This window comes from Grampus griseus (genome assembly GCF_964374135.1).
Source record: "Grampus griseus genome assembly, chromosome: 3".
NCBI classification, from domain to species: Eukaryota; Metazoa; Chordata; class Mammalia; order Artiodactyla; family Delphinidae; genus Grampus; species Grampus griseus.
Window position 1 is genome coordinate 31,221,777 of NC_139019.1, and position 288,358 is coordinate 31,510,134.

A 288,358-nucleotide genomic window follows, 5' to 3' on the forward strand; every position below is an offset into this window, starting at 1 on the left:
TAGTATGTCTATTCTCTTTTCAATTAAAGTATTTGGGAAAGGGCTTCCCTGGTGGCGCAGTGGTTGAGAGTCCGCCTGCCGATGCAGGGGACACGTGTTCGTGCCCTGGTCTGGGAAGATCCTACATGCTGCGGAGCGGCTGGGCCCGTGAGCCATGGCCGCCGAGCCTGCGCATCCAGAGCCTGTGCTCCACAACGGGAGAGGCCACAACAGTGAGAGGCCCGCGAACCGCAAAAAACAAAAACAAAAACAAAACAAAAATATTTGGGAAAATTTCCCTGTAGTGACTACTTTCTAAAATTGTTTAAAAACTGTGAAAAAATCCCAATCATCCCCCAAACAAATATTTTACATATATTTAGATTTCTTAAAGAAGGGCACACCTGTAAAGCCACCTATTTGAACTGGTAATTTTGTTTATCTACTTGACTGGTGGTTAATATGTTAAATTGTTAAAATTTGAAGTTGTGCTATCAAACTTGTGAGCTAATTCTGTGGGCTTTCGGGAACATGTGAGAATGCTCTTCCCATTCTCTGTATCTTCCACTTCGTTTCCTTGACTTCTGGGTTTCTTCTTTGTCCTAATTTCCTTACATATAGCTCTCTACTGTTTGAGACGGGCCCAGGTATATACCTACATGGGTGGGGATCCATGGGGACACTTTCTTACATATTCAAAGTCATTGTATTGCTACCGTCTGATTTTCACCTCAGTAAAAGTGAATAGCTTGAATTGTGTGTTATTATTATTGTTGTGTCAACTAAACCCATGATTATAAATAGAGCCTAGAACCACAGAACAATTAAAGCCATCCCTCTCTGTTCACCACACAAATACTTTCAGGACTGCCTTCTTCATGCGAGTCAACATCTCCACATTCTCCAACTGCTTCTTGGGTTTTTTTTTTTCCATCATCTGGACTCAGCAACCACTTTGGTCTATTCCTTTAGCTCAGACACCAGAGCCATGGCAGCATTTCCCAGGATAAGCCATTGGGATCTGGACATAATTGAGGAGGGTGTGCCTGGGGCCATTATGCCCACACGTGGATTCAAGAATGTCCCAGTGGGGAAAGATCTTGTGCGCCATTCAGTTCAGCCCAGGAAACTGATGTCAGGGAGGCAATGTGACTCATCCAGGGAACATAATAAGTAATAAGCAAGGAAGGAAACAGGGAACATGGAAAGCACGCATACTGGATCAATTAAGAGGCACTAAAGCTGAAGGAAAATACGAATGGGCCTCAGTGTTCCCAGGAGCAGAGAGGACTGATTGGCGTGCTACCAGTGGTAGTTGTATCCCGTGTGTATCTTTATTTGTTTTGATGGCTCAGCCATTATTCCTTCCCTGGAGAATCCCTATCTACTATATCATTATCTTTTGGGAGATCTCTTTAATTGTCCCAAAATACACAACTTGATTTTCCATTATTTCCAGTTCACATGGAAAGTATCTGGATCAAAGCTTTATCTTTGGTCTGAGTCTTGTTTGCCATCCCAGCAGTAATTCACTAGTGCTTCTGGAACTTAACTCTGGAGAGGACTTAGCCTGTCTCTGTGATAAATGTGCGAGTGATGGAATGAAATAAAGCCAACATTTAGTGAGTGCCAAGGGTATGGTATGTATAGTGCACTGGGTTATCCCATCTGATGGGCACAGCCTTTAAAGTAGGTGTTACATCCCATTATACAGGGGAGGAAACCAAGGCTAATTTCTCCCTCATCCTTCACCATTGATCTTTTTTTTTTTCCTGTACGCGGGCCTCTCACTCTTGTGGCCTCTCCCATTGCGGAGCACAGGCTCCGGACGCGCAAGCTCAGCGGCCATGGTTCACGGGCCTAGCCGCTCCGCGGCACGTGGGATCTTCCCGGACCGGGGCACGAACCCGTGTCCCCTGCATCGGCAGGCGGACTCTCAACCACTGCGCCACCAGGGAAGCCCTGATCTTTCTTTATATCAACAATTAACTTAAAAACATGGATCTAAGCCATCCCTCCTATTTTTTTGGATTTTCCTTTGAAGCTGTCCCATTCCTCTTTCCTTCCAGCAGCCCTGCTATCCTGACAGGCTACACGACTTCTTCTGTTGCTTAAACCTTTTCCTTTCACACCTCTCCTCCCTGGGGGCTGGGTACAAGCCAAGTCTCCTCTCACTCAGCTATTTTGCACCTCCTTGACACCTCCCACTTGGTGACATCAGACTGGATCTTCAGATCTCCCAGTCCTCTTCTCATTTCCTCCTTTAAGAAACATCCAAATACAGATATAACCAAACTCAGATGGAAAACTTGGCCTTTTGCTTCCTTCCACAGGTTTTCTCTTGGCATCAGAAAATCTGGGTTTTCTGGTTATTTAATGCACTGTCATTAAATAACCCCGAAACTGAGCCAGCATTCCTCTGCTTCCTACACCCACCTCCCCACACTGGTCTCCCCTGCCCCTCCTTTCTCACACCTCCCCATTTCCTCTGTCTGAATGGACTGGATATGGCCTGCTTGGAAACTGTGAATCTGCGTCCCGAGCCTTCTCAGAGGCTTTTGTCCTGCCGTCTTTCTTTCTTTCTTTCTTTCTTTCTTTCTTTCTTTCTTTCTTTCCTTCCTTCCTTCCTTCCTTCCTTCCTTCCTTCTTTCTTTCTTTCTTTCTTTCTTTCTTTCTTTCTTTCTTTCTTTCTTTCTTTCTTTCTTTCTTTCTTTCTTTCTTTCTTTCTCTCTTTCTTTCTTTCTTTCTTCCCTTCTTCCTTCCTTCCTTTCTCTCTCTCTCTTTCTTTCTCTCTCTCTCTCTCCCCCCTTCTTTCTTTCTTTCTTTTAGCAAGACCCTGCTTTCCAACTTCAAAGTTTTTCTGAGAATAAACTTTTTGCAAGAGTTCTTGCTGTTTTTAAGTAATGACATCTGTCTATCCGGGGAAAAATAAAGAGGTTCTTCCACGGATGCTGAGACTGTGAGCCCCAGGACTAGCGAAGACATCCTCTCATCCAACAGCGTCATTTGATAGAAGAGAAAAATAAGGTCTAAAGAGGTTGATTGAATCACTAATGTCCCATTGACTGTTCGCGACAGGGCTAGAGCCAGAGGGCAGGTCTCCTGACCTCTAGTCCACCGAGATTTTCTTGAGATTGTGTCATTTCACAAACAAGCCCTGCATTTTGAAGTTGCATGCCGGCTCTTGAAATAGATGCCCGATAGTATGCTGAGCAGTTGCCCGTGAGCAATGCGGGGCTCCCGCATTTTGCTGTGTTGTGTGTGGTTCACAGGTCACTGGAGACCCCAACATCGTCAATGTTCTGCAGGGTTCCCTGCATTTCCAGGAAGACGGTAGCTCCTGCTCTCTCTTTCTTACATTAAATCTGGCAGCACCAGACAGAATCACATGATCTGTGAGGTCTGCCTTTCATGCCCCCTCCTCCTTGAAGGGACTGCCTGTCTCAAACTTCTCTCCTTCTAAGATGTCTGGGGCCTGTATCTCTTCCCTTGGTTTCTCAGTCCCTACCATTCCTCCTGTCCCACCAGATACTCCACCTAGGCTGGATTCATACTTTCTTTTTAACCTCAACAAAGACATTCCTATGATTAAAAATATAAGTAGTAAAAACATCATCCCAGACCCCTCAGTCCCCTTCCCACACTCAGTTAACACTTGCACTCTGTTCTGCATCTTGCTTTGTCCACTTTGTCCACAAGTTTGGGAATACCAGGTGATATACCTTGGTAATTCCAGTTCTGTCCCTGGTGAATCCTATTATGTATATAAGCATGCTTTAAACACTCATGATGCTGAGTGCTGTATTTTATAGTATATGATTACATAACTTATTATTTGAAATACAGGGTCTTCCTCTCCCGACACACCAACAGCATGTTGCACTCTTACCTGGTGCTTCCTTTTCTCTGCTTTGTGTGCAACTGTCTTCTCTCAACAAAACTGTGGTCATCTTGAGCGCAGAAGAAAGACATTGTTGTCCTTTCTTTCCTGTGGTCATTCTGTTCTCAGCACAGAACCTTGCACATAATGGGATCACATCTTAATTAATGCTTGTTTCATACTGAGGAAGGAGAGTGTTTACACGTTTTGCTGATCTATTGTTATTTGTGTATTCTAATTAAAAGTGAATGGGAGGTTTGAACTCTCCTCATTCTTCTTCTTCAAAAATATATACATCTAGGGGCTTCCCTGGTGGCGCAGTGGTTGAGAGTCTGCCTGCCGATGCAGGGGACACGGGTTCGCGCCCTGGTCCGGGAAGATCCCACATGCCGCGAAGCGGCTGGGCCCCCCCCCAAAAAAAAAATATATATATATATACACACATCTAGAGATGAAGCATGAGGAGGGATTACTGGGGGTGCTGGTCATGCTCTAGTTCTTGGTATGGATGGTAGTTATACATGTGTGGTCACTTTGATATATCTCATCAATTGGCACAGTTCTTATTTGTATACTTTTCTTCATATGTTGTATGTCTATTAAAACATGTAATATGTATGTGTATAATATATAGTTCTAGGTTGATAAGATACTGTGTTTGTGAGAGTTTGTGGAAATAGTCATGCTTGTGTATTGCTTGTGGGAGCGTAAATTGTATAATGCCCTTGGGAGGAAATTTGGCCAAACTATCATAATGAAAAGGTGCTTACCCTTTGGCTGGGCAATGGCTAGCCTAGAGATGTACCCTACAGTCTATTATAGCATGTGCAAACTGTTACACATTCAAGATCATTCACTTGTCTATAATAATGAAACTGGAAACAACAGAAGGAAGAACAAACAGATTGTTGTACATCCTACTATAAAATATTATTCAGCAGTTAGTAAAAGGGAGGCAGGTCTGTTACTGCTGATTTGGAAGCATCTTCGGGTTAAAAACTGTGTACAAGATGCTCCTGTTTGTGTTGCGTATGTGTATATACATCTGCTTGTATGTTCATAGACTATCTCTAGAAGGATACACAAGAAACTGATAATAGTCGTTGCTTCTGAGACAGGAAGGGGTAAAAGGAAACTTATTTTTCACTATACACTCTGCTTGATGCACGTTTCAAATTTTATAAGTACATGTAACCTATTCAAAAAATTAATTAAATCCAAAGCTGCTTCTTTGCAGCTGACTTTTCTTCATTCTCATTTACGGACTTCCTAAACATTCTAGAATTGGTGAGTTTGCCTTTACTTTCTTCCAACAGCCTCCAAAACCATTCCATGGAGCAAAGATCATACTTTTCTTCCACGATATTGAGCAAAGCAGGCAGGTCACTCTTCTGCTGGTGACCTTATTAACTGAATTTAGACCTCAAGTGAATTTGAACAGATTTTTGATTTTTTTTTTAATGAAACATTCAAAGCCTCTTTGCCCTCTTTAGTTCCTCTCCTTCCAGAAGGCAGGAAGAGAGTGAAAGACAAGTGTTCCATTTGTCTTTAATCAGATTTACAAGTGCCATAAACTGGCTGTCAAACTAGAAGAAGAGAAAACCTTGGGGGATGTGGTTTGCCTAGCAAAGGAAGGGAATAAGTCGGGTCTAACATGTGCCCTAGATTTGTAACAAGTAGAGCTCAAGAAGTAAGGTTTTATCTCGATAGCCTGAGAATCCAGAGCGTTTGGAAGCCCTCAAAAGTAAAATATAACAATATAATCAAAGGTAATCCTTGCAAAGAAGAAACAAAGGGGCCTCTGAAGAAGCCAAGCCAGCTTCCAACTTGCCCATGGCCGTCTGCAGAAGATGGAAGGGAGGCCCGGGGCCGGGGATGAGGAGGTGGTATGGGTGCTTGCTGAGGATATCAGCAAGAGGGCTGAAACTCAAGCTTGCAAAATTCGCCATGGACAGTTTGTACACGTCTTTGAAAAGGCACATTCAGAGCAAAAATGGCTTGGGTTAGACGTTGCTGTTTTATTAGATAATAAAGAGAAAGCAAACCCTGAAACTTAGCGATGATTTCGTCCGGCCCCTTCATTTTGCCAAGATGCACTGTAGGCAGAGCCTACTATTAAACCCCCAGATCTCACGATTCTTGGTCCACTGCTGTGTCTGCTCTCCACCTGTCTTTTTAAAAGTCTGGACTCTGGAACCAGACCACCTGGACAGAGCTCTGGCTCTCAGGAGCTGCATGCTTTGGGGCAGGTTACCTAATTTTACATGCTTCCGTTTCCTCATCTGTCAAATGGGGATAATGCTGATAACAGTAAGTACCTGGTATGGTTGTTAGTGGGATTATAAAGCCCTTCAAAGAGGGTCGGGTACATGGGAGGTGTTGTGTCAATTCTAGCCATAATATTAATGGTTAGTATTACTTCCAATTTCTACAGCAGGGAGAATCATTTTTAAGTGGGAAAGACCACAACACCAACATGGGAGGTGTCTTCATGGTAATAGTTAACTTGGTTCCGGGTGCCACCTGAGGTCTGATATAAGAAATCCCTTTCTCGTAAAAAGAGCTATCCAACTTCTGGGCTGGTGGTAAGGTAGATGCCCTTTGTCACAGGTGGAGTTCAAGCCAAGGATGTAGAAGGCAGATTCCTGTGTAGAATGGAGGCGGGGCCTAGATGACCTCTAGGGGCTCTGACCTTAAGGGTCTAGGATTCTGCTACCTTTGAGACTAGTAGCCTTGGGGACAGTCACATGGCCCGTCTCCTGGACATGGGTTTGTTATCAACTTGGAAGTGAAGAGCACAGTTTGTAAGACTTTTCTCCTCCAGCTCCGTATAAAAGGACAAGCTCTGGTGTGACATCTAAGACTTCCAAAGACTCATGACTTTGAATTTCTTTATGGAGAGCTGCACACCCGAGGATGCCAACACAGAAGGGAACATATTCTTAGATCCGGCTCGGTACAAACCCTCTAGCCAGGGGGGATAATTCATTCCTAAAAGAGGAGTAGAAATCTTTGGGGGGTGGGGGGGGAGGGAGATACATTGGTCAACATTGTTCCCTCCGGGTCCCCAAACCCAGGTTAACAATGAAGGGCCAGGACGCCAGGAGCCTCTGCCACGCTGCCAGGTGGGGCCGGGCCAGCACGAAGTCCCGCGGGCCAGTGACCCCGGCTCCCTCTGCGGGGTACTTCCTAGGGCCTTTGATGTTTCCCCAGGAACTGGCAAGGGTTGCGTTTCCCTCAAGGTTTATTCCCTCTTGGTTTATTTATTGTATCTGCCTTCTCGTCTCTCTGGCTTGAAGATCAGCACGCACGTGTGCAACGGGACTTAAGTCCCCGGGTCTCCTCTACCAGCGCCACCTGGAAACCCGGCAACAGGCGCATTTTACTGAGTTCTCTGGCAGCAAATCCGGAGAGGAAGGGGTCTTTTTCGGGCCAGCTAGCCGATCTGGGAACCCTGGTCCCAGGATCAGTGGCCAGGACTCCCCGTCGGCCTCCAGCCCCAGCCCGGCCGGCGCGCGCCCCCTCCCAGCCGGGTCTTCTCGGTCTGCCAGGGGGCTCGAGCTCGCTTCCTTTCCCCCCGCAAAGCCAGGCTTAACCCAGAGCTTCATCTCCTCCCCTGGAGGGTCTCAAGTTGCCTTCCTCTGCCCGGAGGGCACCACACTTCCCCGTGCCGGGCCCTAATCTCCACCCGGCCTTTCCAACAGAGTGGCAGGCTTCAGCTCTCCATCTGCGCGCCTTAAATCCCATTTATCTTCTTAGCGCCTGTGTCCTGGCCGGCCCCGCCCCCTCTTCCTCCTACGCACCCTCCCCCCCCCCCCCCCCCCCCGCAAATCACAGACCCTCTCCTCCTCCCTCTGCTATCCCCCTTACTCCTAGTGCGGTGGACCGGCTAGAGCAAGCTTTGGAGGTGTTGGGTAAAGTACCCGAGGAAGGTGGAAGCGACCTAGAGGGGCGCGGCCGGAGGAGAGTATACCAGGGGAGGGAGAGGCGCCGCAAGATATCAGGCTCAGGACCAAGGCAGAGGGTCCTGGACTCGCAGTCACCTAAATCCTGCCCTGCGTCTCTAGCGGTTGAAGTCGGCCCCTCCTAGCGCCCCAATCTAGGTCACCAGCCGGGAAGGGCTGAGCTGGGGGTCGCTAGAGGGGTGATGCGCGGGCTTTCTGCCCTAGAGGTGGGCGAAGAGTAAATTGTCTCAGGGCCTGCCCCTCTCACTTCCACTAGATTGTAATTCCATCCCTGGGTCGGTCGAGCCTCCCTCCCTCTCTCCCGCGGCCAGCCAGTCCCTCCCCGTCGGCTTCCCCTCGCCGCCCCCATCCCCGCCCTCCCCCCCGCCCCGCCCGAAAAGCCCTGCTGCTCGAAGCCCGCTTCACTCCCGCACGCGGACCTCCCGGCTGCTGTCCTGCCTCCGTGGACTCCTCCGTGGTTCCTGGTCCAGCTCCCTCAGCCCTTCGCCTCCTCACCTTGGTCAGGGGATCCGCGGGGGCCGCGTCTCCCGACGTATCTCAGGAGACGCCCTTTTCCTGTGCGCCCAGGACTTGGTGAAACTTCTCAGGCGCCCGCGGTGAAATGGATTTAACCCAAGGCGTCTTGCTCCGGCTCTTGCTCCTGGCTTCCAGCCTCGGACCCGGCGCTGTGCCGCTCAGAGCAGCTCACAGAAAACCAGGTAATGCGCTCGGTGCTCCCGGGAGCATCACGTCCGGAGCGCCCAGGTCCCCGTCTTTAGCGAGGACCCAAAGCGGGCAACGCACCGCCTCTCTCACCCCTGACCAGCGGCACTTAACTGGGTTCTTCTCTGCCCAGAGCCGAGAAAAGACGCCAGCCTCGCCCTCCCCCTCCCAGGACAGGCGGTTCCAGGGATATTTGTTTGTTAAAAGAATGATCTATTTTCCAGACACAGTAGAGGTGGAGGGCTCTGTATTTGACCACAGAGAGCTGAGAGTTGGGGCAGCGATCACGCTGTCTCAATTACAAGGATTGCAACTGTGCAAGAAAAGTCAAACAGCTCCTCCTGTGTCTCTAAACAGCTTATTGAGTTCATATTGTTCAGAGCGCAGCGATTTCCTGTTAAGTGTCTGAAGATTTGCCTGGTGTACCCTATGCCCATCTCCAGTCCTTCCCACGCACTATGTAGGGATGTGGCCTCTGCTGTTAGGATCCTCTTCCACTCTGGGGCCGTTTTCTCAGAAAGGAGCACTCAACGGGTTAATTTTTACCGTGATTTGAGCTCCTGTCTTTGCTCTGTGATTTAAACAAAGATGTACAGCGTTGTGGGCTATTACAGTGAACTGCTGAGAACTCGAAACACACTAACTTGCATTTTCTCTAGTTACACAGGTAGAAAGTCTTACTGTGTTTTTGCCTCCTTTGGTTTGGCCTGTGTGGTGAGATTATTCAAAGTAGAACATTCTAAGCAAGAAAGTTCTCAACATTGTTTCTCGGATAATGATTTTTATTCCTCTTTGCTGAGACTATATTTAGAATTCTGAAAAATCTGTTTTTTCTTAGTTTACTTTGCAAGCGGGGTTGTCTTATGGTAGTAATTACATCGTATGAACAATGGAAAACAATATAACTATTTGAATGCAGTCTGCAAAACTTTGCAGAAAGCACAGTTTGTCTTCACAAATAATGTTGCCGTTAGAAAGAGACAAACAGGGGAAATTTATCAGAGGGCAAAGAAAATCATCCTGGCAGGTTCCCATATGGCTGCTTAAATATTTTCGCTGCTCCAGGATCTCTCCACTTGGAAATATGACTTGTTGCCTTTCTGCTCTGGAAGATGCCTTCACTCTTCAAGCTGTATCTATTATCACCTGCGCCTTGCTACCTGCCTTGAAATTTATAATTGTTATTATCATCTGAAGCACACTTAAATTGTGAGCTATTTTAGTCCCACTGATCATTCACTTTGGAGAAAATAGCAGCAGTCCCAGGTGATATTATATTAAATTGTTTCTTTCCTACATGCACGCAGACACACATCTTCAAGGATTTCAATGAAGGGCTTCTTTCTAATTTTCCTCCTTAAGATACCCACACGTGATCATCTGCGTTCTGTGGGTTTATTTACATAAAACCATCCCGTCACAATTTTTGAACAATGCATTGTTATACCTGTAGTTCTTAACCGTGAGCAGTGTATGTAGTGTTCTTTTAAGGATAGATTTCAATTCGTTTAAGAAGAATTTTTTTAAAAAGTATTTCACAAAAGCCTGCTGTGTAAAAACTGCTCGTATGGTTCACCGTATTTCCTTCCTTATTTTCTGTAGTTCCTCTCCTACAGATACTTCCTACCTGGTTCATCCAGGGTTTCATTCTGTTATTCATGCCATGAATATGCCATGTTGGTCTCTTTGGTTTTATTTGAAGCATAGATAGGGTTTTGATAGTGGAAACTCTACATTTTAAATATTTTAGCACATTAAATATATCAAATTTGAGGTAAAAGGAGTGTTTGGACTAGGTTCAGCCTAGGAGAGTTTTTCATTACTTTATAATTTTATCCAGACACTGGCTCTCAGGTTGGAAGGCTGCTCAGATGAAAATGACAGCTACTTCATAAACTTTGGGGGCAAATATCCTCCTGGGCTCATTTACAACCCTTGGAAAGATTAGTTTTTGATCCGGAGAATTGGTCCAGATTAAAGACTGAATGTGCGCCACTTGGCTCTGATGTGAACGGCCGCCAGCTGATTTATAATCTTCCCCAGACACCAGCAGATCTTGCTAGTATCCATACAGGAGTTTCTTTGTACCTTGTTTCCTCAATAGAAATTGATTTGTGTGCAGTGCTTTGAAGGTGGCATGGCTACCCCTAAGGTGTACTGCAACAGTCCTGTTTTATTTGGATGACCCTGTCTTTCTCCTCACCCTCCCTGAATCTCCCTTTGACAAGTTCGGCTTTGTTGGAGAAGTCTTGGATTCAAAATCCACCTGAAAATTTCCCATCCCCATCTACTTCTGGTGAGAAAAAAACCAAGCAGCAGCTTCAATTATGAGTCTCATTTGGGTCCAACATAGACAACTTTTCCCTCCACCAAGATAGCTACTCCTCTGTCACTGAGTGTTAATAAAGAAAGCTCTGCGTTTGCTGAGACTCACAAAAAAGAACAGTTCGCAAGTTAAGTCAAATTAAATAATAATGAGCTTTAATTAATTGCTTTCTACACTGTCCTAAGAACTTGACACGTACTGATTTATTTAATCAACCCAACAGGTCTGTGAGATGGGTATTATTATTACCCCTGTTTAACTGAAGAGGAAATTGTGGCTTAGAGAAATTAAATATCTCACCCAGGGTCACCCAACTAGTAAGAGCCTGGATGGGAATGCAGACTCTGATACCCAGGAGCAGAAAGGAGTCCTTAGCTGCCCGGTTAGGAGAGGTGTGCAACCCCTCAGGGAGGGCGTCTTCCCCCTGGATGAATGGGGGGGGGCTCCCAAATTCGAATCACAGACCTGGCAGGAAGTGAAACACCCTATTGTACAGCTGGGCTGAGCATGACCAAGGGACTTGCCCAAGTTAATATCAGAAGCTCAGCTGGACTAGTACCCAGACCCCCTTGAGTGGTTTCCAGTTCTTCCCTTACCCAGAGTCTCACCAGGACACGCAGGGAGGACTGTTGTGCCTCTGATGTAGGGCAGGGGGGAGGGAAAAGGAAATCCAGACACATCTGCTGGGACCAGCATGTGTCAAGCCACGTGTGTTCCCACAGGCAGATTGCTAACTTAACGGTGTTAGCTTAACTCTCTGGCACAGAGAGAGGGGCTGGAGGGCTGCCTGAGGGCCCTGCCTTTCCTCTGCCTTTCCGGCTGCCTGAGGTCCCAGGGTCAGTGGGACAAGGTCAGGTCAGGGTTCAGAATTCAAGGTTTTCCCCTGGAGGACTGGAGATCCGCAGTCATTTTGCGGAGGGAGATGCAGGTCTGTAATCTTTTCCTTTCCACTTTTCCCTCAGTGTTTCTCTCTCTGAAAAAGTGGATTAAAACAAAGATCCAGGGAAACTCAGAAAGAAAAAAAACAAAAGACTGGAGGGGCAGAGCAGAGTTAGCGCAAGGGCAATGTGCCTTGTCGGTTGCTGGTGGGGAATACGTGCGCCTCTAGGTGGTTTCTGCTGCTACTAGTGTGAGGCTGAATGGCTAAAGGGTCAAGCAAAGGTCAGGGCTCATCCTCTTCTACTTCCCCCACCCACCCAGGATAACCTGAAATTCACAAGAGATTGCTTATGTCCTCACTCGAAGCTCTCACCCAAGTCCCTTTCCCAAAGCATGTAATCTGGGGGGGCTCAGCTCTTCCGGATGTCACCCCTCCTTTTCCAACCAACCCTACTCCTCCACAAGGCTCATCCAGATTGTCTTGCTTCTTGATGAAAACTGGAGCGACAAACACCCTAAGAGGGATTATATATATTTCTCCCCAGCACCTAACTACTAGTGTCCAATGCAGTTCTGGCACCATAGCAGAAATATTTCCCTCTGATCCTTCCTTCCATCAGCCCTTCTACCCTCCCGTTTGTTTCCACATCATACCTCATCCCTATAAAGAAGCCCCTGCCTCTCTTTCTCTTTCTCTTTCCTTTGATCCTCTATGAGGTAAAGGGACACAGAGAGGTCATGGTCAGGAGTAAATGTGTGTAACACGAGGCAGTACTTTTTTCTCAGAATTCTTTCTCATGGGAGAGTGACTTGACCAGAAAGGAATTGAGTGGTGTTTCGCTTTTTGGTTTTGTTTTTGTTTTTGCTTTTTGTTGCTTCCCTGAGCCCAGGGCTTTAATAACCTTAGAATTCTTTGGGGAGTAGCTGTCCATCTGTTCACGGGTTACTGTAGCTCAAAAGTGGTCCAGTGAACCAGAGCTAGATTTCTGGAAAACAGGGACTCAGGTGTCTGAGGTGGAGGTGGGATCTCAACTCCTGCAGTGTTATCCTTGGGAGCTCCTGTCTTCTCCTACCTGACCCACTAGGCAAGCAGGACTGTATTTCTCCCAGCGGACTACATGAGTGACGTGATATCTCGATTGCAACAGAGAATCTTTTGAGCTGGTCAAGACCCTTGCCACTTGTTTTGGTCACAGCAAGTTGCAGGTATTAGAAGTGCACCTGCTATTTCAGGGATAAAAAAGGGAAAGGGTGAGGAGATGCTGCAGAGACTAAATAGCAGTTTGTAGGAGAAACCCCCCCAAACCCATCTTTGATTGCATTGGTTGTGAACCGTCGTTCTGAAGAAGGACCCCAAAGTGTGCTTCAGCCTCCTGAAATGAGCTGGAAGACATTTGCTTCCTTGAAGAGTCCCGATCTCATGGGATGGGGGTCTGGACCTGGGGGCAGAGAGAGAGACTCAGGTGAAAATCAAATCAAATTGCTACCAGCAGAGGGCGCAGTTTCCAGAGCTGGCACAGAGCGGATCTCAGACTTCTGATCCAGGCGAGTCACCGCTGAACTTCTATGTGGATAAGAATTCTTGGAGTGCATCCCAGACATCTGCTTTTTTAAACAAGAACCTCAGGTCACTTGGTGCATGTGGTTCACAGTCCACACTTAGGGACGTGACGGAGGAGAACTTGGGCTCCTAGCATAGCTTCCCTGCCTCCACCCCAGGTACTCTCCGGTACCCCGACAGCCTCCACTTCGACAGCAAGCATCTGTATTACAGCCAAAACAACCCCAGTGTTTAGATTCTCTGCCGGGTTTCCGAAGGTTGGATTCGGGACTTGAGATCCTCTGAAGGCCCATGACAGACATCTCTTCTGGGCAGGTCGTCCTTCTACTCACCCTCTTTCCCAGTAACCCCGTCATTGAGAGATGGCTGCACACGGCAGGACACCCTTCAGTAGCATCAACAAAGAAGCCAGGCTGTATATGACCAGCCCCTGCCCCTCATTTCCCCCAGGCCCATTCCATCCCCGCTCCCACGCAGCTCCTTCTTTCAGGCAGGCTTCTCCTGGCCGAGCCGGAAGGCTTGGGTGAAAGCACAGACTCTGCTATTCGACAACTTTGGGTTCAAGTTCTGACACTTCTTTTTTATTATTATTATTAGTTCCTTGGTGACATAGGGCTAGTTATATTTGCTCTGTAAACCTGGGTTTCCTTGTCTGTAGAAATAGGATAAGGAAAGAACCTACCATTTAAGGATTAAATGAGGTAATACATATACCAGGGCATTAAAAAAGGATTAGAAGCCTGAAGCTTGAAGGCAATGTTTATGAAGTTGGGATTGTTTACTCTGGAAGGGGGTGTGGGTGGGAGAAGAATGTGTGTGTTTCCAGGCATCAGAATAATTAACATAGACACTTATGAGTTCATGTACTTTTTTTTTTTTTTTTCGCGGTACGCGGGCCTCTCACTGTTGTGGCCTCTCCCGTTGCGGAGCACAGGCTCCGGATGCGCAGACTCAGCGGCCATGGCTCACGGGCCCAGCCGTTCCGCGGCATGTGGGATCTTCCCGGACCGGGCCACGAACCCGTGTCCCCCGCATCTGCCAGGCGGACTCTCAACCACTGCGCCACCGGGGAAGCCCGAGTTCATGTACTTTTATCCTTTCTTGTACATGTTAATGTATGATTGGTAGCATAATTCTAATTTTACTGAGTTGTACAAATTTTTAGGTAAACTGACAAATCAGAAAGACTCTTTGGTCAACCACATGCCTTGATTTGGGGTTTGGAAATGTGGCTGTGAGGTTTGTGGTCTTGCTGGAGTAGATTCTTTTGAGAAACAGTATCCCCAAGGGTGGTGGACAATTTTTTCTGGTAATTGTCATGTGGAGGTTTTGTTCCTGAAAGAGAATCATCCAGGCTGACATGTGACTGGGAGTCTGTGAAAATCTCCATGAAGCTAGAGAGCTAAGAAAGGGTCAGGGTCTGCTCATTAATCATCAGTTTGGAGTAATTTATGAGCCACTACCAGTGACATAGAAAGATAGAGACTGGGCTCCATTGGCTCTTCCTTTTCTTATTAATGATTCGTGCACTTCCAGAGCTGTAAAAAAAAAACCCCACTTACCCAGATAACCCCACCAGCTTATTTTAAGAATCAAAGGAAATAAAGCAGACTAGTGCTTTGAAAGAACCGAAGTGTTACACAAAGATGGGATGTTACTAACTAATAATACTCACACTAATTATTATTACTTTAACCAACCAGACCCACCAAGGACACACTTTCTGAAGCTTTGATCTCTTTTCCAGTCTCTTCTTCCCCATCCCCGTAAAGACACTTGAAGATTCTTTCTCTGTCTGACTCTGCAAATCCTGAGCAATTTAAATCTTAACACTTGTGTTTGCTGACAGGGCACCCAAAATCCCGAATCAGATTTAATGCAGTGTTAATGCTATTTATTTCTCTTGATGCAACAAGTTGATATTAGCCAGTTAATGGTTTACATTGTGCAAAAGGAGTTGTATCAGCAGGCACTTTTCTGTAGCATCTGGGCAGTTGGAAACATAATACTTAAATACAACCTGAGTTTAAAGCCTTCCTTGGACAGATGGCTAATTTTATTGATCTAATCTTACACTTAGGAATAGGTCCCATGATCCTTTGCTGGTAATTCTTAGAGTGAGCAGAGACGTAAATAAACTGGATGAGGGCTGTGAATTAGACGCTTGTTTGCTTGTAATTTATTTTTTAAATACTTCAGTATAAACAGTCATGGTGTGAATTACTTTAATCTCTACCCTAAGGGTGCTTAATTAACATTTGAAGTAATGCAGGATAGAAGGTACCGCTCTGGCATAAGAGTTTACATCTTTTTTTAATGTCTTGGTGGCTGTGTCATACCAGTGGTTAAATATTTTGAATTCATCTCTGTGCTGCCAGGAGGCTACACTCCAGGGCTGGTTAGTTACCACTTGAAGAACTTTACTGTAATGTCTACTCTCAAAGGTGGCTGGGCAGATATTTCAAGTGATGCTATCAAAAATCCAGCCTAGAGGGTTTGTTAATTAGCACAAACAAATTATGTTAGAAATAATGTTTTCATTGGTGAAATATGTGATTGGCTAGAAAGATTGTACATGCCCCTCTATTTTTACATGGACAGAGAGTAACAATTCAGGAAGCCCAAGAGTCAAGCTGCTTTGGCGTCGGGCCAGAGCTCCATTCAATCCTGTGTCTTCCTCACTTAACAGTAGATTCCTTTGCCTCTTCGGTCTGGATGATTTGTTGATCCTGCCGTTAGAACCCTGATGCATCTGCCTCAGCAAGGTGCTTGCAGCTGTAACAAACAACTCTAAATCTCAGTGGCTTGACATAAGATTTATTTTTCATTTACTCCAAGTCCAAAGTGATCGTTTCTTGTTGGGCAGCTCTCCTGGGCTGCCCTTCTCCAAAGGGTGACTTGAAAATCCTGAGTCACTCTGTCTTTAATACCTTCATCTTGTAATGCCACCATCTTTATTTTTTATTTTAATTTAAAAAATTTTTAATTTTTTTATTTTTGGCTGCGTTGGGTCTTTATTGCTGCACGCAGGCTTTCTCTAGTTGCAGTGAGTGGGGGCTACTCTTCATTGCGGTGCACGGGCTTCTCATTGCAGTGGCTTCTCTTGTCGTGGAGCACGGTCTCTAGGCACGCGGGCTTCAGTAGTTGCAGCATGTGGACTCAGTAGTTGCGGCACGCAGGCTCTGGGGCATGCAGGCTCAGTGGTTGTGGTGCACAGGCTTAGTTGCATGGGCTTAGATCTTCCCAGACCAGGGATCAAACCCATGTTCCCTGAATTGGCAGACTGATTCTTAACCACTGAGCCACCAGGGAAGTTCCCCCCATCTTTAAAATGGGCCTCCAAGGTCTCATGGAAGGTAAAAAGAAAGAAGGCTTGTGTGGGAGATGTTTATGTGTCGGGCCAGAACGCGGTCACAGGGCCTCAACCTAACTGCACGGAGGTCGGGAAATGTAGTTCAGCTGTGTACACAGCAAGACAAGGACCAGACATGGCGGATTGTCTCTCATGCAGCGCTTTGGAGTTCCTAAAAGAACAAACAGGGATGTTACAAGAGTAAGTTATTTGAGAATTTTTGCAACTTCCTGCCCATCCATTTTTCCTCTATGTGGCAGAATTTGGCCTAGAATTTGCTTTCATTGTAGTGTACAACGTGGCTGAAAAGCAGATAGTTACCGCCTATCTTAACTTGTTGGAGGCTACCGTGATTTAATAAAAGATCCTAAAAACCAGGCAGCCAAATTGACTTACATCAGTTTGCAGTAGGGTCCAAAAATAGGTATATGTTTACGTGACTACATGCTGTTTGTTGCTACATATTTCCTACATTTTACAAAAAGTAAAATAAATCCCTTTTAAAAGGTAAAATAACTACTCAGTGGGTTAGAGTGAATTTCGAAGGAACGTCAACTAGAACTTCAGTTTTTACCAGTTTTCTAGAAGTTCCTTCTATTTGTATCCCATAACAAAAAGGAGTATTCGTGGTAGAATAATTTATTCAGTGAGAGATGCATCTTACAATATAAAAATCATTTTTTAGTCACCACAGCCTGCTTTGATGGGGATGAAGATGATCCCCCCAAAATAAATTGATACGTTTTGTTGAACCACTGCACTTTTCAAAGCACTTTTAGAGAAATGATCTCGTTTGATCTTGTAACCCTTGCCCCGCTGGGAAGTCAAGAGCTGATGACTTAGCAAAGAGGAAACAGGCACAGCCAGGACATGAACCCAGGTTGTCAACCCGTAACCCCTGACGCTTCCCATCAATCCAGAGATTTTCTTGCAGCTGATGGATAAGAGCATGATCGCTGTGATGGCCCTGAGTCTAGCTCTGCAGCCAGGAGGGACCTTGCCAACAAGACTCACCCACGTTTTACTTGCAGAGGCTCCATGCCTGTCACAGGACACGCTGTAGAATGAACTGGTACTGCTTTCAGTCATATTCCTGACTGGTTGGTGTGTGTTTTGCAGAATACGTGATGACTGAGGGGCTGTTTGCAAATGAGAAGCAGCTGTAGTGGCGGGAGGATCGCTCCAGAATCCTCCCAGTGTTTCCTATAGAAGATCCTTTTGGGGTCTCAGGGACACGCAGGATACTCAGCCTGGCTTTGTTGTTCCTCCCAGCTTCCCATTCCTCCACTATTTAGCCATCTTCTTTAGTGGAAATAATATTTGCTACACCTTCAGTGGGAGTATTTCAAGGTTTATCATTCAAGTCTCAAGGCTTTCTGGTAGTTTCTTCAGCATCTTTTTGATGTTCTAGGAGTTCCTAATGGCTGTAGTTAAACAAGTAAATCATTAGGTTGGAAAAAGAGGCCTTCCTTTGATAGCTATTTTAGAGTAATTGATGGGCTTTGGCCACAACCTACACACCTAACACACATCCCTGAAGCTTGGAGGAGTTGTAGCAAGAATCCAATCAAACAGACATGGGTTTGAATCCTGGTTTTAAAATTGATGGCCGCCTGATCCCAGACAGACTATTTAATCTCTTTATACCTTAGGTTTCTACCTACCACAAGGGTTTTATCTGATGAATCAGTGAAATAATATGATGACTGGAAATGCAGCTAGGAAAGTACTTAAACATTTGGTACATAACGGGCACTCCAAAGTTAGTCCATATTAACTAGGTTCTTTTTGATTTATAGAGTTTATGTAGTGGTAGAGATGGTAGTTTTCCCGTATTTGATATAACCACAAATATTGACAACATTGACACAAATGTATAATTGAGCTTAGGCTCCCATGAAAATGGAATTGAAAGGAATTTCATTTCCTTAATCTCATATTATAGATTCTTCAAGTTTATATCATCAAATGATGACTCTTGGTGTCTAGATCAGTCATAAAGTTCATTTTATTGATAAAAGATCTGGAACCAGCATATAGTTTAATAAAAATAGCTCACATCCCTTTTGGCCTTTGTATAAAACCAAGAAGAAAGATCCTGTATCAAGATTCTATATGGCTACTATAGTAGCGATAGATTTTCATGTATCAGCTATATGGTTCTGCACCCCAAAAGAGGTTATTTGCAGTTGGAATATAAAGAAAATTTTCCTTAGCTACCTTCTTTACTGTGGTATTAGCTAACAAGTATAAAAGATGCTATTTCTATGACATCTGCTCTCTCCCCATTTTGAGTCAGCCATACTCTCTGCCAGAATGCTCTTTCTAAAATGCAGTTCTAATCCTGTCCCTCTTGGGTTTAATATTCCTTTCTGGCTCTCTACTGCCTTCTAAATTCTAAAGCTGAGCATCTAAGGTCTATTAGAGCATGGCCTCCACTTCCTTTTCCTGTCTTCTCGCTGAATACATAATCTGTATTCCAACCAAGCTCGATTATTTGCTCTTCCACAGTCCTCCTCTTTGCTTCCCAGTGGTGGACCTGTCCAGTTGATCCATCCCCTTGGAACATCCTTCCCTCATCTCTGCCCAAGGAAATGCAGTGACCCTTCCAAGCATGGCTCAGTGCCGTTCTGTGAGGTCTTCACGTACCCTCCCAGCCAGAAGCCCTTACGCTTTTCTTCCATTTTGTCTTGTATTATGTTTTTGATGTACTGACCCATGCCTTGTCTTAGATTTGTAACTTGTGAAGGAAAGCCCTGTGATGTCTTCACCTGTGTGTCCCCTCCAATGCCTGCTGGAGTGTCTTGCATTCAGCTGGTCTTTCCCAGACAGCTATGCAGTGGAAAACGATGGTCTCGTTTGGGGCAAATACTTTTTAACGTGGTGTGATTAATTTGATCGTGTTCCCAGCTCCCAAATTCACTTCCTTCCTCCCTCATGATACAGAAAAGGTGTCATTTCTCTGTGCCAACATTTCTTCTCAACCTGAGAAGACATTTGAAAGCCCACACTGCAGTGTGATTTAGAGAAGGAAATGGCCCAGGAGTCAGTCTGTAGCAGTATATAATTTAAATCCTACCTCCATGCTGCCAGGGGCTATTGGAATTGTGGGTTTTTAAGGAGCGTCTGATCAAGTCCACACTGTGAATTATGTCATTTTCAATACCCAGAGAAGAGGTAGAGTTTGAAGTAACATGTGGGGCTGCCTTAGACCTGCTTTTTATCATGTTTTGGAAGGTTAAGAAGCAAAGGCAATAATGCTGTTTACTCATACATCAAAAGATAGCGGGGGAGGACGAGTTAAAACAGTCCAGTATTCAGTTCCCCTCCTTCTTCCAGTTGTCTTTGAAAGCAAAGGAACATGAGATGTGTGTGGGAATGGCATTGGCGGTATGATAGAAAACGTCAGGTTGCAGGGGAAGGGATAAAGCCAGTCCATCTCTCATAACGAGATCTGACTGTGAGGTTGGGAGGAAAACAGTACTCAACAGTCTTCTTCAGTTTTATTGTGCTGACCCTGGCTTACTTACGAAGATCAATTCTTTAATCCCTGGAAAGTAAAGCAGCCAAAAGATAGAGTGTTTGCAAAGGTTCTTCTGGTCTTTGTTTTGTAAGGACTGTCATACCTGATAAAATGTATGCTCCTGGGAGGCCCAATTGAAAGCAACCAATTGATTGACCCATTCACCAATTAATTTCTTGATATATACATACACATACATATATATATGTATGAAAAATAAACTGCATTGTAGTAGAATTAAAAATGAACAAAGTAAATGATATGATGCTGAAGCATTTAAGGGGAAGTAATGTCTGAAATTTACTTTGAAATACATCAAAAATCAGATTCACTGATGGAGACAGGGATAGATTGTTGACATATGTGTGATAAAAGAAGTATAGTAAAATGTTTACGGTAGCATCCATGTGGTGATTATACACATGTTCATTCTAAAACTCTTTCACTTTTCTGTAGTGTTTGATTATTTTCATAATAAAGTGACGGAAAAGATGAACTAAGTATTAAGGAAACAAATGAAATGACTACAAAGTTTTTCCCACACAGAGTGAGGGTCCAACATGCTCTGCTCTGCACCCAGATAACGATGGGTTTTCTACTTTCGTCCTGCTCTTCCCTCCACATTTCCTCTCTGCTCTTCTCTGCCCTGCTCCTTGCTGCCCGGGGCTGGCCTTACTGCATCACTCAGGCTGCTTTGCCCTTTGGCTTTTTTGGGTTCAGCTAACGAGAGGCACCGGAAGGAGATCAGAGGAGAGCAGCAGAGAGACCCTGGTGTACGTCTTGCCTGATTCCACCCTGCTTTGGTACTGCTTTCCTGGCAGCAGTTGTATTTCTTTAAAACTACATCTCCTGGCTGTCCTTGGTTTCCAACTCTGGCTGGCGCCAGGAGCAGTATTTTCTCCTCTTGTACTTTCTGCCCTGGGTACCGGCAGCATTTCACTGCTGCTGGTCTCTGGGTGTATCCACAGCCCTAGTTTTTTCTCAGAGCTGTTCATACCTCTGTAAGATATCTTTTAATTACAATCTTTTTAGATTAAGTAAATTCTTCTTCCTGCTGGGACCCTAATTGCTACCTTTGGTACCACTGCTTTGTGATAATATGCTCTGTTTCTACTATTTTCCTCCTTAGGTGTAACCATGAGGTTTTGATTTGTGTTTAGCTTGCCTTCAGAACTCTCTGAGGATCAGGTCTGATTTAGCTTAAGGATGCCTGCTGTAAATTCATGAAGTAACTGCAAGAGCAATAGAAACCTTGATCTTTTGAGAATGAGCTTGTCCTCTGGGCCCCAAATCTGCTGGCTTCTTGGCTAAGAGCACATTGAGATTGACCTATTCATTGCTGTGTGGTATTGAGAAATGATTGCAGTGATGTCCAGGGTTCCTAGTAGAAATTCTAGGAACTCAGAGGTTTCTGGAACACATATGAAATGAATGGAAGATAATTCTTCATCTCTTGAGAAAGCCCCCTGAACCCAAATTAACCTCTTACAACTCCAGGGAATTTGACCTAAAGGGGAAGACCACGGCGAGCTTGGACTTTCTCCCACTTCTGTTAGGTTTGTTGCTAGTTTTTATGATGATGATATTTTTTTCAACTCTGTTCTGATTTCTTGGCTATAAATATCTTGTACCTGATATTCTACAGATCAATGCTTATTATTCAAACTTTAAAGAATTAATTAGGCAACACCTATTGTCTTCCTTTGGATTTCCCAGGAACAGACCATAGGATAAAGATTTGAATTAAAATAAGTTATATGAAAGGTGAAACAAAACAAAACAGAACAAAAAAAAAAAGAGTGGGAAAGTGAGACAGGGCGTCCACCGAAAAGGCAGTCAATGAAGGTTTTCTCATCAAGTGGGTTAACACTGTGAGGATTAGAGCTTATACCCATGGGAGAAACTCTAGAAAATGGTAGAGAACACATAGCACAGAGTTTTCCTACCTGAGGGGTGAGAGAGCTGGGGTATTTACGTCAATTCCATCGGTCACCAGGGGAGGGCTGCTTCGGGGATGGGTGTTAATTTCCTGACACTTCTGGCCTTGCCAGGCTTATGGGTAGAGCAGTTTTCTATCTCTTCTGAGAAAATTCTTAGGCCAAAAGGTGCAAAGATTGGTAGCTAGAAGTGGGCTGGCCAGCTCTGAAGTGGTGAAGCCTGAGGGGTCATGGTGGGCACTAACGGTTCTTCTACACCCATAACTGACGAATTATATCTGGAAACTCAAGACTGAACGTCATTCACCAGTTTGATGGACAACCTCGCTCCCTCCCCTGCCCCCACAAGGAGTTTATATGTTATGAGAAGAAGGGGAAAGCTGTTTGGATATTCCAAGGAATTCGAGTTCTTAGTCTCAACCTATATCAAGATTTTCAGGGGAAAAAATTTATATTGCAGTACAAAATGGACTTTTGATTAAACCAGCACTCCAGTTGGAGATATTCAGGAAGGGTAACGGTTTGGGTTTTAGATTCAAGAACTACCGTCACCACCAACCACCCTCTACCCCCCCCCCCCCAGTTAAAAGCTTTATTCATTTGTGCTAATTGAGAAGGCCGGCAGAAATTGGAGTCTTCATTGCTTACGGTTATGCTCTGTTATTTAGAACTTGAGTTTAGGTTGTTGATTGTTACAGTGGGGAAGAACCCACATTTACATTTAAAGGCATGCCTTGTGCCTTCACAAAGCAGTAGTGACAGCTAACATTTATATAGTACTTGCTATGTGCCAAGCACTGGTAACAGCACAGTCTCCTAAGGCTGGCATCATAGAATCCAAAAATTCTAGCACTAGAAGGGACCTTAGGGGTAGCTGTCTAAACCTATATGGCTTAGTGAAGGTAAGTCACTTGCCTGGGGTCATGCATCTTGTTAGTAGCAATATCAGCACCAGGACCCAAGCCTTCTGACCCCTGACCTAGTGCTCTGTCTACTAGACCCACCACCCCTATGACCATGGGGTAGGTAAAGACTCATGTTCTATTTTCATTGACCATCTCTTTCTTTTTGAACTTGGTCTTGCTTGTATGTTTAGAGGTAATGAACCCTTAGCCCAGGCTTCTGTGACAATGCCATGCCTGGAGAAACAAATGATCTATGAAAAGGCAGCCCAAGCTACCTTCTCAGCTCAGCTCCTTGTTTGCTCCAAAATACAGGGTCTGTGAGAAGCACCATCTTCTAAGCCACAGAGACCCACAGATAGACAGACAGTGGTATTAGGGCAGAGAAAAGAGTACATTTGTATAGGATCAAAATTCCCATCTGAAATTATTTCCACAGCATGATTTTAAGTGAATCCTTCTAAGAGGCACCGTTGAAGGGGAAATTGAGGGGAAATTTGTGTCATAAGACAGTGTCAGTGGCTTAGTTAATCACTTGGCTTGCTTCTCATTGTTGGGGATAACCTTGAGGAATTAATCCACTATGGCAAAGTTCCAGGACATTTTTTAAAAACACAATTAGAGTCATTCTTTGTCAAGACTGACTTGTACAGAGTTGATCCTTTAGGGCTGAGGTTAGCAAACTTTTTCTGAAAAGGGCCAGATAATGAATATGTTATTTATTTCATTTGTATTTATTGGGTCTGTATTGCAACTGCTCAGCTCTGCCATTGTAAAGCAAAAATAGCCAAGGGCAATATGTAAATAAATTTACATATGTTTCAATAAGGCTGTTTCAATACAACTTTATTTACAAAACAGGCAGAGGGCCACATTTTGCCAGAACCCTCGTCAGCCAAAGCCTTCAGGTGGTGCACGTCACCAGGCCTGCTGCTTTCTTTTGTTTGCTGCCTCTATGGTGTCTGTATTCATTATTAACATTATTGATAACCTTTTTTTTCCTGATGAAAGTTTCTTGTGTCCTGGCAAATAGCTTGATTCAATTCCCAAACACAACAAAGATGGGGGTGTTACAGCAAGTCCAGGGGAGTTAGCCTTAGACAGATGTGAGGTCATCCCTCAAGCTCTCCATTTGATATAGGTAATGGGCCATATATGACTATGTCCAAAATACACACACATAGAAAGCATTGTAGACTTGAGCCATATCTTAGAACCCCCATTCTGCTCATATTTTAAAGTAATGACAATAACTCTGTCTTAAAGGAAAAATAAGGGAGTTCCCTGGCGGTCCAGCGGTTAAGACTCCTCGCTTCCACCGCAAGGGGTACTGGTTCGATCCCTGGTCAGGGAACTAAGATTCCCACATGCCTCGAAGTTGTTATCAAGAGTAACTATTCTCAGGGCTTCCCTGGTGGCGCAGTGGTTGGGAGTCCGCCTGCCGGTGCAGGGGGCGCGGGTTCGTGCCCTGGTCCGGGAGGGTCCCGCGTGCCGCGGAGCGGCTGGGCCCGTGGGCCGTGGCCGCTGGGCCTGCGCGTCTGGAGCCTGTGCTCCACGGCGGGAGAGGCCACAACGGTGGGAGGCCCAAGTACCTCAAAAAAAAAAAAAAAAAAAAAAGAGTAACTATTCTCATATAATTATGGTAGAAACTCTCCTATCCGCTCCAATTTGGATTGGTCAGTTAATTGGAAGAGTCAGTTAAGGGGACAATTTAAATATAGATACATTTTATTTTCAGTTGAGAGATAGTAGTGGGAGATTTATTTGACAATGCTTGGATGTAAGGATAATGCTGCTGCTGCTTCTTTTTTTTTTTTTTAACATGGGCCCACTGATTGGAGTTCTTAGTCATGCAGCAATAGGGCATTATCTGAGTATAGCAAGCTTCCAGATTTTTCAGTCTTTTAGAGTAGCTGCAGTTGTTGCTTAGAAAACACCTTTATTGAGTTATCCCAAAGCAGTCAACCTAGTTTTTACAGAAACAATTTTTTCTTGTTATATTTGTATTTCATCCATTTACAGAATGGAAGGCCATGTAATTAAAATAACAACCAGGAACAATGCAACTGACCCTTGGTAAGCATACCACTCAGCTGTGGGGTGAGTGGATGCCCAAGGGCCTGCCAGCGCAAGCCTTCCAGGGCACTGGGGCCATCAGTATCAAGGACACTTGAGAGGAATCTAGGATGTTGGTTAATACAGGAAGTAAGTAGGACTTGCTTTTGTTCACAGTACTTTAAAAAGTTGTTTCATTTGGGTTTGTTAAGACAAGTTTCCTGCTCACTTGTTCAAACTCGTATTTTGCACAGGCAGTTTCTTTGCAGTAGGCTGTACACAAGCTTCTGCCAAACCCTGATGAAATTGTCAACTAACTTGGCTTTGGTGGAGTTCAAATCAATGAAATGCTTTTCAGTGAGTTGAGTACCCTTCATCCGTGAACCTGTGTCTTCTCTAATGACACATGTATGTAAAAAAAAATACAGTCATTAGTAAACTATTTCAGAATTAAAAAACCTTAAAGACTCATACAGCTTTACTACATGCCAAGTATTATTTCAAGTACTTAGAAATAATATACTTTTATTCCTCTTAACATCCCTTAGATGTAGATCTTATCTCATGACCATCTTGCAGATGAAGAAACAGGCAGAAATTTGAGTGACAGAGCTGGGCTTTCTTCTTAGTCATTTCTTTCTGCCTCTCCAGAGCTGAAGGTGCCTGCAGAGGATGGGTTGGAAACTTGACCCAAATGAGAACTCTGACAGCCAGATCTTTTGCATCTTATAGTTCTCTCCAATAAGCACAAATGATGGGGTTGTCAGCCAAGTGTATCATGAGGTATCAGCCCAGGGGTGGGGTGTAAGGTAAGCACAACTTCCCAAATCTCCAATTCCGCAAGGAAGACACATTTGACTTGGTGGCCAAGTCAAGAGGAGGTCCTGCCAGGTCATGAGAAGCCCTGAGTAGGAGCTGACAAAGCCTCTTTAATCCTCAGCCAGAGACCCTGAAACTCCAGCATACTTAGCTTTTATGGATATAAAATTGCTGTTTGAAAGCTAGATCACTGGACTGAATATCTGAGTGCAGGGTACTGTGTCACCAGCACCATCTTGCTATGCGTGACCCAAATTTATAAAATCGTGAGCAGGCATCACTCCTGAACTGTAACGTGGCACTATGAAATGATGACCAACATATGAACATGCTCAGACAGTCAGGTCTGATGTAAATAGACCAAGAAGGGGTTGAACACAGCAGGCCTGGCCAGAGCCTACCACAGAGATCAGGCAAATTAAGGACTCCACCAATATATTAAGTGGTTTTCATTGCCGTCAGACAAGAAGTATCTATGAAGGCAACGATAGAAATATAGGAGACTGACAGATTATGATGAGAGTTCCTATGTGTATGGTGTTCAGAGTTGGCAAAACTCTTGTCTATATCATTAGTGTTGCTACTGGTGATAGATTTTGGAGTCAGATAGAGCTGTTTTACAATCCTGCCTCTTAGACTTGTGACTTTAGGTCAAGATCCTTAATTTTTCTGAAGGTCAGTTTTTGTTTCATGTGTGAAATGTGAATAAATCCTTTACCTTTCGGAGTTTCATTATTAAAGCCTATAATGCCTATGAAGTGCCTAGCACAGAGCCTAGTTTGTAGTAGGTTTAATGATCTCCTTTATACATCTCTTTACACAGAAAGAGTCACAGGAGTGGCAGGACCTGACCCTATATCTTCTGATTCTTAGGTCAGTCGTCCTTGTCCTCAATCACATGTTCTCTAGAAGCAGGCACATTTCTGTTTAATGAACTGTAAGGCAAAGGATCGATCCAGTCAGAATGGGCACCCAACTGATAGAAGAAAATGAATCAGTGCTCTGAGTTGAGACACAGAAGTGAGTATCATTCATCCGCTGAGTGGGGTGGGGGGAGCAATGACAAATGAACGTGCTTTTGCCAGTCACTTACTCATGATTACATATTCATTTATTTATTCAGCAATTGTTTATTTAGCAAGGACCATATGCCAGGTATTGTGCTAACTGCTGGGAATAAAGTGAATAAGAAATATAGTCATTTCTCTAAAACTCATTAACGCTCTGCGGAATTCCAAAGGTATAATGATTCCTGTTGGAAATAGAAATAACTTAGTCTGTAATTTAACTATATTAGATTTAAATCATCTGATTAAAGATTACAGAACTAATTATAAAGCTGAAAGATACATTATGAACTTCTTTTTCAGTATAATTTCTTAATATATACCATTATTAATTTATTTTTACATAAATGGAAATTCAGTGCACACGTTAGATGGTCTAGAGATTTAAAAAGAAACTGTTAAAGATAAAAGGTCTTAAATATATGGTAAGGCTGTTTTATTGTATTACTCAATTTTCTTGACATTTTCTAGGACTTTTAGTATAATTAGTAAAATAGCTGTAACTTCTGAGATTACGAAAGAAAGACAGTCATTTTGAAAATTGGAAAATGAAAAAAACATATTGCTGGGAAAGAAAGGCCCTCCGCTTTAATATTATTTATTTTCATCTTCTGGTCAAATAGCCCTTATTTTGCAATTGAACTTTAACTAGGAAAACTAAATAATTTCATAAAATTTTATCAAAGAGTCTGATTGAGGAGTCCATATTTAAGGTTGAGAGTGGAGTTTTCAATTCCTGAGACTTTGGTCCACAAGTTGAGAAAATATAGGGCTCCTATCAGTTCTTGGAGAGAAGTGGTAGTTTTTGGTTACAGAATAAAGCTTAGGGCAACCTAAATGCTAATTTTTCATGTGGTAAAACATTCTCAACTATAAGAAGGAAAAAGATGACAAGCATTTGCTTTATTTTCCTTACAAGTTACATAATTCAGTTGTCTAGACAATATTACATTAACCATATTGTTGAGTAACCCCTCCTCTGGTTGTGTAGACCAGATGTGTGTTATTTCTTCAATACTGGGGCAGTTTTAAGGGGTAGGAAGAGTACTGGGTTATAAGCCAAGAGCCCTGAGTACAAGCCATCCCATCATTATGTCCTATAATTGGGTCCATGATCACCACACATTATTATGAGGGAAATACTAGGGAAACCCTTTGTTGCTTACCCGTTATTAACCCCCAATTCCTGCCTTCTGTGGAGAGGGGGCATAGGAAGTCTTCTTTTGACAGTACTGTATAAAGTAGAACGTCTTTAAACTCATGTCTTATACCAAACCAGCCTCTCCAAGATCCACCCTTCCTCTAGACTTGCCTTTTTCTTTTAAGATACTATCTTCCAGTTTTCCAAGCTTGAATCCCAGGAGTCATCTTTAAGTCCTTTTCTCTTCTCCCCTACTTGCTGATTTGTCTTCCTTGGAAATTGCCCTTTTATTTCCCTCCCTCCACATTCCAGTTTCTAGATCTTAGTTCAAACTCTTCTTACTAGAGGCTTACCATAGACTCCTAACTAACCTGCCTTCTGTCGTTCTGCCTCCTTGCCATCTATATTAGTCAGGGTGAGCTAGGTTATGCTACAGTGACAAACAATTAGAAAATCTCAGTGGCTTAAAACAAAATTTACCTGTGGTTTATGTTACCTGGTTATCATAGATTCTAGGGGTTGACTTCCATTGCCTCTTTACTCAATGACCCAAGCTCCACTCTTTAGAATTTCATCAGTTTTCCAAGGAGAAGGGGGTGTTGGATGATCTTACTCTGACAATTAAATGTTCTGTCCCAGAAGTGACACACTAACTTCCGCTCACAGCCATTGGCCAGAACTAGTCACATGGCGGACATGTGGAGTCCACTCACGTGCTTGCAACAAGTGGAGAAATGGATATTGAGGCGCACTAGGGGGCTGCACTGTTCCATCCTACAGTGAAGGCCAGAATCCTCCACTAAAGACCAAGTCCTCCAATGAAGGCCATTGGAGTTTCTGCAAAGCACCCCTTTACCTAAAACCTTTCAGCCGTTCCCACTCTATCAGATGACCTAGAATTCATGGATCTCTAACGTGTATTGAACAACCAATAGTTCTCAAGCCTTTGCTATGTCAGGTACCCTGCTACGTTCTTTAATCCATTATCTTATCTATCTCTTACAACAAATGTTCAAAGTAGGCTTTATTATCCCCATATGACAGATGAAGAAACTGAGACTTAAAGAATGTCCTAGTTTGGGTTTCTCCGAAATCCGACCACGTGGCAAGGACTTGGACACCAGAAAGCCCAGTGAGGGAGGGGGCTTGTGATAACAGCAAGAGAGGCGTGTCAATAATGGAACAATGAGCGGGTTACCACAGGGGGCAGCTGCAGACCCTCTGAGAGACTGCAGAGCAGGGCTCTACACCGCGGGCCAAGGAACTCCTATACGTCATTGCTTGAGGGCTGCTCTTGAGATGTGAACTCCCCAGCACCTTTGCCCTACCCTACCCGCAGGCCAAGCACATGCTGTCAGCCTTCTGCAGATGCAAGCAGGTTGCCAGTTTTCTGGAACAGTGTTGATTCCCTGAGGGGATATGGGCATTGGCAGCTTCTGCTACAGAGAGGTGAATCTACTTGCCCAAGGAATACAGTGAATAAGGTTTAAATCCAAATACTCTTGTCCCCCACACGACCTGTCCACACGGACCTGTCTGTCCACGGTGTCCGCACGGACCTCTCACTATTTACTAACACTGGAGGTGGATCCGGGCTCCAGCCAAAAATGTATCACTGACCACTCTCCAAGCACTCTTGTCCTTTTTCTTTCTATCCCTGGGTTCATACCATTTCTTTTTTTTTTTTTAATAAATTTATTTTACGTATTTTTATTTTTGGCTGCGTTGGGTCTTTGTTGCTGCACGCGGGCTTTCTCTAGTTGCGGCGAGTGGCTACTACTCTTCGTTGCGGTGCACGGGCTTCTCATTGCGGTGGCTTCTCTTGTTGCGGAGCACAGGCTCTAGGTGTGCAGGCTTCAGTAGTCGTGGCTCGTGGGTTCTAGAGCGCAGCCTCAGTAGTTGTGGCGCACGGGCTTAGTTGCTCCACGGCATGTGGGATCTTCCCAGACCAGGGCTCGAACCTGTGTCCCCTGCATTGGCAGGCAGATTCTTAACAACTGCACTGCTAGGGAAATCTCATACCATTTCTTCTGCTGGGAATTCTCTCTGTTCCGTGCCTCCTATTTAAGTTCTATCCATATTCTCTGCTCAGCTCAAACGGTGCCTTCTCCGTGAAGCCTTATTTGATCATCAGAAATCCTGCTCTCCCCTCTCAGCCCTACTGTGGTCAGTTTCACTCTTCTAGCACTTCCCCTGTCCTTGCTTGCGTGGCAGAGATGCATGGACAGGTCTCTCTCTGGATTAGACTGTAGGCTCCTTGAGGGCATGAATCCTATTTTATTCAGTTGCTTCGAACACTTGGTGGAATAAGGTAGATAAATATAACTGTACATGTGCGCACGTCCACATGCACATTCATTTCACATTCAGTCCAGGTTGGCTGAATTTGCCAAACGTCACACTGAAGTCTGGACTCCGGGAGGAGGTGGTTTTCTGCTTTCCTGCTTAATGCGCCACCATCAGCTTCTCTACTCACCTGACTTCCAGCCCCTGTGTTGCCACTTGCCGTGTCCGCTCCGGAGAGGGACAGGCGAACGAGCTGACCGATGAGGACACAGTGGCCTCCAGCAGTTTGTACACGTCATGTCTGGGGGATGCGTACTTGTCATTATTCCCATTTGAAATGGCAGCGGAATGAAGATGCCTTGCCTAGTTCAGGTGACATGACCAGGAGAGTGTAATTAACCTTCAGGGGACACACCGTACCACCATAAACTATATGCCAAGAGTTTCTAGTGGTTGGGAGGCAACAAAAACCTTCAGCTTTGCGTGTTCAGAACTTGGTTTACCTGCAGTCTCGGTGGTGCGGTGAAGAAGGGAATTCCACCAGGCTCTCCCTGGCTTCCAAAGAGACACTCTCCTGTTGCTGAAGATCACCTTTCAGATTTCCATTGCCCACCGGAGCTCCATGACAAGAAATAACAGCAGAATAGATGGCCCTGGCCTCCACGGTGTTGCTGTTCCACGAGCTTTTCTCATATGGCAATCCCAACCCCTCCTTGGGAATACTGCTGTTCATTTTTGAAACGCTGAGCCCAAGGAGGCACTTTGGCCACAGGTGGTAATTCATTCTAAACAAAGATAGGTGACCTGTCTCATCTTCCCCCCCGCCCCCAATTATGGAAACAGATTATATTCTTAGTCAAATCCTTTTTGAAAAAACTATATAATAACTTGCCTTAACAACTTCCTGCACAGAAAATTCTTAATTATGCAGTGGACCAAAAAAAAAAAAAAAAAAGGCATTTTCTTTTATCTGTTCTGAACGAGTTGCCTTTCAATTTCATTGACTGCCCCTTTGTTCTTATAGGGCTAAGAGTTTGTTTGAAGAATGGCTTTGTCGTGTTTCCTTTGACTGTCTCCATGGCCTAAATAAAAAGTCTACCAGAAAAACACTGAAAAAATCAGCTTCTTAGTTGTGAGTCTCTTGCAAGAGCCCACAACCTAAAAGTTTGCTTTTATCTTTCAGATTCTGAAATCCATCCCATTTATAAATCGCTCATGTCCCCCCATTTGCTGTTTGACACTAACCAAGTACCCACAGTCAGTGAGTTAATCATTATTCCTGTATCACGACCACAAAGATTCCAGATGTACAAAGGGGACAGTGCTCACATGTATATGTATAGGCAATTTAAGTCCACTTTGCAAAGGTATGTGTTGATATTAGGAGAATTTTGTATATGTATATGTAAGCGGATTGGCCGGGGCTGGGAGGGCGGGCAGTGATTAATCAAGGTGAACTTTCTGGAGGAGTCAATGTCTGTGCCAGTGTTGGAAGGAAAGGGCATAATTCCATAGCGAGTCATATAAACACTTATTATTATTATACTTGGTGAGATAGTTGATATTTTCACGGAGAACCATTAACAATTGTTAAAAGTAAATCAATTCCTGCTCTCCGTCTACCCCTCTCTCTATGGAACATACAACAGAGATTTGCCCTTGTGAAAAACTGCTCTGTTCGAAAGCTCCTTTCCTGTGTTCTGTTTGTTTTTAGGTTGCAGCTTTTATTTCTGCCTTTAAGCCTCTGACTCCATATGTTTTTCATTTCCACTCAGAGGAGTTAGGACTGCTGTTGACTGAGAATGTCTAGTCTAATAAGGCTTTTTATTTTTGACCTTTTAATTTGTCTAGTGTTTCAAACTACGAAGACCCTTTGCTTTCTAATCTAGGCTGGTTTGTAGTTGTCCTCGTAGGTGGTATGGTGGGAAGAACATGGGGTTTGAAGGCAGAAGACCTTGGTTTGAGTCCCAGTCTCAGCTGTGTGACTTTAGACAAGACCTTCAACCTCTCTGAACTTCTGTTTGCTTGTTTGCAAAGTAAATTAAATAAGGAGGACAATACTTATTGGCCCCAGAATGACAGTAAGGATTACAGTTAGTCACATACATTACGTAAATTTAAATGTGTTATTTTAAATGATCAGTGCTATAATTGTGCAGGCACTGAACGGAGACTGGGCTGCCAAGAATTTCCCCTTTAAGGTCTTCTTCCATTCCTGAAACACTTTAACTGTAAACAGTTACTCACACCGAAAGCATATTTTTCCTTAGCAGTTGCCCCTTGTCAGTCCCCAAAAGTGTCTTCACATGTGGTTCCTCAAGATGTAAGTGGTGGAGTTATAGGTTTTATGGGGTTATTTCCTAATGTTAGTGCATCATGTCAAAATTGCACAAGAAGCCAACATTATTCTTGAAAGTCTTTATTATTATTCATAAAGTACAGTATATAAGCTTTGATGTCTACACATGTGACTCTCGTTTAGGGAGCCATTTGTAGGAAAAGTATTTCTCTGTAAGCATTCTGTGGGGTTGATACCCACACTGGGAGATGCATGTGGAAATTGATACCTATTAAGGAAAAGTAGATTACAGACCCCCATCTCACACTCACTCCATGTGCTCACTCATTAGGAACGCTTTATATTGATGTTTCTTTCTTTTTCTTTATTACTCCATCTGTCAGTTATTACTGGATAGCAAGCCACTCCCAAACTCAATGATTTATAAGAGCTGTTATGTATTCTCACTCATGTCTCTGCAGGTTGGCTGGCGTCAGACTGATCTTGGATGAACCCAGCCAGGTAGTGGTGTTTCAGGGTGCAGGTTTTTCTGGGCTTGATGCGTTGTAACAGTTTAGGTTCAGGTCCACCCCACGTAGGTCTTATGTCGATTCTGGTTGAAGGGGTTGTCATGGCAATGACAGAGGCACAAGAGGCAAGCCCAGGACTTCCCTGGTGGCGCAGTGGTTAAGAACCTGCCTGCCAGCGCAGGGGACATGGGTTCGAACCCTGGTCCGGGAAGATCCCACATGCCGTGGAGCAGCTAAGCCCGTGAGCCACAACTACTGAGCCTGTGCTCTAGAACCCGCGAGCCACGACTACTGAAGCCTGCGTGCCTAGAGCCCGTGCTCCGCAACAAGAGAAGCCACCGCAATGAGAAGACCGCGCACCACAACGAAGAGTAGCCCCCGCTCGTTGCAACTAGAGAAAGCCCCAACAAAGACCCAACGCAGCAACAATGGCCATTGTAAAAAAAGCAGCAAGACCCAATGCAACCAAAAGTAAATAAATAAATAAATGTATTAAAAAAGAAAAGCAAGGAGTATTGGAAAAAAAATAGAGGCAAGACCAAGGGCACAGAACGTATCAAACCTTTTATGGCATCATGTCTGCTAACACTCATTGGTCACATACTGCTAAGCTTAATGACGAGGAGCAAGGAAGTAGATACACACTGCTTATCCTGAAACCAAAGCAAAGCATATGGCCATGCCCAGTGTCACAGGGGCGGGGAAATATACTCTTTCCATGTTGGAGCATGGGGAGGTTACATATTTTTTGTCAATAATCTAATAGTCCTACTGCCAAGTACGTACGTTGAATTCCTATACACAAGATACATATGTGTGGTGCAACTCTACGGTATAAACATGGAAGTTCCAATGCCCCTCTACAATGGCCATCCTGAAATGACACATAGAGGATGATTCTTCCATACAGAACCATTTCCATTGTTAAAAAAAGATAAGATAGGCTATAGATTTTACAGGTTTGTCTTGGGTCTATCTATAATTCTACCATCCTGCTCCCTTTCTAAAAAGTATATCTACCTTGATTTATTTTTAAAAAAGCAAATCATTCTTAAACTTTGGTACTTTAGGTATGATTAGTCGTTAATTGCTTACAATAAAGCTCATACTGATGACAGCATGCCGTGACTAAGAACCACAGGTAGATTCCAGATATCCACACTAACCAGAATGTGTGGGTAGTTTATAACAAAAGAATGTTCGTGGAACATTGTAGTGATCTGGGCTTTTTTGATGGACTTGAAAAAGGAAGCATGTTTGTGCTAGTAAATCAAGACAGAGAGAGGACCATGTTTGGTCTTTGAATAAGTGGGTGTTTTAACATAATATACTTGAAAATTTAAAAAATATATATGGCTAATGAATAATACATAGATGGACAAACTGTCTAATAAGGATGACCAAATAGGACATCGCTTCTCTTCTTTCAGGTGTATGTTAGAAGAGTCCCAATAACTCAACACATGGAAAAGGTTAGAAAAGAATCCTTTACAAATAAGAATTTAATTGATTTTTTAAAAATTTATGCTGGAACTGAGAGGGGGATCCTGATTTGAACTTGGTAAGTAATATAACTGTATACCTTTCTACATTCCTGAAATGCACCCAAACAATAAATAAGATTATGATGATAGTTACCAGACAACTAGTGAAGGCTACCTTACACATTTCTAGTAGGAAAAAAAAAAGCCTATGTAAAGCAGAATGTAATCCATTGCTAAGCCAACCTCCTTTTTCAGTTGATAATGGGTTGAAAGACCACATAGCTTTACACCACCTACATTGCGAAGGCAGTATCACAGTTTAGGTAGTTCAAGTAGCAATTCTGAAATGTGGAGGAATACTTGTTATATATTTCGCGATTGTGCTATTTAAACTGCAAAATACAATTAGAAGCAAGAATAATTGTTCTGATTTTTGTTTCCAAGAATAATTGTTAAGATACTTTGAGGAGTTTAACAAGTCTACTTCTGGCTAAACACAACACTCCTAGACGTGCAATTCTTTTTTTTTTTTTAACATCTTTATAGGAGTATAATTGCTTTACAATGGTGTGTTAGTTTCTGCTTTATAACAAAGTGAATCAGCTATACATATACATATATCCCCATATCCCCTCCCTCTTGCGTCTCCCTCCCACCCTCCCTATCCCACCCCTCTAGGTGATCACAAAGCACCAAGCCCTGTGCTATGCGGCTGCTTCCCACTAGCTATCTATTTTATGTTTGGTAGTGTATATATGTCCGTGCCACTCTCTCACTTCGTCCCAGCTTACCCTTACCCTTCCCTGTGTCCTCAAGTCCATTCTCTACATCTGCATCTTTATTCCTGTCCTGCCCCTAGGTTCTTCAGAACCATTTTTTTTTAGATTTCATATATATGTGTTAGCATACGGTATTTGTTTCTCTCTTTCTGACTTACTTCACTCTGTATGACAGACTCTAGGTCCATCCACCTCACTACAAATAACTCAATTTCGTTTCTTTTTATGTCTGAGTAATATTCCATTATATATATGTGCCACATCTTCTTTATCCATTCATCCGATGATGGACACTTAGGTTGCTTCCATGTCCTGGCTATTGTAAATAGTGCTGCAATGAACATTGTGGTACATGCTTCTTTTTGAATTTTAGTTTTCTCAGGGTATATGCCCAGTAGTGGGATTGCATGGTGGTATGGTAGTTCTATTTTTAGTTTTTAAAGGAACCTCCATACAGTTCTCCATAGCGGCTATAATCAATTTACATTCCCACCAACAGTGCAAGAGGGTTCCCTTTTCTCCACACCCTCTCCAGCATTTATTGTTTGTAGATTTTTTGATGATGGCCATTCTGACTGGTGTGAGGTGATACCTCATTGCAGTTTTGATTTGCATTTCTCTAATGATTAGTGATGTTGAGCATCTTTTCATGTATTTGTTGGCAATCTGTATGTCTTCTTTGGAGAAATGTCTATTTAGGTCTTCTGCCCATTTTGGGGTTGGGTTGTTTGTTTTCTTGATATTGAACTGCATGAGCTGCATGTAAATTTTGAAGATTAATCTTTGTCAGTTGCTTCGTTTGCAAATATTTTCTCCCATTCTGAGGGTTGTCTTTCATCTTGTTTATAGTTTCCTTTGCTGTGCAAAAGATTTTAAGTTTCATTAGGTCCCATTTGTTTATTTTTGTTTTTATTTCCATTTCTCTAGGAGGTGGGTTAAAAAGGATCTTTCTGTGATTTATGTCCTAGAGTGTTCTGCCTATGTTTTCTTCTAAGAGTTTTATCGTGTCTGGCCTTACATTTAGGTCTTTAATCCATTTTGTGTTTATTTTTGTATATGGTTTTAGGGAGTGTTCTAAATTCATACTTTTACATGTAGCTGTCCAGTTTTCCCAGCACCACTTATTGAAGAGGCTGTCTTTTCTCCATTGTATATTTTGTATATTTTTGCCTCCTTTGTCAAAGATAAGGTGACCATATGTGCGTGGGTTTATCTCTGGGCTTTCTTTCCTGTTCCATTGATCTTTGTGCCAGTACCATACTCTCTTGATTACTGTAGCTTTGTAGTATAGTCTGAAGTCAGGGAGCCTGATTCCTCCAGCTTCGTTTTTCATTCTCAAAATTGCTTTGGCTATTCGGGGTATTTTGTGTTTCCATATAAATTGTGAGATTTTTTTGTTCTAGTTCTGTGAAAAATGCCACTGGTAGTTTGATAGGGATTGCACTGAATCTGTAGATTGATTTGGGTAGTATAACCATTTTCACAATATTGATTCTTCCAATCTGAGAACATGGTATATCTCTCCATCTGTTGGTATCATCTTTAATGTCTTTCCTCAGTGTCTTATAGTTTTCTACATACTGGTCTTTTGTCTCCTTAGGTAGGTTTATTCCTAGGTATTTTATTCTTTTTGTTGCAGTGGTAAATGTGAGCATTTCCTTAATTTCTCTTTCAGATTTTTCATCATTAGTGCATAGGAATGCAAGAGATATCTGTGCATTAATTTTGTATTCTGTAACTTTACCAAATTCATTGATTAGCTCTAGTAGTTTTCTGGTGGCATCTTTAGGGCTCTGTATGTATAGTATCATGTCATCTGCAAACAGTGACAGTTGTTACCTCTTCTTTTCCAATTTGGATTCCTTTTATTTTTTTTTCTTCTCTGATTGCTGTGGCTAGGACTTCCAAAACTATGCTGAATAATAGTGATGAGAGTGGACACCCTTGTCTTCTTCCTGATCTTAGAGGAAATGCTTTCAGTTTTTCACCATTGAGCATGATGTTTGCTGTGGGTTTGTCGTATATGGCCTTTATTATGTTGAGGTAGGTTCTCTCATTTTGTTTATCTTACTGTGTTTGGGGTCTCCTTTTTGCAGGCTGCAGGTTCGTAGTTCCCATTGTTTTTGGTGTCTGTCCCCAGTGGCTAAGGTTAGTTCAGTGGGTTGTGTAGGCTTCCTGGTGGAGGGGACTAGTGCCTGTGTTCTGGTGGATGAGGCTGGATCTTGTCTTTCTGGTGGGCAGGTCCATGTCTGGTGGTGTGTTTTGGGGTGTCTGTGGACTTATTATGATTTTAGGCAGCCTCTCTACTAATGGGTAGGGTTGTGTTCCTGTCTTGCTAGTTGTTTGGCATAGGGTGTCCAGCACTGTAGCTTGCTGGTCATTGAGTGAAGCTGGGTGCTGGTGTTGAGATGGAGATCTCTGGGAGATTTTCGCCATTTGATATTATGTGGAGCTGGGAGGTCTCTTGTGGACCAGTGTCCTGAAGTTGGCTCTCCCACCTCAGAGGCACAGCAGTGACTCCTGGCTGCAGCACCAAGAGCCTTTCATCCACATGGCTCAGAATAAAAGGGAGAAAAAGTAGAAAGAAAGAATTAGTAAAAGTAGAAAGAAAGGAAGGAAGGAAGGAAGGAAGAAAGAAGGAAAGAAGGAAAGAAAGAAAGGAAGGAGGGAAGGAAGGAAAAAAGAAAGAAATAAGATAAAGTAAAATATAATAAAGTTATTAAAATAAAAAAAATAATTATTAAGAAAAATATTTAAAAAACAAAAACAGATGGATAGAACCCTAGGACAAATGGTGGAAGCAAAGCTATACAGCATAACTCTTGCTCTCAAAGTCCACCTCCTCAGTTTGGAATGATTCGTCTTCTATTCAGGTATTCCACAGATGCAGGGTACATCAAGTTGATTGTGGAGCTTTAATCCGCTGCTTCTGAGGCTGCTGGGCGAGATTTCCCTTTCTCTTCTTTGTTCTCACCGCTCCCGGGGCTCAGCTTTCGATTTGGCCCAGCCTGTGCGTGTAGGTCGCTGGAGGGCCTCTGTTCTTCGCTCAGATAGGACGGGGTTAAAGGAGCAGCTGCTTCGGGGGCTCTGGCTCACTCAGGCCAGTGGGAGGGAGGGGCACGGAGTGCGGGGCGGAGCCTGTGTCAGCAGACGCCGGCGTGACGTTGCAGCAGCCTGAGGCGCGCCGTGCGTTCTCCCGGGGCAGTTGTCCCTGGATCCCGGGACCCTGGCAGTGGTGGGCTGCACAGGCTCCCTGGAAGCGGGGTGTGGATAGTGACCCGTGCTCGCACACAGGCTTCTTGGTGGCGGCAGCAGCAGCCTTAGCGTCTCATGCCCGTCTCTGGGGTCCGTGCTTTTAGCCGCAGCTCGCGCCAGTCTCTGGAACTCCTTGAAGCAGCGCTCTTAATCCCCTCTCCTCGCGCACCAGGAAACAAAGAGGGAAGAAAAAGTCTCTTGCCTCTTCGGCAGGTGCAGACTTTTCCCCGGACTCCCTCCCAGCTAGCCGTGGTGCACTAACCCTTTCAGGCTGTGTTCACGCCACCAACCCCAGTCCTCTCCCTGCGCTCCGACCGAAGCCCGAGCCTCAACTCCCTTCCCCGCCCGCCCTGGCGGGTGAACAGACAAGCCTCTCGGGCTGGTGAGTGTCGGTCGGCCGTGATCCTCTGTGCGGGAATCTCTCCGCTTTGCCCTCCGCACCCCCGTCGCTGCGCTCTCGAGGTAGGTTCCCTCTATGCCAACTTTCTGAAGAGTTTTTATCATAAATTGGTGTTGAATTTTGTCAAAAGCTTTTTCTGAATCTATTGAGGTGATCATATGGTTTTTCTCCTTTAATTTGTTAATATGGTGTATCACATTGATTGATTTGGGTATATTGAAGATTCCTTGCATCCCTGGGATAAATCCTACTTGATCATGGTGTATGATCCTTTTAATGTGTTGTTGGATTCTGTTTGCTAGTATTTTGTTGAGGATTTTTGCATCGACGTTCATCAGTGATATTGGTCTGTAATTTTCTTTTTTTGTGACATCTTTGTCTGGTTTTGGTACCAGGGTGATGGTGGTGGCCTCGTAGAATGAGTTTGGGAGCGTTCCTGCCTCTGCAACTTTTTGGAAGAGTTTGAGAAGGATGGTGTTAGCTCTTCTGTAAATGTTTGTAGAATTTACCTGTGAAGCCATCTGGTCCTGGACTTTTGTTTGTTGGAGGATTTTAATCACAGTTTCAATTTCATTATTTGTGATTGGTCTGTTCATATTTTCTATTTCTTCCTGGTTCAGTCTTGGAAGGTTATACCTTTCTAAGAATTTGTCCATTTCTTCCAGGTTGTCCATTTTATTGCCATAGAGTTGCTTGTAGTAGTCTCTTAGGATGCCTTGTATTTCTGCGGTGTCTGTTGTAACTTCTCCTTTTTCATTTCTAATTTTATTGACTTGAGTCCTCTCCCTCTTTTTCTTGGAGTCTGGCTAATGGTTTATCAATTTTGTTTATCTTCTCAAAGAACCAGCTTTTAGTTTTATTGATCTCTGCTATTGTTTTCTTTGTTTCTATTTCATTTATTTCTGCTCTGATCTTTATGATTTCTTTCCTTCTGCTAACTTTGGGTTTTGTTTGTTCTTCTTTCTCTAGTTTTTTTAGGTGTAAGGTTAGATTGTTTATTTGAGATTTTTCTTGTTTCTTGAGTTAGACTTGTTTTGCTATAAACTTCCCTCTTAGAACTGCTTTTGCTGCATCGCATAGGCTTTGGGTCATCGTGTTTTCATTGTCATTTGTCTCTAGGTATTTTTTGATTTCCTCTTTGATTTCTTCAGTGATCTCTTGGTTATTTAGTAACGTATTGTTTAGCCTCTATGTATTTATGTTTTTTACGTTTTTTTCCCTGTAATTGATTTCTAATCTCATCACGTTGTGGTCAGAAAAGATGCTTGATATAATTTCAATTTTCTTAAATTTACGGAGGCTTGGTTTGTGACCCAAGATGTGATCTATCCTGTAGAATGTTCCATGCACACTTGAGAAGAAAGTGTAATCTGTTGTTTTGGGGTGGAATGTCCTATAAATATCAATTAAATGTATCTGGTCTATTGTGTCATTTAAAGCTTGTGTTTCCTTATTAATTTTCTGTTTGGATCATCTGTCCATTGGTGTACGTGAGGTGTTAAAGTCCCCCACTATTATTGTGTTACTGTTGATTTCCTCTTTTATAGCTGTTAGCAGTTGCCTTAAGTATTGAGGTCCTCCTATATTGGGTGCATATATATTTATAATTGTTATATCTTCTTCTTGGATTGATCCCTTGATCATTATGTAGTGTCCTTCATGTCTCTTGTAACATTCCTTATTTTAAAATCTATTTTATCTGATACGAGTATTGCTACTCCAGCTTCCTTTCGATTTCCTTTTGCATGGAATATCTTTTTCCATCCCCTCACTTTCAGTCTGTATGTGTCCCTAGGTCTGAAATGGGTCTCTTGTAGACAGCGTATTATATGGGTTTTGTTTTTGTATCCATTCAGCGAGCCTGTGTCTTTTGGTTGGAGCATTTAATCCATTCATGTTTATGTTCCTATTGCCATTTTCTTAATTGTTTTGGGTTCGTTTTTGTAGGTCCTTTTCTTCTCTTGTGTTTCCCACTTAGAGAAGTTCCTTTAGCATTTGTTGTAGAGCTGGTTTGGTGATGCTGAATTCTCTTAGCTTTTGCTTGTCTGTAAATCTTTTGATTTCTCCTTCGAATCTGAATGAGATCCTTGCGGTGTAGCATAATCTTGGTTGTGGGTTCTTCCCTTTCATCACTATAAATATATCATGCCAGTCCCTTCTGGCTTGTAGATTTTCTGCTGAGAAATCAGCTGTTAACCTTATGGAATTTCCTTTGTATGTTATTTTTCATTTTTCCCTTGTTGCTTTCAATAATTTTTCTTTGTCTTTAATTTTTGTCAGTTTGATTACTGTGTGTCTCGGCATGTTTCTCCTTGTGTTTTTCCTGCCTGGGACTCTCTGTGCTTCCTGGACTTGGGTGGCTATTCCTTTCCCATGTTAGGGAGGTTTTCAACTATAATCTCTTCACATATTTCCTCAGTTTCTTTCTCTCTTCTCCTTCTGGGGCCCCTATTATATGAATGGTCTTGCGTTTAATGTTGTCCCAGAGGTCTCTTAGGCTGTCTTCATTTCTTTTCATTCTTTTTTCTTTATTCTGTTCCGCATCAGTGAATTCCACCATTCTGTCTTCCAGGTCACTTATCCATTCTTCTGCCTCAGTTATTCTGCTATTGATTCCTTCTAGTGTAGTTTTCATTTCAGTTATTGTATTGTTCATCTCTGTTTGCTTGTTCTTTAATTCTTCTAGGTCTTTGTTAAACATTTGTTGAATCTTCTCAATCTTTGCCTTCATTCTTTTTCTGAGGTCCTGGATCATCTTCACCATCATTATTCTGAATTCTTTTTCTGGAAGGTTGCCTATCTCCACTTCATTTAGTTGTTTTTCTGGGGTTTTATCTTGTTCCTTCATCTGGTACATAGCCCTCTGCCTTTTCATCTTGTCTACCTATCTGCGAATGTGCTTTTTGTTCCACAGGCTGCAGGATTGTAGTTCTTCTTGCTTCTGCTGTCTGCCCTCTGGTGGATGAGGCTATCTAAGAGGCTTGTTCAAGTTTCCTGGTGGTAGGGACTGGGGGTGGGTAGAACTGGGTGTTGCTCTGGTGGGAAGAGCTCAGTAAAACTTTAATCTGCTTGTCTGCTGATGGCTGGGCCTGGGTTCCCTCCCTGTTGGTTGTTTGGCCTGAGGCAACCCAACACTGAGCCTTCCTGGGCACTTTGGTGCGGCTAATGGCTGACTGTGGTAGGGCTCACACCAAGGAGTACTTCCCAGAACTTCGGCTGCCAGTGTCCTTATCCTCACAGTGAGACACAGCCACCCCCCGTCTCTGAAGGAGACCCTCCAACACTAGCATGTAGGTCTGATTCAGTATCCTATGGAGTGACTGCTCCTTCCCCTGGGTCCCGACGTGCACACTACATTGTGTGTGCCCGCCAAGAGTGGAGTCTTTGTTTCCCCCAGTCCTGTCGAAGTCCTACAATCAAATCCTGCTAGCTTTCAAAGTCTGATTCTCTAGGAATTCCTCCTCCCGTTGCTGGACCCCCAGGTTGGGAAGCCTGCCCTGGGGCTCACAACCTTCACTCCAGTGGGTGGACTTCTGTGGTATAATTGTTCTGTTTGTGAGTCACCCACCCAGCAGTTATAGGATTTGATTTTATTGTGATTGCGCCCCTCCTACCATCTCATTGTGGCTTCTCCTTTGTCTTTGGAGGTAGGGTATCTCTTTTGGTGAGTTCCAGTGTCTTCCTCTTGATGATTGTTCAGCAGTTAGTTGTGATCCTGGTGCTCTCACAAGAGGGAGCAGGTCCTTCTACTCCGCCATCTTGATCCAATCTCCTTTTTCATTTTTTTCTGATCTGATCTTTATGATTTCTTTCCTTCTGCTAACTTTGGGGATTTTTTTGTTCTTCTTTTTGTTCTTGTTTTTTGGTTCTTCTTTCTCTAATTGCTTTAGGTGTAAGGTTAGGTTGTTTATTTGAGATGTTTCTTGTTTCTTGAGGTAAGATTGTATTGCTATAAACTTCCCTCTTAGAACTGCTTTTGCTGCATCCCATAGGTTTTGGGTCATCGTGTTTTAACTGTCATTTGTTTCTAGGTACTTTTTGATTTCCTCTTTGATTTCTTCAGTGATCTCTTGGTTATTTAGTAGTGTATTGTTTAACCTATATGTGTTCGTATTTTTTACATATTTTTTCCTGTAATTGATATCTAGTCTCATAGCGTTATGGTCAGAAAAGATACTTAATGTGATTTCAATTTTCTTAAATTTCCCAAGGCTTGATTTGTGACCCAAGATATGATCTATCCTGGAGAATGTTCTATGAGCACTTGAGAAGAAAGTGTCTTCTGTTGTTTTTGGACGGAATGTCCTATAAATATCAATTAAGCACATCTTGTTTAATGTGTCATTTAAAGCTTGTGTTTCCTTATTTATTTTCGTTTTGGATGATCTGTCCATTGGTGAAAGTGGGGTGTTAAAGTCTCCTACTATGATTGTGTTACTGTCGATTTCCCCTTTTATGGCTGTTAGCGTTTGCCTTATGTATTGAGGTGCTCCTGTGTTGGGTGCATAAATGTCTACAATTGTTATATCTTCTTGGATCGATCCCTTGATCATTATTTAGTGTCCTTCTTTGTCTCTTGTAATAGTCTTTATTTTAAAGTCTATTTTGTCTGATATGACAATTGCTACTCCAGCTTTCTTTTGTTTTCCATTTGCATGGAATATATTTTTCCATCCCCTCACTTTCATTCTGTATGTGTTATTAGGTTTGAAGTGGGTCTCTTGCAAATAGCACATATATGGGTCTTGTTTTTGTATCCATTCAGCCTGTCTATGTCTTCTGGTTGGAGCATTTAATCCACTTACATTTAAGGTAATTATTGATATGTATGTTCCTATTACCATTTTCTTAATTGTTTTGGGTTTGGTTTTGTAGGTCTTTTCCTTCTCTTGTGTTTCCTGCCTTGAGAAGTTCCTTTAGCATTTGTTGGAAAGCTGGGTCATGTAGGCTTCCTAGTGGAGGTAACTGGTGCCTGTGTTCTGGTGGATGAGGCTGGATCTTGTCTTTCTGGTGGGCAGGACTGTGTTCGGTGGTGTGTTTTGGGGTGTCTGAACTTATTATGATTTTAGGCAGCCTCTCTGCTAATGGGTGTGGTTGTGTTCCTGTCTTGCCAGTTTTTTGATATAGGGTGTCCAGCACCGTAGCCTGCTGGTCGTTGAGTGGAGCTGGGTCTTAGCGTTGAGATAGAGATCTCTAGGAGAGCTTTCTACATTTGATATTACGTGGGGCTGGGAGGTCTCTGGTGGACCAATGTCTTGAACTCAGCTCTCCCACCTCAGAAGCTTAGGCCTGACACCTGGCTGGAGTACCAAGACCCTGTCAGCCACATGGCCAGGTACGTGGGGAGTTTCTTGCCTTTTGAGAGGTCTGAGGTCTTCTGCCAGCGTTCAGTAGGTGTTCTGTAGGAGCTGTTCCACGTGTAGATGTATTTCTGATGTATTTGTGGGGAGGAAGGTGATCTCCACGTCTTACTCCTCTGCCATCTTGAAGGTCCCCCAGGGTGGTTAGTTTTTATGGGCTGCGTAATTTCATAGGCTAGTGAGTAGGAGGATTATTCCAACTAATTTGCGGAAGAGGTGAGATTTCCAGGAATTGGGCTGCCACCCAATTTTTGACCTTGTGTGGTGGCCCTGGAACTGTCATGGTGCCTATGGGTGTGTCATTTAGATGCTAATGTATTACGATGAGCATATAATGAGGCTCAAGGTCTACTGAAGGTTGAACCTTCTGACATCTTGGGCCTACTTGGTTCTAACCAGTTTTGTCTTGTCCTATGGCTATGTCATTCTTTGAGAGGTTGTGCCCTGCTCCCTTCCCTCCTATTTCACCTCCATACCCTCTTTGGAAAGATGACCACGTTTCCTGCAGCAGATTCCTGCTGCGTAGGGTATCTGTATCTCTAGCTGAGGTCTATGTCTTGAGACCTCAGATTGGGAATGACCCACAGGTCTCAGTGGGTCTCTGACCTAGAGCAAATGTCCTCTGGTCTCAACCAGAAATCTAGTGATGGAGATGTGACCCATTCTTGCCACCATGATTTCCTTTTTCTAGCAGTCCTTGTGGTAACTGGGGTACCTGGGAGAGCAAATTCAGGTTTGTGGCTAATTTGGGGATGTTAGTACAGTTTGATAGGAAGCTGAACTAAGGTAATGGCAGTAGCACTAGAAGGAAGATGTGGATTTATTCAGTCAGTCATGTAGTCAATCAGACAGCTAATATTTCTGTAATGCCTATTATGTTCTAGAGACTACTATAGGTGCCAAGGATAAAGGATGGCCACAAAAGGCCTGGCCCTCATGGAGCTTACATTCTATGGTCTATTGGGGGCAGCATGGTGGGTGGTGTTGTATCTTGATAAAGATGCTCCCAGATTTTTGGACTGTGGGGAATGTGGGAGAGGAGATTTGCAGACTGAATATGGTTTTAATCTAGAACATTTGAAGTTTGAGGTGTCTCTGAGCCATCAAGGCTGAGACGCTTAGTTAGATATCCAGGGCTTACTTGAAAAGATACACTGCGCAGGCGCTTGGAGATACTGTGGGAATGGATGAGACCACCTGGAAGAATGGGACTCACAGTAGGGCTCAGCCAGGGGCAGTGTACATCAGGACCACCTGGGGAGCTTCTGAAGACTCTGGGCATCAGTGTCCTTGACCCAGACATTTAGAGATTTTGAAATACCCCATATGGGCATCCTCCCTAAACTACCACCATTGAGATGTCCTCTAAGGGGAATGTGATTACGTTGAAGCAACAAAAAGGGTTGAGAGTTACTGGTACAACCTGAGAGGAGGCCAGCGTCCAACTGAAAGCTCGACAGCTTCGTGAAATTTGGAAGTACCTGTGAGAAGCTCCAAAGCTGCTGGCTAGGGACTGAACAAATAAGGCTTTAGTGTCAGTTTTTTCACTAGCTGCTGAGATCTCACACGGCGCTTAGCTGCTCTGAGTTTTAATTTCCCCATCATTAAAATCAGAGGGTAGGCCAAAGCAGTGGTTCTCACCCTGTGGTTTAGGAACTAGCAGCTCCAGCATCCCCCAGGAGCATGTTAGAAACGCACATTCTTGGGCCCCATCCCTTACCTCCTTAATCAGAAATTCCAGGCAGGGCCAGCAATCTGTCACTCCAGCCTGTCAGGTGATTCGGATGCTCCCAAACGTCAGAGAACCGCCGGATGAGATGAATTCGGAACTCCCTTCTAGCTTCAAATCTTCTGCTCTGTACTCTTGTCCAGACGCTTTGGTCAAGTTTCACAGTCTAAGTCTCTTTGTCCCTCTCCCCTGTTAAATGACCTTAGCATTTAATCACTGTTAATAATGAATCATTGTAAAATGATTTAAATGATTTCTGCTTGTGGTGGGGAGGATACGCACATGTGTGTGTGTATGCCTGTGTGTGTATGCCTGTGTGTGCACGTGTGTGTGGCAACAGGAGGCTGGCGAGTGGAGACTCCGCCTTCCTGCTTGCTTTTTCGGATGATGTGGTCAGAGTGAGCCTGCCCCAGTGAAAGCAAAGAGTCACAAGGTGTGGTCGCACACAGTAGGCGCTCAGAAGCTGCTTTGGGCCTTAACCCTCTGTCACACACCTGGAGTTAGGGGAGAGCGGGGCCTCGAAGTCCACCGTCTAATGGTTACTCCAGTAGGTTGCCGGCTCCAGCTCTCTGGTGCTGCCGCTGTCTCCAGCGTCCTTCTCCATTTCTGGCATGTGCGCTTTATTTGCCTTGCTGACCGTGACCAGGAGCTGCTGTTAGAGGCTCTCAGCTAGATTTCCCTTCGCTGGAAGTCCGCAGCTGGGCCGGAAGGACTCCTCTGCAAGATCCCCTCACAACCCAGCTGAGCCCAGTTTATGAAGCTGCGTGATGCTCGAGCTGGGCCTGCCCCCGATGCTAGTGCCTCTAGAGCAAGAGTTCAAATGGACACCTACCTACCACCTGTAAAAACTTACGATTCATTCACAAAATAAACAGTTAGTTGCAAGATTTTCTCTCCTTCCGCCTTGACAAATATACTTTCATAATGACCTGGAAGACCAGGTTCAAGTTTAGATTTCTCAGCCTCCCTGAATTTCCACTTTGAAAGAGGCAGTGTGGACAGGACTGGTCCCTGAGGCCCGGTCTGCTGCCCTGCTTGCTCTGCCCCTCCCTGGAGGCTGCGCCTGTGCACACACGTGGGCACCGCAACCAACAACCCAGCTCCGTCCGCTGGCCGTCCTGGCACACAGCGACCCACTGGTTACCCCATCACTGAGGGTGCACACACCGGCAGCACAGGTCCCCCTCAGGACAGACCGAGGGAAGAGACCACTGCGGACCAGGACGCAGGCTCAGGACTCTCCAGGCAGGGAACCCAGGGTCTTGTGTGCTCAGGGAGTGGTCCACGAGCGGAGGGGCCCCAGGCTCTTCTAGGCATGTCCTCCTGGCCTGGGACACACACTCCAGCCAAGGGGCATGGTGTGGCCAAAGGAGGATCCAAACTGGGTCTTCTAAATCAGGGCCCACGTTTGTCTGGGTCTAATTGTGCCAGGAACCGCTCTGAGTGATTCTCTTCTCTGTCCCCTTTAGAGTTCTGTGGATGCTTCCCCACGTGCTATGCAGGGAAGTATGAATGTCAGAGTAGGAGGGACGTTAGAAATCATAGAATCCAGCCCATTGGTGAGCAGATGAGTAAATCGAGGCACTGCACGAGGGTGGATGACATTCTGGAAAGATGCATTACTCCCTGGAATGGTACTCTGGAGTGGTGGATTGTGGAATTGCGTGCTGGAACGGTGGATTTCAGAGGGAAGCATATGATATGAACCATAAACCCCCCACTAAAAGAAGCCGGGAGGGCTCTGCAAGACATTTCATGCTGCCCCTCAGTGTCTGAGAATTTCCTGAATCCCTAGGTCACTAGAACAAATACTGTTCTGTGTCTTAAACCCACATTTTTACTACTGCCTTGAAGGCATCACCTTGAAAGTGGCTCTCGTGGCAGATTCTGGTTACATATTCATAGTGCTGCTTTAGTAATATTAGTTGGAGCAAGCTTCAAAAAGATGGAAATAAGGTTTTTTTCCTGTTCAGAATTTCCTGATTATTTTTAGTTAGTCTGGGCATTTTCCATTGCATCAGTGAATATAACTCTGTTCATTCCATGAAAATCAAATAACTAAAAAGCAAGCAATGTATTTCTGTCACAGATGACATTTTTGTTTGCATTTTGGAGTGTTTTTATGAACTGGATTACAAAACTAATTGAATCGGAGGTGAATTTTACACAGGAAGTTGAAGTATTTTATGAAATAAAATTACCGTAAGAAATTGACTTAATCATTCAGAAGTTTCTAATGCAAAAACACGGTTTTGAAATTCCTCCAAAGAAGAAAGCCCAAGAAGACAGCTCCCTCATGGCAAAGAAACTCACTTGTTATTTATTTATCTCTTAAGAAGTATGGCTTTTAGCTTATCAGAACACAGCTTCGGGATGGAGTGTATAAATGCATTATACTAGTTTTAAATGCTACAGTTCTTCAAAACTAGTTTTTTATTGCGTAATATATAATCCAACATTCTAACCATAGTTGCTGAAATATGAGTTATTTTTGAACTTAACTGCTTAAATCTTGTTTAGTCCACATGTAAGCGGCCTACCACTTTGATTTTTTTTTTAATGTTGAGGAAGCACTAATACGTTTTTATATCATAATAGATAAAAATCCCAGAAGACCTCAGTGTTATAACTATTATAAACATTTTTGCCTCCTTAAGAGTTTTTAGAGAGAGTAACTTGGGCTCGACTTGCCCTGTCAAATGACTGGACTTTCTCCTGATGACTCAGAGGTTGTAGACATGTGAGGAAAGTCTCTTTAGTTTCACTCCTCATCTTTCATTCCCTAGCTGGAAGAGACTGAGAGAAATGGTTTGCTTGGTTCATTCCGATTGGGACTACACTCCGATGTCTCTTTATCTCCAAAGCTGATACCAGGCCAAGCCTCAAGACTTCCCAGCTGGTTTCTCTGGGCTTTCCAGGTCTGCCACCACCTGTCTGGAATCTGTCTCCAGCTCAGAGGGGGCCCTACTGGGTGGTTTGCTCCTGCCTTCAGCTTGCCCGCTCTATAGATACTCCAATAATCATACAATGTCTGTATAAATACTGTGCTTGCCCTGCAAATACAGCTTCAGATGGCCCCCAGCTGGAGACCTGTCTTTCCTTCAAGGACACCCCAGACAAACACACAAAGAGAAGAATGCTGTGCTCGCGATGCAAATATGCCATAAGACAAGGCCTCTGATGCTTCCTTCCAACCAGATGGCCCTTCACACGCCCCTCCTACTCGTACGATTTAGAGTCACCAATCCTATGGCCTTCAACTGCTTTGCTGAAAAAAGTTCCGTTTAGTTTACTAACACACATTCTTCCGAGGAGGGCGCAGGCTGAGGGAACTGTGGGAGGGAAACCATATCCCTTAGAATCTGGAAAGGCCAGAGAAACCTTGGGGGAAGTCTTGACAAATGGCAAATAAGTTCCATTGCGAGCACAACTCTGAACAGTTGGTGGCGCTGCTCCAGGCCCTGGGTTGAGGAGGTTTCCGAGGCCTCCATGAATAGGAGAGAATGGACTTCCATGTGATCAATTTGATGCCGAGGGTGACTTCCAGGTTTCTGGACGTCATGGTGGATGATGATACCATTTACCAGAACAGGGATTACTGGAGGGGCTCAGGTTAAAGAGAAAGATGATGAATTCACTTTTGACCTGTTGAATTTGAGAGGCCCGTGTGACATCTGGGTCCACTTGGCAGTTGGGTACATAGACCTGCCCTCTGGAAGAGAGGGCCGGGCTGGGGAAATGGAACGGGGCGGGGGGACGGGGGAGCCCACCAGCATATATGTGGTAATGACTGGCAGGGATGAGAGCACCCAGGAAGAGAGTGTAGTGGAGCTGAGAAGAGGACGTTCGGCAGAATCACCAAGAACACAAACTTTAAGGGGTTGAGAGAAGATCATCTCTTTTTTGTTACTACTCACTATCTCTATCTCCTGCCCCGTTGATAAGATCTTACATCAGTAGACTCTAGACCTCAGTTTCTTCATCTGTAGAGCGGGAATAATGTCTCCTTCCTCTATCCCATACTCTTATGAGGATCAGTTGATTTCTGGTGACACGTGGTGGGTTGAACAAACATATTTACTACCGGTCCCTAAAAACCCCCACTAAAATGCTTGTCAGCTGGGGCAAAGAGCGTTAACCAGCAGGACGAAAGGATCAGCAGATGGCAGTGATGAAATTTTGGAAACTGAAATGCCCATGGACAAGTGGCAATGTATTTAGAAACCAAAGAATGACGGTTGCTAAGCCAGCAGTGAGGGGAAGACCAGAAGCTGGCTAATACTTGAATAGTGCTTTAAAATACACAAAAGTTTTCTTCTCTCTCTCTCTCTCTCTCATTCTCTCTCTCTTTTTTCTCAGATCTCTTTTTCTCTTTAAAGGAATAAATCTTCAAGTAGAAAAGATACTGATACATTGTATGAATAAACCAGTTTATCCCTTCCTTTACCGGTGGACAATTATTTCCAGTAAAAATATTAAATAAGAAATGTGCAGATAAAATCAGAGTACACAAACTCACATGGGGATAGGACATGTAACACCAAATGGTTGTTACCTCTGGAAGAGAGGAATGGAGAATGGCGTTTCAGCTATATTTTTTCCCGTCCCCCAACATACATACATTTATTTATTTATTTCCAGCTTTATTGAGATATAATTGACATATAACATTGTGTAAGTTTAAGGTGTACAGTGTGGTGATTTGATACGTAGAGAAATGATTACCACAGTAAGGTTAGTTGACACATCCATCACTCACATAGTTAGCATTTTTGTGTGTGTGTGGTGAGAACATTTAAAATTTACTGTCTTAGCAACTTTCAGGTACTATTAACTATAGTCATCTTGCTGTACCTTAGATCTCCAGAACTTACTTATTCAATTTATAACTGAAACTTTGTATGCTTTGACCACCTTCACCCACTCTCCCTGCCCACCCCCTCTACCTTTTCACCTTCTCCCACCTCTGGCAACCACCAATCTACTCTCTGTTTTTTATTATGTTTGGCTTTTTTTGTATTTCACATATAAGTGATATAATATGGTATTTGCTTTTCTCTGTCTGACTTATTTCACTTAGTATAATGCCCTCAAGTTTCACCCATGTCATCACAAATGGCAGGATTTCCTTTTTCATGGTTGAATAATATTCCATTTTAATGTATATGTGTGTATATATCTATATCTATCTATATCTACCACATATTCTTTATTCATCCATCAATGGACACTTAGTTGTTTCCACATCTTGGCTATTGTTAATAGTGCTGCAATGAACATGGGAGTACAGATATCTCTTTGAGATCCTGTTTTCATTTCCTTCAGATAAAGATAACTGCCCAGAAGTGGGATAGCTGGATCACATAGTAGTTCTATTTTTAATTATTTGAGTAACCTCCAGACTGTTCTCTGTAGTGGCTGTACCAGTTAACATTCCCACCAACAGTGCACAAAGGTTCCCTTTTCTCCACATCCTGGGCAATCCCTGTTATTTCTTGTCTTTTTGATAATAGCCATTCTCGCAGGTGTGAGGTGATACTTCCTTGTGCTTTTGATTTGCATTTCCCTGATTTGTGATGTTGAGCACCTTTTCATGTATCTGTTGGCTATTTATTTGTACATCTTCTTTGGAAAGATGTCTATTCATGTTCTTTGTCCATTTTTTAATCATATTATTTGGTTTTTTGCTATTGAGTTGTATGACTTCCTTATATACTGTGAATATTAACCTCTTATCAAATATATGGTTTGTAAAAGTTTTGTCCTATTTTATTCTTTTTAAAAAAGATTTGAAAATTCACATCATAATAATAATTATAGCATTACATGTTAATTATTTTGAGAAAGGGAAAAGAAAATCTTCCAGTCAGTATTCAAGGACACCTGAATGAGTATACTATAAAGGCAGCATGCTCAGAGCACTGGCTTGCCCACCAGCTCTCGTTTAGAATCTTCATGAAGATGTGAGGCCAGGACCATGGTCATGACCCCATCTCTCCTCCCCTATACATCGTGAGATCTGGCTGGGCCATCCTCTAGGCCTTCATGTCCTGTGAGGCCCCGTGTTGATGCCCCCTTGGGACATAATTGTGAGATGTAATCTAGAATCAGAACTGTCGAGAATTGAGGGCATAGGGAACAAAAAATTGGGGGAAATACTGTTCTAGATTATGGCCAGCCTCCAAAGTAGGGCGGAGCAAGAGAGTGCCTGTTCTGTGTGCTTTATAATATCAGGTCCCCCCGTTAGTGCTTCAGTCACTGTTGATTGACAAATCTGTGTGGCACTGTTTTCGGCAGCAATAGCCTCTTTCCTGGACACCTTCATTTTACTGTGATAGTTGACTTGTGATACGGGCATATTATTTTATGCAGGTACATTACCTTTGGTTAAGAGCTAGTAAATCTGCTTCATTAATTACAAACTATTTTTAACCTTACTGTTAGATTGAGAGACAGACAACAACCATGAGACAACGCAGCATCCCCTAAACCGCCTGGTGTAAACTAGTACAAACGCTTCATGAAGCGTTATTTTGTAGATTTCCTTTAGTTCTGAAGGAGCCTGGTCATACAGGCGCCCATGCAACATTTGGTCTTTGAATATAAAAATACTTTCCCAGGCAATGTTTTCAAATTATGAAAAATAATATAATAATCTGTAAAGCTTACTAAATAGAAGAAAACAGGAAAAAAAATCATCCTTAATCTCAACTACCTTAATGTAACCATTAGCCTTTTACTCTTGCCTTCCAGTTATTTTGCAAATGAGTATTTCGTATGACTCTAATAACAGTATTGATGGTAATTGGGTATACTTTTTATTTAACACTACATCCTAATTGTTGCTACAGAGTGATACAAGCCTCATTCTTAAAATAAACTTTTAATTTTGAAATTAATTTAGATTTCAAAATAATAGAATTTGCAAAATTCTAGATTTGCAAAAATAATAGAATTCCTGTCTTTTACCCAGTTTCTCCTCATGTTAACATATTATATAACCATGGTACATTTGTCGAATCTAAAAGATTAACTAGTGCTAGTACTAACTAGTAATGGTACAATGTTATCAAATAAACTACTGACTATTTGGATTTCGCTCATTTTCCCACTATGTCCTTTCCCTGTTCCGGATCCTAAGAAACCGTAACGTGTTTAGTCACGTCTCATTTTTGATGTTTGTATAACAGTCCATCTTGGTCATGTACTATTATTAACTTGACTTTTGCCCTGTTTCTAAATATTTAGATTGCTTATGGTCTTTCCATATCACAAGTGATCCTCTGAAGAACATCTTCATGCCAGCAGCCTTCTCTTCTTTTAAGATTCTTTCCTCACGACAGGCTGTAATCCCACCTCAGGGAGTCCAAGGGAAGGAACATACTTGTGGCTCCGGCTATTACTGCGTTTTGCCAAGTTGTCTTCCAAAATGCCTGCGCTCATTTGCTCTGCCATAAGTAATGTTTTGAGACTAGCACATTTACGTACTCTTGTCAGCATTAGTTACTATCACTTAAACATTTTTGGCTAATTTAATAGGTGAAAATGACATCTCAATTTTAAGAAGTTGTATTTATTTGATAACTAGCAAATTTGAATATTTTGCCATGTGTGTTTATCAGCTATATTTTCTCTTATGGGAGTTGTCCCTTCATATTTTATTTGTGTATATTTTATAAACATATTCAGGGCCTGAACGTTTTTTCTCAGTATGTATGAGTTTTATAATAAAGGGATCCCTTGGCCTGCATTTTGCTGCAATTATTTACCTTTTGATCTGTTGTTTTTATTTTTTCTTTTGTAATCTTTGAAGAGCATAATGAAGTTTTATGACGTGGATCCATCACTTTTGATTTATTTTCTTTAGCACTTTTTTTTTTTTTGCGGTACGCGGGCCTCTCACTGCCGCGGCCTCTCCTGTTGCGGAGCCCAGGCCCCGGACGTGCAGGCCCAGAGGCCATGGCTCACGGGCCCAGCTGCTCCGCGGCACGTGGGATCCTCCCGGACCAGGGCACGAAGCCATGCCCCCTGCAGTGGCAGGCGGACTCCCAACCACTGCGCCACCAGGGAAGCCCTCTTTAGCACTTTTAAGCTTAGAAAGGTTTATCTTCAAAAAAAAAGTATCCGATTTTAAAATTCAATTCTTTTAGATAATTTGATTTCCCATCTTTGACCATTTGATTCATCTGAGATAGTTTTGGTGTTTGGCCCAAATGTCTGACCTGGCTACCTCTCACTCACCAGCTGCCGACGACCACACCTCCTACACCAGCAGCAGTCACAGCTGCCTTTGTGATCCTAGATGAGTGGATGACACGCACCCCTCCCCTGCGCTGCCCAAGGCAGAATCCTTGGAGCTTTCACGACTCTCGTTCATCACCCCACCCACATCTACTCAACCGTGGCGCTCTGTTATGTGGTGCTTCCCCCGACTCTTTGAGGAAGAGTGTATACTGCTCCCTCTGCTTGAGACACTTCTCCATCCCCACTTTGTCGCATTCTTATTAGTCCGCCAGGTGGAGTCAGGTGTGTCCTTGCTGTGTGCCACCCAAGTGCTCCATCCTTCCCTTTATGTTCCTCACACCCAACTGTAATGTCCTGCTAACTTGTTGGTGGTCCCCTGTGTCTCTTCATTATTAAGGTAGCCTCACCGACTAAGCCAGTGTCTGATACATATAGGTGCTCAATAAATATAGGTGTTAGGTGTGTGAACGATTGAATAAATGAAAGAGTATGCCGATAAAAATAGAAGTCATATCTAGCTGTGTTCCAGCAGGGCTTGATTAGAATACTTTCTTAGAGAATATGAACATAAAGGGGATAGTGTATTAGAATCCAGGCTTTTCATGGTACCAGCATGTCACAGATACTGTGGATTGGCTTGTCCAACATCCATCTTACCCTCCTTTTAGGTGTCATTACTGTAATGCAAAGGCTGGAGAAATAAAAACATTTCCCAGACTGCCTTGCAGTCAGTATTCTGGAGGTAAATTAGGTCCCGCCAATTAGATGTACTCTTAGGACTTACGGAAGGCAGGAATGGGAGGAAGGCCACTTTCCGGCTGCTGTCTCTCCTGCCAAGCAAGGCCATCCAAACATGACAACTCATCATTCCAAGGTTCACCACCACTTTCGTGTGTGTCTGGAGGCAATTGTAATGGTAAGAATGGCAGGATCAAGTGTGAAGGCTGGGGCTTCTTGGTTTTGAATCACTGCAATAGCGAATTAGCTAGTTATCATCTATCTACCTATTATCTCTCTCTCTTTCTCACCTATTTATTTACATATTTATAAAATAGAGCTAATGGAGACTCCTGAATTCCAGTCCCCTAGTCTTTCCACCCATTTTGTAACCATGTTTCTGCTTAAAATACCTAGAGAGTTTTCTGTACTGAACAGATCCACAAGGGATACAAGGACTGGTTTCCCACTAACTGACCCAAGTAGCCCAACTTGATAAGTTGTAATTTTTCCCAAAATGAAGAGAGTAGTGTTACTCCTAGGACCTAGGATGAGATTGTGCTTACTGGTTATTCTGTGGTCTGTGAGGGTTCTGTAAATCATTTCCACTATCTTTTCCCCCATTCCCAGCTTCCTTTGAGATTTTGATAGCATAGACCCCCACTCAGCAATAAAACTGCCCAGTAATAAATAATTATACAGCTGGACCCAAATGTAAAACTGCACAGGAAAAAGTATAGGTAAATGACTCAGATCTTTGAACATATTAAGAGCCCTTTTAAATCAGTGGGAAAAAAAAAAAATAACCCAATTGAAAAATGTACAAAACACATGAAGGGAGGAAGAAAAATAGCCAAAGAAGATATTAAAATATTCCTCTTTCTTTCTTATCAAAGTAGCAACGATTTTAAAGTAATACTCAGATCTGGGGAAGATGTGTTCCTTACACTGAGCATTCTCATACACCTCCATAAGCTTCTAAATTGGTTAATTTTCTAGATGTAAGTTTGGTTATATTTATAAAAATCTTTAAAACATTCATTCTCTGGATCAACAGTTTTCAGCCGGAGTCAGTTTTGCCTGCCATGGGGCATTTGACAATGTCTGGAGATGTTGTTGGTTTCCACAACTACAGTTGGTGGGTGCTACTAGCATCTAGTGGGCAGAGACCAGGGATGCGACTCAACATCATCCTACAATGCACAGGACAGCCCGCACGAAAAAATATACAGCCCGAAATGTCAGTAGAGTGGAGGTTGAGAAATTCTGTCTTAGACACAAAAATTCTGCGTTGAGAATTTACCCAAATGAAAAAATTGAATGTACTTCAAGATTCATTTATTAAATCCTTTTTGGAGAGCAAAAAGTCAGTAGCTATTAAAAATTAAGATGCATATACTCATAATTTTTAATAGATATCCATCCTAGAAATGCTCGGACTTTTGTGCATGAAAAGGCACACACACAGATGTTCTTCTCAGCCTTATTTTTAACAGTGAAATTTTGGAAACAACCTAAATGTCAATGACTGGAGTAGCAGTTAATGTCCGTGCATGCTCTGCATAGCAGAGTATTTGGCCATCCCACTGCCCACTACTCTTTTCCTATGATCCTGTCCTCCTTTGGGAAACTCCTGTACAGTGGATAGGCTTGGTGGAAGAACTATTTCTGGGACTCCATTCATCCTGTCCGTTTCCAGTTTGGAAACCAGAAAAAACTGATCTTTCCTCTCTGATCCTTTGGTCACATGACATGTTTGTCACATGACATAAGTTTGGCCAGTCAGATGGGACTTTAAATCTTGAACCAAGGCAGAGCCAGAGAACAGTTGAAGATCAAATCCCTGAGTCCCGGCACTGGTGGCAGTGGTAGGTGTCTATGGCCGTTATTGCCGATTGATGACACTGAACCTCTGTTACTTGGTCCACCAGAAAGGCCTTCGATTTTGTTATTGAAAATATTGGTGGTGGAAGGCCCCAGCAGTAGCCCAGTAAATAGACACATTAGATCTCTGTGAATTGCAAACAGAGTATCCCAGCTGATATGCTGGAGAATTATACACAGTCACTAAAAAGAAAGATCATCAGGACATATTAGTAAGTGGAAAATCAAACTGAAGAACACTCGTTCACTGAAGGAGCGTTTATTGAGCTCTTCCGTTTATTAGTCTCTGTGCTCTGAACAGGACATACCTAGTTGCGGCCCTCATGGAGCATTATTTAAAATAGCAAAATGTCAGAAAAAAATTGTGTCTAACAATAGTGGAATGAGATACACTATAAATTATGGCCCAGGCATTATATGGAAGAGCTAACAGCCATTAAAAATAAGAATAATTATTTTGATTAGTAAATACATACTATCAGTTTATATATATATTATATACTAAGTCAAATAAGAATATTTATGAATATATATTGAATATATATAATATGAATATTATATGTAATGAACACAATAAACAATTAAAATTATATATACATTATATAAACATGTTTGTGTGTGTGTATGTGTGTGTGTATATATATATATATATATATATATATATATATATATATATTTCAAAAAATTCCATGTAACCAAAAGGAGGTATACTATATAAAAATGTTGGCAGGACTCATTTTTGAATGATGGAATGTTTTGTTTTTGTTTTCTAAATTTTGAAATCTGCGTATGTTGTTTTTATAAACATAAAATTTATTGTTTATAACCATAAAATTATTTAAGGTAAGAATACAGTAAAACATTTGAAATTTCCTAACCCCATTTTATACTAAACCGCATTTTTGAAATATTCAGCAATAAGAATATACGAGCTATATAAACAGAATCTATATAACATATCTATAAAACATATATGTTACTGAGTAAACCAAAAAAAATTCAGTGTCTTGCTTTAATACATTCCAAGCACCTTGGTCTATGCTGTCCTGAATCTCCCTTTGCTGGTCCTTGAGGTATTGGGAGTTACAGAAGGGACTGTGGGCGATAGCTGGGCTCATTTCCCTCCCATTGCAGGTTTGGGAGGGGTCAGTAGAGGTCTGGTGAAGTCAGCTGCCACAGGTGTGGCCTCCTGGAGAGATGTCTGCATTTCTGGCCTGTGAAATCATCTTTAAGTGTGCTCTCCATCTGTCAGCACACACTCTTATATCTCGTGTCAAGTGTACTCAACGTGGGATGTGTAACACCATCTCTTTTGTTTTGGGGCAGGCAAGGTGGGGCCGCCTCTTGATATCATGCTGGAGGCGCTGAACTGTACAGCTTTCAGCATCCAGTGGAAGATGCCAAGGCACCCTGGGAGCCCCATCGTGGGGTATACTGTGAGTACCTGGGCACGGGGATTTCTGTAGTGGGTGTGTTGGGGTAACTGTTCCTCCTCCCCATCTCCTGTATACGGCCTCCTGATACCAGCCTTCCCGTGTGGGGCTTCATTCTCCCTCCGTGAAACCAGAGATGTTTCCCTTTAAGGTCATTTGTAAGTGCCCTGAAAGTCAGTTGGCTCTACTGAGTCCTTGCCCTGTTCTGGGATGGGAAAATATAAACTCAGTAGAAGACATGCTTCCTGATCTCCAACTGCCCACAGTTAAATTTGGAGACTAAAGCAGAAACATGGCAAACAATAGAGGGTCACTGTCCTATTTTGTCAATAGGACAAAATAATGCAAAATCTGAATGAAAGTGACCGGGTGGACAGGCAAAGGGAGAAGGGAACAGAGAATGCATTCCTACCTCCGAGAGTTTACAAACTGACCCTTTTTCAGTTTACCAAAATGTTTTCTTTGAACAATGTTTTTAAAAATGAGTCAACTTTTAGAAGTTAGGATTGGGATTGATGTATATCCACTAATATGTATAAAATGGATAACTAATAAGAACCTGCTGTGTACAAAAATAAATAAAACAAAATTCAAAAATTCCAAAAAAAAAGAAGTTAGGAGATTTCAGATAATTACTTGAAAGGCTGAAATCTCTGGGCCTATCCAGAGAGCTGGCCACCCCAGGCTCACCTTCCTATGGGGCGCCAAGCCTGCTGCCCACCGGGATGTAACCCCCCCCATAAGACCCCAGACCCACCATTCCCTCCTGTCTCCCCTTCACCAAGGGAGAGAAGCCATGTATCATGACCCTTGTCCTGTTGTCATCTTAAGGTAGAGAAATGGATTTCTAGACTCAGGTAGAATCAAAAGTGGGAAAATGAAAGATAACCTGAGAGAATCATGGTTTCGGGGAAAATACTAGGCGCCGGGTCCAGCCCTCTCCATTCCACTTTACTCCGTGTCTTCCTCTGGGTCTCTGCAGGCTTAGGAGTTTGCAACCCTGGCCAGGTATGTCTGATGTTTGCTGACAAGGAACTAGTGTGAGAGAGGTGAGGCAGTGCGCCTCAGGACCCGCTGTGGTTGTGAGTACAGTTCGAACCACAGGCCCTTGGTCTGGTGGAGAAGTGCTGGCCCCGCTCTCACCCGGATGTCTGCATCTTTTCCAGGTCTTTTACTCTGAGGTCGGCGTAGATAAATCCCTGCAGGAGCGGTCCCATGGTGTGCCACTCGGCCTGGATACCCTGACCACGGTGAGTAGCTCCATCCTGGAAGCCTCCTAAAAGCACATCCCTGGTTGGCATTTCATTGATAATTCGGAAGGATTTCTAATTTGGTGTGTATATGTGCTGATGAAGGTATAATAATAATAATAATAGCAACAACAATGAAAACTAATGTTTGTATAGTCCTTTGGAATTTAGAACGTCTTTCGTGGCCATAAACCCATCACGTGCATGTGTATCTCCAGAAAGGCAGCCATATGAGGAAAGCTTCCAGAAAGGCAGCTTCCATGCTGGACTCAGCCCACCCCATTTATCCTGCGAGAAAACAGCTATCTTACAGCTGTTTTCTCCCCTTCTTTTCTCCATAAAATTCAATTCTGATTTTTTTTGAAATCCCAATAAAGCTTTATAAATAAATATGACACATTTGTATCTTCTCAACTCCCCGGAGACACAATGCAGAAGGTGTAATTGGAAATGTATATTCAAACGGTGCAAGTTGTTTATTTTTCTTCCCCAGCCGGCATCCTGTCCTTCCACTAACCAGTTGCTGGCTCTTCATCTATTTCTCTTGTTTCCTGTCAAGGTCTCTTAGGGTGAATTTCTCTGCCTTAGGCATATTCTGTTTTCTTTTCTTTCACTCCCGGCCTCCTTCCCCCGTTCTACTACAATTATTCTACAGGCTAGAGCCTTTCTAATTGCTCTACAAGGAGTTAGCATCAGTGCCCAGAATACCACAGCTACAATGGTGGTGGAGGAAGAGGTGGTGTTTGTAACTCCTATTTAGTAAATGCCTGTGGGGCGCAGCATCTGGAAGCTTACTTGTCATCCGTGATGAGTAGCTGTCACTTCCTGAGAGTCTGTTACCTGCCAGGCACTCTCCCTCCTGCTTTTACATTTGTTCTTCCATTTCATCTTTACGACTATACTGTGACCTCATTTTCCTGACAAGGATGCTGAGACTCAGAGAGGTGAAGTAACGTTCTTCAAGCCGTACGTTAGCAAGTAACGGTTGACTGTAAGCCCAGGGCAGACTGAATTCTGGGTCCCGCTCTGGCTATTTTTACCAAAGCTCTCATGACTCAAAGAAGAAGAGATGCACGTGTTCGGCTTATTTGTATTTTGCATGGTCCTTTTATTCTCAGACTTCTGCTTGAGTACCCCTCATTTGCCTCAGGAGCGCTCAGCCCCAGCCTCTGTGGTTTAGTCTATCCTGAGGTAGGGAGATCGGGTTGGCTGCACCTAGGCCACCACCGGTTGTGGTGCCATTTCCCCTTGACGGCACTGGAACTTTCAGCGAGCCCCTGGACCCCACCGTGGGGCTGACGTCATCCCTAGCGGCGTTCCCGGCTGCCCAGCCTCCTGTCCTGCAGTGAGTGTGGCTCACGCACAGCCTGTGCAGAGAGGGCACGGTGCTGGTGACAGGGGTCCTGGACCCCGCACGGTGCCTCTGAAATCAAGATCCTGCCCCGTTACATGAACCCGGGCCCGACACTCTGGCATTTCTGGGAAGGCCACTGCAGTGCAAACAGAAAGCAGAGACCAGGAAGGGAGACAGGCACCCTGGGCTTCCAGACCTCCTTCCTCCACTTGCAGGTTGGGTAACTTTGGCCAAAGCTACTTAAACTGTCTAAACCTCAACTTTCTCCCATGAAGGGGGTGTAATAATTATACTGTTGTGAGTGGCAAATAAAATTGTGCATGTAAAAGGCTTTAGTAAAAAGTAAGAAGCCATGTAGATGTTAGTTGTTATTCCTGATGACCGTTGCCTTTATGTTCAACATATTCTCTCCATTAACTACACCGAGGTGTTAGAATATGCTAGCAAATTACAGCATTTGATTACCTTGCCGATTTCAACAAACTTGCACGGTTGCTACTCTCCGCGCAGCACGAGATAACACACTGTTACTGTTCTTGGGCAGCTTTTGGTCTCGTTGAGAAAACCACATTTACATTGATAAAACAATTAGAGAGCAACATGAGACCGGATGTCATTTGCATGCCACTTACTAGACAGACTGAGGTTTTGAAGATGGAGAGATTAGTATAGGAACAAGTGGTCAAGAGGTAAAAGTGGGGGCTGAGAATTGAAGCAGGGGCAGTTTCTGGAAAGGCAGAGGAGAGAGAGGGTCATTCAAGTCGAAAGAAATGGTTTGAAGCGAGGGAATGAACACATATGTGTGTGTACATGCTCGTGGGCTTGTGTGTTTGGGCAGAGGGGCAGGGGAGGTGCAGAATACAGAGCATGGAGAGAGGAAATGATGACTAGACATAAAGGCAGCAAGTCAGGAAGGGGGAGGGGAGCGGTCTGGTACAGCAGAGGGGGCTCTGGATTTAGATGACTCGCATTCAGATTCCTGTATGACGACAAGCCAGCTGGGTAACCTTTACTGGGTCTCAGTTTCCTCATCGACAAAACAGGAACTGGAAAAGGAGCTATATCACGTATAGCGTATCTGTGGTTCCCAGCCTGTGTGCTTCAGGGCTCTGCAGCAAACTCACAGGGGCCTTGTGGAATATTTGAACTTTGCACGGGAAACAGAAACATCTGTGTAAATTACTACTACCAAATCTTTTGGGTATAACTGTTGAATAACTGGAACCATTAGGGATTTTTTCTAGATTAGAGGTGCTGTAATACTGCGATACTAATGGTGCCATGAACAGAGAAAGTTTGGGAACCTCTGTACTCCATCACATCATCCTGTAGCATCCTACAGACCTCAATCTGTCTAGTAAGTTGCATGTAAATGACATCTGGTCTCATGTTGCTCTCTAATTGTTTTATCAGTGTAAATGTGGTTTTCCCAATAAGACCAAAAGCTGCCCAAGAACAGCAGCTTTTAATGTTGTGGGCATTAAACAAGATCATCGTCGTAGAACCCTCCGCACCACATGCGGCACAGAATAAGAACTGAGTGAGTGTTCAAGAGAAATCACATTGCCAAGGTGTGTGTTTGCTGCCCTTGGCTGTACGTGGTGGAAGGGCAGCTACTCTACGAGTTCATTTTAGTTCCTGCAACCTTTCCTTTCCTTTTCATATTGTTTTGTTTTTTCTCCTCTCCAGGGACGATTGGATCATCAGATGATTTTTGTAAGTATGCTTTCGAAAAGTTAAACCCTTGCCCCAACCCTGGATTCAGGGGGTCTCTTTTCATCAAAATGTTGATTTTTCTGCGTCTCCCTCGCTGATTAAGGCCCACGGAGAGTGCTTGTTTCTAGTGGAAGCAGCAGTCGTGGAGCATACCGGGTGAATTTTTAATCATTTAGAAAGAAACTGTTTTATCTCACATGTTAGAGTAAGGTTAAGAGCAACGTTTTGTTTGTTTGTTTGTTTGTTTTACTTTTGAAAGGAATTTTGTTTTTGTGTGAAATCCAGATTTCTTTTTTCTCATCATACATTTTCTTTCTTGCTAGGTGTTTTTCTTTTCTTTTTTTTTTTAACATCTTTATTGGGGTATAATTGCTTTACAATGGTGTGTTAGTTTCTGCTTTATAACAAAGTGAATCATTTATACATATTCAAAAAGAGTCATGTACCAGAATGTTCATTGCAGCTCTATTTACAATAGCCCGGAGATGGAAACAGCCTAAGTGCCCATCATCGGATGAATGGATAAAGAAGATGTGGCACATATATACAATGGAATATTACTCAGCCATAAAAAGAAATGAAATTGAGCTATTTGTAAAGAGCAACGTTTTTAAAGGTTGAAGTAATTTAAGTTCTGTTCCAAGACGAGGTGAAAAAGGTTGAAAAGGAGAGAAAATATTTCAACTAGCGAGCCCCAGTGTGAGGGGAGCTCCTTCACCCGCTTTTCCTTATTCTTTCCTCACTGCCTCTAACAATCTTAGACCTTCTCAATGAGACAAAACCGGTCACCTAAACGTGGTTGATTGACTTTCTGGAAGAATGCCGAACAGAGGATTGGTTCTGTTCAACTGAAGAAATGACCAAAATAAACTGGTGGATTATGTGGAATCCTGATGCACTCTTTGACAGTCTGCCTATATAAAGGCTTCTGATTTGATTAGCATTTGACACTTAACCTTTTCTTAGAAGAACAACCAGCAGGTTTCATCCCGGAAAAATAAACAGTAAAACAAATCAGGACAATTTGGTGATGTTTTAGAGTTAGAAATAGAAATGGATGCTTAAACTGGTGGTCTTCAACACTTTTTGATCATGCATACCGTCAGTTAAAAAATATTTGAACATATACCAATATACGTATATGTATGTATTTGTAAATTATACATCTGCTACTCTCTCTATATATGTGTACATTATAAAATCCCACAGCATTGTAAAGGAGGAGATAAAATAGAAGTAGAAAGTTCTTATGTTTTCTTCCAGCATCTCAGTAGGCTGCCTTGCTCTCTCAGGGGGATGCACCACCGCCCTGCTTTGGAGTCCACTGGTCTGGCTGACCCACAATAGTGATTCTATTTGGGTCTTATCCAGGGTTAAGGGATAAAGCAGACAGGAATCATGAGACTTGCATCTAGTCCCAGCTCTGTCACTAGAGCAAGGGTAACTGTGGGCAAGGTCACTGAACCCCCTTGAACCTCTCTTGGACTATAAAATGAAGAGGCCAATTAGTAATGGTTGCCAACTGGGGGATTCTTTGTTCCCTGTGGGCATATGGAAATAGGTGTGGGCTTTCTAGTGAACAAGCTTCAGGGATTCTGACTCTCCTGCAATATGCAGGGTAGATCCGTACGAGGAAGATTTGTCCAGCCCCAATGCTGCCCCTCTTGCAAAACCCTGGAAAATACTCTGTTTCTGTGACCACTCAGGGAATGGAAATCCCTCCACTCTGGCCTGCACAGCCTTCCTCTGGACCTTTGGAAGAAGGCTGTTTGGAAGATAACCCTTTTCTATTTCCCTGTGCCTTCCATCTAATGATGCTAAATATTCCCAACTTCTACTAAGGCAGCTGAGACACAGACTTAACTTATAGAGTCAACTGTGAAGTTGAACCCAAGGTTACTAGCTGCCAGTGAAGGTTATTTTAGAAGAATTGTAGAATTTCCATGTTGAAACTTTGGCCCAGAGAAGTTAAGTGGCATCCCCAAAACCACACAGCTCTTTGGCTCTAGAGTCTGGGTCTCCTGGCTCCTAGTCCAGTGCTGTCCCAGTTCATGCCTCCTCTTAGCTGTGCTCACTGGATGCCCTCCCGGTGTAGGGGCTACTTGTCCAGACTAGTGAACAAGATAACATACAGCTTCATTTCTAGAAACAAACCACCTGGGTTTCCAGCAGTAGGAGAAAAGTGCAGCATGGAAGCAGGTAAAGGTGAGGTTTGATTCAAGGTCAGAGATTTAAGTTCAGAGCCATTCAGCATGGTTTCATCATGGCAAAGTGAACAGGGATTCAGTTAAGAATAGTCCATTCTTTTCAGGGGCTCCTCTTACATAGCTGTCCAGGTTGTTTTTGAACATTGGGTCTAGCATGAATTAGAATGAAAGTTTAGCAGTCCCCAAACCCCACATAACAGTGATCCTAACAAGATGTGCATTCTTGTTCTGTCATGTAATGGTCTGGATATAACCAGTTCAGGGCTCTTCTGGTGGCTTCCTTGTGCCAGGATTCTTCCATCTCATTTCTTTGCCAACACCTCTGGCCTGCCTCTCCATCACTCAAAATAGCTTACTGCCTCATCCACATTCCAGCCAAAAGATGAGGAAAAGGGGAAAGGGAACATATCATTTACTATCGAAGGGATAATTCAGAAATTGCCCTCAGCGTTTTTGCTCACATCCTATTGGACAGAATTTAGTCACATGGTCATATCTAGATGCAAGGGAGGCTGGGAAATGTAGTCTTTGAGTGGCCATGGTCCAACTGAAATGTACAGGGGTTCTATTACAAGAAAGGAGAGAATGGATACTAGGGGCAGAGAGTCATTCCTATCACAGACTGTGAATGGAGGGAATAGATCTGGTGCAGTAGACATGGAAAAGGCAGTTGGACATCTGAAAAACAAGGTGCTAGCCTGAGGATTAGATGTACTCCGTCTTGAGTCAGGCAATTGGAAGCATATTAAGTCATGCATTTTATCAGTGAAACCAGACCCATTCTTGCCCCGCCTAGAGTGTAGTTATATAAACTTTCTGGGTCCAGTTTCATCATCTATAAAATGAGGAGGATAAGACTGACATCTCAGAGCTGTTGTGAGAATTAAAGTGGCACTGGTACACGAGGATTTTATAAATTCCAAAATGGAGTATAAGTTATGATTATACGATCATAAGATAAAAGTTGGTTGCTTCTGGTAGTCTGTGAGGGAGGCACGTGTCCTGGGGAATAGGTCACTTGGTTGTAAAGTTGTTGGAACTTTCTTCCTGGGCTCAGTGAACTAACCAACTCGCCTTGCTTTTATCTTCTACAAATATAAATTTTCTGATCACATGACAGCCACTGGTGGTGTTAAAAGACAAAGGAGGCAACCTTTGGAAGGGGTTTTGTATTTCAGAAAGGGACAAAAAGTAGGGTTATTTTGCAACAATGCACCCAACTTTGCTCCCTGCCCCCCCCAAAAAAGTATGGAAGGGGCCAGAGGAGACTGTGGAATTCACTCTGGCTTCTACCCCAAGAAAGCAATTTCTCTGACTTTGTTTCTCACCATCTTGTGCAGAAATAGGTCCAAGAGAGATAAATACTTGGACTCATTTTCAAACTTCCACAAGGTAAAAAGAAACACTTTTTCTACTTTGAAAAGGGTATTTTTAGCATCTTATCTAGTTTGATGAAGGCTGAAGTAGTGGCCATAAGACATTTAAGGACAGAAATAGAAAGACTTGTGGAATTGTGCAGCATTTTACTGAAAAATTCAAGGGTTATCACAAGTCACACTATTCTGAGAGATTCCATTTGGAAGGAGAGATATTGGAGGAAGAAGTGACAGTTAAATCATTGAATCCAGCCCCTCTTTTTATGACCCCAACTACTCAGTCCCCTTGACCCTTGCTCTCCTATGCTAATCTACCAGCCTGTCAGCTCAGGAAAAGACACCAGAAAAGACTGGAAATAGTTAGCTTCTGGGAGGGTGACCCTCCACCTCTCAGAATATACCTGGGCTAAAGGTAGCACTGATCTTCAAACAAGAAGATTAGTTGTTTTTTAATCCACATTAAGAACTTCTACAAGTGTAGTTTCCCTTGGTTTTCAGTGATCACTTTTAAATTGCAGATACATAAATTTCCATGTTTATAGATAAAATAATTATCTGGTCTTCAGTGTTTATGATAAGAATTTTTAATTTAAATATTATTTAATATTTTTCATTCATGTATTATCCAATTAGAACTTGGTCCCTGGAGTCAAACAAAGCAGGATTCAAATCCCCACTTTGCCGCTTAATATATATACAGCCTTGAGCAAATCATTCACTTTTCAGAGATTCAGTTTTCTCCTCTGGAAGTGAAAATAAGAGTGACACCTACCTCATAAGCCTGTTGGAAGGCTCAGGCTACATATGTTCCTGGAACAGAGAAAACACTCAGTAAGTGGTAACTAATGGTAGTTGTATTCGGTATTGGCGCATATCTAATATCTCCAGTAATCTATGAAACCACACCACTACCCCTGTACTTCATACAGTGTAATGACGTCACAGGAGGAAGGGATTCTACAGCAAAGGCTGTGAGAGCATTGGGTTGGTTTGAAAGTGTGATTCCGCTTCCCTGGGAAAAACCTGGGAGTGGCAGTTGGGAGAGGAGGGAAACAGGAGTCTTGTATACACCTGGGGCCCCCAGCCTCCTAACCACCCAACTTGAAATGAAACCAGGAGACAGATGGTGGCACTAGGATGCACAGATGCAGAGTATTAGAGCAGGGGTGAGGATGGGGGACAGGGAGCTGTGAAAGCAGGACCATATGTTCAGCAAAGACCCCTTGTGCAGTTATATGTAGGATGCAGTCAGGGGGAGAGAGAAGGAAGGGAAGATTGGAGACAGACACTCTTGGAGGCTGTAGAAATGGCCCAAGTAAGGATTCAAGGGAAGCAGAAGAAGGGAACAGGTCTGAAAGGCATGTGGAGGTGGCTGGAGGGAGGTGGGTAAGAGGCAGTCAGTCTTGTCTCTGGGGTTACTAACCGGGGTCTGGGGCAGAGATACAGATGCTGTTAATCAAGTTGGAGGGGTCAGTAGGAGAAGTTGGTTCTTGATGAGGTAATCTGTTTATATCCTACATCTTGGTTTGATTTTTTTCATTCACTCAGTAGTTCATTTATTCATTCATCAAAAAGCACTGTTTGAGCATTTGCTACATGTCGGATAATGCTAAGCTTTGGGATGCCAGAGGAATAAGAACTTGCTTCCTGCCCTCAAGCAGGTGGGGAGAAGATGACCAGTAAACAGACAATTACAGTATAAGGCGAGTGTTGCTATGATTGAGGTACACCAAGGACGCCAGGGAAGCATAGAGGAGGGACGCCTAACAGACTGAGGGCTGGGGGTCAGAGAAATGAGGTAATGTCTTAGCTGAACTGAGTCATGAAGGATGAGCAGGGGTGAGCCAGGCAGGAGCAGGGAGAAGGACATTCCATGGAGAGGGAGCAGCCAGTTCAAAGGCCCAGAGGCAAGGAATTGAATGGCATAAATGTGAGCCCTGCCAAGTCCTTAAGTATGACTGGAATGTAGAATGTAAGGAAGGGAGGTGGCATGAGAGGATGCTGGAAGGATAAACAGGGGGATGCAAAGATGCTATTGTAAGTGGAAGTGACATGATCAGATTTGGGTTCAGGAAAATAACTTAGCAGTGTGGAGTACGAATTGGATGTGCAGGAAGTATTGGTGGCCAAGAGAGTCAGAGCCATTGTCATCATTAGGAGGACTTGGACTTAAATGGCTGTGAGGATAAAACGACATAAACAGATTCAAGTGATACGAAAGAGTATTGGCAACTGATTGAATGGTGGTTAGGGAGGAGGGGTGGTGAACATAGAGAGGGGAGTGTTGAGAATTTCTGGTTTAGGTAATGAGAGAGGGAACACAAAGGGTGAAGCGCTTTTTCATTTTGTTTTTGGTAGTCAGAATAGGGATGGTTAGTTGAGCTTTGGTTATGTTGAACTTGAGTTGCATGGTAGTTGCTGGGTAGAGAAGTTCAAGAGGCAGTCACAAACCCATGTCTGGAGATCAAGAGGCAGGTTAGAGCTGGAGATGGTGGGAGATGTCATTCAAAGGTGCTAGAAGCTAAGGGAGTGGTAGATGAGCTTACCTAAGCAAGGCTACAGAGTGAGAGGAGATGGTGAGGGGTGAGCTTCTGGGAAAGACCAACACCTAAGGGGCCAGCAGAGAATGGGAAGTGGGTGGAGGATACTTGGAAGGAGCAACAAGAGAAGTAGAAGGAGACATGGAGGAGAAGTCACAGTTTCCAAGGAAACCAAGGGATTTCAGAAGCAAGGGTGGGCAACAGTATTGAAAGCTGCAAATAGTCAGGTAAAGATGGAGACATTCCCACTGGGTGGACTGCAGAGTTGTTGTGGTGACTTTGGTAGGAACATCTCAGTTGTTTGCAGTGAGGAGAGGCCAGACAGGAGCAAGTTGAGGAGTGAATAGGAGGTGAGAAGGTAGAGACAACTTCTTTAAGAAGGTTGCATCTCTGGAGAGGGGCACATGCACGGTGGGGAATAATTGATTGTCTAAGATAAGAGAGACTTGAGCACAGTAAACACTTAGGGAAGCATCAGGTAGATAAAGGAGAGGTTGGAGATACAGGAGAAAGAGAGGAGGGTAGACAGATGGAGTTCAGAGGCCAGGAGGTGAACCAAGCCCTAGACCAGTGGTTCACAAACCTGGCTGCCCATATCAGCATCACCTGGGGAACTTAAACTGACACCCAGGCTCTGACCCCCAGAGGTTCTGATTTAAGTGGTCTGGAGTGGAATCTAGCACTGGTATTTTTTTTAGATCTTCGAGTGATTCTACCATGTTTTCAGGGTTAAGAACTACTGTAGTAAGTATTCAATAACTGTTGAATCTTTTTAAAAGTTTTGTCGATCAGTTGATTAGTTCTCCTTAGCAACAGTGAATGTTTAATCATTTGCAGAGGATGTTGTGAAGAAATATAAGACAGGATACATGCTTTCAAGTGGCTTGCGATTCCATGGGAGAAATAGTAATACTTTTTAATATGTATAAGTGCTACTTCAGTGGCACAACACTTGGTAGGGTAATATCAGTTCTGTGTGGTCAGCTGTCGAGGGGAAGATTTTGGCCTCAGAGAAGGTGGAACCTACGTAAGTGGAGAAAAACAAGGGTTTCACATGCCTAAGACAATAATCATTACAATCCTGTTTCCTGAGGACATCCTTGGTGTCAGCTACTTTACATACATTATCCCAAATGTTGTAACTATGCAAGATAGTCATACATCATCCCCATTTTACAGAGGAAGAAACTAAGGCTCAGGGAATTTAATATCAAGGCCATAGCTAGCAATACGTGGCAGAGTCAGAATTCAAGCCCAGGACTGATTGATTCCAAAGTCAGTATCCTTTCCACTACAGTGTACTGGGACCAGGGGCACCAGGCTCCCACTTACTATTTGGTACTGTAGTCTCAAGATGGGGCAAGTCATCTTCAGCTGGGACTTTTTGGTCCAGGCTGTTTGTGCAGGTGAAGTTCACACACACTTCCATCATCAGTCCTAGTGGTTCTCCATGTGGGCGTTGATGAAATCACCAGCAGCATCACTTGGGAACTTTTTAGGAATGCAAATTTTCAGACCCCTTCCCAGATTTACTGAATCTGAAACTTTGCGGGCCAGGCTTAGCAATTTGTTTTAAGAAGCCCTCCTGGTGATTCTGAGGCAGTTTAAAATTTGAGAACCAAAGTTTGAGTCCCTACTTTGTGGATATAAATCAAGAACCTCAATTTGCTGTCGTGGCTAGTCCCTGAGCATCTGTGATATGCAAATGGAAAGAAAGAACTGGGGGATTCTAACCCTGGAAAAGATTGTTACCTGAATTCCAGCAGCCTAGTACTCTCACTGAAGAACTCAGATGCTATGAGCGACATGAGTCCCAGTCCTATGACAGTGCATTGATTCCAATAAAGGATAATTCATTAGTCTTGGGAAATATGTCATGGTGTTTTCCTCTTTGCAAATTAAAAAACTTGGCCAATCCTAGAGAAAACAAAACAATCTCCCAAGCAAATTTCACAGGGGCCTCGAGATGTAACCCTCATGAGATTGTCTGGTTTGCCTCAAAAGAACTTCTGATCATTGACACATTTCCTGTTTGGTCATTGACAGGAGGAAGTGATTGGAGATTTGAAACCGGGCACTGAATACCGAGTAAGCGTGGCAGCTTACAGCCAGACTGGCAAAGGGCGGCTTAGCTCTCCTCGACACATTACCACTTTGCTCCAAGGTAAAATGCGTTCAATTCATTAATAAGAAGAAAGTGATGGGTGCTATTCATTCATTCCTTCATTCAGTATATCAGTGAGGACCTACTGTGTACCAGGCACTGTGCTATGCTAGGCTCTGGGAATTCAGTGGTGAACAAAAACAGGCACAGCCCCTGCCCTCTTAGAACTGAGTGGCGTGGGTCAGGACATTATCTAACTAACGTGTGGCCGCGGATAGTGAGAAGTACTTCCCATGGCGCTGTAAGATCTTCCGTTGTAAGATCCGATATAGGGGTTCGATAAGGACTCCCTGAGGACATGACTGCTAAGTGGGAATTAAGTAAGTGGGAGTTAAGAAGGCGAGGAAGGGGAGTGCGAGAAGAGATCTTAGCGGCCAGCGGAACCCAACAAAGGCTCATTGAGGTGGTCTGCGCTGGACACTGGGGGACAAAAGTGGCTTGAAGACATCGTTGCTCATAGGAGCTCCTTGTGGAGGGAGAGGCACATGGTAGGCAGGTAGATCCAGTGCATCCGAGGTCCGCCCAGCTGGCTCTGGAAGCACTCAGAAGGAGCGCGTTCTCCACCCCAAGGCTCAGGGAGCGTTTCAGAAAGAACCATATCTTTGGCCCGGTGTTTGAAACCTGCATAGGGTTTTGCTAGGAAGAGAAGGCAGAAAAAATACTTCTGGCCGAAGCAATAAAGAAAGGCTGGGAAATGTGAAAGTCTAGATATGAAAATAGTAACAGCAGTTACCTTGGGGTGATAGGATCATTCTACATCTTTACCCATGAGGCTTTTTCCAACTGTCCTACCATTGATATGTATTCTGATGATAGGGGGTAGGAAGGGTACACAAAAGAATTGAAAGTAAGTGACAGTAACGCTAAGCATTTAATTTTCCTTGTAGGTAAACATCAATTCCGACATGCTAACAGAGGTTCTAAAGGGTACACATCATTGTGTGTCCTGGGGTCCATAGTCTGGACACGATGTAGTTGGATTTCCAGCCTGGGGTGCTTGAGGAGAAGGGAAGACCAGCTCTCATTGACAAACCTTCCATGAATCCAGTTGTGATTTTGTGTGTGTGTGTTTGTTTGGTTTGGAGGGTGAGGCAGTTCTGAACAGAGGTGTTTAGGCTGTAGAAAGCACACATGTTTTTTTATACATGAAACCTCTCCAGCAGCGAAGACCACAGCCAACTCTAGTTGTTCGCTGTCCTGCCTAGATTCCTGCCTGCTTCCAGGAGCACCTCAGCAGCTGCACGTCACTGTGGTTTCTGATTCCGAGGTGGCCCTATCTTGGAAACCTGGAGAGAGTGAAGGAAGCTCCCCTATTCAGTACTATTCTGTGGAATTCATCAGGTAAGTTAGTGGGTCACATTCAGAAGCCAAACGTACTGACCTCAGTCATTCCAAACACGATAGAAGACTCCACCGCCTGTGAATTTAAGAGACGACAAAGAGGCCTATATTTATACTCTGACTTGGGCCAGCACCTGTCCCCAGCCCTCTTTGATGGTGGGTCATCTGGTTAACCTGTCTGGTTAACCCACCTGACCTCTTCCCCACTTCCCCGCCACAGTCACACTGTCCTAGGCTCTGAAAACTCCAGAGGGACCCACTGCCAGCCTGCCTGCATTTCAAGCTCAAAACTTGCCTCCCTGGCTTTGAAACATTATGTCTGAAGTATATATTTGATGGTGACGTTTCTCGAGGGAGAGGAAAAAAAACCTTTAAAAACACGTGCAATGCATTGTTGCCTTTGCATCCATATCGCCGTGGGGAAAGTTTCTTGTTTTGGTTTCAGCTTTTTTCTCTTGCCTACCTCTCCAGCTCTCATAGTCAGCTTATCAGCGGCAGAAGAGTGATTAGAAGTTCTTCTAAGAACTTACAGATGTAAAAACCTGGATTCTCAATGCTGCTATGTAATTTTAAGCAAGAACAAAACCAAAAAAACACCCACCCAACCAATGAGCAAAAGTTATTCCCCAGCTAGGGCTCTTCCTCTGAACTCTAGTTGCAGTTGACTTTTGAATCGAAGCACCTAGCTGATGAAACGACGTTGTTCTCTACATTAAAGGTGATTGGGTTTGTCTGAGGCCGGTTGCTTCATGGATTCGTAAAGCCTTGCTCAGCACCTCATTCCTAGGCTCTCTGAAGCTGAGGCAAAGGATTCTGCCGTGATTTCATGAGGTCTGCTTCTGTTTCTTGACTTCCTAGCCTAGTTTTTGGTAGTAGAAAACAGATATTTGTTTCTTCAGAGAAGTACTGCACGGAGTCTCTTTAATGCTTGAGTACAGAGCTCGTTTCAGGCAGGACTTATTGAATTGCAAGTGGCAGAATCTTGAAAGAAGATGAGACCGTAATGTATTGGCCCCTATGAGTGTCAAGTCCTGTGACAACTCTAAATTTGGGGAAGACTAGTTCTGTATCACATCTGCAGTCTGTCTCCATCCATCTCTGTGCTCTGCTCCCCCCTTTATTGGCTTTAGTTTCAGGCTTTTCCAGTATGGTGGCAAGATGGCCACCAGGCACTGAAGGCTTGCTGTCTACTAGCTCAGCTCCCCACTGGAAAGGAGTGGCTCTTTCTCAGGGGACACAGTAGAGTCTCAGTATTCATTCTAGCTGGCCAGGCTCTGGTCCCTCTTCATTCGCTGAGCCAATCACTGCGGCCAAGGAGAAGAGTACACTGACTGGGCAGATACGCGTCATATTCTGAGCTCTGGAACTAAAGACTGGTGGGTCATTCAGGCCTGAAGTACACAGACTGAGAGTTCAAGAGGGTTGGTTCCTCAAAGCGAAGTTGTGCAATTAATGGAAAAGGGAGGAGCAGATGCTGGGAAAATTAAAAAATAAATAAATAAAAGATGCCCCCAGCCAAGCCCCAGACCAATGCCCTTCAGTGAGGATAATCTACAATCCTTTGTTGAACAGATTTGGTAGGCAAAGCCTGGAATGTGTCTGGAGTAGAAAAGATTCTAAGCCTGGTTCCAAAAGTAGTTAAACTGCAACAGTGGAAAGTCCTAAAACTTCAGCTTTCTCATCTGTAAAACTTGGAGTGAAACTTAACATGTCTAATTTACTTGTCTAACATCAGCAAAGCAAAATGTAGTACTTTAAAATTTTGAAAACTGGGCAATGTTTTTCATAGGAGCCCAGCAGGTCATCTGTGTGACCCTCAGCAAAGATGACGGTTATCATTTACTATTTTATTTTATTATTATTTATTTATTTATTTATTTATTTTTCGGTACGCGGACCTCTCACTGTTGTGGCCTCTCCCGTTGCGGAGCACAGGCTCCGGACGCGCAGGCTCAGTGGCCATGGCTCACGGGCCCAGCCACTCCGCGGCATGTGGGATCTTCCCGGACCGGGGCACGAACCCGTGTCCCCTGCATCGGCAGGCGGACTCTCAACCACTGCACCACCAGGGAAGCCCTACTATTTTATTTTTTAACATCTTTATTGGAGTATAATTGCTTTATAGTAGTGTGTTAGTTTCTGCTTTATAACAAAGTGAATCATTAATTTTGTGGTAAAACATGTATTTCTTTCTTAAACTTCAGTCTGGCATATTGGCAAAAGGTGGAAATTGCAGTTTCTTAACCTGTGTGTACAACTGAAAGTAGAAAATGAGATGGATTTAGAGCCAGAACTGGAAGGGAGTGCTTGCTGCTTCCTCTACTGCCAGCAGGGGGCCCTGTGCAAGTCACTTCACCTCTGTAGTCTCAGTGCCTCACATAGTTTAGGGTCCCCAAAAGGAGAGCGTTTTACAAGGACTTGGGTGCAAGTAGTTTATTTTATTTGGAAGCAGGAATGAGAAGGTTGGGTGAGGGATGGAGGACATATGACTGTGTGTTACAGAAGTCACTTCTGCAGGCAATGGGGGCCTCTGTAGGGGCTTAATTCTATGGAGATCTCTCTGAGCACACAGAATTCCTCTCTAATTTGCCTATCAAAAAGGCAAGAGCAATTTCTCTAATGATTAATGATGTTGAACATTCTTTCATGTGTTTGTTGGCAGTCTGTATATCTTCTTTGGAGAAATATCTATTTAGGTCTTCTGCCCATTTTTGGATTGGGTTGTTTGTTTTTTTGTTATTGAGCTGCATGAGCTGCTTGTAAATTTTGGAGATTAATCCTTTGTCAGTTGCTTCATTTGCAAATATTTTCTCCCCTTCTGAGTGTTGTCTTTTGGTCTTGTTTGCAAATCAAAACTACAATGAGATATCATCTCACACCAGTCAGAATGGCCATCATCAAAAAATCTAGAAACAATAAATGCTGGAGAGGGTGTGGAGAAAAGGGAACCCTCTTGCACTGCTGGTGGGAATGTGAATTGGTTCAGCCACTATGGAGAACAGTATGGAGGTTCCTTAAAAAACTACAAATAGAACTACCATATGACCCAGCAATCCCACTACTGGGCATATACCCTGAGAAAACCAAAATTCAAAAAGAGTCATGTACCAAAATGTTCACTGCAGCTCTATTTACAATAGCCCGGAGATGGAAACAACCTAAGTGCCCATCATCGGATGAATGGATAAAGAAGATGTGGCACATATATACAATGGAATATTACTCAGCCGTAAAAAGAAACGAAATTGAGCTATTTGTAATGAGGTGGATAGACCTAGAGTCTGTCATACAGAGTGAAGTAAGTCAGAAAGAAAAAGACAAATACCGTATGCTAACACATATATATGGAATTTAGGGGGAAAAAATGTCATGAAGAACCTAGGGGTAAGACAGGAATAAAGACACAGACCTACTGGAGAACGGACTTGAGGATATGGGGAGGGGGAAGGGTGAGCTGTGACAGGGCGAGAGAGAGGCATGGACATATATACACTAACAAACGTAAGGTAGATAGCTAGTGGGAAGCAGCAGCATGGCACAGGGATATCGGCTTGGTGGTTTGTGACCGCCTGGAGGGGTGGGATAGGGAGGGTGGGAGGGAGGGAGACGCAAGAGGGAAGAGATATGGGAACATATGTATATGTATAACTGATTCACTTTGTTATAAAGCAGAAACTAACACACCATTGTAAAGCAATTATACCCCGATAAAGATGTTTAAAAAAAAAAAAAGGCAAGAGCCATTTACGCTGGCTTCTGTCCTCTTTTTGTTGATTGAAAGTTTCCCCCCGAGGTACAGCTTCCCACCCTTCTAGGCTCTGCTGGCCCTTGGATTAAGGAGGCAGGTCCAGGGAAGAAGGATGAGTGTTGTGAGCACGGCATGTGCTTGAGGTTCGATGCTGGTCTTGCGAGGCAAGTTGAGCTCACATGAAACTCTCCACATGACAGCCGCAGCTGAAATCAGAACTGGGAGAAGGGGAGGTGACACAGGCCCCAGAGGCATTGACGACAATGTCCTTACAATGCAAAATACGGGTGATAACTTCTTGCAGCCTTATAGCGTGTCCTCATTAGGAGGATCAAGTGAAATCACATATGAGAAACAGCTTTCTACAAAGCTCTTTTGACATGTCCATGTCAAAAACCAAGCTAAGGAAAAGGAGGTATATATGGGTGTTATGTACCTACATTTAAGGTATATATGGGTGTTATGTACCTACATTTAACAATTTTAATTCTTCTCCAACAAAAATACATCTTAACATTCAAACCTCTAACATTTGAGGGGCTCAGACCCCAAATTCTTATGTATAAATATTTTAAAAGTATATACCATTTTAACAAACTGTTAAATATTTGTTATATCTGTTTATCTTAACAAATATACCTCTACAGTGTCCTGGAGACATTGTAGATGTCTTCATATTTAGAACTCTTGGATATCTTGGTGTTCCAAATGGAACATGGTGGCCTAAGGAGAGCCAGCTCCTGGCTCCAGCCCCTATACTAGGAATTCTGCTCCTGCTATCTCTTCCAGAATATGTAACCTCGGTCAAGTTATTTAATCTCAGGACCTCCATTTCCTCATCTGTAACATCAAGTTCATGTGACCCTCATAGCAGGGTTATTGTTCATAGCCTTCATAAAGTGTTTATACATAGTAGACATTCAATAGCTGTTTATTTCCTTCCCTCCCTACCACTCTTGCCCCTTTACAAAGAAAGAAATTGGGACTCAATTGCTTAAGTTGCTTTGCCAAGGTAAAATGACTGGTTAGGGACAAAATTAAAATTAGAACTGAACTCTCTCGACTTCCAGCCCGGTGCTCTTTCTACAAATCCCCATGTCCCCTTCATGTCTGTGACCGACCTTCAGAGATGGAATGCTGGACTCCGCCCACCTGGAGCGCTGCTGGCTGGGGAAACGGGAAGCCTCATCTTAGGCTGCTGTTGGCTGTTACTCCAGAAAGGAAGCTCTCGCAGCATTTAATGTTTGGCTGCAAAATAAATCCCCACATTCGTTTGTAAACATCTCAGAGTCTATCCCATTTCAGTTGAGAGCCTGAGGATATGTGTTTAAAGAGAGCTTTCCTGGGCTCTAAATCAGAAACTGCAGTCAGTGTGAAAAGCTTTGGGGGCCTACAGTTATCTATTTTTCCCAGAGAGGACTGTTTAATGTTTAACATTGAATTCTTTTTGCCCAGATGCCTACTGTGTACACAAACACCTGTGACAGGTCTCTGGGTGAGCCAAAAGTGTCTTTTCCTATCCCAGAGGCAGGCCTTTGACAGGCCAAGGCTAGGAAATTGTAGAAATCAGTGTATTGCCAGAAGTTCTCCTCAGATTTCACCCACCTGAATGTGAAGTTCTTGTCTGAGTTCTGTCACTGGAGGATGAGGTTCCAGTCCTCTGTCTTGGTAGGTGCTTATTCATCAGTTGCCCTTATTCAGTGAGGATGATGGTGTCAAAGGCGTTGTTGGGAAATAGTCTCAGAAAACTTTTAAGGAAATATGTAACTGGCTAATACGAGATTAACCTGAAAAATTACACTAGACCAGGGTGTGGGGTACTGACTGCTTACTCGCTAGTTTTGTTCATAGTTTGGGTGGACATTCCATGTGTTTGTGATGCTGTCTTAGGTCATGGGCTTAGGACTAAGCAAATTTTTGTTCTTCTTCCAGCTTCTGCCTCCTGTAAAATGGAGGATGCCCACAGGGTGAGCACCTTGAAAGGGTGCTCTCAGTGATTGTATCAGAGAGGAGACTTGGTCTCTGGCTCAGGCAGGATGAGAGTAATCCTCATAATGTCTCCCGAAGTTGGCCTGGGGACTATTCATCAACTTCCTTATTTACAGTAGATTTAAAATTTTTAATCAGTGTAGAAAAGATTTGAAGAGGCAAATTCTAAGTAAGCCTGCAAGCTGTAACATATTTTGCAATGTTTTTAAAACTTTTTCTTCCTGCTTTTCTAAAACAGAAAAAACATGCATTCGAAGTAGGAAGAATATATATGTATATATTTTTTGGCTGCTGTTGGGTCTTCGTTGCTGCACGCGGGCTTTCTCTAGGTGTGGCGAGCGGGGGCTACTCTTTGGTGCACGGGCTTCTCATTGTGGTGGCTTCTCTTGTTGCGGAGCACGGGCTCCAGGTGCGTGGGCTTCAGTAGTTGTGGCCCGTGGGCTCAGTAGTTGTGGCTTGCGGGCTCTAGAGCGCAGGCTCAGTAGTTGTGGCACACCGGCTTAGTTGCTCCGCGGCATGTGGGATCTTCTCGGACCAGGGCTTGAACCCGTGTCCCCTGCATTGGCAGGCGGATTCTTAACCACTGCGCCACCAGGGAAGTCCCAGGAAGAATATTTTATTTCTAAAGCGATACTGAAAATTTCTTTGTGGGCAACAATCTTAGTGTTCATTAAAATAAGAACCAAGCATAAATATAGCTACCTATGTTTTAAAATATTTTGTCTATAAATATCTGAGAAACTTTCCTCCTTCTGCCTAAGAATTTCCCCAGGGTAAGTGCTTTTCTCATAAGTGAAAAATATATACTATGCTGGCAATGAAAACCCGAAGGCCTGGACAAATAGTCCTTACCAGTAATGTTTCCATTGGGGTGCTGTGTTCCATATATGCTGTCTATCAGGTTGGTTAAAGGTGAAAATAGTTCTCATTCAACTTACCTATACAGTTGAGTCCCCTGCACATGAATGAGTGCCGTTCTGAGAGCACATTTGTTAAGTCCAATTTGTTCGTAAGTCCAACAAAGTTATCCTAGGTACCCAACTAACACAATCGGCTATATAGTACTGTACTGTAATAGGTTTATGATACTTTTCACACAAAGAATACATAAAAAACAAACACAAGAAATGAATAAAACATTTCTTAATCTTACAGTACAGTACCTTGAAAAGTCCAGTAGTACCAGCTATATCACTGCTGCTTTAACACTTGCTTCCGGACATCCTGGGCTTGAAATAAAGATACTGTACTACTGTCTCTATACAGTACTGTACGGTTAAGTACACAAAAGCACAACCACTTGCAGAGGATGCACACATGTGACAATGTACTCCAGACACATGAACTAACTGACATGATTGGACAAGCGAATGCACGTTCGCATCTTTGAAAGTTCCCAACTTGAAGGTTCGTATGTAAGGGACTTACTGTAGCTTTTCTGTAGGTGTAACCTGATTGGTTAAAACTGCTTCAGAGTTTTGTAGTGTCAGTTGTTGGAAAGGGCAGATTAAAGCTTTCAGTGGCAATTTTTAATAAAAAGTCCACCAAGGCTAATTTTGGGTGCATGTGAAAGTTCAAAATATTTCTGTGTGTTTTAGGGACATAGGTCAAGAAATGATCTCTAAATCTCAGCCCAAGACACTAATACTAATAAATATGAAAGAGCAATGCTTCCTTTCTTTTCCCTTTCACACCTTTCTGCCTAAATAATTCCCTGGTCCCTTGCAGATGCCTTCCATAATAAGACTTGCAAAATTCATCTTCACGCAGAGCTGCTTTTAAGCTGATTGCAATGTCTACGTATTGGTTTTACTTGAGAATCTCAAGGTCATGCACACCTGGGTGGTGCATTGAAATTATTATTTCAAAATAATTTTGAAAATTATTTTACAAATTGATATTTTTGTCAAAAGTCATCTGTCTTTCCATCCCATCATCAGCCTACAAGTAACAAATGAATTTAATTAGTTTCCTCCTAAGAAGTGACCCTGCAAAGGCTGTTACTGACATGAAGATCAAGTGTGGGATTCAGAGCGGAAGCTGAACGGTTTATGGATTTTCCTTGAACAGTTTTAAGGGATGATGTGATATACCTTATGGTCAAGGGCACAGGCTATGAAAGTTAAAGAAGTGTTTCGTTCAGAATCGAGACTTACAGTCCAATGCTTGGTATCGTCTCTCAGGTTTAAGTTTGTCCAAATGTGGAATCAGAAGACACGGCTCTGAGCTGGCCTCTAATCCTGGGGACAAATGGCTTGATTCCAGTTTTAAGCTTCCTTACATATGAAATAAGGCTGGACTGCTTGACCTCTAAAATCTGGTGGCTCTGATTTTCTGTCCTCGTGACAAAGGTGAGGAAGTATAGGTGGTTTACTACACAGGGCTCTGGACCTGTCTTCCTGGTCCAACCCTTGCCTCCACCACTTTTAAACCATAAGGTTTTAGTTGCATTATTTAACTTCTCTGTGCCTCAGACAGAAGAATGGGGATAACGATTTACTTACCTCATCGAGTTATTGTGAGATAAAGCGAGTTGATGCACACGAAATGCACAGAATAGCACCTGTTATACAGTAAATGCTCACTCAATGCAAACTGTTCTTATTAAGGCTTTTATGATAGGTCTTTCCTGCTTTCCTTTATAGCCATGTTCTTTCTTGGCTAAAGGTCTTTATGCTTGCTATACTCTGCCAGGATATATCTTCTACTTCTTTACCTAGTTAACTCTTGGTCATCCTTCAGTTCCCCTGCTTAAGTACCACTTCCTCCAGGAAGCCTGCCCTGAACCCTGCCCACCACCTCAGACTAGGTTAGGTACACCTGCAACACTTACTAGCAACACTCAGCACACTTGTAGTTCATTACTTGTTCGAAGTCTGTCCTCCTTGCCGGGACATGAGGGCAACGTCTTGACTAGCTCCCTTCTGTGGAATATGGCACCTACATGAAGTAAACATAGCACGCGTCAAGTAGGTGCTGGAGAACATTTGGATACAGGCAGTCATGTGATTGCATCCAGAGAGTGACAGCTAGCTGCCCCCTTGCGCAAGATCCTTGACCTCTCTGAGCCTTACTTCCCTTGGCTGGAAAGTAGGGATGATAATCGTGGATACCTCGGGAGGGTTGTGAAGATAAATAGATGTCTGTACAGTACTTAGAAGAGTGGCTTATGGAAGAATATTTTTAAGTGTCAGTTCTTTTCCTTACCCTGAGCCCCATGGTAATGGAAACGTATTGCCATACTAGTCACAGGAGATGGAATGAATCCTTTACCGCTAGTTTCCAAGGCCACAGCAGTAACCAATATCATTCCTTACAAACTGCAGAAATAAAAGGCAGACAGAATCCAACCTGGATCTGCAAGCACGTCCCCTTTCCTTCCCCCTGACCCAAAGTTACTTATTGCTTTTGTTTTCTCATCATAAAAGGGATAGTGGTATGTGGTAAAGCTTCAGATAATACCCAATGTGTAAGACTAACTTGAAAGCTACCCTTGCGGTTTTATTTCGTATTGAATGATAACTTGTGTTTCGGAGCCCTTCATACCTGCAAGTGAATTGCCAACTTTTTTCATAGCGTTTTACTAGAACTTATAGCAATAACTGGGCAAGTGGCTGCAATATTTAACAGGGATGTAGCCCTGTGTTGGTTTTCCTGCCCCCCAAAATTATAGAGCTTGATATATTTAAAGAATCGTTCTTATACAATTAATCAATTTTGAGGAGAATGGGAAAAAACAGCAACAAAAATCTCCCTTTCTTTTCAAGAAATTGTTTAGGAAGTTGTGCTCTTTAAGTATAAGCCTTCCTTACAGCCAACAATAGAATTAGAAATAAGCAAGAGTGGGCTTGTTTGGGTGTCAGCTGACATTTCATATTAACAAGTGGTGTTTTGTGAAAAATTCCTTTTTCTTACCTTTAGTTTCCAAATTGAAAATCTCAGAACCACTTTCCAGAGTGGTATGTAGTCCCAGAAATTCTGGTAGCCATCCAGTTCCTCCATTCAGGCTCAAATGGAAGGGCGATTCTGAATGTTTTTGCAGAAGTTTGACCTGCAGTTCTACAAATTGATCCCTTAAAGCTTCAGTGCCTCCTACCGTGAGCTTTCCTGATGTAATCCCTGGGCAGACTGATGGGAGTTGACACAAATTGAATTCTTGTGTACCCGTGTTGGGAGCCATTTGTAAACTGTAAATGAAAGTGTGCTCTCCAGTTGCCCCATCAGGGACAAATTGCTAGATGAGTTTATCATTACCCCATTCTATCCATCTGTTTGTCATTTGGTTGGGTGGAACCAATTCATTAATAAAGAAATACGGCTGGAAGCTGCAGGTCAAATAATACATCTTTCTTTTTTTTTTTTCTTAACTGTGATTACTTAGTGCTTTTGGACTTCCTCTGCAATTCATTTTAGTATAGAGCAAATCCTGCATAACACCAAGTCTGTAAAATTGAGAGAGACTTGGAGGCCTTTCTGAGCATGAGGTTTTCTTTCACTCCTGGCGTATTTACCCTGGATAACTATGGGATCTTAAAGCAGGGTGCTTAACCTGCAGTCTGTGGATCCCCAAGGGGCTCATGGATGGAAGGCGAGGGGTCCCTGAACTTCGTTGGACAAAAATTACGCTCTTAGTTTTACCGACTGAAATGTAATGTTTTCTTCAAATATGAATGTAATCAACGAACTGCAGTGGCATTAGCAATTCCTGTGACTTTGTCACTATTAGAATCACAGATATGTTCTTATCCCATTACAATTGTTGCACATATCTCAAAATACCAGTTATGGTTATCACTACTATGAAATTATTAAATGCATTGCTAAGTATTGTTATTTAATGTGTTAATGAAGAAGTATGTATATTAATATATCATAATTTTTTATTGTTTTCATAATTGTTTCTAGTATAACTGGTTTCCTTTGTGATCCTATGCATTTTATGCATTTAAAAATATTATTCCAAGAAGGGATTCACAGATTTCCGCAGACTGTCAAAGTAGCACTAACAAGGTTAAAGACTGTTGTCTTAAACAGTTTTTTTTTTTTTTTTTTGGCTGCGTTGGGTCTTCATTGCTGCGCGCACGCTTTCTCTAGTTGTGGCAAGCAGGGGCTACTCTTCATTGCGGTGTGCAGGCTTCTCATTGTGGTGGCTTCTCTTGTTGCGGAGCACTGGCTCTAGGCGTGTGGGCTTCAGTAGTTGTGGCATGTGGGCTCAGTAGTTGTGGCGCACGGGCTTATTTGCTCTGCAGCATGTGGGATCTTCCTGGACCAGGGCTCGAACCCTTGTCCCCTGCATTGGCAGGTGGATTCTTAACCACTGTGCCACCAGGGAAGTCCAAGACTGTTGTCTTAGACCAGGGGTTGGCAAATTTTTCTGCAGGGTCAGGTAGTAAATATTTTATGCTTTGCCAGCTATGTGGTCTTTTTCTCAACTATTGAGCTCTGCCATTGTAGCAGGAAAGCAGCCTAGACAGTACCTAAACAAACAGTTGTGGTTGTGTTTCAATAAAACTTTATTTACAAAAACTGGCAGGCAGCTGAAGTTTGCTACCCGCTGGTTTAGGGTATTGTGTTATTGCTAACGTCTAAGTTTGAAGATATTTGAATTCAGCTCAATTCACCCTTCACTGGATACTTACTATGTGCATGCATTCATCCAAACATGTACGTATTGAGTATCTTCCATGAGCAAAGCATGTTCAAGAGATTTCGGGGTGAATCAGCTATCGCCTCTGCTTGGACAGTCCAGTGGGGAATGCAGGTGAGCAGAGTCCAGAGCTGTGAGTGTTGCGGGCAGGGGTGGGGGCCAGGGGCCTAGAGGAACACAGCCTTGACATATAACCCAGTTTTGAAGGACTCTGGGAAGGCTTCTTACAGGAACTAAGGAGGACGTATCAACAATAACCAGGCACAAGGGGAGGGAGGAAGCAGTGTGAAAAGGCTCAGGCCAGAAGAAGCTGCTCAAGCAGTGGCTTGGAGGCAAAAAGGAAATGTTCTTGGACTTGCTTAGAAGCCTGGAGCTCTGTGTAGTGAGAGATAAGGCTGGGTAGGTAAGCAAGGTTTGGAGCAGGAAAGCCTTTATAAAGGATCTCCTTTTGTCCTGACAGGAATAGGGAGCTGTGGGAAGGGTTAAGCAGAAAAGGAATTGATAGTATTTGCATTTTGAGAGATCATGCAGACATTCCAAGGAGCATGGAAATGAATAAGACGATCAGCATGTTAATGCGCTCGCAGCCTAGTAGGGAAGACAGAAATATAAAATTCCATTAGAAGGTGGTATATGCAGTGTAATGGTAGAATCAGATTTAAGCGGTAGGAGGACCCAGAGAAGAATCTTTTCAATTCTGTGTCTGAAATGATGCTTAGAAGGAATAACATGAAGGAAAATATTGAAGGAAGGAGCCTCCAAATAATCCAAGGTCCTCCAGAAAACATTAAACCATGGAATGCTAGGTCCATACTGAGGGAGGGAGGACGCACATATCTCTGGTTGTACTGTAATTAGGCTTTTGGTCCCCTCCATCTCAGGCCTATAGAGTGGCCTCCACTGTCAAGGCCATTCGGATGTTCTGTGGATCCCCAAGAGGGCTGTTTTCTGCTCCAATGAGTTCCTCTCTCAGAAGTATTTTCTTAGCCGGATTTAACCATTCCTAGCCCAGTTTCCTAGTTCATGTCTGGAACGTGCTTGAATATCACTCCCCACCTCAGCTTGAACTTTCTAGAGAAGGGGTTCTCAGCCCGTGGGCTCATTAGAAGGTAAAGAACTCAGCTGAGGGGGTCCTGACCAACAGGTGTTCAAAAGTAAAATGAAACAGAAAAGAAAGTATCAGAAGGCATCACACGTAATAAAAATAAGAATTATTTCGTGAAACTCGTGTTTCAGCTGTGTGTGCGTATTTGTGGTGTGTACCGGGTCACAGTGTTCGACGTATGTCTTATCGTGGCTCATTCACAAATGTTGAAACACAGTGCTCTAGAGAGTGATGTATCTAGAGCATACTTGGAGTTTCACAGGCTGCATTTCCACTTTATGAACATTTGTCTGTAAGTCATACATTTGTCTTCATGGCTGAAAAAATCTGTTTTCTTTATTCTCGGAGTTCTAGAGTTGGAAGCACCCTCTAAGGTATTCTAGAAGAAAAACCTCTTGTCCAGTGTTTTTCAAATTATGGGTCACAACACTTCAGTGGGTGGTGAAATCAATTTAGTGGGTTCTTATCAGAATTTTTAAAAAAAGAAGAAAAGAAAGGAAAAGAAGAGGAAATAGCAAAGGGAATAACATAGTATGGGTAAGTATTTTTTCTTGAAACTTTTCTTTCAGTTTTGTACTCACATGTGAGTCATATATATATAGTATACATATATGAATAGGTATATTGGGTTGCTATACAAAAATGTATTTCCTACTGTGAGTTGAGGTCAGAGACACTGAGTGAAGTCCAACCTTCTTACTGTGTTCAGGAAGTAGCTGATTACATTTCTGATGGATGGCTACCCAACCTCTGCTTCAAGACAGCTGCTGATGCAGAGCTCAGCCCTTTCGTGCAGTTGGCTTTGTTGTCAACCATTCCTAATTACCATCAAAGGGTCTTCTTTATAACGCACTGCCATTGGCTTCCCTGTAAGGAGCCATTGGGCCTCCTAGTCCAATATGGAAAACACAGAAGCCATCGTCCCCATCTTCATTTGACTGTCTATCTCCTATCTAACGACACTGGCATATGTTTACTATATCCTCTCTACCCCAAGGCAATCCATACCAGCCCTTTGAACTCTGCCTCAAGTGGAGATGGGTCTAGAGCACTTCTGCCAAGTGATCAACCTAGAAAACCACTTTTTCCTAGGATATGGACACTAGGCCTTTTCCACAGCAGGTAGTCCAGAGGATTCATATGGAGTTTGTGATCAATGCCCCCTGCCTTCCCCATAGATTTTGCCACACCAGGTTTTCTCTGCCTTATTTCTATGCCATCGGCTTTTTAAAAAACCTAATATAAGATTTTACATTTATCATTTGAGTTGGCTTTGCCCTTGTGTTTCTGCACACGGAGGTCATTTTGACTTTTTATTCTGTCATGAATGTCTTGTGAGGTCACGTCCCAAGCAACTATTTGCATTTCCTAAAGTTCTTCTTTTTCAGCTAGTTTGTTAGTATATATAAATGGAACTGATTTTTGTAATTTTTTTTGTATCTTGCAACTTTATTGAATTTGTTCATTAGTTCTAACAGTTTTGGGGTGGAGTGTTTAAGGTTTTCTATATGTGATACCATGTCATCTGCAAACACAGACAATTTAAGTTCCTCCTTTCCAATTTGGATGGTGTTTATTTCCTTTTCTTGTGTAATTGCCCTGGCCAGGACTTCTAGTAGTAGGTTTCTTAGAAGTGGTCAGAGTGGGCACGTTTGTTTACCCTTGTTCCTGATATTAGAAGAAAATTTTTCAGCTTTTCACTGTTGAGTGCTAGTTGTGGGCTCGTCATATATGGCCTTTATTATGTTGAGGTAAATTCCTTCTGTACCTAATTTGTTGAGAGTTTTTATCGTGAAGGGATGTGGAATTCTGTCAAATGCTTTTTCTGCATTTATTGAGACGGTCCTCTGGTTTTTTTCTTTCATTTTGTTAATGTGGTGTATCAGATTTATCGATTTGACTATGTTGCATCCCAGGGATAAATTCCACCTGATCACGTAAGATCATTTTAATGTGCTGTTGAATTTGGTTTGCTAGTATTTTTTCTATTTCTGTGAAAATGCCATTGGAATTTTAATAGGGATTGCATTGAATATGTAGATTGCCTTGGATAATATGGACATTTTAACCACACCTCGAAGGTATCACCTACAATTTCTACTTATAGTTTTTTCAAGTTAAAAATTTAAAGTCACTTGCAAAGTTATCTGACTACAAACTCATTCTAGAATTTTATAATCTTCTTTCCACTCTTTTACAGTTGCCTTGCTTTCACTTAGTTCAAAGGCAATTATGTTTTAGTGGTTCAGCTTTACCAAGTCTTTCAAAACCATTAAACATAGCTATCACTTATATTTTTTACTCATATTCACTAGTTTATATAATATGGCATTAAATAACATAATTACAATAACAAACATGAAAGTCATAAATAAATTTAGAAATAAACACAATGGACTCTTGATAAGCCAACAGCTGAATTAGTGGGAACTAATGAGGATCATTGGTTAATCTAACAAACTGGTAGAGGCTGACAAGGAAAGCTTTGACTGTGTGATACGCAGAGGTACTGTATATTCATTTACCTACTTACTTATGGCTAATGTTTTTATATATTATACCAATCTTTTATATAGGTTAATTGATCATTCATGTTAGGAACCCATATTATTATAATCTGATAAGAAGCTGAGGACGCTTTTCTTAGGAAAATGAAGTTCACACATAGAATCTTGCACGTAATTTCTGAGAGCCCTCAGACACTTAGACCAAACAATCTCTAAGACTCCTGATAACCAGGCTGGATGCTAACATTGCCAGTGGTAATGCTTCCTCCCACCAAAATGAACCAGTGGGTGTTTTGATTACTTGAATCAGCTAACTGGGTTTTGAACAGTCACTGCTGACCGGATTGTATCTGTCCCACCTGAACTCCCCCACCCAACCACCTTCCAAAGGTGTCCTACTGACCTCCTGAGATATAGGATGCACAACCCAACCCTATCCCACTACTTGGAAAAGTTTTTAAGAGCCTGCCCTACCGGTGGCTGCCCATCTTTACCTGGGACGGCTGCACTTTCTTAGGCTGCTTCTTCCCCTCTAGGCTTTTCCTGGTTGGGGAAATTGGGAGGCTAGTGTTGCTATGGTGATTTGACTGGCAACTTTGTAGTTAGGATGATTTTCTTTAGTGAAAAAAGATAAAGTTATTGTTTGAGGCTGAACTAAGACAATGCTTTTGCCTGATTCTCTTTCTCTCAACCTTGCCTTTGCACTTTTGTACCTCAAGAGACTCTAAAAACATTTAAATGCAAAACCCATGACAAAATCAGAGGCAAAATGTTAAAGGTTTTGGACTGGTATTCAATCTACATGAGCTTTCCTCTCTCACTGTATCTAATGTAATTAAATGTTAATGATGTCAATCTCTTATTCGCTGAAAGCTTTCTTTCTTGCATTAAATGAGCAAATAGAAAATAATCTCTTTTTTTTGTGGGGGATGGGAAGCTGTAATTTTTTACATGAAAATTGTTGCAGATATTTGCAGGTAGCCTTGGGTAGACAGTGGCACATTCTGAGAGCAGTGACAGGTCCTTTCCTCTATAAATGCCACAAGGGAAACTGAGCAAAGGATAACAGGAGAGTTTTCTCTACAGATCGTATCTTTCCTGACTTTACTGTTAGGCATCCCTGTGGCTTTCCTCTGTGAAGTGATTTTGTTCTAATTTCAGTTTGTAAATGTGTTTCCTTCCACTCACGAGGTTTTCTCTTTGATGACAAAGTTAGTTTACATGAGAAACCCATCTTTAGGGAAAGGATACCGAGAAAGAGAAAGGAGCCCTACATCCTACAGTGGGCATGCTTGTGACCTCTGCTTCTCCAAACACATGAATTCTTGTGAGATATGGGCCCCATAAACTCCTCATCAGCACGGTGAGCCCAAGGAAGCATCTTTTGCTGGGCTTAAGGACTCCATCTAGCTTTCAACAATTCTTGCTAATGAAAAACTAGAGGAGCACATATTAGAGAAATCTGTGTACCATCCAGGCATCTCCTTTTAGCAAAATGAATCTTTACCTCCTTGCCTATTAAGTTGTTCGTAAAGGGCAAACATCAATATTTTTTGCTTCCTGCCTTCCTCTAAATATCTGTGAGCAGAGGGGTTTAACAATAGAAGAGCGGAGAGGTTGGTTGGGGAGCAAACTAAAAGATGGAGAATCTCCCAATCCCTATCACCCCAATTTTTCATTCAGCATCAAGGATCTTCTTAATCTGATCTTCCCCCATCAACCCAAGTTGGTCTCACCATTTATCAGCTGTGTGACCTCAGGCAAGTTACTTACCCATTCTGTGCCTTAATTTCCTCTTCAAAGAAATGGGGGGGGGGTGTTTAATATTAGTATCTACTGTATAGAGTAATTGTGAGAAGTAAATGAGTTAAACTATTAGAACAATGCTTGATACACATTGAAGAACATGATAAATGATAGCTATTATTAGTTATTAACAAAACCTCTCCACTCCAGTTAGGCCATTTGCCTAACTGGAGGCCATTGTCCCCCAGCCACGCACAAACATTCCTAAATTTCATTTTGTAGTTCTTATTACCTGGAAAGCTCTCCTTTCTCCCTCCAACTAGGAAGTCCATCTAGAACAGCACTGGCCAATAGTCAATGCAAGCCTCTATGAACTTTTAAGTTTTTTGATAGGGGTATTTAAAGGGTAGTAAGAAACAAGTGAAATTAATTTCAATAATAAGTATTTTTAACTCACTGAATCCAACATATCATCATTTCAACATGTAATCAATATAAATATTAATATTTTACACTTAAAAAAATCCATTGTACACTTTACACTCACAGCACATCCCAATTCAGACAAGCCACTTTTCAAGTACTGACTAGCCACGTGCGCTAGTGCTGCTGCATTGCAGCTCATGGGTGTAGAGTGAGCAGGTGGCCAGGGGTTGCCTGCCAGCTCTGTGAGGTGGGTACATCCCTTACATAATGGCTAATCCATGCTGAGCGTTTACAGTGTGATGCTGGTACCGAACCAAACTTGGGTCTGCTTGCCTGAGCGCAGGAAAGCCGACCTCCTGACACCGGGTTGTGGTGGAGGAAAGTGCAGCGTTCATTGCGGGGCACCAAGCATGGAGTCCAGGTAGCTAGTGCTTAAAAGATCGGAACTCCCCGAAGGCTTTCAGGGAGAGGTTTTTAAAGGCATAAGGGAAGGGGATTGTGGGTGTGTGATCAGCTCATGGACACTCCTCTGATTGGTTGGTGGTGAGATAATCGTGAGTCAATATCATCAACCTTCTGGTTCCAACCAGAACCATGTGTCTCTGAGCAGCAGACAGTTAACTTCTTCCACCTGGTGGGTGTTTCAGTTTCTGCAAAACAGCTCAAAAGATGTGGCTCAGAATGTTATCTATAGCCCTTGAGGAGGCACTAAAGGTCCTTGACTTTGTTGAATGGCTAAACTATTATTATTTTATTTTGTGTGACGTTATTTTTTCCTTTCTGCACTTTCTCATTTTTCTGATTAAATTTATTCTTTGACTAAAGTTTTTCTACAGGCAAAAGGCAGGCTGAGGACATTGGGAAGAGGGGGCTCCTGTTCTGGGAGGGCCCCATAGGGTCCTGCTCAGTTACATTGCCAGGCACTGTGCTGAGATACAGAACTGATTTCTCCTTTATGACAGCACTCTTAAGTAGGTACTTTTATCACGCCATTTTACGGATGAGAAACTAGAGACTTAAAGAGGTGAAATAGCAGCTAGTGAGCAATAGAGGCAGGATTTGAACAGCTCAGTCCAGATCCAGAGTTTGTTCTCTTATCCCCTGTCTGCTGTCCCCCAGATGGAAGCTGGACTTTTTTTTTTTTAATCCTTTTATTATTCTTTTTTAACAAACGGCCCCAGGGATAGGGGCCAGGGGAGGGGGGAGGAGGGGAAGCAAGGCCCCAGCCCCACAACCCTTCCCCACCCACCCCTTTCCCCCTTATATATTTATAATCTCTATACAAGCCCCAGGAGGTGGGGGCAAAGGGCGCTCCCTCAGCGTGGTGGGGGCAATCCAGGCTCCTGTGCCCTTCGGGACGGCCCTTCTCGAGAAGGTGGTCCCGTCCGCTCCCAGGGCTTCGGCGTCCAGCGCAGGGCATCCGGTGGGGAGGCCTGCTGGTAGAGGTCGATGCGCTGGCTGCGGAAGACTCCACTGTAGGTGGAAGGTGGGACCTTGAGATGGGAATTGAGGCCAGAGAAAGACCTTCCAGCTGGAGGAGTACGTGATGACCCAGGTCCCCCACGGTTGCTGTTCAGTTTTCGATAATCCTGGAATGGATTTAGTTCTACTGGGTGCAGCTCTGCTCGCCCCAAGCTAGGGCCGAAGGGCCTGGCAGGTGAAGGCAGCACCCGCATAGCAGGAGCAAGCGGGCGCCGCACAGCCAGGCTGGGGGGCCGCAGAGCAGGGCCCACAGGTAACAGAGAAAGGGGGGGTCGGGCAGGAGGTGGCGCTGGTGGCAGGGAGCCGCAGTTCACCACAGGCAGCTTGTGAGTCCACCGTGGGGGGAAGCATCTGCTGGGAAGGGGCCCCGTAGGGGAGAAGCCACTTAGGCCGCCAGGTTGCAGAGGAGGAGAATAAAGATCTGAAGGGGATGGCAGATCCTGTCGCACCTGCAGCAAGGGTAGGTCTGGCAAAGGGCTGGGGCAGAAAGCTGGAGGGTGGAGGAAGGAAGGTGGAAGGTAGAGAACTCCTCCAGCTGGCAACTTCCCCAACTCTGTTGCTTGCAGTGTGGAGAAATCCAGAAATTGGCCCTTGACAGCTACCCCAAAGGGCAGTGCCGAGGGGCGGGCTGGGCCTGGGAGGAGGTACGGGGCTGTGATCTGCAAGGGTGCAATGAGGGTGTCCCAGGACAGAAACCTCCGTCGTTGGGGTATAGCTGAGAGCCTGTGGCTCCCCCTGAAACCTGAGAAATGGGAGGCCTGGGGCTGCCATAGAAGACCTCAGGGTGCAAGCCTTGGCCTGATGAGCTGGTCTCTGGGCCACAGTGCCCGGAACCCAGGTGCTTGCATTGTGGCTCAGCTGAGGCAGAAACACTGGGGAGCAGCTCTCAGTCTCGGGTGATGGGAATGGCCTCAGTGACTGATACCCTTAGCTCCTTCTCTGCTTTTAAACTGTCTCCCACCACTAGGCACAAGTCCGAGGCCATGTGAACATTCGGCAAGTTGGCACACTTGTAGTTTTGTGAAGAGTAAGGATGGCCGTGCTACAGAATCTTGTTGGGTTTTCCCATGGCAGTTCACGCAATTAGTCACCCTAGAACATTTATATTTGTTTATTTTGTGAACAGATTGTGAATAGATGGAATCTGTGCTCTCCTGACCCCTGGGAATGGGAACTATCAGGGGAAGGCTTGTTTACGAAACATCTGGAAGGCAGAGTCCCTGAAACCGAATTCCTACGTGGGGATCTTTTTACCACAGTCAAGGCCATGCAAGGAAAAGCGGGTGATCTTTAAACAGTGCTTAAAACTGGCCCTAAAAAGGATCTACTTTCTTTTATTGGCAAGGGCTTAAAAATCATGACCTGGCATTTCAAATCCACATCACTTTTAGATGGGAAATGTTCACTCATTTTGATAAGTCTTGCTTGCAGAATTCAAACGCTGTTAGCTTACATAGCCAGCAAGCTTTCCTTCCCTCTGCTGTAACTGAACTACTGCTTCTCATTCTGTTTTGTTTTTTAATCAACAAAGGCCAGATTTTGACAAGAGTTGGACCTTAATCCAAGAGCAGCTCCAGATGGATTCCATGGTCATCAAGGGCCTCGATCCGGACACCAGCTACCAGTTTGCCGTGAGGGCCGTGAACCCCCACGGTCTCAGCCCCCGTAGTCAGCCCAGTGACACCATCCGAACCGCCCGTGAGTACTGCGGTCCTTCTGAAGGACAGACAGAAGTAGCTGCGTTGCTGGGATTGCCTCCTGAGGACCCACTTGACGGAGGTTGCTTAGCGCCCCGCAAAAGGGCAGTCTGGAAGGGGGTGTCCTCAGCCTTTCCTGCTGTGGTTTTCCCAGGTCTTTGGAAGTTAGAGGCCCTCCACAGGGCCAGGCTGCTTCTTTGTACAGGAGGTCAGCAGAAGGCTTATTTTTGCATTATCCTTAGGGAGTTTGAGGTCAGTTTTCTTTCATGGGTACAAAACAGATCACATACCAAGGTGATGTGCAGCCCCTGCCCCTTTCCATCTTTTGGACAAAATGGGTTCAGCTTAGCATCACAGGAGAAAAAATGCTGCTCCCAGACCCTTCAGGATTATTCTTCACCGGCAAATCAAGGACGCTCAAGTAAAATCAGCCCCTCTGAAGGATGGTGAAGGAGAATCCAAGTTGCTAACATGCCGATGTGTAGCTGGGGGTCTGTAGCATAGGCTCTGTCATAGTGCCTCTCTGGGGGCCTTGGGGAAGCTTGGGCCAGTTCATCAAACCGTCTGGAATTTTGTGAAAAGTCAGATTCAGATTGTGGTCTGGGGTTTCAGAAGCTCCCACACGATTCAAGAACTATATTTCGATTGCTTACTCCACCTTGCCAGTCTGGCTTAGAAACCTTTGTCTTTTGGAAGCGGGAGGTACATGGACACAAACCTAGAACCCAGTGTCGTGGGGAGATCTCAGAACTGAGCTGTTGACACTTCTTTTGTTTGAAAACTGTAATCGTTTCAATTTTGCCAGTAAATTCCTCCAGGTTCTTGTGTCTGAAGAGCCCCACTACCATCCCTGGGTCTCTTCAGCCAGGAAAGGAGCTCTCAGAAAAGAAGCCTACTTAGCACTGCCAGAGGCTTGCCTTGGCCAGCACAGAGCCCTGCGTTCATTGGTTAGCTGATCCTTCTAAACTCCTCCCCTCTGCTTCACAGCAGCCCTACAGCTGACTTCCCTGCCCCCCTGCTGTTTCCAGGGGTGGAGATTCACCAAGTTCCCTAAGTCCTAGGAATTTTGGCTCTTCTAAAACCAGCCCTTACCCTAACCTTGAATGTTAGGACTCCATCCTTCAAATTGAATTGTTGCAGAATATGGGGATGTAGTGAGTCCACACCACCACCACCCCCCCCCCACACACACCTACATACACAGTAACTACCATCACCCAACAATTGTTTCTCCGCTCTTCTTTAGAATTTAGAAGCTACAACTCCCCATTCATGTAGCAAGGGATGAAGCTCCTTCTTTCTAGAAGAAATGTTAACAATTTTATTTCAAATCAAAGGAGGGCCACCTTCCACTCTTGCTGGATGAGATCTACTCTGTAACCTTTGGTTAAGCTTTGTGATGCGTGGCCAAAAAACGGGGCAGCAGTAGCTGAGGCAGGCCTCAGGATCTGACTGTGTTTTGAAACACGTAGTTTGTCTTTTTGTATTATAAACCGAGCAGGCACTCTGTGCTGTGTGCCTACCCACCCTTCCCCAACACTGAACTCCTCCGCTCCCATTTTGTGAGCTGCCCCATGTTCACTTCTTTCCTTCTATCCCCTAGTATCTCCTTCTCCACAGAGGCAAGAAAGTGCAAAAAGGATGAGCTCTAACACCTCAGCTGGCCCTGGACGTAGATGTGGAGACTGGAGTCAGGGGAGGGGGCGTGGAGGGGCATCTCTTGAACTTTTTTTCTTTTTAAACTGAAACACTAGTCTGGTCTTGGAGTTTCTGAGAATTATTTCCCCTTTGGTAGATGCCAGCTCTGTGAATTAAGTGGGATAAGGTATGTGAAAGTGCTTTTCAGATATGTAACATGTTGTTCCAGTTGGTCTCCTTGGTGAAGTAAAATTTATCCTTTCAAAGTAATTGTGTGCAGGGGCTGTGGCTGATTCAGTGAAAACTCTCAATTATGAAATATTCTTAAATAAGTCAAATTTAACTGTTTATATATATATATGGTTACTCAAATCAGGGTAACAGAAATAGAATTTATTAGATAGCCTGTTTCATGAATATATAAGAATGTGCTGTCATTGGTATTTCCATTGTGATTTTTTTGGCCATGATCATTTCTAATGTTTTAGAAAAACCTGCATTCTGGCAAGTTCACACTTATTCTGCTCTTTGTCTAGACTATTATTCTACCTCCAAAACCCACTTTCCCGTATATAAAAATGCCTAATTACCAAATAGCCCTTATTGGAATTATAATAAATTCTGAACATCAGAGCTACCGTTGGGAAAGGCTCCTACGAGCCGACCGCATCTCAAGCACTTACCTAGGAAACCCCATATTAATCCTTACAAAACCCCTGTGCCAGAGGAATTGTATCCCTTTTTTTAAAAAATAGATTTTTAAAAATTGAGTCTTTGAAAGATTACATATTTTCCCAAGAATAGTCATTGTAAAGGCAGGATTTGAACTTGGGTTTGGCTGACTGCTAAACCACTTCCCTGAGTGAGGTTCAAATTAAAGAATGTTCTTCTTCTAGTGCGACATGGCATGAGAAAGGTAAGGTTCGCAGTGAAATAAAGTACAGGGGACAGTCCTTGTAGAATCTATGGACTAAGGAAGTTCTGACAGCACAGAACAAGAATTTTAAGAATTTTTTTTCTTTTAAAGCCTGTAAGGCCTATTGCACCTACCAAAAGGTGAGTAAAACATACTTACAGGTCTGAAATGCTACCAGCAAGCATCAGTATAGCCCTGGTGGTTTACAGCTGGTAGCCCTTGTGATCGGTTAGACCCAAGCCAAGAAGTTGTGAAATATTTTGAACATTTCCTGAAGGAATTTGTGAGATGAGTATTTCTACATGTTGGGCTCCCCCTTTCTCCTAATTCCTACTCCTCCCAACCTCCGGGTCCTTCCTTCATGGATGTTTTGTGGGTTGATGCTCCCTGAACCGTGAACCTCAGGACAGTTGTCAAGTGTACTACCAAGGTGCAGCGGGCTCGATGGGAACCCTCGGATCGCACCCCAGACACTGCCGCTCGCTGAGCTCCTCCGTCACCTGTTTTAGACTTGCATCCACCTCCTTTCATAAAAAATATAACACATTGCCTCTAGTTACTCACAGAGCATTGACTTCCCCTGGACCTATTAGCGCCCGACCCTGTTAGCAGACCTCGGGTGCTCTGTGTCTGTAGTTACTGAAAGCCAGGGCCCAGCGTTTTCCTTAATTGGTGCTCAGCCTGAGTGAGGAAGAGGGTTTTGATGGCTTCGCCGGGGAATTGTGAGGTGTGTTCAATGTCCACATCTTACCTCAGCTCCATAACCTTACAGGTAGAAAAGGAAGGAAAAATGAAGATGTTTTAGTGTCCAGATCCTCTGCTGAGAACTAGATCATTTCAGACCTTGACTAATAAAGACGCTACCCTGTATTGACTCCCATCCTCTCAGCAGAGATTTTCCACACATGTCAGCACCTCTTCTCTTCCTCTAAGGAAACACGGGAAAGACAAAGATCACGATTCCTCATTCTTTACCCCATTCTACTCTACTTTTTTTCTTCCAGAAAGAAATGCCAACAACATTATCATTTGCCTATTATTCCATGGCATTCTGTTTTCCCTTGGTTGATCTTATAAATTAGCCAATCAGAACGGGACTGGTGGAGCCTCACGAACACAGGGGCACATGTGGCTTTGTAGTAAGACACGTATTCGCCCCGTCTGGTGGTCACTTATCCTCTGGGATCCAAGCTTATCTTGATCAAGAAGGATGGAACAAGTAATAAGGGATATGAATTGTAAATAATAGAAATGGCAGAAGTCATGTGTTTTCTTTCTTTTTCCCAAAAACAAATGAAATGAAATGAAAAATCACTCATATGTGTAACCCACTCTAGGATTATATAACCTTCCCTGGGTATGGAACTTGGTCCTACACCCTAAAGCATTTAATTTCTCGTGTTCTAGCCTCATGATATAAGCAGAGAAAGAACCAGTAAGTTTTTCACTGAAGTGAAATTGGTATCCTCAGGGAAGTCCCCAGTAGAAGGTGTTCTTTTGTTCCCAGCAAAAGTCATTTTGCTCCTTTCTGCCTGAGGGCTTTTGTACTTGCTGTTTCCTCTACTTGGAACTCTCTCTCCCCAATCTTTCTATGTCCCTATGACCTCCCTCCCTTTCTTCTTTTATATCATAGCTCAGATGTCACTTCCCCAGACAGGCTCCCCTAAACTTCACACAGTGTCTCCTCAGCCCATTCCCAGCTTTGCTATGGCCCTTTCACTGCCTGAAACTCTTTACTTATCTGTCTCCCCCCTTCAGTATAAGCTCCATACTGGAGTTGGATCGACTCATTCAAGGTTGTGCTCCTAACACCCTGTACAAAGTAGGCTCTCAATAAAATATTGATTGAGTACATGAATGACTGAATGAGACTTCACAAGCCAAGAACCTGTGACTACTTTGGTGGCTGGATAACTTTCTACTGCTACTGTCTGGGAAATTTGAAGAGAAGATGTGAGGAGAAAGTTGGTCTAGAGACCCACCAGGCCAAAATTAGATTTGCCCATTGGCAAGGTTTATAGGCAAAGTCGAGCTCCCAGAATTGCAATGAGACACAAGTAAGAACAAATTAGAGTGAAAGAGGGAGGGAAGAAGGAAGGAAGGAAGGAAGGAAGGAAGGAAAGGAGGGAGGGAGGGAAGGAGAAAGCAAACACAGGGAGTTTAAGTTCAAGGCAGTAAGGATGGAAAAGAGGCCTTTGAGAGAGCTTTCAGTGATCAATAGAGTTCCATTTGCTAAAAGGAGGTTGAGAAAGGGAAAGACATTTCCCAACTCTTTCGAATCAAGCCCTTATTTTACCACTGTGTTCTTTTTTTAAAAATTTTTCCATTATGAATTATGATCATTTTTATAATTGAAAAGATGATGGATCTGAAGACTTAGGAAGCTGGTTAAGGATATTATTACACTGATATTTTCCATTTTCCTATTAGCAGTAAATTTTTGAAACCCTTATTTCTTTTTGAATTTTATTTTTTTTTTATACAGCAGGTCCTTATTAGTCATCAATTTTATACACATCAGTGTATACATGTCAATCCCAATTGCCCAATTCATCACACCACCACCACCACCCACAGCTGCTTTCCCCCTTGGTGTCCATAGGTTTGTTCGCTATATCTGTGTCTCAATTTCTGCCCTGCAAAACGGTTCATCTGTACCATTTTTCTAGGTTCCACATATATGCGTTAATATTTGTTTTTGTCTTTCTGACTTAATTCACTCTGTATGACAGTCTCTATATCCATCCACATCTCTACAAATGATCCAATTTTGTTTCTTTTTATGGCTGAGGAATATTCCATTGTATATATGTACCACATCTTCTTTATCCATTCGTCTGTCGATGGGCATTTAGGTTGCTTCCATGACCTGGCTATTGTAAATAGTGCTGCAATAAACATTGGGGTGCATGTGTCTTTTTGAATTATGGTTTTCTCTGGGTATATGCCCAGTAGTGGGATTGCTGGATCATATGGTAGTTCTATTTTTAGTTTTTTAAGGAACCTGCATACTGTTCTCCATAGTGGCTGTATCAATTTACATTCCCACCAACAGTGCAAGAGGGTTCCCTTTTCTCCACACCCTCTCCAGCATTTGTTGTTTGTAGATTTTCTGATGATGCCCATTCTAACCAGTGTGAACTGATACCTCATTGTAGTTTTGATTTGCATTTCTCTAATAATTAGTGATGTTGAGCAGCTTTTCATGTTCTTCTTGGCCATCTGTATGTCTTCTTTGGAGAAATGTCTATTTAGGTCTTCTGCCAATTTTTTGATTGGGTTGTTTGCTTTTTTAATATTGAGCTGCATGAGCTGTTTATATATTTTGGTGATGAATCCTTTGTCCATTGATTCATTTGCAAATATTTTCTCCCATTCTGAGGGTTTTCTTTTTGTCTTGTTTGTAGTTTCCTTTGCTTTGCAAAAGCTTTTACATTTCATTAGGTCCCATTTGTTTATTTTTGTTTTTATTTCCACTACTCTAGTAGGTGGATCAAAAAAGATCTTGCTGTGATTTATGTCAAAGAGTGTTCTTTCTCTGTTTTCCTCTAAGAGTTTTATAGTGTCCAGGCTTACATTTAGGTCTCTAATCCATTTTGAGTTTATTTTTGTGTATGGTGTTAGGGAGTGTTCTAATTTCATTCTTTTACATGTAGCTGTCTAGTTTTCCCAGCACCACTTATTGAAGAGACTGTCTTTTCTCCATTGTATATCTTTGCTTCCTTTGTCATAGATTAGTTGACCATAGGTGCATGGGTTTATCTCTGGGCTTTCTATCCTGTTCCATTGATCTATGTTTCTGTTTTTGTGCCAGTACCATATTGTCTTGATTACTGTAGCTTTGTAGTATAGTCTGAAGTCAGGGAGTCTGATTCCTCCAGCTCCGTATTTTTTCCCTCGAGACTGCTTTGACTCTTTGGGGTCTTTTGTGTCGCCATACAAATTTTAAGATTTTTTGTTCTAGTTCTGTAAAAAAAATGCCATTGTTAATTTGATAAGGATTACATTCAATCTGTAGATTGCTTTGGGTAGTATAGTCATTTTCACAATATTGATTCTTCCAATCCAAGAACATGGTATATCTCTCCTTCTGTTTGTATCATCTTTACTTTCTTTCATCAGTGTCTTATAGTTTTCTGCATACAGGTCTTTTGTTTCCCTAGGTAGGTTTATTCCTAGGTATTTTCTTCTTTTTGTTGCAATGGTAAATGTACTCCTGTGTTCTTTCTTGATCATTAGAATAAACTTTAACATTTCCATGCTAAGTTAGAGTACATTTTCCCTCTGGTCCTCATGAGTCTAATTATGGTCTCAGATCCTTAGAGATTGTGTAGGGAGGTACGAGAGGTGTTTGGTTGGAGTTTGGTCTTTGACCTACTCTTCTCCCCACAATCCATTTTCTTCAACAGTTTCTGAAACTTCCTCTTCTGCTGAGCTGAGACAACCCTCCTTGACCCCAATCAATCAAATTTCTACAATAAACCTGATTCCATGATGTTCTTTGCCTCCCCCACTACCCCATCCCCCTTTTCTTGTCTCTGCGGTCCTGCTTACTCAGACATTGCTCTGTTCAGCTGTTGTTGGGTGTGTATCTGTTTATGTCCTTTTGTCATACAAGTGTCCATGTGTGAATCTGACCTAGTTTTGCTCTGAGATTTGGACCCTTGTTTTAAATTGCCTGCCTCTCCAGAGACCAGCTTGGCGTGGCTGGGTCTCCTGGTTTCTCATATGTGTAGCCACAAAATAGATTTCCTTTATCCCCAGTCACTAGGAAGGGCCCCTATTTGGTGGCAGTGCCCTGAACTGCCTGCAGCTGTGAGCAGAGGAGAAGCAAGTGGGGGCAGAAGGCAGTGGCATCCCTAGGGGTGGGAGGAACATTCAGGCAGGGACTGGAAGTAGCTTCTTCCAAAATCCCCGTGACTTATCATCACCCTCCTGCAGCTTCCATACAACCTGCTGCCTCCTTTGGTCCATGTCTGTGGAAAGTCCTCGGCAACCCTTGAAACCTTCTTACTGCCCCCAAACACAGTACCTTTGGACAGGGCAGAATCTGGCAGCCATGGCTGCGCCTGGAGAGCTGTCTTCTTGGACAGACACAAAGGGATAATAACCTTGTTGTGAGACCTTCTTGGAAAGTCACTTAATCTCCCTGGGCCTCAGTATCCTCATCTCTAAAATGGGCACAGTAATGTCTGAGGCAGGTGATATTTTCTACTTCTCAAGATTATTTTGAGGAAAATACATGTGAAACAGAGATTATGATGTCAGTCCACTTTTCAAGATGGAGAGGTTGATACTCGTTTCCTCACATAGTTACTGAAGGATGGTATAATTGACCTGGGTGACCACCAGATGGTCTATTGCTTTTTCTTTATGACTCTGTGCCCTGAGCTGTGCTCTTGGGACTTGAAGTCATTAGAATGTTAGATTTTAGGAGCCAAGGGTCAGGAGCGAAAACTTCCCTGACAGAAGTGGAAGAACAGAAGAGACCACATGAGTTAAGTCAAGCAGAATCATTAGGATGGCTTTTGGTTGGTTGGTTAGTTTTAAAAGACTGCAGATTTAGAAAATATCAGAGAATTAAAACTGCTATAGGCACAATGAACTACACTAACAATATAATTTCACGTCTCTCACCACTCAAGCACATCCTGGATTCAGGCAAAGAGAAAAACAAAACCCTGCAGTTATAGTACTGTACCTCTAGTTTTTGTTTGTTTGATTTTAACCTTCCAAAAACTAGACTTTTACTTAGACAGGGTCAGCAGCTTTTTCTGCAAAGTGCAAGATAGTAAATATTTTGGGACCTTTGTGTCACCTTTGCTGTTGTAGCGTGAAAGCAGCCATAGACAATAAATAATGTGTGTGACTGTGTTCCAATAAAACTTTATCAATGGACACAAAAAGTTACATTTCATATAATTTCTACGTGTCACAAAGGATGATTCCCTTTTTAACCTTTTTCAGCTATTTAAGAATATAAAAACCCTTCTTAACTTGTATACTGTTAAAAATGATTAAAGAAGACAATTTAGGTAATACAAACAAACTTAAACATTTCATGAAGTAAGCAGTGTCTATTCTCAAAGGACCAGAGGACTGCAAAATGAGGCAGGAGGCGGGAAGCTTTTATAGGATAAAGAATGAGGAACAAGGAAGAAAAAAGCAGAAAATGAAGAGAGAAGAAGGACATGAGTACAGAGCTCAGAGTTGCCTTGGCATTTGGAGACTGGCTGACTGGATACAGACAGATCTTGAGACACTGCTGGTTGGGTTCCAGACCATCATGGTAAAGCAAGGAATCACGATAACTCGAGTCACAGGAATCTTTTGGTTTCCCAGTGCATATAAAAGTTATGTTTACACAATATGGTAATCTATTAAGTATGCAAAGGCATTATCTCTTAAAAAAACAATTTAAGTACCTTAATTAAAAAATACTTTACTGTTAAAAAATGCTAGTCATCAATTTGAGCCTGCAGTGAGCTGTAATCTTTCTGCTGGTGAAGGGTCTTGCCTCGGTGTTGATGGCTGCTGACTGATCAGGCTGGTGGTGGCTGAGGCAATGTCTTAACATAAGACACAATGAAGTTTGCAGCATTGATTGACTGTTCTTTTCACGGTCGATTTCTCTGTAGCATGCAAAGCCATGTGATGGCATTTTACCCACAGCAGAACTTCTTTCAAAATTGGAGTCAATCCTCTCAAACCCTGCTGCTACTTTATCAGCTAAGTTTATGTAATATTTAAAAAATTTTAAACATCTTTATTGGAGTATAATTGCTTTACAATGGTGTGCTAGTTTCTGCTGTATAACAAAGTGAATCAGCTGTACGTATCCATATATCCCCATATCTCCTCCCTCTTGCATCTCCCTCCCACCCTCCCTAGCCCACCCCTCTAGGTGGTCACAAAGCACAGAGCTGATCTCCCTGTGCTATGCAGCTGCTTCCCACTAGCTATCTGTTTTACATTTGGTAGTGTATATATGTCCATGTCACTCTCTCACTTTGTCCCAGCTTACCCTTCCCCCTCCCTGTGTCCTCAAGTTCATTCTCTACATCTGCATCTTTATTCCTGTCCTTCCCCTAAGTTCTTCAGAACCTTTTTTTTTTTTTTTTTTAGATTCCATATATATGTGTCAGCATATGGTATGTTTTTCTCTTTCTGACGTACTTCACTCTGCATGACACACTCTGGGTCCATCCACTTCACTACAAATAACTCAATTTTGTTTCTTTTTATGGCAGAGTAATATTCCATTGTATATATGTGCCACATCTTCTTTATCCATTCATCTGCTGATTCTTTGTTGTCATTTCAACAATTTTCACAGCATCTTCATCAGGAATAGATTCCATCTCAAGAAATCACTTTCTTTGTTCATCCATAAGAAGCAACTCCTCATCAGTTAAAAGTTTTATCATGAGACTGCAGTAATTTAGTCACATCTTCAGGCTCTACATCTAATTCTAGTTCTCTTGCTAATTTTACCACTTCTGCATTTACTTCCTCCACCGAAGTCTTGAACCCCTCAAAGTCATCCATGAGGGTTGGAATCAACTTCTTCCAAACTCCTGTGAATGTGGATAGTTCGACCTCTTCCCATGAATCATGAATGTTCTTAATGACATCTAGGGTGGTGAATCTTTTCTAGAAGGTTTTCAATTTACTTTGCCCAGATCCATCAGAGAAATCACTATCTATGGCAGGTAGAGCCTCACAATATGTATTTCTTAAATAATAAAACAAGTCAAAGTAACTTTTTAATCCATGGGCTGCAGAATGAATGCTATGTTAGCAGGCATGAAACAACATTAATCTTTTTTTTTTAATAAAGAGACAATGAAATGTATTGATTGTTAGGAATGAAATAAATAGGGAGGGAGGTGCCACTGTGTTATGTAAATTGCCCACCACTCTATACACTAGCAGCAGCTCTCCAGTTCAGGGTTTGTGCTTGTTTGTATTCACAGATGTGCCTATATTGTGTCTTTTCTAATACTTTGTCATCCCATGACTTTGAGCTTGTAAATGGCTTCCTGTGTTCCTTAGGATGAGACGAGAACTGCTTAAAATCATGTACAAACCTGACTGGACAGACCCGCACTTATCCCCAACCCCCCAGTCCAGTTCACACTATTTTGGAAACAACATTAATCTTGTCCATCTCCATCAGAGCTCTTGGGTGACCAGGTGCATTGTCAGTGAGCAGTAATATTTTGAAAGGAATCTTTTTTTTTTTTTTTCTTCTGAGCAGTAAGTCTCAACAGTGGGCTTAAAATATTTAGTAAACCATGTTGTCAGCAGATGTGCTGTCATCTGGGCTTTGTTGTTCCATTTATAGAGCACAGGCAGAGTTGATTCAGCACAATTCTTAAGGGCCCTAGGATTTTCAGAATGATAAATGAGCATCGGCTTCAACTTCAAGTCACCAGCTGCATTAACCCCTAAAAAGAGAGTCAGCCTGCCCTTTGAAGCTTTGAAGCCAGGCATTGACTTCTCTTCTCTAGCTATGAAGCTCCTAGATGGCATCTTCTTCCAATATAAGGCTGTTTCGTCTACATTGAGTATCTGTTGCTTAGCGTAGCCACCTTCATTAATGACCTGAGCTAGATCTTCTGGATAACTTGCTGCAGCTTCTATATCAACACCTGCTGCTTCACCTTGCACTTTGATGTTATGGAGACGGCTTCTTTCTGTAAACCTCATGAACTAACCTCTGCTATCTTCAGATTTTTCTTCTGCAGCTTCCTCACCTCTCAGCCTTGTTCTGGATTCGGCTTTGACCTAAGGGAATGTTGTGGCTGGTTTGATCTTCTCTCCAGACCACTAGAACTTTCTCCACATCAGCAATAACACTGTTTTGCTTTATCATTTGTGTGTTCATTGGAGTAGCACTTTTAATGTCCTTCAAGAACTTTTCTTTTGATTCACAACTTGGCTGCCCGTTTGGCACAAGAGGCCTGGCTTTGGGCTTATCGCAGCTTTAGACATGGCTTTCTCACTAAGCTCAATCATTTCTAGCTTTTGATTTAAAGTGAGAGACATGTGACTCTTCCTTTCACTTCAACACTTTGAGACTATTGTAGGTTTATTAATTGGCCTAATCTCCCTGTTGTGTCTCGGGAAATAGGGAGGCTGAGGGAAAGGAGAGAGATGGGGGAACAGCTGGTCAGTGGAGCAGTCAGAACACACACATCTATTGATTATGTTCACCGTCTTACATGGGCACAATTCGTGACCACCCCCCATTACAATAGTAACATCAAAGACCACTGATCACCATAACAAGTATAATAATAATGAAAAACTTTAAAAGATTGCAAGATATGTCAAAATGTGACACAGAGATACGAAGTGAGAAAATGCTGTTGGAAAAATGGTGGCAATAGACTTGCTCGGCGCAGGGTTGCCACAAACCTTCAATTTGTAAAAAATGCAATATCTGCAAAATGCAGTAAAGTGAAGCACAACAAAGCGAGGTGTGCCTGTAGGCTGTATTTTTGGTTGAGTGGAACATTTTCAGGGACATGAAAGTTTTGGTTTACTGATGTGGCAACCCTGGCAGAAGCGGCTTCATCTTGGGCCTAGAAATGAATATATTTCACCAGGTACGAGAACAGGTGGTCTTCCAGATTTGGCCTGTGAGATGTAGTTTGTTGACCTCTGTAGTACATGGCTGGGGCTTATCTCCCAAATTTTAGGAGATTCTCCAGGAAGTCTGGGAAATCCTCTCTTTGGTAGTAATTTTGTCAAAATTGGAAGGAATCAATTAGTGCATACTAAGGAAATCGTCCCCTTAACAGAAATCCCTGCCATTTAATTTTCACATGAATGTTCTGAAATAAATAAGAGACCTGGAGAGCCTGCAACCTAACTATATTCAGACAGGTTTGTACTGCTGTTAACAGAGAGAGAGAGAGGAGAGAGAAGAGGCATTGCTTGGTGTTACTCCAGGGGCTTGGGCTGGGCCTGTAAATTGGCGAGCTTCGTGGATTTGTAAATCTTTAGAACGTAAGATGAAAAAGCGAACAGGAAGAGGAAGAAGTCATTTGGTTCACTCCTCGCCTGATCTGCATTTTAAATGTGCAGTTTGTGCATATGCATAATTTCAAGTGTGACTTTACACTCAGGTGCCCTCCAAGGGAACCGCTCCATTGACTTGCTGACGCCACGATGCCGGTAACGCTGAGGAACACTCATTAGTGCAACTTTATTGGTTCTAAAGGGAATGGTTCGCTTCGCTGCTTAAATACCTGCTACCTATTAATTGCTCTTCTGAGACCTTTATACATCCTGCGTTACCATACGTTTACTTATCATCGTTGCACCGATATCTTACCGCCTCTGGTAAAAATCTTTCGTATGGATGAAAGACTAAAACAAATGATAGGAAAACGTAATTTTCTAAAGAAATGGCACTCACGGTGCTCTAGTTTCAACTGGAGCATCTCTTTGATCGGTCAGTTAGTGTTTCACAGCCACACGGTGAATATGCTATTTATTCACTCCATCTCAATGGATTTTTAAACGTTAGTATATTGAAGTAATACGCAAATGTTCTTAACTATTTTTCCTTTTGTTTCCTCCTACTTGCTTATTATTCATTTTGTTCTCCTTCCTTTATACTCATCATTTCATGGTTAATCTTTTCTGCTCTTTGGAGCACTTCTTGCTCGTCCACAATTCTCCATTGGGATTGTTTCTTAGCATCTAAATCCCTGAGTCACTTAGGTGCTCTGATGAGGAAGGAGGGCTGCATTCGTGGTTTGGCACAGAGAAGGGGGTGTAGGAAATCAGCTTGACCCAGTGACAGACGTGTGGGAGGGACACCGTGCACACTGGCTGAGTCTGGTGGATCTCGTCTGATTATGCAACCACATAGGAAACAGATTTGTGCAAGTAAGAAGCAACGAAGGGAGAAGAGGTGACTTTTCTCATGATCTCAGGTGTCACGAGGCTCCCAGCGGGGAGCAGGGGCTCATGCAGTTTGGTAATTTGAAGTGAGTTTAGCGAAGGGACTATTTGCAAAAGTTTGAGTAGGTGTAAGGAAACCAAGAGGGGGCAATTCAGTGTCTGGAGACAGACAGGGAGGGCAAGTGCTGCGACCTTCACACACGTGTCCCGTGACAACCACCTAGGGAGGAAGTAGGAGGACCAACACTCTGACTCTTTTCCTCCCTCCTTCACTCCCCTCCTGGGGCCTCTGGCTGGGCAGACACAGTAGGAAGCTAGACAAGTCTGTCTCCCAGGGCCCAGGGCAGAGGTGGATCAGAGAGAGGAATCTCCCATAAGAAGTAATAGGATCATCTCCCATAATAAAACGATGGTGCCTTTTGGTGGATTGCAAGAATATTGATTATCTTTGGTCTTTCGCTCTCAGAGAGCACAGATCTTATCTCGTTCATCTTTGCCTATTTAGCTTTGTTGACTGAAAAAAAAAATGTACAACGTGAGAGTTATGAGTTAAGTTTTATTTGGGGCAAAGTGAGGACTATAGCCTGGGAGACAGCATTTCAGATAACTCTGAGAAACTGCTCCAAAGAGGTAAGCGGGGGAGGTCAGTATACATGTGATTCTGGTGAAGGGGGAGTACATGCAGTCAAGCGCGTACTTTTTGCAGAAGGCTACTGCTAACCTCATGAAGGCTACTGCTGGTCACGAGGAGCAGACGTCACCTTGAAGGGTTTTCGTGCTTTTCTAGATACGAGGAGATGCAAGAATGGGGCACATCAAATTTTCTCCTGAGAATATCTAACTAACTGAAGGCCTTTTCTGCCAGGTTTTCCCGGAGCACAGAGTGCCTCATTCCTGATCTCCAGCCTGAACTCCTTTCAGGAGTTGTTGAAGGTCAGAGGCTGCAGCGGCTCGTGATTTAATCCTCGTAGAGGTAGATGGCAAGTGCCAATTCGTAGCTGGCAACTTATTTCCTTGAACATAGGAGATGATGAGGTCTCACAGCTAATATTCGTTTACTGAGGGTTTGTAAACTCATGGAGCTGGAAAGGACCACATCCACATTCAACACATGAGGGAACTGAGGCCCAGAACACCCCGGCAGCCCTCTCAAGGTCACTCAGTGGAAGATCCTGGACAAGAACCCAGTTTGGTGATCACTTTGTTTTCAACTTGATTCCTAATGTTAGTGGGATTCCTATTTTCTAAAGAATCAGTTTCTCAAGTTATTTTATGATATCTCCGTTTCCTCTTTCAAACAAATATTTCATGCCCACTCTGTGCCAGGTACTGTTTCAGATGCTGGGGATTCAGCCGTGAACAAAGCAGACAAAAGGAATCCCTGACCTCACAGACCTTACGTTCTAGTCAGGGCAGACGGAAGGTGAACAGATAACGTTAAACATGTAAATAGTGTGTCAGGTGGTGAAAGGGCCGTGGAGAATAACGAAACAAGGAAGGGGATGGGCAGTCAGAGAAAGCCTCCTGAGAAGGTGACATCTGAGTAAGGACGGGGTGATAAACCTGGATCGATAGATCTATCATCTGTCCATCCACCCGGGGGGAGAGCTCTCCAGCTAAACGCTGAGGCCTCGTTACAGGAGCATCCCGGGCTGTTCACAGAAGAGCAGGGCTGCCTGTGTGGCTGGGTTAGGGGGATGTGAGGTAGAAGATGAGGTCAGAGAGGGAGGTCACAGTCGGTGGAGGCTGATTAGGACCTTGGAGGCCAGTGGAGGCCATTGGACTTTGCTTTTTCTCGGAAAGAGATGGGAAGACTGGGAGAGTTGGGAGGCAGGATGGGCTTGACCAGAGGGGCAAAAAGACCTCACTTAGGTTTCAACAAAATCACTCCTCACTGGTATGTGAAAGAAGGACTGTAGCTGGGCAAAGGCAAGAGCAGGGAGACTGATTAATGAAACCTCTGCAATAATCCTAAAGCAGAAATAGCTTTTTTGTTGTCTCTAGATAGTAAAAGTAAACCATACTTATTATTAGAAAAAAAAAAAGAACAACATATAAAATGCAAAACAAAAAAAAAATCAAGATGAAAATTATCTCTAATCTCAGCATCCAAACATAACCACTATTAACATTTTGGTATATCATCATCCAGAATTTTTAAAACTCCAGTATGAGATCATAGAACATATACTTTTTCTGTATAACAAAATACTGTATACATCTTTAAATATAGATTAATATAGATCTACATCATTAATGTTAGTGACCACAGTATATATCATTGTAAATCTCTACCATTTATTTAACTAATTTTTTATTGATGGGCTTTTACATTGTTTCACTATTATATACAAAACTGGGCCACTTGATGGTTCCCTTACTTACCTTTTGGCTTGTCCAAGTTTGCATTTACCCCTTTGATATCTCTGTGAAGGAGGGCGGGTCAGGACTTTTAGTTGTCTCTCCCTAATGTTTATCCACGGGTAGACCAATGTGTGCAGCCAAGTTGCACTACGGATGGCATTTGAAGCCCAACTCTCTTCCTGCTATTCTAACCATTATTAAATGTTTTGATAGTATCCGTACTAAAGCGTGGTGTTCATACACACTTTTGAGACAAAATCTTAAAGAAGAATCACCTGCCGTAAGGATGAAACTATCTAGTTTTGAAGCTTAGGTCTCATATTGGAGGTTTTGGTGGTTCCAGCTTCCCCTTCCCACCTGCATGGAGAGTCATTAGTGTTGCCATCTAACTCCAACCGTACCATTTACCATATTTTAAAAGGTAAAGGTATGTCCACTTTGGCCCAGTGAAATGTTTCTCCCATCAGTAGTCTTGATCACGTGGTCATGGTGGGATTCCAGAGACCCACAAATTCTGAGGATCACAAGCAGTAGGGAATGACCAACTGCTCCTCGGGAGGAAGGACGAAGACGGATCCCCAGGTGATGGTAGTTCACAAGTCACCCAGCAGATGGCGATAGTTCACAGACTTTCAGAGCCCGAAGAGCCCTTTAGAATCAGTTTGGAGTCCCTTGTGGTGGTTGAGATGAGGACAAAACAGAGAGGTTCCATTATGTTGCCTCAGACGACTGACTTCTTCCGTGGTTAACTAGTCCCACCAAAATGGGGGAGGGCAGCTAATTTTAGATTTTAGTTCTTGCAATGGAAAGAAAAGTTCACAGGCAGAAACTGAAGTCGCTTCAGTGATCTGAGACGTTTATAATATCTTACTTCTAATCAGTGCTGAGCCCTAATGGTAAAAAGAACTGATACAATAAATTTATCTCTAAAATAAAATGAAATAAAGGGCTGCGAAATTCAGAAAGAATTTAAACAATGAAAAACAGAAGAGTGAGAGAGAAGAAAAACTGCAAATGACTGGAAGTTAAGTCAGGCCAAATTTTTGATTGTTTTTGCATCAGACATCACCACTGGTAATTATTTACATTAATCTGGAAAATGTTTTGGTGATGCTCAAGAAAGTAAAGAATTTAGTTTCTGAGTCTACAGTGATTATTTCTCTTGTTTAAACATTCATTTGCCAATTCACTTTTTTAAATAAATGTATTTATTTATTTATTTTTAATTTTGGGTCTTTGTTGCTGCATGTGGGCTTTCCCTAGTTGAGGTGAGCGGGGGCTACTCTTTGTTGCCGTGCTGTGGGCTTCTCATTGCTGTGGCTTCTCTTGTTGCGGAGCAGGGGCTCTAGGCACGCGGGCTTCAGTAGTTGTGGCAGGTGGCCTCAGTAGTTGTGGCTCGCAGGCTCTAGAGCTCAGGCTCAGCAGTTGTGGTGCACGGGCTTAGTTGCTCCGCGGCATGTGGGATCTTCCCGGACCAGGGCTCGAACCCGTGTCCCGTACGTTGGTAGGTGGATTCTTAACTACTGTGCCACCAGGGAATTCCTGCCAATTCATTTTTTAAAATGTGTATTTAATACCAATGATATGCCAGGCAGTTTCTGGGTGCTGGGTTCTTAGCAGTAAGTAAGATAGACAGTCTCTGCCTTCATGGAGCTTATATGTGGGAGAATCAGTCTCAGTAAATAAGTAGATAATAAAATAAATACTTACTACATTATCCTACATAAATAATATACCTTTAATGTTAAGTGTTAAGAGGAAAAGAGCTGGGGTGAGAGGGCATAGAGGATGCAGGAGCTGCTGTTTGGAATAGGTTACCAAGGAAGCCTTCTCTTAAAAAGAGGTTTGAGCAGAGTCCCTCCTTGTGGGGGGGAGCAGCAAGTGCAAAGGTCCTGGGGTGAGAGCAGCCTTGGGATATTCTACAAACAGTAAGGAATATGGTAAGTGAGACGAATGTTAGGAAATGAGGTCAGAAAGGTAGCCAGAGGCCAGGGGTCAGATCATGTCCAGTCTTGTAGGTTCTGGTGAGGACTTTGGATTTTATTCCAAGTTAGTTGCAAAGATCTTGAAGTGTTTCGAGCAGCAGAATGATCTGATCTGATCTACATTTTGAACATGATCACTATGGCTATGGTGTGTGGACCCCAGCAGAGAGGAAGGGAGATGAATAGAGAGGCAATATATTGTTCGAAGGAGAATATATATGAAAAGAAAAGGTAGAGAGCCAAACCAAAATCATGGAGTTTTGGAACCAGCAGGTTGTTTAAGGACCTAGCCAAACTTCCACAATTTTCTGATAAGGAGCTGAGCTATCACCAGATTATATGACTAGTTCTAGGTCACAGTTAGTTGCCGTGAGTGTTAGATTCACAGGACTCTCTGTCCAGGATTCCTGGCATTTCCTACCCTCCTCTCTGTTCAGAGACACCACTTGCCTGCGTGGTTGGGCCCTTCCGTGTAAGAGCAGTGCCACTTCTTACCGTCTGATGCTTAATTTCTCACCCATCTTCTGGATGCCTGTAGCTCCTTTTTTAGAGCAGGGGGACTGTTGTCTCCATGGTCCCAGGTGCAGACATTGCACGTGAGTTTTCTGAGACGCTTCTTCCGTTGCAAGGCTTTATGTCTTTCAGCCAGAAGTGCTGGGATTCCTTCTCTTCTCTTGGTGCTTCCAAGAACACCTTCTGACCCTGAACACATTCTGGGTCCTGCTGCACACCCCCCAGTGGAAATCCTGTGCTTAGACCGTTAGCATTCTGTGCAGTCAGACCGTGGTCTACAGGGACCTTGTTGTAAACCTGATGGAGATTAAGAATCTGTAGGGAGATCTTCTGTTGCAATGGGCTATTATTTGGGGCACCATAGGGTATAGTTCTCAACTGAGGGTGATTTTGCCCCCTACAGGGCTCTTGGCAGCCCCTGGAGGCATGTTTGGCTGTCTCAGCTGGGGGGAAGGTGCTCCTGGCATCTTGCGGGGAAAGGCCAGGGATGCTGCGAAACAGCCGACAACACACAGAACCCCACCGTCACAACGCACACACACACACACACACCAAAAAGTGATCCAGCCCCATATGTCAGTAGTGCCGAGGCTGAGAAATCCTATTACAAGACAAAAATAAAATTAGAAAATCTAAGCCTTGCTCAAAATAAAATGGCAATCAGGCTGGAAAATTAACTGACATTCAAAAAATCAACTCAAGTGAAGACTTTTTCTCAAAATTTTTGGACTGCAGCACACAGTAAGAATATACAATTTGTACTGCAGCCCAGAGCACACAAACATATCTAGAAATACATGTGTGTATGTGCAGATGTCTCATCGAACAATACTCACCGATGCTAAATTCAGAGCTTTATATTTTCATCCATTTGGTTCCATTTTTGAAAACTGTGGTCAGGCCCCAGGGAGTTATTTTTACTCGCCACTAATGGGTTTAAAATGTGCAGCTAGAATAATACTGAATCAGATATATAAGGAACTTGAATAGTTTCATATAAATGACATATCAGCACTGAACGGCATGGAGTGAGGGTGGATTCTGTATAGAAGCCCCCTAAAGGATCAGCCACTAATTCCACAGATAGTTATTTTTGCCACACCCTTGTCAGAGTTGAGCCAGTCCTTGTTTTCCAGGGTTCAGGATCCAATCCAGTGAACAGACACGTGGCGTGCGCGATACGGAGGTGCTCTGCACGTGGGGAAGGGGAGCGATGGATTTTGTGGGTGTGGGAACTGAGAGGTGGGTTGGCAAAGATGCCACAGTGAGGTCACACTGGTCATGGCTGGGAAGAATCGAGTGGGATTTCTCCAAAGGGTCAGAGGAATAGGAACAGGAGAATCCAGGCAGAAGGATTTCTGGGTTGAGTGATGAGGGAGATCTTCAAGGGTATGAAGGAGGCCAAAAGATACAGGGGTGCAGAGGGAGAAAGTAGAACCTCCCCTGCACCCCGTGTTGGGTCATGTAAAACCAGCTTCATTAGCGTGTTGCTCTCCTGCCCCTCCTTGTTTACAGGATAAAGGCCACACTCCATAGCTCAACGTTCAGTATCTTCCATGGTCTAGCCCCAGCCAACCTCTCTCCCTTACCGCTCTTGACTTCACAGCATGAGGCCTCCATCCCGGCAGAAGGATCCCAGCTACACCCGCTGTGCCCAGGAGGCTGCCTGCTCTGTCACTTCCTTCTCTTCCCTTGCTCAGCAGATTCTAGGTGGTATCTTCTCAAGTTGTAGGTTTCAAAACCCTGCAGAAATTCTTCCCTTAGGAAGCGACCCATGGCAATTCCGCTGGATAATTCCATGCAGTGAATTCTCAGCGTTGGCATTCCATGATTTTCTGTCTGATGAAGAAAAGTTTGTGAGCCTTCAGTGCTTGGAAACTCTCAGGGCACCCCGGCTCCACCTCGACGCTCTGTGCCTTGGTTTTATCAATATGCCACAATGTCTACTGACAATGAGAACAGATTACTCTTGTTTTCATTCATTTTGAAAAGGTTTCTTGGGCACAACTAATCTCATGACCTAGAGAGAGGCTGGCTTGCTTCTGTCACAGGCTCTTTATGGAGTTTTCGATTAATTGTTGGGCAGGATTGTGGGTCGGATTGAGGATCAAAGTCAGACTGCCTTCCCTGATTTAAGACTGGCTCTGCTCCCATGACGATATTCACAAAGTAGGAGTTGTTTTCATCATGATGGGACATCCCCAGCTTAGTTATCGCCCACAGTCTTGTCCACAGTATGGCTGTCTTCTGGGGCCATGCAGGCTTTGGGAATGTGAGTTTACTCAAGACATTGGAATGTATTTTTTTCTTCCAGTTTTATTGAGATATAATTGACATACAACACTGTGTAAGTTTAAGGTGTGAGGCATAATGATTTGCCTCACATACCTCGTGAAAAGATTATCACAATAAGTTTAGTGAACATCTATCATCTCATACAGACACAAAATATAAATTTAAAAAAGTAGAAAAAATTTTCTTTGTGATGAGAACTCAGGACTTAACTCTCTTACTAACTTTCATATATGACATCCAGCAGTGTTCATTAGATTTATCATGTTGTCCATCACATCCCTCGTACTTATTTATCTTATTTGTACAAACTGGAAGTTTGTACACTTTGATTGCCTTTATCCAGGTCCCCCTCCCTCAGTCCCCACCTCTGATAACACAATTCTGATCTCTTTTTCTATGAGTTTGTTTGTTTGTTTGTGTTTGAAGTGAAATTGACCTACAATACTATGTTAGTTCCTCACACACCATAGGGACTCGACACACGTCTAGTTATGATGTGTCACCATACAAAAATGTTACCTGACCTAGGAGGTACTATGCTAAATGAAATACGTCAGACAGAGAAAAACAGTTACTGTCTGACTTACATGCAGAATCTAAAAATCAAAAACAAACGAACAAACATAACAAAACAGAGTTGTAGATACAGAGAACACACAAGTGGTTTCCAGAGGGGAGGGGGAGCGGGGGGCAAAGAAACAGGTAAGAGAGGTGAAGAGGTACAAACGTCCATTTGCAGAATGAATGAGTCACAGGTATGAGATGTACAGTGAATTTTTTTTTTTTTTTTTTTTTTTTTTTTTTTTTTTGTGGTACGTGGGCCTCTCACTGTTGTGGCCTCTCCCGTTGCGGAGCACAGGCTCCGGACGCGCAAGCTCAGCGGCCATGGCTCACGGGCCCAGCCGCTCTGTGGCATGTGGGATCTTCCCGGACCGGGGCACGAACCTGTGTCCCCTGCATCGGCAGGCGGACTCTCAACCACTGCACCACGAGGGAAGCCCCAGTGAATGTATTTTTAAGTCATTTGTATTTCACCCATGCACAATACCACTTTGAGGAAATTTACGCACACGCACACACACACTGTCTCACACACACACTCATTCACACACACACACACTGACACACACGCACTCACACACCTTAATTAAAAAGAAATATGATAAGATGATCAGAAATCAGATAGAGGTAGGTAACATAATTGTATGAGATGAGACAGTTAAGTCCTGGATGTCACTAAACGCCAAACTTCCTATTAGCAAAAACAAGAAAGAAATCAAGGTCTTATAGAACTCTCAATGTCTGACCAAAGGATGCAAACTAGTTTTTCAGTGAAAAAAAATTTTTTTTCTGGTTACAGTTACAGGAAGAAATTACCAAAGAAATCATTATATAAAGAATATTGAGCATTATAGTGAATACTGACCGTAATGGTGGTTTTAATAGTGGTTTAATGATGAGGAAATGTCTATGGGAATGATCAAACTTGACAGAAAGAAAACCCTTCGAAAATTAGATGCAGGGATAATATGTCCCTTAGAATTATTCAGTAAATTCCTTGACTATATTTTGAAGACCAACACCTAACATACATTCTGGTATTGAATATCAGAGATTTTTTTAAACTGGAGTTCAAAAGGATATTTCAAAAGTATCTTAATTCTTTTTCTTTCGTTTATTATTTTAGTATGGTGGTGAAATATACATAACGTAAAATTGACCATTTTCACCATCTATAGTGTCCAGTTTGGTGGCATTAAGTTCATTTACAATGTTTGCAACTGTCACCAGCATCTACCCCCTGAACTTTTCCCATCACCCCAGACAGAAACTCTGTCCATTAAGCAATGTAATAATTCTCCATTCCTTCCTCTCCCCAGCACCTGGTCCAAATTATTTTGTCTTTTTTTATTGAAGTATAGTTGATGTACAATAAGTTTCAGGTAAACAACACAGTGATTCACAATTTTTAAAGGTTATGTTCCATTTATAGTTATTTTAAAATATTGGCTATATTCCTTGGGTTGTACAATATATCCATGTAGCTTATTTATTTTATACATAATAGTTTGTACCTCTTAACCTCCTACCTCTGTCTTGCTCCTCCCCCCTTTCCTCTCCCTACTAGAGAAAGACAAATACTGTATGATATCATCTATATGTGGAATCTAAAAAATAAAACAAACTAGTGAATATAACAAAAAAGAAATAGGCTTACAGATATAGAGAACAAACTAGTGGTTATCAAAAGTATCTTAATTCTTTTTAGTTCAGACACACTCTCTCTGAAGATAGTAGAACTTCCTTTGCCTTCCTAATTTGTCTTTACTAAACCAGAAACAATCTGGATAAATCACCTCCTGTACTATGTATTTCAGCATCAAGTATTTCTTTACTTGCCCAACTGCTTGTCTACACAGAAATCACCATCTTGACTCCTGAAGTTTTTCTTTATCCTGTCGAAATTTTGCCAGTTTATGTCTAGGTGTAGATCTTATTTCAGTGGAAATATTAGCCCTTTCAAAATATATTCTCTTGCTTTTTTTCCAGCTCAGGCAAGTTATATTTTTATGTTTTTGATTCTCATTTCTGTTCCCATTATTCTGGTAAATACCAAAGAAACACCCATAATCCCTCAGTTTGGACCTTGTGCTCTATATCCACATCCATATCTATTATTTTCTCTCATATATTTTTTAATCTCTTTGACATTTTTCTCAGCATTCTGGGGTAGTTCCTCAGGTCCATCTGAAAATCACTGGTTCAAGTTTCTCCAGTATCAGTTTTGTTCCTTATTATCTTAGGTGTGGATTTTCAATCTCGTAATAAAATTCAGGCTTTGTTACATTGCTTTCTTTTTATTATGGACAGTTTCAAGCAGAGTGAAAAATATCAGGAATCCTTTGGATCCATGACTTCCCTGGTGGTCCACTGGCTAAGACTCCATGCTCCCAGTGCAGGTTCGATCCCTGCTCAGGGAACTAGATCCCACATGCATGCTGCAACTAAAGATTCCACATGCTGCAACTAATGATCCCGCATGCCGCAATGAAGATCCCGAGTGCCACAACTCGGGGCACCGGCAAAGCTTTCTTGCCGAATCTTAACAGTTGCCATATTTTCTTCAGTGTTGCCAAACAAACAAAAATTACAGATATTGGGGCAGCCCCTGTGTACCCCTCCCCACACCATTCTTCTCCCTTCTTTCTGAGAGGTATTTGTAGTTAGAGTTTATGATTTCCCTACATTTTAATCATTATATGTAACATGTATATATATTTATTTATTTATTTACAAACAATGTGGTATTGTTTTGATTGTTTTTACATTTCTTATAAATGCAATGACATGGCAAGTATCCTTTTGTGACTGATTTTTTTTCCACTGCATTGTGTTTTTGCAAATTAAATTGTAAAGTTCTACTTCATGCAGTGTCACTGCTGTATAGTGACACTGGTGTATAAATATACCATAGTTTATCCATCAATTATTTTGATGTTGGACCTTTAAATTGTTCCAGTTTTTGGCCATTACAATGTTGCAATGAACAATCTCATATATGTTTCCTTGAGTATGTGCTTACAAATGGAATTGCTAGGTTGTAGTGCATGCATATCTTCAGCTCCATCGCCTTTGAGAAATTTGTTCCTCAAAGTGATTGTAGCTATCTTCACTCCCCCTGGAAGTGTGTTCAAAACTTCTTGCTGTATGTCCTTGCTGACACTTGGTATTAGTCAGACTTTTACACATGGTCAGTCTGATGGATATAAAATATGTCATTATTGCTTTGATTTGCACTTCTCTATTGTTAGTGAAGTTAAACATAATTTTATAACTATTAATCATCTTATGACTTTTTATATGTTTTGCCTATTTTTATTGGAATAAACATGTACTTAATTATATACATAGTGTACATTTACATATAAATAAATATTAATAAGCATTGATATATGTAGAGTTAAATTCTAATCCTTAGCCAATAATGTGTTGCAAATATCTTCTTCTAGTCTGACTTATCCTTCACTTCACTTATTATATCAAGTATTGAATAGAAGTATTTTTTAAAGTAGTTAAATATCTCAATTTTCTTTATACTTTATGGTTTCTGTGTGTTTTTTTAAAAACTACTTCCTTTCCCCAAGGTCATTAAGCAAAATCTTCTGTTTTATTCTAAAATTTTGAAAATTCTGCTTTTCATATTTAGAATCTTAATGTATCTAGGATTTAGTTTTAGGTATGGAGAAGTAGGAGGCTAATTTAATATTTTTTCCCATACAGACAACCACTTGCCCCAGCACCAATTATTGAATTATTCATCTTTTCTCCTGTTGATTTGCAACAGCATCTTTCTGATGTATCAGATCTCCATACATCTGTGAATCTGTTCCTGAGTTCTATAGTCTGTTTCTTTATCAGTACCACACTGACTTCCCTGGAGGTCCAGTGGTTAAGACTCCATGCTTCCACTGCAGGGTACATGGGTTCCATCCCTGGTCAGGGAACTATGATCCTGCATGCCACACAGTGTGGCCAAATAAATAAATAAAATAAAATAAAATAGGATACCACACTGTCTTAGTTTCTACAACTTTATAAAGTCATGATATCTGGTAGGTAATTCTACTGCACTTTGTTCTTCAAAATTGTCTGCTCTTGACCCTTTGCTCTTCAATATAAGTTTTAGAATCAGTTTTCCAATACGGTGAAAAACCCTGAAGGGATTTTAAAAATCAGACTTATGTTGAATTTTAAAATTAGAATTATATTAAATTTATAAATAATTTTGGAGGAATTAGTATCTCTGTGATATAGAATCATCCACTTCATGGCTATATCTCATCTGTTCATTTGGATATTTTTCAAAGGCTTTTAATAGACTTTTCACATTTTTTCATAAAAGTCCTTCATAGCTTTTGTTAGATTTATTCCCAAGGCTCTTATATTTAGAAGTCTGTTTTAAATTTTTGGAATTTGTGGAATTTTCTTTTCTTTTTCTGTAGTTACAATTTTCTTTTCATGCACTTTTCCCATGTACTTTTGAAAAGAATATGCATGCTCTTACTTTGGTGTCTAGGGTTTTATATATGTCCTTTTGATCAAGCTTTTTAATATCATTGTTCAAATCTTCTATATTATCAGCTTGATCTAACAATTACTGAGAGAGATATGTTAAAATTTTCCATTGTATCTCCCTGCACCTCTCTCAATTTTTTTATTGATATATATATGAGGTTGTAATATTAGATACCTACACGTTTTGTATTCCTGATGGTTCCTTTACTCATTACTTAGTAACAATTGTTATCATTAATAATACTTCATTTTCCCCTTAAAGTCTATGTTGTCCAATAATAATGTAGATCCACTAGCTTTCTTTTAGGTATTGCTTGAAACATCTATTACTCTTTTTTTTTTTTTTTTAAACATTTGATCTCTCTGTGTCTTATGTTTTAAGTACTTTTGGGAAACAACCTAATGCTTAACTTTTAAAATTCCAATCTGACAAGCACTGGCTTTTAGATGGCAAGTTTATTACGTTAATAGTTATTATAATTGTTGACATTTTTAAAAATTTCTACCATCTTATTTTGTACTATTTACTCTGCTTTTTCCATTTTCTTGGAGAGGGGATCTTTATCTTTGCTCCTTTCCTGTCTTCTATAGAATTGACTGTATTTTCTTAGTCCCCTTTCCTCTCCATTGGGATGAAATTATATATTCTTTTATTTACTACCCATAAATTGTTAACTTTCAAACTTTTATGGTCTAAAGTTAATAAACATCTATTACCCTCTTCACAAACAATAAAAGGACCTTAGCAGCTTCGATCCAAATCAATTCCCTCTTGTCTTACATATTACTTTTCAGCATTTTTGTTCCACTTTGTTTAATAGGTACAAGTTTAGACTTTTTATTTATTTATTTTTACAGTAACACTTGTTTAGATTTATCCATACAGTTTCTCTGCCCACTACCCTTTGCATCTTACTCTTTCCTTCTTCCTGAAGTATACTTCTCAGTAAATCCTTAAAGGTCTGTTAGGGACAAACTCTCTCAGGCTTTGCGATCATGTTTTTGTTTCACTCTCACTGCTGAACAATCATTTAATCAAACACAGAATTTCATGATGGTAATTATTTTCCCCTAGCACCTTTTCTCAGAGGAGAGAAGAGGGATAATAGGGTGTAAGTGTTTTTAGTTTAAACCATTTGCCAATCAGAACACCTACAAGAGAACTGGACCACAGTTGGTGCTCCACTCTGAAGCCAGTTTAAGGAGAACAGAAAACCCACAGAGACACTGGAGCTCACTCTCACAATAGCATCAGTCATCTTGCCCTGCGGTTGTAGGTACATGTGTCTTCCTCCTCACTAGATTGTGAGCCCCTGGTGAGCTGCGTCTCCTCTCTCTTTCTCATCTCAATCTCTCTATTCTACCTCCTGATTCCCAAGTGCAAGATCTGAACCAAGCCCTGTCTTGTACAATACTAAGCCAATTGCAGATCACACCAAATACATCTGTTTTTTGTTTTCTGCCCCCCAATCTCTCCTACTTGATCCATCCTTCACTCTCTGCTTTTCTAGATCATTCCCATCAGCATGCAACCATGTATTCCACACTCACAGAAAAGACTTCCTGGATCCCACAACCCTTCCATCTACCATCTCATTTCTCTGCTTTCCTTCAGGCTAGAGTTATTGTGTTGTCTACATTAACTGTTATTACTTTTTTTCCAACGTCCTATTAACTCTTCAACTCACTCCAGTCTGCTTCCAATCCCACCACTCATGTAAAGAGAGCCAATGACCTCCATATTTCCAAACATAAATTCATCCCATGAACATAGAACATGCCATTAAATTTCTTAAAGTAATGTTTAAATGATAATGAATGTTTTTATACATCTGACTATTTTCTTAGGACAAATTCCTAGTAGTAGAATCAGAAAATCAAATAACTCAAAACACTTGGTATATACTGTCAAATTATCTTGCAGAAAGAGAAAGAGAGGGGTGGGGTGGAGAGAGAGTAAACTCTCACTTTTCAAGCCCTGTTATTTTCCTGACACTATGGACAGTAGTTTTCTGTTATTAATAGTTACTTGAGAATTACTACTAAACTCCTAGTGAAAATGACTGATTAGACACTTACAGCATTGCCAAAGACCAGATTAAAGCTAAGGTCTTTCAACAAACATTTTTTTTTTTTTTTTTTTTTGCATTTGTCATGTGCAGAGCACCTTGTAAGAAGATTTTGCTCTTCTAGAGAACATTCACTCATTCACTCACTCTCTTATCTAAGTAATACGTACTGAGGGCCTGCTGTATACATAACCCTGCCAGCCACTCTTTCAGCTGTTCAGAAATATTTTACTTACCTATCTAACTTATACACTGCCCACTCCACCTCAAGTCCTGAGCATCCCCACAGAATGTTGTCAACGAATTAGTATTCATTATTCTCTGAAGTTACAAAGAGTCCACACCTGAAATATTCAGCACACCATGATGAAAACATGGCCGTAGGTTGTCCTGCTGTGTTCACAGCCACCTCTTGCGTTATGCTTTGCCTGTGTATCTCCTCCATCCGCAGGAAGTAGAGACGCAGGTACCTCACACCTTGGTTTCTGGCCATCTGCTTAGCTTTCCACAGCCCCATTATCTTTAGAAAGGGAGACTCCAAGGGAGAAGGCTACAGCGGGTTGTGCTTGGCTGACTGGTTTGTGTTCTTCCAAAGACAACACTCCACAGGGGTTGTGCAGTTGACGCCTCCTCTGTGTGTGCAGGCATAAAGATCATAAAGGTAAAGGAGTCAGGGAAGTTTTGAGGTGAGGGCTCTAGAAGTCATTTGGTGTCTGGGGTGACATTCTTGGGCTGTTGTCAAGTAAGGGTTTCATGAAGCATGATGAATGGAAAAGAGCAAACATACCTGCCTATAGCTGGTTCTCTAGAGCCATTCTCTCCCAACCATCCCACCCCTACCACCACAGAAACGTACCCCGGGATGAGTTAGTTTCGCTCAGGTGGAAAGAAAAGAACCAGACAGATTATTTGTGGGAAAGGGAGGAGCAAAGGAAACCATTCAGCATTCTTGCAGAGCCTCTGAGTCCCTGTCGCCGAGGCTGATGTTGGGGTTTTGAGGATGCCCAGCTAACAACACTTCTTCTCTTTGTCCATTTTCTGAACCAACTGAGAAATAAGACAACAAACTCAGACGATAAAGAATCAAATGCTTGTCCTTGTTTAGGATAAAGTCTAGATCAGAGAACATAGTTTACTCTAAGGCACAAGCTCCCTTTTGCAAACTCCCTTTTGCCCAATCCAGGCTATGGAACCCACTTGAGGGAAAGTTTGGGTTTGCAGAGAGATCACACCTGCCCAGGTCACTGCTTTCCACTTGTCGAGGTAGAGAAGGAAGGTGGGAGAGACCAAATTTGCCCCAAATTCCTCCTCCCTCCCCCAGGTCCTTTGATAGATTAGCTTCACTCAGTTCAGAAATATGGACCAAATGCTTCTACTCAGCATCTAAGTTTCTGTCTCTACCTCTGTAGGGAGGCGAAAAGGTTGGACAAGCATTCAACAGTATTTCAGGAAGCTCTTCTCATGATTGCAGCTTCAGGAGTGAAGAATAAGTACTCCTCTCTCATCATTGCTAAGAGCTGTTAAGAAAAGAAACCCAAATACAACCTGGTCCTTATGAATGAAGATGAATTCTGATAAATGATAACTCACATCTTCTGGGAGGCTTATATTATTGAACACAAAGTTACAATCCCCAAGACGTGTAACTTCCATGCTGAACTAACTCCTTTTTTCATCCACATAAGTGAAATTCCCTAGTTGTTTCTTTTTCAAACTTCGCTTGGAGTAACAGATGCTTGCAATGTGTCTGAATTAAAAGTGTAAACTTTAGGGTCGCAGAATGTTAGTGCCAGCAGGTCATCAAATCCAGTCCAGTTCCTTGTTTTGTTAGAAAACACGAGAACCGGTGAGATTAAATGACTCGTTCAAGGTCACACAGTCATTTGTGTCCATCTCTCTCCCAGTTTTTGGTTTCCATGACTAGGGGTATTTCCAACTATACCACGATACATCAGAGAAACTTACTGTTTATAGAAAACTGGTGATGACTCAATAAAACCAAGCATACAGGTTGTTTTTTTTTTTAAACAAAAGTCATCCTGTAATATAGTAATAGAAATTTGTCTTTTCTATATTAGTTTTCCTTGTAGTGGAATAACCCTTGAACTTGTTTTGTATTCAGTTAATGGTTTGACTATTCTGGTTCTAAATAAATGACTCCTTTTCAATGTTCTCTTTTCCTAATTAACAAAGTGTCAAGTAGAGAGAGATGAGTTATGCACTTTAATTACAATAACCCCAGGCTACTGGGAGAATTCTTATCAGTGGCTTGGACTGTACGTTCTGTGCTCACTTAGAAACAGCATTGGTAAAATCTTTAGGGAAGCCATGGATTTGAGATCTGAGGTGGTGTGGTCATCAGGAAACAAGAGTGGGGAACTTAATTCCAGATGTCTTCACACCATACTGTGTCTGGTCCTCTCTCTGCTCATTTCCTTCCTGTTAAAAATGGGAAATGACAATTAGCCTGGATAATTATGAGAAACAGGAAGAGATGCTGCAAAGAGTATTGGAGTGCAGCATCAGGAGTCCAGAATTCTAGACCAGCTCTGCCACTGAACTGTCTCTGTGGGCTAGTCGCATGGTCTCTCTGAGCCTCAGTTTACTCCTCTGTAAAATGGACTTGTGCTAGCTGATCTCCAAGGCCTTTCTACAAAAGTCAAGATGTCTTTGACTCTAAGTCCTTCTAATTCCACATTGTCATCCTACCCTTATCTCACACGCTTTGTTTCCCCAAACTGAGCAGTAACCTCTGGCTTCAAAGAGATAGGTTATATGCAGTGTCAAACAGAAGCAATGATTATAAGGACCAAAGAACCTTATTCATTGAACAATATATGCCTTATTTTACTTGTCAAAATGAGCAGAGAAGCTGGAGTCATTTCCATTCTCATCATGGTACCATTTCATAGCTGCAGCAATGCATTTGTGGTCCTTTCCTCTAAGAGTTTCCTTCAAGGTAGACTTCCTAGGGTGGGTTAAAGGGCAGGACGAGAACTCAGTTACCCACACTCCAACCCCTGGTTCCTCTATATCCTTCTGGCTAAAGTATATTAGATACTCGGTGTCAAAACATGTGTATGTTATTTTGCGTATTGAACTAAGGGTCATATGGTTTGGTTCTGGTCCTGAATTTTCCACTAATGAGATGCATGACCTTGGTTTCAAGTCACTTCTCTTCTGTGGCCTGAGTTTCCACATTTATGAAATGAGACTTTTGGACCGGATGGTGTCTAAGTTCTCTTCCAGCTCTAAACTTCTAGCTCTGAGTTGGGGAAAGAGACAGGAATGGTGGCAGTTTGGGGAGAATGTCTTTGGATTTGGGGGCAAAGTCTCACCGTACAAGGATTTGTCCCCGATACTCCACCACTTAAACAGGCCTGACCAGCTGGGCCAGGACAGGACAGAGTCCCTCCATAGTGCAGCACTGTGGTAGTATCTCCCATGCCTGGTGGAAGCCTTGGCTTTTGGTGAGTATGTGAAGTATTACTTAAATGGAGGATGGGGAGGTATATCAAGAAGTCTAAAATATGGTTCCTGCCCTCAGGGGGTTCACAACTGAGTTGAGAAACACAAGGGCAACATTCCGAGGCTAGGAGTCCAGAGGATGTAAAAACCATCTTGAATATCCATTGAGTTCAACAAACTGTGGAAGCTTGTTCTGCGCTCATGATTAGGGACATGTATTCGTGGGTGGATGGCACTGTCCAGGAGTTGGAAGAATGTCCTACAGGCCTTGGCTTGCTCCATCTTTTCTGGAGTCACCATTTTTTTCCCAGAAGAGTCTGTTTTCTCTCTCTTTTTTTTTTTTTTTTGCGGTACGCCGGCCTCTCACTGCCGTGGCCTCTCCCGTTGCGGAGCACAGGCTCCGGACACGCAGGCTCAGCGGCCATGGCCCACGGGCCCAGCCGCTCCATGGCATGTGGGATCTTCCTGGACCGGGGCACGAACCCGTATCCCCTGCATCGGCAGGCGGACTCTCAACCACTGCACCACCAGGGAAGCCCTGTTGTTCTCTTTTTAAAATATCACTTGATTTTGGTCTTTGGATGATACACATTCAGCTCTGTCTCCACAGAATGCATGCAGCTGGAAGGGTGGCTAGACTATGTATATAAGGACACACAAGAGGGAAAAGGAGGGTGATGTGGACAAGAGCGTTAACCAAAGTCCTGGGGTAAGAAAACACAAGATGTGTTCACAAGTCAACTGGTAAACCAGTTTGGCCATTAAAACTTTGGAAGAGGGGGAAAAAAAGAGTCAAAACCATGCTCTGGAGTCCGATTATAAGTGTCATGATGTAATCAAAAAAGAGACCAAGGATAAATCTAGTGCCGCTGTATATTGTCTGTGTGCCTTTGAGCAAGTTATTTAATCTTTTTCAGTTTATACCTTCACATGGTAAAATGGGAGGAATAATACCAATTTCACAGGATTTTGTGAGAATTAATAGAAACAATCTATGAAAAGCTCTTGGCACGGTAAAAATGAGCAATAAATGTTAATTTTCTCAATCCCAGGCTCTTCCTCTCTCCACAGTGATTTCTTCTCCTGCAGGCACTGGGAAAGCAGCAAACTTGGTTTTGAGTTAGGCTCGGCCAGTTACAAAGGGTTTCATCTTGGTCAAACCACTTAACTGCCCTGACTTCAGTTTCTTATCTACCAAATGAAATTCACCACACTTACCTTTCAGGATTATTGTAAAGTTTAGAAATGTATGATATGAAGCAAACAACAGTACCTATCAGTAGGAGAGAGGCAGTAGGTTTCAATAAATAATGGTGATAGGAGAAGGGAGGAGGAAGAGGAGTTGTGATCATTGGGATTCTTGACCAAGGAGCCTGGACATCTATCTTGTTGGCAGTTGGGGTCTTTGAAGATTTTTTTTTCCAGATAGAGTATTATAAGATGAAATGCAGAGAATCTTGAGATGATGAGAATAGTACCAGAATGGCTAGAATGTGCAGAGGGCAAGGGTGAACACCCTGGAGGTACGGAGGCCCACCTACGGAAGAGAAAACCCAGGTCGGTCCATGCATGTGCTACCTAATTCTTTTATTAGCAAATGAATTGGTTCTAGTGAAATTCATCCATTCTGAAAATATGAGAGAGACAGAGATAGAAATGGAGAGTGAGGAAGGGGAGAAGAAAGAGGCCCAGAGAAAGAGAGAGAGGCAGGGAGAGAGGTAGAAAGATACAGAGAGACAAGAGAGGGGAAGCTGTTTTCAAGGGCCTCTAGCTTTTTGTGTGAAGACATCTGGCACACAGCTGTGCTAGCTGGATGCAGGTGGCTTAAGAGAATTTGCATCCAGGTATAAATCTGACATCAACAGGCTTGAATTTTCAGCTGACATGTGGGCTATTTTAAACAAAACTGGGGAATTGGCGTGGAGGTGGTGAGAACACCTCCACCAAGATGTGCCTGATACCTGAGAACAGGACCTTCTCCGAGGTGTTTGGATCACCTGCCGGCCACGTCTCCCTCTTCCTGGTGCAGGAGGAGATATCCGGTCAGCAGCGTGCCCACTGAGCAGGCATCCCACACTCCCTTTCTGACATTTCCTTTAGTTTCGTGTTCAATCTGCTTGCTCTTTGCTTACAAGAGGGTGAGTTTGCTTTTGTGAGAAAGGTGTTTGGCTTAGCTTATTCTGCAAGCAGAATTGTCTTTAAGTTCAATTTATGTTTTTAATGTCATTTTTTTCTTTTTTTAACTAATCATTCAATAACTAATGGGCATCAATGACCTACAAAAGTCAGTTCCTGTTGCCAGAGTTGTTACAGCCGTAAAGCCTGGTGCCTGGTGTGACTGGATTAGAGAAGGCAGCTGGTACCTGTGCCTACCCAAAGCCACCAGGAGGAAATGGGGGCGCTATGGAGCAGCACTTTGAAAGGCTCTCAGATCCTGGGGGTAGGGCTTCCTGTGTCTAGCCTAAGTCAGGACTGCTGTGGATCAGTAGACTTTGTGGATGACAACTAAATAAAAATGTTAACCTGACCATCCCCCAAAGAACAATACCCTGTATTGTCCCCTATGAGTTTTTCTCAGCCCACCTTACAGTTCTGAAAGATCCTGTTGTCCTGCTAAGATGTTTGGAAATGGTTGACCTCCAAGATGCCACCCAGGGACCCTTTTTTTTCGGGGTGTGGGAGTGTTTGCTCTAGTATAATGTCTCTTTCTTATTTTGAAGAACTTTTAATGAAATATCTCATATGTCAAAAGTGTATATATACTTTTATATATATGTGATACTACTTTTATGTTTTTATATAATATATAAAAATAATATGAACACTCATGGGTACCCAGCATCTATCTTAAGAAATAGAATATTATAGAGTACTATCAAAGGCCCCTGTGTGTCACACCTCTTTCATATCCCTCTTCTAACCTTTCCCATGTATTTTTGGTCCTTGCCTTACTTTTCTCAAGAGTTTGAATATAGTTGGCTGTCCATATTGATCGGTGGTTGGTTGAATCCGTGGATGCCGAATCCGCAGATACCAAGGACCGACTGTACTCTGCCATTCTATATAAGGAGCTTGAGCATCCGGAGATTTTGGTATCTGAGGGGGTCCTGCGCCAAAACCACCCCTCAGATGCCAAGGGAAGAGGGACAACTGTATATATATAAAACCTTAAATAATATATAGTTTTTCTTGCTGTTGACTTTTATATAAATGGCATCAAACTGGATATGTTCCTGTGCAACTTGCATTTTTTGCGTGAAATCTTGTGAGATTCAACCATCTTGATTTATTAAATATCCATTTATTCATTTCCTGTGTTACACAGTATCCCATTCCACAGATATACTATAATTCATTTATCCATTATCTGTTGATAGATTTTTGGGCTATTACTTGATATTATAAAAATAGCAAAGTTGGGTTTTTTAACAATTACAAATTCTGATGCTATGAATGTGTTATGCACATGTCTCTTTGCACATGTGGAAAAGTTTCTCCAGATTTTGTAAGTTGGGGTGACATTGCTGCATCAAAAGCTATGAACATATTCTACTTCATTAAATATTTCTAAGTGTTTTGCAAAGGGGATGTACCGGTTTACACACCTAACATCAGAGTATGAGTCTCCATTGATCCCATCCTTGGTAGTATATTTTATTGCCCAACTTTTGTATTTGCCAGTCTTGTCAGTATAAAATGGCGGCTCTTTCTGGTTTTAAGAGGCTTTTCCTTGATTACTTAGGAGATGAAATGTTTTTCATACTTTTTGCTCAGTGCTGCTTCCTCTTTTGTGTCGAATTCCTTGTGTGTTTCCGATACGTCTCCATCCATTCAGCACAGCTCTGTATGTGGCTGCGTTAGCGTAAAAAGGGAGCGAAGGCATGTGCTGACTGCGGTGTGCTGCTTTTCTCTGTGAAGGCCCCGAGGAATCAGGAAGTGGGCGCTATGGACCCCATTATCTAACCGACACAGAAGTCAGCGAGGACGATGACACGTATGAAGACGACTTAGATTTGGATATTTCCTTTGAGGAGGTAAAGAAAAGTACTGCTTGAAAACCTGGGTGTTTTTGTTTCCTTGCTGAACAAGGTGATTTAGTCAATGGACCACTAACGTTTTACTTAAAACGTACTTCACTTGGCTCATTTGCTTTTAACACATTTATTTCCTCTGACTATTAGGCACCAGGTGATCATAAATTAATAGTAACTAGGTACCAACCATGCTCATGCTCTGTAGTCAGCTCCTGCCTGCTGCCTTCACAATCTGGCAAAAACGTATTTAGATTCCCACCAAGTGAAATTGTATAAACTCAGTTTTTATAAGGAAATGAACAATTCCTTGACGAGGTAAATGCCTCTTCGTGATATTGTAGTAATAATAAATCACATAATATCAGCTTTAGCACTGATTTTCTGAGTAATACAGGAGAAGGTCCTTAAAATCCTTAGCCTCAAGTTCTTTATCCATAAACTGGAGTCAGTACTATTTGTCCTCTGTACATCCCAAGGTTTTGGTAAGTATCAAAAGTGACTATATTTTCAAGTGTTAGGCGTCAGCTATAAATAAGGCAGTCTAATTACTGTGCTCTGTGTTAATCCTGAACTTCTTTTCCTTCTCTGTCTTCAGGTTAAACCGCTTCCTGCTATCAAAGAAGGGAATAAGAAATTTTGGGTGGAATCCAAGATGGTGCCCAGATCGAACCCGATGGCCGTTTCTAGGCTTGTCCCCGCTACCCCAGCATCTCTCCCCATGACTGAGGTGGCTCCTCAGCCCACTCCAGTGGAGAGGAAAGGGAAGAATGGTGCGGCTATGATGCCAAGGCTTTTTGACGTGTCTTGTGATGAAATTCTCTGCTCTGCTGACAGCTTTTGTGTCAATGACTACACCTGGGGGGGCTCTCGATGCCACTGCAACCTGGGCAAAGGTGGTGAGAGCTGCTCAGAAGGTAGGCCCTTGGGTGGTGGGGTGGGGAACATGGTGGTGGGTTGGCCCTACTGGGAGCCAGAGGGCAGTTTTGCATCCACACGTGGTTCCTTCAAGTCCTTTTTCTAAGATAAGCCCCTTCTCCCATGTTTTAGTCACTAAATTAGCTAGTTAGCTACACAGGGCAAATGTGAGGCAACTTCCATTGCTTCTAGTTAGATAGCAACCCTATTCTTATATGTGCCAAACATGTAGTCCTTTCAGAGCAATTAATAAGTCATCCTGATGGCATCTTGGGGGTGGGTTTACTTTTATCACACCTCTACTAAGAAAATGCAGCAGAAACATGTGTGTGAAGGTTAAGAAGGATAATAATTGAGCCAACTTATATCACACAGATGTACAGCTAGAAAGCAGGTGTCAGCGGCCTTAAAGCCATTGATTTCTCTTTAGGGTGGCAAGTAACCATCTCCAAAGATCCAGTTTCTCCCTAAGAATTTCAGAAGCTCAAAGTCCCCAGGAATGAGAATCCTGGGGGTAAAGAGTAGAGTGAAGAAGACGGTAAGCTAGGTTTAACAGACTGTCAGGGGTTTTTACTTAATGACATCCAGGCAATGGTGTGTACTGATTTTTTGCATTTGAAGTGAGGAAACGGCGTGCTTTGATTCTGTCTTTTTCTCTTTCCAGATATTGTTATACAGTATCCTCAGTTCTTTGGCCACTCCTATGTAACCTTTGAACCTTTGAAGAACTCTTATCAGGCATTTCAAATTACTCTTGAATTTAGGGTAAGAAGGATTAATCCTTTGATGAGTGCTTACTGGACACCGTAACACAGCAGTGTGCTACACCAAAGGGAGGAGGAGAGGGGAGAGGAAGCAGGGGGTAAACCCATTCACAGGTTAGCGAGAACGATGGGCACACTTACACACTCAAGGGCGGCGGCAAAGGGAGGGTGGGTTCTGTATGTTACTGAACTATGGAAATAGTTGGCCTGAAGGTTCCCAGGAAGAATATTTGGGTTCCACACATGTTGCTCGTGTTGACTGGAAAAAAAATGCATAACCTAAAAGTTGAGAATTATGTTTTATTCAGCAAATTTGCTGAGGACTTAAGCCCAAGAGCTCTAAGGGACTGTTCCCCGGGCTAAAGTCCTCAGCAAGTCAACCAAATAAAACATAATTCTCAACTTTTAGGTTGTGCCTTTTTTTTTCGGTCAACACTCATAATAGTGATACTTCTCAGGCCAGGATTTCAGAAGGTATAAATGCATTCTCCAGCCCAAAATTCCTTTTAAAGGAAGTCCAAACAATGTTCATTATTATGACTGTAACTGAACAGATAGAAAAATGACTATATGCGACCCTGGCACACAGTGAGGGCCTAGTAGATGCTCTCTGATCTGAATCAGCTGTGGATCAGAATTCATCGCCTTCAGCTTAAAGTGATTCTTTTGCGTATCTCAGATGACAGGAAAAGGTTTGGAGATATGGAAACAAGTCCCCTTCAGGTCACGGTCAAAGTGTTGAGGGTCCAAAAGATGATCTGTCTCAGTCTAGGACAGACAACATGGGTGAAAACTAAACTAGTCCATGGGCTGTTTGTATTGTCATGTTCTCCTAATGGAAGGAAAGAAGCAAATTTGCATGGGAAAGTTTTTAAAAAAGGGAAAAACTAAAATGCTCTTTGATGAGAATAGGATTTGATGAGCATGAGAGCAGCCCCTGTGTGACTGCGGTCTTTGTGCACATGGTTTCCCAGAGCCTCTGCTGGTGGATCCATGAAGCCAAGTAAAGAGTGGGTCAGATATGGGGCCACCTTCCTCTCGCGTCACTGCAAAATTCCTCACACACTGTTTATATCGCTGCCCTCTGTTTATTGAAAGTGAACTGGGACTAGGTACCTGGGAAGTAATTGGAGTCCACGTGCTTGTAAATAGGAACGCAGTGGACATGCTCAAGTTTCGTGTTCATGAGTGTTTCCAGGTGGCCCTTTATGGAAGAAGAGGCGCTCATTGTTCGTGTGGCTTTCGTTCCTATAATAACAGGCAGAGGCGGAGGATGGCTTGCTGCTCTACTGCGGGGAGAATGAGCACGGGAGGGGGGATTTCATGTCCCTGGCTGTCGTCCAGCGCTCACTCCAGTTCAGGTAACTCCTGCCAAAACCCTCTCAGACTTTTAATACTACCCTACGTTATGTTTTCCTTTTTATAGTGTGAACAAAATCTATACACGATGGATCCCTGTAAATAAAGGAACAGTGTATATAAGATGAGCATGGACCAGTTTACTAAATACTGGGCTATCAGGATTGCAGGGTTGCCCCTCAGATTTGAGTTTGGCACCTTGTGATCATTTATTCATTCAACAGCAAATGTTTCTTGAGCCACCGCAGTGTACCAGGCACTGCTGCAGCGCCTGGGAATGTGGCAGTGAGCCAAAGCGATTGAGTCCCTTCTCTCCTGGAGCTTCGGTGGATGCGATGGGCAGAAGGCTGGGACTTCCTCCTTGTCCCCTGCGGTAGACACAGCTGACAGCGCAGAGCCCAGAGAGGAGCCTCCTAAGCGTTTCCAGAGGCTCGGACCCCATCCTCGTCTTTCCTCAGGGCTGTGGTGGACTATTGGACTTACCTCCTCTGCCCTGATCGTTTGTGTCCCAACGCACCTTGGAAGCCACCTTTGATTTACGTGTGGTTTTCTGCGTGCAGCGTTCTGTGGACGTGTGAGTGTTTTAACCACCCTTATGGAGGTGCACACGGCACCTATTAGAGGACAACCAATGGGGATCAGCTGGGTGCTTCTCCATGGCTCACTGATTAAGATCCTGATGACACTATTCTCCTGCGGTCTGACCGTCAGCAGATGACTTAACCTCTCCGAGCCCATGTTTCCTCCCAGGACTACTGTGGGCATTAAATGAATGAAAACATGAGAGTACTTAGAGCAGCACCTGACCCGTAGCAAAAGCACTCAGTAAGCACCAACCACGATTGTCTTTTGACTATTTTAGCACAAAAATTACTTTGGGTTAAGAAGGATGAGACTGTCAAGCATCTCACGTGGGGTAGAAAATGCCCCCACCCGCATCCCCGCATCCTTTGCTAAATGCATTGACTGATGGGAGATTGAGGTCAGCCAGCAGGATCTGGGGCAGTGGCCCTAACCTTATGCGGATCTAACCCTTGGAGGATGTGATTGACTCCCGCTAGCCCCGCTGGTTATTTGTTGGTAGCAGCTCTCCATCTCTGCGACTCCTACTGCATGATTCTGAGATCCCCCCCGCTGTGTGAGCCTGTTTTGCAATGCCCCTTCACCGCATTCCACTCCACTGACGATCAGGAGACAAAGGGAGGCCGTGAGAAATGGGCAGCAATTAGTGCACATCCTGATACGGACAACACCCGCCATACTTCCTTCCCCACCGGCAGTCTCAGAACTCATGGGGGACATGGCATGGTGGCTGCTTGGAGGTTGCCTGGAAAAGGTCAGAATCCTACATGTCAGGCATAGTGACCAGAGGGCACCCCAGGCCATACGGAGGTTGGGAAAAAAAACAAGAATAATGCAACTGTCTGAGAATGCTCGTTCTCCACCCACATCCCCTCTGAGTGGAGACTCCCATGGAAACCAGCCCTGCACTCAGGCCCAGCTGAACACAGATGGCATTGCTGGCCAGCTTGTCAAAATGAGTGTGAAGACTTGGTTTCTTTTTTTTTTTCTTTTACATTTTATTTACAGCACTGAGCCTGTCATTTCGGAGTTGTGGGAAGTCCCCAGAGAAATCCCTGGAAGCAGAATGATTCAAGCTCTAATTCTCTGCACCTTGAGTCCATGTTCAGCATCTGGTCATTGCTGAGAAGGAGAGGGAAGATCTTAGTTGCCCAGGATTCTCTAAGCTGCAGAGAAAGTTGGGTTAAAGGAGACTCCACACTGAAAGGTTCTATGGGCAGATTAAAGACAACCAGGCTGCGGAGGTCCCAGGGAAGGAGGCGTCTGGCTCTTCCGTGTGTAGATGTAAACAGCTCTTGATGTTTGTAAACCTACTCTGAACAGACTGGCTCTCAAAGAAGCCATTACCCTGGAAGTGATGTCCATGGAGTCTGAAAACATAATGAACTGGTTGATCTAAGAATTTTCCTTTTCTTTTCTTCCTCCACAGGTTTAACTGTGGAACTGGGCTTGCCATCATCGTGAGTGAAACCAAAATCAAGCTAGGGGGCTGGCACACGGTTACGCTCTACAGAGATGGGCTGAACGGGCTGCTGCAGCTGAACAATGGCACCCCGGTGACAGGCCAGTCCCAGGTGAGTGCGAGCCTCACTCCCTGCCCCCCTGCCCAGCACGCACTGCAAGCACCCTGGCAGGATCCCACTGCAGAGAGCTGACAGCCCTGGCAGATGGGCTGCTTTTCATGGCAAACCCATGCATCCTGGCTCTGATGTGCCCCTGCCAGCTTTCCACCCGAGGTGGGCTTTCAGGGCACGTGTCCATCCCACATGTACCGAGGAGAAGGGTGACTGCCAGCATCATGGCCCTGGGTGCACAGGGACGTGCAGTAGGCTCTGTGCCCGGGGACGTGTTCTCTTTCTATAAGGACATCAATGCCAGGGGGTGGAGGAAGGTCCGTATTGGAAGAATTGAAGCCATTATTAGTGCCAAACACAAAGCTTGCTTTTAAGGCAGAGGTGTTGCAATCCTGTGGCTTTAGAAAATCGTCCCGAAAGGTTCCCTTGGTTCAATATTCAGGAGTAATCCATTCATCCACCTTTTTGGGGCCATGATTATAGGAAGTGGTAAAGCAGCATAACTGTTGGGCTACTCAGTAAATCACCTAGGTATTCACATATTTGTCATGCTCTGAGCAATTTTAGGACTGTGTTTAGAATAAACAGTTGGGATTAGCAACCTGCCAAGGAACCGAGCCTGTAATTCTAATCAGGCAGGTATCTGTATTCTCTGAGGAAAAAAGTAGCAAAAAAGCCTTTGTATATATGTGTATAGCTTTCTCCTTGCCCGGGCTCTTCACTATTCTTTGCTGACAAGACATGTTATATTAAGGGTCATGACTTGCTGATTAAAAAAAAAAAAAAGAATAGAAAAAAATAAATCTCATTCATTTGAATCCCAGTGGTTCCAAAAGAACAAGAATCCAAATAGAGTGAATGTGAATCCAGGAAGATCATTTATGCAGATATGCATATATTTCTAAGGAAGGGAAAGATGGGATAGATGCACTGCAGAATCACATAAACGCCAGAACAATAGGCCTACTATGGTTAAAATTAAATTTGACAGGAATAAAGACACTTTGAACTTGGGTCCAAAATACTAACATGAATACAGGTGGAGAAGCTGTAACAGAAGTAACACATGTGTAAATGTCTTATGGTTTAAAACAAGGAAATTCAATAAAGGTTAATAAATAGGGCCATGTGATAACAACAAGCTAAAGAAATTATAGGCTGCATTAATAGAGGCATAGCATCTAGGAAAGTGGAGGTGATAATCCTATTCTATTCTGGTGCCTATGTGTGTAGTTTGCAGTACTCTAACAGGGACTCTAATCCTCGAAGAGGATTGCCTTCAGAGTATATGATTTTAATGCATGTAAGCATTAATTACAAAAAGCATGTAATTTTGTGGATACTCAGGGCAACATCTGCCTCTCTACTACCAAGACTTGCTAAGCAAGTTGTATAAGCAGGACCGCAGATGTAGAATGTTTGAGAAAACTGTCTCAAGAGATAGTGACTCTGTCTTAAGTCAGGGCTCCCCCAAAACAGACCTGAGATGAGGAGTCTTATGCAAATGATGCACAAAGAAAGGGATCCCAGGGCTTCCCTGGTGGCGCAGTGGTTGAGAGTCCGCCTGCCGATGCAGGGGACACGGGTTCGTGCCCCGGTCCGGGAAGATCCCACATGCCGCAGAGCGGCTAGGCCCATGAGCCATGGCCGCTGAGCCTGCACGTCCGGAGCCTGTGCTCCGCAACGGGAGAGGCCACAGCAGTGAGAGGCCCGCGTACCACAAAAAAAAAAAAAAAAAAAGGGGATCCCATAGGAAACCTGTAAGAGAGGGGGTTAAGACGAATGGGGGAGGGACAGAAGTCAGTAAGAGTGAGATCTCAGGCAAAGTTCATCAGGATCTGGCTTTAGCCTGATCCCACAGGGGAGCTCTGGCGTGTAAGTAGTACCGCGGAGTGATGCCAACCCAAAGCAAGGGAATTGGACTTTCACACTTAAGCACCCATTAAAACTTGTTAAGGGCTGTGCCAGGGGACTGCAGACTCCAGGATACCACCAGTTCTCTGCATGGGCAGGCAAAGCAGCCTCCAGAGGCCCAAAGACAACCCTCATTAGAGGAAGGTAAAGGCGAGGCTCAAAGACTATTGCCTGGGATGTTGTGAAGGGAGCTTCAGAGGAGCTACCCACCCCTCTGATGCACTTAATGTTCCAAACAAGGAGAAAAGGATTTAGCTGTCGGGCTCCTGCTGTGGTCCTGGATCAGGGAATAGGGCCAGAAGGGTGAGGAAGGGATCCAGAAGAAGTAAATCCTGAGGATCTTGGTGAAATAAGCCAACAGGGCACTCAATTCAGCTCACGAAAGCTATATGCCAGTGGCTGGCAAAGAATTAATCCTTAAAATCCACTGTAAATACTTTAAAGCTGCCTAGCTCACATTTAATATACTATTTACCAACGATTCTTATCTATTCATTAGAAAAGCAATGATGAGATGTTTACTTATTGATAACAAAAGTATAAAGGGTATAGATTACATTTCAGTGGCTTACATTCTAGACATTTTATAACTTCTCGCAGCATACCTTCTGCCAACCTCCTTCTCTACCCTTTAATCCAAGCAAATGAGATATTTCTGCAATAAAAACAACAACCAAGAGCACCTTAATTCTGACCCACCTAATGTTCAGCTCTGTATTTTGTAACCTCAAAATCTACAATCCAGATTGTGGTTTAGTCTAAGATTGGAAATGTCCCTACTTAGCTGTAATAACACTTAAAAAAAATTGTATCCATGAGCAAATTTCAAAATATTTTGCAACTCAGTCTTGGCAATTTCCCTCTCCCTCTCAAATGCCTCTTGCAGGATATAGTATAAAGGTGACTAGGACAGTAAAAGGGTAAACGTTAGCCCACGTATACACAAAATTAGTATTATCACCTTTTGAGACACAGAATAGCCCTATGACCCATCCAAGATACACAGTAAATTGGTGTCAGGACTGGAAAGAGAAAGTTTTTTTTCGGGATGCCCATCATGGTACACTGCCTGTTGGGTTGCTCCTGGCTCTAACCCACCTTCCCTTCCCTTCCAGCTTCCAAAATCATCCCTTCTCGAAAGACAGCCCTCTGAGAAGCTCTCTTGGGTTTTCTATGGTAACCGTGGGTTTAATTTTCCAGTAGGACAGTGACTTAAATACAGATGGAAGAAAACACTGGTGCTATAAATTGCATCTTAACCATGTCCCTCATGAAAACCTGTTGTGTTTTAGCTTTTGACTTTGTGTAGTGAGTTACTGTTTCCATCTTTCTTAAAGGGCCAGTACAGTAAAATTACCTTCCAGACGCCTCTCTATCTTGGTGGGGCTCCCCGTGCTTACTGGTTGGTGAGAGCAACAGGGACAAACCGAGGCTTTCAAGGCTGTGTACAGTCACTCACTGTTAATGGGAAGAGAATGGACTTGAGGCCCTGGCCGCTGGGGAAGGCACTCAGCGGGGCTGATGTGGGTAAGTGGTTGCCCAGTGGGTGGGATGCTCTCGTGGGACTGCCTTTCTGCTTTGGGCCAGGGTGGGGAGAAGCTTCATGGGCTACAACCCTAGGCAGATGGTTAATGCAGAGCTTTAGGAGGGAGGTGGGCCTGAGGGGTGAGGTTGGTGCTCTGAAGACATGATGACCTTGAATCTGAACACTCAGACGTGGTAAATAAGACCAAGGGTGGACCAAACCCTTGGTTGTGTCCTGCTGTCATCTTGGCCCTCTTCATGAAACGTAGCCTGGTCTCATCTGACAAGGCAACAGCAATTCAGCCCTTTCACCCTTCTTCACCCAGTCCAGTGGAAGAACCAACACAATAATGTAGAAAGATCTTTCGTATACTCTTTGCTTCTAAAAGAAATGGCCACATTCCAATTCTTGACCACCGTGCCGAACATGTTCTTGACGCCCTCTCATTTATTCCTCATACTGACTCGAGGAGGTAGAGATTATTATTATACTTATTTTACACATGAAGACACTGGGACTTGTAAAAGTTAAAGAACTTATCTAAAATAGGACAGAACTAGATTGTGGTTTTTTTCTATTTTCCTTTTTTTAAATTAAGATTATTTTTTGAGTAGTTTAAGGTTCACAGCAAAATTTGGGGGAAGGCACAGAGATTTCCCATATGCCCTCTGGTCCCACACACACGTAGCCCCCCACCCCCCAATTATCAACATCCCCCACTGGAGTGGTATATTTGTTACAATTGATGACCCTGTTGACACATCATAATTGCCCCAAATCCATAGTTTACATTATGGTTCACTTCTAGTGCTTTATGTTCTATGGGTTTGGACAAATGTATACTAACATATATCCATCATTATGGTATCATACAGAGTATTTTCACTGCCTTAAAATTCCTGTGTGCCCTGCTTATTCATTTCCTCCCCCCATCTCCAACGCCTGGCAACCACTGATCTTTTTATATTCTTTATAGTTTTGCCTTTTCCAGAATGTCATATAGTTGGAATCATACATTATGTAGCCTGAATAGATTGGCTTCTTTCAGTTAGTAATATGAATCTAAGTTCACTCCATGTCTTTTCACGGCTTGATAGCTCATTTGTTTTTAGCACTGAATAATATTCCATTGTCTGGATGGACCACAATTTATCTGTTCACCTACTGAAGGACATCTTGAGTGCTTCCAAGCTTTGGTAATTATCAATAAAGCTGCTATAAACATCCAGGTTTTTGGGTGGACATAAGTTTTCAGCTCTTTTGGGTAAACACCCAAGAGTGTGATCGCTTGATCATGTGGTAAGAGTATGTTTAGTTTTGTAAGAAACCACCAAACTGTGGACTGTATCATTTTGCATTCCCGCCATGAATGTATGAGAGTTCCTTTTGCTTCACATTCTTGTTAGCCTTTGATGTTGTCAGTGTTCCATATTTTGGCCATTCTGATAGGTGCATTGTGGTATCTTCTTGTTGTAATTTGCATTTCCCTGATGACATATGATATGGAGCGTCTTCTCACATGTTTATTTGCCATCTGTATATCTTCTTTGGTGAGGTATCTGTTAAGATCTTTGGCTCATTTTCAATTGAGTTGTTTGTTTTCTTATTATTGAGTTTTAAGAGTTCTTTACTTATTTTGGATAACAATCCTTTGTCAGATGTGTCTTTTGAAAATGTTTTCTTATCTGTGGCTTGTTTTCTCATCCTCTAGACATTGTGTTTCACAGAGCAGAAGTTTTTAATTTTAATGAAGTTCTGCTTATCAATTATTTCTTTCATGGATCCTGTCTTTGGTGTTATATCTAAAAAGTCATTGCCTTACCCAAGGTCATCTAGGTTTTCACCCATGTTATTTTCTATGAGTTTTATAGTTTCATGTTTACATTTAGGTCTATGATCCATTTTGAGTTAATTTTTGTGAAGGTTGTAAGGTCTGTGTCTAGATTCTTTTTTTTTTTTTTTTTTTGGTATGTGTAAGCCCAGTTGTTCCAGCACCATTTGCTGAAAAGACTAGGATTGTTTTTAAAGAAATAAGGACATTTATTCCATCACTGAAGGCAGCAGATAGATAATTCTAAGGTTGGTTAATTCAATGACTGTTTTAGTTAGCTAGGGCCACCATAACAAAATACCACAGACTGGGTGGTTTAAACAACAGGTATTTATTTTCTCACAGTTCTGGAGGCTGGAAATCCAAGATTAAGGTGTTGTCATGTTTGGTTTCTCCTGAAGCCTCTCTCCTTGGCTTGCAAATGGCCACCTTCTCACGGTGCCCTCACATGGCCTTTTGTCTGTGCTTGAATCCTGTGTCTCTCCCTTTTCTTATAAAGACACCAGTCAAATTGGATTAGGACCACTCACATGACCTCATTTAACTTTCATTCCCTCTTTAAATGCCCTGTCTCCAAATACAGTCACATTGGGAGTTAGGGCTTCAACCTATGAATTTTGGGAGGACGCAGTTCAGTCCCTAACAGTGACTCAATGACGTTAGAACTCTGGGTTGGTATCTCAGTGGTTCTCTTGTTTTTCACTCATAATCCCAAGATGGTGCCACAACTCTGAGCATCACATCCTCATATGACATTGTTATTGCAAGAAATGGCAAGTTCCTTTGTTGGGTCTCTTTGTTCTCCATCTTCAAGATGTCATTTTGAAAGAATGCGTGGTGAATACCACATGCGCACAATCTAGCTCTACCATTCACATTTGCCTGTGTTTGTTCTACCACATATGATCCTATTCCGCCCTCTCTCCATTTCTGAGTCAGAGCTAGGATTCGATCTTCATGATTCCAAGTACAGTTTGCTTGTTTTGTAGCTAATATTAGTTGAGCACCTACTACATGTAGCCACCATCCAGAACTACTTTAATCTTCTCGAGATTCCTACAAAGTAGGTGCTGTGATTAGTCTTAGTGTTTACAGATGAGAGCTGGTGGTTTAGAACAGTTAAGTAACTTGCCTAAGGTCACACAGCTAGTAGGTGGTAAAGCTAGTAAATGGTGACCTCAGCAGTTCTGGCACCAGTGCCTGCCCTCTTAACCACATCTGCCACGTCAGAGGCTCCCGAATTGGTTTCAAATTGCTTCCTTCTACTTTTCTCACTCCTAAAGGTGACACCATTGTTAAAACTACAAAAGATGGAGTTTACTTGAAAGGAAAAGATTACTCTCCACCTGTTATTCCCTATGTTACTTTCTCCCTCAATTGGTCACTTGGTCAAAGCAAACAGCAGTAGTGACTAAAGCTATTATAAAGGCTCCCGCTGTGGTAAGGTGAGAACCAGCAAGCCCACGAGAAGTCTCCTGTGCTGTTGAAGAGTCTGGACTCTGAAGGCAGATTGCTTGGATTTGGCAGGTCAGTTAACCTCTTTGAGACTCAATATCCCCATCTATAAATAGTACCTGCCTCATAAGATTATTTTGTCCGGATGAGTCACGGTGCATATAGAGCACTTAGAATAAAGCCTTGCACATAGCAAATACGTTGTAAATGTTTCCTGTTGTTGATGTTATTATTAATATTCTGACTCTACCGATCCACAGGGTATAAGTTGTTTCTTCTCTCTTCATTGAACTCACAGGGAAACAGCCCTGAAGGACAGATCTGGCAGTCTTGTAATCTCTGACAGGTAGTTAAGAAGTTGCAAAATTGAGTAAGGGCCAGTTTCTGACAGCGTTTTAAATTCTCACCCTGTACAATACTAACCTCTCCATGGAGCAGATGAACCCGGAGGACCCACCTTGCTGGCTCTGGGATCCCTGGGGGCAGCTATTGGATTATTCTGTTGCTCTCTGTCAACCTTAGTGGCAGGCATTGGTCACATGGCCTTTTTTTTTTCCATTTCTTCCCATTTTCCCCTCTGGGGTACAAGAACAGGGCTGGCTATCCTTCCTCACCTCCATATTTGCTTTCCTTTGAATAAGTCCTCTGGAGTTCAAGTTCCTATAACTTAAATGCAGTCTCACCATGGGGGAGACTGGGCTCTTGGAAACAGCGGTTAATTTCCCATGGAGATGCAGGCTTCCAGAAGAGGGTGAGGACAGTTGCAAGTCATGGCTCCTTCCCTCTGATCTCTAACTTGGCCTTGCCGGCTTCAACCACAGTTTTTTCTCTGTCCCACCTCCCCAAACCCAAGAAACCTGTTTCCAAGGGGCCTTTCATTACTCGACCCCTCCCACCTCATCTCCTTCATTAAATTATGTCCAGCTATTGGATTCTGTGTGAACTCACATTCTAGAATAGTCAGCAATCTCAGCAAAATTTTGTATTCTCTGGCCCAGACTTTTCTTTTATTATTTCCACCGAAATTCTCCAACCTAAGCCACCACCACTCATTTTTTCCAATCCCTTCTTGGATCCCCGCCCTGCAGTGTCACAGAGCCAACAACTTCCCAAGTTATTCGAGACTCATGAGGTCTGCAGGGGCCACGGGTCTCACTCTGGCTTATCACTCCCTTACTCTTTCTTCCACTTGGTAAATACTGATTTAAGCTCCTGTGCTGGTCACAGCACTGGGTGCTTAAGATAAAGCAATAAACAAGACAGGATCTCAGCTCATCCCTCCGGTCATAACTCTCCCTAGGAGAGACCAAATTAATTAAATAAACATCACAGACATAAATGTAAAATTACAATTTGGACTGTTACAAAGGGGAGGTGCAATACTAATGTATAATAGGGAGATTTATGGGCTGGGGGTCAGGAAAAGCATTTCTGAGGCTGGAATGTGAAGTTGATATCTGAAGCAAGAGTAGGAGTTAAAAAGCAGAGATGAGAGGGAAGTGCATTCCAGGCAGAGGAAATGCCCTGTCCCAGTGGGAGTATGAGGGGAGGTGGGTCTCATGATCTCGTCTGTGTTTTGCAATGATCCCTGTGACTATAGACAGCTTTATGGAAAGAGTCTTCATAGGGGGCATGTAGACCAGCTGGGAGGCTGTGCAGGAGTTCAGATCAGAGATGATGGTGGTTTGATCCAGGGTGGTAGTGGTGACACACTTGACAGATCCTTAGGATGGGAAATAGACAAGCCTCACTGTTGCGCTGGATTGGGGGGCGAGGGGCGGGGAGGCTCCTTGCCGTCCGTGGGCTCCTTAGTGTATTCCACTCCACCTTCTCTTCCCTCCTTGGGAGCCTGATCTCTCTCCTGCCCCTCACTTCATTTTCTTGCGTAAACTTACATAACAGCTGGTGTATAGGAAGTATCAGTGTCAAAAAAAGTTATTTTATATATTGATGCGGTCCTGCCAGCTCCCTGTACACATGACCTGGCACCTCCTTCCTCCTACTCTCAGAGTTGAGAGTTCTCCTTTCTCAGACTAACCTTTTCATCTACACTCTGCACCCATCCTTCCCTATGTTCCTGGGACCTTGCTGCCGAGGTTGTCACTTCTCAATAACCCAAGGCTCTTAAGCTTTCGTATGCCATGGACCCCTTTGGCAGTCTGGTGAAATCTATGGACCTCTTCTCGGAAGCATGTTTTCAGGGCTCCCCTGGTGGCGCAGTGGTTGAGAGTCCGCCTGCTGATGCAGGGGACACGGGTTCGTGCCCCGGTCCGGGAAGATCCCACATGCCGCAGAGCAGCTGGGCCCGTGAGCCATGGCCGCTGAGCCTGCGCATCCGGAGCCTGTGCTCTGCAACGGGTGAGGCCACAGCAGTGAGAGGCCCACGTACCGCAAAAAAAAAAAAAAAAGAAGGATGTTTTCAAATGCAGATAATAAATATACATGATAGGAAAAAATTATATTGCAATAAAGCTATATAGTAAAGTTCTGTTATTATAGTAATGTATGTGCTTCTTTATAAAGCATTAAAGAACAGGATTCTTCAAAGGTGGGTGCAGTAACGACCATGCTGTCAAAGGAGCGATGAGAATAAATGATGTTTTGAGATACCCGCAGCAAATGGAAAGTGATTCGCCCCATTCTCAGGTCCATTGGGCACAATTCACAAGAACTGCTAATACTGGAGATTCGTTACCTCCCTTAATAAGTAAGGGAAATACTCAAGTCCAGTTAAAGATCATGGAAAATAAAGATAAAGGTTTTTCCCCATCAAAGTTCATGGATGCCTTGCTCTAGCTTATTCACACCCACTCAGGTCCTCTCCAGCTTCAACCAGTGCCATGTTTCCGTGAGCCTGGACCCTTCTGATTCGGGAACCCTGCGGACTTGTCTCCTCTCTTTCAAAACCTGAGTCCAGCAACCCTCCAGGCCCCCTGTCAGAACTTCCTGTGCTGGGGTTCTGCCTTCCACTGCAAAGCAAAGCTGCTCCCCTCAAGCTGTGAGTGGTTCTTTCTTTGCAAACCCCTCCTGGACCTCTCAGCGGTATTCACTTGACTCCTCTCTTGGCTTTTGCTTCCCCTGAGCTTCTGGGAACCCACCTTGTCTGGGTCCTCTGTGTCCTGCATCTGTTCCCCCTTTGTCTTCTCTGCCAGTTCCTCACCCTCCATTGGTGCCCTGGGATTTCCAGGGGCCCTTCCATCCTGTCCTCTCTCAAGGAGCGCATATGTGCTTGGTATCAGGGTCGCCCCTACCTTGCTGCGGCCCCTCCAGCCCTCACCTGTGTGCAGGAAGGGCTCAGCAGCAGATATTTCCACCATCACCTTATGCTTAAGTTGAACGAAAGCCAGCTGCGCTGCTCATTGGCAGCCAGGTCCTGTTCGCAGCCTCCCTCGTTTCCTTCCTCTTGCCACTCTCCTTTCGGTCTTCCCAGCTAGAAGCCTTGAGGTTATGCTGGAGTCTCCTTCCACCTTCAACTTCTAGAATGAACTGGCTACTCCTGCTTGCCCTGTGCGTCTTTGATTGTTCACTTTCTCTCCATTTCCTCTGCGATCACCCTCTCCAGCCGCAGTTTACCTCCCCGTAGGATTTCTCTCCTCTTTCCCACCCCCATGGCTCACAATCTATCTTGCATAGCATTGCCAGCACAATCTTGCTGAAACACTGCTTTCATCCAGTAAACATCTCTGGCTGGCTTTCAACGCCCCTCCCCGTCAACTCCCACCTATAAAAAATAGTTACAAAGCAAATTTGTAAAATAATTTTCCCCATGTGTATCTAAGATACGCCAAGGACTCCACTTCTTCCTGTGGGACCAGCCCTTCTCTGAGAAAGCCTCCCAGCCCCCAGAAATCGGTGGAGCATGGGGACCTGTGAGAGTTTGGCTCTCTAAATTCAAGTTGGCCTCTCTATGGAGGCTGTGGCTGCTGGCAATGTTCTCAGGGCTGTGGCTGAAAAAAAAAAGAGACCACCGTCACTTCTGCCTGAACTTCCAGTGGCCCCCAGCTGGAATTCATAGAGGCCAGCCCACCTGGCTGGAGGGGCAAGCCGTCTGGAAGGGCTGTAATCGAATTCTGTTATCAGCTCCTGGAGTGGCTCTCCTCCCCTGGGTACACGGTATGCCAAGCCCTTCCCCCTCCTCCTGAGGAGGCTTTCGGAAAAGAAACGACTGGATCCGTTCAACAAAAACAGATGACTGATGACGAAAGGATGAGAGACTCCCCTGTTGAGATGACACAATCAGGCCACGGGGGTTCCTCATCTCACGGGGCGGTGGGGGGCGGTGGTAGAGGGGTGGAGGGGGGCGGCTACCAGCTCCCACGGGCGTCACATTGGAGACTGTGCGACGCAGAGCTGGACCCCTCGCGGCTCAACCAGAGATGCACCCCTTTGCCTCCATCCCAAGAAAAAGGGCTTTGGTCTCACCTTTGTAGTTCTGGGCCAGGTTGTGGCCCATCTGCCTAATTTATTTCTTATACACAAGGAGAAAAGGAAGAGCAAAGGAGCAGAAGAAAAGCAGCCTGGGAAAAGTCAGTTTGTTTTCACTTCATCTGGTGACCTACACTTGAAAATGACCAAGTGTACCCTTCACGGGTCTCTCCGATGTGTGTTTGGTAGAGAGACCTAACCCATCTGATGTTGAACCTTTCAGCACTTTTTACTTCCGGTCACCTTGCTGTCCCTCATAAGACTGTAACCTTGAGTTTAGAAGTAGAGATTCGGGAACCCCCTGCTAAGGTATTATGGAGCCCCCCCTCCCCTCCCTGCTCCAGACAGACGAGTTGACAGTCCAGGGCAGTTAATAAGCTTCGACAAGGCTCCTTACCTCCTTCTGTGCTTATCTTGCTTGACCCAACGTTCAACCAAGAAGGCGGGCAGCACTTAAGGTAATTGGGGCCAAACAAATGAGAACGCTTTTAACATAAACACTCCGCTGACATTGGAGGGATGGTAACACACTCTTGTGAGAACAACAGCGAGATGAGTTACAGGCAGAAACAACTCTGTCATCCCTGTCAGTGGTCATAAAATTGCCCAGTTATTTATTATTTGATTTACTGTGTCGGCCATGTTTTAGCATCCCTGTGGCCCTTCATAAAGAGTAAACCAAAATCAAATTAAAATGAAGGGAAGTTCCAGTTATCCTGAAAGCTGGTTTGCAGTTGTGCAGAGGAGCAAATCAACAGGAGTGGGGCGTGAACTGTATTTGTTCAGAATCGTGAGCTGTGGGCGTGCTCAGTCTCGGACTGGCTCACGTGATGAATTGGCTTTGTCATTCCCATTCTGTATTTAGGGGAATGCAGCAGTGGAATCTGCGATGAAGCCTCCTGCATCAATGGTGGCACCTGCACAGCAAGCAAAGCTGACTCCTACATTTGCCTCTGTCCCCTGGGATTTAGAGGTCGACACTGTGAAGATGGTGAGAAAGAAGCAAGCTGATGACGATTTGTCTGCCTTGTTAATTCATGTTGATGTAATTTTTCATCAGTGTACTTTTAGCAAGGTCCCATATATTTTTATGGGATTAATGTTGCTTTGTTGGGAGGGACGGGAGAATCTTCTCTTTAACCAGGTTGGAGTGTCTTCAAGTGTCAGAGTGGCAAACCAGCCAAAGACAAGTTCTCTTTAAGATGTTCCTGGGCCAGGCTGTGGTGGGCTCATCTTGGCCCTCAAATAGCTTTGAAAAGCCTAGATTTGTGTAGTTTGTGTCAGAATTTGAAGCATTCACAGCCCAGGCTCCTTAGAATAGCTGATGGTTTCAGAGCAAGTGTTGGGAAGGTACACACAGAAACATTAACAATGTGATGTTTCTTTCTCTTTGTACTGTTCTGCCGAATTATTCTACCTCTCAATACTGTATATATTGATTATATTTATACACATATATGTATACATACATATAAACACACACGCACACACAAATACACACATATAATAATGGAAATTTTGAAAGATTTAAAAGATTTTGGAAAACCCAAGCAGGGTTGAACATGTTTTAACTTTTCTGCCAGTGATTCAGATTTGGCCCCAAGACACCGTCCCGGGGAAAAGTTTTTTTTAACACTGTATAATCTCAAATTTCTCGTCACCTAGAAGAGGGCGTTGTGAGTCAGAGTAAGCCAAAGCCATTACACACCATCCTCATATTTCTGTAGCCTAACACACTAACAGTTGATCTTTGCTCACATCACTGAAGGTCAGTGGGAGGAGTGTGCTCTGCCCCACGTAGTCATTCGGGGACGCAGACGCCTGCCTTCTAGTGGCTCTGCTGGGGCCTTAGACTCCTCCACTGATTCCTGCATCCAGCCAGCAGGGGAAGAAGAAAGAGCAAGTGGAGGATGGAGGGAAGCTTTAGGGGCCAGACCTGGAATTCTGTGTACTACTCCCACCCACATTCCAGTGGCCAGACCTCAGCTACACCACCCACCTATCTTCAGAGCAGCTGAGAAACAGAGTTTAGTTCTGTACCCAGGAGGAAAAGAAGATGCTGGTTCTGGCACGGAGGGATTTCTAACCACGTGCTTGTTCTTTCAGCTTTCACCCTGACCATTCCTCAGTTCAGAGAGTCTCTGAGGTCCTACGCTGCAACACCCTGGCCACTAGAGCCCAGGCATTACCTTTCCTTCATGGCGTTTGAGATCACGTTTTGGCCTGACTCGGGTGACGGCGTCCTCCTGTACAGCTATGACACGGGCAGCAAAGACTTCCTGTCTATCAACATGGCAGGGGGCCACGTGGAGTTCCGCTTTGACTGCGGCTCTGGGACTGGTGTTCTCAGGTAAGGGCTGAGACCGTCAGGGTCCCCCTCCCCTCAAAAGCCAGACAACAGTCACTTTGCAGAAAGACAAATTTGTCATCTACCAGCTTGCTCTCTTCCTGTCTTCCCTACACAGTTATCTTTTCTGAAACCTGTCCTGATTCATACAGATGACGTGCTTCCCAGAGATGATGCTCTCCTACTGGCAAGGTTTCCTCTCTTGAGTAACTACCCAGTCCTCTCCACCTAAGATCATGCAACGCAATCAGCAGAAACGTGATAAATAGTCAATCAGTACCTTGCTCAGAGCATCATTTAGTGGGCAAATATATGACAACTAGTTTAAAAAGCACGAATAGAAATGTAATGAACAGAAATTTCCTTGGTGACCTCACTTTATTTATTTTGTCCTTTGGAAGTAGTGTGTATCAGAGCCACAATCACTTAAAAACAAAGCTTCCCTGGTGGCGCAGTGGTTGAGAGTCCGCTTGCCGACGCAGGGGACACGGGTTCGTGCCCTGGTCTGGGAAGATCCCACATGCTGCGGAGTGGCTGGGCCCGTGAGCCATGGCTGCTGAGCCTGCGCGTCCGGAGCCTGTGCTCCGCAGCGGGAGAGGCCACAACAGTGAGAGGCCCGCGTACCGCAAAAAACAAAACAAAACAAAGCAAAAACATCAAATTATTATTCATCTGCCCTATTCCCCACAAACGTCCTATTGATAGAAGCTTAACAAGTTGTTTCCATTAGATTAAGAGGATTTCAAAAGGACACCGACTTCCTCACCAGCATTGAGTGAACACACTGTGGCGTTACATTACACATGCTCATACGTGAAGAAACACATAATTGTCACGTAATCATTCATTGCTATGCATCAATAGATTGGGGTGGCCTCACTTTAAATTTTAACTTTCCTCTTGCTTTATTTCTTTGGTAGCAACTAGTTATTTGGCATGGCTCTTATTGTTCTCCATATAGAGAAGCTGATAGCAAATCACCAGCAACTGCAAAGACCCTTCCCTGACCATCGTGCTCGTGAAGGCTGTGTGATGACTGGTTTCAATAGCATGGAGTAACTGAGTGCTTCTAAAGCGCTTGCTGGTGTCTGCAGGTTGGGTTCTGGGTTATCAAAACTTTCCTTCTGTTATCTAGTTTGTACTATTCATTGACTTAGCAGATCAATTGTTCCCATACAGTGTGGCAGCGTCCTTGTGAATCCCTCAGAGCCTGCAGTTGGGAGGTGCAGATATTTTTCTTACTTGTTTATGTCTCCCTCTTCTCACTGTGTTGCTCCCATCGTAGTTTTTACCTTCAAGCGGGAGACCTGCTAATCTAATGCAGGCATGCCTCGTTTGGCGATTTCTTCGCTTTTGAAACCCACTGTGGTGTTTTGTTCAACAGTGCCCTGCAGCAGGAAATCGGTTAGTCCTTGTTGTTGTTTTAAAGGAAATCGTGGGCTGTATTGAATCACAGTTCATATTGCTAGACTGTCATTTCTAGAAAGAGTTTGTCGCTGAGATCGTATAGCCATGCGTTGCCCTTAATTGCTGATCAGTTTTCATGGCTGATGGGAAGTGCTTACTGCATTAGGTTTCAACAATTCTTTAAAAGGACAGTTCATTTTTGTCCTCAAGAGCTGAATTCCTACACATCAGTGAGCCCTCCCACCTTGGGGAATGGACACTTTTGTACCTCTGGTTATGCAAGAACATCCTATGTCTCAAGACAACTTTGGTGGGTATTTAATTGATTCAATTTACATATGATTATGCAAAACAGTATAAGCAATTCACTTAGAATTATTTGTCAGGTCGAGAAAGGAAGACACCTTGAATATCACCTTGTACTTTCAAATGGCGTCTTCCTGGATGAGGAATGAACAGAAAGGGCTGGGGAGGGTCAGGGCTCATCAGCCCTCCTCCTGCACAGATTGCCTCCTGCCCCCTGCACCTCGACAGTGGCAGCTCCAGCTATGGGGTCACAGTGGAACCTTAGAAGTCCAGCATTTCCCTCGTTCATAATTCTGTTTCTATTTTTGACAAGAGGTGTTTTTCTTTTTTTTTTCACATAAGTTATTGCTTCCCTGCCTGTCAGGAAAGGCTCCTGGAAAAAGAATTCTTTAGTATTAGGTGTGATGAAAAGGAGGCAAGAACTCAGAGATTCCAAGGAACAGACCACCGTCTGCTCCCCTGGGCCATCCCCTCTCCAGTGTAAGTGACCACACCGATCACGGTTAGTGTTTCAGACGGCCCTTTGGAAGATGTTTATTCTGAAAACCAGTTCCAAGACTTCCTGCTTCATTAAGACAATTCAGTGAAAGGCTCAACTACAGGAAGCTGCGGAATTGGCCAAATCATTTTAACTTTAGGAAAAGGATAAGGTGGTCTGAACTTGATTCAAAAACAGAGACAACTGCAGTGAGCTCATAATGGCCACAGTCAGTATCACTCTGCTGAGGGAAGCAGCGTGTGGACGGGGAATGACCTCTACGCAACAAGAACAGGCTCAGGCGCCGTTAGTTATTATGGAGATGGGCTGCTGAACAAGATCTTTATTGCATATTGATGGAGCCAAGGTGATTAAATTCTAATTGCTAAGGACAAATGGCAAAAGCATTTGCCAGAGCAAAGAATCAAGTGAGAGGGTGGAGACCTTTCAATAATTGTGCCCATTGGTATTCCTGGTGGGTTTCTAAAGATGATCCAGGACCAAAAAATAATTGGGAGGTTCAGCGAAGGCCAGGAACTATAGAGACATCTTTAGAAAGACAAATGCAATACTTATACCCTTTTACACACCTCGCTGTAAAGTGTAACATGTAAAACTCTTATCAATATCATTTAAACTTCAAGTGTTTCCATCTTGAATTAATAATGGAATTTTTAAAGTACTTTTAATCCTTTTCACAATATCAGACAACATGGAAACTGTCCCCCCAGTATTTTATTATGAAACATTTCAAACACATAGAAAAGTTGAAAGAATTGTACAGTAAAATCCTTATACCCACCACCTATAGTCTACAGTTAACATTCTGCTATATTTGCTTTATCATGTATCTATTTATCTTTATATTCCCCATCCATCCATCCATCCATCCATCCATCCACCCATCTTATTTTTTATGCATTTCAGAGGATGCTACAGATATCAGTACATCAAGGAATCTGTTTTACATCGTAGCCTATATAATTTTCTCTTCTCCAAAGCTTGTATGCAACTCTGATCACACTTTAGCCTCATGTCACCCCTCATCTTGAAAACCAGACTAATCCTACCCCCATTTCAGACTTGTTGTAAGGAATAAGTAAAATGATAAGTGAGACACTTACTCCTCCCATGAAGGGGTCCAGTAAATGGAGCTAGCACTGCTGTGTTTACCAAGAAGGAAAGAAGGTTTTTCTTTTTGCTGAAGGGAGTGAGGTGCCTAAGTTTGGCACGTTTCATGTGAGCCAGATTGGTGGACATTATTTCCAACACCAGTAGTGCTAACCCATGCCCAGTTTCCTTCCTTCAACAGGAGTGAAGAGCCCCTCACCGTGGGTCACTGGCACGAGCTGCACGTGTCTCGCACAGCGAAGAACGGTATCTTACAGGTGGATAAGCAGAAAGTAGTGCAGGGAATGGCGGAGGTAAGAAGGACGTCACCTCCTAACGGCTTATGTGAATGGGGTTACTATTTCCTTCCTGTCTTGGAGATGAAAGTGGCAGCATGATGATTAAACACAGTGCCAGTTTACCTGGGCTAACGACCAAGCTTCCCACTGGGCAAGTTACTTAACTTTGCAATTCCTCAGCTGTGAATGGGGATGATAATAAGAGGGGCCTCATAGGGTGGTTGGAAGGATGGAGTGAGCTAATGCAAACGTAGTGCTCAGAAAAATTGCCCGGCTACCTCCATGCCTCCCAACCTCTGCCTTTGTTCATGTTCGTGTATAAGGAAGTTCAGAACACAACTCCAAGGCAGGGCCAGAGATGGGGTGGTCGCACAGCTGACAGACTCTGAAACCAGACTCACGGGGCTCAAAATCTAGCTCTATTCCTCACCAGTAGTGTGAGCTCAGACCAGTCACTCGATCTGCCGAGTTGGTGTTTTTGCATCTAAAAAATGGGGTAGTGGTGACACAATAAAGATGTCTCATAGAGTTGTGAGAATTGGAATAACTGTATTTATAGAACACCACAGAACCTGGCATATGATCAGCACTTTGTAGCTTTACTTATTGTTAATAGTGTGCTATTATAATAGCCTCAAGAGCTCAGAATTTCCACTCAAGTTTATAACTTTCATCCATGATTTTATTTCCAAGGTCATGTTCAAAGGAAAAATGACACTTTTAAGGAGGGATAAGAGAGATTTGCTTTAAACTATAACCTACTGCGATTCTGTACACGTACGAAATTTACAGACCCCGAAAACAGAGGGGACTTTAGATTAGCCAGGCTGTTCATTACAACAGTCTTCATTTTGTGCATCACAGATTTAAAGGGGGCATTGATGAATGTGGGTGTTCTGATAAGAAAATGAATTGATAGAAAAAAGAAAAGGAAGGAAAAAGGACTCTTGGTGGTAAGAGGTATTTGGTTGAGGAGGAGAGAAGGAAGAAGGACACGCATGTCAAGCAGGCAGCTTTGGGGACAGCAATGGTGGGTGGTCCTATCAGAACCAAGGACCTCCTTGGGAATTAGAAGAATCAGAAACTGGGCTCTGCTTCAAGAGGCGAGTACCTTAGAAAACATCCCATATATATTTGTGGAAGGAAGGAAGGGAGAGGAGAAGGGAGGGAGGAAAGATGGAAGGAAGAAAGGAAAGCAGGGAAGAAGGAAGGGAGACGAATAAAAGAAAGTGGATTTTAAAGGGAGAATGGGAGTCACTTCTTGTGCAATCCAGAAAACTCTAACAGCTGACTTCAGTCCAAGACAAGATCAGAAGCTCACAAGCATAGATCTGACTGTGTGTTGACTTAATAATATAAATTCAAAAAAGCCTTGTATCGCTTTAGGCTCTAGTTACCAACATCTGTAAAACAGTAACAAAAACTTAGGATGGGCGTGTTTGTAAATAGTGGGCTTAAGGCCTTGGATTCTAAGTAAGGAGCCCTTCAGGAGGCGGTATTTACCATTGGGGTCCAACAGTGAAGAGGTAACACAAAGGTAGAAACCACACCTCCGGTTCTGTTACTACCACGCCAGGGAATGAGAATTAGACAATATGGTAAAATCGTGTCCTCCCTATTGGCTATTTGAACGGATGGAGCTGACCGGAGGGCTGCCCACCTGGAAAGCAGTATAAACATGTGGGAGGGAAGGCGTGGCTGTTGTGTGTGCATTTGAGGGTGGTTCTTGTGAGGCTGCCTTGAGACAGGAGTGGGAAGGCCCAGTGCTTGATCTCCAGGAGTTAAACCTTAATCAGATCACCCCGCAGGGGTCTCAGTGCCTGCAGCTGTCCTGTCCACACCATGTTCAAAGGTGTGGCTGAGAGGGGCAGAGGTCTTGGAGTTTGAGAGACGGGTGGGGTCAGGGATTAGAGGATACTGTTGGGGGCTAACCCAGCCCCTAAGTATCCGGGCCAGATTCCTGGCTGCACTGAGAAATACCAACAGCGCAGGGTGAGCCAAGCTATGCAGACTTAGAGGAAAGGCAGTGCTTCCCAGGGTTCAGGAAAACCCAACCAGGGCGTTTGCTCAGGTTTTCCAACCACTCCCAGCCGAACGGAAGCGGCAGATGCAGGCCCAGAGCATCCCACCGCAGAACAGGCCCGCCTCGGTGGGTCTGTTTGTTTATCTCCTGCGGTCCTGCGTGGGCGTGGCCGCTGCAGCCCCGCCTCTTATCCACCGCCGGTGGCGGGGGAGGATTTTGATGGGCAGCCAAAGGGGACGCCTCTCACCCCACGAGACCCCGCCCCGTTCGCTGGACCCAACCAAGAAACTGCAAGTGTTTTCAAAACAGCCTGCTTCTCTGAAATCCCTTTGACCCTGCAGGCTTCCTGCTTTCCTCCTAGTATTTTATTTTAAAGACAAGATGGAGATGGGTTCATGGGGGTGTGTGCTGACAGCTCCTGTCTGGTTCTCTGTTTCATGGGGCCACAAGAATTCGCGAAAGCCCTTCTTTGATGACCACCCCCCTCCACCTCCCCGCTAGTTAAATAAGAACCCTCGAAGCTGCCTGAAGGTTATTGACGGAAGGCAGTTCAATTTGTTTAATCCAAGACCTCTCTGCTTCTACCTGGCTGGACCCCACCACCGTGAGCGCTCCCCTAGATGGAGCTCCCTCCTCTCTTGTCTCCATCACAACCAGACCCCAAATCCATCCTCCTCCCTCTGGCCAGTTATATTCCTAAAACACAGTCTGACTGTTCTCTCTCCTGCTGAAAACTCATTGCTTTTGGGGTGAAGTGCACATTTTGGGGTGCTTTTGGGGTGAAATGCACATTTCTATCCATGCATGATCTGGTCCCTCCTTGCCTCTGCCCTATACCTACGTGCCCCCTAAGCCCTGAGTTTGCCCAGTGTCTTTCTCAGTTCTAACTCTCCCTAGTGCACCTCCCCACTCCCTATGTCTGCGGTAGAGTATGTGATGCCCCCTCCCCGCCAGGTGCACCCGTAGTCACCTGGACAGTCCTCACAGGGTTAATCTTACCTGCCCGGTCACTTGTCTGTGTTCTCCCCAGCGTAAGCCTCTGGAGGGCAGGGACCTGGACTTTCTTATTTACTGTTGTTTGTGCAGCACTTAGTACCTGGGACACAGTAGGTGCCCAATAATATTTGTTAAATTATTAAATGCCGCTACTGTTTGTATTTCTTTTGATCATAAAGGAAACAATAACTTATGTTACCCAAAGTGTGTTCATCCCCCAGAGGTCTCAAATGTGTGTTAGCTTAGGACATTTTACTTAATTGAGACTCATGTTTAAAGGAGTTTAGACATTACATCTCACACACAGCTTGTTATCTAGCCCAGCCATTGGGTTTAGGCTGTTGAAATGACCAGAAGCAGGGGAAGCCTTTGGGGATTGACAATGGGGAATTCTCCGAGAACCTGGAAAAGAATTTCTCTGCCCTTGTATCTGATAACAAGGAATGCCTCCCACCTGCCATGCCTTCCCTTTCTCTTGGCCTAAAGAGGTTCTATCTTCACCATTAGTGAATATGCATCCAACTCTAGGCAAAGTGCTAAGTCAGTGGAATCTCAGCCGCCAGGACAGGCTAGACTGTACGGCACACATAAGCCCCAAATACCAGCCCCTTATAATAAGGAGTTATTTCTCACTCACGCTACATGTCCGTCAATGGTCAGCTGCAGCTTTCATCCGAGACCCAGGCTGAAGGAACAGGGCGTGGGGGAAGAGGGCACGGCGAACCCCTCCTGGCTGCGAAAGCCTCTGCCCAGAAGTGATTAACTTCTCTTCTGCTCATGCTTTATTGACCAAAGCAAGTTACATAGCCCCACTTGAGATTGACAGGTTGGAGGTAATCTTCCTACAGGGAGAGGGGTATTGATGATGGAACAGTCTACCATATCCGCTCGCATTTTATAGGTGATGAAACTGAGTCTCAGAAATGTCAAGAAATTTATTTTCCAACAAGTGGTAAGTAGCAATGCAAAACAAGGCAAAGGTCAAGCCAATGTGTAGACATATTGTCATGATGAGTCTTGAGACTGTCTCTGCCATTTGCTCCCTGACAGGGAACCAAAGATACCTTTGGTAATCTTAACCATTTTTTTCTGAAGTTGCACCGTGTTTTGTTTTTTCACCTGTTGGCAGGGAGGCTTCACCCAGATTAAGTGCAACTCGGACATTTTCATTGGCGGGGTCCCCAATTATGATGACGTGAAGAAGAACTCGGGCATCCTCAAGCCATTCAGTGGGAGCATCCAGAAGGTACAGGCTTCCCTTCCTCATGTGTATTGTGTGACCTTGACTGCAGACAGTGGAATTGAGAACTTTGATCCGTGCAAACTGCTGCACCCAAGAAAGAAAGCTTGAGAAATTTTTAACGTTTTTCAAACTATATTTTTTAGTGCTCAGAGCATACCTTTGCAACCCCACTTTCTTATAACGTCTGCTCCTAGCTATATCCAGCAGACATCCCATGAATGCGACTCAGTGAAGATGAATTTGTACGACACATCCACTAAAATATCCTGGGATTGTTGAGGGAGGTACCTGGCACCAGGTCGCTATAGACACTTCATCAAAATGGAAGGAAGAGGATGGAGTCTCATAGGGACTCCTGCTTCTCTTTGGGGTCACTTTGCTTTTTGCTCAAGGCAAGACCCACTTGTTTTTGCCGCCTCCGCTCCCATCCCCACCACCATGATTTAACAGTTGTTCATCAATCATGTAACCATATTCTTGAGCACAGATTAAAGTCCTTCCATAGAAGTCTGGAAAAAATCCACTCAGCTAGTAAAAGAGACAGGATGCTGACCCCATTCATATCTGTCTCTTATTCCTTCTCTTGAGGCTGTCCATGATCCCTCCAGTCATGAGATTATGTCCTGTCTGCAACAGATATGCAGGTTGGCCCACCAACCCAGATTTCCAGGACCACCAAACACTGGGGGAAAAGAATTTGAAGAAAAGCACATCCGGTTCCTGGATGTTAGCAGTATCCTGTTTCCCTTTAGCAACCACTGGAGGAATGGGGGCCACTGATCCCTTTCAGACCTGCAGCAAAGCCAGGAGAGGCTAAGATGATGGAGGGACAGTGAGAGAGGAGGGTCCTCTCACGATTTGCACATCTGGACTCTGGGAAGGGCCCCTGGGGCTCTGTACTCTGTATCCCAGTGTAGGGCCCAGAAAAGGGGCCCAGTCAATATTTCCTCTCTCTGGTGTGCTTCCCTTTGTTGCTGAACTGTGATATCAGTGACACCCCAGTTCGGACCGTTGTCCCTCCAGGAATGGGGGTGGGCACATGGCCCCCATCGGCCATGTGTGTAATCACGGGTTTGAAATTAGGAAGCGGGCTGAGTTGCTAAGAGGCTTCACCTTCCTTCCTACTGTGTCAGGTTTTGCCCCCTTCTTCACGCAGCACACACAAGCCTTTCCTCCTTACTTCCTGGAAAGGCCCTCCTCCCCTCCCAGTGACCCAGTCATCGGCTCTGCCTTACCCTGCAGTGGGCCGCGCCATTCGTGGCTTGTTCAAGTCCTGCATTCTCAGCAAGAAGAGGAGACTGCGGAAAGATTCTGGCTCTTGTCCGGCAGCTTCTGAGATTCAGGGCTAGGGAAGAGTTTTCTCCCAGCTCTCCTGACACTCCCTAACAACTAGGCAAACCTGTGGAAACATGGATTAGTGGCTGGAAGTACCATTGCTAATCTCTTAGGACCCCCTGCGTGGTGGACCTTCCCCTGGGATGTGTCCTCTCTGTCTCTGAGTTCAGCAAAGCCTGTGAGACTTTGAAATACCAACAGCTCAGGGCCAAGGCACACTCCGTTTATTTGTGTCTGGGGAGACCAGTAACCTCACCCTATAATTCATCAGTTTCACTAAAGCCCCATTGCAGGGGAAAAGGGTGAGAGCAAAGAGCTCTCTCGTCCGGTGAATATGCACACGGTGCTAAGAATGTGACCTGAGTTTCACTCCAGGGAAGAGGATGTGAACAGGAAGGGGATTCCAGAGTGTCAGGGGAGGGAGGAAGCAGGAGGGAGGGGGGCAACTGCGGGGCCGAGATGGTGGAGCCGGAAGAAGCGGCAGAGAACTCTGGCCAGGACGACACAGCAGTACAATTCCACCACCTCCAGACACGATCACCCGCCCGTGGATTCCTGCCTGTGTAGCATTTTTGTGTTGTGTTCTTCCTTACTCCGCTTTCCTAGCAGCATCTCTCAACCTTGGCCGCACCTTAGACTCGCCTGGGAAGCTTTTTAAAGTTACCGATGACGCCATTTCACCCACAGAGATTCCAGTTCACTCGGTCTGGGAGGGGCTTGGGCATGAGCATGTTTCTTAACCCTCCCCGCCTCCACCTCGGGTGATTCTAACATGTAGAATTAGAACCCTAATTTTGTGGTTATTGGGACTTCTTTACGACCTCACTGAGTAGCCAGGTCTTCCAGAGACAGAGGAAGCTGCGTGTATAGTCTTCTAAGCGATGCAGAGTGTCCCAAACACCAGATGTCATCACTTCAGTTCCTGTGTCGCTTACAAGACTATAGAAGCAGCAACCGGACTTTCTCTCTTTTGTTTAAAGCGCCCTCGCTAGGCACAGTTCACCTTAGCTGAGGAAAGCTGTGGAAGACCGAAAAGACGTTTTCTGAATTCCTGAATTTCTTTACATTTTCTTTCCTAAGATCATCCTGAATGACCGGACCATCCACGTGAAGCATGACTTCACGTGGGGCGTGAACGTGGAGAATGCAGCCCACCCCTGCGTGGGAGCCCCCTGCGCCCACGGGGGCAGCTGCCGGCCCAGGAAGGAGGGCTATGAGTGTGACTGCCCCTTGGGCTTCGAGGGGCTGCACTGCCAGAAAGGTACACCACGGGGAGGGGAGGGGGAGAGGGGACTCAGGTGCTGCTTCTGGGAGCAGAGGGAATGGACAGACCGTTTGGGGGGCCAGTTGATAACCCCGGGACAGCCATACCAATTATTTTTATCAATGATGTCAATAGCATATTAGATGATGAATTATATATAAACTACTGTAATTATTTAATAAGAATTAAAATGCTGAAACAGTTCTGTAAACAGTAAGTAAATAGTTCCCCCCCCTTCCCCCAACCTACCATGGCTCCTTCCCTGAGAATCCCCTCATGGTCTAGCAATCAAAATGTTAACTCATAGGGAATTCCCTGTTGGTCCAGTGGTTAGGACTCAGCGCTGTCACCTCCGGGGCCTGGGTTCGATCCCTGGTCAGGCAGCCAAATTAAAAAGAAAGAGTTTAACTCATAATATGGGTAAGGGAGGTTTCCAGGATTCCTACATCTGAGCCACTCCCAGAGCCTATCCTGACAGGTGGATGCCTGGGCTTTATAGACTGATAAAGGTCTTGACTAAATATTTTTGACTCCTACCTGTGAATGCGGCCAGGAGAAATCTGAGACATCTTGCCAAGTATGGCAGAATCTGAATTGTACGTTCGTTGCTCCAAACAAAAATATGAATAACCTTCTGTAGACTATTTTCCATGCTGTCTGTGTCTCCTCTGTACCTCCGTTTCCTCATTTGTCAAATGGGAATAATAGAGCAATGTTGTCTAACACAGAGAATTGTAGCGTAGGTTAAATGAGGCAGCGGACATTCCTTAGAAGAACGCCTGGTAAGTACTCAACCGATATTAAACGTTATTATTCTTGGTGAGAAAAATAAAATGCACCAGCAAGTGCTGTGAGCCGCTCAGCTTTCAACCTGCCCTTGTGTGAAATCAGAGCAAGTCCCAGACCACAGGCCCTGCTGGCCTGAGCTTTCCACACCAGCTCAAGGAGGCGGAGGCCACGGCGGGTCCAGAGGAGGCCTGCGTTGTGCAGCTGTGTCATGTCGGGCCACGTGGGCCTTCTTGTTAGAATGCCAGGTGACTTCACCTGTCTGGGAACTAATTAGAAAAGGTAGACAGGTCTGAAGGAAAGAAGGCGGCCATCCTAAGCGAAGGAACGTGCTCTTTCTCTTTCCTATTTATTTCCAGGTTCCTGGTTTTTATTAGAAGTGGGGCTTAGAGGAAAACAGGTGGCTATTTCGGGGCATGGAGTGCTAGGAGAGGTTGTTTTGCAGCAGTCTTGGAAAATATGAAAGGTGCCCGTTTTCCAGCTGGAAGACTAAGTAGTAGTACAGTGAAATGAATTTTGAAACCTGCATGGCAAATCGTATGAAATATATTTATTAACATAGCTCACCTTGGTGACGAACCCCCAAAGAAGAGGAACATTTGTGAATGAGGCTGATTATAATTCTAACAAGCAAATCACTGTTTAGCTAATAGCAGGTACTTGAAGAGGTTCAGCTCGAGTGGCCCGTTCCATCTGGATTTCACACATCAGCATTTGAATCTCCTAGGTCTTCAATTTCACTGCAGGCAAATTCAAGCTTGCTCCTGCCTTAAATGCTGACACTAATGGTCAATATATAAAGTCCAAGCTTAAGTGAACTTTTCGCTCTGGGAATTAAAGGAGGAAGGAGAGGATAATTTGTGATCGTGTTAACCCTCCTTTCCTGTTACAGAACATGAACCATGCAGATATAAAGTGCTCACGTGTATAGCTTTGTAACTACAGGCTCGGGTTCAATGAGAAATAAATCTCCCCGGAATGAAGACTCAGATGGCTGAGGGCCTGGGCCTCCTGACGAGATCCAAGGGGATGGACCGTGGCAGGGGGGCTCTGGGGGGCTTTCAGGGCTCTTTTTCTTCAACATCCTAGGCTAGAGCCAAGATTAAAATCCAGGCAGAACATCAGCTGTCCTTGTGTTATGTCAGTATCTCCTTGTGCTTTGAAATAAAGATGGTGTTTCTGGCCAAATGGCAACTGTTGCGAATCCTGAGAAGATTCGTATATAGGAGGTGTGGCCTGTGTCACATAACTTCTCCTGTTATATGGCTTGAGAGGATTAATGGGACTCTGGGTGCAGGTTAGGACTGTTAAGGACAATTTTTCCAGGCCCCAGCAGGCTCTCAGAGGTGCACAGTTACCAAACAGACTTTTGAGGTGAGCCTCTAGTCCTGCGTAAGGATCGGAAATAAAGGGAGGAGAGCTGGTTCCACAGAGATGCAGGAGAACGGTCTAAAAGTTGGGGTATATTCTTCGTGAGAAAAACAAAGAATGGTTAGAAGCCATCCTTGGTTGTCAAAGAGGATCCTGTCTGATCCAGCAAGGTGATTCTTTTTTTTTTTTGCGGTACGCGGGCCTCTCACTGTTGTGGCCTCTCCTGTTGCGGAGCACAGGCTCCGGACGCGCAGGCTTAGCGGCCATGGCTCACGGGCCCAGCCGCTCCGCGGCACGTGGGATCTTCCCGGACCAGGGCACGAACCCGTGTCCCCTGCATCGGCAGGCGGACTCTCAACCACTGCGCCACCAGGGAAGCCCTAGCAAGGTGATTCTTAGCCTCATATATTTAAGGGTTGTTTCCCTCCCTGATTAACAGATCATGCTTCAAAAGCACGAACCTTTCCTAGCACTCCCCACAGAAGTTAAACCAGCCCTTTTACAGCGGGCAGCATGTTGTAGAAATCCCCAGCGCCAGGCCTCCCCCAGTCCATACCAAGGCCTACCTTCTCCGTCAGGAAATTAGCTTCTGGGATCCTCAGTGAGTCTGGTTCTTTCTACCATCCTCAGAGGCGAATTCCACTGGGACCCTAGTCAGGAGATTGGAAACTTGTTCTCACCTCTTGGTGGTGCAGACAGGCTGGGGCCAGAAACTCAGACAAATCCTGGAGCGGTCCAGGCTCCCAGACCATCAGAACATTGAGGGTGTTTTGGGACACCCATCCTGCCCTTTGTCTCTGGCAAAATCAGAGGCAGGAGCAGAGCCTGAGCCCAGATGGAGGTGGGTACCGGGCTCCCACTGAAATGCAGAAAAGTGAGCCTCTCTGTCCCCAACCGGGGCAGGAGGATCCAGAGGGTCTTCCAACTCCCAGCCGCGACTCCAGGTGCCAGCAAAACCCACAGGGCTTGGTGGTCCTCTCACCTTCCATTTGGGGGCTGTCACTCTTAGGTGCCTTCTTCCACCTCAAACCTCAGCACCCTATGCTGTACCCCAGTACCAAGGCCCTTTTCTCACCTCACCAGAGGGGTGTCAAAAATCCGCCCTCTGAGCTTCCCTGGTGGCGCAGTGGTTGAGAGTCCACCTGCCGATGCAGGGGACACGGGTTTGTGCCCCGGTCCAGGAAGATCCCACATGCCGCGGAACGGCTGGGCCCGTGAGCCATGGCCGCTGAGCCTGCGCGTCCGGAGCCTGTGCTCCGCAACGGGAGAGGCTGCAACAGTGAGAGGCCCACGTAACGCAAAAAAAAAAAAATCTGCCCTCCTCAAAAAGATACTCGCCATCCTTAGAGATTTCTGTCTTCTTTCTCTCTGCTGTCATCCACATTTACCCACCTGTGTCCCAGTCTCTCAGGGCTCTTGTATTGAAGTTACTAACGAGTTAAAGCAGAGTTCCACGAAGCATGTGTAAAAATTTAAGTTCCAAGGAATACTGAAGGCTGTTCTGCTCTCACACAGAGAGACAGACAGCATACATTCATAGGCACAAAATGGGAGGGGGCTTCTGGGGTCAAATAAATCTGGGTAATCCTGGGTGAACAAACCACTGTCTCTTCTGTGGGACTTTTCAGAGCATTTGCTATGTTCTGCGTGTCCAAGACAGGGGTGCAGGGTGCAGCTGTTTCCTCCTGGGGTTCCCCCAGCCCGTAGCAGACAGGCCACTTGGGAAAGAACTCTGAGCCGGGTCCTCCTTTCCCTTCCCTGCATTAGAGTGTGGGCTCAGACCATGCAGGACCCTGCAGGCCACTAGATGGGGTTGTTTCTCTGTAGCAGCTGAAGCTGCTCTACACTCACTCCCGACACCGAAAGCTAATGGCTTAGGTCACACATTTGTCAGGGATGCGCAGTCCTCAGAGATGGGAACCTGCCTGGTCCATACTGATCTCCCACATTCTGGACATTTTATGTTGCGTCTAGTAAATTCACATCGTATTGCTGGGTGTGATTTGGGTGATTTTTTTGGCCGGGGAGAGGGGTCCCAGTGCATAAAACACATAGCATCATTAAGTATGGGCTATAATTTAAGAAAACTCAGTATGCACATCACAAGTAAATAAAACAGAAATTGTGCATACTACAGGGAATTTGTTTTCTTTTGATGGTGTATTATAAACAATGGAAAATTTGGGGGGGTGTTCAACCTAGATGTTCATGTTTAGATAGCTGAAGACTGGTATTGTTGAAAAACATTTTTTTGCTGTTCTTTACTTAATGGCTGCAGAGTCAGTTTCATGGAACCGAGACATCTGCTCCAAGTAGAGCTGTCCAGCAGTGGAGGGTGCTGCCCTATGGGCGAGAGAGCTACCCATTGTGGAAAGTGTTCCCTGGGGCTGGATGGCCATCTCTCAGGGGATTGTTGAGAGGAGTCCTGGCTGCTGAGAAAGCTAGGTTACTACTACACCCCAGGTCCTTCCTTCACTGGTCCTGGGACTATGAAGGAGCCAGCAAGCTCCCCTTAACTCGTCATATGGTCCATTGGGAATTTCAAGTCCCTGCAGTGGAAAATGCTTTGCCTAGCTTGCAGGCTATTCATTGGGGGTATTATTTGTGTCACCAGAGGGCACGAGCTTTTAGGTCTAAGTGTGAGGAGGCACCAGAAACACTTTTCGACGAGTGCCTTTGCCACAGAAAAAAAGACAATGTAGAAGAAATTAGATATAAAGGGTTAGGGTCAAATATAGTTGTGCTGACAATATTTAAACAAACCACAAAGGGCCAGAAAGGACTAGATGGTCACTTCTAGCTGTAATGTTGTAGGACGGAGTTAATAGTTATCCACATACGCTGACGACACTGAGTGTATTTTCACCATTTTTGTATTCCGCGGTGTCATTTCTAGAGCGTTCCCCTGCTCTTTGTTAATCCCCACGTCACCAGGGCTCTGGAATATTGCAAAGGGGGTGGGGTGGGAATGAGGATGATATTTTCCACTACGGAGAGAAAAAAGAGGCAGCTGGCTGGCTTATCATGCCTTTTTCACACGTAGCCTGGAAACAAGAAAATAAATGGTCATTGACAAGGTAAGTAACTTTAACAAGGAATTTCTCCAGGTTTAGATTAAATGGGGACTGTCAGCACAAGCTCAGGGGAGCCTCAGTGTCAGACAATTTATTACATACATCTTCTTGGTCCACCACCACCTGTGCCTCCGCTCGTGAGCTGGGACTGGGGAGGTGTGTTGGGTGACTTGGTGCTCACCATGCAGATTTCCAGTGGTTCCTGTTGGGAATCAGATTCACATTCCGTAAGAGGAATGTGAATTCCTGCAGGGCTTCCCGAGGGCAGCAAGGCTGGTTCCCAGAAATCTGCAACCAAAGTAATTGGGATTTTACAATGACTGTGAGATTCTGACCTTCCCTGTTCTGTTTCATGCTGGCACCTGGCAGAGTGTGGGAACTACTGCCTCAATAGTAAGTACAGTGAGTCCTGTGTACAGTGCCCTGAGAAGCTGTGACAGTGCCCTGGGCTCATGCCAAGGCAGGCTGCGGGCACAGTGCAGGCCAACCACCTGCAGAGGTAATGAGGGGGACACACCTCCCAGGGTGGTGGGCATCCTCCCTCCAAAATCGCCGGCTCTGGGAACACACTTGTCCCCCAGCTGGACCTCGGGAAGCCCTGAGCTCCTGAGCTGGGGGGCTTAGCAGGCACCTGGACGGGGCTCCTACAAACCCCTTTGAGGGTCCAGGTGCAGAGTGTGCCCTGACCATTTCAGGGAGTCCAGGGGAATGAGGACTATTGGCCACAGACCCAACAGCGGGGACAGGCCCTGCCTGAGGCTCAGCCTAACCCAGCAGGGGCGCCGGGGTGATGTTCAGCTCTGGGTGGGATAGTCTCTCCTCCTGTCTCAGCACTAGCAGCCTGCAGTCCGGGGCCTGCCAGCCCAGCTAAGAGCTCTCCTGCCCTCCTGCATTTCGCACTCTTACTTCTCATCCCCCCTTCTGGCCCTCTCCTTTCTATTTCTGCTCCTCTGGGTGTCTCTCCCAGCCTCACCTTTCCCATCCCCCTCTCCTTCCCCTGCCCGGGGCTGCCATCCATTTTTACACCTTCTCCACGGTTTTCTTTTCTCTTCTTCTGGCGTCTACTTTCCCCTTCTTCTTCCCTCTTCCCACCATCTTTCTGCTTGTGTCATTTTGCATCTTTTTCCTTCTCTCGACTTCCTTTTCTTCCTTCTTCCTCCTACTCGCTTTAAGCACAGGAAGATAGACCTGTGGTACAGCCCAGAATTTAAGATGCAAGAGCTGTTCACTTCAGTCTCTAGAAGGTGCTCCGGTCAGCAGACCCTTGTCTTGGGCTATGCTGCCTCAGAGGACAGTGAAGCAATTTCTTAGTTACCTCAGAAACTGTCTTTAACATTTTTTACTTCTGTTCTGCATTTCTTGTTTTCTTTCTCTCTCCCTTCCTCCTTTCCTTCCTTCCTTTATTTTTTTATGAAGAGAATGGGAGCATGCTGTGGTGACCTGCTAACACAGGAACCTATATTTGGGGGCCCAATGTCATTGGGTTTTGTGTTTTGCTTTCCTTCCTTCCTTCCCTCCTTTCTTCTTTCTTTTAATGTTTAGAAGTTGAGTTTAAACTCTCCTGTCGTTTGTAGTGTCAATAATTGTACGTTTTCTCCCCTGGGTATAGAGTCCTTAGTTCAATGTCTTTGTACCAACAGCATATTTTTGTGAAACTAGAACTCGTTTTATAAGCTGGCTTATTCTCTCTCGTTTTGCACATTTCTTTAAACATGAGATTCACTCTACCTTAATTTATTTAAACTGCCATTTGTGCCTTTCTAAAGAGAAGAGAGATATTGCTATAATCTCTTTAGAAGAAATCCCCTAAATTATCCCTAATTTGTGACACCAAACACAACTCCTTAGCCTATTCTTTTACTGACTGTATGGAAGAAGGAGATTCCTCAAGAACACAAAGATGAGAAGTTGGGAGGAAGGAAACACACCTCTAAAATATTGAAAAGTAAAAAGCGGGCTCAGGGCCAGAACTGGGGAGAGTCGGTCTGGCTCATGGTCTATTGTTTTCTTAGCTGTATGATCTTGGGCAAATCCTTGATGATTTTATGCCTCAATTTCCTAGTCTATAAAAATGGGTTGTTTCCCTGGTGGCGCAGTGGTTGAGAGTCCGCCTGCCGATGCAGGGGACACGGGTTCGTGCCCCGGTCCGGGAAGATCCCACATGCCGCAGAGCGGCTGGGCCCGTGAGCCATGGCCGCTGAGCCTGCACATCCGGAGCCTGTGCTCCGCAACAGGAGAGGCCACAGCAGTGAGAGGCCCGCGTACCGCAAAAAATAATAATGATAAAGTAAAAATATAAAAATGGGAACAATCAAACCCTCCCATCCCCCCCCCCCAGCTCCTTCCTGTGATTGTGGTGAAAATCTTGTGAAATACAACACCGGAAGGTGATTTGCAAACAATTGTCAAAGCCTCATCCCCTCTGCTTCACCAGTGTCTGAGGTCATGGCTGAAAGGGCTCTGGACCAGATTGGCTTCAGCTAGAGAAATCCTGGTGGGTTTTGTTGGGGGGATTGTTTTCTCTGCCTCCCTTGGAGAACAGGGTTATCCCCAGCTGCTCCTCGCATGGCCCAAGACCTGCCCTTTGGCTTCCAAGAATAATTGGGCACAGTTCAAGTTTTGGCATATTGCAAGGCCTTCTCGGCAGTGCTGAGACCGATAGGAGTGACGGCCAGCCCCAGAGAGGGGACAGCAGGGAGATGCCAATTACAGGCCATCAGGCCGGGCAGTCCCAAACCAGGCCAAGTGCCTGTACAGCCAAGAGGAAGGGGCTGCCAAGTTGATAAATGTCCTGCTTCCAGGAACTGGCTTTCTTTGTATTTTCCCGCCACGTGGTGGAGTGTAGGGGTCAAGAGAGCCATGTAGCATGTAACCTCCATTTTCTGTTCTGTCTCAGCCATCACAGAAGCCATTGAGATCCCTCAGTTTATCGGCCGCAGTTACCTGACATATGACCATCCGGATATCCTCAAGAGGTAAGAAGCTTCCACAGGCACCTTCCTTATCTCCTGGTCGGTCAATTTCTCAATATCTTTCCCAGAGCTTTTCCTTATCTTCCGTGCCAGAAGATAGTTCTCCAGAAAGGCACGAGAATTTAGCCATAGTCCCAGAGGGGAAAAAACATACAAAATAAACATAGAAACTAGAACAAAAACAACACAAAAAACAAACTCAAAAATGCAACCTTTGAAACAAGCCCATGACAAACAACCCAAAGCCTTTCTGGTCCAAGGGACGTTTCCCAGAGAAAGGGACGTGCCCGGCCCCGGGATTTCCAATATTCAGGCTTTGAGAGGCAGTGAGAACTTGATGCTCCCGAAGCCAGGGTTATATGAGTCCGATTCCCCAGCAGGGCAGTCAGCGTGATGCTGCTCTGTGGCCATGGTCTGAAGAAGCCAGCCGAGGAAGGGTTCTGGGGCATCCTCTACCAAACAACAGCCCCAGGTCCGTGTCCTACTTTGCGTCTCCATCGACGAGGTCCACTGTCCTCTTCAGGCTCTTTCCAGTTCGGTGGGGGGCTCCTCAGCTCTCTTCACGTGGATACAAGAGCATGATCTAAGGAGATGCCTGAGTCACAGCTGTGGCTTTTAATCGCTGGTGGCAGATGCTCCAGCCCGCTCCGGGCTCCAAGCTCCTGGTCTGGAATAGCCTATTTTGCACGACATGGGAAAGACTGGCTCTAGGCAAAGTCTTCGATCTAGTGAAGCTTGGCTTTGACGCTTTCAGTTTACCCTTTTCTCTTTCTTTTCCTTCCCCCCTAGCTCTTTGTAGTTTAGAGAGTGCCATCCCTCACCCTACCACCAGCACAATCATTCTAGAATGTTCCCATCCTCTTCAGGTTGATCACATCTTCACAGACCAAGGCAATGCTTTAAGCCAAAGGCATGCAGTTCTTAGGGTGGAACTTGGTGGCTTTTCGAGGAACAAAAGAGGTTGAGAGACATTTTCCTAGGGCACTGGATGTCCCTGGTGACTCTGAACACACACCAGACAGACAGGGCTTTGTTTCTCTACTCTTATGTTGTGTTTATCAAGGTTGTCTTGCATGGGCCTTAGGCAAAATAGATTCCCAGCCAAGAAACCCTCTTCTTTCTTAAGCCCTTTTTCCCCAGAGATGGAAGGGTGTTCAGTCCCTAGAAACTGGGAGCGTGTGAACAAGGCCCAAGTTTCTAGCCCCCTGGTGCTTAGCGAGAGGCACTGGGTGGTTGGGAGCAGAGGGGTTTGGTGAAAGGAGGAGGTGCAGTGCCCCAAAGCAGAAAGCCCAATGGCACCTGTGTGCATATATGTAGGTGCATGTGTGTGAAGCTGCAGGTAAAAGTCAAGCTCAGGGTCTGCTTCAGTTAGATGCCTTTGGCTGCAAGTAACAGGAAACTCAGCTCAACATGTCTTAAACGTGGAGGGTATTTATTATTTCACATAACAAGCTGTCCAGACTTAGACTGGATCCTGAGTTGATTAATTCAGATAATCAACGGTATTATTCAAAGACCCATTTTCCTGCCTTGTTATCCTCAGCTTATTTTCCAATGGTTATACCCTTTGTGGTTATAAGATAGTTGTTCATAAATGCTCATTAAATGGCTGTAAATCATGGCAATATCCCATGCAAGTAAAAAAAACTTTTTTTTTCATGTGACTCTATTAAAAAGGAAAGGAGTCTTTTCTAGAGTCCTCCTGATAAATTTCCTCTGTCTCATTGGACAACGGTGGGTCACATGCCCACCCCTAAACCAGTCACTGCAAGAGAAATGGAACCATCGTGATTGGCTTGTACCAATCAGTGTTTCCAAGGCAAGTGAGGGAAAGAAGGAAACTTGGACAGAAGACGGGAAAGCAGCTCTCTAGGGAACAGGCCGGGGCTGGATTGCTCTGCACCTGGCCTGGTGAAGCAGTCAGTATCATGGACCCTGCTCCTCGCCCACCACTCTGAGACCCTGCCTGGGGAGGGCAAACTTGATCTCCTCCTGTCTGGCTCAGGCTCTGGGAAGCCTTAGACAAAAGTCCCCTCCCCTGTTCACTACTGAATGCACTCTGCAGCTCCAGGCCATGTTCGTGAGACAGAGGGATGGTGCACGTGACAGGAAAATGGATAAAGAGCTTTTTCCAGTAGTGCCATCTTAGGAGCAATATTAAATTATGTTTACTCTCATCTCACCTTTTATTTAAGGACTCATGGTTGCTTTTCTTCCTATTGCAGATGAAACACTGGTCACTTTCTAGGGAAACTGGATCTGTGAACTAGTCTCTTCCCAAGAATTGTTAAGAACATCTCAGAACTGATAGGGACACAGAATCACGTGAGCCTATTCCCAGCCAAAGCTGTAGGGCCGGGACCTGACATTCCTGACCACCCCTTCCTTCCTCTCATCTTCCTGTTCCTCTCCACCCTGTTTTTGCCCCAACACCCCTCGAGACCATTATCCCATCACCTTCCTTCCAGACAAGGCACCTTCCTTGTCTGACACTCTGCCCCTTGTCCAGTCATTCCTCCTCTGCCCTCCAGGATGTCACCTCCAGAGATAGCCATCCACAGCCACGATCATAGCCCAGAGCAGCTGCCCGCTTGAACCTCTTGGTAATTAAGGAAACCACTTCCTTTTGAGGAATAGGGGACACTTTCCCAAGGACCCGTGAGTGGTAGGACAGGAAAGAGGGAAGACTTGAGGTGTGTGTTGGGGGTGCAGGCTGGGACCGTGGCCTTGGCCACAGTCTGGCTGATCTGTGACTCATCAAATGCTCTCTTGTGGCATTTAACCACACCTGGGGAGAGAGACAGACTCCAAAGTGCAGAATGAGGAGGTCAGACCTTTAGACCCATGGCATGACCTGTGGTGGTGATGCCTTTTCTAATCTCCTGGTAGTAAGAGTCAGAAATGTCAGATTATCCTCATAATTGGCAGAGGAATCTGGGATTCCTCAGGAATGAATGTTGGTGGAGACTGGTTGATCTGATGTCATTATTTGTGTATTTCCTCCAGGGTGTCAGGATCCAGATCAAATGCATTCATGAGGTTTAAGACAACTGCCAAAGACGGCCTGCTGATGTGGAGGGGAGACAGCCCCATGAGACCCAACAGTGACTTCATTTCCTTGGGCCTTCGGGACGGAGCCCTGGTGTTCAGGTAACCCCTACTCCAGCTGCTTTCTACATCACCTTGCGATTTTTCTTAGACGGTACAGATCACGCCGAACAGAGGGTTGCAGGGGGAGCCAGAGCGCAGTCTGCTAGAATTAACAGCTGCCTGCAGCTCCGAGTTAATTTGAGGCTCCTGGTCTTTCTTTCCAATATCCATCCCTAGAGCAGCAGTTGGTCAGCTATGGCCTGACGGCCAAATCTGGCACGCCACCCATTTTTGTAAATGAAGTTTTATCGGAATGCTGCCACCCTCATTCATTTACGTATTGTCAGCGACTGCTTTCATGAGACAGTGATACGCTTGAGTAGGTTCAATAGGGACTGTACGGCAAAGCCTGAAATGTTTATTATCTGGCCCTCTAGAGGAAGGTTTTGTGACTCCTGTTCTAGTATGTTACTGCCATATACTCCCCACTTACAAATTAGGAAGTAGTCGGAAGAGGACGTTGATCCTGCCAAGCACGGACTCGGGCATTCGGCCCAGCGCTCTCCAGCTCAGGAAGATCTGAAGATTTAGTCTAGAGACCTTTCTTTATATTCTGACTCTGCTCCCTATTCACTCTGGAGCCTTGGGAAGGAGAATGCCTGCTTTGTCCGATCTCCCACTGCAAAGAACAAAGCACAGATTCATATCTCCATAGGGCAACCCAACATTTGGATTTTTAAAAGTGCTTCTTGGGTGATAACGGATGAGCCAGTTCCAGAAGTTCTAACATCTTTTACGTCGGTTTAGACTGCTCTCAGATTTGTCAAGTGGGTTCCTATGAAGTAGCTAAAGGATTACCTGGATGACTTCTCGCCACCAGAAGCTGGGTGGCAGCTGGGTGCTAGCGGGATTCCCGAGGGGCAGGCGCCAGCTGTGTACTATGAAAAAGCTTCTCTACAGATTGTGATGGTACAGCCTCACTTGAGGTTAGAAATATCTCGTTTAGACCAGTGATCCTCAAATTGTGGTCTCCGGACCCGCAGACCTTCCGGATCAGCATCTCCTGGGAACTTATTAAAAATACAAATTTTCAGGCTCCACCCCTGACCTACTGAACCAGAAAAATTCTAGAGGTGGGAACCAGCAATCTGTTAACTGTTTCTCCACGTGATTCTGACGCCTGCTAAGGTTTGAAACCCCTACTCACCATCTGTTCCATGGGGACAGGAATTTCTCTGGCTTTTCCTTCTTTAATCCCCCCTCTGGTGACTAGCACGAGTGTTCATTAAATGATATGGGATTAATTGGAATTGAAATAGATGAAAGTGAGAGCGGAACTGCAGAGAAGATGAAGGCTTAATTGTGGGGCTTCAGTGGGTCATGCGCTGGGATTGCTGACAGCCAGGGTAGAATGCTATGTCTTTGCAATTCGAATAAAAGGCATTTTGAAAGGAAATGTCACTTGTCCCACAGCACGCTTGCCCCTACCCAGCAGAGTGTGCTCAGCGATGTGACCCTATGGTTGTTGAGGACTTTGGGGTGCCACGTGTGGTTGAAAGCTGGAGAGAGCAGTTCTCACCACCTCCATCCCCTCCCCCGGGCCCTGAGGTCAAATGTTGAGCTCTTCACACCCCAGTTTCAGGCTGGCTGCCGCAAAGCCATTTTCTTGTGGTTTTCCTGTGGTTAACCTCGCCAAGGCCTCAAGTACTTGATTGTGCCCAGAAAAGGGAACTGAAACAGTAGCTCAGCCGTGGGTGGGAGGCCCAACTTCCCCCTAAACCGCCCGTGAAAACCCAGCTGGACAGGGAAGCTCGATCTGCTCGGGACCCCTCACAGCCCCCGCTGGCTCTCACACCCGGCCCTGGGCAGACCCCCAGGCCCCCGGGCACCCTTCTTACAACTCCACGCCATCCCGATGTATTTCTTTTCTTACCATCGCTTTCTCAGGCTTCTGGAAATAGGCCCCGTGTTTTCCTCTTTAGCCTGGAGTTCTGGCTGTGCTCTGCGTAAAGGGCACAGCACTCAGTCTCCACCGGAGGCAGGCAGACATCTGAACTCTTCCCTGGGCCCCAGGCCCGGCGCGGCTGCTTTGCTGCGTTTCCTGCCTCTGGGCAGCCACTGCCCCCAACATTATTCACCCAACACAGAAGTATGGAAGCCCTGCGGGAGGCTGGGCACAGAGAGGAATCAGAGTGTGGCCACTGGTTTGAAACTGTCAGCATACAGAGAGTCAGCTGCGGGGCTCATGTTAGAGGTTACTGGATTCCTGGGCCCACACCCAGAGATGCTGGTGGAGGAAATCCCGCTGAGCGCCAGAATCTCACTGGAAGCCATCAGGAACCACCACGCCCTGAGAAACAGGGTCTGAAGTGGTCACAAGCATGGGCTTCAGAGTCAGACGTGCCGGATTCCCACGGCCACGTGATCTCCTGCAAGTTACCGACCTCCGTAAAAGGAAACGGTTGGTCTTGAGGACTGAATGAGTTAATTCTTAGAAAGGCCTTAGTGCAGGGCCTGGCATATCTAGTTATTAGTGATAATGATTATCCTTGATCGGGTGTTTTCTATGTTCTAAAAACTCCGATCGCTAACGTATGTCAGGAAGTTGGGCCGATATATCTACTAAATAAAATTTAGCTATTATTGTTATGGTTGTTATTATTCTGAAGAAGGCCCTGCCCTCAAGCAGCTTACATCAGTGGAACCTAGAGAGTGAACTGGTTGATGGGGTATATGAACCATTTGTGAGGTTTTGGTGTTTGATCCAGGTCCAAAGCAAACAGTAGGAAACCTAAGATAATACAATATAATCTCAGCTTTCTTCACCTAAATGCTTGTCCTTTTGCTAATTTAGAGCTCAGAGCACTTCAACCAGAGAATAAGGAAAAACAGTGGAATTCTAAACGAAACAATTATGTATGGTTTTGGTGCAAGTGAAGTAAAAGAAAGGGAATCAGCGTGCTCAGCGACGAGTGTGGATTTTGCTGTTTGTTTCGTTTCATTTTGTTTTATGATTATGTTTAGGGCATGAAGCCAGGTGTGTGAATGTCACTTTACGGGCGATCTTTCCCACTAATTTTCCATGTGACCTTGATAACATTTTCATGCAGCAGAGAAAGGAAAGCAGTCTGACATTAGCAGAGTACCCTGTGCTATACTTTAAAGGAGGCCTAAGTATAAGGACCCCACCTGATGGCATTTCCTGGTGGCCCGCCTTGGTGCTCAGCCTCCTAGCCTTCCGTGAGCACCAAATTGAGTAGGTACTCTTGGATCAGGTTAACCGATTCACGCTAACCGGATGCACAGGACGTTGATAGAGAAACCAGGTGTGCATTTATTTGTTCATTTATTCGTTCATTCACGTTTTTACCTTTTTGAAAAAATTGAGGTATAACTAAGTGAAGTGAGTCAGAGAAAGACAACTATTATACGATATCACTCGTATGTGGAATCTAAAAAAAACGTGATGCAAATGAACTTACCTACAAAACAGAAACACACTCACGGACATAGAAAACAAACTTATGGTTACCGAAGGGGAAGGGGGTTGGGAGGGATAAATTAGGAGTTTGGGATTAACAGATACACAGTTCTATATATAAAATGAACAACAAGGTCCTACTGTATAGCACAGGGAACTATATTCAATATCCTGTAATAGCCTATAATGAAAAAGGATCTGAAAAAGCATATACGTAGACTGGTGTACACTTCACCGTACACCAGAAACTAATGGAACGTTGTAATTCAACTATACTTCAATTTTTAAAACTTGAGGTATAATTTACATAAAGTGCAAAATACTAGGTGTACAGCTCAATACATTTTTAAACATGTAAACACCTGTGTAACCACCACCCAGAACAAGGTATAGAACATTCCCCCACCCACACCCAGGAAGGCTCCCTCATGCCCTCTCCCAACGAAGGCAACCACTAATCTTGGTCATTTATTATTTAAAAGAAAGAGAAGTTCCAGGGTGATGTTTCAGGTGTCTGGGGGAGCAGGATGTTATTCGGAGGGTCTGAAATCAGAGAGAGTCGGGGGGGTGGGGGTTGGAGAGTCAGGCCAGAGATGTGCCAACTGGGCCACGCCACCACCTGCAGTGACGGCTGGATTCCTGTCTGCTGGGTTCAGCGTTTGCTCCCTTGAATGCAGTCTGGCTCATTGCATGAACAGGCGTGTTATCAGGCTGCAGAACAGAAGAAGAAGGCCCGGCCTTCGTCCGAACACAACTGAAAAGGTTTCCATTCACTTGATTACAATCACATTCCAGTCTAGTGCCACTGCAGCTATACCCAAGTCACCTTGATTCTGACACCTGGGTGTTTCTGGACGTTCTGGTTACATATTTACAGCCTGTTGGTTTACTTTCACACATGACTACTCTTCCAGGAGAGGCTCGATGAGTTTATCTCTTGGCGGCAACTTTCTCCTATTGCTGGCTCCCCCAGGTTGTATTGTTTGATGCTATATCCAAGCTGCATTAAGTACTGCGTATATTTGGGGCAGTGGGCTTATTTGCTTGGCTCCTGCTCTGTGCTGTGCTCTTTACATATGTTACCTTACTGAATCTTCCCTAAGACCCTTCAGGGAAGGTATTATTACCCCATTTCACAGATTAGAAAATTTAGGCTCAGAGAAACGAAGCAAATTGCCCAAGATCACAGAACTAGTAATTGGCGAGGCTGGGAACTGAGGCAGATTCATCTAATCCAAGTGTCTAGGCTCCTTCCATCACCCCGTTCTGCCTCTCATAAAAGCCCACACAGTAATTCAGCTACATTTCTGCCAACCAGCTCTCAGCCCTTCCTTATACTCATTCATTTCTTCAACAAGCATTTGGCCACTAAATAATGAAATCTGAAAATTCCACCTCCAGGCTGCTTCGTACAAGGAGACACTTGATGTGGGAAAATTCATTAGAAAACAGTGGAGTTTTCTGGGTCAGAGCAACATCTTTGTCTCCGAGTTTGTCAAGTCACCCGAGTTCTATTCTTGGTTAAATGTCGATGGGCTGTGTGACTTCTTTGAGCTCCAGTATTAAAGAAAGGACCCATAGTGCTTCCCTGGGGAAAGCCAAAGCTTTCTATTTTTGCTCCTTTCTTATACTGAGTGCATGCAAGAGCTCAGTGACTAATGCGGGTTTCCTCTCAATATTCCTATGTCTTGGCCAACGAGCTAAAGGAGAGACATGTCCTCTTACAAGATGAGGAGAGGGTTGTCCAGGTGGAATACATTTTCCTTCAAAAGCATGATTACATAGGCTTTATTATTTTATCAAGGGGAGGTCTAGGCAGCTGGCCCAGTGCCCGGCCTAGAATCGTCACTCACCAAATATTTGTTGTATTGAATTAAATTAGAATAATTGAATGAACACTGAAATAAGAGGGTTATTTCTCTCTGGTAAACAACATATGCATGTCTTCTGATCCCCTTAGCGTATCACAGTATCTGGCAACTGAAATAGGAAATAGAAAGCTACCGAGTAAAATGTGGCAGGGTCGGGGGCAGGGAAGACACCAAGTTCAAGTCCTATACGTTAGCTCTGAGATTTTAGGCAACTTCCCGTAAATTCTTTGGGGCTCAGCTTGCTCTGCAATGTTTCGCTCTGTTTTGTCTTTTGAAAAGTAAAAACACATGTATTAGTTTCTGAGGACTGCCATAATAACTCACCACAAATTGGGTGACTTAAAGCAACAGAAATGTATTCTCGCACAGTTCTGGAGGCTAGAATTTCAACCTGGAGCTGCTGGCAGGGTGTCTTCTTCCTGGGAGCTCTGAGGGAGTCTGTTCTATGACTGTCCCCTGGGTTCTGATGGTTGCTGGCAATCCTTGGTGTTCCTTGGCTTAGAGATGTAATGTTCCAGTCCCATCTTCATGTGGCGTTCTTCTCCGTATGTCTTTGTCTCTGTGTCAAAATCTCCACTTTTTATAAGGACACCGGTCATATTGGATTTAGGGCCTCCCTAACCCCATATAACCCCCGTATAACCCCTCTTAACTAATTACATATGCAAAGACCTTGTTTCCAAATAAGGTCACATTTTGAGATTCTGGGTGGACATTAATTTTGGGGGATACTATTCAACCTAGTATTGATACAACACATTACAAACGATAAAGCCCTTTTGTTCCTTATACTCTAATACTGTACATAGAGCCTAAAATAAATCAACCTTGAGGACATTATGCTAAGTGAAAAAAGCCAGTTACAAAGAGACAAACACTGTATGACCCTACTTATACAAGGTACCTAGGGCAGTCACATTCATAGAAACAGAAAGAATGGTTGTTGCCAACGGCTGGGGGAGGGCGAAATGGCAAGTTGTTTAATGGGTAGAGGGTTTCAGTTTTACAAGATGAAAAAGTTCTGGAATTGGTGGCATAGCAATGTGAATGTACTTAACACTGAACTGTACACTTAAAAATGGTTAAGGCTGTAAACTTTACCACAGTTAAAAATAAAAAACCAGTTTGGGTCACTCATGGCCTGATCTGGGGACCTAGTGTCTTTATAACATTGTTTTGTGTTGTGTTAAAGAAACTACATCCTGAGCTCCAAAGAACTTTCGCAGTGAGAATCATTTGTGAACGACCGTCGGTGTGTACATCAGTGTTTGATTCCGTTCTCTGTCTTGTTCTTCTCCGACGCCTTTAGCTATAACCTGGGCAGTGGTGTAGCATCCATCACGGTGAACGGGTCATTCAGTGACGGTCGGTGGCACCGAGTCAAGGCTGTTCGGTGAGTACCTGCCACAGTGGGAGACAGAGCTGACGGGATGTACTCTCCAATTCCCTTTAGTCCCATTTCCTGTTCCCCATCCTGGCCTGGCATCCAAGTATCCTTGATCCGGGTCGTTAGGTCATCTCGGTACCAACTCCCACCTGTGCCCTTTACTAACACTAGCGGGCCAGAGAGGCTGAACTCCCAAATCTTCACTCAGCAGAGATCTTCTAGAGAAAGAACTTCGATGGCTAAACTTGAAGAAGCCCTCGCCTTCCACGGAGATCTCTAGTGAGATAAGATTTCAGGGCAGGTGGACTTTGAGGAGATTCCAGAATGCTGGAAGCCAGGTCTATACCCCACAGTAAGAAGAATAGGAAATCCAGGTATTCCCCCAAGGAAATGACTGAGCCAGGTCACACCACAGTCAACAAAAGCCATCCAGCACACAGTGCTTCCAGTCTGCTTCTTGGTGCTCAACACTTATCTGTGTGGCAGTTGGGGATCACTAGGCATTTGAAAAAAGTTTCCAGTATGAAAGATGGATATCAGAACAAATAGATATAACAGAGCAACTTGGAGGAAACAGACACTATGAATGAAAAAAATGATGAAAACGTGGATATCATCAGTGAGGTAGGAGAGGCTATTAACCCAAGAAACAAGAAGTGATTGCTATAAAAAAGGAACATTAAAAGACCAATAAAGAGCTCGTTAAAAAAAGAGGAAGAAAAGAGGGAGAAGGAGAAGAAGTGTGGCTGGTTTTTGGAAACCGCCTTAAAAAACTGCAAAGCCCTTGCCACAGATGAACACCTCCATTCCACTGTCCTCAGAGTCACTTTTGGGTGACTCTCTGGGTCCTTTAGAAACCTCAAAGCCATTCTTCATCCTCCCTAAGAGTAACCTTCTACAAAGACTACTGCATTGGCTTCCCATTGTGCTTAGAATCACATCCACACTCACCACGTGTCACCATGTCACCACCACTCCTCCTGTTAAAGTTCTTCTCTGGTTCCCTCTCACCTTCAGGCTAAATTCTAACTAAGCTCCTTATGCCCTTCACCGTCTGCTTCTGGCTTCATCTTTTACTGCTCTATTCCCACCTCGAGAATTCTCTGCTCAGTCTGTACCAACCCCCACGTCTTTTCTCTCATTGCCGTTGCCACTTCCTGTCTGCATTAGCCTTCTCCTTCACCTGACCCACCCAGCCTTCAAAACGCACCTCAGAGTCTTTTTTCAGAAGCTTTCCCTGGGCTTCTGTTCTCTTCCCGTAGAATTCCACAGCTCCCGGCGGCCATTCTTCCACCATAGAGTGGCGATACTGTGTGATCACCGGCAATTGGATTTTTTGTTTGTCTTAGGAATGTCGGTGGTTTTTTGTTTGCCTGTTTCTGTTTGTTTCATTTTGGTAGCTCCATCATTTAGTATAGTGCTGGGTGCTTAGTAAGGACTTCAGTAATACATTTGTATTAAAATGAATGCATGACTGAATTACTGAATGAAGCTCCAAAAATGGTGGCGGTTTTCACAGGGATGGCCAGTCAGGAAAGATAACTGTGGACGACTACGGGGCCAGAACAGGCAAGTCACCTGGCATGATGAGGCAACTCAACATCAACGGAGCTCTGTATGTGGGTAAGTGACCTTGACCTTTGACGAAACCTAAATGAGGCCAGTGCGTTTTCTTTTTAGCCTTCCGTTTGTCATGCTGGGGTTTCCCAAAGCTGTGTACTTCACTGGGTCGGTCAGATACTTGGAAATCAGGAAGCTCTCCAGATATTCCATTCTTCCATTTTCTGAACTTCTGACTCACGGCTGAGGGGTCAGGAAGCACTTAGATGATTTTGTGCCGTGGACCGATCCACCAGGAAAACCCTGCTTTTCTTGTTTAAAGAACAGGAGCCTGCTGAATATAGCTCCTTGAATTCTCCCTGAGGAAGGAGGATCTGTCTTTCCGGCCCCCTCAGAGTTAGAATGCGTGGTATTTTTGTACATAGCTTAGAACCCACTAACGCTGACACATCAACGTGAAAAGATACCTCTATCTGTATGATATTTCCTACAAGTGAACTTAATCGAAAGCATTCAACATCAGTGTATTTCTCTTGGTTTAAGATAACATCACCTCTTACCACACATACTACATTTTGTTGACATTATACAACATTTCAAAATGTACCAGGTACTATTTGGTTTTAAGTGGTCAACTAGGTCAGAAATCACTTATGAGGTGGCTACTTCTAGGCTCTGATTGTGTATCAAATTGATCCAAGTCAGCTTGTTCCTTCAAGGATAATTATAAATTAGACAGCTGCGATGTCCTGAGTTCTAGGTACCGCAGCCTCACCTATCCTGTCGGCTGAGGGACGCCTTGGTCAGCAGACACTCAGGCATACTGAAGAGACATCCTTCCCTTTGACTCACGTCATCTTCCTTTGGCCTCCTGGCAGGTGGAATGAAAGAAATTGCTCTGCACACTAACAGGCAGTACACGCGAGGCCTCGTGGGCTGCATTTCTCATTTCACCCTGTCCACCGATTACCACATTTCCCTCGTGGAAGACGCCGTGGATGGGAAAAACATCAACACTTGTGGAGCCCAGTAACACCAGTTGGCTCTGCCCAAGGGACAGAAACTTCTATCCTGAGAAACCCGGGGGCTCCAAGACCTTGCCTGACACCACACACAGAGGCACGGGGACCAGGTGTGTTTCCTTTCATCAAGGAGCAAGTACACCCTGATGGGAAACTAGGACCAAGACAGGAGTCCCTGGGTGGCCTTTCCTGCTGACACTCTGTGGGCCAAACCCAACGGAATGCTCTGTGTAGGAAGCATCGGACTTCGTCCATTGAATGTGTAGTGGCCTCCAGAGATCACACATCACGGCGAATTTCCGAGGCTGTCTGCTGTAGCTCAATGACTGTGTTGTGATTCATAGTTTGTAAGAAAAAAAAAAAGAAAGGGAAAAAAAAGAGAGAGAGAGACCCAAAGGGCAGTATTAAAATACTTCTCTCCTCCGCTGACTCTTGACACTCTTACTGATAGCAGAATGACCGTAAGACCTTGAACCTCAAATTTCTCTACTTTGGCCCACGAATTACTAGGATTAACCCCTTCCCCTCCTCACTGGCTGGTTCAATGTGCTCTGACTATGAAAATAAGGATTAAGGGAGACTAGAGATAGAATCCTAATTATAAAGCTGCGCCCTGGAAGTGTACCTTTAATGAGAAATCCTTACTTTTTATAATGCAAATCTAAGAAAAGGGGCACCATGCCTTTGTAGCTGTCCTTTTGTATGTGTATATTTTTATAGCTACAGATTGTCCACACAGTATACTTTTGCAGGTTTGGGTGGACAACCCTGAATTCTTTGCACACTCACTAAGAATTTTCTCCCAAAGGAGACTTGTCTGGGCCCTTTGTGGCATCAGCAGAGCGGGGTAGGTAACTTGGGGTGGGCACTTTGGGGAGCTGACTGTTCTCTCTCGGTAAATGATGACTCAAGGAGGTGACTGTGAAGCTTCCAGAAGAAGCAGATGGAAAGGCACACGTATTACTGAGGTGGGTCACTGTCATTCTGGTTCGAAGCGGGGGGGTGTCTGTAGTGAAGTTGAATAAAGAAGATGAACAAGGCTACAGCACATTCATTTAGTCGTTCGTTCACCTCTGGAGGGGTTACGGGTCCCTCCCGAGGCGGTGTCTAGAAATGGACACGAATACAGTCAGTGCTTCTCAGGCTGGTCTGAGCATCTGGGCAAGAACCAGAGCAGCGGGGCTGCTTCCTCCTGAGCCATCACAGTGCCACGCGGTGACCCCGGAAACAGCTGGCTCACTGGCAGATCCCCACGGCAGGACTTGCCAAGGGCAGGTGAGATGAATGCTACCACCAAAGAGGTGGGAAATGCGAGCCACCTCACACAAGCGCCTGTAATTAGTCCCATCGTGACTCTGCTCTTGCTTGCAGGCGGTCAGCGAAGGCTTCGAGCTTTGTGCCAAGCACAGTTTTAGGCACATTAAGGGTTCTAAAACAATGAATAAATAAACTAGAGACGTTCGCCTTGAGCGTCACCCTTCCGCCTCCTGTCTTTGGGAACCTTCGATGACCAGAATCCTTCCTCTCAGGGCAATAATGCTCACAACAACGGCGATTCCTCCTCTCCTGCGTACATCACCTGTGAGTGCGGAGTGGAGAAAGCCACGTGGTAGAGAGTGGGTGTCACCCACAGGTGACCTCCCCGTCACCCTCACCTCAACACCGTTTCCTTGGAGACATCCGGGGTCAGTGCTTCCCAAGATATAATGGAGTTGCTTTCACAACTCCAATTGATTCACATTTTGAATCAATTAAAAAAAAAAAGTCACGGTGATTTTGGAAAAATGTCCAGTTGAGCTGAAGCCAGAAGAGTTGTGCTGCGGATGGGCTGTTGTGCCCTGCAAGTGTCATCCTGAGAAAAAGCACGGTAACCCGGGGCTGGGGGTCCGGGAGTGACGGACAGGATGAATTGCCTTTCCCTAGGTGGGCTAGAAAAACAGGCGTGACACGTGATGAAATCAGAGCCGTAGAGAGGCTGCGGGTGAGAAGGCAGCAGAATAGGGGGACCCAAGAGGAGCTGATCACGTGGGAGGGCTCCACGTGGGAGAACAGGGTAAGAGACAGTATATCCCAAGCTCTTTCACCCTCTCAGTGGCCAAAATTTGGGAAACATGGGATGAGTTTATAGCAGAGGTGGTTGGGGGAATATAAACTTTGTCCTGAAGCTGAGGGATTAGACCCGAGTTCAGATGGGCAGGACAGCCGAGGAGAACAGCCTGGTTTTGTGGGTCCCCCGGTTTCCTCTCTAAGTGTATCTGCTGTCTGTCGCCACAATAATGCTGCACGACAGACAACCACAGAACCTCAGCGGCATACCGCAAGGTGTGCGGACTGCTTCCATGCCTCGAGGGGTCAGCTTGGCATTTCTGCTGATCCTGGCTGGGCTTGACCAGGCGGTCCTTCTGGTCTCAGTGGGTCTCGTTCACACGTGTAGGGTGGCTCACTTATCGTCGCCTTGGCTGGGATGAGGAGGTGACTTGGGTCCGCTCCACCCTCCTGCTGGACCCGTGAGCTAGGCTGACATGCCCTGCACACGGTGATGGAGGAGGGTGAGAGCACCGGAACTGAGGTCTAAGGCGTTTTACAGCCAGGGATTGGAACTGCCTCATGTCGCCTTTGCCACATTGCGCTAGTCAAAGTCCGTACGCTCAAGAGATGAAGCAATAGACTCTGTCTCCATTGTGAGAGCAACTACAAAGTCACGCAGCACCGGGCATGGATTCAGGGAGGGTGGAAAATTAGGGCCGTTAGTGCAACCAATCCCCCACCGCAAGTCCTGTGCTGTTGGGGAAATGATGCAACAGGGATGAGGTGACCCCTGGCAGGAGTTCATCCGTGGGGTCCCTGGGGCTGGGCGGAGGCCTGGGAGGTGGTGGTCACGGGCCCAGCGAGGGGAGCAGCGCCTGCCTCTTCCAGCCCCGCCTGCTGTGCCCCTGCTGTGCCCCCTTGGTCCACCTGCTGCCTGGTACCTGGCAGCCGTGTTGTCATGCTGAGGAGGAGGGCCTGGCAGGGGATGGGATCTGCGCCACGGCTTTTGGGCAGCGGCTCTGTGCAGGGGCATGTCGGGGAAGGCTGGCTGCGCGCTTGGCTTTAGGAAGAGCTTTGAGGAGAAGCCAGGGAGCTCGAAGGTTAACGCCATCCCTGTCCCGCCCAGGAAGGATATTATGAAGCCTGGGTTACTGAAAAGCTTTTGTCCCACAATCAGCATCTGAGAAAATTCTCCAGAACTTCCCATGTGTTCTAAGCAAGGACGGCTGGGGTGCTGTCGAGAAGGGGAAGGGTAAGCTGTGACAAAGTGAGAGAGTGGCATGGACATATATACACTACCAAACGTAAAATAGCTAGCTAGTGGGAAGCAGCCGCATAGCACAGCCAGATCAGCTCCGCGCTTTGTGACCTCCTAGAGGGGTGGGATAGGGAGGGTGGGAGGGAGACGCAAGAGGGAGGGGATATGGGGATATGTGTATATGTATAGCTGATTCACTTTGTTATAAAGCAGAAACTAACACACCATTGTAAAGCAATTATACTCCAATAAAGATGTTAAAAAAAAAAAAAGGGACTGTTCTTGCTTTTCTTACAAAAACTGACTTGCGCACCGGCATGTGCTTCCTCTAAGCTCGCCTGGGGGCTCTTTCTCAGAAAGGTCTGCGGGGTCATCTTTGTCCCCGTGCTGCCCCAAGGCCCGAGGCGCGGCAGCTTGGTGACTCTGCGACTCAGGCACCTCTGAGCGGCTGCCGGTCTTCCGCCCCCTTCTTTGCCTTCCATTTCTGGGCCCGGGCCTGTCCAGCCCCCAGGCCCCTCCAACACAAACAGGCCGTCTGCTTTCCACATGCCCACAGCCCGGGCTTCAGAGGAACCGGTGCTTCCCTTCCGGTCCCCTCGCCTCCCTCCCTCCCTCCACCGCCCACCTCTTCTCCTCTCCCCGTTGCAAGGAGCCATCTCCTCCCCGAGTGGGCGGAGGGATCTCGGAAATGTGCCCGGAGCTGGCGGGCCCAGTGCTTTCCACTTGGAGGAAGTGCTGCATTTTTCACCTTTCACCCAGAAAAATAGGATTCTCAGCAAGCTTGTTTTTAGCACAGAGAGCTCCCAAAGGAAAGAGAAGAGCGGGTAGGAGGGGCTCGCAGCCCCTCGCAGAGCTCTGACAGCCGGCCCCCTGCCGCCAAGGCTGCTCTCCCCGGGGAGGGAAGCACCGAGGGGCAGCCTGGGGGGGCGGGGCTGGCTGAGGGGGAGAATAAAGGCAGAGAATTCCAGCTCCACATGGAAAGACGATTCATCCTTGAGGAGAGGGGCTTGGACGGAGCATTTACTGCTTGCTTCCCCATCCCTTCCTGGTCTCTTCTAGGAAAACCCAGTCGCTGCCCTTGCAGGTGGGGGGGGGGCGGGTAAGGTGTGTGCCCTGAGACAGCCAGTCCCTTAGCTGAGAAGGGTGTGTATTTAGCTTGTCAAAGGCAGGAAAGAAGAGCTCTAGGACTACCATCCAGAAGGAGCCCAGAGGGACGAGGGCTGCCAGCACGGAGTCCAAGATGAGAATCCGAAGTAAGGGATTTGTGCTTTCAGCCCAGTCTGCATCGTTACTTGCCAAGATGGGAAAGGGGGGGTCATTCAAGTGCATCAGCACTGGGTATTCTACAGCTCGCACTGAACAAACAAGGGAAATATTAGTGGCCCTGCCTCAGCCTCGGGGAGGCCCTGGAGTACGAGGTCGGAAGGCATTTAAGCTGGTGCGTCCTGGTGGAAGTGACAGGCTGTCATTAGGAATTTCCAGTTTACAGGTGGCTGCATTCAGGCAGCAAAATGACTAATCCAGTTCTACAGCATGGTCTCGCTGCTGAGACAGGCCCTGTGAGTAACTGCGCTTCAACCTCATGTTCAAAGAATGTTCACATATTTGATCTCAGCAACAGCCCTCCTTTGATGACAGCCAGAGCACATGGGCAAGGCCCGTTTGACTCACAAAGACGAACGCTGGCCAGAAAGACCGAGTGACTTGCTGCTGGTCCTACAACAGGACACAACCACGGTGCTTCCCTGTGGAACTTTGCTACCCCTTAGCCAACCTTCAGTCAGATGCAGCGGCCCGTGGCTTGTTCAAGGCGCTCTGGGGCTCCCTCCGGTTAGCTGTCATTGGCAGGAGAGTCTTGTGGGTGAGGGGCATTTGGGCAGAGGCCAGTCCCCTAGTGTCTGCCTGCTGGGCTCTCATCACAGCTCCAAGTCTGCTTTCTTCCAAAGCGCTCCCATCGCAAGGACTGTGGGTTGAACAAATCTGAAAGCAGAGACCAGAGCCACTCCATCGGAGAGGGATTCAGGGCCCCCGACGGGCAATGAGGTCTGGGCTTGAAGTCTTTTCCTTCTCTCCTCTGGCTTCTCCTCCACAAATAACCTCCAGCACTCAGGGGAGTTGCTGCAAGCTATTTCCAAGCAGTGGTGTGCTCCCCTGGGCCCCTGCCCAGCCCTGGCCAAGCTGAGGGCAGCAGGAGCAGGGCAGGCAGCAGAAACAAACTCCCTGCCTCTCCTCCTGCCCTTGCTAAGACATCTGTATCCTAGAAAGTGCACGGCTCCCAGGAGCACCCGCCTTTTCCTGGAAAGACGTGCGAGGAACTACGTGTCTCAGCCCTTGGGCTGCGTTTGCTGCCTTTCTCGTTGCCTCTTTTTGTCTCTCTCACTTGATCAAGGTCCAAAAGGTTCACCAAGGCACAGAGATCTTTGAACACGTGGTAAGGCCTCCCCCCATGTCCCAGCTGCCCACCTTCAAGCAAGGGCCCGGCCTGGGGCTCTGGCCGCCTCGGATAGCCTGGTGCTAAGGGGCTGCACCTCCAGCTTAGCTGAAGGAGGACTTGGACGGGAATATCTGTGAGAAGGAAGGCCAGGGAAGCGCAAGGAATCTGGTCATCTACGCTCACTTAGAAAAAAAACAAGTGGCACCAGGCCAGAGGATTAGCTGTGGAAAGGCCTGTTAGGAAGCTGGCTGAAGGAAAGTAGAGGCAGAGTAAAGGGAGTCAGCCAAGAGGACTGTGGAGGAGAGCGGGTGAGGGTACAAGGCCTGCTGCGTGGTGACGCCCAGCCCTGGTGGCAGGCATTCCTTGCTCTCACAGACCTTAGGGTTCACGGGCAACTGTGGGCAGGGTGGGTATGAAACGGGGGGCACTGTCCAGTAGAGTAGAAGATGTGCCCACTAGTTGTCCAGGCCACATATTCGCCTCAGAAATAAGAATAAGCTGTGTGATCTCCTGGTCCAGCGCCTCAGAGGATTTGCCCAGGGTTGGGGCCTGATTCACGGTCACGTGACTACCTCTGGCCTGGAAGCCTGAGGTCCTCGGAGTTCGTTCGGAGGCTGTGGGGTTGTTAGGATGGGGTGGGGATGCGAAATGATTTCCTGGATCCTCACAAGCACTGCTGGAGCGGCCCCTCCGTGGATACTCTATGCAAACCAACCTGGACGAGGCACTGGGGAGACATAAAGGCCAGTGAAGTCTCTGTTCCTCAAACCAGCATCGGCCAGGCCTGTGGGGTCCTTGGAGGCTCGGGCCCTCTTCCAAGCCCACTGGGCACCTGCTTCTTCAAAGGCAGCAGGAGAACGTCTTTCTGAGAGGCCTGGTCTCTCTTGTAAGAGCTCTCCTGATTAGGTTAGGCCTGCCCTGTGCGGCCTCCCTTTTCATTAACACAGGGTCCACTGATGAGTAACCTGATTGTGGGAGTGCCTTCCTGTCATAGGCACAGGCCGGGCCACACTCCAGGGGGTGGGATTGTACCAGGTGTGTAGAGCCGGGCCCAGGAGCCCCAGGGACCATCTTAGAATCTGCCTCCGCCAACCCTCTTCACTTCTGACCCCAGTCTCTCCCACCTCCAGACCGCACTTCCCCAGAGACCTGCTTTGTTTCCTTCAAGTGCACTTTACGTCATGTGCTCTTCCATCCGAAGAATGTGCCACAGTCTGCTACTTCCCCAAACCATGAGTCAAACCAAGACTCCCAGGATAAGAGAACTTCTATTCCCAGAGAGCATGGCAGTCTTTTACAATTTCTCCTTATATCAATAACTATTGCAGTATCCTGTTTCCCCTGGGTCCTGGAACCGTCACCAATGACTAGGGGCCCAGCTTGGAATTCAGTGGAGGAGCCCTGAGCAGCCCCTGTTCCAAGCTCCTGCTGGCCGCCCCATCATCCTAGAGGAAACGGCACGTAAGCAGTAGAACTCTGCATTAGGTCAAAATCTTCACGAGTCGCTCAGTGGTGAAAAGCACATATGACAGCATAGGAAAGCTGGTCTGGGAGTTCTTGAGCATCACGGGCCAGTGGCACCTAGTGTGAATTCAAGTGTGGCTTCTTAATGCTGAAAAAAATCAGTGCCAAACAGCTTCACCTGAGTTTTAAAGTCATCCATTATTTAATGAAAAGTGTGAACAGTACAAACGTCCAGAATGCTGAATTTAAAGAATTCATCTGTACTTTGGAATCTTATATATCCATGAAAGAATAATGCCATAAAATATCCTATCGATATTCAAAGATTTTCAAAATGTTATATATAAGAATCAAGTTTGGACTTCCCTGGTGGCACAGTGGTTGAGAGTCCGCCTGCCGATGCAGGGGACACAGGTTCGTGACCCGGTCCGGGAGGATCCCACATGCCACGGAGCGGCTGGGCCCGTGAGCCATGGCCGCTGAGCCTGCACGTCTGGAGCCTGTGCTCTGCAATGGGAGAGGCCGCAGCAGTGGGAGGCCCGCGTACCGCAAAAAAAAAGGAAAGAAAGAAAAAAAAAAGAATCAAGTTCCAAAGTAGAATATACAATATAATTATATATGTATGCATATAGGTACAAACATATGAAAATATGTGTAAATATATATATACATACACATTCACATAGAAAAATGTCTGAAAGGACAAAAAGTAAAATGTTAAAAATAGCTAATGCTGCATGAGAAGGTTGAGGGAATTTTTTTCTTTTTCCTTTTATCCTCTAGCTTTTCTTCAGGGAGTCTATGGTGCCAATTTATTGTTCTGTCCACTCAGAATATCACCTTCCTTCTTTTGGTGGACTGGTCCTCTTCCAACTCTAACGATGTGGTACTTGTGGAAGTGGCCCTTGAATAGAACTTCTGTTGGGCCACACGACTGGACCAGCGATGGACACGTGACACAGGCCAGGCCAACCAGAGTCCTCCCTGGGAGCCGGGAGGAAGGGCACCCTCTCCTCTCTGAATGTAAGGCTGTAGACTTGGAGGAGCCTGGAACCATGGGTCCAGCTCTTTGGGGACGTCTGGCCTGAGAGCTTCGGTGTAGAGGAGAGCTATGTGTCAGTTCTGGGTGGAGTACGAGACTATAGCCCAGTGCAGCCTGCAGCAAGTACCAGGGCACCTGCCCATCAAGTAAATGCCTGGGAGATGGGGCAAGGATCGTCTCCTAGAGAAGCAGATATGCGACTGGGGAGAGAGAGATGGGGGCAGGAACGAATCGCTTGATGATGCAAATTGTCACTTGGAAGGATGGAGAGAACCCGACAGAGAGGGTGAAATACATTTTAAAGCAGGAGGAGGTGGGGAATGGGCAGTGGGTGGGAGAAGGGCCCTAACCTGTGGTCACTTCCAATAAAGCCCATTTATCCCCTATCTGCTCCTGTCAAAGAGATAACAGGATGAGGGCAAATCTCCTTTGAGGAGAACAAAGGGTAGCTGCATGCAACAAATACTGGAGCATCTACCGTGAACAGCAGGATCTTCTCCCAGATGACCTGGGAAGACTCCTTCCTCTTCCGAGGCATGCCAGCTCCACGAGGACTGCCCTGGCTTTCCATCCTTGGAGACTCTTCCACAGGCGTGTCAGCTCTCTGGAAGATAACATTTCTAATATCTAGGGAGACATTTTAAACTGCTTTTTCTTTCAAGGCGCAATTGTTTAAAGAATATTCATCAAGCACTTGTGATGCGGCGGACACTACGCTAAGCTCTGTGGATGCAGCCGTTCGACTCCTGCTATCAACCGAAGCCTTAGGCGTGTGCTCAGACCGCGGAGAGGTGGGCGCGCTGGGAAGGCAGACGACGGGGCTCCCAGGAGCCTGGAAAGACTTACTCTGGCAGCGCCGCGTAGACGGGACCGGAAGTTACCCAAGTGAAGAAAGGTGAAGGCTACAGCATCGGGTCCCATGGGAAGAGATCCCGTGCTTTAATTAGCAGGCTTCCTGCTGGCTAACTCCCCTCTGGGTACCTGAGCGATGTCACTAAACTAAGGCGCATCTGAGCCAGTTTTAAGGCATTTACATCTTTAAGGTGCTGGTCAGAAAGTCCGAGGTGCTCCTGAGGTTTCTCAAGGGATAGAGGAGCATGTAACCACCCGACATCTGTTCTGTCGGGAGTGTTGTGTCCGCTACCTGGCATCCCCGCAACTGCGCAAAGGTAGGTGATCAAGACCCACAGCTCGGAGCTGAGGTCAATGAGGTGAGAGGTGGAGGAATTTCTCTGGGGTTGCCCAGGTGCCAGGGCTGCGCAGCTCACACAAGGCAGCCGCTGCCCGGGGCGTGACACCTGCAGAAGCCACAGAAAAGGAAAGGAGCCACAAAAGGTGACTAAGTCAGACTCCAGGTACATCTCTGAAGAGGGTGCGTCGTCTGCACTGGTCCTTGGGTAATTTGGGACAGGAAGGGCCACGTGTTAATGCTCTGCTTCTTCAAGGCTTCCCGCCTCTCCATCAGCTCGAGGAAAGTGTGGGTGGGGTGTGTGTGCAAGGCCTCTAGCGCCAGGAAGAGAACCAGACCCGCCCTGCTTCTGAAGGCTGAGTCCAGAGTGAAGACCCAGCTCTGCGGCCGAGATCAAGTTGGCTGGGGACAGCAGGGGGAAAAGGTTTCAATGTCAGCTGAGACTTGAAATTCTTTCTCATCTTGCAAACTTGTGGGGGTGGATAATTACGAGCTCCATGCACGGCAGTTGTACTCATTTTAACATGATTCCCACTTAACAGTTTCTATCAAAATCATCCTTAAAAGCTTTTCTTGTTTCTTTAATCTGAAAGTAATTACTCTGGGATAAAAATCATCTCAGGTTTAATCCCAAATCAGTTTAAGACATCTCTTGTTACTTCAACTTCATTGGTTCTTGCAGACTGAATAAGTACTTTTAATTCAATTCTGTTATTAGTCACTCCAGGGGAAGGGTAATGGATCAAATGTATAGGCCACTGAAAACCAGTTCTTACACAGGCCTTTTGTAATGAACTTGTTTGTACGCTAACATTTTAGTGTGATGTTGAATACCATACATGAAAAACATTACTCATACACCTCTATTTTGCTTTCCCCTAATAACTACATCACTCCTCTCCTTTCGATCCTTTCAAACTTCCTGGGGTTGACGGTGCTATACATTTTGGCTCAAGAACTCACCATCTGGGAAACTAGATATGCACTGAGGTCTCCATAAAGGGCAGACCACATGTATGAGCTCTTAAATAGTACTTAAATAGTAACATGTGTTTCACAGTTAATTTAAAATTGGTCTACAGTTTCTTCATAATACATCAGTTGTTACTCTGGGTGAGTGTAGGCTACATAAGACTGAAGACTTAATCTCTCCCCTTATGAAATTCTATTTAAGATCACTTCATCCTTTAAAATTACTGAGGTTTTGCTGAATCAATGACTATATTTCCAAATTCAAAAACTTGATAATAAAATTTTGATATATTTCTAGAATTTCAAGAAATGTTTAGGTTATCCTCAGAGAAGAACAATTAAAAACCATACTTTAAGGGCCAGTATTTATTTAGTATGTGTTTTATAATGTTGGCTCCCCACTATCTGATTATTTTATGGTAACCTGTCTGGTAAATAGAATATAGATTTAAGAAAACTTATGGGAGATTATATCAATGGCACAGCAATATATTAAAATATTAAAAATTTAGTCAGAGCCCTATGTGATTGCTTCATAACCACTATAATTCTTACGAGATAGAACCAAAAGTATTAACAACAACAAAGCAGGAGCCGCTTCTCCTAAGTGCCTAAAACAGGAGGAAAAAAAAAAAACCCAAAATAATGCCCAAATCTGTCAGTGTAAGTTGTAAGAAAATATATTTATTTTTTCCATGACAATACTATGATAAAATTGTTAAATACATGCATGTTTTAAAAACAAACATAGGTAACATCTTTAGAGTTAACAGCCAAGCATACTAGTTTAACATTTAAGGTGTCTTAGTAATAGGTTACTTATATTCTATGTTCTTGCTATTAACCATGTCTCCCAAAAGATATGGAAACTAAATTCTGAAATTCTACAGCAATATAAAATGTCCAAATTTTTCCTTCTAACAGCAACATAATCTCCAAATTTTCATAAGGTAGAAAACACTTCAGTTGTCGTCTCTGTAAGCGGAGTTGTTTTATTCCATATTAAACTCGGACTTTTGTGAATCAGACTGAGTATCACACAAATATACTGCAATCTATAGTTTGCTTCCTGCATATGCATATTTAAATGTTTCCTGATATGATTAAGCACGATTTTAGGTACAGAACATCACAACTGATCATTCAGATTAAAAAAAAGAAGTCTGTAGTGGTAACATTTCAAGAAATGAAAAATGAAACAGTTCTGGATTTGCAGTTTCTCCCTATCTTTCAGCTACATTTGCACACACCTGACCAAACAAAAATTAGTAAACAGTTACTAGTATTTATAAAAAACTGAAAATATTTAACATATAACATCCCCTTTAAAAAAAAAACACTCATTCTACAAACAACCTTATAAAAGACAAAAACTTATATCTGTTCACAGTATGTGTATTTTGTAAACAGTAATTCACTATAATGCAATTTTGAAAGTAAAAAATGGTAACTTCCTAGCGTTATAAGGGCCTCTGACTTGTGGCCAGCTAATGAAAGAGAAAGAAAGGTAACATACTCCTACTAGGAAAACTGAGTGTTCTAAAATGACTTTACCTTTGGACATACCTTAAGGTGGCACCATCTCAAATTTAGGATGTCTCTCTATCCAAGCCTATCTTTTTCAAGCAACTCTGAATTGAAATGTAAGAAAATGCCTTGCTCCTTTTGGAGAAAATAATTGGATAAAACAAATCCCAATCCCAGGGTATCATGTAATACCTACCCTTCCACAACAGTGAATGGAATAGGGTTTCTTTTTGTGTGCTGTATTCATAACGTATTCACATTTTTCTGAAACATTATGTTGGAAGGAAAAAATTAAATTGAAGGATATATCACAAGTAATGGGAAAAAGTATTGAAAATCAAACTGGGGACAGAGTATTTGAAAAAAAAATTATGAAAATCATTATTCAATACTGTTTTCTACGATCAACTACAAAAATACTAATGTTAAGGTTAAACCTAACTGTTAACTTGTCCATGTTTTTTAATGAAAATTGCATTACCACCTAGAAATCTTCCGATCTTTTATAATATACCACCGGAATGCTGAGGAAAAATAGTTCAGAAATTGAAAGTTACCCATTTAAAATGGAGTAATTCTTAAGGGAAGTACATTTTAAATGTGTAAGGAAATTCAGTACATTTAGGTGAGCCGTTCAGTCAGGTACACAAAGCATTTTTGGCTTAAGTGCAGCATAAGGTCTATATTGTTAGTGTTTTTGTTTGTTTTAAAGTTCTGACTGGCTACTGCAAAGGCAATCTTAGAAGATATATGTAAGTGTAATAAAAACCAATTCCTTATCAATTAAACAGTCATTTTTTCCCCCATTCACATCTCTCAGTTTTTAGGGTATTCAGTTATAGCAACCAAAAAGTAATATAAGTTATTACTGTTTTGTATTTGGTTAGTATTTAAGAGCTTTTGAATTTATTGTTTCTACGTTTCTTCAACTAGGCACTTGCACATAGGAAAAAAAATTCAGAAGGTTTCCCTCTCAAAAACATCACTTTTCATTTTCATAAAAATGTTGCACAGTTAGAATTTGTCTTGCACAGGTAAATTCTCTTGATAACATGGACATGTATAATCCAAAATATTAACATTCTTAATAGAGGAAGAAACAAATGCTACCCATGGTTAAAATTAATGGAATCCTGTCATAACTCAGTATCATAATTATAAGGGTTTGGATATATTCAAATCACATCCCCTGAAATTTTACCATATACAATAAAGCCTGACATTTCAATGGACAGAATGTTGTTCTTTAATCCATTATCAGCATTAAAAATAGTTCCTTTGTATTATAATTAACATGAATATGATCATGTAATAGTTAAGACAAAAGTACTAACTGAAAAGGAATAAAAATCTCACCACCCTATTGAAATAAGAGGTTTAAATATTAATAGCTCTGGTACATACTCCACGGAGGTATAAATAGACCAAATTCAAAACAAGCCATTAACAATGATATTCTAAGGTCATATCTAAAAGCTACATTTCCAGTAAGTTTAGTCACAACTCATTTTCTTTTGTGAAAGATTTTCTTCTGGATATAAAAAATAAAGATGGGCACGGTACCATGAAACGTTGTTTCAGCAGGAAATACCAGTTTACAATAATGCTTTGAAGAAAGAGTTTATCAGGAGAATGAGTGCTTATCCTAGTCAGTTAAGCTCACACACCAGTGTTGTTGATTTACTAGAAACACCTGGTTGGTACAAACATGTCCCACGTTGTGTACCCATCAAGTAAAAAGATACTGTGAACACTTAGAATTAGGTTGGAATAAGAAAGATACCTAGTGATGCTTTTGCATGAGTCTTTCTCCAGTTTTCACTCAAACTGTGGAGTCACTTCTAGAGTAGATTTGAATCTTCAAGCCAATGGTCTCAGATCTACACAAGCTAGATCTTGACACATACCACCTTTCAGGAAAACTCTGTTGAATCTGCACATTCTGGGATGGAACTCAGTCAATAAAAAATTGACTGAACTTCCATTGATTAGCTAATGATCCTACATTTGACTTCTGAGATGCCCAATTTTATACTTTCAAAATAAGGATAAAAAGGCATTTTATAAAAGATATACAAATTTTAACACGGTTCAAAACAGAAAACAGTAAAAATTAAATAGAAAAAAAAAAGTTTTATCTGGTTATGTGCCTGAGCAGTAGAAAACTTCGAGATAACATTTTCTGCATATTGACAGGTTAGGGACTACTTTCATTTCAAGCTATCATAAAATTGATTCCAAATTCCTTTTGGAAGAAAATATTCCCTAGTCTCCTTCACTAACCTACATCTAATTATTCAAATACAGAAAAGCCTGTCATGTTCTTTAAACATAGACGGTATGAAGACAATTAAGAAATTACAGGCCTAATTTCCAACAAGAATACAAGTTGCATGAAGGTTTAAGAATGTGACTTTTATCACAGTTTCCGAGAGGGCAAGAGGAGTAGGTGTTCTAAATGCAATCCTTCAGATCCATGAACCATGAAAGCAATGCTGGTATGGAAAATGAGGCTGAAACTTTTCCGTGAATGGCTGCCTCTGTGTCTAAGCTGCAGGAACAAAGCACCTCTATCACCTAAGCACATAAACACCCAATTCAACTATCCAGATCCTCGGGCCATAATGTCCAGTCCAGGCTTCTCCAGGTTCAGCACACTGAAGACTTCAAGCGTATGTGGATGCTAATCCGTGCAATACGTAATTTACAAGGTCTGTCTAATGTCAAAGCCTAGCTAAGTCTTCCAAGAATACTTCTATGTTAAACAGTGTTTATTTAAGATGGCCACTCGCAAGAGAAATGCAGTCAAAATGACCACCAGAATCTCCATTCCTCACAAGGGAAGCTTGATCTGAAACTGGCTGATAAGTTAACTGGCTTGTAGGAGATATGAAAATGTATCCTTTACACAGCACTGATCAAGACATAATGGGATATACTTCTGCTTCAGACATTTAGAATTTTCTAACCAATGACTGGGCTCTAGTTGGAAACTTTAGCAGGAAAGAGGGGTTTCCCAATTATTCTCCCAGTCAGGAAGCGCTGGAGGGAACACATCTAGCCTCCCCTTCTAAGCAGCCTTTAGTTAGCCCTCCCCCAGAGAGAGGAGCTAATGCGACTGGACAGAGAAAGGCCCTATTAGACCACCTGTCACCCATGTGCATGGTCCTGGCACTGACAAACAGTGCACGTTTGCCAGGGTCTCCAGTGCCACAAGCAACCAGAGATACGTGACAGAGGGTGTTTTCTCTCTCCCCAGCTCCCTCCTCTCGCCCTGTCCCCATGAGCCCAGGTTGGGCAGGGGTTGGGAAGTAATCCCTTCCCATCTGTAGAGCAGGTCTAGCAATCCTCAATTCACCAAGAAAAGATAAGGAAAACTGTTTTGACCTCAGACCTAAACCACACTCTTCTAAGCAAATCACAGGTTATAAGGAGCCTGCCCAGACTAACAGAGTGATACTCTGCTTCTTATTAACCCAGTGATCTGGCGTATGGATCTCCAGCGGCAGGGGAGAGGTAAGCTGCACTCTGAATCTTTTTCCTGCAGAAGAAGCTGTGAAGTCTTGGATGGAGTGATAGGACTCAAGAGCCCCGGTGATATTCACCTTTAGCCAAACAAATGAGTCATAAAGTAGGTTAGATAGGGCTCTGGATACAGATGGTCACAGCTGAAACGCATATGCATTAATGGCAGAGATCAAACAATCTCTTCTGGCCTTTTCCCGTTACCTCAGGTTAGTGGAGTTTAGATCGGTAAACTTCTACCTTGGCCAACACTTATCCTAAAGAGAGGAGGTACACGATTGGTGAGTTTTGATGGGGAAAAAGGCATGAGCTGGGGGCAAGAGGGGTGTGGTAATGACAAGCTTCTGCAGGAAGAGAAGGCAGGCCCAGGTCTGAGTGTCTGGGGTGGAAGCAAAGGGAAGGAGCCCAACAGGAGAAATGAGAAGACAGAGCGAACTGTTTACAGGTGGCTCTGGTTTGATATAATTTTCATTGTTGAAAATTTCTGTGAGCTATTATGTAGTTTTACTACACTATTTGTATACATAATTAATTGTATTTCACTCCACATGTTCACATATCAAGAAGCTCAGGAATTTAATTGAATCCTAGCAATTAAAACCAGGATTCATAAACAGAGTACCTAAACAGACTTTCTCCCTTGTCACCCTTATTGTGGCTTTTTTCCACAACATGGTTTTTACAACGATACATTATGGGCTAGAAAAAAAATAACTGATCCACTATGTGCAAACACATTACAGAGCCTCAGATGATTAAAAAAAAAAAAAAAAAAGGCATATCTTGACTTCTTTAGATCTTCCAAATTCTCAAGAACTTTGGCCTTAACTCAAAATACATAGACAGCCTGAGGGCAGGGAAAATATACACTTTTTAGGTTTTCAGTTCGGTTTTCCAAGAACCACATTCATTCTAGACATCACTTATGAAAACCAGTGATGGGCAGAGGATGCTGTGAGGACACAACTCTGGACGACTCCCAGAGCAACTGCTGCCACCTTTAATACGGGTATGCCCACGAATTCAAAGCCATCTTATGATATTCCACATAAAATAGCCCTTGAGTAACTGTCCCTATAAGAAGCATTATCTTTTTAGTTTTACATGTAAAAATCTGAGGACTGAATCACATAGTCTGGACTGATGACCCTTTAAGAGGGAGGAACTGCTAAGATGCACAGTGAGGAGGAACACCTGCTAGAAGGTGTCAAAGGTCGTCACTGCCTGGGCAACCAGGGCTCAAAGCGTGGTCTTCTCAGGAGGGACTGAGGCCAATCAGAACTATACAGACGGCTAATGCCGCCAGATATTGCTTAGTAGTCGTCTCAAATAGTAAGTCACTGGAATTACATGCTTATGAGGAATACTGAATTTGCTCTTATATTTATAAAGCTGACACTGTCACCAAAAAACAAAACAATGAATTTTTTAAAAAAAACTTAAGATCTATAGCCCTAGAAATTTAGTTTTAAATATTAGGGCAACCTAATAAGGGAAGCTAGCATAAAAGCTAAAAATTAATGGAACGGTGTGAAAAATTTTCTAAAGCAAGAAAACATGATTCTGATTTGAGCTGGTCAGTGTCACGCTTGTTTTCCAAGTTTGTACCCCTGAGAAAACTGTTTGGTAACCATTATACAGTAGGCACAGAAATCAACATACTTTATCAAACAAAACACTAAACAGGTGTTGCTGTTGATACATTAAAAATTATATTAGTTTTCTTAAATGCTGTGGATAGAGAATAATGTTAAAAGTTTTAAAATCTGTGCTTGTTTTTCATCTAGAATGGAGCAAATGTCAGGCAAATAAACTTCATCTGTTACTCTGACGTTTTTCTCCCTTGCCTGCAAATCTGCTTATAATTCCATAAGGTATATGCATGGGAAAACCTGATGAACAACAGAACAGAATACAGTTGCTGTGGGATTTGTTTTGCACGTATGGACCAGGCAGTATCCGTTATTGAAATGCTTCCTAAAGGTAAAGCAACGTGAGAATTCTTTGGCTCGAATCACAAATAGCTCCAAACTGTGAGTTGTGTGGACTGAATTTCTGAGTTACTGTGTTTTGGCTTTGAGACCACATCAGAAGCACATTAACACTTTCAGTGTAACTTGCATGAGTGAACTCCACCTCGCTTAGCAACACTTCACAGGATCCCTCCAAGGCGCCCAGTGCTGACCTGGCAACAGGAGCTCATTGAGATGGTAGACTGAAGTGACAGGGAGACACTGTTAATCGTTCGGTTTGTTCTGAAAAAAGTTTGTGAAGGACCAGCCTCCTCCATTAGATTTAGGAGAATCTTCATCTTTAGGAGGAATCAAAAATTGTCGGGAGTTAATGGAGCATGGACTTCCAAAAGAGACAATTTCACTGTTGCTGTCTGTGGACCTAGGTGAATCTGGAGATACTAAGTTCCAAGTATTTACATTTGCCTGAGGTCTGTAACCTGCAGTTTTGTCTAAATCATCATCTGCAGCCAGATCTTCTACAGTAGAAGTAACGAGGAGGTGCATTTGTGGCTTATAGCCTGTCCCCCCTACAGGGTCGTTTTTGGGTTCTTCCTCTGGTTTTGCCTGAGGCTGGTACATGGACTGAATGTCAATGTAAATGACTTGTGAGGCCCCTCCGGCTTCATCCGCTCCTGGGTTCACTATCTCTTCCTCAATGACCGGTGGACAATAGGATACAACCACATGGTTTTCCGGTTGCACATCAGTGTTATCTTCTGGACGCTCAGCTACTGGAGAAATTATTTCTGTATCTTCTATTTTAGGAACTGTTGATCGAGTTTCCAGAACCTCGACATTATTTGGGGTACAAGGATTCATTTCCAATGTTTTAAGAGCGCTGTTTCCCTAGAAATAAGTTTTAAAACAGGGATTAGAATGCCACGAAACGCTGCTGCAATGCCTCTCCTACAAAAAGCAGCATTATTTTATATTGTTTTTCACAGCTGCTCATAAAAATGTGTCTCTACTATTCTGTAGTGCATACTAGAGCAAAGCTACTTTCTTTTCTACATATCAATATTTTCCTTGGTCTTAATAGTAGTGAAAAAAAGACCATGTACAAACAATTTAAAACTAATAATTTTAGAAGTTCAGCAGATGTTCAAGCACTGCTATTTTCTCAATACATTTTACTCTGGATGACACTGACATGTTAAAAACTCTTCACAAAAAACTAAAAAAGGGAAGTCAGTACTTCAAAGGTAAACGTAAGAAAATAAAGGATTACCTCACAGACACTCTTTTGAAACTGTAAAGCTTTACAATTTTCTGGATTTGGAATATCAGGGTAGAAGGTTTCTTTAATCCTTTAAATAAAGATGATTAAGTACATTTAATAATAAGATTATCAATTAGACAATAAATAAGTTAATAAGTTATCAGGCTTATTTTGACGTTTCATATGAATACTCTGATGAATATCTGAGATCAAAATGGAAGATCATTTTCAGCGTGATCAGTCACTAGAGCTTTCAATATAATGCACTGAGAGGTTCCTATCTGAAAAGCAGAAACAGTACTTCTATTCCTAGAACTACAGTATCTTATGTATCTTATGGAAATGGAAAGCAAAGAATTAAAATGGTGATTGTGCTATCAAGTCAAAAGTCAAATACGGGCATTACTCATGGCCAAAATATTCATACTGCAGACTGGATTCAGCACAGTCAACTACTTGGGAACATGCTTGCATTCTGTAGTTCTTTACTGCTCAAAACAGGCTCTGGATTATCAGAAAAAGGAAGGCTATTAATCTTGAGCAAAAACTAAACACAAACAAAAACGAAATTTGCTTAGTGCCCTATCATATTTATAGCTGTTAAAAAACTTTTATTATTTGAAATTCCTGCAGGGAAAAGAAATGTTGTTAATGTAAGTCCGAAATGCTCTAACTTCTAAACTATCTCCTAACTTTATCTTTTTTTTGGTATTGAAATCATTTTTAAAATGTGATTTTGGGTAACGAGAATATGGTTACCAAGCGGGGTATTCTACGGTTCTAAACTGTTACTATTTTGATTTATAAGCCAGGATTGCTAGAGTACATTCTCTTCTTTATCATGAATGATGGCCTTTTTAAGGCCAGTGAGGACAGTCTATGCATGAACATAGCCAGGTGCCACAAGCCCAGCCCAGGACAGCTCCTGCTGGCTGACCACGAGGCACTCTCTCCCGAGCCCCGCGCTTACCCTACCTCACTTCACTCAGCTCACACCACTCCCTCCGCTGCTGCACCCAGACACACACTTCTCACTTTCTCCAGAAGATCAAGCTCTTTCCAGTTTCTGGGCCCTCACAGAATCTATTCTCTCTGCCTGGCACATTCTCTCCCTCTCCTTCCCCTTTGGGACCCTGCTGCAGTGGAACGTCCACAGGGAAGCCTGACCACCTCCTGTGACGTGATTCCCCACTATTCTCCTCAAGCCGCCCGTGTCCTTCCTAGCACCCACTCACAATCTGTACCCATATATTTATTAAATGTTTATGGGTTTCACGTCCACCCTCCCCACTATCCTATAATTCTAATGACCATTCTTATTTTAATTCACCACTATGTCCCCCTTTCACATGGGAGGGGTCATTCTTATTTGTTGAATAAATGACCAGATTTTCTAAATAGGTCACCAGGACAAGTGATACCTCAATCATTAAACTACATTTAATCTTGCATATAGCTATTGACCTATTTATGCCTATAAATATTTTTTAGTACAACTGCTATTACTTTAATTAGTAAATATAGTAGGGAAACATTTATACTTTTACTTTGTTAATTTTAAAACCTTTAAATAATGTGCCATGTTCTTGCCTAATGTTAATTCCAATATTAATTCTGACCAATACAAATATTTTTTACTACCTTGTTTCCACCAAAAAGTTGTACTTATTTTTTAACACATAAACTAAATAATCATGCCCTTAAGAACAAAACAGCAAGGGTAAATCATTACCATTCTCGTTTCCGATAGCAAAGGATACTCGTTACCACTCCGACAATGACAGCCACTGCCACTGGGATGAGAATGGCGATAATCAATGCCACAGCTGAAAAGAGAATATTGTAGATATTAAAATCAACATTTTTAGTATGAACTAGAGAATAAATTCGCATTATAAGATATTTAAGTCAGTAGATTATTTGAAGAAAAAATCCAAACTGCTCCAGGGAAACTGAAAAACTATTAAAATATAACCTTAAAAAGTATTGTAATAATTTTTATACTAACACTTAAATTCTTCAGAGCAGTGTTTCTCTACCTTGGCACTACTGACATTTTAGGGCAGATGCTTCTTTCTTGTGTGTTTTGCAGGGAGGAGGCTGTCACATGCATTGTAGGAAGTTTAACAGCATCCTTGGGCTTCTAGTGACCAGATACCAGTAGCACCAACCAAACATGTCACCAGACACTGCCAACTGTCCCCTAGGAGGCACAATCACCCCCAGCTGAGAACCATCTCCACATGGCCCTTTATTTAAGGGCATGTATGAACTCCAGCCCAGGGCTAGAGAATAAGCCCGTGATCAAATGAAAGTTCTTCGCTGTTGACAAGCTAGTCAAGTCCATCACTTTTCTCTACTTTCCATCTCAAATTTATAAGTGTTGTGCTTTATGCTTTTTTTTAAGGCTATTTCTTACACTCTTCCCTGGATATGCCAAAAATCACAGAATATTTCGGGTAAAAAAATTTTAAATCAGTTGACCGTTATATAAGTTCAACATGAATTTAGAACTCTAGACTTCAGAGGTACCCTTAATTCATTAATTTCTTAAGTACGCATTAGGCAATAACTGGTAAGAATAAATATGGAGTCATCTCATGGCCTTTCAGTACTGCCCTCCACCCACTATAAAAGTGTAACAAAATATGAAATTTTAAAAAGGGGCATTCCTATATAAACAAAAATCACTGGAAACACAATGCACTTAAGTTTGGAAAGCAACTCGATGACCACATTTAACTCACAATTTTCCTTTGTCACCACAAACATGCTCTTCTCTGGCCCCATTCCTCCATCTGTATAGGCTCGCAAGACCAGATGGTAACTTGTTTTACCTTGAAGATCAGCAATTCTCAGTGTCTTCTGGGATATGTCGGTAATATTCTTAACCTTTATGTCAGAACGACCTATTTTTAAAGTGAAGAAGATTATTACTGATCTCTATACCATTTTAATCACATGGTTACTCAAACCTGTCACATTCACATCCTTTTTAAACGAGTCTGAATGCTGGTCGCCTCCAGGGCCAAGGCCCATGGAGCCAGCCAGAGCCATGTTCAAGTTCTACCTCTGCCAGGTAGTAGCTATGTTATCTGTACCTATTATTTAAATGCCTCTGAACCTGAGTTTCTCTAACTATGAAATAGAATATCATGACTTAGCTCTCAGGGCTCTGTGAAGTTTTCATGCATATTCTCTAGAATAATACCTGGCCTATAGCAGGTAATCAATAAAAGTCTCTTTTTTTCTTTTACTAACAGCATGAAAACCCACCACAACCAAAACCCACTGGGGCAGGGACACTGCCTCTCGGGCTGATCATGCCTGTGAGTAAAGTGAGAAACTCAAGGAAGCAAGATCATAAATCAACAGAGATCGCTCCAAACCACACAGGAAACAAGGCAGTGCATCTGAGTTCTCAAATGAGAGATTAGAGAGGACGCCCTTGAACCATTTTGAAAGGAAATGTGGAGAATTGTTTAAATTGTTAAATTATTTTTTAAATTTTAACCAAAAAAATGCAGTTTAATAGCTTAAAACTATATCATACTATATGGCTAAAAACAAAAGTAGCAGTTCGCTGCCAGCATCTTTCCCCACCACGAACAATCACTTCAAAATCAAGTTGCCCGTCTCTTTGGGTACTGACTTCCATATTTTGAAATAAACTTAAATTGGCAGTGCTTGATTTTTAAATATTAGACATTAGCTCTAACACACAACCACTACCCATTCTCTCCTCGAGCCCACATCATTCATAGAGAAACATCAAAAAATTTGGTAACTTTAGTGTTCACATTGTAATGATCATATAAATACAAATTACTACTAAGACAAAATGCTTGGTATGATCATGTTTCCTTTCTTATTTTTCTGTTGTTATAACTGCTTTTCTTCCTTATTTGCTTAATGTACCAATTACTGATTCGTCCAACACCCTCCAATGAATATTCCACCCAAGTTTCCATGTGGTCCAAAACAACAACATCCCAGGGCCGCTGCTTCCCCCAGCTGCTGCCCACTCCCCCCAGGCTGCTTCCTGGGGCGTCTGCTCTGGACTGGAAGTCTTCTAGGTGCTCTCATCCTAGAACTCCCTGCCCCACTATTTCCTCGTATTGACACACACTCTTCTAGGAGCTTCTGGAGAAGGGATACATGGGGGACGTAATATGTGCAGCCTTCCATGTCTAAAGATGTCTTCATTCTACACTCATAGATAGTAGTACAGATACTACTGTATCTGTAGATAGATTGGCTGAGTACAGAATTTTAGGTTGAAAATAATTTTCACTCAGTACTTTGAAGATGTAGCTGCGGTATCTTCTAGTATCTGGTACACTGTTGAGAGGCCTGCTACCATTCTTATTCTTGATCCTTGCACAAGAGATGCTTTTCTGATTGTTTCTAGGATTTTTTCTCTATATATCAGGTGCTCTGAAAATTCATGGTGACGTACTTCAGCATAGATCTTTTTCTCTATTTATTTTACTGTGTGTTTAATGGCACCTTTTACTGTATATACTGAGGTCTTTCAGTTTGGGGACATTTTTTTCTTGTGCTATTACTTTGATAATTTCCCTCTCTCCATTCCACTCTTCTCTCTTAACAGAACTCTTATAAAGGAGGACAGTGCAGGTCTTTGACTCAAACTCCAACCTTCTAATCTTTTACCTCCAAGTCTTCTCCTTTGCCTTTGTCTCATTTTCAGAAGAATTTCCCCATTTTTCATTTAATTTCTCCACTTGTATTTAATTCCTTAAAAATTTCTTTGATCACATTTTTAATTCTGAGGAATTCTTAACTGTCTTCTGTTTGTTCCTTTTTATAACATCATGTCTTTTCAATGAATACAGTATACGTCAACTATCCAAGGATAGTTTTGTTTTAAATTTCTCTGTTTTCCCACATTGCACCCATTTCCTCTGGTTTCTCCTGGTGTCTGTCTTTCAGGTTAGACGCTTTCTCAATCATCTTGTTATCCCTGGCTGCTCGTCATGTTCGCGAGTGAGCCACTAAAAGGCTCATGGAAGCCTGGTGTACACAGGTGGGGTTTACTGGGGGGTGGGCTTCACTTATATCATGGATGAGGAATGACCAGGTGGGTTCCTGGCTTTTCATTGGGATAATCCCCCAAATATCAGCACCTTTTATGTCTTTCCTCAGGAACCACTTACTCTAATCCTGTCACCTCCTGCCCAGAAAACGCCTAGCTGAAGATGTCCTATGAAGCAGGTGGGAAGGAGGAAGAGGGACAGTCACAGGGTTTGCTACAGTGTCCCTTGTCTGGAAGCTCTCTGGTCCAGAATAAACCTCTTGTTCTCATGCAGGGGAGAGAGCACTCACATGAGCTACATGAAGCTGGTGTAGGACTTGGGGGTTCTAACTGCTCCTTACAGACTTACAATCAACTCCCGCTGTTCAGCCCAGATTCATCCTAACCATTGGCCTCCACTTCTGGCGCTGCAGGATGAACCAAATTACTTCTCACTGATGCCCAACGGTCCACCTAGACTGCCCCGCCCTCCACTCCTCTAGGTCACTCGGCCCACTTCCACACCCAGCGTTTCCAAATCCTCTTTTGTGCCTCTCCAGTTCTCTGTGTCTTTGTGGCTTTATGCATTGTTGTTCTTTTTTCTCTATTTTGCTCTAACTTTTAGTGACCAATCCACCCTAACTAGAAGTCTACATGTTAGAATTTGAACTGGTTCAAGTGTAAAATTTCTGAGCACCTGAGGGAAATGACACTAGAGTCTGGATGTTTGCAGAATCTGATATTTAGGGTTTCCCTCAACTTTGAAGGTTAGTGGTCTGTGGGAGGCTCATGTTTACGCAGCTGCTCTCGGGACATGACTAAGCTAATGCCCAGTTGGTCAGCATCTCCCTGTGGCGTTGTTGTTCTCTACTTGTCAGGCATTAAATATTATAATTAAAATGGTTTCTTTCCAAGGAAAGGTCATTAAGGAAAATAAAAGCTTTCAAATTGAAGAGATGATACGCTTGTGTTGTTCAGCCATGAATAAAAATCATCTGGCTTCCAACAGAAATGTAATTTAGGGTTTAAAGCCCAAAGTCTGCACAAACATTTCTGTATTTGTAAATCTGAGGATTCTCAAAGGTCTGTGGACATACGCTTACCACTTGTCAAGGACTAACTGTACTTTTAAAGATTTAATAGATACACACATCCCCAATCAAATCAATTAAGTTTCGTAGCTCATTAAGGTCGTGGCTAACTGTGTGGATGGCTCTTTGTCAGATAAAAGGAGACTCTGAAGCCATTCTTTAGGTTCCTGAGTTTTCTCCTCCATTAGTATAAGTACAGGAAGACCTCTTTTTTTTTTTTTTTTTTTTGCGGTACGCGGGCTTCTCACTGTTGTGGCCTCTCCCGTTGCGGAGCACAGGCTCTGGACGCGCAGGCTCAGTGGCCATGGCTCACGGGCCCAGCCTCTCCGCGGCATGTGGGATCTTCCCGGACCGGGGTACGAACCCGTGTCCCCTGCATCGGCAGGCGGACTCTCAACCACTGCGCCACCAGGGAAGCCCAGACCTTTTTTTTTTTTTAAAGTAACCTTCATAAGATGCTATGTTATGGAACATGCAAGATTAGAGAGATGCTCTCTGTCCTGTGGGGCTCACAATCAAAGGCCTCAGAATAAATGATTTCTGAAAGACTACATGCCATTGATCACATAATAAAATCTTAAAAATCTCATATTCATCAAATGACTGCATTTTCCCTTCCTTATTTTTCAGAGCATTCTGGAAGTCTGAATAAACTACTCAGTAGCTTCTTTACTTCTTTTTTTTCTTTCCTCCTCTTTTTTTTTTTTTTTTGTAGTTAATAAAGAACTTCTAAGAAACAGTATACTTATTCTAGTAATTTACTTACCCGATTCCAAAACCCTCATCTTAGATGTGTCTCTCTCTCCTTTTTCAAAGTAAAATAAATACCCTCTTAAAAAGCCTCTAAGCTCTTCCACAGGAATTTCTTCCCATTTCACTAATATCGAATCTGCAGACGTATCCTCAACAGTAAAATTTGGTGCAACAACTGGAGCTGTAAAAGGAAAAACGTCAATAGCTAAAGGAGGGTTTACTAATACAGAGCAAGACATTAAGGTTTAATGAGATTTCTAGCCTCAAAAACAGCTAAACTTGTAATCAGAACTTTATTTAATCATAAACTTTCACAGATATTATCACAAGCACTTTTGCTGTGAAGATACAAAGGCAGAACTTTCACACATAAAACATATCTAGGGAGGTAAGCTACGCAAAATCTTTAAATGGCTACTGGAATGGGCTTTACTCACATTTCCCCTCTTTACTGATAGTCTTGAATAAGTTAATAGTCTTAAAACTTTGTAAAAGTGTAAATTAAGTATTTTTGACGTCCAAATTAAGATTTAATTTTCTTAATGACAACAGTAAAATTATGAAACATAAACATTAAACAAATGAAAAATAAATAATTATAAATAATTTTAGTTATCATACAAATTATTTTTCTTCCTTGTACTAATAAACATCTCAATTCAACCTGTTTTTAGAATTCACTCTGAAAACTGATGTTGTTTTATAATTTCTCATATTACCTTGAACTCTAAGAAAACGTACCCATTTAACTTACCCAATTCCTCTACATATCCAATTATAGAACGCAGTAATTGATATCCTTGATTTCTGCACACGTACACGAAAAAATTATATCTTACACCTGGTCGAAACTGATCTGTAAGATGAACACAACCAGTAAACGTTCCTAAGTACATATTACTATGAATATCTATTTTAGAAATATCAAATTTATAATAACTCACTTTGAAATTTCTAAAACTAATTTTAAAAAGGTTACAGAAAATCCACATTTTCAAAATTGGTAAATATTCAGAGTGAAAACTGACTCAATAAAAATTAAACTCACTTCTGTTGTAATGAAAAGTTTAGTATTATAACATGACATCACCTTGAAGGGAAAAAATGGTAATCAAGGCTTTCATTTTGTTCCTTCAAATTAAGCAATGACAACTTCTTCCCAGATTTGGTCTAGGGTCAGTTTTCTAACCAATCCCAGGCCCATGTCATGCCTCTGAAAAAGCCCTTCCCTAACTAGTGTTATTTGTGGGTTGGAAAGAACCCACTGCTCTTCCCTTGTTCCAAGAAGCAGATACTAAAATGTCCACTCCAGTTGGACACTTCAGTGTTAAAGGAAATGGGCCATAGAGTCTATTCCTCTTTACAGCATCAGCATTTAGTGCCCTTGACTTAACTCCACAAGACATACAAGAGAAGCACCTTAACTTTGATCCAAGTTAATCACTTTTAAATGCCTCCTCGATACAATGCAACGTGTAAAGTGTTAGGACCACAGAGGTGGATGTATAACAAGGCCCCTGGCCTGGAGCAGTTGGCAGAGAGGTGGCAGGACAGATGAGGAGGGGTAACCGTAAGACCCTGGGTTAGACTAGAGTGATCTATCACAGAGCCTGTGGCCCCTTCAATGAGGGACCAAGTGAGCCTAAGAAGATCAGAAAAAGCCACCAGGAAGTGATGTTTGAACAGAGCCTTGAAGGGTACTTAGTAGCTCACCTGCAGTGATCAAGGAAAAAGACACTGCCTGGGGGGAAAATGGCAGCCTATGGGATTGCATTTAATTTGTGGAATACAATTATTCTAGTGTGGTTAAAGCACTTGCTCTCGGATTCAGAACACCAGTGGTCTTCAGGCTCAAAAGTGAGATGGTTACCTCTAAAATCACTCTGCAACTTTTGCTGGGGGGGACCAGTATACTTGAGGTTCTGATTTTATACCACATGTATGTTAGCAAACCTGTACCTAGTTCTATCTTATGATTATGCATACCAAAATTCTACAGGGTTCTTCTGCCTGAAAAAGAAAAAGAGCCTGAGGGGTTAGAGCATCAGGAATGTGTTTTGAGATCATAAAAGAGAGAGGATAGTTGAAAGAGTGGGTGACTGAATAAGAAAGGAACAGGAAACATGCAGGTTTTGTCCACACCCTGTCCTAGCAGCAACAAATAAAAGACAAAATCCCCAGCCACTTAAAGCTCTGAATTGCTTTGAAGTTAAATCCTGGTGTGATCACATACTAGTTTTGTGGCCTTGGGCAAGTTACCCAACTTCTCGGAGCCTTTGTCTTCTGAGCCACTACAGGGCCTTTGTTCACCTGCCTCAGCATCAAAAGTCCTCCTTTTCATCCTACAGGTCTCAGCTTAAACTCACAACCCAGATATTCCATCTAAAGGGACGCCTCTTCACATCACTCCACCCTGCCCCAGTCCATTCTGATTATTCTCAAGTCCTTTGTGCTCAGTAACCTGGGCCCTGGGCAAACAAGGGCAAAAGGATGGTGAGTGACATCATTACAATTATAAATAATGCTGTGTTGAACACTCAGGTGTAAATCTGTGCTGCTCTCGGATTATTTCTTAGAATAAACCCCGAGACAAGTAATGACTAGATCAAAGCCTATGAGTCGTTTCACACACATACTGCCACAAACTGCCTTCCAGAAAAGTTAAACCAATCCACTCCCAGCCCAGTGGTGAGGGGAACAGTCACTGCATTGCAACTTGTCGCTCCATATGTTGCTCTTTTTAAAAATATTTTTTTTTGGTAGGGAGCATGCTGCAGTGTATACGAAGTAGAAACATAATGGTGTACACATAAAACTTACATAATGTTATAAACCAACGCTACCCCAATAAAAAGTAAATTTTAAAAATATCTTTAAAGAACTTTAATTGCGAGACACTCACCAGATTCTATTATAGTTTCAGTGCTGTTTGAAGGGACTTTTTTCCAGTCCATGAGGCAGGGCTCAGACCGAGATGAGTTACACCATTTAATTACATAGTCACAAGTCACGTTGGGGTCATAATTCCAAGTGAGCAGAATCCCATTTCCCATTCCAACAGCCTGCTCTATTTTGAGATCATCTTCAAGAAAGAAGGATATTTTACCAGTGTTAAAAATCATGTTTTAAGGTAAATCTCATGAAAATGGGCAAGAGTTATAAAAATCACTTTACCGTGCAGACATTGCAAAATAGTGCTAAACTAGATAAACCTTTAGCAAAGTTTAGAAGTGCTGCTCTGTTGTTTTCGTTTTAACTAGGGCAATTACCTGTGCATATATATTAACCCAGCAGCTGGAAAAAAAACAATGAAAAAGCGCCTAGGATCAGGCAGTGACATAACTGGGCCGGGACACGAGGATCAAGAGCCATGAAGGATGGGGCAGAGGGAATACAGGCACTAGAGGGTGGCATGGCAGCTCGGGGGCGGGGGGAGAGGCAGGCGGGAGGCTGGTGAAGAACACGTGTGGGTGTCAGAATCCCCGTCTCCTCGTCCACTGTGGGTGTGAGCTCCACGAGAGCAGACAGGGGCTTGTGCCTGCAACTCCAGCCCTGAGCACAGGCCATGCAGTGAATGAGTGGGTGGGCCAGCCCCTCTCTTCCTTTCAAGGGAGACTGCTACCCCCATGGGTGGGCTGAAGGCATTGTGGAGACAGGACAGTGATGAAATGCTGTGGGGTGAGGTGGGATGGGATGGGATGGTCGGTGTGGGCAGAGAGGGGAAAGCATCCGCGAGCACGGATGGGTGAGGTGCAGAGGCTGGCAGAAGGGGCCATGCTGAGGTTTGGTTTCCTCATCCTGCCAGATCTCAGCCTAGGCGATAAGGGAGGCCCAAGGTTGGGGGTGAGGAATTAGCATGGGTGAGGACAGCGTGGCCAATGGGAGAGGGAAATTTTCCAAGAAATAGGGGAAAGAAGTAATTTCTCTAACTGATGTATATTTAAGGGTTCAGTAAAAAGCCATGGAAAGGTTTTTTGAACAAAATTTGCATTCATAAGCAACTACTACTAGACACAAGACCACAACTTGGCTGGGAATACAGAAGACTTCGGATATGACAGCTTCTTGACTCAATGTGACTAAAAATCCACAAGGTAACCTGCGCTGAGGCTGCAAGGCCTCTGGCTCGGGAAATCCTCAAGGAACAATGATTTGTTCCGAGCTGCAGTAACTGTCTGAAAGCTGATAGCCAGACCACTGTTAGTTCTGTAAATTACTGTGTCCTGATGGACACACAGAAAAGGTAGGAATATAGTTCTTGAATTAAAAGATAACATAGCGAGAGCCATTAAATACCTAATTTAAATCAGCAGGTTATCTTGCTATGGGCGTTCACATCTCTCTCCCTTTTCTTTCTTTTGACTCCATACCACTACCTGCAGACCTCTCTTCTCCGGTATGCACTGCTATCTGGGCTCTGGACGATATTGTGTGTCTCAGAATGTACAGTGTGTCCCCAATTCCTTCCTTCTGACTGAAATGAAGAACCAGTTACATAACAAGCAGTAAGACACTGCCTCAAGCAAGAACTGGAAAGATACTTAGGACCCAAACTGGACCAATTTTTCTGCCTCTCCGAGTGGGTAGTCATAGAAAGGTGCTCCCATATTAGTGTGGGATAGCAAGGGGGACCAGGGAATGACTCAGAAGGAGTTAACTAGAAGAGGCAGGAGTGGCCACTAAAAACTTGTGACTCAAAAAGCTGTCAAGGCAGCTAAGGAGGAGTGGACTAGTCACTGGTAACCCATCACATTTACAGGGGGGCACTAAGGAATTTTAAAATCACACTGCAGTTGTTTTCTTAAAGCTTACACTGAAGATCTAATTTAGACTTTAAGAAGAATTTCTTATCAATAAAGGATTCCTATTAATAAAGAATGCCTTATCAACAGAGGTGCCATTTAAAATGAGTATTTGTTCCTGCCTGACAGTTTGAAAATAGCCCAGCTGGCTAAGTATCAACTGTCATGGTCTTGGGGAGATATGTGAAAATGGTATCTGAATAAACTATTAAGATATTTCTAAGAGTAATGTCCACTACCATAACTCTACAACATTACGTGTTAAAGTAACTGGGTTTAGTAATATTTTATCCATCCGTGTAGATGCTTCAAGTCAATATTAATGACTGCTGCCTCTCAACGTCAATACGTGACATTAATCTGCCTGTTCCTCCTTACACATCAGCAGCAGCAGGGTATATGAGAAGAAAGCTGACATTTATGAGAGCAAGCAACACCTTCCAAATGTTGCACCTTAATTTCTTGTTCTTATATACTACTTTTATCTTAAGTACTCACCATTTGGAATTTCCATACTAGCTATTTTAGAAGGTGGCGATGAGCCCACAGAATTTTTTGCCACCACACTGATGATGTAGTCACTTTTATCAAGTTGTATTTCTGCCTTATGTTGAGGATCAGGAATTTCAGAAAGGGATTGTGTTTCCTCGTCGGATGAACATGATACATTATAGGAGAGTATTTTTCCATTAGCTTCATTAATGGGTAAAGGCTACAAAAACAAAAATAAATTCTGTTATAAAAACCTGCGAGGAGTGATTATGTGACAAGGCAAGGCCATCGAGTCTAAACTGGACACTCTGCTAATCTTAACAAAGTAATGTTAGAAAAGATGAAGTCGTTAACAGTGCACAACACAGATTTAAAATCCACTGAGATAGATCAGGAAAGTGATTCTGAAGAAACACTACACTTGCTGTAAGCAGTTAAGAGCACACAGAAATATAAAAATTAAGTAACAAAATACTTAGCCTCATATTTTTCAGAAGTAAACCAAAAGGGGTGATGAGAAACATTCTTCTACTTAAAAAATAAAATATTAAGAAGTATGGCATCATGTTTTTTAAACAGTTTTTGCTTTCTCATTTTAAAGGAGTACTTGCTCATTATAGAAAACGTGGAAAATACTAAAAAGTTGGAAGAAAGCGAGAAAAATCTCCCATATTCCCATCTCTTAAACACACTTACCTTGTGATATTTCCTTCAAGTTGTCTTCCTAGATGGAGATTTTTATTAAAATTGTTTCAATCATACTATACAATTTACATTTTTTCACTCTTCTATAATAAAAACTTGTCCATAATACAGTTATATACATTTTAATAGCTTTATATTTCATGTAGCATTTTTATCACTTTACTTGAATAATTCCTTAAATAAGTGAAATTTAAGTTGTTCCCAATTTTTCACAATACTAAAATGAATCTTTTGGTGCAACATATTTTTTTTCATGGCTAGAATTAATATTTTAATGTGAGTTCCCAAAATTGGACTTACTCGATAAAAGGAAAAAAAAAAAAAAAAGAAGTTTGAATGTTTAACATCTTTATTGGAGTGTAATTACTTTACAATGGTGTTAGTTTCTGCTTTATAACAAAATGAATCACCTATACATATACATATATCCCCATATCTCCTCCCTCTTGCTTCTCCCTCCCACCCGCCCAATCCCACCCCTCCAGGTGGTCACAAAGCACCGAGCTGGTCTCCCTGTGCTATGCGGCTGCTTCCCACTAGCTATCTATTTTACAATTGGTAGTGTATATATGTCCATGCCACTCTCTCACTTCGTCCCAGCTTACCCTTCCCCATGTCCTCAAGTCCATTCTCAACGTCTGTGTCTTTATTCCTCTCCTGCCCCTAGGTTGTTCAGAAACATTTTTTTTTTTTTTTTAAGATTCCATACAGATGTGTTTGCATACGGTATTTGTTTTTCTCTTTCTGACTTACTTCACTCTGGATAACAGACTCTAGGTCCATCCACCTCACTACAAATAACTCAATTTCATTTCTTTTTATGGCTTAGTAATACTCCATTGTATATATGTGCCACAACTTCTTTATCTATTCATCTGTCAATGGACACTTAGGTTGCTTCCATGTCCTGGCTATGGTAAATAGAGCTGCAATGAACATTGTGGTACATGACTCTTTCAATTATGGTTTTCTCAGGGTATATGCCCAGCAATGGAATAGCTGGGTAATACGGTAGTTCTATTTTTAGTTTTTTAAGGAACCTCCATACTGTTCTCCACAGTGGCTGTATCAATTTACATTCCTACCAACAGTGCAAGAGGGTTCCCTTTTCGCCACACCCTCTCCAGCATTTATTGTTTGTAGATTTTCTGATGATGGCCATTCTGACTGGTGTGAGGTGATACCTCATTGTAGTTTTGATTTGCATTTCTCTAATAATTATTGATGTGGAGCATCCTTTCATGTGTTTGTTGGCAATCTGTATATCTTCCTTGGAGAAATGTCTGTTTAGGTCTTCTGCCCAGTTTTGGATTGGGTTGTTTGTTTTTTTGATATTGAGCTGCATGAGCTGCCTATAAATTTTGGAGATTAATCTTTTGTCAGTTGCTTCATTTGCAAATATTTTCTCCCATTCTGAGGGTTGTCTTTACATCTTGTTTATGGTTTCCTTTTCTGTGCAAAAGCTTTTAAGTTTCATTAGGTCCCATTTGTTCATTTTTGTTTTAATTTCCATTTCTCTAGGAGGTGGGTCAAAAAGGATCTTGCTGTGATTATGTCATAGAGTGTTCTGCCTATGTTTTCTTCTAAGAATTTTATAGTCTCTGGACTTACATTTAGGTCTTTAATCCATTTTAAGTTTATTTTTGTATATGGTGTTAGGGAGGGTTCTAATTTCATTCTTTTACATGTAGCTGGTCAAGCTTTCCCAGCACCACTTATTGAAGAGGCTGTCTTTTCTCCATTGTATGTTCTTGCCTCCTTTATCAAAAATAAGGTGACCATATGTGTTTGGGTTTATCTCTGGGCTTTCTATCCTGTTCCATTGATCTATATTTCTGTTTTTGTGCCAATGCCACACTCTCTTGATTACTGTACCTTTGTAGTATAGCCTGAAGTCAGGGAGCCTGATTCCTCCAGCTCCATTTTTTCTTTCTCAGCATTGCTTTGGCTATTCGGGGTCTTTTGTGTTTCCACACAAATTGTGAAGTTTTTTGTTCTGGTTCTGCGAAAAATGCCCTAGGTAGTTTGATGGGGATTGCATTGAATCTGTAGATTGCTTTGGGTAGTAGAGTCATTTTCACAATGTTGATTCTTCCAATCCAAGAACATGGTATATCTCTCCATCTGTTTGTATCATCTTTTAACTTCTTTCATCAGTGTCTTATAGCTTTCTGCATACAGGTAATTTTGTCTCCTTAGGCAAGTTTATTCCTAGGTATTTTATTCTTTTTGTTGCAATGGTAAATGGGAGTGTTTCCTTAATTTCTCTTTCAGACTTTTCATCATTGGTGTATAGGAATACAAGAGATTTCTGTCCATTAATTTTGTATCCTGCTACTTTACCAAATTCATTGATTAGCTCTAGTAGTTTTCTGGTAGCATCTTTAGGATTCTCTATGTATAGTATCATGTCATCTGCAAACAGTGACAGCTTTACTTCTTTTCCGATTTGTATTCCTTTTATTTCTCTTTCTTCTCTGATTTCTGTGGCTAAAACTTCCAAACCTATGTTGAATAATAGTGGTGAGAGTGGACAACCTTGTCTTGTTCCTGGTCTTAGAGGAAACGGTTTCAGTTTTTCACCATTGAGAACGATGTTGGCTGTGGGTTTGTCATATATGGACTTTATTATGTTGAGGAAAGTTCCCTCTATGCCTACTTTCTGGAGGGATTTTTTTTTATCATAAATGGGTGTTGAATTTTGTCAAAAGCTTTCTCTGCATCTATTGAGATGATCATACGGTTTTTCTCCTTCAATTTGTTAATATGTTTTATCACATTGACTGATTTGCGTTATTGAAGAATCCTTGCACTCCTGGGATGAAACCCACTTGATCATGGTGTATGATCCTTTTAATGTACTGTTGGATTCTGTTTGCTAGTATTTTGTTGAGGATTTTTGCACCGATGTTCATCAGTGATATTGGCCTGTCGTTTTCTTTCTTTGTGACATCTTTGTCTGGTTTTGGTATCAGGGTGATGGTGGCCTTGTAGAATGAGTTTGGGAGTGTTCCTCCCTCTGCAATATTTTGGAAGAGTTTGAGAAGGACAGGTGTTAGCTCTTCTCTAAATGTGTGATAGAATTCGCCCCTGAAGCCATCTGGTCCTGGGCTTTTGTCTGCTGGAAGATTTTTGATCACATTTTCAATTTCAGTGCTTGTGTTTGTCGTGTTCATATTTTCTTTTTTTAAAGAAACTGCTTTTATTTATTTATTTATTTTTGGCTGTGTTGGGTCTTCGTTTCTGTGCAAGGGCTTTCTCTAGTTGCGGCAAACGGGGGCCACTCTTCATCGTGGTGCGCAGGCCTTTCACTGTCGTGGCCTCTCTTGTTGCGGGGCACAGGCTCCAGATGCACAGGCTCAGTAGTTGTGGCTCACAGGCCTAGTTGCTCTGCGGCATGTGGGATCTTCCCAGACCAGGGCTCGAACCCATGTCCCCTGCATTGGCAGGCAGATTCTCAACCACTGTGCCACCAGGGAAGCCCCCATATTTTCTACTTCTTCCTGGTTTAGTCTCAGAAGGTTGTGCTTTCCAAAGAATTTGTCCATTTCTTCCAGGTTGTCCATTTTACTGGCATATAGTTCCTTGTAGTAATCTCTCATGATCCTTTGTATTTCTGCAGTGTCAGTTGTTACTTCTCCTTTTTCATTTCTAATTCTGTTGATTTGCGTCTTCTCCCTTTTTTGCTTGATGAGTCTGGCTAATGGTTTATCAATTTTGTTTATCTTCTCAAAGAGCCAGCTTTTAATTTCATTGAGCTTTGCTACTGTTTTCTTCATTTCTTTTTCATTTATTTCTGATATGATCTTAATGATTTCTTTCCTTCTGCTAACTTTGGGGTTTCTTTGTTCTTCTGTCTCGAATTGCTTTAGGTGTAAGGTTAGGTTGTTTATTTGAGATGTTTCTTGTTTCTTGAGGCAGGATTGTATTGCTATAAACTTCCCTCTCAGAACTGCTTTTGCTGCATCCCATAGGTTTTGCGTCGTCATGTTTTCATTGTCATTTGTTTCTAGGTATTTTTTGATTTCCTCTGGTTTCTTCAGTGATCCTTGGTTATTTAGTAGTGTATTGTTTAGCCTCCATGTGTTTGTATTTTTCACAGATTTTTTCCTGTAATTGATATCTAGTCTCATAGCGTTGTGGTCGGAAAAGATACTTGATAAGATTTCAATTTTCTGAAATTTACCAAGGCTTCATTTGTGACCCAAGATATGATCTATCCTGGAGAATGTTCCATGAGCACTTGAGAAGAAAGTGTATTCTGTTGTTTTTGGATGGAATGTCCTATAAATATCAATTAAGTCCATCTTTTTAATGTATCATTTAAAGCTTCTGTTTCCTTATTTATTGTCATTTTTGGATGATCTGTCCATTGGTGAAAGTGGGGTGTTAAAGTCCCCTACTGTGATTGTGTTACTGTCGATTTCCCCTTTTATGGCTGTTAGGATTTGCCTTTTGTATTGAGGTGCTCCTAGGATGGGTGCATAAATATTTACAATTGTTATATCTTCTTCTTGGATTGATCCCTTGATCATTATGCAGTGTTCTTCTTTGTCTCTTGTAATAGTCTTTATTTTAAAGTCTATTTTGTCTGATATGAGAATTGCTACCCTAGCTTTCTTTTGATTTCCATTTGCATGGAATATCTTTTTCCATCTCCTCACTTTCAGTCTGTACGTGTCCCTAGGTCTGAAGTGGGTCTCTTGTAGACAGCACATATACGGATCTTGTTTCTGTATCCATTCAGCCAGGCTATGTCTTTTGGTTGCAGCATTTAATCCATTTGCATTTAAGGTAGTTATCGATATGTATGTTCCTATTACCATTTTGTTAATTGTTTTAGGTTTGTAATTTTAAGTTATTTCCTTCTCTTGTGTTTCCTGACTCGAGAACTTCTTTTAGCATTTGTTGTAAAGCTGGTTTGGTGGTGCTGAATTCTCTTAGCTTTTGCTTATCTCTAAAGCTCTTAATTTCTCCGTCAAATCTGAATGAGATCCTTGCTGGGTAGAGTAATCTTGGTTGTAGGTTTTTCCCTTTCATCACTTTAAATATGTCCTGCCAATGCCTTCTGGTTTGGAGAGTTTCTGCTGAAAGATCAGCTGTTAACCTTATGCAGATTCCCTTGTATGTTATTTGTTGCTTTTCCCTTGATGCTTTTAATATTTTTTCTTTGTATTTAACTTTTGATAGTTTGATTAATACATGTCTTGGCATGTTTCTCCTTGGATTTATCCTGTATGGGACTCTCTGCACCTCCTGGACTTGATGACTATTTCCTTTCCCATATTAGGGAAGTTTTCAGCTATAATCTCTTCAAATATTTTCTCAGTCCCTTTTTCTCTTCTTCTGGGACCCCTATAGTTCGAATGTTGGTGCATTTAATGTTGTCCCAGAGGTCTCAGAGACTGTCCTCAATTCTTTTCGTTCTGTTTTCTTTATTCTGCTCTGCGGTAGTTATTTCCACTATTTTATCTTCCAGGTCACTTATCCCTTGTTCTGCCTCAGTTATTCTGCTATTCATTCCTTCTAGAGAATTTTTAACTTCACTTATTGTGTTGTTCATCATTGTTTGTTTGCTCTTTACTTCTTCTAGGTCCTTGTGAAACGTTTCTTGTGTTTTCTCCATTCTATTTCCACGATTTTGGATCACCTTCACTATCATTACTCTGAAATCTTTTTCAGGTAGACTGCCTATTTCTCTTCATTTGTTTGGTCTGGTGGGTATTTACCTTGCTCCTTCATCTGCTGTGTATTTCTGTGTCTTCTCATTTTGCTTAACTTACTGTGGTTGGGGTCTCCTTTTCGCAGGCTGCAGGTTCGTAGTTCCCGTTGTTTTTGGTGTCTGCCCCCATTGGATAAGGTTGGTTCAGTAGGTTGTGTAGGCTTCCTGGTGGAGGGGACTGGTGCCTGTGTTCTGGGGGATGAGGCTGGATCTTGTCTTTCTGGTGTGCAGGACCGCGTCCAGTGGTGTGTTCTGGGGTGTCTGTGACCTTATTATGATTTTAGGCAGCCTCTCTGCTAATGGGTGGGGTTGTGTTCCTGTCTTGCTAGTTGCTTGGCACAGGGTGTCCAGCACTGTAGCTTGCTGGTCGTTGAGTGGAGCTGGGTCTTAGTGTTGAGATGGAGATCTCTGGGAGAGCTTTCACCATTTGGTATTACGTGGAGCTGGGAGGTCTTGGTGGACCAATGTCCTGAACCTCAGAGGCTCAGGCCTGACACCTGGCCTGAGCACCAAGACCCTGTCAGCCACATAGCTCAGAAGAAAAGGGAGAAGAAAAAGACAGAAAAAAATAAAATTAAATAAAATCAAGTTATTAAAATACAAAATAAAAAAAATTATTAAAAATAACCAAAATTGGGCTTCCCTGGTGGCGCAGTGGTTGATAATCCACGTGCCAATGCAGGGGACACAGGTTCGAGCCCTGGTCCAGGAAGACCCCACATGCCGTGGAGCACCTAAGCCCGTGCGCCACAACTTCTGAACCTGCACTCCAGAGCCTGAGAGCCACAGTTACTGAAGCCTGCGCACCTAGAGCCCATGCTCCGCAAGAAGAGAAGCCACTGCAATGAGAAGCCTGCGCACAGCAACGAAGAGTAGCCCCTGCTCGCCACAACTAGGGATAAGCCCACGCACAGAAAGAAAGACCCAATGCAGCCAAAAATAAATAAATAAATGTATAAATAAATAAATTAATCAAATAATTAAAAGTAATAAAGAAAAGAAAGAAAGGAAGAAGGGAGCAACCAAAAACAAATCCACCAATGATAATAAGTGCTAGAAACTATACAAAAACAAAGGACACAAAAAAAACCGGACAGACACACCCCTAGGACAAATGGTAAAAGCAAAGCTATACAGACAAATTCACACAAAGAAGCATACACATACACACTCACAAAAAGAGAAAAAGGAAAAAATATATGTATCTATATTTAAAAAAAAGGAAGAGAGCAACCAAATCAATAAACAAATCTACCAATTATAATAAACTCTAAATACTAAACTAAGATAAACATAAAACCAGAAACAAATTAGATGCAGAAAGCAAACCCCAAGTCTACAATTGTTCCCGAAGTCCACCGCCTCAACTTCACGATGATTCGTTGACTACTCAGGTATTCCACAGACGCAGGGTACATCAAGTTGATTGTGGAGATTTAATCCGCTGCTCCTGAGACTACTGGGAGAGATTTCCCTTCGTCTTCTTTTTTCACACAGCTCCTGGGGTTCAGCTTTAGACTTGGCCCCGCCTCTGCGTGTAGGTCGCCTGAGAGCATCTGTTCTTAGCTCAGACAGGTCGAGGTTAAAGTAGCAGCTGATTAGGGGGCTCTGGCTCACTCAGGCTTGGGAGAGGGAGGGGCACGGAATGCGGGGTGAGCCTGCAGCGGCAGAGGCCTTCCTGATGTTGCACCAGCCTGAGGCGCACTGTGTATTCTCCCGGGGAAGTTGTCCCTGGATCACGGGACCCTGGCAGTGGCGGGCTGCACAGGCTCCCCAGAAGGGAGGTGTGGAGAGTGACCTGTGCTCGCCGCTCACATGCTTCTTGGTGGCTGCAGCAGCAGCCTTAGTGTCTCATGCCTGTCTCTGTTGTCCACGCTGATAGCCGTGGCTCATGCCCGTCTCTGGAGCTTGTTTAGGCGGTGCTCTGAATCCCCTCTTCTTGTCCACCCCAAAACAATGGTCTCTTGTCTCTTAGGCATTTCCAGACTTTATCCCATACTTCCTCCTGGCTAGCTGTGGTGTACTAGCCCCCTTCAGGCTGTGTTCACGCAGCCAACCCCAGTCCTATCCCTGGGGTCTGACCTCCGAAGCCTGAGCTTCAGCTCCCAGCCCCGCCCACCCCGGCGGGTGAGCAGACAAGCCTCTCAGGCTGTTCAGCACCGATCCTCGGTGTGGGAATCTCACCTCTTTGTCCTCTGCACCCCCATTGCTGCACTCTCCTCTGTGGCTCCGAAGCTTCCCCCCCACCACCCCCTGTCTCCGCCACTGAAGGGGCTTCCTAGTGTGTGGAAACTTTCCCTCCTTCACAGCTCCCTCCTAGAGGTGCAGGTCCCGTCCCTATTCTTTTGTCTCTGTTTTTTCTTTTTTTCTTTTGCCCTTCCCAGGTATGTGGGGAGTTTCTTGCCTTTTGGGAGGTCTGAGGTCTTCTGCCAGCGTTCAGTAGGTGTTCTGTAGGAGTTGTTCCACGTGTAGATGTATTTCTGATGTATTTGTGGGAAGGAAGGTGATCTCCACATCTTACCTCCGCCATCTTGAAGGTCTCCCTCACATTCAAACTTCTTTATTTATATAGCTAAACTGCTTTTTAAAATAATTGCTCCAATTCATATAACAGTGCATGGGACCCTCTGATTCAGACTGACACTGACATTAATACTCTGCTGAAGACACTGCTCCAACAGAGTTCCCCGATGGCTCTCCAATGGCCTGGTAAAGTGGACATGTTACCATCCTAAGACTTGTGGGTTTCATTTGATACTATTCATTCCTTCACACATCCCCCTCCCCTGGTTTCTGCAAAAGCTATTTTCTTCTGGTCTTCCTGCCTCTCTGGCCTTCCCAATCTCCCTTGCTGGATCCTCCTCCTTTGCTGGTCCTTTATATCCTGCCATCACCTACAGTTCCACTCTTGGCCTCTTTCTACCCTGCATGCTCTCCCTGAGTGATCCCAGTTATCTGCTTACTCACAGCTATGTCTTTAGCTCAGACCTCTCCCGAGCTCCAGAGCCTTACATCAAACCACCTTCTACTGAACTGTACTCAGATATCCTTGTGGCACATGTTTAAAAAACTCAACATGTCCAAAACAACTTAATTTTCCAACCAAATATGGCAGAACCATCAACTAGTCACTGAAGTTAGAATCCAAATTGCTTCAGTATTTTTAATCCTTGGTTAAACATTTATCTCGTTTGAACAATATTCTAAACTTTCTCACATTGAAGTAATTTATATAATTGTTACCATATTATTGTGAAATCTGACAGACAACTGAGAGTAGCCAGGGGATTTGCTAATCAAGAGTAAGAGGGGATGCACAGTCATATACAGACAACCTCGAAGCAATGGAATTTGTACACAACTTGCTCACAGACTTCAAAGATTTACTTTACTTAAAGCTGTAAAGATGTCAAATTTTTATAAAAATAGTAGTTTAAATTTAAATAACAAAATTCACTGTTTTAAAAGAATCTGGTTATAACTGTTCCTATGAAATCTGGTGTAGAAGACAATTGTTCATGGTTTTGATGTTCATAAATCAGATAAAAAAATATAGCAACAAAAACATCTGCTCTGGTAAGGAAAAGCTAGTAAAATATAATGCAATTCATATTTTATCTAGAATTTTAGAAAACTATGTAAAACTTTATAATTGTCATATGATAATGCAATTTACTTAGGGGACAACAAATTACACATGATATATATATAAAGTTGGTTTCCTAGTCATTGAATTGAAAATGTAACATAAACACTTGAGATCCTAACTTGCGGTTTCTGGCTGCATTTCTGACTAAAGTGAGAGAGATGGAATTCATGAAATCTTTACAGGCCTCATAAAATCAAACTAAAGAATGCTCAGCTCTTGACACAGACATCCTCACTACAGTGACTGTGGTGCATCTGCAGTGATGTGGAATCTGGGGCTTTTAGAAGCCAGGTTACATTCTCAGCAATACTGTACGCTAAGCCAGTCTGGGAAATCCTGGCTGCCTGATAACCCAGGTACCATATGTAAGTTAAGTAGTTCAGCATAATAAAGTTATTTAAATATTCAAGGAAGAATTAGATATTTACCTTCCAATATATTATTAAATTTTTTCCGTCAGAACTCCACTCTCTCCAAGTATCTGGTCCCTTTGAAGGAACTAGAAAAGAGATTTAAAAGTTGGTATTTGAAGATGCATACTATGTAAGTTGATAAGATCAGTAAGTGGGATGGTGGTATTTGAAATTTTTGTCTAGGTTTTTGAAATTCTCAATAAAAATGTGAAGAAGTCAGTGGCTTCCACTTAGAAAATGGAGCAATGGAAAAGCTGAGCTCCAAATGTCTACAAAACACAAGGCCCCTTACAATGGGTTAAAATCACCCTCAAGTCCCTCAGAAATGGGTCCAAGGCTGCCTCTCCATCTCACATCCGTCTCTCCCCCCTTACTCAAGCTGGCTCTGGCTACACACTGGTTTCCTGGCTGCTCCTCAAACATGCCAAGGACACCTGCCCCAGGCTTTCTGCACTTCCTATGCCCTCTCTTCCTCTGCCTAGAACTTTTCTTCTCTGAATTAACCACGTAGCTTCCTTCACCACCTCCTTTATATCTCAGATCAAGTGTTACCTATTAGTGAAGTCTCTTCCAGCTACTCTATTTAAAATTGCAACCTCCCTCCTCAACCGCCTGGCCTTCATTCCCTAGCCCTCTCTCTAGGTTTTATTTTTTTCTGTGGCACTCACTGCCACCCAATATGCTATTGTATACATACTTTTAAAACTCATTTCTAATCCTTTATCCTATAAACTCCATGGACAGAGATTGCTGTTTTATTCCCTGCTATATTCCTAGTAACTAGAACAATTCCTGACACATGGTGGATACTCAACAAGTATTTGTTAAATGAATTAATGCCTTCATCTTAATGAGGCATAAATAAAATGTTTCCTCTTGGCAACAACAGCTCATCAACTGAAAGCAAAAGCAGCCAGTCTCCAAAATGACCAATGATATTGGTCTCGCTTCCTGACATTCATGCCCTCGTGTGGTCCCTCCCACACTGTATCAGCGTTGGCCTGTGTGACAAGTAGGGTACGGCAGATGTGATGTATGTCCCTTCTGAGGCTAGGACAGAAAAGACATTGTGGAGGCTGCCTTGTTCTCTCTTTGATCAATAAGTCTGGGACTTGCTGGCTGCCATGTTGAGGACACTCCAGCAGCCCTACGGAGAGGCCCACGTGGTGAGGAACCGAGGCCTCCTGCCAACAGGCATGTGACTGAACCATCCTGAAAGGCAATCCTCTAGCCCCAATCAAGCCTGCAGCCCCTACCCACATCCTGACTGTAGCCTCAGCTAAGCTGTCTAAATTTCTGATCCACAGACACTGTGAGATAACAAACGTTTGCTGTTCTAAGCCACTGAGTTCTGAGGTAATGTGTCATAGCAATAGATAACTAATACACTCTCTCCCTGGACTCAAGCATGATCCAAACAATTCTTACATGTACTGTAAGGATCCTCTCTCATCTTTCTAGTCTTCATGTAGAGAGACAAAATCTGGGTTAATACCTGTCCTTTTTTGTCTTACTGTTTGTTAAATTTTTTGGAAGAAGTTTATATTCCCTATATTATATAGTTCAAATAAAGCTTTTGCTACCTTTTGTTTAATGATTTCTGAAAATTACACCTATTTCTAAATTTTTTGCTTTGTTTTAAAGCTGACATCTGCTTAATCAAGAATAGTATCTCATTCTGTCTTTAGAAATTATCATACTTAGATAACCAGTTACCTGATTTTATAGATATATTGACCTGGGCGTACCACAGAAACTAAAGTTCAAGAACCTGTAGTCCCATCCATTTCTCAGGCCTAGGTCACAAATACAAATTCCACCAAATTAGCTTTATTAAAACTTGTTTTCAATAAAGAGATACTCTAAATAGGTTATGAAAACTCCAGGAATAGGAGGAAAGAGTGTGAGAAAAATCACTCCATAATCTTACTATGGTTTCAAGTTTGGTTTCCTATGTATCATTTTAATACAGTTGCAATCATATTGTGGATAGGGTAGCCTAGTCCTTTCACATAACACATGCCAAGCATTTTTCCATATTATCACAAAACTCGAAAAACCATCATTTAAAATGTCTGTATGATATTTTACTAGCAGGCATTATATAGTTACACAATTTATCTAAACATTCTCCTGCTTTTAGTCACTTTGGTGACATTTTCTTTTAAAAACAAAATTTCAGCATCCATAGTAATAATTAGCCGTATGTCATTCAGTTAACTTACTGGCTTCTGTGGTTAAATATTGTTTTTCATTGCTCCACTTGCTCCATTTCCAGAAGGGGTCAGTACAACAACGAATCCGAAAAGTATATATAGTATATGGATTTAACTTATCCACAGCAGCAAGATAACTTGAATTTTCTATTCCTTTCATTGTGACATTCCGCTATTAGAAACAAATATATATATTATATATATAATATCACATGTATATGAATACATACATACACTCATATACTTTTTTTAGAAGAAAGCCTCCCAAATTTGTAACATAAATTGACTGAATGTCGTAAGAGTTTACCTCTATAAAACCAAAGACAGTTCATCCACTATATTTTAATTCTTATGTAAATGCCAAATCAGTGAAATTATGTTCTGCAACAGCAAAAAATAAAATTGAGGTATCTTTTTAGTCCAAATGTTGGATCTAAGTAATAATGGTCAATTAATTATGCAGAGAAGATGCTATTCAGTCAATGGTTAATGGTAATGCAATATACCTTAATATAACTTAGTAGTCTAAGATGACCTTGAGGATTAAATACATTATTCAGATGATACTTGGAAACTGACTGGAGGCAGGCATCATCTTATGCATCTTTTTTTATATGGCACTTAGAACCTCTAGTGTGGTGCTAAACATGTAGACTATTCAATATTTAAACTAAATAAATTAAGATGAAGCAATTCTAAACAAATTTGAGGATTTGCATGTCTCAGGAAAGTCTCTGAGTTCCCAATTACTTATTGCAAAGACGCTTTCTGGGTTACGTTTTGCAGTTTGACTGATTTTCTAGAAATTATCATTAAGTTTCCAAGTGACTATTTAAGTACATAATTTATTTTGGACCTACCCCAAATTACAAGATGGTGCGGCATAAAAGTCAACCTAAGTATGTAAAATGTACTAAAAAGCCGTGTTTTGACTTGTAACGCCCAATTATAACTTGTTCCTATTGCTGCACTTAGCAATTTTAAAAATCACACCTTCTCTTTGGTGCCGATTAGTCCATTAACTAACACCAATGGTTACAGCAAAAACTACTAATTCATTCACAAATTTATTGAGCACCAGTTACATGCCAGGTACTATACTAGACCTGGAAATATTCTGAGTAGTAAAAGTCAAACTTACGTTCTATAATATCCGGTATTATAACTGTTTTTAAGTGCTAAATATAATGCTGTTATGATATTGATATATAATGTCTTCACACTTGGTAAATCTCTGTAATAAGTAATCTGAGCGCTTGTGCATACCAATTTACTTAATTCTTTTTGAAAACTAAGCATTTTATCCAAAATAATCTCAAAGGAAGTTTACAGAAGACTCTTACTCACCATTTCATGTACTGAGTTAGTTTTATTAATTTCAATTTGACATAACAGTTTAATCTTTGCAAAGCTGCCCGGTAAATGCCAGGAAAGTGTAACAGCTGTTGAACTGATATCCTTCACTTTGATTGAAGTAGGAATATGGGGATGAACTGTAAATACAATTTTCAAAGATTACTTTGAAAGCTCTTTTCTAATATGACAAGTGAGAGTCAAAGAAAACAAAAAACAGAAGAGATGTCATCAGTGCTGACCAACAATGTTCCACCCATTGTTGTGTGGAATACAAATCTCACCTTTACTGCTGACACCAGGCCAGCATTGTTTAAGAACCATTCACACTCAAGGTTTCTCAGTTGGCATCAGAAATACTAAAAGGTAGTAAGTCAGTCTCTACCTTTAAGGAACCCCTCATTTACTTGGGGACTGACAAACAGAAAGAAGGAAAATCAACAAGAGTATATACATTAAGTCCTAAATGCATGGTACAGATATTCACTGCTACAGGAATTTAGATGTAAGTGCACATGTACAGTGAAGATAGGACTTCAGATGAGCTTTGAAGGACGAATCAGAATGAAACTGGCAAAACAGGTGCAGAAAATCATCTCAGGCTGGGGTCTTGGCAAGAACAAAGGTACAGTGAAGCAAACTGCACATTACACTGGTGATAGTGCATATACCAAATTGAGTGATGGGAAAGAATCACGTGGAAGATATGGCTGAAATGGCAGAGGGCAGAAAAAATAATATAAAACTGCCATGCAAGTATAAGATGTAGCTTTTGTGACCTTATGGAAAAAATCAAGACATAACAAAAAAAGATGAGAAGGAATAATCGATAAAAGTGACATATTCACAAGTAAGGCAACCTTATGCCCCTGACTGTCTCTAAGAGAAGGCCTCTACGCCACTGCTCTGTGTGTTGCAGAGCCTGGCACAGAGTTGATACACATGGAATGACCACAGGAATGAGTGCCAAAAAGACAGGCCTCTTTTATTTCTATTTTGAGCTGTACATTAATAGGGTTGGTAAAAATCCAGAAATCATCGGCAGTAAAAAGGAACAAACTATTTACTGATACATACTTGGATGGATCTCAAGGACATCATCCTTAGTAAAAAATGCCAACCTCTAAAGGTTAAATAGTGTACAACTCCATTTACACACCATTCCCAAAATAACAAAACAATAGCGATGAGGAAGAGACTAGCTGTTTTCCAGGAACAGAGATTCTAGCACGCGCCCGTGTGTGTTGATGGGGGTGTGGTTGGTATTGCTATAGTGACAGTGGGAGGCGGTTCCTGTGGGCGACAGAAGAATTCTGTATCTGAACTGTATTGGTGGGTTGCATGAATCTGTACGTGGATCCGACTGCACAGAACTACACACACACACACACACACACACACACACACACAATTAAATGCATATAAAAACTGGTGAAAACTGAGCAAGGTCAGTAGTCTGGTTCAGTGTTGAACAAGGGTCAACTGCCTAATTTGGACATGGTACTACAGTTACATAACATGCTACCACTGAGTAAGTCAGATGAAGGACTGTAATTATTTTTACAACCACCTGTCAGTCTACAACTATCTCAAAATAAAAAGGTTTTAAAAATTGGGCAGGGCTTCCCTGGTGGTGTAGTGGTTTAGAGTCCACCTGCCAACGCAAGGGACACAGGTTCGTGCCCCGGTCCGGGAAGATCCCACATGGCGCCGTGCAGCTAGGCCCGTGAGCCATGGCCGCTGAGCCTGCGCTCCGCCGCGGGAGAGGCCACAACAGTGAGAGGCCCGCGTACCACAAAAAAAAAAAAAGAAAAAAAAAATTGGGCAAAAAACTATTTTCAGAAATCAAAAACTATCAGATAAAGCCACTTACAATTTCTATGAAACAATTAATTCAAATTTTTATTTGAATTTAATAAAACAGTGAAACTTGAAATTATAACGATTTTTAAATGAAATTTACAAAATTAGTATTAAGTAAATATAAAGGAAATAATCAGTAAAAAGAAATCCCTAGAAGCACTTTTCATTAATCGCAAGACATTTTACCACTTCTAAAGTTATTTTTAAGACACTGGTTTATGCAGCAGCTTACCTTTTTCAGTTATGTTAACTAAAAGTGTTGATTCTGATTGACCCAGAGGATTTCGAGCATTCAACGTAAAATTGTATATTTCTTGATTTGGAAGCATTTGAAAGAATAACTGATAGCTTTCATTTGTGGGCAACTCAACTCTTTTAAATCTAACATATTTTCCTGAAAAACTGAATTAAGAGAACATTAAAGAATATTAAAATAATTTCAAAATGGCAAGAGATTTATTGCAGGAAAAGATGAACGGGTAAATTTCTAATAAATGTTTTTTTTAAAAAGTCTGTATTTCTAATTATAGATATACTACAAACTCAGGGAAGAAAATATATACAAGGCAGAAAACAGAAGAAAAAAATCAGCCATTAAGCCCACTACCCAGAGACAGTCTCTGTTCATATTTGAGGATTCTTCCTTCTAGAGACTTTTTTAAAAAGACAAGATATCGAGTCTGCATGTGTTTAAAATGCAGTATTTATAGTATACCCAATTTTCTACAGCATATTTTGTTTTATATTTGTTCCCATAAATGAAACAGAGCATCTTCTTATGTCATTTAATATCCTTCCAAGGTACTCCTCACTGTTCTGACAACCTTTCCCAGAGACCTTTACCTTTCAAATAAAGTGTAACTTGTATTGCGTGGGCCCACCAAGAACGTCAGTCTTCCTGGATTCCAAGTGCATATAATCTCTTTTAAGTCATATGTCTCACAGTTCAGTTTTTGAGGAATATCAGGTGGATCTAATTAAAAAAAAAAAGTAGTTACTTTGATTATGTATATTTTCTCTGAAAACGTTATGTTTCATAAATGTTAATTACATTTTGGACAATTTCCTTAAAAAATCATTTGCTTACATTTTGAATGGTGCAGGAATTACCATTCTTTGTACAGCATGTTGTTTCAGAGTTCATATTACATTAGGAGTGAGGGATTAACATATACTTAAGAGTGACCATTAGCTCATTTGGAAACTCCCCAATAGCAACCTGAAGAGATCAACTATCATGTTTTCCCCTTAAATCCCATTTCAGAGTCCATCAAATCTCTCAAAGGAACCTTTGTCCAACTAGTTAAATCAGAAAAATCTAGAGGTTAATAGTATTATTACCTATCCTCTTTATACTGTGATTTGAAAAGAAGTACCAAATCATAAGTCAGTATAAGCCATGGTACAAGTTTCAGAGTTCTTAAATAAGTTATAAGGACTATTATTTACAAAGTCACTCTTGGTAAAATTCTACATATCCCTATATTCCAAGTGACTACTGATCTTTTGTTGTTTTTCTTCTTTAATGAGACTGTTCTGTTTTTGTAGGGGCAAGACTAGAATAAGAAAAAAAGTTGTTTTGTTTTTGTTTTGTGAGACAGAGTGATAAATAAAAATTCTACAGTCTGACACTGATTATAGAAAGTGATATTTCTGTAATCTTACTTAACCAAGCATATACAGAAACTGATATTTCCTACTGTCATATTTATCCAAACTATCTTCCATGGAGGTAAGTTTTGTTAAACGACTATCTACTCATTGAAAAAGTCTAAAAGATAACTTTATTTTTAAAAACCTGAATTTTTAAAATAGTCCTTAGTTTATCAAATAAGACTTAGAAAATTTCACACTTTCCCCAGAGATAAGCATTACATCCTTCAAGTATCTTAGGTAACATTAAGAGAAGTAATGAGTATTTATAAGAAAGTTTACCAACTGGATAATAAAACTAACACTGACATATTTATTTTGAAAACTGTTTTAAACTTAAGGACAAACTTTTGGTCGTTTTATTAAATTCACATACCCCAAATTTTGAGGATATTTAAAATGCTGATTATTTTAGGATCTGGCAGATATATTAAGTTGAAATACTTAAAATCCAAATAACAGGAGCAAACTAGACAGAAGTAGAAGGAAAAATTGAAGGAGAAAAAAATACGAGAGGGCAGTACTTGAAATATACTGATTTTCTTTTCAAAGAAATCCACTTACAAAAGAATCAATTGAAGCTAGGTAAAAGCTCAGTATAAATCAATTGTCTTTCTATATAGCAGTCTATAGAAAACGCAATTTAAAAACATCAATTTTTAATAGCACCAGAAAACATCAAACACCTAGGAATAAATTTACCAAAAGATATAAAAGACCTCATATCACTAAAATAAATCAAAGAAAATCTAAATAAATGGAAGGCTATACCATGTTCATGGTTTGGAAGACTCAAATTGTAAGAATAAAAATCCTCCTAAATTGATAGATTTAATGTAATATCAATCAAAATCCTGGCACATTTGAATGTGTATGTGTGTATGTAGGGGAAAACTGACAAGCTGATTCTAACATTTTCAGCCTTTTCAGTAAAGAATGGGATAACAGGCTACCCATAAGGGAAAGGAAAGTAAATCTTGATCCCTAACTCACACCACAGTCTGCCCTTGCTGCAAGTTTCTAAAGAGCTCCCTCTGAAGTGAAATGTTACTGTTGCTCCTGAAATGACAAATATTGATCAATATTTCAACCTCCAAATGTTATAAATGAAAGCTAAATTATGAACTAAATAGCACTATGATAAAAGATTAGAACATTGTTACAAACAATAAAAACAGTGAATATTCTCATCTTCTAAGTTTTAATTTTTTATTTCATTCTTTTAAGTGAGTATCTCACTTTTTGGTATCACTTATCAAGCAGTTTCGCTACACTGGTTCTTTACTTAGACTCCATGATCATTTGTGAGGAATGTTGCACATCACTTCCTAAAATTCCATTTAGGAAAGAAAATTTAATTTTTTAAATTTCTAAAATTTAAATTTGAATATATCCTCACTCTCACTTGAATTCCAAAATGCCTTACTGGAAAGCAAAAAGAGAGTAAGGTTACAGCCATCAAGCTGAGAAGGGCACCTAATCCCCTTCCCTTGGGAATCTATCAGCAACTGAATGTAATTTATCATAAATTTCTATGGAAGTAGAAAAGTGACTGAAAGCGGCTGATCCACAGCATAACTGACAATCGTAAGGAAAAAAAAAGCATAAGAAAAATCACTGAGTGAGCAAAAGAAAATGACAAAATCCATTCACTACATTTCACACATTTTATTCATGAGACCCTTGGACCACTAGAAACTTTAAGTTCTGAATGTGAGCAGGAAGGGAAGCACTGCTGGAGGCAAAGCCATCAGTGCATTATAACATTACAGTTACCACAGGGGAGGGGACAGAAAAACTCTAAATACAAAAGTATCTGTGGGGCTTCCCTGGTGGTGCAGTGGTTGAGAGTCCGCCTGCCAATGCAGGGGACATGGGTTCGTGCCCTGGTCCGGGAAGGTCCCACATGCCGCGGAGCGGCTGGGCCCGTGAGCCACGGCCGCTCACAACGGTGAGAGGCCCGCGTACCGCAAAAAAAAAAAAAAAAAAAAAAAGTATCTGTGGATGCACAACACAAGCCATATAGGTAGGGCAGTCCACCCACAACAACTTTTGGAAACGTCATGGAATGTAGAAGTGACCATGTTAAAAGATGCCCCTGCATTACGGAGAGTACATCAGACACAGAACACAGGGAGAGGGGGACTCTTCCTCCCCCCATGTCCTGCAGCCACCCTCCTCTCATCAGAGAAGTGTAGGTTATGCTTTTGAAAGATTTTGTGTAAAATCATTACAATTTCTTTAATTCAGGTACTTTAAAAAAAGGTATGCTTTAATTAGGTGGGAAATTAATTTATATGAAAAAATTCCTAAATGATGTAGGAGTAAGAAATATTATATACTACCTGCCCTTGACTCAACAAAGCTGTTAACTAAGAATTTAAACTAAAAATTAGTAGATGAATGTTTCAAATCTTTATTACAAAAGCTACAAATTATATAGATACAGGTATGTAGAAAACAAGCTTAGAACTCACCTTAAAACAAGCAAAAATGCTGGTACCCTCATATGTCATTTGCATCAAAGAATAAAAAAATAAGAAAGAAAGAAAATCATCCCCCCGAAAAAGCATTAAGGCTTTCAAAGAGGACCAAAACAGATTAATAGGAACTCTTTTCTTAAAAAAAAAATTATATACTTACATCCTGCAAAAATAACTGTTCCAAACATGTTATCTTCTACGGAGAAAACCACATTTGTTCCACTACTTTCGGAAGCAGAAATATTACGGATCTTGATTGCAACATTTTCCCCATCGAGATGGATAAGGGGACAATATGTGCTGCCAATCTGTGCTGATAACACTTTTTCTTGAGTCACACAACATACTGTTATATCTGAGCCTACAAGTAGCACTCTGTCTTGAGGAAAAACCTTAGTCTGAGAATCAGGAGACCCTAGAAAGAGCAAAAGGAATTATAAATACTTTAGAAGTTTTTTACATAAATTAGCCCAGTGTACATAAAACACAGTTAGGTACTTTGTAATTATGGTGGCCCAAAGATAAGGTACGCCCCCCAGGTTTCAAAGGAGCAAGACATACACAAGAAATAAAAATGTGTGTGGTTTTATTTACTTATGACGGGGTGATGGCGGGGGGAGTAGAGGGGACTGCAGGTTGCCGTGTAAGGTCACAGGTTAATATCTAAGAAGTCTAAACGTTCAAATTAAGTGGGTTTATCCACATGTGAAAAATCCACACCAAGAAAAAGGTACACATTAAATAATTCCATTCCTTTGAAATTATTCTATGTATTTAGATCAGATGTCCTAATTTCCATCAGCTTACATGCATGGTTAAATACTCCACATCCTAAAAAGCACTTTCTAAAAAAAATCCCAACTCTGTAGGTTAAAGTCACCCTTTTGTTTTTATTTTCCTAAATAGCCAATTTAAAAATATTACCTTTAGTCTCCTTTCTACCTACTCACTCTTTAATCTACTGCAATCTGGCTTCTACTCTGGCCACTTTATTAAATGGCTCCACGGCCTAACTGCTCAATCCAGTGGCCACGTCTTAGTAATCTTTCCTTCAACTTCCACAGCATCTGGTATGTTGCCTAAAGTCTTCCTTCTCAAAACTCCCTTCTCTCTTGGGGTGTAGACTACTTACTTTTGCTACTCTTAACCCTCTGGCTGCTGTTTGTTTTGCTGGCCTCATTTTCTTCCATCCTCCCCTCCTCATACAAGCTTCTAAGAGATGTGTCCTTGGTCTTCATGCCCCTTTCCTTGAGTTATGTTAACCTCCAAGATTTAAAAATTTTCCCATCACGTATGTTAACGATTCTCAAGTACACAGTTGACCCTTGAACAACACGGGTTTGAACTGCATGGGTTCACTTACGTGTGGATTTTTTTCAATAGTAAATACTACAGTACTACAGGATTTGCGGTTGGTTGAATCCTCGGATGTGGAACCACACATACGGAGGTTCCACGGGTATGGAGGGCTAACTATAAATTATGTGTGGATTTTCCACTACAGGGAGGGTCGGAGCCCCTGGGGGTTACCCAGTTGTTCAAGGGTCAACTGTATATCTCCAGTTCGAACTAATCACCTGGATGCCGAATTTGTATTCCCAACTGACAATGAGAAATTGCTCCCAGGCACTTCACAGCTACCTCAAGCTCAACACATTAAAATTGAAATTTATCTTTCCCACCTAGTTTGTTCATATAGTTTCTGTCTCATTGGACAGCATCACCAGCTACCCAGCTGACCAAACTAATAGTCATCTTCGGCTCTATTTCTCCCCTACCAAAAGCATAGTCGCTAATTCTAATTCGGTCTCTTCAGTGTTTTCATACTTCTTCCCTCTTTTCATTTCTAAACCCAGGTGTCCTATTTTATACCTTCACTGTCTTTTGCTGAACTACAAGATTCTCCTTATTAATCTGCCTGCTTCCAGTCCTTCCTCCCTCTGATCCATTTCTCCATATTGTCACTAGAGTAAATAATCTACAATGATTACCAGCCTTTTAAAGCACTTTATTTTATTGTCAACAATTTTCTAGGCCCTCTCTCACACTGCCAACATTATACCTGCCTGAGTTTTATTCAATGTACAGATGATTTTTGATATACCTGCAGATTCACACTGTTAATTTTATTTTATTTTTTTGGCATGCGGGATCTTAGCTCCCCGACCAGGGGTCAAACTTGCGCCCCCTTCATTGCAAGCTCGGAGTCTTAACCACTGGACTGCCAGGCAAGTCCTATACTTGCGGATTCCCATGTTCTCTGCAGTAACTGCAGCTCACAGCAGTCTGCTCTATGGGCAAGAAATTGGGAGCTCTATTTTAAAAATATGGACTTGATCTCATTACCGCCTACATAAAATTTTTAAATGTTCTCCCAATGTCTATTCGAAGTGATTTTTAAACCTGGATGTTTATCTAATCACTCAGTATGTTCTTTAAAAATACAGATTTCTGAAGCCTATCTCAGAGTTTTTGAATCAAAATGTTCTGGGTCAGAAGACTTCGAAGATCCCCCGGTGACCCTCATGCATCCAAATGGGGTTCAGAGAACTAAAACCGTGAGCTAAACCCTACCCTTAAGCAAGACTAATCTAATTCATCTGAAATGAAAATCCTTTAAATATGCACTTACAAGAGATGTTCTTCAGTGGGCTCCAGTTGCTCCACTCTTTGCGACCAGAGAACTGAGGATCATCAATGTAGCATCTAATTCCCACATAGTGAGTGGCGCACTCCAAGGGCATGTCTGAGGTCCAGCTCCAGTGATGAATTGTATCTCTGCCATTCAGGGTTGTATTGTGGGTCACCTACAAAATGAACACAAACACAAAATTCTATTTCCAAGTACTATGTCCTGCTCTCTCTTAGGGTTAAAAAAAACACAACAGACTGTATACAATTACCAGCTAAGTAAATCAAAGCTTTGCTCTTTTGTAAAACTATCTGTTTTCTATAAGGCATAAAAGGAGAGTTGTAGTAACAATAATTATGATTCATTTATGTTTACTTCTTCAACTTTAGGGCCTACTTCATTATTACACAAGATGTTAATAGTCCAAAACGTTCAATACAGTTCATGAGAAAATACACCATTGCCTAAAATGGTCCCATTTTCCATGGACAAAAAACAGTTAATGCTTTTTTTATCTCCAAGGGTTAAAGTCAAAGAGAGGAGAGCATTTCAACAAAATAAACTATTATTTTAGACTGGATTATTTTTTTATATAAGTGTCATATATTTCAAATTTTATTTTTAAATATGCAACTTATAATAATATAGAAAGCTTAATTTCAATTGTGGAAAATGGGCAAGATTTCAACCAAATATATGAGGATATACTAAAAGAGACCTTGGGACTTCTGGTTAAAGACAACAGATTAAATAAATGTACTTCCTTCTCTTTACTTCATGAAATTCCTCTAGAACAAAAGTACAAGATTTTTTTTTTTTTTTAAGGCACAGATGCACAAGGGCAAAAAATTGAAGAAACAATACTGGTAAGATTCTAGACACTGGAAAGCAGATGGGCAATGGTAACTAACTACGCATTCTAAAGGCTGGGGCACTCCTGCCTTCTTCCCTACTCAGCCCCCAGGATACTGATGGCCAGGTACATACTCACCAGGTAAGAGTCTAAGCAAACTTTTCTAAGGAGCATATGAACAGGTCAAGATAAAAACCTAAAATAATATTAAGATTTTTCCAGCTTGACAGCCCATCCTAATCACATACAGTGGTGCCCTAGCCAACAAGTCCCACCCAGGCAAACAAAAGTTCCAATTAGACTTGTTTTATTTTTCAAGAACCACTCACTTAAATATGAGCAGCAACCAGATGACCAGAAAGGGGAGAAGAAGTTCTAATGTGAAAGTCAAAGATCAAAACAACAACAACGAAAAAGCAATGTGAAAAAACAGAATGCACAGAAAGAAAAAAAATTTTAAATCACTGATAACCTCAAAGATAAGAAGAGATATTGCATCCATGAAACAAGAACATGATAAATTTTTTTAAAAAAAGGACTAAGAAAAGGGATCTCTTGTATACTAAAAAGTATATTAATAGAAATTCAAAAGTGCAAGATAAACTTTAGGAAAAATTGCTCAGAAAATAGAGCAAAATACTGATGGAATGTAAGAATGATAAGATAATTAGAGGAAAGGTCAGAAAGGTACAATTTCTAAAGAACAGACGTTCTAAGAAAAAAAGGAGAAAAAAGAGATGAGGAAATCAAAGACATAAAATAAGAATTTCCCAAGCTGACAGGCATGTGTTTTCAGACTGAAAGGGGCCTAATGAGTGTACAGCACAACAGATGAAGATAGATCTACAATGAGAAGCAAATGGAACAATGCCTTCAAAATCTTGAGAAAATTTTCCAACCTAGGATCTTTTTACCCAGCTAAACTAGCAATCATGAGTGAATGCAGAATAGACATCTTCAGAAATGTAGTATCTCAATGAATTCATCAAGTAGCATTTTACATTCCCACCAGAAGGGTATGAAAGTTTCAATCCTTCTGCATCTTATCAATATTTGGAATTGACAGTCTTTTAAATTTTCCTGGCAACTAATTTAATTTTTTTTAAATAAAATATATCTGTAAGCTACCACTGCAGTTAGCAGAGAGTATCTACAAAAAATAGCAAATAACTACTAGAATTTATGCTTCCACCAAAATGAGGAAACAAGGAATTCAGGAAAAAGAGGATCCATCATAAGACAACTATAAAAGGAATCCTCTGAATGAGGCTGAACCATAGCTTCCTAACAAATGTGTTGAAGAACACAGAGGTTTGTCTTGAATGGGTTATAGGTACACCCAGGCATTAATCTCTTCAAACCAAGGGTTGGCTACTGGGAGTGGAGGCTGCTGGAGCTCCTGAGAAACCTCAGAATACTCAGCTACTTGCCACACTTTGTGCTATACAAATATTTGGCAGCATCCACATGAGCTCTTACATGAAAAGGGTCAGGAAGTAAGTCAGAAGGCCCTCAGAGAGATGTATTCAGAAAGACAAAACTGATGTTTGTTTGAACATTTCGACAGATTTACACAACCTAGAAAGAATTTAGGATTGAATTAATGAAGCAGACAAATAAAAACTGTAAGTACAAGACAATACGAGAAGATGTACAAGAAAAAGGAAAAGAATAGTAAACACTATTTGGTTCAGTTATAAATAGTGTTTACATTACTGTAATCCAAATAATGAATACTGGTCTACCAAAAATTATAACATAATGATATTGGAAAAAAATAAGAAGTGGAGAGAGAGAGAGAGAGAGAGAGCGTGCGTGTGCGTGCACACGCATGTGAGTGCACATACATGCGAGTGCGTGTCCCTGGGCTGGGAAGGGAGACAGGACTAAATTCTCATTTTCCATTGTGGGAAATTAATAAAACATTGCTCAAAAAACTAAACAAATAATAACAGCAACATAAGCAGGCTATCTGGAAAAATGGAGACAAATAATAAAAGAATCAGCTAAAAGAATTCCTTGTTTACAAGAGAGAAAAATGAGAGGAGGAGAGAGGGCTGCATAACTCCCAGGCATCATTCACATCCTGGCTTGCGCAGTGCAAAGCTTCCACAGCTGTTTGTGAGGCTGCGGGCAGAAAATGTCAAGTTATAAATGAAACACTATAAATTAAACTTATAAATGAAACTCACATTTATAGTGTTTCATGATCTTTAATGATCTTTAAGCTATTACAAAATAATAGCATTATAACCTGTCATAAAATGACTGATTATAAGCAATTCTACCTTAAATACTAATACTAATAATATAATTATAAATAAAAATGTCATATTTTACTATGGACAGGAGTAACTTTTTAAAATTAATTTGTTCTAGCTCTATTTTTCTTGCCTCTTGCTATTTTTCCCCATAGAAACATTTTTCTCCAAAGATCATATTCCAAAAAGTAGGGAATTACTATCTTGCCATTGCTGTCTTGTTACACATCTCGTGGCAATGAGTTACATGATCTTAGAAGAATATTTCTATTCATTTATGTTTGATTTCACTTACATGTCAAAGAGTATCCCTCTTACTCCAGCATCCCTAAGTCAGTTAAAAAAACAAACAAACCATCTAGCTCCCAAAGGAAGTAATAACAACTAATAGCTGTTTAGTAGCTTTATAAATATCATATCATTTACTACAGCAAATATTAGCACCATTTTACAAATAAGAAAAAGGACGTTTTGAGAAGTCATCTTAAGCCAGTAAGTAGTAACGCAGAATATAAAATGTTAGGCCATAAAAAATGCTACACAATACAATTTTAAATAAGTAATAGTTTTAAGACAATAATGGTAGAGCTATATCAAAGTTAGCTGCAAATCAGACTGACACACAAGAATTGCCATTAAAACTCAAGAAAAGAGAGAGCATTTTTACACTGAGGTAATTAGAATGGGCTTTAAAATAAGGGATAGGATTTGACCTGGGTCTTGAAATGTGTATTCAATTTGTATAGGTGAAAAGGAAAGGGAGGGCATCTTAGATGAAAATAAGTATACTGATTATGTAATACAATACAGATGGTACTGGTTAAGGAAGAGCACAGACTCTGGAATCAACTGTCTGGGTTTGATTCCTGGCTCCTCCACTTAATGTATTCCTGTGACTCTGTATCTTCATCTGTAAAATGGGGGTGATGCTAACAGAGCCTCCCCCAGGGGCCTATTGTGAAGATGCAAACTATTAACATATAGAGAGCTTTCACAATAGTGCCGGAAAGGGGAATGCCAGAAACATTGGAAACAAGGTAACTACAATCATGGCTGCTACTCTTTCAGGATGTAATACATAGGTTGTCAAAAAGGAAAAATAATACAGTGACTATGAAATACAGAATAATACTATTTATTATCTTTACTATTTTATCTATGTACTTAGGCAAATAAACTGTAAAATCATGGTCTTCTAATTCTTAAGTCTATAACTAGGCATATTTCAAGTGCATTAAAGAGGAAAAGAGTAAAAGGATGAAAGAGGGAATTCCCATGTACTAGCTGTCAATACTTTTCACTGCTATATCTCACTATTCCTTAGATTAATAATAAACTAAAGATGGATCATTAGGAAACTATTCATAAACAAGATTTTAAAATTAGAGGAAAAAAAACCATGTACTATTAAATATAAGAATGTTATTTTGGATTCAGATAAATTCAAACTTATAGATTTATTCAAACTTACAGATTTATACAAACTTATAGATTTATACTTATAGATTTCTCAACAATTACTATGGCTAAATATGTTGCAAAACATTTATTTTTATGTCTGTGGTGTTAGATAATTTATAGTAATATGTAAATTAAATTATATGTATATTTTTAATTTCATTTATGTAAAAACATGCATATAAAAAAGGTTTGACAGGAATACACAAAGATATTGTTTACTATGTTCAAGTGGCAGAATCATGGATTAATTCTCCCTTAATTTCCTAAACTTCCTATAATGGTTACACATTATTTCATTAATTTAGTGAGTTTTTCAGGCATAGCATACAGTTTTTACTGAACCCCCAAAGGATATCTGATTTACTTCTTTAATAATCTAAAGGTTCACTGTTGCCACTTTAAAATTATAAAAAAGTATTCAGTTCTTTAATGTCACAGGAAAAAAGCTATTTTTGTTCAAACTTACTGATTTTACGATTTCCATATTCTTTTTACGTAGAACTTTGATTTCCCAGATGACATTTGAGTGATGTGGAAAAACAGAACCCTTGTCATTCCACTTTAGGTGTAATGTAGAAGTTGAGAAATCAGCAGACAAATCCACGATCTCTGGAACATCTGGAATGAAGGCTTAAAAAAAGGAAACAAAAGATAAAACTTAGTCAAATAAGTAACTACTTTTCATATTATAATCCCATTAATCAACTAATGTTAAACTCTACTTCTTGATCAAAAAACAATTAAGGATTAAATTCTTGCACCTCCTACTGAAAAAAGAGAATAAATATATGTATTTATTTGTATAAGCAGCTCCTAGCTGTTCATCAGCCAAATCTGAGAAAATTATTTACCAGCCCGCTGTTTCAAATCCATAATACATCTTCTAATACAAACAGCAACTGAGTTCCCACAACACTCCAGTGTCACTGGGTCTGAAATCTCCAAGCAGACAACATTGGAGAGAAGTGAAAAAGCTCCCTTTGTATAGATTATGGAGAGCTGGCCTTGGTAAACCTTTCCATCTGTTTTCTCTACACCCTTCCCCACTCATCTCCAGTCACAGCCTGCATGCTAGGGAAAGTTACCCACTTGAGGATGCAATGAGCTACTACTGGCATAGGCAGCAGTAAACAGCAGCAAGACCGTGGTAGTGACCAAAGCATTGAGTTGAGGAAGCCAACAAGGTTATAAGAAGTACTTGGCAGGATCTGGGAAGTCCTTCAGAAAGGCTAGTTTGCAGTGGTGTGCAACAGGTCTGCAGGTGACTGAGAAAGAGATAAGGTGATAAAGCAGAAGACAGCTGGAGAAAGCCTGGCTATAGTAATAAGGATGTGGCTCAGGATGCCATATATGGAAAAGAAAGGACAAAATCTAATGGGCATTTCAAAGAAATGACTGGGTCAAAGAAGTGAAGGATTAGTAATAACCAAGACATGAAAACATCTAAGATTTCTTCAAGTCACTAGCCCAGAAAGCAGGAAGAAAGGCAAAAGGAACCAGGGACAATTGTGAAGAGATGTGGGAGTCTGGCCATGGATGACTAAGTGTTGGGGAAAAAAAGACCATCAATGGAGGGGGGACGTGCAGACAGTAAGTGAGAATGGGGACCAATCAGAGAGTGCACACAGACTCAAGAGGAACTCGCTGAGTGCAGTTCAGAAATGAACATAACACACCGACACAAAACAGCCAAAGCTTGTTTGAGAGCTAGTGACAGTCACACCTTCAAGGAGCCAGAGACCCCAGCAAGAATCCCGAGAGGGAATGACATAGAAGCAGAAGGAAACCAGAGAAAATCTGGCATCACTGAAATCAAAAGAAATGGGTTGTCGTCCAGGCCCAGGAAAACAGAGTTCAGAGAGGAAGGCTGAGAAAAGACCACTGGTGGTCTTTTGATGCTGGTGAGGGTACCGTCAATTCCTGAGAAAGAAGGCTGGCAGGGCAGTAGGCTCTGAAGTTGTAGTACAAAAGGTAAAGAGAAAAACCATGCTCAAGGATAGAGCCTCTCACAGGGAGAAACTGGTAAACTTAAAAAAAACAAAACAAAAAGGTAGCCGAAAGAGTAAGGTATTCTTCAAAATCTTCAAGTCTTCCTACCTATAGGGAATGAGTATATTAATGAAAAATGTGGGGATCAGTGGAAAACACACAAGGTATGAGCCTGTTCTGTTCTATGAAATTCAGGCTTTCTGGTATGAAGGGCTCTTTCTTGCCTGTGCTCTCCTCAAATGACAGTAAGGTGAAGGTAAGTTGAAAGAAATCCAGAGTCACAGGCTCTCAGGGCCCATATCTATCCTAGTGCTGCCCCACGAAGTTCAAGGACCATTAAGTAAAGTCACTTCCAGCACAACTGCGGGAGCTGACAGAGAGAGGGTGGCTGAATGTTCTGAAGAACAAAAATGGCAAAGCAGACCAATATAATATAAATTGTGTGCAATATAACTTAGTCTTGGAACTTAAAAGTAAGTTTTTACTAAACTTACTTAAAATGTACTGATCACAGTGCTCTACACTGGGTTTACGTAAAATGTTTAGGGTCACACAGGAAACAGAACATGTGGATTAAAGCCTAAAATATGCAGCAGTCAACAGTTACTCAGCTACATAAGGACAGTGGAGGATGCTTTACACGAGAAGTTTAAGTGGGAAACTGCTTTTAAAAAAGAAGGAGCAAATGAGGAGTAACAAGCTGATTCAGTGTCAGGAGGGACAAGTTCAAGGTGGCAGGGCAACCACACAGAGCAGAGGCTGCCAAGAACACGGATCCTTCAAATGTTCCAAGATGTCACAACGTAGTAACTTAAAATTATTAAACATGAGAGTACTTTATTAAGGCAACACTCATCTATTAAAATGCTTCCCTCCCTGAAAAGTACACATAATTAACATTTTATCTAAATAGCAGTGGGCTATTCTTCAAAACCCAAGTCATACCTGATATTTCCAGCTAAAGACAGTAACAGCCATAATTACAAATGAAAAGATTAAACACAGTTTTTTCACGACTTCATAGTATACTTCTTCACTGTATGCCAGGGAAGTTCCCCTAAGCTCCCACGAACTGTCATCTGCATTTTTCTCCAGCTAAAATACACTTGAGGACAATGTTAGCTTGCTTTCTAGAAACTACAAACTTTGCAGCTAGAAAAAATTTCATCAGTCTTGTTTATTTTTTAAATAAAGCTGGTTTATCTTTACCCATAACCTCCATGCCCCTTCTGCCTTAGAACATCAGAAGATGGGAGCTTTCCCAGCTCTTTTATAGGATCCACGTTATTTATTCTGCCTCATACAGATGCAAATTTTTAGGTTATTTTAAGAAACTTAGAGATTAAAAATCTTACAAAGACTTATTTTTGTGCTTTCCCTTGTCAATTAGAAGCTTATTAGAGGGGACTTTCCCAGTGGCACGGTGGTTAAGAATCCGCCTGCCAATGCAGGGGACATAGGTCCAATCCCTGGTCCGGGAAGATCCCACATGCTGCGGAGCAACTAAGCCCATGCACCACAACTACTGAGCCTGCACTCTAGAGCCCGTGAGCCACAACTACTGAGACCGTGTGTCACAACTACTGAAGTCTGCGTGCTCTAGAAGCCTGCATGCCACAACTACTGAGCCCGCATGCTGCAACTACTGAAGCCTGCGCACCTAGAGCCCGTGCTCCACAACAAGAGAAGCCCGTGCACCACAACAAAGAGTAGCCCCCGCTTGCCACAACTAGAGAAAGCCCACGTGCAGCAACAAAGACCCAACACAGCCAAAAATAAATAAAATTTAAAAAAAGAAGCTTATTAGATATATGTATATGTGTTAAAACATCTTCTTTGCTTTATACGTATACTTTTGAAAGCATCTTAAGATTTGAAGAAAACTTAATTTCTCATACTTTTATTTAGTAGCAAACTGCCAAAGAACCCAAATCTTCTAATGCACAGCTCCACTATCATTTCACAGCATCTCTTGCATATGACAGGTGTTCAAAGGTTTGCTGATGGACCCACCTCCCTCTCTTATATTCATCTAATTTGCTTTTCATTTTCTTATCAGTATTTTTCTTATTTGAGTAGCAGTAGTAATATCTTAGTGTTGGGATACTGTTAATCTAATATTCAAATCACAATGAGGCCCATTATTATTAAAAATGCTGTCAACAAATTACATGCTATGCAAAAACAGTGAACTATTAATCCAGTAAGTCACGTAGAGTCTGTCCTGATTTGCCTTTCGAATTCTGACACTTATCTTCAAGTAGCTTCCCAGACAGAACCTTCGCAATCCCTACTGAAAAAGCAGACAGCACAAACTGGCTCTCTGACAGAGTCCTGGGGAAATTTTTGAAAATCTGGAATAAAATTAAGTTAGATTCCCTCATACCTTAGTACAAAATAATTCCAGATGGATGAAAGATTTAAGCATGATAACAAAACCAAAAACTCATGAAGAAAAATATCAAGAGATTCTATTATATAAAAATGAAAATCGGTGGTATGAAAAAAACACCACAAAGTTTAAATTTTAAACTTGCAAAAGTATTTGTAGCAAATAGGACAGAAGTAATAACCATACTATACAGAAAGCTCTTGTGAACTAACGAGGAAAAAGATGAATTTCAACATGAGAGAAAATTTACAAAGGATATAAATAGTTCAGAAAAGAATAAAAATGATAATTTTAAAAAGTAATCACAGAAATATAAAAACAACAGCGCTATAATTTGGGGGCCATCAGATTGAAATCGCAAATCTAAGACAGACAGACAATACCCAGTCCTGGCAAGGATGCAGACAAGCAGGCATGCTCTAATATGATGTCTGTGGGAATGCAAAAAGATTCAAAATGTGGGGGGAGCAACTGGTAGCGGACATCAAGAGTCATAAAAAGCGGATGTCTTTAATGTAGCATTCCCAATTCTAGGAAATTTAGCCTAAGAAAATCATCACACAAATTCAGCAACATATATGTGCAAAAAATGTTCATTAAAGCATTGGTAATAATGTTGAAAGACTAGAAATAAAAATCTCAATGTTAATAATCAATGACAATCCCAAACTCCCTAGCTATCCCTCCCCCCACACTTCCCGCCCCCCGCCCCGCCCCGGTTTGAAATTGACAGGTACACACTGCTGTATTTTAAATGGATAACCAACAGTAGGATGACCTACTGTATAGCACAGGGAACTCTGCTCAATATTATGTAACAACCTAAATGGGAAAAGAATTTTTAAAAGAATAGATACATGTATATGTATAACTGAAAAAAAAAGACATCAATCTAGTTCAATTTTAACAAGGCTTCTATTTAAAATGATGTGGTAATTGATTATAATAAAATAGTATAAGTAAAAAAAATTTTAATAAAATATATAATTTGCTAAAAATAAAATAAAATACAATTTGCTAAAAAAAATCAATGACAAAGTAATTATGGTACCTCCATTCAATGGAATACTAGGCAGCTATAAGTAGATTTATTTACATAATAACTTGAAAATCTATATCTTCTGATAAGCCTATAATAAAGTAATATAAACTTTACTGTTTATACACACACACACACACACACACACACATAGAGAACACATGTAAGTATTAACAATATTTCTTCCTGGGTATTGGGATCATGGCTGATCTGCACAAAACCATCTCACATGTATCTCACATACAACTACAGAAAGAAAATAACAAACATGGCTCTTCTCTATCTTGAAAACAGCCCTATGTAGCACTTTACCCAGACAATACTACAGTCAGAAAATGAGACCGGTTCTAAGTTCCTGGACAGCATGCTTTGCTATTATCCTTTCAAAATCTGTGCTATGTCAGAAACAGACCACTCCAAACATGCACCTTGCCTGTAAAATTGGAGAGATCACCAAGTTGCTTATATTTTCTTTCCCTTGCTTCAAAATAAGTCATCCTTATAAGACTCACTGTAATATCATTATGATGCCATCCCATAATAGTTGTCAGAAGGCAACAAACCTGCCTACCCCACCATTAAGAGAGTCAAGACCACTGGAGTTTTTAAGGTCTCATTGCATGGCAAAATTTCCATCTCCAAGAGCCTGGATTTATTTCATGCTTCCACCCAGCTTGTAGCATATGTCCTAGGCATTCGGTCAACACATCTATAAAAAATGCCTGCTATGTGCAAGGCACTGGACTAGACACTAGGTGTAGAAGACAAAGTCTCTGCCCTCAGGGAACCTGTTTTCTTGTAGAGGAAATACACAGGAAGCACCTAATTATATAATAAATTATTTATGCAATTGTGAGAAATACCACAAAAGAGAAATACAGACTGCCTAAAGGAATGTTAAGAAAGGAATGGGGTCTCCTCTGGGAGGGGATGGTCAAAGACTACTTCCTAAGGATGGCTGAGGAATTCTGAAAGGCATGCAGGAATCAACGAAGTAGAGGGGTAGGAGAAGAGAAACCAACCGTGGGAAGGACCTTAACTTGTGTGACGTCTATTTGACTGACCAGAGGAAGAGTTTGCTTCCATCTTGATCTTGGCTATGCTCCACAATTGGAAGTATGGTCGCAGGGTAAATGAGAATATTAGTTTAACAAAATATATAAAAGAATGGTAAATTCCTGTCAATTATAAAGCAGCACAATACTAACAAAGGCACCATTCTGAGTTATTTTCAAATCAATTTTCTTTTCAAATACTTACAAACATTTTTTTCATTTAGTGTGAATTTACTTATAAAACTTCCAAAATCATGTAAAGGGTTTATTGTTATTTCATGATCGCCAGGTAAAAGAGCTGGGATTTTAATATTTTTCTCCAATCGATAACAAGAATGGGACCTGCAATATAAGAAATCAAATTTTAATTAGCAGATAAAATGGAGCGCAATTTTCATAAAAACTTGATTAACACAAAATTCAGTGGAAAATACTTTGTTCTTTTGTATATAAAGATATGACAGGTTACATCGCATTTTAAGACTGCAAAAAAGCGAGGTAAATGGTAAGTCCATCAATGTGGTGGTAGGAAAAATAACCAGACTGTATCAGAAAGTCAAGGGAGTAAGCAGAGACGATTCTATCAAGAAACTTAGGGCTTTAGCATGGCCTTCAAACCCCGCCCAACCCTGCCTTTGCACACACCCTGCCCCCCACAGCCCCCTTCTGGACCGACCACTACAGGGTCCCCATCACTGAGACTTCAACCAGCTTGTCTGCTCCTCTGTTTTGCCTCACGGTTCACTCGTACAAAACGTTCTCATGTTCTCATCAGCTCCGCTTTCAAAGTGCTTCTAGTTCCCACCCACTACCTCTCAGACAAAAGTGAGTTTTTCTTCTGTGGTTCCATGGCCCTCTGTATCTTTACAGGGCATGTTTACACCCTTTGTTATTCACATACATTTCTAATTTCCCGTAAAATTTTAATTCAAGCAAAAGGACTTTGGGTGTCTCCTGCATCACCGCCCTGCCCCGCACAGGCCTCTTCACATTCCTAAGTGAATTTAGGACTGAGGACTTGAAAGGGTCGGCTAACCTCACGTGTGTGGGTTTCTTTACGTGCCAGCAACAGAAAACCACCCGAATTCTCTAAATCATCCTTTTTCATACATTGATACCATTGTACCCAATATTCTCTCCGGTTGGAATGGCTTTCTGTCCTGTTTCTGCTGAGAAAACTGAGTATTCCTACTCCACCACCACGCTTCTGACAGCCTCTCTGGACCTCACACTCCTTAGTCAATGCTCCCTCACACCATCACAGACAATTAGCATCAGCGCTTAATCCACAGCCTCATTATGCTCTGCTTCTCGTGAACTCCTGGAGCCCGGATAACTTCTTCTCTGTGGATTCTGCAGTGGTCAGTAGTGCTATTTACCAGATTTTTAGGATTCTCCCTTTCTGGATTCACAGGAGGATTGCATTTCCCTGCTCCTCTGAAACAAGGCACGGCCATGTGATATTAGTTGTAGAGAAAGTGAGTGAAAGTCACAGTTTCTAAAAGCCAGGAAGGCTCTAAAAGCCAGGCAGGCTCTGCTCCCCTCCCGTCCTGGTGCACTGGGAGATGAGGGCCCCCTGGCCTGTGGCCCTGAGGGAGGGAAAAGGGGCAGAGATGCCAGCTGACCTCAAGATAGACACAAAACACAAGCAGGAGTAATCCTTTATTTTCACTGCAGAAAATAAGGACATAAGATTCGAGGGTTGTTTCTGCAATAAAACCAAGCTCGTCCTGGCTGATAAATTACCATCACACTTAGACTAATGTTCAACAAATGTACACCGACTGGGAAAAAAATCTGAGTGTATTTAAATCCACATTTATGTCAATTTACATTAGGACCACTTCTCAGCACACTGGTGCTTGGAGCTCTGCACTGAACTTCTCTGGCGTTGCTAAACAACTCACAGTCCTGCCGGGATTAGGGAGGAGCAAGGAGAGTGCTCTGACTTCCAGACAGCCCGAAGGCTTCCACTCCAAGCTCCGAGACTTGCAGCCACTCCAAGATTACCTGAGAGGGTAAGGCAGTGTGACGGAACCTACCACTTGCCTCCTAATGTCCACGTCCCCCCTTTCCTTAGTAACACTGCCCCAGGTTTATCCGAGTACATTGCCATCAGCTATGAGAACACGTCACCTAGCCTCTTATGCAAATAAGTTTAGCCACTGCACTAAGTTCTGCCAATGAGATATAAGCAGAGGTGTTGTACAGGACTTCTTAGAAGTCTTCCTAAAGCAAACCATTTCCTTCCTGCTTTCTGGAAGGCAGACATGACAGTCACTCCTGAAGCATCATCTTGAACCAAGAGATCACACCCTCAAGATGGCTGAGTAGCATGAAAAAGAGGAACCTGGGCCTCTCATGGCCATGTGCACCCACGTTGGCCTTGAACTGCCTACTCCAGACCTTTCACATGACAGTTAAGTGCCTGTCTATTACTGACATTTTCTGTTAGGCAGAGTCAAACTTGAACTTCACTGATACAGGTAGGCACTGGTTTAGGATAGACCAGTAAAACTTCCCCACAGACGATCAGAACCCACAGCCCATACTCAACATTCACACGATAAAAGAATCAAAGTTGTGTCCAGGAGAAGGGTTTGTTTCCATCCTGACTGAAGTTAAGATTCAGATTTTTAGAAAATAGAGAGCTAAGATTTAAAATTTCTTTTAAAAATTTCCAGAATAAAATCTTTATATTCTAAAATTAAAGACAAAGAACCTTCAGATTATAACTATAAATTAACCAAAGTATTTCCATTACCCGTTTTCAAAGCAAACTTCATAAGCAGCACCATGGCCTGCTCCAGAGGGTGCTCTCCAAGAGCAGTCCCACACTTGTAAATTGTTAGTTATACACTTCAAATCACGAGGAGTCCCTGGAGAAGGAGAAACAAAACACACACATACGCGCACACACACGCACACGCACACAAAATGCTTATTAATTTAACTGCACTGTAAAAGTCAACAAGTGAAACCGTCCCCAGCCATAAGTACAAGCATATGTGTCTGCAGAAGGCCCATGTTCTTTATGCAGAGATGAACCTGCAGTCACAGGAGGTGACTGGTTTTATATTTCTTTTTGTAGCTTTGGTTTAAAAAAGCTAGTGAGTAAACTGATGAAAGTGGGTCAACCACTAGACCACTTAGGGGTTAGGCCTCTCTCAAAAATTCCACTTCCAGACAACTAAGATAAATAGAGGGAGTGGCTATATGGATTCAATGAAGGGACCAAGAGAGCGCCTGGGAGAATTTTAGCCTCCAGTGACCCCATTTGCAAAAAAGTAAAATTAAAAAAAAAAAAAAAAAAACTCTAAGACTTTAAATAAAAACTATGTACCTCCTATGCCACAAACACAGCTTCTAAGCACTCCTAACTACTAGTGCTTCACAGCTTGTTACCAGACTGCCACCTACACAGAAATCCCATAGCCAATCTTTAGATTTTTATGAAGCACATCACATAAACAGTAATAAACTCACATGAGTCTCTGAAAAATATATATTTTGTGTAGGCCTAAACAACTGAAAAGTAACAAATAATTCAGAAGATTACAGTCCTAATAGTATTTACTCACATCTATAAAATAACATTAGATCATGGAATACATAAGCACTATACAATGAAAAACTGTCATTCTAAAAAGACAGTGAAAAGAAAGAAAGGAGAGGACTTGAGAGAGGGAAAGAGAGAGAACAAAAGGAAGGAAGGAAAAGAGGGAGGGAGGGGAAAAGCAATTAAGAGTGTGAAAAAGGTATTCTATCTCAAATTCTCTATATAAATGTCTATTAAAAAGGTTTTTTCTTTAATTTTTACATGTGATTGGTATCATATTCACTACAGCAATGAATTATAAAGCTATTTATGTAAGACAGAAAACAAAAACATTAGAAACACATTAGAAATCATTAGTAATCATAATAAAGTTATTTAGTAGTAATTTGGGGGGAAAAGAGAAGATCTCTTTAATTATGGAAATAATATAAAAACTAAACTCAGAGGCAGAAGGATGAAAATGCTCTTTATAGAGTAAGCTAGATAACACCTACAAACATTCTTAACGTTTTTAAATAAAATGAAAACAAATCATATATTTCTTAAAGCAGATATCTGGATTTAATTTATGTGACATTCTCAAAGGCAAAATTACAGACAGAAAATAGACGAGTGCTGGCTGGAGGTGGGGATGGCGGGCTGTCAGCAGAGGAGCAGGGGCATTTTCTGGAATGACGGACTGGTCTGTATCTTGACTGTGCAGGTGGATACATGTCTGTATGCATCTGTCAAAACTCACAGAACTTTACCCTAAAAGGGTGAATTTTACTGTATATAAGTTATACCTTAATTTTTTAATGGGGAAAGAATACTTAGATCTATCTTTATGGGCCTTTTTAAAAGAAACTAGAAGTACATGAAAAAAAAAATGACATAGAAATGGATTTTAACCACAACCTGAAGCGTTCAATAAAGTCTCAAGATCGCTTCTTAAGCAAAACAGTAATGACATTGCAATCAGTTCATTTTCTCTGACTCTGATGCACTTACTTCTTTTCTGGCTGTTTACTTGTTTCATTAAATATAGAAGAAGAACTGTTAATAAGAGCCACTGGAAATTTGAAGTCATCCTCATTCTTTTACTGTCCCCCATCCGGGATGGTCGTTTCAAACATAAGGAAATGTCCATCATCTGTGAAATGTAGTCAGTTCTGCATGAGGAGAAGAATTTCAAATGGTGTTCAAACTGGTCCAAGGACACTCCTTATCCTGTGCACATCAACACTGAAAATGGATACTGACAAATACCAAAACATGCTGCACATTAAAGCCATGGAGACACCAGACTCAGCTACCCTGGCTTTAGGAGATGTGACAATCGGACACAGCTGTTGCTCCGGGATCCATTATAGGGTCAGGATAGGCTTCAAATTCAAGATTGTAACTGAGCACATTTTATCAACACTCCAGTACTGCTAGAGTATAGAAAAGCAGTGCATAAAACTGAGGTTTTGACAATTTTAAGTGATATGTGAGATGGCATTTTTAATTTTAATTAGTATATATTAACTTTTATAGTCACTTCTTCATGACAATGTTGGTTTTCTTTTCCATGTACACTGTGATATTAAGTTTCTATTTTACATAAACTTAAATAGTTTAAAGAAAAAATTAGGGTCATTAATCACATATGGGGGATTGCAGATGTGACAAAAATATTGACAATGACATACAAATGACTAAAGTGTAACAAACACTTCAACAACTATAACAGGGAAGGGACTATCAGTAGACGAGAGATTTCAACACATTTCTGTTGAAAACTGAGAGCGCGCAGACGAGCGGTGACTGCATCTGGCGGGTGGTAGGGAGGGGTTTCAGCGGAGGGAGGCATTGGTCAGCCCAACATACCCATCAGCCTGGCGAGTGCCAGGCCCTGCTCCAGGCACCAAAGGTGCAACACCGAGCTAGATGAAGTCCCTGCCCTCAAGGAGCTTAGACGCTAGTTCTAGAGACACATACATAAACAAGTAAGGTCCTGATACGAACTTTAAAAACTCGAGTAAGTCAATGTGCATGACAGTGTGTGAGTGAAGGTCTAGCATCTGAGCTGGGATCTGACTGATGAGAAGACTGACATGGTAAGATCAGGAAAAGAGTAGCAAGAGCAAATACAAGGACCTAAGACAAGGACAGCTTACCAGGTTCAAAGGTCAGGAAGAGGGGCTGACAGGAGGTGGGCTGGCCAGGCCACAGAGGGCCTTTGGTCATCAAAAGGATAAGGGCTTTAACAGGTCGAGACGAGCAGCAGCCGCTGGAGTGTTTTAATCAGGGGAGATCCATGAACCGATCTGTACTTCGGGAAGATTTCTCTAGCTGCTACATGGAGAACGGACTCTAGGGGAGAAGAGAGGCAGAGGAACTGGAGTCCAAATGAAATAATCAGTGGTGAGGACCCTCTGCTAAGGTTTTCAAGAGTGGAGGTGGTGATAGGTGGTCAGATTCAGGATCTGTACAAGAGATGGAGGGTCTTATCAATCCATTATAGGCAGGACAGAGTGGTGGTTAAAAACACAGGCTCTGAATCGCAGCTTTTGCACCTACTGTGTAACCTTAACCGCTCTGTGCCTTGGTTTCCCCATCTGTAAAGCAGGGATGATAACTGTATTTTTCTCATAAGTTTGTTGTGAAGATTAAATGAGTAAATATATGCAAAGCACTTGGAATAGTGCCAACAACATATACGTGCTATAAGTGCACTTTGTGTATTATATGAGGTATAGGGAGAAGAGAGAAGGCAAACATGACTACTAGATTTGGTGGAAAAGCAATACTGGATGGATATGGTGCCACTTAAATCCTCTGTGCGTGCGTGAAGGAGGATGCAGTGGTTCATGGGGCTGAAGTTCAAGGATTCCAAGATTTGTTTATAGATTTGTTGACTTATAGAAGTCAACTCTGACACGCTCCTACACCCCACTCCCAACAGAAATGTTCTCCTACAGAACATAAAAGAATTGTTGAGGACACAGAGCAGCTAACAAAGACATGGGTGTCAAAGAGGAAAGCCTTCCACACCTGACCCTGAGGGATTCCTCCGAGTAATGATGTTCGCATCCACTGTTGTTGAATGAAGCTTGCCAGACAACAAGTCCTCCGAATGTGCTGAAAACTCCTTGTCAGACCTAATATTGCCTCATTTTTATATTGGAATAGACAACTAAGGATCATAAAACATATAAGAAAGCCTAAATCATTGAAGAGAAATTCAGGATAAACAGGATCACCAAAAGGAAAATAAAGATTACTCCCAGAGGAAACAGGGATAATGTGAGAAATAGGAAAAGTAAAAAACAAAAAAAAAACAAAAAGAAAATCACCTCTAAATAGTACTCTCTGAGCGGGCATGGCACAGTCATAAAAACAAGAAGAGGATGCAATGAAAAAGGAATATCAGAAATAAAAATAACTCTTACACATTACATACATTGACTGATAGTAAAAGATTTCTAATGACAGATAAAACACTGAGTAATCTTTCAGAATACACAAAAGACAGAAATAGAAAATGTGAGAAGAGATATGAGAAAGAGGAACTTGAAAAAGGAAAGGTGATCGAACATCTAGATAACTGGAACCCCACAAGAGGATTCAAGAAACATGTTTCTTAGTGAAAGCAAACAGCAAGATGGCTGCCTGGCTACTGCTGAGCACTGTACTGTCACAAACCCGGGAAGTGAATCCCAATAGCACAAATGATCATGACCAAACATACACGAGGCACAAGCATACATTTCAAAAGTGTTCACAATTATTTTCTGGATGAATAACTTCCTAGTCAATCACAGTTTCACAGAGCTTACTTATTAAAATGAAAATGTATTCATGGAAAGTCTAAAATGCCAATTGCTAAAGTTATAGAATTACGTGGCGTGTACAGGAATAACTTAATAAAGGAGACCAAACCGTGACCAAAATAATCACAAACCATATTCACTGACTGTCTAAACATTATCTTGAAATGAGACAATCCCTCACTACAAGTTTACAGTTGTCTAGAAAAGAGGAGTGTGTCCCATGAAGTGGCAGGCGGGGGATGAGGGCAGCTGAGGATGAGCTCGGGGCTGGGTGCTGTGGACTAAGGCTCTCATCCTGGCTCCGTTACTAATTAGCGGTGTGACTGAGTGCGGATCACTTAATCCACCCCCCGCCAACCTCCCCAGCTTCAGCCTCAACCAGAGTGTCATGGAGGCAAGCTCTGCCCAGAGTACCTAGGAGAGACCTCCCCAAGTTACGCTGGGATATTCTGTTCCTGTTGGCAGGCACAAGCACAAGGTCAGCAGTGCCAGCAGCACTGTGCCAACAGTGCCAGCCCCACCCATGAGGGACATGACTGAGCAGGTCTGCGAGGGTCAGGGTGGGGTGCTTGGGAACAGAACAATCAGTGGCACTGTCGCCAAGGCCAGCTTACCTAAAAACAGGCAAGATGATAAAGAGGACTTTCTTGTTATAACATTTACACAGAAAACTTTGAGCGAGTCATTAGGCCATATTATATTATGCTTGTAATAGATCTGACTCCTCTATCAAATGGACTTATTTGAGGCCGGAACAATACGTGAACAGAGCCCTCCAGTGCACCTCCAGGAAAACAGGGACCCATAAAACTTGTCCCTGCTCCCTCCTGATAGATGCATTGTCAGAACTTACGTTTTTCCCACCAATGGCTTATTCTTTAGAGGAAAGCACATTTTTATCAAATTTCAGGAGCTAATTTTCAAAATTAGAGTAGCTGTCTTTTGACATCAGAAGAATGCAAATGTAAATTTCTAAAGGGGTGAGACAGGGAAGAAACTACTCAGGCAGGTGCCAACCAGAGCCCTGTGTCCTTGGTGGGGACAGCCACCTGCTCTAAAGGTGGCAGCAATGGGCCTTGCTTTGCCAGATTTTCCTTTTTCAAGACTAGGTAGAAATCTGGAATTTTACATGAAATACTCAAATCTGTAAACATAAGCAACTAACTCATATTTTTATACATTCTAAAGGCCAAACAAAATACGCCTTCAGGCTGCATCCTGCCCAAGGGCTACCAGGTTCGTATCCGGCTCAATGTAATTATTTTAAAGGATTCAAAAATGTCAATAAATCCTTCAGTTTAGGAAAACTGATCATGCAGAACCAACGTATAAAATTGTTGAACACAAAGAAAAAAATCTGTCTTCTGCTTGTTAGTTCTTGTGTCTTTGCGTGTATCCTGCCCTCTGTCTTAGGCGTCTGAGCGGCCGGGGCTCAGCCACCAACCACATAAGCGTGGTCCCTCCCTTGAAAGTGGGCACACAGGTGCTCTGTTTGCTTTCTCATCGGCTTTGACAGTTCTGCCTCTAGGCTACGTGAGGTTCTGGACTTTTCTGCTGAGGATACAGTAGTTAGAAAAAAGAGTGGAGAAAAGTGAAGCTGAAGGCAGAGGAGCGCCAGAAGCTGCAGTCCTGATGTATTTTGTTTAGTTGTTACGCTTGTTTTCTCTTTTCGGGGGGTGGAGGGGAGACAGGTGGGCAGAGAGGGAGCAGGAACATGACAGAGAGTGAGTGAGCGCGTTCTGCTGGTGAGAATCTACTCTGGCCTGGAAGGGGGCTTGAGAAACACCTGCTCAGGCACAGAGAGGTGAGCAAAGACGACCCAAAGCATCTTCATTCCGAGCCTCTATTCTTGTCGCCACAGTGAGATAACTCCCTTGTCATTAACACACAGAGGAATGAAACACTGGAAGGAGAAAAGCTGCTTAATCACAGCACAGCAAAATAAATGTGCAAGTAGTTCGCTGAGCCTATAGGAGAGGAGGTGCCTGGGTGGTCACCCCGAGCAACCAGGTGGGAAAGCAGACAGTGTCCTACTGCCGAGTCCCACCTCCTTAGTGTCCCTTTTTTTTTCCTCTCACTGTTTCCTGTTAGGGAACACAAAAATCATTAAAAAACTCTGACCAGCAACCACTCTCCTAATTCCACTCCCCACTCCTATCCGCCTACTCACAAGAGCTTAAGTTCCTCAAGCACTGCCATCTGAGGAATGCTCTCCAGGAACAGAAACGTTGCAGGTAGGTAGACTCTATTGTATTATTAAAGTGAAGTGTGGGGATTTAAGTAAAATGAGAGATGTACCTATGGAAAACCCCAACCTGGCCGGACTGGAAAGCTCAGTTTGGGAAGGCAGATGGAGACCAGACTGTGTAGGGAGACGTAAAGGTTTGAAGGAAGAGGGAAGCTTGAAGGAAAGTGGTGTTTAAAGGAGACCGATTAAGAGACAACTGCAATAACAAGAACATAGAATTCATATTCAACTGAAAAAATCTAGTCCTCAAAGATGCCACCAAGTACCCAGCAAAATGAATTTAAAAAGACTCCTTCCGCAGTACAGCACCCATAATAACTGCGTAAAAGAAGCTCTGAAAAGCTTCCAGGGAGGGGGAGGGGGAGGTCCCACCCAGGGCCCAGGAATGAGCGCAACCTGGGAGCAGCTCCCTGAGCCAGGACTCTGCGACTGCCCTGTGAGCCCCACGAACCCTCTACTGTCACACGGGGAAGGTGACGGCACTATCTCCAGAGTGGGCCACGGGTGTACAGGAGATACTGGGTGTGTGGTCAGTAAACACTCTGGGGGAGGAGAGGGGAGGCAGGGAGGAGAGGAAAACACAGACTTCTTAACACTGAAAGCTAAAGAGAATGTCTTCCAAAAGCCGAGTGAAAATCACTTTCACGCTTGACTTCTATACTCAAACTATTAATTAAGTGAGAGAATAAAATACATTTTATAAAGACATGCCAGATCTCCAAAGATATTTCTTCCTTTCAGCCATTCTCTGGAGACTACTAGAGGACATGATTCACCAAAAACATGAGGGAGAAAACCAAAAATGAGAAAAATGATCCATGAAACTTTTAACCCAGGAAAGAAGCCCTGTGCCTCCCCTCCAATCTCATTCCAGGTTACACTAAAATTGATTCCATTCTCCAAGCTGCCAGACCCCTTCATGACTCTTTACATTTGCACGTTTTCCCTTCTGCCTGGAGTTCCCTCTGTACTCCTTTCTGCCACCCTCTCCTCAATTCACCTGGGAGACTGCTGGTGGGAGTCAGGAAGAGCTCATTATCACCTTTGTGATACCTTCCTGTTCCCCAAAGGTCTGATGCTCCTTCTTCTGCTTCCAGGACACTTTAATTACATCTCTATTACAGAGGTTGCACAAACTGTGACCTGTGGGCCAGATTCGACCCACCTCTGCTTTTGTAAATAAAGTTTTACTAGAACAGAGCCAACCCATTTGTTTACATACTGCCCAAGGCTGCTTTCACATTCTCATGTTGGGACTGAACAGATTCCCCAGAGACTGCAAGGTCAGCAAACCTAAAATACTGACGACCTGGCCCCTACTAGAAAGTTTGCTGATCTCTTTCCAATTCTGTAATTCCTCCAACAGACTATAAGCTCCTTGAGAGGAAATGCTGTCTCCCTGTTCACTGTAAGGCACTTCCCCCTTCCCCGCGCCCCATCAGTGTCCAAGTACAGCTCCTGGTCCTCAGCACTCGAAGCTCAAGCTGGCTGACAGGTGAGTGAACACCAAAATGTAAATGAATATGTATATGTCTGCACACTATGCTCTGATTGCCAGGCTTCACCACTAACCCAAGTACTGCCAACAGTGGGAAGCTAAGTTCGAGCTGTAATTCCCAAACCATGCACTAACGTGCCACAGGCACAGAAGCAAATGAACTAGGGTACCATAGCATATTTTAAAATTTCAGAGGAAACACAGTGACATCTATCCAACACTATGCGAACCCATAGCTAAAGGTAGTTTGGTTTCAACACTAGGTCATGCCACATTCCTCTCAATGACGTCATATCTTTGTGAAGTGGGAGGGAAGGCTTGCTGGATGCTGTGATGAAACACAAGTACCAACCAAAAATCAATGTTGAGGTGGAAACAAGAGTGGCAGTGCCCAATCTGTTTCCAAGGTTTGAGAAGCTGTGCAGTACCCAAACAGGTACATATACGTGGCTTCTTAAGAATAAAATAAAGATATTATTTCCTTTACGTTGATATGCATTATTTTCTCACACTGCTACTAAAGTGTCAGGTCATAAATACTCATTAATTTGACTGGACCTACTACTTCATAAAAAGAACTGTTAGGTTACTTCTTTTGACTTGGGGGTACTATAAGAACATTAATGAGAGAGGGCAGACAGCAGAAACAAGAAGAACTACAATCCTGCAGCCTGTGGAACTAAAACCACATTCACAGAAAGATAGACGAGATGAAAAGGCAGAAGGCTATGTACCAGATGAAGGAACAAGATAAAACCCTAGAAAAACAACTAAATGAAGTGGAGATAGGCAAACTTCCAGAAAAAAAATTCAGAATAATGATAGTGAAGATGATCCAGGACCTTGGGAAAAAATGCAGAGAAAGATTGAGAAGATGCAAGAAATGTTTAACAAACACCTAGAAAAATTAAAGAACAAGCAAAGAGAGATGAACAATACAATAACTGAAATGAAAATTACACTAAAAGGAAACAACAGCAGAATAACTGAGCAGAAGAATGGATAAGTGACCTGGAAGACAGAGTGGTGGAATTCACTGATGTGGAACAGAATAAAGAAAAAAGAATGAAAAGAAATGAAGACAGTCTAAGAGACCTCTGGGACAACATAAACGCAACAACATTCTCATTATAGGGGTCCCAGAAGAAGAAAGAGAGAAGGGACCAGAGAAAATATTTGAAGAGATTATAGTCGAAAACTTCCCTAACATGGGAAAGGAAACAGCCACCCAAATTCAGAAAGGCCAGACAGTCCCATACAGGATAAACCCAAGGAGAAACACTCCAAGACACATAGTAATCAAATTGGCAAAAATTAAAGACAAAGAAAAATTATTGAAGGCAGGAAGGGAAAAATGACAAATAACAAACAAGGGAATTCCCATAAGGTTAACACCTGATTTCTCAGCAGAAACTCTACAAGCCAGAAGGGAGTGGCATGATATACTTAAAGTGATGAAAGGGAAGAACCTACAACCAAGATAACTCTACCCGGCAAGGATCTCATTCAGATTCGAAGGAGAAATCAAAAGCTTTACAGACAAGCAAAAGCTAAGAGAATTCAGCACCACGAAACCAGCTCTACAGCAAATGCTAAAGGAACTTCTCTAAGTGGGAAACACAAGAGAAGAAAAGGACCTACAAAAACAAACCCAAAACAATTAAGAAAAGGGTAATAGGAACATATATATCGATAATTACCTTAAACATGAATGGATTAAATTCTCCAACCAAAAGACACAGGCTTGCTGAATGGATACAAAAACAAGACCCATATATATGCTGTCTACAAGACACCCACTTCAGACCTAGGGAAACATACAGAGTGAAAGTGAGAGGGTGGAAAAAGGTATTCCATGCAAATGGAAATCAAAGGAAAGCTGCAGAAGTAATACTCAGACTTTAAAATAAAAAATGTTGCAAGAGACAAGGAAGGACACTACATAATGGCCAAGGGATCAATCCAAGAAGAAGATGCAACAATTATAAATATATATGCCCCCAACATAGGAGCACCTCAATACATAAAGCAACTGCTAAGAGCTATAAAAGCGGAAATTGACAGTAACACAATAATAGTGGGGGACTTTAACATCTCACTTACAACAATGGACAGATCACCCCAAATGAAAATAAATAAGGAAACAGAAGCTTTAAATGACACAATAGACCAGACAGATGTAATTGATATTTATAGGACATTCCATCTAGAAACAGCAGATTACACTTTCTTCTCAAGTGCACACGAAACATTCTCCAGGAGAGATCATATCTTGGGTCACATATCAAGCCTCAGTAAACTTAAGAAAACTGAAATCATATCGAGCATCTTTTCTGACCACAATGCTATGAGATTAGAAATCAATACAGGGAAAAAGACATAAAAAAAACAAACACATGGAGGCGAAACGATACATTACTAAATAACCAAGAGATCACTGAAGAAATCAAAGAGGAAATCAAAAAATACCTAGAGACAAATGACAATGAAAACACGATGATCCAAAACCTATGGGATGCAGCAAAAGCAGTTCTAAGAGGGAAGTTTATAGCAATACAAGCCTACCTCAAGACACAACAAACATCTCAAATAAACAATCTAATCTTACACCTAAAGCAACTACAGAAAGAAGAACAAGCAAAACCCAAAGTTAGCAGAAGGAAAGAACTCATAAAGATCAGAGCAGAAATAAATGAAATAGAAACAAAGAAAACAGTAGCAAAGATCAATAAGACTAAAAGCTGGTTCTTTGAGAAGATAAACAAAATTGATAAACCATTAGCCAGATTCATCAAGAGGGAGAGGACTCAAATCCATAAAATTAGAAATGAAAAAGGAGAAGTTACAACAGACATCACAGAAATACAAAACATCCTAAGAGACTACTACAGGCAACTCTATGCCAATAAAATGGACAACCTGGAAGAAATGGACAAATTCTTAGAAAGGTATAACCTTCCAAGACTGAAGCAGGAAGAAATAGAAACTATGAACAGACCAATCACAAGTAATAAAATTGAAACTGTGATTAAAATCTTCCAACAAACAAAAGTCCAGGACCAGATGGCTTCACAGGTGAATTCTGTCAAACATTTAGAGAAGAGCTAACACCCATCCTTCTCAAACTCTTCCAAAAAATTGCAGAGGAAGGAACACTCCTAAACTCATTCTATGAGGCCACCATCACCCTGATAGCAAAACCAGAGAAAGATACTACAAAAAAAGAAAATTACAGACCAATATCACTGATGAATATAGATGCAAAAATCCTCAACAAAATACAAGCAAACAGAATCCAACAACACATTAAAAGGATCATATACCATGATCAAGTGGGATTTCTCCCAGGGATGCAAGGATTCTTCAATATACGCAAATCAATCAATGTGATACACCATATTAACAAATTGAAGAATAAAAACCATATGATCATCTCAATAGATGCAGAAAGAGCTTTTGACAAAATTCAACAACGATTTATGATAAATACTCTCCAGAAAGTGGGCATACAGGGAAACTACCTCAATAAAACGAAGGCCATATACGACAAACACACAGCAGACATCATTCTCAATGGTGAAACGCTGAATGCATTTCTTCTATGATCAGGAACAAGACAAGGATGTCCACTCTCACCACTATTATTCAACATAGTTTTGGAAGTCCTAGCCACAGCAATCAGAGAAGAAAAAGAAATAAAAGGAATACATATTGGAAAAGAAGAAGTAAAACTATCTCTGTTTGCAGATTACATGATACTATACATCGAAAATCCTAAAAATGTCACCAGAACACTACTAGGGCTAATCAATGAATTTGGTAAACTTGCAGGATACAAAATTAATGCACAGAAATCTCTTGCATTCGTATACATTAATGATGAAAAATCTGAAAGAGATATTAAGGAAACACTCCCATTTACCACTGCAACAAAAAGAATAAAATACCTAGGAATAAACCTACCTAGGGAGACAAAAGACCTGTATGCGGGAAACTATAAGACACTGATGAAAGAAATTAAAGATGAAACCAACAGATGGAGAGATATACCATGTTCTTGGATTGGAAGAATCAATATTGTGAAAATGACTACATTACCCAAAGCAATCTACAGATTCAGTGCAATCCCTATCAAATTACCAATGGCAGTTTTTGCAGAACTAGAACAAAAACTCTTAAAATTTGTATGGAGACACAAAAGACACTGAATAGCTAAAGCAGTCTGGAGGGAAAAAAATGGAGCTGGAGGAATCAGACTCCCTAACTTCAGACTATACTACAAAGCTACAGTAGTCAAGACAATATGGTACTGGCACAAAAACAGAAATATAGATCAATGGAACAGGATAGAAAGCCCAGAGATAAACCCATGCACCTATGGTCAACTAATCTATGACAAAGGAAGCAAGGATATACAATGGAGAAAAGACAGTCTCTTCAATAAGTGGTGCTGGGAAAACTGAAGCGCTACATGTAAAAGAATGAAATTAGAACACTCACTAACACCATACACAAAAATATACTCAAAATGGATTACAGACCTAAATGTAAGACCGGACACTATAAAACTCTTAGAGGAAAACATAGGAAGAACACTCTTTGACATAAATCACAGCGAGATCTTTTTTGATCCACCTCCTAGAGTAATGGAAATAAAAACAAAAGTAAACAAATGGGCCCTAATGACATTTCAAACCTTTTCCACAGCAAAGGAAAGCATAAACAAGATAAAAAGACAACCCTCAGAATGGGAAAAATTACTTGCAAACGAATCAATGGACAAAGGATTAATCTCCAAAGTATATAAACAGCTCATGCAGCTCAATACTAGAAAAACAAACAACCCAATCCAAAAATGGTCAGAAGACCTAAATAGACATTTCTCCAAAGAAGACATACAGATGGCCAAGAAGCACATGGAAAGCTGCTCAACATCACTAATTAGTAGAGAAATGCAAATCAAAACTACATGAGATATCACTTCACACCAGGAAGAATGGGCATCATCAGAAAATCTACAAACAACAAATGCTGGAGAGGGTGTGACGAAGAGGGAACCCTCTTGCACTTGGTGGGAATGTAAATTGATACAGATACTACGGAGAACAGTATGCAGGTTCCTTTAAAAACTAAAAATAGAATTACCATATGATCCTGCAATCCCACTACTCGACATATACCCAGAGAAAACCATAATTCAAAAAGACACATGCACCCAATGTTCATTGCAGCACTATTTACAATAGCCAGGACATGGAAGCAATCTAAATGCCCATCGAAGGACGAATGGATAAAGAAGATGTGCTACATATATACAATGGAATATTACTCAGCCATAAAAAGGAACGAAATTGGGTGATTTCGAAATTGGTCACGTCCAGAGACGTGGCTGGATCTAGAGACTGTCATACTGAGTGAAGTAAGTCAGAAAGAGGAAAATAAATATCGTATATTAACACATATATGTGGAACCTAGAAAAATGGCACAGATGAACTGGTTTGCAGGGCAGAAATTGAGACACAGATGTAGAGAACAAACATATGGATACCAGCAGGGGGAAATGGCGGGGGGGGGGGGGGGTTTGGTGGTGTGATGAATTGGGAGATTGGGATTGACATGTATACACGAATATGTATAAAATGGGTAACTAATGAGAACCTGCTAGATAAAATAAAATAAATAAATTAAAAAATTGTATATTTTGTCATTCCTGAAGGACCTCATTTGAGTGGATTTGTGCAGATAAGTAAGGAATTGTCCAGTAGATGGTTAAACAGTAACTGGGAAGATACCTGGAAATACGTATTTAGAAGTCATCAGTTATAAGTAATGGTTAAAGCCACAAAAGTAGAGGATGCTGTTCAGTGAAGGAATGTGGGGTGAAGGAGCAGTGGGTTAAAGGAGTTCCACCAAGGATGTTGAGAAGTAATGGGGTCCCAATGGCATCTCAAGTCAGTGGAGGAAGGATTGTGTTATTTAATAAAAAGTGTTGGGACAAGTGGTAGCATTTGGTGGGAAGAGGGGAAAGCTGGGCCCCTGACTCTTATTGTTCACCAGAATTAATTTTATATGGATTAAACCTTAAAATGTTAAAAGGCTTAATTGTACTTGAAGACAATATAGGTGACAATTTATAAAATATTCAAATGAGAAAAGTTTATGGTCAGAAACCATAAAGGACAAAATTGAGAAATATGACTTAATGAAAGTCAAACAGAGACTTCGCTAGAAAGTAAGAGAACTTGGAAATATATTTGCAATGTATATAACACAGTTAATATGCACATTGTGATATTTCTTTCTAATTGAGCAGTAAGGAACAGATTAATGCCTAATTTAAAAGGTAGACAAAAGACAGAATGAGCAGTGTAAAGCACTGTAAATCACCAATAAACATGAAAATGTATTTTGATTACATAAGCAAGGAAATGAGATTTATGGCTAGCAGTTGGAAGAGATTAAAATTAAAAAAAAAAAAGATAACCCTTGATAGTAGAGAGTGTGGCGAAGTGTGGACTGGGGAATGGAGCTGTTCCTGGTTCTTTCTGAAGGTGAGCTTTTATCATGCTTTTTTTCATGTTAAAAATCTCTTGACATGTTTCTGAACAAGAAGGAATGTTCTTCAGGTCGTTTCTTTACTATAATTTCACCCTTGTGATAGAAGGAAGAAACAAGTTCATTTGTCTGATAGACACTTGTTGACATTTCTTGAAGGCTGTTGAAGTCACTCCTATTATAGCAGAGCTGAGGTGAGACATGAGTGGACAGATGTCCCTCTTCAGTGGGGTGGGGCTTCCAGGGGCCTCTGAAAGATGGGAAGCGTTGGCAAGTGGAGAGTGTTGGTGGGTGGAAAGAGCCATTCCCTGGAGCTGTGTTTTGAGGAGAGGCCTGAGGCCTGTGGGAGTGAGGAAGTTTGGGGAGCCACCCGTCTTCAGCTGTACTGTGGAGGGCATGGAGGCAGCCCACTGGTGGCCACTGGAAGGGCCTGGTCTACGAGGCAGAGCAGGGACTTGATGCTGGAGCAGCAGGGGCCTTCAAAGGGTTTTAAGCACCTGAGTGATGTGCTCCAATTTGTTATGACATGCTGAAGTTGATAAGGAACAGGCTCTTGAATGAACAGGGAAGTCCTCGCCGGAATGATGACCAAAACTGACAGAGAGGAATGTCAGGATCCCGAGAAACAAAAAATCTGGATGACAGTGTACAAAAAATTCCTAGGACATTCAGAAAAACATAAGCTAGATTCTTATAACATAGCAAAGGTTGAATTTCAGTATTATTCTCCTGCAGGCACAAGGCAGACTAAAAGATGATACTGGAATCCCTAAGCACTTGATCTGTCCTCTAATTTATATCCCAAACTTTCTTGGTTCATAGTGTCCTTAGTGTTTCATTAATGTTTTTTTTTTGTTGTTGTTGTTTTTGGTTTTTTAATAATACAGTAGGTTCTCATTAGTTATCCATTTGATACACATCAGTGTATACATGTCAATCCCAATCCCCCAATTCATCACACCACCATCCTGACCCCCTGCCGCTTTCCCCCTTGGTGTCCATATATTTGTTCTCTACATCTGTGTCTCAATTTCTGCCCTGCAAACCGGTTCATCTGTGACATTTTTCTAGGTTCCACATATATGCGTTAATATACGATATTTATTTTCCTCTTTCTGACTTACTTCACTCAGTATGACAGTCTCTAGATCCAGCCACGTCTCTACAAATGACCCAACTTTGTTCCTTTTTATGGCTGAGTAATATTCCATTGTATATATGTAGCACATCTTCTTTATCCACTCATCCTTTGATGGGTATTTAGGTTGCTTCCATGTCCTGGCTATCGTAAATAGTGATGCAGTGCATGTGTCCTCTTGAATTATGGTTTTCTCTGGGTACGTGCCCAGTAGTGGGATTGCTGGATTATATGGTAATTCTATTTTTAGTTTTTTAAGGAACCTGCATACTGTTCTCCATAGTATCTGTATCAATTTACATTCCCACCAACAGTGCAAGAGGGTTCCCTGTTCTCCACACCCTCTCCAGCATTTGTTGTTTGTAGAATTTCTGATGATACCCATTCTGACTGCTGTGAGGTGATATCTCATTGTAGTTTTGATTTGCGTTTCTCTACTAATTAGTGATGTTGAGCAGCTTTCCATGTGCTTCTTGGCCATCTGTATGTCCTCTTTGGAGAAATGTCTTCATGACCATTTTTGGATTGGGTTGTTTGTTTTTCTACTATTGAGCTGCATGAGCTGTTTATATATTTTGGAGATTAATCCTTTGTCCATTGATTCGTTTACAAATATTTTCTCCCATTCTGAGGGTTGTCTTTTTGTCTTGTTTATGCTTTCCTTTGCTGTGGAAAAGCTTTGAAGTGTCATTAGGTCCCATTTGTTTACTTTTGATTTTAGTTCCATAACTCTAGAAGGTGGATCAAAAAAAGATCTTGCTGTGATTTATGTCAGAGTGTTCTTCCTATGTTTTCCTCTAAGAGTTTTATAGTGTCCGGTCTTACATTTAAGTCTGTAATCCATTTTGAGTTTATTTTTGTGTATGGTGTTAGTGAGTGTTCTAATTTCATTCTTTTACATGTAGCGCTCCAGTTTTCCCAGCACCACTTATTGAAGAGACTGTCTTTTCTCCATTGTATATCCTTGCTTCCTTTGTCATAGATTAGTTGACCATAGGTGCGTGGGTTTATCTCTGGGCTTTCTATCCTGTTCCATTGATCTATGTTTCTGTTTTTGTGCCAGTACCATATTGTCTTGACTACTGTAGCTTTGTAGTATAGTCTGAAGTCAGGGAGTCTGATTCCTCCAGCTCTGTTTTTTTCCCTACAGACTGTTTTTTCCCCTCCAGACTGCTTTAGCTATTCGGTGTCTTTTGTGTCTCCATACAAATTTTAAGAGTTTTTGTTCTAGTTCTGCAAAAACTGCCATTGGTAATTTGATAGGGATTGCACTGAATCTGTAGATTGCTTTGGGTAATATAGTCATTTTCACAATACTGCTTCTTCCAATCCAAGAACATGGTATATCTCTCCATCTGTTGGTTTCATCTTTAATTTCTTTCATCAGTGTCTTATAGTTTCCCGCATACAGGTCTTTTGTCTCCCTAGGTAGGTTTATTCCTAGGTATTTTATTCTTTCTGTTGCAGTGGTAAATGGGAGTGTTTCCTTAATTTCCCTTTCAGGTTTTTTATCATTATTTTATATGAATGCAAGAGATTTCTGTGCATTAATTTTGTATCCTGCAACTTTACCAAATTCATTGATTAGCCCTAGTAGTGTTCTGGTGACATCTTTAGGATTTTCGATGTATAGTATCATGTAATCTGCAAACAGAGATAGTTTTACTTCTTCTTTTCCAATATGTATTCCTTTTATTTCTTTTTCTTCTCTGATTGCTGTGGCTAGGACTTCCAAAACTATGTTGAATAATAGTGGTGAGAGTGGACATCCTTGTCTTGTTCCTGATCGTAGAAGAAATGCATTCAGCGTTTCACCATTGAGAATGATGTCTGCTGTGTGTTTGTCGTATATGGCCTTCATTTTATTGAGGTAGTTTCCCTCTATGCCCACTTTCTGGAGAGTATTTATCATAAATCGTTGTTGAATTTTGTCAAAAGCTTTTTCTGCATCTATTGAGATGATCATATGGTTTTTATTCTTCAATTTGTTAATATGGTGTATCACATTGATTGATTTGCGTATATTGAAGAATCCTTGCATCCCTGGGAGAAATCCCACTTGATCATGGTATATGATCCTTTTAATGTGTTGTTGGATTCTGTTTGCTTGTATTTTGTTGAGGATTTTTGCATCTATATTCATCAGTGATATTGGTCTGTAATTTTCTTTTTTTGTAGTATCTTTCTCTGGTTTTGCTATCAGGGTGATGGTGGCCTCATAGAATGAGTTTAGGAGTGTTCCTTCCTCTGCAATTTTTTGGAAGAGTTTGAGAAGGATGGGTGTTAGCTCTTCTCTAAATGTTTGACAGAATTCACCTGTGAAGCCATCTGGTCCTGGACTTTTGTTTGTTGGAAGATTTTTAATCACAGTTTCAATTTCATTACTTGTGATTGGTCTGTTCATAGTTTCTATTTCTTCCTGCTTCAGTCTTGGAAGGTTATACCTTTCTAAGAATTTGTCCATTTCTTCCAGGTTGTCCATTTTATTGGCATAGAGTTGCCTGTAGTAGTCTCTTAGGATGTTTTGTATTTCTGTGATGTCTGTTGTAACTTCTCCTTTTTCATTTCTAATTTTATGGATTTGAGTCCTCTCCCTCTTTTTCTTGATGAATCTGGCTAATGGTTTATCAATTTTGTTTATCTTCTCAAACAACCAGTTTTTAGTTTTATTGATCTTTGCTACTGTTTTCTTTGTTTCTATTTCATTTATTTGTGCTCTGATCTTTATGAGTTCTTTCCTTCTGCTAACTTTGGGTTTTGTTTGTTCTTCTTTCTGTAGTTCCTTTAGGTGTAAGGTTAGATTGTTTATTTGAGATGTTTGTTGTGTCTTGAGGTAGGATTATATTGCTATAAACTTCCCTCTTAGAACTGCTTTTGCTGCATCCCATAGGTTTTGGATCATCCTGTTTTCATTGTCATTTGTTTCTAGGTACTTTTTGATTTCCTCTTTGATTTCTTCAATGATCTCTTGGTTATTCAGTAATGTATTCTGTAGCCTCCATGTGTTTGTGTTTTTTACGTTTTTTTCCCTGTAATTGATTTCTAATCTCATAGCATTGTGGTCAGAAAAGATGCTTGATATGATTTCAATTTTCTTAAATTTACTAAGGCTTGATTTGTGACCAAAGATGTGATCTATCCTGGAGAATGTTCCGTGTGCACTTGAGAAGAAAGTGTAATATGCTGTTTTTGGATGGAATATTCTATAAATATCAATTAAATCTATCTGGTCTATCGTTTCATTTAAAGCTTCTGTTTCCTTATTAATTTTCTGTTTGGATGATCTGTCCATTGGTGTTAGTGAGGTATTGAGGTCCCCCACTATTATTGTGTTACTGTCTATTTCCTCTTTTGTAGCTATTAGCAGTTGCCTTATTTATTGAGGTGCTCATATGTTGGGTGCATATATATTTATAATTGTTATATCTTTTTCTTGGGTTGATCCCCTGATCATTATATGGTATCCTTCTTTGTCTCTTGCAACATTCTTTATTTTAAAGTTTATTTTATCTGATATGAGTATTGCTACTCCAGCTTCCTTTTGATTTCTATTTGCATGGAATACCCTTTCCCATCCCCTCACTTTCCATCTGTATGTGTCCCTAGGTCTGAAGTGGGTGCCTTGTAGATAGCATATATACGGGTCCTGTTTTTGTATCCATTCAGCGAGCCTGTGTCTTTTGGTTGGAGCGTTTAATCCATTCACATTTAAGGTAATTATCCATACGTATGTTCCTATTGCCATTTTCTTAATTGTTTTCGGGTTTTTTTTTTTTTTTTTTTTTTTTTGCGGTACGCGGGCCTCTCACTGTTGTGGCCTCTCCCATTGTGGAGCACAGGCTCTGGACGCGCAGGCTCAGTGGCCATGGCTGACGGGCCCAGCCCCTCCGCGGCATGTGGGATCTTCCCAGACCGGGGCACTAAGCCATGTCCCCTGCATCAGCAGGCAGACTCTCAACCACTGCACCACCAGGGAAGCCCTGGGTTTGTTTTTGTAGGTCCTTTTTTTCTCTTGTGTTTCCCACTTAGAGAAGTTCCTTTAGCATTTGCTGTAGAGCTGGTTTGGTGGTGAATTCTCTTAGCTTTTCCTTGGCTGTAACGCTTTTGATTTCTCCATCAAATCTGAATGAGAAACTTGCCAGGTAGAATAACCTTGGTTGTAAGTTCTTCCCTTTCATCACTTTAAATATGTCATGCCACTTCCTTCTGTCCTGTAGAGTTTCTGCTGAGAAATCAGCTGTTAACCTTATGCGAGTTCCCTAGCATGTTATTTGTCATTTTTCCCTTGCTGCTTTCAATAATTTTTCTTTGTCTTTAATTTTTGCCAATTTGATTACTATGTGTCTCGGCATGTTGCTCCTTGGGTTTATCCTGTATGGGACTCTCTGCCCTTCCTGGATTTGTGTGGCTGTTTCCTTTCCTATGTAGGGAAGTTTTCGACTATAATCTCTTCCAATATTTTCTCCAGTCTTTTCTCTCTCTCTTCTCCTTCTGGGACCTCTATAATTCGAATGTTGTTGTGCTTAATGTTGTCACAGAGGTCTCTTAGGCTGTCTTCATTTCTTTTCATTCTTGTTCCTTTATTCTGTTCTGCAGCAGTGAAGTCCACCATTCTGTCTTCCAGGTCACTTATCTGTTCTTCTGCCTCATTTATTCTGCTACTGATTTCTTCTAGTGTATTTTTCATTTCAGTTATTATATTGTTCATCTGTTTGTTTGTTCTTTAATTCTTCTAGGTCTTTGTTAAACATTTCTTGCACCTTCTCGATCTTTGCCTCCATTCTTTTTCCGAGGTCCTGGATCATCTTCACTATCATTGTTCTGAATTCTTTTTCTGGAAGGTTGCCTATCTCCACTTCATTTAGTTGTTTTTCTGGGGTTTTATCTTGTTCCTTCATCTGGTACATAGCCCTCTGCCTTTTCATCTCGTCTATCTTTCTGTGAATGTGGTTTTAGTTTCACAGGGCTGCAGGACTATAGTTCTTCTTGCTTCTGCTCTGACAAAATATTTTGATGCTACATATCCACTGAGATATTTCACAGATTTCTCAAAAAACTCCACATGTGCAAAATAAACTCACCTTCTCTTCCAAACCTGCCCCTTGACAAACCCATCTCCATTCACGGCACCAGTCTCTCCTGGGTCACACTCAACTACTCCTCCTTCTCACCCTTCCCACCTACTCACCAGTTCTACCTCCAAAACACACCTTGCCTCTGCCCTAGAACCTACCCCTACTTCCATTCCCACTGCTCTGGCAGGCTCTCATCAGCATCTCTGGCATAGGTCGTTCACATCAGTACTTAATTAATGCCATGGCCTCTGGCAGGGGCCTCCCACAGTCTATCTCTCACATGACTCACCTGGCTCTGAGCAGCATCTCCATCTAAGTCTCATCATTCATCCAAACTCCAGGCCAAATGTCTGGAGGCTGAAAGTTTGTGCCCTCTGACCAACATCTTTAGCTCAAGCGGCTACTTCATCACTCCCACTTCACCTACTCGCTGTTTTATAACCACCCACACTTAGGATCTCTCAAACTTTTAGCAACATAAGGGTAAGGCATCAGTAGATCTGTGTTTGATAGCTTTAAACACATTGAATGCTTTCTCACCATTTGAGTTTAATCAAAAGCTTTAAGAAAAGGGCATCATGGATTGAGCATGGAAAGAGCAGAGTCATTACTGCTGCACGTGTCACTATTAGGAAATAATGCCTCAACATTATTAGGAAAGTAAAGACAAACTTCCAGGGTCGGGCCTGGCTAGGGCCTTGTTGGGGCTTCTTCCCCTTGGTCTGCTCTCCTGCCAGGTTGCTCCCTGGTCTCTGGATTCCCAAGCCTCCATGACACAAGCTGGAGGCCCGCTTCTGAATCGTCGGTCTCACATGCCTGAAATTTTCCATGGCTCTCCCTGGCCTACGGAGAAGGTGCCAGCTGTCAGCATGGCATGAGGCTCTCTGCTGTTCCAAGCCACCTAACTTCAGTCCCACCTACCTTTGCCCTCTGACCCACACTGGCCCTGTGCTCAAGTCCCAACAAACACGGCAGGCTCTGCTGTCCTCTGTGTCACTGCACACCTTACCCTCTACCCAGAATGTCCTTCCCACCCCATTCCTCCCTGTCCATTTAACAAACACCAACTCGCCCTTCAAAACTCAGCTCACATCAGCTCAAGGTTGCTCCAGATCCAACCTTCCTCTGTGTCTTTCCTTATTGGTCCCCCAAACTGAGACAAATTTCAGTTGCCATTCATCTAGACTATCAGTGTTGTCCATCTTGTAGCAGAATTAAGAGGTAAAATATTCCTTATGTTTTTATCAGAAGCATAAAGACAAAAGGCAGATCAGACCCACTCAGCAATGTCTGTGACCTCTTCTGTCCCTGTAAGCATTTGAGTTTTTGATCCCAGCAATACAGCCCATGGAATGCGTGAGTACAGCAATCACAACTTTGACTATTTGTAAGTGAGCTGAAAAGTTCCAAAACAGAGTCACCTGTACTTTTATTGAAGCTTGCATTTGAGAAAGAGTAAGTTGGCGAAACTCTACGTCTAGACGACAGTCTAAGGTCTACAGGTCAACACAGTTTGGTTGCTCTCCCTTTACTATTACATACTTAGTACATCTCAAGAGAGATAAAGGGTATTTCTTTGTGAAAAGAGATCCCACCACCACCACTAAAAAAAAGAAAGCTAATTGCTGGTTCCAGCAGAGGCCAATGGAGTGGAATAGGCCATGGAAAGCAATGGTGTAGATGGAAAAAATGTGAGATAAAGAAAGAATAAAATGTTGGCTTTGCTAGTGGCTCCAACCTGTGACATGACTTCTACATTCTTTCTACACAGGAACAAGAAAAAATAATTTATGAAACTGTCTTCTTTTATTAGGCTGTATCAGGGAAATAAAATGCAAGGTCAGTATTTGTCATAAGGGTCCCGAGACACTTCTCATGAACACTGAGGGTGTACTTTATATCAAAACATTTACAGCTGCTGCCAAAACTGTCCCTACACAAGGAACACATTACAAAATTAATGTATTCTTATATACCGTCAAATGGAAATCTTAAACTGCAGGCTTTCTGCCCTCATCTTCAGTGAGACCACGTGCTGGAATTTCTCAAATGGGGTATCGATAAATTCTATCCACCCTAAATTTATTAGTAGGAACCCACAGCAGTAATTTTACACTAGATAATCTCAAAAAGGCATATTCTTCACAGAGGATATAGAGTAGCAATTTTAATACTATTAGCCCAGGATATTCTCACAGATATATAATGCAAGTCATCACTAAATCATCAGTAAACGTCAAGGTGAAATAACCTAGTCTGCTCCTCCTGTACTTGGTAGAACAAGCAAGAGGCAATATTTGTGTTCACTGAAAAGTAACATCACAACATAGTTTTTTTAAAATCGCAGGAGAGGAAATGAGGCCCACTTGATTGTCAGCTGCTGTAACACACCTTTTACTGAGTGGGTGTGCCTCCTGGCCCTGAAGTGCTCTGGTCACTTTCCTTGTCATGCAAGTAGTGGGGGCGTGTCTGCCCTGCCCACTGCTGCATATCTGATGCCTACCTGCTGCCTGGGGAAAAAAAGGCCCTTAATAGTTGCTGAATGAATGAATCACATTTCATTTTAACAACTCTATAAAAGGAAAAGGGATCGGACCCTGACTTTTGAGAACTTATCATACAGAACTACGGAAACCGATAACAGAAGGAAACAAAGAAGAAAAAAAAAAGCTTTTGATTCAAAATAAAATTTCTTGGCACTGGAAAGCATTTCAGTTTTAAAGTAAATAATAACTCAACAAAATACTTCTCAGTGACCAGAAGCAATGAAATATTTTGCCAGAATGTCATAAAGTGCTTCTTACAACAGTTGATATGTTATTCTGTTTAGAAATCCTATATTAGTAGGAATATTGGCCTTAATCATAACAGAATAGTGAGGGAAAGGTAACATTTAGCTAACACATACTACTCGCAGGCACGATGAGGTGGATATTATTATTCCCTTTTACAGGTAAGAACAGACACAGAACTTGTGCAAGTTCTGTGGGTTGCCTAACCAGTAAGTGAAAAAAGGAAGCTGCTCTCTTTCTCTTTACTACATAATATGCTCCTTATGTTGGAAATTCAGGAAAATAAAAATAGTAGTCACCTGTAATTTCAGCACAAGGAGATATTCTCACCTAACATCTGGTGTATAGCCTTCCTGGCATTTTCCTACGTAACAGGTAGAAAACTGCACACTCCTGCTCACTCGCTCGCTCTCTCTACCTCCTTCTCCAAAAACAAACAAAAAAACCTTAGATCCACTTACACGTGCTGTTTTGCAATCTGCTTTTTCACTTTACAAATTTTGAGTATCTTTCCAAATCAATAAATACTTCTTACCTCACTGTCAATGAAGAAAGGGTTTTTCATTACAAGTATTGATATATACCACAATTTATGTAATCCATCTCCCTATTATTGAGCATTTAAGTTGTTTCTAGCTTATAACTATCATAAAGAAAGCTACAAAAATCATTTTTGCAAACTAAAGGTTGGGTTTTTGGTGTACTTTTTGTGGAGGTTACCAGAATCTGGAGATGAGTTTCCAAGCTTGGGGGAGCACCCCACCCCTCGCAATTTGAGACACCCCACTATGTGGACTTCCCGCCAAGTGAAGAATCACTGTGCGGGGAGAAAGCTACTGACAGGAATACGGTGCCCACAGGCACCGCGTAGGCGAGAACCACTGCTATAGACTGGTCTCTGTGCACACACTTTATTTTTTTTTCCTTAGTTTAAATTCCTAGTGGTGGAAATGCCTGACTAAGGGACATGGCACATTTTTGAGGCTTTCGGTGAGTAATAAACAAAATTGCCCTCCTGGAAAGTTATAACAATTGAAACACCCACCAGCAGCATTGGAAAGTGACAATCCCCAAAAACCTAATGGTTAGCTAGATTTGTTTGTAACCAACCAAATCCCTATATGGCTCTAAGTTTTAAAAATAGTGAAACTATTGATAAAACATATCTAGAAAAATAGCAAACAATTCAGACAACAAATGCTAAATTTTAAAGTACATATGTTTTCAAATACAAAATATAAAACTTAAATGACACGGATCCCAGCAGACTGAACAGAATGAATATTACAAGATCTAGTGACACCAGGCTCTGAAAATTGCCAAGCTGGTAAGTAAAACACATCTTTATTTGCCCATCTGGCTAATATTAGGCTTAATAGTTTGGGCTTTAATAGCAACATGCTCTATTGTTTAACAAGAAAAGAAACTCATGAAATCATGTATTCTTTCAAATTTTATAAGTATTATCTTATAGCTAATGTGCAATCTTAAGTACTCAAAATTCTCTTATGTATTCATTTATTCAACAAATATCTGGGCTGGGCACTGTTCTATGGAGACACAGCAGTGAACCCCACAAATTTCCTGCTGTTCCAGAGGGGAGCTTAGAACCCTGCAGTTAGGAATCAGCAAATCATGGTTACAAACACCAGTCTGGAACTACTGGATTCTTAGGCAAATTAGAACACCTGTGGGGCTTGGTTTATCAGTAAACTTAAAGTTGACCAGATGATCCGAGGCCCCTTCTGCCCCTTAAATTCTATACCTTCTTTGGTTTTGTCTGAATGCTTAAGCCCCTACTACTCGTAAATGCTTTGCATTTTAAGTTATATACAGGACTATATATAGTCCTTCCTTAGAAATCAGAATGAAGCTCTCAGCCCCCTCCCTCCCAAATTTTACATCTACAGTAAAACTCTGGTGATCCAGGTAACTTCAAGGAATGATACAGGATAAGGTTCGTGTTAGATGAAGACTTCTGCTCCCAATTTTAACTGTGTGTTTGAAAAGGATCCTAAGATGTTCTTGCCTCCTTCGCTTTTGAACTGCACTATAAATACTACAGCATGAAACATGAAACAGGACCCACTGGTGTGGCGGCAGGTCTCCAAGCCTGGGACTGGGAAGGCTGGCACCCAGCTTTAAGGTGGCATGCTGGCAGCTGCAGCACTAAGTCGTGATGGTGGAGTCTCACCTCTCTCCAGCTTACCCTCATCCCCAATTCAAAGGCACATTCTGTCTACAGAATGTCTACAATTCACTGCCCCACCAGCATTTTCAATATGAGAAATGGGAAGCATTACTTCTGCCACCCCTTGTTATTTTCCACCCCATGCTCCCACCACCGCTGTTTCAACTGTCCTCCGATCCAGCGTTTCCTTGGAGAAGGCTGCTCCTGCAAGCAGTGAGAAGAAGGCAAGGGGCCTCAGTATCCCAAGTCACCCTTAGGGAAGAGCCACACACTTTATGGGAGTATTAGCGCCTTCTTGTGGTCTTCCAGGATACTGCCACTTAATAATACAGATACAGATTCTCAGCTACCGGCACGTACTGATTCCAAGTCTTCCTCTGTACCTGCCCTACAAACCAGAAGAATGGGTAGAGGCAAGATTTTCTCACCTCTCTGCAAAAGTACGTGAAAAATTCACCCACCAGAAGGTTTTCTTCAACTTCCAACATAAACGCATAAAACAGTATTTGATAAGCACAACCTTTGCTCACACGAGCAGCAGCAGCAGCAGCAAGGACTGGTGAGGAATGTGTATGTGTCGTAATCTTTAGGCAATGTAAGACAAATCTGGACCTGCTGCATCTCTATAGTTCACAAAGGAAAGGTACAGGTAGTAGTAAAAGTACTTTAACTCAAGCATCTAAGCCTCAATGTACCAGTGACCTATAAAACAGATGCTTGTGGGCTTCCGCAATTTGCCTGAAGACCTTTCACTGCAAGGAGAGTGACGAAAAACAAAGGTAACTTGATTTAAGATTTTAAAGTCACAGAATCCATCCTTTACATAGCATGTGCACAGAGCTTAAGAGAGAATGCTGGAAGATAAAATTATCTTATATGGGAACAACTTATTGGGTTCAGGTATCAACCAATTAGGATAGGAAATAAAAAATCAACCCCCCTCATTCTGCAAGATCACAACTCCTGATATGGAACAGGACCTCAAAAGTCACAGTTCAGAAAAAAACAACAGATTCTAATTAGGCATCTACAACAATTGCTTGGCACAAAACTCATTTCCCAAGCTTTCAGTTAATATAAAGGAACATATATTCAGAATGACAAACAGATTAGAAGTTGGGAAGAGGAAATACCACAGTTCCTGATACTCCCTAAAATAGAACACACACACATTCTTCCTGTGAGAATAAAAGTACCTGCATAAAATACATACATTTTATGTGCTCATTAGTCTGTCATCTGCCCAAAAGGATTCAAACATTCACTATACCAAAAAAGGTATCTCTGAAATTTTTACCCTTAGGCAAATGGCTAATCTACTAAAATCAAAGATGGAACTTTTAACTAAATTACTCAGAAATCACTATAATGTCCTGGAAAATTAGGCATGCTTTTAAGGCTTCATACTCTAATTTCAGGGAATAGAAATCAAATGCAACTGACTTAAAGCAACAATTTGAGAGGATGTGTTAACAGGAGACCAGATTTGGTAACGTCAAGGGCCAGAGCCAAGATGGAAAACTCAACTAGAAGACTCCCAAATCTAGGTATTTTGACCAAAACCAGGCAAGATTATTTCTTAAACTCTCTAATTATTCATTAATTCTATAAATATTCACAGCCCATTCTGACCAAGGCTGTTCCTGGCACGGGGGAAGCAATGAGGAACAAGCAGATCAGTGCCTGCCCTCCTGGAGCTTCCAGCAGGTGGAGGAACTCCACCACCCAAGGTCTCCTTCCCACTTCTATAAATGTTCCTTGACATATGCAAATACCCAGGACACTAATCCCAGTGACTTCTCTCTCCTGCCAGCCACTTTTTCATCATAAATTCCAGCCACAAAGCAACCTTTGATAAGCAAAGGTTGTGCTTATCAAATACTGTTCCTCTGGCGTGCAAGGCTCAGCCCCACTGCAGGGCCTTTGCATGTGCTGTTCCCTCTGCCTGAAGTCACCATTCTCCAAAAACACACTCAACTCTCAGTTCAAATCTCTCCACCTCAGAGACGCTTCCAGGGCCACTCAGTCTAAAACAGCAGCCCCTGTTTGCCACAGCAAACCTATTTTACCACTTTTCCAGCACTTATCACTCTCTAATGTTATTGCCTTTATTGCTTCTCTGCTTTTTATCCACCTCCCTCACTAAGATGTGAACTCATTAGAAGGGGATCTGTCTGTCCTGTGTACTGCTATATTCTTAGTTGCTAGAAAGTTGCCTGGAATATAACAGATGCAATATTAGCAGTTTTGTAGCACAACGACAGGTACTGAATAACAAAGGAAAAAGAAAACACCTTAAATGTGAAAAGGTTTGTTTGGTCAGTTAAAAAAAAAAAAGGATTATTACAGTTTCTTACATTAGTCCTAAAATCATTCTCAGAAATAAGCATAATGGAAATATAAAGCTTAACATTGGCTAATATTCAAATTATATACTGTATTTGGCTCAAGTGCTAGCTAGCATTAGTCTTACTTCTACAATTTACTCTGTTTTAAAAGCACTCTTAAGAGACCTCAAATTTTAATTTAAAAGGGCCAAATATTTTCTAAAAGCATAGTCCCTCTTAAAAGTTATGAATAACCTTCTCCCAAAGTGTACAATTTATAACCATACTATAGCAACATTAAAATATGAGATACTGGTGATAATCTACAGAAGGCAGGGATGTTAGTGCCTAATGGCAAACAAGTTTTACAACTGATAAACTGCCTTTATCTTCAACTTAATCAAAGTTACAAGCCTTTTCTCCATGTTCAAAATATTCAAACTCTTAAGAATTTTTCTTACAGATTATTCTTTTTTTTTTTTTTGCGGTACGCGGGCCTCTCACTGTTGTGGACTCTCCCATTGCGGAGCACAGGCTCCGGACGCGCAGGCTCAGCAGACGTGGCGCATGGGCCCAGCCACTCCGCGGCACGTGGGATCTTCCCGGACCGGGGCACGAACCCGTGTCCCCTGCATCGGCAGGCGGACTCTCAACCACTGCGCCACCAGGAAGCCCTCTTACAGATTATTCTTAACAACTTACATCTATTCTTTTATTTCTTTTGTTGAAACAAAGAGCTAAGGTGTTAATCAAGGAATATGACCTTAGTAACTGGCCTTGATGTCTCATGCTTCACCACAAAGACACCAAAGATCCTTATGGACTGCTTTGCAATTATATAAAAGGAAAGGGTGTACACTGGAGAGAAGGGGCATATATTTCCTGGACATGATGCAAAGAAGTAAGTTACTACTGCCTTTGGGCCTTTGGGAATAATTGAAATCCACTTAAAAACCTCAAAAACTAATGTTTTACAATAATTCTACAGCAAAATAGTAGAAACAACCTACCGCAATGAAGAAGAGGTTAAATAAATTACGTTTCATCCTTAATGGAGTACTCAGCAGCTGTTAGAGAATGAGACATCTCTTAGGTACTGATGTAGAGACTGCCAAGATTTAGTACTCCGCAGGGAGGGGAGGGCAGGGAGCTGGTGCAGAACAGAGTATACAATGCATCCTCATATGTGGAAACACAAATAAAAAGAACACATACAAAATGTTTATACTAGCATAGGCTTTATCTGGAAAGATATACACAGGAGTTAGTAACCCTGGGTCCTGGGGAGAACAGGGTGCAATGAGGCCTGGAGGTGGGGAGAGAGGTATACTTTCCACTCTATAGCTTTTTATACATACTGAATCTTCTACAGTGTGCACAGGTTGCCTGTCCCACAAATTAATATGATAAATCTTGATGTCATAATAATTTATACTATTGCCAACATATTGTTCAGTGAGGACCATCAATAAGCAAAAGCTTTCAAAAATCACAAAAGTTTGTTCTCTTCAACAGCAAAGTTCCTGATCCTTATTTCCCAGGAAAGAATCCCAGTCTCCACTAACTAGAGAGGAGCACTTGTGATCTCACCTATTACAAAGCAAATAAGCCTCAGTTCAACCCTTGGAAGGGAAATCTAAATCGAGCTTGTACCTACCTAATGAAGCCTCCAAATCAACAGTTTCCCCTTGGCTCTAAAACAGAAAGTCAACGTAAAAAACAAATAAGAGCACAGTGTTTTTAAAAACACACACTATACTTAGGTTTCCTTTCCCCTGCCAGGCTTAGACGAGGAACCCTCCGATACTAGTGAAATGTGAGTTCAGAGCTGTGGCAAAATCAGCATTTAAGGGAAGGGGCAAGCATCATTTGCACTAAACGAACGCTTTAATTTTTCTCTTCTGGGGAGGGGAATTTGCTTTAAATTTAACTTAAGAATCATTTTGGGACCCCTGACTAAATGATACTTTTAAGTCACTTAATTTTACTCCAAGCAAATTTTTTTTTAAAGACAAATCTGAAACTGAAAACGAACAAATCAGAAGGCAAACTTTAAACTGAAACCTTTCTGTTGAAAAATGTATCTTAAAAGAACACATTAAAAAAATGCAAAAAAATTCATTTCCATACAAACACCATTCAGTATCAGTATATATGCTGTATCAATATTTGACTGCAATAACACACCCATACAAAAAGGAGCACACAGGTACCCAACCGCAAATAAAACACCTCATATATTTCTGGTAGCCAAAGGTGGGGACGCGGACGGTGGAGGCCAGAATCATGTTATTCAAGGCGTAAATTCACAGCATTTGAAGCACAGAGTTTTCTGTCAGACACAACTCAGGATTCCAGCTCTGTCTTTTGAAATGACGCATTAAAAGTGTCATCCTTTACGAAGCCTAACTTTGATCGCCAACTCTTTAACTGGTTTTCATCAGTATAGCGCCTTCGGATAAAAGCACATAAAATACAGGTGAATCAAATACACCATGAATACGGAAGGGACAGAGAACTAGTTTAATGAAAAGTTGAGGCACGGGGTCACGAAATCACTTGGTTGATTACATCCCTTAACAAAAATAAAAATTCAAGCTCCTTCCCATCCCCCAGGTAGCCTGTGGCCTCAGAACTCGCTGCCCTACGTGGGGTAGAAGTTCGCAGCCGGGGAGTCGGCGTCCTCTGGGAGCCGAGGGTGGCCCAAGGGTGGCCCAGAGGAGTGACCTGGCGCGCCCCACCCCCGCTCCCGGTCACTCCTCTCGGACGCTCCCCGACACCCGGGCCGAAGCCGGCCGGAGCGCTGCCCCCCGCCCCCCGCGGGCCGCCGGGCGCTCGCGGCGACGCGCCCACGGGACTGGGCTCCAGGCTCCGCGGCTCCCACTCCCCGCGCCTTGCGCCGCGCCCACCCGCTCTCCGTACTCACAAGCCGCTCCCGCGCCGCTATCTCGCCATCCCCGGCCGTCAGCTTGGCCGCCTCGGCCGCCGCCCGGGGGCTGCCAGGAGTCCGCAGTCGCGCGGGTCTGGAGGCGTAGAGGAGGGGGGCCGGGCACAACCCGCCGCCTCCGCCGCCGCCGTCTTGCCTCCCCGGTCCCAGCGCTGGGCTGCACCAGGCGGCCACGGGCGAGGGTCGACCCGCTGCCCTCCGCGAGCCCCGGGAGCCGCCGCCGCCGCCAGAGCCGCGCGGAGGCAACAGTAACGGCCACGGCCAGTGGCGAGACGCTCCAGCGGGGACTGCGGCGCGCGGGGGCGGTGCCTGCACGCCGCTCGGCGGGGGGCGCTGCTGCCCCGGCCCCGCCCCCGGCCCCGGCCCCGCCCCGCCGCCCGCGCGCCCCCGCCGGAAGCCTTCCGCGCGCCCCCGCCACCGCCCCCCGCGGCGGGGCCGCGCGCGTCCGGCGCTCGCCGCGGGGCCGCCCCTGGGAGCAGGAGGGGAGCGGCCGCGCGCGGGGGCCGAGCACCGAGGGAGGTGCTTCCGCGGAGAGTCCAGTCGCGAGGCCAATCTCGGGAGGTCATGGAAGAGTCGGGGAGAGGAGCGGCCCAGCTGGTGCAAATGCTCAGGAAAGGCCTGCCTAGCGCGCGGCGGCCCTGTGCGGAGAGCAGCTCCCAAAACGCTGTCAGTGCGCTTTGCAGACATTGCATAGAGGACAGGACGACGCGGGGCCGTGTTTTAGCTTCCTTTGTAAGGGCACACGAAAACCAGCCTCTACGCCTGGGCGGGGGTAGGGGGAGCGATGGCTTAGATTTTATGAGTTACCTAAAATGCCCCCATGGCTGGGGCGCTGCCACTCAGGCCACTTTCCTTCTCCCCGATGCAGGGCTCCCTCAGCCCGAGGGGGCCCGCGGGAGCATTCTGAGAGTATCCTGGAGCCATCTAGTCTTGCCTCCAAGGCGTGGTGGGCTTATTTGTGCGGAGAAAAAACGGATCCCTTAATGGGGTGAGATTTTTCCTCCTTGCATTGTTCCCATTTCCGCAGTTTCACTTGGCCTCGATTTTCTTCCAGAGTAATGCACCAAATGTAATTAGCTGGGGAGCGTTTGATGGCGCAGAATCGTGGTTTGAAGATGTTTACTCTCTATGCCGGACGCGTTTGATGATGTTCTCTTCGACACAATTAATTTTGCAACGTTCAGAAATGTGCCAGATGGAGCCCCTGGCACGCAGAGTCACAGGGCTCTGCAGACACACCTTCAATAGGAAGCCAGCTTGTTTGTTTCATTTGTGATTTATTTGATGCACCAGCACCAAGGCCAACGTGTTTTTTAGAGACCTTTGGATGAAATTACAGAGCAATTTCTAAATTAGCAAAACGAAGCTTATTTTCTGAGATAACATTTCCCTGTTGATAATGTAACTAAAATGGGCGCAAAACACCAGCAAGTACATTGATTGAAAAGTAGGCTCCCTAAATGAAAATATGTGTTTCACAGTAAGACATGGTCCCCACTAGTCTTCTAAGGGCCAGCTTCATCTGTGTTCATATTTTGAACGCCAAAACTAAATGCTTCCTATTATCCCTAAGACCTAGTTTGCAAAACAGTCTTCTACTATGTGTACTGGAACCCCTGTTTAAGATGTACAACGTTGCTTTTTCCGTTACCCTGGTTCTTGAGTCCTTGGTGGTTTGGGAAACTTACCTTATTTTTAAATTTTTTAATGGACGAAGGGGTTCAACGAAGGCACAAGTGCCTAGGGTCTAAGAAAATCGTGATGCAGTTGAGAAATTCCTTTCATAGGAAAAAATTGTAGTTAATTTTAAGCGTATTACATAGAACGCTAACTTCTGTGACTTTGTTTTATCTATCTATCTATCTATCTATATATATATATAAAGAGAAAAAGATACAAAGGAAAAAAAAGAGAGACATAGAAACATTTGGGGGAATAATAATGCCTAGCATCTATTGGATACAAACTGTGTCTGGCACCATCTGTCACCTCATTTGATCTGCACAACACACCTGTAAACTAGGTACTGTTATCACACCTAGGGGTTGATGCAGGTTTTATGAGAAATTTACACAATTTGGGTGGTCCTCCCAAAGGAAAAAGAAAAACAAAACAATATAGCACACTCAAGCTGCTCCAGCACTACCCAACCCAAGGGAAAGTGACAAAGGGAAAATCCAAATAGAAAGAGACCTCAGTCTCAGCTGATGGTGGTTAAAATAGCTTACTTTTGCCAGCTGTACAAAAACATGACCACCTGAATGTATTGATAGGTCTCCTGCCAGGGTCTTGGATGTGGGGCTGGAAAGATGCCTTAAAGCTTATGCTTTGATTAGCTAATTGCCTCCAAGGTATACCCTCATTTCATAGCTTAGGAAACTCAGGAACTTGCCACAGCTTCTAAGGAGCATCTCGGTTCCCGCACCATGCTGAGGTCTGAGGTCTGGTTTGAAAAGCGGTGTTAGACACACTTTTCATGAGAAATAATGGATTTTATATTTCCATAACAAAACCGGGGCTTTAAAAGTATGTTAGTAATTTTCGGATTATGACCAGAAACTCAGTGTGCAGTACTTGATATGGTCCTGCTATCTGAGTTGATAGTAGTAAAATTTCCTTAACTATTGTTTAAAAGGTGAATTAATCACTGTGGATTCTTAAAGGAATTTCAACTCAATTTCGCCTGCCATGGATTGACACCATTTTTATTTCCCTTGTCATAGACCAGTCTATGTTGTAAATACTATTTTATATAATAATTACTTTTTTTTTACAAAAAAAACTAAGATGTTGCAAACTAAGTATCAGAACATAAAGTTGTTTCATTTGAAGTTTATGTTGTATAATATGAAGAGTCTGACAGTTCTCATTCAATGTTTGTTGAACAAATGAAGAATGAAATGGAAATGATTACATAATTAGAAGTAAGAAGGTAGATTATATAATAAGCTAAAATTGAATGGGAATGAAGCAGCAAAAATGTTGAACTTAAACTACTTGCTGGATAAGCAGAGCTGCTGATTTCTTTGTTAATTATTTTATGCCCAAGATTTGTGCTCTTCTTTCTAGCTATTGGCTTTTCTTTTCTCCCTGCATTTCTGTTTTATTCATTAAAAAAAATTTTTTTGTAAATAAGATTTCATTTGAAATGCTTAAATATAAAAAAAAATCTTTAAGTGACAGAAAAATCATAATCACACCTGTAATGAAAATTCTGGAAATGAAAGGCTTTATCCTTTGAAAGGATCAATCACTCACAAAAGCAGCAAATGTAAGATGATGGGATTTTGTTATTAAATTACTCATATCTTGGCCCATACGCAGGCTTCTTGGGATGTGTGATCTAACATGCCTACTGTTTACCAATCAGTGGGACAAGATATGGCTTTGTTCCTGGAAGAAATTTTGGAAACAAATAAAAATCTACAAATTAAGCATAGTTATTAGCCAGCGAATAGTTGAAATGAGTGAAGCTGTGCTTCATTTTAAGCCTGACTAATAAATGTAGATTTAAATTGGTTTATTTTAGAGCGCAGTTTTGGACAAGATACAAAACTTTAATTAGATATATGACAGGAAGATACATGAGAATAATCATCTAATTTTCTCTAGATGTTATGTTCTTTGCCCAAAGTGGTTTGGAATGTTATTTGAGGGGCATGAAAAATGCGATAGACACCATGAAAGATATTATCTTCCCCGGATTCTGTTTAAAATATTCTCTTTCAAATAGAAAGATTTCAGGGGTGTTATGTAAACTATTTTGGTAAATTATTATATCCCCATCATGGCCACACAGGATTGCATTTTGTCTTTTGCTTATTTATACTGTGCCTTCTTTCAAAGAGACTTAAGGTGGTTTACAATGAAAGACAAATATTAAACAAAAAAACAAAAACAAACCAACCTTAAAACTTAGCACAAAACTTAGCTCCAGGTTTCCCCATAGCCAAATGAAATAGGGGAAATGAAGGTTTTTGTAACTCTCATTGTCAAGTGCAAGGAATCATAAAGCAGAATTTATTTAGGAGAAAGTCTTTTCTAGCTCAAGCTTGGAGAGGAATTTGTCATAAGGGTCCTTATATGATGGATATTCAAACGTCTAAGTTAACAGGGACACTGGACAACGCATCACTGGTTTTGGCCATCTTTTGATGACAGGCAGAGCTGATATATTTTTTCTGGTGAATAACTTTGAAATTGCTATTGTTGAAAGTAAGTAGTGAGACTCCTATAGAGTTATTATTTTTTTTTATTCTGCCCTACGAAGGCAAGCCAAGGACATAATATCAAATCTTGGTTTTCCCAGTTTCTTTCTTTATAAAAAGGACTAATTAAAAGTACCTATCAGAGGGTGGCAGAGAGGACAAATGAGTTAATTTCTATAAAACCTCTTACCGTGCTGCGTTGAATATTCTATAGTTTTCCTCAGGCAAGGGGTGTACATAATAGTTTTTCCTCCCCTCTTATAATGTCTTTCATGGTATACCACCTCAAATCCCTCTTGGAAGAATGCATGGTGTATGTGCCTGACAAAAAGTCAGCAGTAAATATTAGCTACAGGTAGTATCGTTATTACCACTTCTAAATCTATCAGAGCAGGTAGATGAGCTTGTTTGGGGCTACATGTAGTAGGGAGGTGGTTATAAATCCTGTTATCCTCAGTGGGTAAAGGTTAGGAATTAGAAATTGTTTGATTTGAGAAGCACTGAGTAAGGGGGGTCCTTTCCCCCGAGAGACTAACATTTAGTTAACTCCCTGGGTCCTAAGACCTGTCACCTCAAGAATCCTGTTAAAATTCTCATACTTCTGAGAGGTTAAAAGTCTTAAGCTGTTAAGGCTAACTCCCAGAGCCGGAGCCTAGGGTTGGGGAGGGAGTACCAGGAGTGTGGAGAGAGCCACTGAAGGCAGGAGAGGACGCCACTAGCAAATCCTCTCTTTCTGGAATAAACCCTGCCTGCCCCCTCTGCTCTGCCCCCTTCTCCATCCCTCCCTTTAGGTCCCAATGAACTACTGTCTGATTGAAACTTCATTTCAAATCCTTGCCGTCCACTCACTCAGTCACTTTCCTGTTTCTCTTCCTGCGTCTCCCATCTTCTCTTTTCTGCATATGTGTCCACTCACATCACACATCTTATCTCTCGGTCCTCCATCCCTTCAACTTTTATCTCTTCCTTTTAACTTACCAAGCTCTCTCCTCTGTCCTTGCTTTTCTCTTTCTTTCCCTATATTCTTTATGTGTTGTCTAGAATCACTGAGGGGCAACACAAGACATTCAAATTGATGCTATTATTCCTTATTGTCCATCATAGACCCAGAATCCTGTGCTCATATTCTCAGTTGAGCTAATGGATCCCACAAAAGAGCTATTTACTCCAATCTCGGTGGCGATATTAGGCCCATTATTTAATTTGTTCCTGCAGCTACTGCACTCAGTGTGTTGCCAGAGGCATCTTGCACAGATGGAAAAAGAAGCCAAAAGATTAAGGAATTGAGCTGCGGTCAAGCCAGAGGTAGTGGAGTGGTTCGAAATCAGACCCAGATTCCTTAAATCCTTGAATGTATTATTCTAACTAGTGCACTTAATCCACAGCCTTCAATGTACTGTACAAGACCAAAAAATCTAAAACCGAAAGAGAGTGAGTTTTTGCTTCCAATTTCTGAATGTGGAGAATTTTCAATGGTTACACATTTGCCAGCAGAATTAACTGAAGGTCTCTAACATCGGGTAGCTGAAAAATAACAAGTCAGTTAAATAATTAATTTTAATAACTGCAATGTCCCTGGAGTTTCCTTTGGGCACCTAATCTGGTACACCGACTGGGTCTCATATTGGAAAACAGAAGTGGCCATCCCTGTGGCAGCTCCGGCCAACAGCGACATTGCTGTTGATGATTTCCCTGCTGAAACTTAAGGTAACTGAGGACACCACTCTCAAAGAAGTCTGCAGCTCTGAGATTCTTTTCTGTGACATGCCCAAGAAATCTGGGTTTTCTGGTTGTTTAATCACAGAATCTTACACTCAAAGAGCTGACAGAAACCTTAACGCTACCTAAATTAAGATACCATTCAATTCAAACCCGAGTGCTCATAGAATCTCATTCTACCCACCTAGATAGGCCTAACCTGGACTACATCGATTAATCTAAGCTCGCTAGATTTTTTTCTTAACTCTAGGAAAGAGAAACAGGTGTACCTGTGACCCTCAAGTTGAGAGATGAGTATTGATTGGTGATTAACATGAATAGTCTCAGCTCTGGGCACTTTCTTTGTGTTCTAGGTATTAGTCCCACTTCCAGGTGAAGAGACCGAAGCTTAAAGAAGTAAAATAACAAAGATTTGAATTCCAGTCTAATTCGAAAGTCATTATAGTGATTTAGAAGACACCGGCTAAAAGTAGGGTTCAGAACACTTACTTGCTAGATACCAGCAATGAGCATTTATTGAGCACTTACAGAGTGCCAGGTACCGTGTACCAACTCACTCCATCCTCTCTGCAACCCTGCGAGTTGCAGGGAGGGTTGTCACCCCATTTACAAAGGAGGCCACAGGGACCTTGACAACCGTGTCATTCAAGCCCCTGCAGTCTGCCTCCAAAACCTACACTCCTAATTACTGGACGCTGTGTTCCACTATCAGTGCCAGTCTGACTGCTAACCCTTTTGCCGCTTCTAGTTTCAGGAGCTTCACTAGGATCTCACCTACAATTTGTTGCTGCTGTAGGTGAGGTTCTGACAAAGTTGAGCTTTGACCGAGTGCTATACAGAGCCCTTCTCAACCTGAAGGCCTGGTCTGAATGTTCTCCAGTCTCTCCTTAGCGCAATTTGCTCCTCTCCTCTGCCTCTGTCGGCATGAATCTAACTCTTTCTCTCATTACATCTCTGTTTCGGATTTTATTACTCAGTGAGATAGATGATGTGCTATTTCTTCTGGGTATTATTTGCATTCTGCCATCTCGTACAGGACTGTGTCTGCAGGGCCTGACCCATCCCACTGTCCCCAAGCTTCTCCCCTCTGCACTGAGACCCCACGATCAGATTTTCACACTACCGTTTACCTCTGTGGGGTTACGGCTTCCCTCCAAATGAAAGTGTCTCTGTATTCAAAACCCCAACAGCCAGAGCATCCCCAGATGCTTCCAACGGATTTAAAGAGAGTGTAGGTTTTGCTTCTGCCGTACGACAACATCTTTACACACAGCAGTTTTGCTAGGAGTTTCTTAGAATTACACAAGAATTATATTTATTGAACCCTGGATTTTCAGTACATTTGTCCATCTTTAGGAAATAAGAAATTTCAGTTAAAGAACAAAGAATATCAATAATTCACAAATACAGTTTTCAGTATAATAAATATGAGTGAAGATTGATCAATGACGATTCCTTTCCTGCAAATGGTAGAAATGCAACCCTTACTAAGTTTGCAATGTAGGGCAAAAAAGGGGTTGGGGAGAGAGCATGAAAAAACATAAAATCTTTTAGATGGCCGTGGAGATCTGTGGAAGGAAGATCAATCCTAAATGAAGGGATGCGTGACGGGCAGGTTTATGAGGAAACATAAGATGGGATAAAGACATTCCTCTGTCATCAATTTTAGATTTTTAAATTCAATATTCAATACATATTCATTGAGCCGCTTACTACATACAAGTGCTAAGGATACAGCAGTGAGCAAAACAAACAGAGCCCTTATCCTCATGAAGTTTGCGTTGTAAGACCCTTTCAAAACATAGTCAGAGGGTAATCAATTTCCTATTAGTTAAATATAAATAGTTTTCTATTGCTCTCTGTTTTTCATTTTTTGTTCCTATCGTATCACTAGATTAAGTTTCATACTTAAATGCTTAAAACCTTAACATCTGATTTCTCAAAGACCCAAGGTTAATTACAGCTCACAAAAGTATTAGAAATTAACATGTACTATCCAGCCTAAAATATATAGGAAATTTGTTGTTCCTTTGATTTTAAACCTTTTTTATTGGCTAAAAGTCAAAATAAAATATGCATACATCTTAGCTGGCTTTAAATCAACGCTTTCTTTACTTTAGGTATTTTCTAATTGCTATTCAAGGGAGAGGGAAACAAAAGAATTTTTTTTTGTTTTTCCCAGCCACTAACACAGCAATAGATCTACATGTTAATATTATTTTTATTCTTAGTTCCCTTATCTGCTGTCTCTATACTCTGGCTCACTAGTTTCCAAAGATGTTAAGAAGTTAATCCGAGTTTTATGAGAAAAGGGACTCCCTAATCAGAGAAGTTTGGGTGACAATGGGTTAAATAAAGTCAAACAGCTTTTTAGATTATAGGCCATTGTAGAGCCATTAGTTCATTACAGATCTCCAATTATAATATAATGTGATGTGAAGCAATGTGATAATACAATATAACATAATATACGGTGTAGAGGACACCGCCCAACATTCATTCTCCCATCTTTCTGTAACAATATCTTGATTTCCCATTAGAGAGCCACCCCTACCCCATTCTTAGTCCTTCAGTTCTGGGGGTTCATTTCCCATTGCCTTGCTTTAGAAATGGTCATAAGATGAGTGATGTGCTGGTAAGTATTTAACAACCAATTCTCCACAGAAAAAAAGCCTTGATTTATAGCATTTGCCAATTTCCATGGTGTAAATACCACCGTGGCCAGTTTCAAGCTACCAAGTGAAATTACTGAATGTGGAGTTGGGAAGAGATGTGCAGAGCTGAGTTGTAGGGGCCTCTAGCACACCATATCAGATACATACCAGACTCAGAATCAGAACACATCCCTCTGGGTACATGACTCAAGCCAGACCAGCTCCTTAGGTCTGATTCCTTGAATTTTTTTTTTTGGTGGGGGGAAACTGTTGTGGAAGAGGCAGTGTGTTTAGCTGGGTTTGCTGATTGAAGGAATTGGAACCAGTTCTCGTGATCTACTTGCCATTTGGTCCATTTCAAAGGAGGCTGGCTGAGAGTGCAGTAACTCAGAGAAGACAAGGACAGAGCTGAGAGGTGAAGAGAGACCAAGTTCTGGTATCGCTCTTTGGGTCCCTGGATCTGGACCAGCCTGAGCCTCTGGACTTTGCAGTTACGTGAGCCATTAAGTCCCCTTCCCCTTCCTTCCTTTCTCTGTCTCTCTCTCTGTCTCTGTCTCTTTCTTTGCTTATTTATTTATTTTTCTTTTATTACATCTGTTTGGATTGGGTTCTGTTCCATTGAAAGAATATGGCCATGCTATTCTTTTTTTCAAAGAGCCTCTCATGAGACTAATATTCCCCAGAGCAACTTGGGAACTGCTGTTCTAGCTTATTCTCCCCCATTCACTTTACGGGGTACTGGACACTCTGAGGAACTTCCACTTCTCTGTCTTTACCTAGAAACCTGAATTGGTAACTGTCTTCTAAACTTCTGATGTGACTATTCTAAAGACTGTTCAGATTCAACATATTCAAAATGAAACTCATTTTTCTTTCTACTGAAAGTACACTCCTCCTATGTCCCTGGTTTTCATTAACTTATACACAAATTATGTTCCTGGCCAGAGATATAACAGAGAAGGACACAATTCTTGTCCTCATGGAGCTCTCATTCTAGAGCGAAAAACACACCATCAAATAGGTAAATAATGCAATGTCAATGTCAACTTGAAATAAGTACTTTGGAAAAAAAATAAAGTGGGTTTGAGGGATAGAAAATGACAGAGGTTGCTATTCTAAATGGGGTAACTGGGGAGGCTTCCCAGAGAAGGAGTTTTTGAACAAAGAGGTATAAATTAAATGAGAGATGGAACCTAGGGAATATCTGGGGACCAATATGTGCATGGCTGAATGTTCCAGAAATGCAAAGAGGCCAGGGTGGCTGGAACGTGGGTAGCGTGGGAAGCATGGAGAGGTTGGAGAGGCATCAGGGGGCCAGGTTAGGGGGTGCATTGTAGGGAGGATAAGGACTTTTTATTTTCTTCTGTATGTGATCCCTCTGGCATATGTGTGAAGAGTGGATCATCCTGTGATGGTCAAGAAGAGAAACAGGGAGGTCATTAATGGGCCTTTTACAGTTGTCCAGTGGAGACACCATGATAGCTTAGACCGTGATTCTTCTAGCTACCTTGTTTGGGCATCTTTGACTTGCCTTCTCTTTCACTTGCTTCATACCCGCAGAGATGCCCAACTGTGGGTTTTGTTCCTGCAAAGCACCATGCAGCCATTGGAAGCAGGTTGAGTTTCCCAGGATGAAGACTTAAGGCAGGAAGGAGGAGGTTGATTAGGGAGTGCTCTTGGGATAACAGTCTTTCGAAGAGAAAAGGAAGGAGGCAGGATTGGGCAGAGAAAAAAGTCCAACTGCAATGCAAGGAGTTCTGAAGCTGGGATGATCCTTCAGAGCTGTCCCCAGCTGGAGTGAGGGGTAGGGGCCTTTATACCCCTGCAGCAATCAGTCACTGGATGTCGGTCATCCCGGCAAGAGGGCATGACCTTGGATAAAGGGTCTTGACAGCTGAGGGCTCTCTGATGGCAGCATTCCCGGTAACTTACAGAGTAAGACCTTTGTTCCTGAAGAGGGGTCTGGGCACTATATCACAATATCCACTACACCATCCCTTTTTACATTTGTTACCGAAACTGCCCTGATTTAATTTCTCATTCCTCCTGCTTAGGCTATAGCCACCATGTTATCTCCAGAATTATACTCCAAAAAAAAAGCCAAATTGCTCCTTGTTGCCTATAGAATTACATTTAGTCTTAGCACAGTGTTCAGAACCTTCTAAAAGCCACCCATCATCTCCCTACTGCCCATCTCACAATCTATGCAGACAAGCCCATTTGGCACACCATATAATCCATGCTGTTGCTTGAACCTGAAATGTTCTCCTCCCACTTTATCAAAATTACATCCTTCAGGGCTCGCTCAAATTCTACCTTCTTCTTTCCCCAGAATTTCTGTTCTAGTAATTCATTCCATTCTGCCGGGACAGTGTTGCTTATTTCTTAGCTGGGTAAGCACAGTAATGAAGTCCTCATCATTTCACCCCCCTCAGTCCCCAGCAGCATTTAGCAGAGTGGGCTCTCCATAAATGTGGGGTGACTTGGACTATGTCAGCTTTCATCAAAGGCTAGACAATATCCTGAGATGGCAGTAGAGCAGAGTGGTCAAGCAGGACTTCAAGATCTCTACTACCTGGGTTCAAATATGGCTCTATCACTTACTAGGTCCATAATCCCGGGCAAATTTAACCTTTTATGCCCCAGTTTACCCATCTGTAAAATCCTCATTTTCATAATCATTACACCTACTTCATAGGGTTGTTGTCAGGATTAAACGAATTAGTATAACTAGAGCATTTAGAACAGTGGCTGCTACCTAATAAGCACATATAAGTGTTGGCTCATAATAGGGTCCGTGTCACACCAGTGCCCTTGTTGACCCGTGCATACCCGTGCTCATCAAGACAGACACAGAGGAGACCGTTGGCCTCTCTAAGCATGATATATTTAGTGAAGGGGCCTTCACACAGCTCTTCTGCAGGGAAATCTGTTAACAGAGCTCTTGTTTTCCTCTTATGAACATTCCTTTAATGAGTGAGGATATTCTTGCAAAATATTCTGGAATTCTCTGCTTTCCTGGGGCTCTTTCAATCTGGACTCAGACCTGGTTTTATAATGAATATTATGCACTTTTCCAATGTTGCAAGCGCAAAGCATAACATTTTTAAGTGAACAGATTCACAGACACTTTTGAACTGAAAAGATCTTTAGAGATCACCTAGTCCAGGAGACAAGAAAACAAGGAGATTATGTGACTTGTCTAATTGATAATATAAACATATCCCAGTTATTAAAGGACAAATTTACTCAATAACA

At 42.6% G+C, this 288,358-nt stretch overlaps 2 protein-coding genes across 2 annotated transcripts; one reads left to right on the forward strand and one right to left on the reverse strand.

Moving 5' to 3' along the window:
- The first annotated feature begins 8,333 nt into the window (after positions 1-8,333).
- Positions 8,334-179,054, forward strand: EGFLAM (EGF like, fibronectin type III and laminin G domains). The gene is made up of 23 exons (XM_082650903.1): positions 8,334-8,522; positions 58,361-58,470; positions 59,634-59,717; positions 62,761-62,787; positions 70,957-71,074; positions 72,280-72,415; positions 92,597-92,763; positions 127,925-128,040; positions 128,636-128,954; positions 129,620-129,720; positions 130,980-131,080; positions 133,090-133,234; positions 136,486-136,675; positions 145,250-145,375; positions 146,491-146,734; positions 150,235-150,346; positions 154,480-154,596; positions 157,009-157,189; positions 165,320-165,398; positions 168,402-168,545; positions 175,147-175,230; positions 176,744-176,847; positions 177,663-179,054. Exons 1-23 carry the CDS (start codon positions 8,426-8,428, stop codon positions 177,815-177,817), a joined length of 3,057 nt encoding a protein of 1,018 aa, XP_082507029.1. The 5' UTR covers positions 8,334-8,425; the 3' UTR covers positions 177,818-179,054.
- Positions 179,055-194,773: 15,719 nt separating this feature from the next.
- LIFR (LIF receptor subunit alpha) lies at positions 194,774-247,082 on the reverse strand (the record flags this gene model as incomplete). Its single annotated transcript, XM_082651976.1, has 19 exons — positions 194,774-196,106; positions 196,489-196,567; positions 198,212-198,305; positions 199,227-199,388; positions 203,372-203,539; positions 204,113-204,214; positions 206,261-206,440; positions 208,659-208,872; positions 219,157-219,227; positions 221,367-221,529; positions 222,705-222,850; positions 224,806-224,975; positions 225,417-225,546; positions 228,870-229,124; positions 231,342-231,516; positions 236,383-236,546; positions 242,597-242,733; positions 245,156-245,270; positions 246,941-247,082. The coding sequence occupies 19 exons, from the start codon at positions 247,080-247,082 to the stop codon at positions 195,483-195,485; spliced, it is 3,291 nt and encodes a 1,096-aa protein (XP_082508102.1). The 3' UTR covers positions 194,774-195,482.
- Between the last annotated feature and the right edge of the window lie 41,276 nt (positions 247,083-288,358).

Coding starts and splice junctions, on each gene's coding strand:
- EGFLAM (XM_082650903.1), top strand. CDS start 8,426: ATGGATTTAACCCAAGGCGTCTTGCTCCGGCTCTTGCTCCTGGCTTCC. Junction 71,075..72,279: donor CATTACCACTTTGCTCCAAG/GTAAAATGCGTT, acceptor TGTCCTGCCTAG/ATTCCTGCCTGCTTCCAGGA. Junction 176,848..177,662: donor CAACGGAGCTCTGTATGTGG/GTAAGTGACCTT, acceptor GCCTCCTGGCAG/GTGGAATGAAAGAAATTGCT.